We start from the raw sequence: 243,619 nt of genomic DNA on the forward strand, positions 1-243,619 counted from the left end.
CTGTAAATATCAACTCATGCTCACACACAGATGCTGGAAAATACAGACTGCAGCACAAAGCAGATTAATCTTCTTCTAATTTGAATTTTACCCAATTAAAAGCCCAAGCAAGAAGGTCTAAACTTAAAATAGCAGCTAAAAAAAAACCAACCACAAAACCTTAAATTTTTATATTTTAATTTAAATATAAAATACTCACCCTTCTGTCAGCTTAAGAATTTTAAATGAAAACCACTCAAGGCTTAAAAATTCCAGCTTAGGAACCTGTGAGTTAATTAAAGGAGGCAGAGCCAGCAGTGGATGGATACTGTTTATTGGTTCTTTCCATCACATCTGAGTTACAGGTGTAAAAGTCACACAAACTGCAGGTATAAACATGTAAAACAATACAAAAATAAATGGAAAGGTAATTTTATATTTACTGAATCAAGTTGTGTAATAAATAGGAGAGGCAAAAAGCTTCAATCACACCATTCAGCTGAACTGAAGTTACAGTAGTGTTTGTAAATAACACGTTTTTAACTTAGAGTTGCAAATATTAAAGCATTGAGAACTAGTATAAAAGTGAATTTTGGCACATTGTAAAGTGAGAAGTGTTATGTCAGGATCTGGTTGTTGTGTAAAAATGAAGCAAATTTCTCATGAGCTTTCTGAGGTACATTTTTAACAACCTAAGATTAGATCAACCTTGTGATTCTACCAACTCACAGTTCACAATTCACTATACTAGTCACAATTTTTTTTCCCTTTTCAAGAATACCAAAGTATTCCAGAGCTTAAATCTGTGCAAATTCAGACAAGTTTCAATTAAAAAATAATAATTAAAAAAAAAAAAAGCTCAACTTATTAGGGAACCCTCACATGCAACTCAACTCCTCCCTGCAATCAGGTGTGTTAATTGCAAAGTGTAAAACTGGATTAATCCCAAATTGCACAGTTTAAAATTCAAATACTCCCAGACTGCAGAGTAGCTCCAGTTGCAAAGGTTCCCCTGCTAAGTTTGTCACATTTGAATCCCTATAACTTCAGTAACTTCTGATCACACTCATTCTCTGAGGAGAAAGAACAGAACACCACCACAAGCTGCTAACACAGTCAGCAAAGCGTGGAAACCCCTTGAGGACTCTTCAGCACTTCCCAAGCTCAGGAATGCCTGGACACAAATTTTTCCAAGTAAAAGAGAAAAGGAACAGTGTAATGGCACTTTTGCTGTATCCAAACATCAGTGGGTTAGAAATGGTGCTTTTTTTTTTGTTGTTTTTTTAATTATACAGTAGCAAAAAAAGTTCAAACCTCAATCCTTCAGAGTTATCTCCATCCTCACCTTGAATTCCAAGGAGTGAGGACACCAAATCCCCTGGGCTGGGGATTCCACATAGCACAAAACCAGCTCTGACCAGAGTACAAAAGTTACACTTTTCTTAAAAAAAAATAAAATAAAATAAAATTCAAAAAGCACTGCTGATTGTTAGAATAGACTCCCAAAAAATCAGCAACTGCTCTTCAACAGCAGCAGCATCAGGCATTTACATATCTCAGTCCTCAAAGAGTTTTCTTTAAAACAGTTTAACCATTTGTGCTAATATTTGTCACTAGGTTAAATTTTTTAAGTCCTTTCACCAAAACCGTTATTTTCCTTTAAAACAAAAAAAAAGGGGGTGCAACCCCTGACATCCATTTATTTGGGGAATAAATGGTGTCATCTGCAAGGCACTACAACATTTAAAGGATACCATTGTCACAGTTTCACTATTTCGGTATTTTTGTGGTTTTTTTCTTTTTTTTTTTTTTTGTTCTGGTTGAAAGTCACAGTTGAAAAATAAAGGATAAAAATTGAGGTAATCAATTTCTTTCAATACCAAAATACATGAATTGAGCCAGTAGCAGTCTGGTGAAAGGTCTTTGTAACACACAGCTATGACCATAGAGCACATGCAGCACAGCACAGGAGGGTTCTAGGCCTTTGTTCCAAGCTCTCCTGCTCCAGTTTTTAAGGAACAGCTCAATTTGCACAGTCACACCCCAATTATTTCCTTTTTTTTTTTCTTTTTTTTTGTTCACAGGGCTTGGAATTCCAGCTGGATCAGCCCCATCCAAATTGATTTGAGAGCTGCACAAATTGGAGTTCTTAAAAAGAGTTCAGCAGAGCAAAAATCAGCTACAGCATCTTCATCTATTTTCCATCAATTGCACTTAAAACTACTCTGGATCCACTCAGGAGTTGAGACAAAGCCTCCACCACGTGCCTGCTGTCCCAACCACTGGAATTTCTTCCCACATCACATCCCACTACTCTAAAAATATGGCTTTGCAGAGAGAGAGCTGGGACTGGAACAGCTGGGTTTCCACTGAGCTCACTGGCAAAGCAATTCCAATTGAGCTCCATTTCCTGATGCCCCTTCTGATTGCAGCCTTACCACCAGAATTCTGGGATTCCTTAAAATTCTGGGCTCTGAAATAATTTCATGCAACCAAGTGGATTTATTTGTAAACCCCTGGCAGCCCCCCCAACCCCACTGCTAGCTACCTTTGCTCTACAGGCACTACAGGATATTAAGACTAAAATTTAGCCATGCATAGATAAAACTCACGAGCTTTATCAGGATGCTCCACACTTGTGATCCAGGGAAAACCCCAGGAAAGCCTAAAAACACAAACTAATTGCTGGCTTTTACTGGCCTCTAGCAGGATACAAGTAGGTTTTTTTTTATATAAAGTCTCGTGGTGTGCAAATAAAAAAATGAAACAAAATATTAAAGTCTTTTTAAATCGAGGAGGAAAAGTGAGGAATGAAATCTTATCAATATTTCAATCCCAGCCTGCAGCACCTGGAATTTCACCTCTGCACTGTGCAACACTCACAGGACAGGCACCCAGCAGTGAAGACCAAAGCCACCTAAAATGTGCTTCAGGTCACTGAAATTTCAATTATTTTGTATTCCAAAGGTAAAAAATACATCTCTGTAGTAAAGCATAAATTCTAATTTAGCCTCTGGTTTAATGGCAGGAGTTAAATCTCATTTTCCTGCCATGGGATGAGCTGTGCATATACATTTGAAATATTTTAAGTGTCCTGCAAGAGATTTTTCATTCCATTTCTTGCTGTATCACAAACATCTGGTCATAAAGAAAAGCTGCAGTTGCAGTAAAAGATTGAGCTGTCCCTAAGGCAAAGGAATATGAAAACAAAAAATTCCTGCTGGGCTGTTCTCACCTAAATTCTGAACACATGCATGCTACAATAATCAGCTTATTCAAATAAACTCCAATAATTACCTGTAAGTAGCTGCTAAGGTACTTTATAATCCTTCAGTCAGGGATTTATAAAGCCTCCTTTCAAATGATACTGAATTAAGTCAGGACAGGCTGCCAGCATTCCTGTTCTATCATTTAGGAACAATAAAAATTCTGTTGCAAGTACTTAAAAGCTGATTTCTCAGCAGCACAGTGAAATGTTACAGTGTGCAAACTCTTCTGGAAAATCCACCACCAAGTTCCTGCCCCTTTCAAGTAACATCCTTTGCTATTTTTTACCTTTGGAAATCACTCTTTTTTGTGAAAAGGAATTCTTCAGCTGAAGAATCTCCCCCTTGCCTTGCTTAGTTTTTAGGACAGAAATCCTCCAGGAATAATCTAAGCAACAGCAAGGTGCACATTGCAGCCAGCCAGGAAATATTTCCCAGAATCCCAATGAGAGCACTGGGAAGAAATTAAGATTTCTCCACTGATTTCACCCTGAAATGTATAAATAGCTTTTCTTTAGAGTCAGAATTTCGAGTGCAGACTCAAACTGTGCTGAGGTTTTGAGAAGGGCTGTGCCCTGGCAAAGGTGGGGTGGGAGTTGTTCCTTCATCCCTCCCTTTGGGAATATCCTACAGCTCTGGGATCAGGGACTCTTCTCAGTTGTTCCCACTGTTTCCACAATTCTCACTTTGGGAATGCCCTAGCAGCTGTGGGATTAAGGACTCTGATGAAGTGTTCCCCCATTTCTTGCTTTGGGAACACACCAGGAGCTTTGGGATCAGGGACCCAATTCTGAGTTTTTCCCACTGTTCCCCCATTTCTCACTTTGGGAACATCCCAACAACTCTGGGATTAGGGACTCTTCTCAGTTGTTCCCACTGTTTCCATATTTTTTAGTTTGGGAACACCCTGGCAAATGTGGGATTAGGGACTCAGTTCTGAGTTTTCCCCACTGTTCCTCCATTTCTCACTTTGGGAACATCCCAACAACTGTGGGTTAGGTGCTCATCCAAGCTTTTCCCATTCCCCCATTTCTTGCTTTGGGAATGCTCTGACAGCTCTGGAATTAGGGACTCAACTCTGAGTTCTTCCCACTGTTCCCCCATTTCTCGCTTTGGGAACACACCAAGAGCTCTGGGATCAGGGACACTTCTGAGTTCTTCCCACTGTTTCCACATTCTTCACTTTGGGAACATCCCAACAGCTCTGGGATAAGGGATTCTTCAGAGTTTTTCCCACTGTTCCCCCATTTCTCACTTTGGGAACATCCTAACAGCTGCAGATTCAGTGACTCTAAGTTTCTGAATCATTCTCCCATTTTTCACTTTGGGAACACACCAACAGCTCTGGAATCAGGGACTCAATTCTGAATTTTTCCCATTGTTCCCCCATTTCTCACTTTAGGAACATTCCAGCAGCTCTGGGATTAGATGCTCATCTGAGCTTCTTCCCTCTGTTCCCCCATGTCTCACTTTGGCAATACATCAATAACCATGGGACCAGGGACTCTGAGAAAGTGTTCCCCATTTCTCATTTTGGGAACACACCAAGAGCTCTGGGATCAGGGACTCAGTTCTGAGTTTTCCCCACTGTTCCCCCATTTCTCATTTTGGGAACACACCAATAGCTCTGGGATTAGGGACTCTTCTCAGTTGCTCCCACTGTTTCCACAATTCTCACTTTGGGAATGCCCTAGCAGCTGTGGGATTAAGGACTCTGATGAAGTGTTCCCCCATTTCTTGCTTTGGGAACACACCAAGAGCTTTGGGATCAGGGACTCAATTCTGAGTTTTCCCCACTGTTCCCCCATTTCTCGCTTTGGGAACATCCCAACAGCTCTGGGATTAGGGACTCTTCAGAGCTTTTCCCATTGTTCCTCCATTTCTCACTTTGGCAATACATCAATAACCATGGGATCAGGGACTCTGAGAAAGTGTTCCCCCATTTCTCATTTTGGGAACACACCAACAGCTGTGAGATCAGGGACCCAATTCTGAGTTTTCCCCACTGTTCCCCCATTTCTCGCTTTGGGAACATCCCAACACCTCTGGGATTAGGGACACTTCTCAGTTTTTCCCACTGTTTCCACAATTTTGGGAACATCCTAACAGCTGTAGATTCAGTGATCCTAAGTTTTTGAATCATTCTCCCATTTCTTGCTTTGGGAGCACACCAACAGCTCTGGAATCAGGGACTCAATTCTGAATTTTTCCCACTGTTCCCCCATTTCTCGCTTTGGGAACACACCAAGAGCTGTGGGATCAGGGACTCAATTCTAAGTTTTTCCCACTGTTCCCCCATTTCTCACTTTGGGAACACACCAAGAGCTGTGGGATCAGGGACTCAATTCTAAGTTTTTCCCACTGTTCCCCCATTTCTCACTTTGGGAACATCCCAACAGCTGTTGATTAGGGACTCAGTTCTGAGTTTTTCCCATTGTTCCCCATTTCTCACTTTGGGAACATCTCAACAGCTCTGGGGTTAGGGATTCATCTAATTTTTTTAATTATTCCCCCATTTTTTGCTTCAGGAACACCCAAACAGTTCTGGGACTGGGGACTCTTCTGAGTCTGTTCCCCCATTTCTCGCATTGGGAACACCCCAATCCCACATCCTGAATTCCCCCTCTGCTCATCAATGCCCTTGTGATTTCCAAGGGACACCCAGGGATTGTTTGATATCTGCACCACAGCCCAATTCCACAATTACATTCTGACCTTTTAGGAAATAAATCCAGTTTTGCTTCTTTTTCTCCTCCTTCTTCTTCTTCTTTTTTCCCACGTTTCCACCACAAGCCAGAGATTCCAGGTGATGCTTTGTACAGTCTGGAATTAAGGTGAAGTGGAAGCAAACCTGACAGTACAAACAGCTAAGCAGTTACTGGGTTAAATGCCAACCTTAGGGGAATGATCCCTTAGTTTGGGAAGGAGTGCTGAAAACAGACGTTTCACTCAATTTCTTGTGAGCCAAAAGGACAAAACATCATTTTTGGCTCCTGACACAAGGTCAGAAATACCCAGGATCCACGTGCTTAAGTCTTCTGCTCAAAGAGGTCGTGGTACTCCTGCTCCTCCAGCTCCCTGTTGTACTTCTCAATTTCCCTGTTGGCTTCTTCCAAGTAATCATTCATGAACTGGTCCATTACTGGGTGGGAAAGGTGAAGGAAGAACAGTTGTGCAAATGGAATTTAGTAAAAAAGAACATCTAGGTTTGAAGGAAAGGTCAGTTCTGGCGAAAGCAGAAATTCAATCTATTATTTCCTGCATGTCTACAGTCAGAGCTACCCCAGCTCAGTGTTCCCAGGGAATAAAGGAGCTCACAAGGTATTTCCCAGCCAGGAGAAGGATTTAAGAACAGCAGAAGCACAGCAGGGTTACATGGGATGTTAGGAAGAAATTCTTCCCTGGGAGGGTGGTGAGGCCCTGGCACAGGTTGCCCAAAGAGGTTTTGGACTCCCAATCCTTGGAAGGTGTTTTAACAAGATCAGCTTCAGGGTTCCTTCCAACCCAAACCATTCTGTGACTCTGAACACATTTACAGCTGCTCTGCTGGAGCAGAACTCTAAAACTGCCTAAAATTCCAACCCCCCCAGAAAGGGATAACCAGGCCTGCAGCTTTCACTGCCAGACACCAAGAGGGAGGTGAAGAATCCTGGAATGGTTTGGGTTGGAAGGAGTTAAATCCATCTCATTCCACCCCTGCCATGAGCCCAGGGTGCTCCAAGCCCAGCCCAACCCAGCCTTGGACACTTCCAGGGATGAGGCATCAATAATTTTCCAGTGAATACTGAAGTCCAAGTTTGCTGTTGGGTTTTGTGCCCTGCAGACAGAAATCTGCTGGTTTAAAATTTTCAAGTTGTCCCACAGGGTACAGAAAATAACTCTGTTCTTATTCCAAAGCAGCATCACAGAACCCACCTGGATTTTTACCAAGTTTGGTGAAGTTACAGTGAAAAGTAAACTGGGAATGCAAAACCAATTTGGAAGTTGTGACCAAAGACAAAAGCAACAGGAAGTTATGAAAATGAGAAAATCACAGAATCATCAAAGCTGGAAAAGGCCTCTGACATCATCAAGGCCAGCTGTGAACCCAGCAGTGCCACCCCTGACCATGTCCCCAAGGACAACAGGAACACACTGGAACCAGGGCAAAGCATTGCCAGGGTAACAGCAAGGACAAAAATATGATTGTTCTCACCTCAGTGTGTGCACACATGAAATTCCACTCATTTGGAAGTTTAATCAGTCATGGCCAGGCTTTCAGTGCCATTACAGCACTACTTGGTTTGAGAAGTATTTCTCTGACAAGCTGTGGTCCATAAATTATTCCCTGTGTGAGCTCATGGGCAGTTTGAGGTTTGTTGTGTTGGTTCTGCTGTTTCTGAGATCTGATCTCTCAGAAAAGGTTTGAACAATAAGCTTTAGGAACTGGTTCTTCACCATATCTGCTTTGGCACTTTACATTTCAGTTCATTGCCTACCTAAAGCCTTCTCCAAACCCCCCCCATTTGAAAGGATACATGGATGATAATCCATTTTGTCACCAAAAAAATTCACAAATTGACTCCCATTGTAGAAATAACCAGCTGGAAGTGGATCCAAGTGACGTTTCACCTGCAGCAGGAAAGAACTGAAATTAAAAACCTGTAGGGACAGTCTTTACAAACTCAAATAGATAAAAGAAATCAGAAGGGACATGAGAGCAACCAAATTTTACACCTTCTCCTGCTTTGCAGAGTGAATTTGGAGCTTTGAGATCAGATTTGTAACTCAGATCCCTCCTGGACAGCTCCAGCTGTGCTCCAAGTACCTCCCAAAGTGCTGTAATAATTTAGTGCTCAGCACACCTGTTGTGGCAGGGCTCATCCAGATGGATATTTAAGGGAAATCAGCCAAAAGAAGGGTTTGTAAATTATTGCTTTTACTCACATGAATGTTTTTGATTTCCTGAAGGGTTAACATTCCTCTGGTTTTCAGGGCTTTCCTCTGAGGTTTCTGTATGAAGAAGGAGATTCCAGTTATGTGACTACAGAGTGACAATGTGATATCACAGCTCAGTTAAAAAATAAATTAAAAGAAAAAAAAAAAAACCCAAACCACCAAACAGAAGCATGTATTTCAAAAATTCATTTCTAAAATTATTCAGCTCTATTCAGGCACTCACAACTATGTTCTGATAACAAAAGTAAAAATTCACAGATCTTACAGAAAACACTCAAATTAAAAATTCTGTAAGTATTTTAAACAAGACAATTTAAATACAGCTTTACTGTAAGAAAGCTGGCACAGGAACAGAAAAACAACTTAGTTTTGAGCCTGAGAAATTCTGTAATCCCTTTCTTTCCTGCAGCATGTGGTAACTCTTAGAGTTATCTGAAACCCTCAATTAGCCATGACTGTACAAAAAGTGTTTATAGTCTTGAATTGCTCAAAGAGGAAACACTTCACACTTGAGATAAGCATTTAAGTTCCAAGTTTTCATAAAATTTAAGCAGTATTCCACAAAGAGCTTTTTTCTTGCATGGCAAAGCATTTGTCTCCACGTATTACTCTTGTGATAAGTACAGAGCATGAGATAATCAGCACAGAAAATGGAGTAATTTCCTAAATTAACACAGGAGATGAGAACCTGAGCATCTCAGAAACCTCAGGAATCTCAGAACTCAGCAACTGCTCCAGCCACAGTCTGCAGGAAACACTTTTCCCTTCCTACACAAATTTTTGGAGGGAGACACTGAGCAAATCCTAATCCATACTGAACTAACATGGAGTATTTTTAACTTAAAAATGTTCCAAAAAGTTCCACTGGCACAGCTTGGCCAGAGAAGCTGTGGCTGCCCCTGAAGTGTCCAAGGCCAGGCTGGACAGGGTTTGGAACAATCTGGGATAGTGGCAGAGGGGTGGAACTGGATGGGATTTAAGGTCCCAGGGTTTTATGGATCTGTGGCTCTGTCAGTCAGCTGTGGCAGTCCCTCTGTGCCTTCTGAGCTTCCTGCAGCAGCCACATTCCCTGTTCCCCACTCCTTACTGCATGCAGAAATACACCTGACTAATTAAGGATGACAAAATGAACAGAGCTCTACCCCTCCATTTCAGTGGATTACTTCCAAGGAGGTTTAATTTAGTGAATCAAAACAAATTTTCAGCTTTGCCAGCATTCAGGTATTTGAAGAAGATTTATTTCATAGCACACTTCAGCCCTTGGCAATCACAGCTCAGCTAAATCACCCTGTGTTTATCCTGGACATAATCCATTTGCTCAAGCATTCAAGAGCAGATCAATCCATGAATAAGCTGTAGCAAGCACTAAAACAATACAGAGATTACAACACACATTTGTAAACTCTCAGTCCCCTTCCTGAAATCCATTTCCACCCTAGAATGTCAATACCTTGGTAGAAAAAAAAATGAGATTAATTAAGAATGTTTCATGGAGACACTTGGATTTTTTCCTTTGGTTGTTAAGAAATGCCAAGCACTGAACAAAAGGAAACCTGCCCACAAACCTGCTTTGCAGTTTCTCTGAGCCAATCTTTGATATCCTCTTCCTTCAGGGAGCAGCCAATGAACACAAGGAAATATTCCTGCTGACTGCTGCAGTCTCTGGGATCATTTCTGGAATCAGGAGGAGTTGGCCCCTCTGGCACAGGCACCAGGCTCAGGGAATTTGCTGCTGTGTTGTGACAGACTTCAATGACTTTATCAGCATCTAACAAGGAGAAGACAGAAGGAAGAGCCTGATAACTGCTAATCTAATCTAACATCAACTGGTGCAGACAGAATCCAGGACAGAAATACTTTTTTAAATACCCAAAACATGCAGTGTGATCACACCACCTCAGGAGTTGCCCTTACCTGAAAACTTCACTTTGCCCATGATGTGATAAATGTTTCCAGAAAATGGACTGGGCTTGAGCAACGACTTAATTGCTGTTTGAAACAGAAGATAAACAGATTATCTCAACTTATTTTTCTTCTCCTTGGTGGAGCTTCTGGTAAAACCTGTGCAACTGATCTCTAATCCACATCCCAGTGCTTCCAAAGGAAAAGCTGCCATGTCCCTTGGAGTCCCACTAAGGAACATTTATTCTGTCATTCTTTGCCATGGAGTTTGGGAAATAAGATGTGTTTGGCATAAGGAACTCTCACAGTGTGTGTGGGAGGTAAAATCCTCTTCTTTTTACTTGGCTAAGGAAAGGAGGAGAGGCTTGATAATGGATCTACTCTAAAGCTGAGCCTGTTTTCTAGTAGCTACAAAAATTATTTGACATAAAAAATAGAAGCTGATGGTCACTCACAAAACTGTATTTTCAACACTACAATGTTGTGTTGAAACAAAATGAAACATAAACTAAACACAATGAAACATAAAATAAAAATAATGAAACATTAAATAAAAAGAAGTTGTCCCAGACCTAGAAACCAAAAATTCAATTTGATTTTCAGCTGAACAAAAGTCCTGGGACAATTGTGCAGAGCAGACACTAAGGAACAGAATTTACTGTACTTTTAGGAAGGAAAGCTGAGTTTTCAATTACAAGTGAACTTCAGCAGTGATTAAATAACTGCCTTACGTCAGTGCCTTCCTTCCCCTCTACCCCTCAGCATCCCAAACCTGGATTTCAGTCAAGTCAGGCAAAGTTCACTGGTACCTTTGCATTTGGTCACAAATCGTGTTTTCTCCAGAGGGCGGCTGAACCACACACAGATCTGAACCATGGGAGGGAACACAGGCCCAGCCCCATATGTGCCCTCAAACCTGGGGACAGAAACAAACACCTTCAACAGGCAGAAACACAGCAGCTCTGCTTCTCATCCAGCAAGGAACAGCTGTTCTTTCACCACATGTCAGCTTTGCTCAGAGGGAGGAAAATGCAGAGTTTTCTTCTCCATGAAAATGTGCTGCCAGCATTAGGTTGGTCAAAGCACTCAGGATTCCTTTTCATAGAGTCAGGAAATGGTTTGAGTCAGAATGGATCTTAAAACTCATCTCATTCCCACCCTGCCATGGGCAGGCACACCTTCCACTATCCCAGGGTGATCCAAGCCCTGTCCAGCCTGGCCTTGGACACTTCCAGGATCCAGGGCAGCCTCAGCTTCTCTGGGCACTGTCACAGCCTCCCCACCCTCACAGGGAACAATTTTCCTGAACATCTCATCTAAATCTCTCTCTTCTATTGGCTTAAAACCCTTCTCTCCCTTGTCCTGTCACCATCTACCCATGTAAAAACTCATTCTAGTCCTTTTACATGAGCCCTCTTTAGGAACTGCAAGGCTGCAATCACATATCCCTGGATTTATCCCTGATTTTAATGCTCTTCCTGCTGCTCTTCCTTTCTCTTCCACACTACCCACATCCAATTCTTGCATACTGTCATCAGAGAGATTAACAGCTGTCCAAAAGTTTGAAATACTTTCTTTTCCTGCTCTCTTTGTCTCCATGCAATCCACAAGCAGCTCTGATGATATTAATTCAATATCCTCAAAATCCTTGTGCTGGTTCACTCCAGTAGCTTTACTTGGCTACTTGCATCCAATTCAGAACCAAATTTATTAATAAAGAGACACAGAGGACTGCAAGGTATGATAAATAAATGATGTTTCCAGCACAGAGCCCATCCAGCCAGGAGTTATGGTGGCTGACAGCTGCAGATTTCTGCCAAAAAGGTGCAGCACAAACTGCAACAAGATGTGTGAAGAGCCCTGAGCCAGGAGAAATCTCCTCAGTGCTCAGTGGAGTTTGGTGCCACGTGGGTTTGTGCCTCAGCTGTGCCAAGGCTGTCACTGAGGTTCCTGGGTTTTGTGAATAATTGTTCTGCTAATGGCCAGACTGACACAGCAAGTTCATTCCAGTAATGCTGAATAGCTGTCAGGATGAAATTACTCCAGTCATTATTGACCTCACCCATCCCAATCCTTCCCAGTTTATTCCCACAGGGTTCTTGCCTATTCTTCTGCAAAGCAACAGTAATCTTGCCATTGATTTAAATGGTGGCCAGAAAGGAGCTTTTTGCCCCATAAAAGGGCAGCACTCTTGTATCCACTAAGAATAATCATCAGCTCTCTTAAAAATGATTTACAGAGCTGCTGCCTGTTCCAAATGAGTAGTCTTAGAAAAAAAATATAAATGAAGTTAGTGAAACATTTTAATCTTCAAGTTAATTAGAAAAATAGTTTTAATACTTCTCAGTCTAGATACTTGCCAGCCAGGGTACATTAAATATCGAGCTCTCATCATCTGAGGAGTTGAAAAACTGCTTTCTGAGAGAATTAATTCAATATCCTCATTCCTGTAAAGAGATAAAAATGAAGATTTTTAATTTCCTAAGTTAAATAAAATGGCCACTATCTATTTATATAAAACATAATGTGCTAGTGACAGTAAAATTAAAAGCTATTCCTTTAGTATGGCAGTAACAGCAACATCAATCACACTCTGCAAACAAAACACATCTCCTTATCCCTGTATTTATATGCCCATAAACATAAAGGGAAAATCCCTTTTGCACAAGAAGCAATTAAGAAAAATCTGCATTTCCTTCCTATAAATCACCAGAGTAACAACAAGAGAGGAGAAGTTTCTGAGTGCTGGTGTGCCAAAAGCCATAAATCCTGAGGGATGTACCTGGTCACAATTCCATTTTCTGCCAGCACAAAGGCAACTCCAGGATTTGCTGCTCGGATCAGGCTCTGCAGCTGCACAAGGAGCGGGTGCCTCTGCTCTGTGGCATGACTGGTGAAAACCACGTTACTCACCAGGCCTGTGGAAGGAAATCAGGGTAATTTACACAGCTCAGGCATGTAAATAGTGACTAAGAAACCAAGTGATGCTCCAAGCATTCTTGTTTTCGTTCCCTCTCACTGCATTCTTTCGTTAAAGAGAAAAGGAAAGTCTACAATGAAAAAAATCAAGCAGAGAAGCTTTCATCTAACAGAATTGATTTAGACTCAATCCACAGAATCAATTAATGGAAACAACAAATCAATTTGAGCAGGACTAAAAAAACAGAACACTAAGGTTTGAAGTCTCTTGGCGAATTCAATGTGCAGTAAGAGACTGAACAGCTAAAAATCAGTATTCTGGACACTCACTTCCAAAACCAAGAGAAGGGTTTTTTGTCTTTAAAGACTTCAAAAGAGTATTCAGACAGCAAGACTGAGCCCATGAGGCATCACAAAGATAACAGATCCAGGTAATTTCACTTCCAAGATCCCTGCTTTCCACTGTACATGATTTGAGGTTCAGCTCAGTTCCTCAAAGAAACTGCAGTGGCAACACTTGGTGACTCCCTAGGATGTGTGAGGGATGGAGAGGAAATGGAAAGGAAATGGCCTCAAGCTGTGCCAGGGGAGGTTTAGATGAGATTTTAGGAAGTATTTGTCCATGGAAAGGGCTGCCCAGCCCTGGCACAGCTGCCCAGGGCAGTGGTGGAGTCCCCATCCCTGGAAGTGCTGAAAGAACACACTTGACACAGGGCAGTGGTGCTGGGTTGATGATTGGATTTGATGATCTTAGAGGTATTTTCCAACCCAAACAATTCTGTCATTTTATAATAAATGTTATTTTTTTTCTCAAGATGTGCAGCCCTGCTCTGACACTTTCCTGTGACTACAAGTGGAGTGGAAGAACAGAAAATCTCCAATATCCATGAACAACTGAGCCAGGATGAATTCCCTCTGCCTTCAACTACTTAAAACAAAGATCTAACAACTGATCACACCTGATCTGCTGCCTCAGGTAAGTCCTGGTCTTTACACAAGCCTTAAATCACATTAATCCAGGCAAAGGCTGCTTTACACACCAATCCTGCACCAAATATTTCTGGAGCACTTCCATTACACCATACACTCCCAGTCACTGCTCTTTGCATCACTGGCCCTTCCAAGCCTGGACTTTATTAACAGCACAAATCTCCATCACTGTGTTTCTCTTTTCTTTTAACCTGGCTACAAGTTTCCACTCCAATTTCAGGAATATCCATGTCTTCTCCAACACTCACTTGCTCTTGGAGGAGGGGGAAAAGGGAATGAGAACAGCAAGAACCCTTTGAAATTTAAGCCAGGTGCAGGCTTGAAATGATATCAAGTCTGGGATATTAATCATGAAATTAGGATAAAAATATGAATAAGATAATCATGCCATGAATAAGATAATAATTCCACCCCTGGAATACTCCAGGCCAGGTTGGATGGGGCTTGGAGCAGCCTGGGGTAGTGGAAGGTGACCCAAACCATTCTGGGATTCCTGAACCAGCCACCAGCACCCTGTGGTTGTGCTACAGAGATGTCACCAGTCCATGTGACAGTTGGCATCACCATGCCCTGCAGATGATCCAGAATTGTCAAGGACTAATCTGGAAAAGGTCTAAGTTAAAAAAAAAAGATTCAGGGAAAAACAAATCTAGCAAATCACATACCTCCCCTGTGCCCCCACAGCTTCAGTAATGAACAAATTTAACCTTTTCTATTTAAACTGCCACTGCCATCTCTGTTTCTAAGAGATGCATTTTGAAGACCACCCAGTTTTGTTTAAATCTTTATTTATACACTCCTCTAAAGAAAAGAACTCTTGCAGCCTGGGGAATAGCATGTTCAATGGAAGCAGGAAAGGAACAGGAGGGATGGATTAAAAATACATATGCTGTATGAAAATAATGGCTCCTCTTTGCTCCCAAACTTACAATGGGAATATTTAACAATGGTGATGTCTTAATTTGTGTTCTATATGAAATTGTTTCACAGGGAATGCCAGGGTACCCTTAGACTAGGAAGGAATCATCTTACAGCTTCTGTGCAAGAAAGAAAGGAAAGAAAGAAAAAAAAAAAAAAAAAAAAAAAAAGAGACAAAAGGGAATTACAGCACACAGATGGTGGCAGGTTTTTTTGAGAAGTTTAAGCAAGTATGCACAGGATACTTGGTCATTCTGCTCAAGTTCTGTCAGTTCTCCCCAGTCCCTGCCTCTCTGAGTCTTGGGGCTCTCCAAAGAGAAATTTTGGAAAATGTCACATTGACACCACGCTCAGGGCCCCCTTTGTCACACAGCAAAAGGCAAACCCAACTCACTCCCCCCATCTGGGGAGTTCTGAGGAGAAGGTACAAACCCAAAGTGCAATTAATTCCTACTTGCCTCTGGCTGCACTTGGCTTCTCTTACACCCACAGTGTTCTGTTTTCAGACCTGTACAATGCCCACTTTTCCTCCTGAAACTCTTCTGTATCAGAGAACTGGTGACAACACTTTGCAAAGTCCAGAAATTATTCCCTGCCACAAGAACATCCCTCTAACCTCCAGGATTTGTGACTCCTGCAGTATTTTGACTGTCAGAAAATTAGCTACTCTTGTCCTGGCATTTTGCAGTTCTCCTTCAACAATGACAAATTCTCACCCAATCTAGTCTGTACAAATTCATTTTAAGAAAAACAAAGCTTTGAGTATTTTTTTATTTATTCTTTCATAAGACAAAAAGGCATTTTTGCACTTTTAACTTCTCTGTAGTTATTAATAATTCTTTATATTCTTAACATTCTCCTGATCTCTTCAAATTTAGCTGTGACATGACAGTTTCCCAATTTGGAGCACCAACATTTTTCTCCAAATAAAATTTTGATTTATATAACAGCACCTACTTCCTGTCCAGCTTGTTCACAACTTCATTCTTTAGGGTTCTCTTCACACATGAAAAGAGGTGGCACCACTCTGGCAGCCAAGCAGAGCAATCAGAGTTTAAGCAGCCACAAGAAGAGCAAAGCATCCTACTCTGATTTTGCAACAACTGCATTTAGATATGAAAATAAATAAACAAAATAAATCCAAGCTGGCCTTCAACACTTGCAGGGGATTTGAGGGCAGGTGAGGAAGGATCATATCCCATTTATGCTCTAACTGCCAAGGCTGACAAGGAGGACAATGCAGGCAAGGGATTCATTTCAGGATATAAAACTGAACATCAGCTGAGATGAGCCCTGCAAGGACCCTCCAGGCCACACCAAGAGGAGGATTTGGGGAACAAGGGCACCCCTCATTTCTCCCTTTCTAATAGAGGGGAGAAGGAGGAGGAGGAGGAGGAGAAGGAGAGAAGGAGAAGAAGGAGAAGGAAGCTCCATTTCCTCACACATCCCCAAAGGAGGGTGGAACTCAATCCAATCCATTTCACTCCCAGTTACACCAGTTCAAGGTGAACAGTTTAATTCATAGTCTTAGGAAATCCATCCTGCAGATGAGGACTTCCAAGTGGATCATGCTCCAGAATTTTTTCATTTCCTGCCTGTGATATTTGACAGTGTAGGCAGAGATTGTCTATTCTTCCCTCCAAGAGTTTATCATGACCCTGTGGCTATGTGTGTTAACAGCACAAATAATAAATACAGGTATTTATTTGGCCACATGGCTCAGTTATTGTTCTGTAGAGCTCAAAGTCAGGAAAAGTGACACATACCTTGTGAACACTGGTCCAAGAACTTGGGAAAAAGAAGCCTAAAAAACCAGAAAGTTCACATATCAAGAATGGATATTATTATTTAATAAGTCAAACATTTACATTCACTTGGATGCTGACAGAGTCTCATGAACCAAACCATTTTCATGCTTCTTTTCCTCAATCCATAAAACTCCAACATCCTCACAGGTTATGTCTTTTAGGACTTTTCTCCCAAAAATTCAGTTTTGTAGATGGTTTTAATTCTCCAACAGATTTAAGAACTAATTCCCACCGTGCAATTTGTTTTGCATTCTAAGGAGTCAGAAATGCTTCAATGTTATTTTAATTCTCATTTAAACAATAGGAATTTAAAGTTTGCCCTAAAGAATTGTGCCTTTCAAAGAGTGGGAGCTTTCCATAGAAAGACTGGATGTACAGAATGCCAATTGCTGCTGCTGTGTCAGACAAGTGACAATTATTTTCAGGAGTTTTATCATGGACACAAAACCTCAGGAGAATATTTTACCTGTTTCTCTCAATTCCCTCTCCCCTGCCTTGGTCTGCTAATGGAGAATGGGGAAAAGCTCCATCCCATGCTCATGGAAGAGCTGGATCTTTACAGTGATGAACTCTGAGGCAGGAAAGGGGTTTGATTTTCTTGAGTGCAAGTTCCAAGCCACACATGAAATCCACTCTGTTCCATTCTCACAGTGAAATTACCAAAGCTTCCCAACTGCAAGGTTTGCCAAGGTGGCTACTTGGTAAATTCTTATCAGAACAAACTCCAAAGCAAAACAAAAATAATCTACAGCACAGGCTGAGCCTCTTCCTTCAATTGCTTCTGCATTTCAGGAGACAAACAGTGTTAAAGGACTGCAGGCTGCTGCTGCTGTAACACCAAGCAGTACCAGGACTAGTAACAGGTTAGTAAGTTAAAAATACAACAGAAATGGAACTTGTCTTTCCTATAATTATGGAAAGAACAAGTTTAAGCAGCACTCCAGCATCAATTCACCAATATTTGATGTATTCTTTAATATTTATTTGGTGTCTTTGTCACAGGGACAAGAAGCAGCAGCAAGGTAAGGTCTATTGACTGACTACTGCAAAGCACAAGCAGCACGTTGGTTAGTGTTCAAAACAGCCAGGAAATGTCAGGAATGCACTTTTAGAAACTGCTTGGGCAGCTCAGCTCTAAGCTGTGATGCACAGTTTGATCACAAACAGAAGCAGTGCTACCAACTCCAAAAACTCTAACTGCTGGAACTTACTTTTATCAAATCAGCTGCAAGGCATAATTAAAAAATTGGAGTGTTACAATTTTACAGATAGGTCTGAGAAATGATTTCCATGTTTGCTGAAGTCTGGAGCACACACATTTACTATGAAATCAAACTACTGCAAAGGTCAGTGACTTGGCTCTGAGACCATTTCCTCCCCACCCTGGCTCTGCAGTAACCCAGGATATCAGATTTTAACACTTGCAATGCTTTGGCTTCCGTGCTTTGTCATTCTCTTCCCCATTTAAGGGGTTGTTTCCCTTAAATTCCATATTTTAAACCTGCAAAGTGTTTTTAAACATTCAAAAGTAGTGGCAGAATTGATAACCCAAACTGAGATGCACGTCTCCATTTCTGGTCTGACTTACAAAAAGATTGCAAAAAAGAGAATTATTCAGAGGACAACTGATTGTCCAAATGTCACAAAGCCTTTAACCAGAGGATTTATATTTAAACAATTTTTGTTTATTCTTCTAAGAGCTGAACTTGTATTGATATTCTATATAATTATGTATCCAGTGGAAACCAAGTGCCATCCTGATAAACCAAACAGCACTTCCAACTTCCTCCAAGATGGATTATTAAACAGTTTATTTGGGATTTAAGTCAGTTCAGTGGCTTTTAACCATCACAAATCACTAATTATTATAAAAGTGATATCAAAACCAGACATATCTCTTCTTAAACTTGTAAAAATATATTCCAAAGCACACCTGTGTTCCATGTAGCAGCTCAGAGGCTCCACACAGGTGTTGACTGCTCCAATGATGAAAGAAGATTTCACATCTGGGTCAGGGTGAGTCTGCAGAGCTTGCACAACATCAATGACATCAGTGTACCTGCAAGAACCAGAATGAAAAATGGGTTCAGAGAACCAGAAGGACACAGAAGGAAAACTGGATTTCTATGGAAAGCAGCTCAGAACTTGGAAAATCCAGACAAATTAAGGAAATTCAGACAAATCAAGCTGATTGGAAGTTACATTAAAAATGTAAAAATGTTGTAAAACAACTCCAGAGAAAAACAGGGTAAACTTTGAACTGAACAACTGGAAAGTCCAGCTTGCAGAAAGCACAAAAAGCATTATATAACACATAATTTGCTTGGCATTAGGATAAAATATAAGCACAATTTTGAGTTAAAAAAGGAATAAAATAACAGCATCTCTCACTTATCAGCATCCTAATTGAAACATGTTTCTATCATTAATGCATCCATTTTTTATCAGGACTTCAGCCACTGTTGTATTTTATGTCTGTATGACATCAAGGCTTAGGTGAACTTGAGATTTAATTTTAGGTATTTATTTCTCAGCCAGTTACAAACTTCCCTCTATTGTCAGTTAACAAGTGAATGGGAAATTTAGAGAACTCCAGCTACTCTAAAGCTGAATATACAAACATCCAACTATCCAGAAAGAATTAAAAACCTCCAATTATCTGTTCCTGAAGCCAGTGCTGCTACCAGAGGATCAGTTATTTTGCCCACTGAACTTTACACCATCCTTACTAATTACACAAAAATAAAAATCAATTTGACTCCAATATGGAAAAAATTATGTTTTTTAGCATTATCAGAATGGACCATAATGAAGAAAATGCTGAGCTCCATTTTCATATCCTTGTGAGAAGGACAAACTGGAAATCATTCCAGCCAGGCCAGGGTAGTGCCTCATTCACAGTGGTTTATGTCACCTTCCAGTGACTCAGAACCAGAGGGGAAAACATCCTGCAGATGATCCTGGTGCTCAAATGCTACAGTGAGATGGAAATGTCAAACAGAGGTGGCTCAGTCCTCACCTTTATCCCACAAGGAAATGGCATTTATCCAAAACATGTCACTAAGCCTTACCCTGCTATCACCTGCTCCATCAGGCAACAGGAGATTTCTGACAGTCTGAGCTCTGCTGGCAGTTCTGGAGTCAGAATCACAGAACCACAGAATTGTCTGGGTTGGAAGGGACCTTTAAAGGTCATCTTAGTTCAGCCCTCTGCAACAAGCAGGGAGATCTTCCACTATCCCAGGCTGTTCCAACCTGGCCCTGGACACTGCCAGGGATCAGGGGCAGCCACAGCCTGTGCCAGGCATTCCTTCCCAATATCCCAACCAAATCCCCCCTCTTTCAATCTGAAGCCATTCCCTGTGTCCTGTCCTTCCATCCCTTGTCCCCAGCCCCTCTCCAGTTCTCCTGGAGCCCCTTTAGGCTCTGGAAGGTCTCTGAGCTCTCCCTGGAGCTTCTCTTCTCCAGGTGAGCACCCCCAGCCTGGAGCATCTCCTGGACTCCTCTGGACTCTCTCCAGCCCCTCCACATGCTCCTGCTGTTGGCCCCAGCTCTGCAGGTGAGGTCTGACCTGAGCAGGGCACAGGGGCAGAATCCCCCTCCCTGCTGCCCACCCTGGACCAGCCCAGCACAGGGGGTGTGGGCTGTGAGTGCCTCCAGAACATGGAAGGAAGGCTGAGGACAACAGGGACAGAGAATCTGAGTTTGTTGCATGTAAACCAGAACCCCCTTATTCTACACAACAATTCCAAGAGTCTCAAGCTTTACCCTTGCAGCACCACCAGGAGCCTCCTGCTCTTCCCATTCTGGGGGGGCTGATGGACCCCAAGGCTCTGCTGGGCCTCCAGGAGCCCTGTCAGGAAACGCTGGAAGTGGGAGGCACTGAAACACTCAGGGCTGTCCATGGTCTGTCGATAAACAATCCACCTGCAACGAGGAAAGGAGTTCCTGAGCTCTGCCACAACAGCTCTGCTTCCCTCCTATATTAATCCAACAGACCAAAATGAAGTTTGACAAGCCCAAAGATTCCACATCTCAATCTGATCTCGTTCCACTTGGCCACGTGGGGAAGGGAAATTCACTTGGCTTTCTCTATTTTTTAAATATATTCTTTTATCTATTTTTATAATCTATTTTTTTCTATCATTTCCAGCATAAGCACATTTCTTTATACAACTGCCAAAGGGGTTTGTGAGTGTTTTATGTTGTTTTTCAATACAACAATGTTCACCAGCTTTTTGAAAGCTGTACATCACATGAGTAATTCTGCACTGGCAGTGATGCAGTAAACAAAAATTAGACACATTCAATTCAAGACTCTGGGAGTGACAATATTTCACTGCAAAAATAGAAAGTAACAATGACATTTGCAGGAAAACATGAGGAGATGTGTTATTACACAACCTTCAAAAGTCACCTTACATGTTTGCCCTATACCAGAACCACAAAACTGTTCTGATTCAACTTGATAAAATCAAGACTGACTGAGGAGTAAAAAAATAGTGCAGAACATGGCTAAGATTAAATGCTAAGGTGTTTGGCTGTAAGAATTAAAAGGATAAGATTTTTTTTTATTGTTTTCCAGAAGCTCTATCAACACAGCATGGCAAATTCCTACAGCAGATTTATCTTATTGCTATACAACAGATGTCCTGAATGTACCTCAAATCAGGCTAAATTAAAAACAATGCTGTGGCAAGGACTGTTAGTACAGTCTTCTCTCAAAAAAAAAAAAAAAGAAAAAAAAAAAAAAAGGCATTTTAGAATCACTACAAATCAATAAATGGAAGAACTTTACCACATGGAATAGGCAACAAAGAAATCTCCTGTGCTGTTTTTCTGTCTAAATATATAAATTTAAGGGCAAATCTACCTGGTAGTCTGAAATTAGGTTTAAAAAACCACTAAATGGAACAGTGATGATTTTTTTCCTTCATGCCAAGCTGTTTTTTTGGTGATCAGTGGAAGCAGAGCTGCACCCACCTCCCATGCTCCTTGGTAAAAGTGACAAGGAAAGAACACAGGTCACTGGAACGACATCCAGGCAGCCCAGTGAGGATGGTGATGATCACCTGCAACACAGGAACAGGGCACAGGGATGTGTGAGCACAGAATAACCACAGAAACTCTGCTGCAGGCACCAAAAAGGCTGTTTCCCATGATTCACATGGATTTTTCTTTCTCTTTAAAAAATCCACAGTTAAACCAAACTTATAATCAGATTTTAAAACGTTCCTAAGGGTTTATTAATTGTCAGAATGGTCTCAGAAACAGATCCCACCAATATTCCCAGGAAAGATTATATTCCTGCTGCTTTGGTTTTGTTTTCAGCAGATTTAAAAGCTGGGAAGCTCCAAGGAAATATTTTCTCAAAAAATGCTATTTAAAGCATGCCTTAAGCTGGACAATTGTTATTGCCCCTATAGAGAAAGGAATGTTGTACAGATAATATCAGCAAATGTTAAATATCATGTGCTACCCCTATGCTATTTAAAGGACTTTTATGTTCCAGAGAACAATTCAGTTAAATTATTCAGCAATTCATAAAAAACAAGCTGCTGCTTTTGGGCAAAGTCTCTCTGGACATTAGAGAAAACACTTCACTTGAAGATTTACACCTCATTTTCTGCCTCTATTCCATCAGGTTCAAAGGCCATTTGCACTTCCAAAAGATTGTTTAAATGGAAAAAAAATGAAGTACAAAACCAGGAAAATAAGGCAAAAAATTGGTGGTAGTGGAGGAGGCAGAGCATGGCTGAACATGATTAGTATTTTATTACACTGCAACAGAACTACTGACAGAATATTCCAAATATTCTGTATGAGGGCTAGGAATTCTTGTGGGGTTGTTTCCTTACCTTCTCACCTCCTGCTCTGCTGTCAGAAATGGTTTCTGACTGTTTGAGAAGGACAGGAAGATGTGCTCTCATCACTGGCTTGGTACTGACACTGCTGACTGTGAAGTGCTGCATAAACCTTCCAAAAATAAAAGATTTACTTCCTTACAACTGACAGCAAAAAGATTTCATCCATATAAATAGCTGGGAAATTACTAAAACAAGAGTATTAAAAGGTCAAGCTAGAGAGGAAATAATTCCTCTCAGAATAAAAACACCCTAGTGTAAAGACACAATTATTTAAGAAACATTTTTAGATGGCCATCACATCTGGCAAAACATTTTTGTATCATTTCTGACAGAATGAATCCCTTGCACACAAAAAGAATTTCTCACCTCTCCAATTCTGGAATGGCAGCAGACAGTTTCAGCTCCCTGCATCTTTCCCCAGAAGAGAAAGACAAGGCATTGAAGAGCTTCTGAACACTGGAATGCCTAAAAGAAAAAAAATCATAAATCAGTTAAAGGAGAAACATAACATTTCTCTTCTTTTAGCCACATGGCTCCACACTAAATGGTACCAAAAAGAATAAAGTGAATGTTGCACTAAGAATGCAACAATTCTTTTCTTAATTATTATTAAAATTTAATTCTTATCAAAATTAATAAAAACCAGCATTTTTCTAATTGCAGCTTCTGGGCAATTGCACTGCACTGGGATGAACTTACAGCTTCTTTTGTTCCTCAGACAGGAATTCTTCCTGGACAACCCTTAAAGATAATCCTGAGTTTGTCTGGTTTTTCCATGAAGAGAAAACCTGGAATAAACCAGATCCATGCATGAGTGTCATGATTTTCCCAAATTTGCTTTGAGTTTGTTTAGGAATTGGTTTTGTTTACCTAAAAAAAAAAAAAAAGACACATTTTCACAGCCATTAAATATTGCACAAGAAAAGTTTTGCTGCAAGAGAAGCTGTGGCTGCTCCATCCCTGGAATGTCCAAGTGTTGGATGGGGCTTGGAGAAACCTGGGATGGTGGCAGGGGGTTGGAATGAGATGTCTCTTGAGGTCCCTTCCAACCCAAAATATTCAAGAATTCAAATCCACCAATCACATTTTTCAACCTTTTCTTTGGCTGGACTTTAGGAATTTACTGAAATTGCCTGGTTTTCCCTGATAAAAATGTAGGTGTTTATAGCCCAAGTGCTCTTCAGCAGGAACTGAATTAATACTTTGCTATTTGAAGCACTGCTGTAATTTTTATGCAGTGAGATTGCAGCAATCATTACTCGAAATTTAAGAAAAATTCTGTTCCCTCCCCAAAGAAAAGGAAACTCTTCGTTTCTCCAGGGAATGTTTTGGCTCACATCCAATTGCTCCAGCCAAGATACATTAATGTGAATGGCACTGGGAACCTAGAAATCAGATTCAGATGAATCACAAAGTCCTGTCAGTGGTTGGAATTTCCCTTCTTTTCAGAAGTAAAGGCAAGAGCCATTGTCATTTTTCACAATAACTGTCTGCAAGACAAAACAACTGGGGGAGACACGACTGCTTTCCATTAAAAACTCAGCATCCCAAACACAAGGGTAGGAGATAAAAACCATCAAAATCAAATATACTTTTGATATTAACAAAGGCAATCTTGCTCATGCAGCAGGATCCACACCACTAAAGAAAGAACCACTTCAAAACACACAGAAAAGAATCAAAGAAATGCCTGGGAGGGATGGAAAAAAGGAATGGTCAAGGGAAAATTGTGTTCTCTAAGAGTCCAAGGGTTGGGGATAAAGTGAAAACATAGGTCAGGCTAAAAAGTGGAAATAGATCAGGCCCTCTTCTGTAACTTGAGGGAAGTTTAAAAAGAGCTGCTGTGGCATTGAAGAAAAAAATGAGAGAAATCAACACATCCCAAAGCCTGAATAAATTCTCCTCCTGTATCCTTCAGAGTGAGGATGGGAAGGGAATCACCTCATCCTCCTCCCAGGTCTGCACAGCACATTTCAGCTCTGTGGGCTCAACATCTCAGTTTTTAACAAACCCAGATTTGGGTAACAGGGCAGCTGCAATTCCCTATTTCCAGCAGGACTGGAATAATCCAAGTCTAGGTGCAGTGAGTGAGGTGTCAATCCAGGTAACTGAATTTTAGTGAATCTTTGTAACCTGTGAGGCACTCAGACTTCTGGAGGAAATCAATACACACCTGAAGGTAAATACTGACAAAGCACAAAAATAGATTTCCATGGTTTACACAATCAGGTACAATTTGATGAAGTTTTGTTCATGAGAGAACATCCTGAAGACAAAAGATTTGTTTTATCTGCTTGAGAAAAGCAACTGGTGTGGTGCCAGATGAGAAATTTAAACTACCCAAACTGAACCTCAGTGTAGAACTGTTCAGCACAAAAAATTAACTCAAAGGAGGAAAGGAATAAACAGCCCTGAGAAAAAGCACAGGGGAAATAAACACCTTCATCTCAGATACTACACACAGTTTGGGTATCTACAGCCAAAAACCAGACCAAAAGAATAGCATTACAAATATCAGAAGAAAAAAAGCACTTTTTATAGGCATAGATTAAAAAGAATCTGGTTTTGTTTTATTAGGCTAAATAAAGCAGAAAGAATAGGTCTGAGATTTGTGAGTATCTCGAGGATGTGTTCTGGTAGAGAAAAGAAAAATAAAACAGATATAAAAGTAGAATTAATAAAATAGGCTGAAAATTCAAATACAAACAAACAAGAGATTGCCAACCATTCACAGAATGGAACAGTGGGAGGAATTTAAACACTTAAGATAAAAGGAGGAGACATTTTATGGCACCATTAACATGACCAGTGGGGACTACTCACTGAGCTAGGTGGTCTTTTCCAACCCAGTGTGATGAGCACATCCTAAAACCCTTGTGAAGTCCTAAAATCTCCAGGCTCATTTCCTCAAAAGCACCATTGTTGTAAAGCTGGGTTTATTAAGAGCCTCTGCAGCACAATGCACAAAGCCAATCTACTTTAGGGAATAACACAATGCCATATGGGAGACTTCAAAACTGGAACTCCACCATCCAAATGTGTCTGACCACAAAAACACACAATGGAACCTCTGCCACTCCATACAATCCCTGCAGCAAATTAAGTCACCAGAGCTACATTGAAATGCAGCTCAGAAAAGGAGTTTTGAGAGCCCTTGCTGCCTTCTGAAGGCAAAGTAAAAGCACATGGGGAGCATTAAATTCAACCAGCAGCACCAGCACTGGAAATTCAGACAGGAATTCCAGTTTCTCACACATCTTAAACACACAGAGCAATTATGTGGTTCCTCTCCCACCCCAACCAAATTTATCTTTTACTTTACCTGTGAATAAAAAGCTTTATAAATCTTTCTTTTGGGGAAAAGTGCAATCATCAGAAAGTTGTTCTGGGTGTGGAATTCAACAGGGAGATGAGGAAGCAGGGAACTTTTGAAGTCTATAAAGAGAGCAGCAACAATGCTGTTGGAATCCTGGAAAAGGAAGAAACAGGTCAAGTTAAAATTAATATTTTCTACTTTGCATGGCACAGGGATGGAGCAGGAGGGTTGAGCACCCCTCAGTTTCTACTCTGCAGCTACTGGAGATATCACAAGTTTAAAATAAAAGATCTGAGTTTGATCAAAGCACTAAACTGAAAATAAAGCTTGAATTTTAGTATCTTCTCTTGTCCACAACAAAATCTAGATCCTTCCTCTGCTACTGCTTCAAACAACAAACTCTTTCTCTACACCCACATTTCCAACACAGACACAGATGAGAAATGAATTAAATGCCAAAAAAAAGTTCAATTTTTGTTCTAAGAAAACACTGACTTGTTCTTCTCAGGTTATTTTTAAGTTTGTTTTAGAGTTGTTTTTTTTCCCAGAGTAGTGGGAGATGCCCCATCTCTGGAAGTCCATGAGTCATTCCAAGACTCAATCCAGGACTGGATTTTATATACAAATCTGCAGGATGTTGAAGTGTTTTATGCTCAAGGTCTCACTTGTAACCCTTTTCAAATCAAACTTTTTGAAAATCAGAACAATTCAGAAGCATGAAAACATTTCTGGGAAATGGGAATTCAATCATGTAGGACTCAAATCAGAATTTTAGTGGCATGCACTTCACTTTCAATAGAAATGGGCAAAGAACTCACTGTACTCATTGTTGAGAAGAAAAAGCTGAAGTTGGGGAATTGTTACATAAGAATTGGTATCATCTCAGAGACATTTGCAAACAGAATCTCTCTGCTTTGCTGACTGAGGGATTAATTATAAAAATAATCCTCTCAAAGTCACTGAGGTTACTGAAGAACACACAAAAATATTCTCCTCAGAGAGAACAATTTCTTTTAAGAGAAAATGGCTTTTGGAACAGAATCCATGTACCCTGGATTCTGCAGGATGGCTTGAAGATTTCCTGAGAAGTGACTGCAAGGCCAACTCATCCACACTGCTGTCAGCAGGAGAAGTCTCCAACAAATCTGCTCCTGGAAAACGTTTTGGGCTCCAGAAATTGAAAAAAGCTGAAAAGCAGCAGCAGCAGCAAAAATCCCCAGAGACACAAGGCTGAAAGGAGCCAGCTCCAAGTTTTACAAGATGTTCACGTTGTTGTGGAATCTAAATATTGCTTGAGAATATTTTTTCTCTTGATGAATGGCCAGAATCTCCCCTGCCCTCCATGGCCATGAGCTCCAAGGATTTCAGGAGCTCAGGGGCAGCTCAGTGCTGGAGCAGAATTACAGATATTTCCAAGTTAAAAAGAAGAATATCTCACAGGCATCATGCTAAAGCTGCTAAAAAACTTCATTTTGCATCACTTCAAGGCTTGCTATCTTTTATTTTAATCAGAACATTAAGTTCTCCTTTTTCTTTTCCATCCATATTGTTGCAATAACTTTTGGAAAGAGCAACCAATGATTTGCCTGCTTCTCCTGTCACTTCTGAACAGTTTAAAAACCCTCCACCCTCATTTTCTGCCAAGTCAGTAGAACAATAATACACTCCCTGTCAAGGCTCAGCTTCACACAAAAATCTGGCATCATTTCAAGAATGATGGCCAGGTCCCAGAAATAGCAACTTTTATGAAAGTGAGTGTCTTGACACAAACAATCAAAGGAAGGTCAGTGTTAAAATAGCTTCATAAACATCAATATGATGTCCAAGAAAAGGCAGCTAAGGTAAGGCTCCCTGAGCTCTGTGTTTTCATCTCCATTGAATCACACACTTTTATTGTGTTTTACTGCTTTCCTGTATTGTGTGATGAAATCACCCAGCACAATGCTGCAGGAGGCCACTGAACAAATGGGGAATACTGTACCTGAACAAAAGGGAAACTCAAGGAAACTGATTTTTTTTTTCCCCCCCAGTGTTTAGGAAACAGTAACCAACACAAATAATCTCCCCCATGACTTCACCACACCTCAGACTCTACACAGATCTCCACACTCAGAGATGTCTGATGAATGTCCTGCTCTGTAATTTCTCTTTTAATAAAAAGCAGTTTTCACACTATTAACACCACATTGCTAACTCCAGTACAAAATTCTCTCCTCCTTACTCACTAATTTCAGTTAATCAGCACCAAAAGTGCAGAGATTTGCATCAGTTATTACAGCTGGACAGACAATTAAAACTGAAGCTGAAATCTGAACTTTGTACCAGGACCAAACAGAATAATTGTTAAAAACTGATGTAAACTTTCTGTCAGAAAGAAGAGACAAAATACTCACCCCATCATAGAGAGAAATGGAACTCATGTGGCTCTTGGAAATGGAAATGCTGCCATGGTGGGGATCACAGAACAGAATTCCATCAGAAAAGAAATACAATTTGCCTAGAATTTAAAGGAAAAAGAATTGTGTGAGGTATAAATCAACATTTTGGTCACTCATGATCCCTGTCTCTTCTTCCTGAGGAAGGGATCTCTGCTCCTGCAGGATTTTGTTGTATTTGATAAGGAGTAATTTTGATTTGGGATAATATTTAGTGAGAACAACCATTCAGTCTTTACTGGATCTCACTACCAAGGGCAGGAATCATGATTACAACTGAATCTGAGTTCACCTGACCACACAGAAACACTCACCATAAATATTCTGAGGCACTTTTTAAAATTAAAATAAAAAAAAAAAAATTCAAATGTCAAATTTTGAAATCCAGAAATACAAAATTGACAATATGAGAACTTAAGTTAGTTCAAACAATTGAAAATTTAAACACTATAACAAACTGAGCAGTTTAAAAACATACAAGGGGAAAATTTAAACACTAAGTTTAAATTAAACTTGGAAAAATTAACTTTAAAATTACCTTTTAAATTAAAATCTAACTTAACAATTAAATTTTAAATTAAAATTTAACCTATAATTAATTTTCTGGAGCAATCTGAGCTAGTGGAAGGTGTCCCTGCCCATGGCAAGAAGTTGGAACTAAATGTTCCTTAAGGTCCTTTCCAACCCAAACTATTCCATGAATTTTATGCACCTTTTGCACCTCACAGTGCCAGATCACAGGGCTGCAACCTCAGCAGAGCCCAAATCTGAGCACAACAAACTAGGGAACAAAATCAGCCTCATTGCCACTTGACACCTAAAAAAAAACCCCACTCCTTGCAGTGTTTCATAATGATCTTTACAGCACCTACTTGTAACTCTTAAGCTCAAGAGTTAGTAAAATACTGAACTCCACAGATCTCAAAAAAAAAAAAAAACCATAAAAAGAAGGAAAAAGTTCCTCTGGGGCACACAGAGCCAGTTTTAACAAAGCCTAAAAAAAAAAAAAAAAAAAAATCCAGCAATCTCCAATTATTTACTGAGTGAACAAGTGCCCACAGCAGTGCATTGCAAAACAGCTGAAAATCACACTCTGCATTAACCTCTTGCCTTTGAAATCTGATCAATTAGGGCAGAAGCAGCTTCCCTTATGTGAGGCTTGCTGTTTAATTGCCTTGCACATCATTATTTATCCTCCACACTCCAGGGCAGAGACAATAAAGCTGAAGGTTCTCCTCTAAAGACTGTCAGCACCAAGCACTTAATGTCATATTCACCACCCTCTGCACATCAGCACTGTGACAGCAACACCTTCTCTGCACAAAATATAGACATGGAATAGAAAATATTATGCCTTTAAAAGTATTTATTAATTCAAGGCATGAGGAGGGAGGGAAATCTAACAGTCCTATCAAATTGTCTGCAGTCTTATTCCTGGGATATTCACATTGTTTAAGTTCTTGAAGGAAAACCCAAGACTGCTGCCAGGGATCTTGTGTCAAATTGGATCTGAGAGGGACCAAAATCAGGCATTTTTCTGTACCACAGTGAGCACCTGTGCTGGCAAACTCTGAATTCCTGAGAGAAAATGCCAATGGCAGAAGAAAACTGGAACACAGCTCCAGGAGGAGGCTTGGAGAGGAATATTTGCTTTCTCCTCCTGAGCTGGGAGCCCCCAGCACTGCTGCAATGGCCAATCTTTCAACCTCATCTTTGGAAGAGACAGAAAAGGCAGAAAACATCTGGCAGCTCATCTGCTAAGGACAGGAAGAATAGATGTGTGCAAGCTCTGAATGTGAATTACAGGGAAAAGCAGCTCCCACCTCCCAGGTCTGCAAAGCCTCAGGGCCCAAAGCTCAGCAGGAATTCTCCTTCCAGGACTTTCAGAGGTTGGGGACAAAAGAATCCCACATGGAATTCAACACAAGAGACTTGTAGAGGCAAATTGAAAGCTTAAGGTGATGGCACAGTTTGGCTCACCTGAGTGTGAATGCCAGAACCTCCCTCTCATGTTTAAAAACAAAACAAAAACCACCCAAACAAGAAAAAACAATGAAAAAAAAAAAAATACAAACCAAATCCCCAACAACATCTCACCTTCTTTAGGCATGGCCTGTGGATTGCTGGAACAGATATAAACTCCATCACCCCCAGTGAGTAAAGTGCCCAGGAAAGATTTGTCTTCCTACAGAGGAAAAAAAACAAACAGCAACATCACAGACTGGATCAAGGACCAACCCAGGCAGGAACATTTTCTCCTGCTTTTGCTCCAAGAGAAAATATTTTATTTTCAAACAGCATCTGTCAAGAACTTTAGAAGAGTTTTATCCTGCATGGGTACAGAAGGACCAGGGAAAGAGAGCAAGGCAAGAGGATAATTTTTAAAAGCCTTGCCCCCATTTTGGTTTTGCCAGCAGCTATGAAGTTACAAGTTATTGTCACAACCACAAGGCTGAGCTTTTTGTTTTTAGTTTGTCAATCTACTAAGCTAAAAGTATATTACATGAAAACAAATCTATTTATAATGAACATTCCTGGGAACCACAAATTACACCACAAATGTGAAACTCATGTGATTTAAGATGTTTCCAGATTCCAAACTCTTTTTTTTTTTTTCCTGGTGCTTAGAGTGTTTTCCTCCAGACATTAGCATGCTAATTAAGTTAAAAGAAAGTTGCATCAAGTTTTAGGGGGTTTTGGAAACACATGAGCTCCATGAGTAATGTTTAGTGAGACTTCCATGAAATCATAGTTTTATTAGGACTCTTTTTGCTCTTGGGTTCTGTGATTCTTTGAAATAAAGAAACCCTCAGACTTTTGTACAAAAAAATTATTTTATATGTCAAAGTTTGAAAAAGGGTGGAACAGGCAAGTTTTGTAGAAGAGAAGTAACACATATAATAAAAACAGAGTCTGGTAGTAGCTCAAAGGTTTTTTAAATACTGGTTAAAAGTGCAAATTCTTTAGTTTAACAAAAATATTTAATTTTACCTTCAATACTTGCAGTGCCTTTTCAGATAGTTTCACATCACTGTCTTCAACCTGCAGCCAGAAACAGCTTCCATTTGAATTGTGATTTATATAAATAAAGCAAATCTAACATTAAATAAAAAGCATTCAAGAAGTTTTGAAGCCAACAAGAACCTCAGGTACCACTGACAGAAAAAGCACTGAGCCCAGAGTGTTTCAAAAACAATTTTGTGCTCTTAATACTGTATTATTATGAGACCACAATAACTTCTTGCACCACATTCTCCCCATTAAATTGTTTTATAGGCTAAAATAATATTATATAGCTAGAAAGCATGCAGGTTTATTTTTTATTAGTGTTCAAGCATGCACTGCCAAAGGGCAATGCCCAGTTTTGTCATATTCTTTGGAATTCTCTCTCTCACACAGTGCAGTGCATTAGAGGTCTTGAACCAGACTTTGCTTTCTTTAGGGGTGATCTAAAAACAGAATTTTCAAAAGCACCCAGACCTTTAAACAGCTAAAAACCTGACCAGGTGAAAATAAACAATTTCAAACTGGTGCTGTGGATGGAACCATCAGCTTGTTTCCACTTTGTTTTTCCCTTATTGTCCAATCTAAAAAATCAGGGTATGTTAATATGACAACATTCTGTTTCCATGCTCAATTCCACATTTTCCCTGAGCCATCCCAGTCCCAGAGCAGCTGTGCTTTGTGCCTGAGCTGAGCTGGGGCTGTGCTCTCACTCACCAGCCAGGAGGCAAATCTGGGGATAGCTGCAGTCAGGATAACGTGCCTGCAGTCTGGATGGATGCTGCCATCTGCAGGGAAACCACAGCAAGCAAAATCAGGGAGTTATTCAAGTTGGAAAATACCTCCAAAGTCAGCAAATCCAACCTTTGACCTAGTATTACCATGGCCACTGAATTAATACCACTCATATACTTCAGAACACCCTTTGAAGACTTGAAATTTCTTTAGTAAATATGAAACTCTTATTATTTTAAGGATTTCTGAGTGTTCAAACGAAGCTTTCACAGCAAATTAACTCCCAGTCCTCTGGTGCTCTGACATGCACAGAGCTGCTACAGAGTTCCAAAGAAATCCTGAATTTTTCTGGTATTTCCATGGCTTCTTCCTCTGCTCTGAGTGTTCCAAACCCATCAGGGAAACAGCAGAAACATCCACTGGAATTCCTTTGGCTTTCCCATCACAGCAGAACCAACAGAAGGGGGTTAGAATTTAACAAGAATTTAACCCCACAAGAGTGGGGTTAGAATTTAAACCACTCACCTTTTTCTTTGACCTGTATCTGTGATGTCAGGAAGGACTCTGAAAACACAACAGATCCCAAGCATCCTCTTCCTGTCAGCAGGTCTGGAATGTCAAACACCATCATGGATGCCTGCAGCAATCCAGCATTGAAGGAAGGGAAGAGAAAGCAGAACTTGAAATATTTCAATTAAAACAGCAAAATCTGTATTTTTCAAACACCCTAAACCACTGTTTCTATACTGAAATACAGAAATATTTCAATATTGAAATATTTTAATTTTTGGTTAAAGCCTGAGATCATAAATCTGTGTTAATGTTTTATTCTGAATTTTGACTTCTCGTTAAATCTGTTCCAGCATCTGAAATCTCTCTCATCTCTCCCCTTACACTTGTATTCACAGAAAAATCTCAGCATGCCCCAGAAAAACAGACACTTGAGCTCTATTTTCTAATTAAATAAATAAATCTGATTATTTCTTACCGTTTTGATCAAACTCAGGCTGTCCTCGTTATCTAATGGAGTAATTCTAGAACAACAATGATAATGAAATATTTAAACATTAGATCATCTTTCTGTACCTCCACAGCAGCCAAAAAAGCTGTTTTATTTTAAAATAAACTCTTGTTTGTGCAGGTCATTTGAGTCAATTAGAGCAGGGATTAAATAAGCACAAGTTTGTGATAATAACTAAGTTAAAAGCATTTTTAAAAGAAACTCTTAATGAGCTCATGCTGCTTCTACTCATTAACAGTTAATAAAATTAGTCTGCCCAACTGCTTTTTATTCCTTTTAATGTTTTTAAGATTCCACAGAATTACAGATATGAAATCACTGAACTACCTCATACACAAAAGCATTTAGCACATCTTGTATGAAATAATCAAACACAAGGGTTTTTGCAGGAGTTCCAAGAGGAGAAAATTCATTTATTAGAGTATGAAATGCACTAATTACTAACAAGAAATTAAGATAGTGATACAAACCTGCCATGGTTGTTCACAGCCTGAATATGAAAAGTGATTTTGGAGCTGTAGAACAGAAATTGTACAGGTGAAACAAGTGGTTTATACTTTTAAATGGCAAAAATAAAGAACAGACTTAAAGCAAAAGAAGTGATTAAGAAAACTGGAAAGTGGAATAATTCTAATGATTTTTAAAGGCTGAATGCATTTTGAAGTCCTTAAATGTAGCAGTCAGACAAGTTTCTGTTCATAATTGATTTTTTTCCCCCCAAAGAAGCCAATCCAGGGAGACAATGAGCAGTGAGCAATTCTGGAAATACTCACCGTAAAGCAGATCTCAGCTGTGCTAAGCCCAGGGTGTCCAACACAGACAGCAGCACCTGCTCTGCCACCTCCTTGGCCTGCAAAAAGGAAATCAAGAATGAAAAAATCCTTTCCCATCCTTCCAAATCCCAGCAGCTCCAGGAGCACCCCTAAGATAACAAGAGACACCAAACAGGAACACACTGATGCACCAGGCTAAAATCTGCTCTTTCCCAGACCTCATTTTCCTCACTATGAGGTCAGGAAAATTCATGAGAAGATGGAAAACCAACTGGAGATGGGTAAAATGAGACAGAGTCTGAAATTTCTCTTTTATTTTTATTTTGTTTTAACCAGAATTCAGAGCCTGGTTGGAGCCAGAGTATGAACCTTGTGTTATCCCACGGAGCGAAACATCAGAATTTGAATTATTTTGCTTTTCTTTTTTTGGTTTGCATGTCAATCTCATACTGCAAGCAATCCCAATCAACAATGACAGAGAGAGAACAATTAGAGGGGGCTTCATTTACCTTGGATTCAGTGGAAGTTTTAGCATAGCACTCAATGCCAGCAAGCACAGCCTCTACAACAGCAGAATATATTTGGGACAACAGCGTACTGAAGAGAAATACAAACACAACATTTACTGCACAGGTAGAGGTTTCTTCCTCCTCTCATTGCACAACTCCTTTAATAATAAGGAAGGGGTAAGGAATAAGGAATAATAATTCCTTATTAAGGAATTTCACTTTGTTGAAATAAGTGGAGAATTAGTTTTATAGTTAAGCTTTCTGTTTAAAAAAATTGAATTAGAGCGAGGAAATTGCTCCAATTACAGGATATTTTGGGGAAGTAACTCTTGATATAAATGTATCTGATGCTTTTGTTAGTCAGGAATAAAAAATCTGTTTTACTGCTGAATTTTGCTGCAGTTGGGTTTAAGAATCACATCCTAAGTGCAGGGCCTGGAGTGCCCAGGGCAAGGGGAAATGGCTTCACATTGACTGGGGGGAGGGACAGATGGGATTTTGGGGGTGAATTGTTCCCTGGCAGGGTGGGGAGGCCCTGGAAGGAAATTCCCAGAGAATCTGTGGCTGCTCCATCCTGGAAGTGTCCAGGGTCAGGTCCCTCCCTCTCCTGTAGGAGATTGGAATGAAAAGATCTTTAAAGATCTCTTAAAACCCAAACCATTCCACAATTCCATAAAATCTCCATCCCAGCTTAGTCCAACTCCCTTCTTAACAGGGGACTGAAAAAATTGCACAGAAATAAACCAAAGCCAGGAGTGACTTTGAGTTATTGACACATTTACAGCTCCAGAACCACTGGGAAAAACCCACAGGTGCCCAACCAAGGAACATCAGCTCTGCTTTCCTGCTAAATTACAACAAAAACATGAGCAGATCAACAAAATCAGCCCCTAAATTTTAAGTTTTCTCATGATTCCACTGGCAATAGAGGGAGGGAAGAGGGGGGAGGAAGGAGAAGGATTCAGCATTTAAGCCAAATGCAAAGCATTCCTGAAGGGTGGAAAAAAAAGGATCTGAAGATCCCAAACATGGGGGAACCTCAAAATGCACCAAAGTTTGTCCCTGATCATCCCCAACAGCAGCAATTTTAAAATTCAGATTCCTCACTATTTTTTCAAGTTTCTGGATTGTAATTTCCTGTGATATGCACCTAGCATGTTTTCACTGCCCCCAATAAAGCAATGTAATTCCTTCATATTACAATTCTTCCAGATTTTGTAACCATTCCTATTTTCCCTCAAATTCACATATATATATAGGCAAGAAAACACCTCAGTGAGGTGTCCTTTATCTTATTCTTCTTCCCATTTTAACTTTTTAAACCTAGCAGTAAAAAAAAAAAAAAAAAAAAAAAAAAGCACAGGTTTTGTGTTGTGTTGCTTTCAAAGCATTTTCCTAAAATAAATATAAAACCACAAAATTTATCCCAGTTTATCCTTCAATTTACAGAGTTAGTTTATGCACTCCAGGCAATCAGTGCAGCCAAATTTGAGAAATTCCATGTTCAGAAAATACTTTTTATTTCACTTTTTATAAAATATTGACAACTTTAAGAAGGAGTTACAGGACTCAACTGCAAACTAAGTCAAAAATCATGAGTTCAGGTTTGTTTAAAAAAGCCAATTATGGTATTGTTGTTGAAATTAGATTATTTGAACCAATACAGGGATGCTTCCAATAAAAATATATTCTTTTTTAATTACAGCCTTTATCAACCCCTGCTTTGTTTAGAGTTACTCTACTTATCTTGATTAAAATGTATTTAGTAAAAAGGATTTTTGAAGGAGGACAAAAAATCTTTGAGCAGAACATAGATGCAATAAAAAAAATACCTGTTGGAGATCAGTTTTCTTTAAAAAAAGGAAAATTTGCTCAGTGCAGTAACTCCATTTTTATATCTCACAATTATCAAGAGTCAACAGAATTTAGTGTGACAGTACCGACATCTTTAATAACTTTAATATTTTTACTATCTTTACTATCTTTACTATCTTTACTATCTTTACTATCTTTACTATCTTTAATATCTTTAATATCTTTAATATCTTGCTAGCAGGTCAGGCAGCTTTGCAGAAGCAAAAACAGGCTCCTAAAATGACCCCAACTAACCAGGAGGACAAAATCTCTAAGGAAAGGTCTGGTTTATCAAGAGAGAGAGCAGGACCAAAGCAGATTATCTACTGTGTTCTCCAAGCTGGATAGGGATCTACAACATGCAGAGGAAGTGGACATCAACATGGAGAAACAAAGTGTGATTTGGAGAAGGTTAAAATGTGCAGAAGCTTTGCAGCTTCCCAACTTTTGGGAAAAAATTAACTTGGATTTATCTTTATTACAGTGAATTTCTTCACAAGTTTGAGTGTCCCCTGTTGGCATTTTCACTTAAGCATCAGGAATCTTACACAAATGAAAATGGTCAAAAATTATTTTTTCTTCTATCTGTGCAAGATGCTAAAGTGTGAGAGACTTTTCCCCCTTGGTTTACATGAAGTATGTTTAAAAATTATTCAAGTTTAATTTTTTTTTAGTACAATTTGAGAAAAATGTACTTGTATTTCCTTTCCTACCCTGCTGCTGTCACACTAACAACTCCTTATGCACCCAGTGAATCTCCCCCACAAGCATTTTGCCTTGCACATTATTCAGAATAAAAATGTCTCTGCAAATGCCAACAGCCACTAAAAGCAGGTTTCACCTACTGCCAGGAGGTAGAAAGAGAGAAGAGTTAAGGAATAATATAAAAAATTGGCAGCTTACACTTGCTCAGCTGGTTTGTGCATCTCATTGTCATTTCCTGTATGAAAACAAAAAAAGGTTTGGTTTAAGCACTCTGAGAACATTTCTGCTGCACATCTTACATGGAATTTATCCAGGATTTTATGCTACTAGGGCAAACACAGTAATTCCAATCCTGCAGCCATCCTCTCTTCAGCTTTTCTGAGCCCAGGATAGTTTCAAGATAACTCTAAGGATTGACTTTATCCATGGACTCTTCCAGCCATTTAAAAAATGGTTTTAAAAACTTTTACATGGCTTTTTTTTTTTTTTTATTTGGGAATATAGCTACTGTAACTCATTATACTGAGGATAAAAAGTGAAAGAATTTTTTTCACCCTAAAAATCCTCAGCTACTTGACAACTACCAGTTTGAATTACTATATTTTGGAGACTTTTTGTTATAAATTCGTATGTAACAGGGACTTAAATATTTGTTTAATAGTTTTAAAAAAGTCTGCACACTGAGATCTGACAGATTTTATGTTTAACACTCAAATCTGACAGATTTTACCAGCAAAATCTGCTATGATTTCATGCACTGGCTACAGAATGTAGCTGATGCTTAAAAAGGAAGCAAAGCTTTTAATTGCTACAAATTTTCAAGGAATCAAAGATAATAACTGCCTTGTGTATTTAATGGACTTACCCAGGAAAGGAATGTGAGTGGCTCCAAAAAAATAGGTCCTTGAACAAGCCAGAGGTCCCTTTGGAGATACACACTGCACTACCTAGCAGTCAGTATTAATGAGATACAAAAGACATCAGTAAAACAAACTGGGGCACTAATTAACAATTAACTACATTCCCCTTAACTCTTCTAAGCACTGACAGACTACAGGAGTTTACAACACAGACGAACTGGAGTGTGAAAAAGCAACTTACGTTTTCAAAGGTCTATTTCACTTTTGACTTGACCTGAATGGTTGAAAGACTTTGCAAAGGAGATGAGCTCTGACTTGTGTTTTCAATTTCCTATGTCAACTGCTCTTTTCATGAAGAGGAAAAGTGTGTCAGGTTCCCATAACTATGCTGGCACTTGGTCTTATTTACTATTTTCATGACACCCTATTAAAACAGTATCACCTGTACCTGTAAACAAACCACCTTTTTAAGAACAGCATCAGAATCTGAGGACAACAGAAGGAGCAAGTACATCAGAATAACACAGTACTTGCATTTTCAAATGGTACCTAATTGCAAACAAGGGAAGGAAAGACAAAACTGAAAGTGCTTTTACAGAAATAGCATTTGAGCAGCAAATGGAGGATGAGAATTCACCAAGATGCAAACCCACTCTTCTCTCAGGCTCTGGACACGTGCTCTGTGCCCAGCAGCCCCAGTCCATCCACCCTGCACATGGAATTGGAGTCATGGCCTCACTCATGCTCTCACTCCAGCACTGCCTGCTCAGCCACATCCACCTGCCCAGGGCTCACAGCACTCCAGAGCCCCTGCAGCAGCTCTCTCCACACTCTACCTCTTCTCCAGGTGCCTTCTGGAGCCACCCAGGTCCTCCAGCCAGAGGATCCCAAATCCCTGGGGCCGCCTGCCCAGGCACGAGCCACGGAGCTCAGCACATGTTTAACAACCCAGCTTTTACTTGGAAATGGAAACAAGTTAATCTCTGCAACTTCATCACAACAGTCCTGGAACTGGGAAAGGCTTTTTCAGATACACACACTGGAATCTGGATATGTGTTGGTATCTTGGTTTATTCACAGTGGTATTATTAAAAAAAAAGAAAAAAAAAAAAAAGAAAAAGTGGCTTTTCGTTTCTTTTTTAAGGCATGGCTAAATAAATGTGATTAAAAATAGAATCTGTGTGTCATAGTTAAGTGTATCACAGGTTTTCACTTTAGGGCCAGGACACACACCCTCACCAACAGCATTTCCCTCTCCCCCACCCACTTACAGTAAAAGCTGTCTTTTTCCAGAGAATAAATTATTTTAACTCATTCAGCAGTCCCTGATAAGGAATCCACTATGGTTTAACTTACAAAGAGCAAGAAAAATCAAATTTGTTCCTTAAACTGATAGATTGCTAAGGTGCTTTATATTAAGAAGAATTAAGTATTGAACTCATGGAAAACAAGCACAAAATTATACAAATAAAAAGAAAATATACAATGCTTCAAAATATCAAAAAACTTCTCCAAAGCCTTACCATGTGCTTGGCAGTGCTCCCCCCAAGGCCAGTGTTTCGGACCAGATGTCCTTCAGATGGAAAATTGAAGTTGCCAGAGTTCAGGTTGTCCCTTGTGGAGTGGCTGCCAAACAGGACAAAGGGCTGTCGGCTCGGGCTGAGGAGGAGAGAGGGAATCACCACCAAAAAACTTGCAGGAAGTTTGCAACCAACAAATGAAATCAAAGCTTTCAAGTCTGGTGAACTGCTGAATTTCTCATGATAAGATAAAAAATTACTAAAGCTGCACAAAGCTTCACAGTGAAATGACTAAGTTCTAAAGAATAAAATCTACTTAAAAAAAAAGATAATTTCTTTCAAATACAATATCAAGGTTGTTCCCAAATGCTCTTAGAAGATTCTTTTATCTTTAACTGTCTTAAAAAGCTGCTTAGTTTAAAATTCACCATCTTGAAAAACCCTGAAATGACCAAGTTGGAAACCAACATAATTATTTTGGGTTTAGTTCTGTCTTTGGGCCCAAGGCTCAGCTGGAGGGGTCAAGGATTTTCTTTTCTTTATTGCAAAGCAAACACCAGAAGATGCTGCCAGCAGAAAAGGGCATTGAACTGCACTGGTTTATTCCAAATACAGGAGAATGTGCAGAGACTGAAGCAGCTAAAAATACTTGAGTAGCTCAAAACATCAAAATGTGGATTTTGCAACAGAACCTTCAGCTAAACAACAACTTTTGGTTAAAACTCTCTCATGGAATCACAGGATGGTTTATCCCATTCCAACCCCTGCCATGGGCAGGGGCACCTTCCTCTATCCCAGGTTGTTCCAAACCTTATCCAGCCTTTTTTAGGGATGGACCAAGGAAGGAACTGATCATAATGCACAAAATTTCATGGTATATGTAAGAATTACAGCATTAAACCCTGGGAAAATTCAGCTTATCCTTCCAGGATAGGCAGGAACTTTGCACGGGTTTTTTTTTTTCAGTATGAGATTTGATAATACTGAGGTGATACCAAAAAGAATTTTAAGCATTATGGCAGCAGGGATCTAGGAATAAAATATTGAGGTAGTAGTGACACCAGAGGAAATAATGAGTAATAATTACCTGTTATCTGTTATATGGCTTGAGATCATGCCATGGCTGAAATAACTTCTGAAGGGCTGTGAAGAATTGAAAACCAAGATTATTAAGAAGTACATGAAGAAACGTGTGAAATATCCTATCATTAACTAAACCTGAATTATCCTTCTCAGAGAAAAATCCTGAACCCTCAAAAATAATTCCAACCTCAACAAACACAAACACCACTAAATCTGTAATATTATTAAATAATTGAATGGTTTAGGTTGGGAGGGACCTTACAGCCCATTTAGTTCCACCCCCCTGCCATGGGCAGGGACACCTTCCACTATCCCAGAGGAAGCAACAAAATACTGCAAAAAAGCCTCCAAAGGCTTCAAAATGCATTTTAAAAAAAGCATCAAAATGCTTTAAAAAAAGCAACAAATTGCTTTTCAAAAGCAACAGCCACCCCCAGAAACCCTGTGCTGTTTTCTCCCATGCTCTGTGCTATTCCCTCAGTTCTGTTTGAGGTTTGAGATGTGCAAATTCAGCTTGTTAAGCCCTGCACGTACCAGATTCCATCCAACTGCAAGTTAATCTACCTACAAATATCTCCTGTGCAGACATAAATTGAATTATCAGTGAGCAAACACTTGACTGAATTACCCCAGCAGTCCTGAGCCATCATACCATGGATTGTTAAGGTGGGTGGTGACTTTAAAAAACCCAAACTGTGCATTTTTACTTCTCAAATATGAAAAGTGAGAAGGAATAGGTGAAAAAAAAACCCAAAATAATGCTGAATAATTATTCCTTCTGCATGGATACCAGCAGGATTCTTGAGGATTGCTGAAGCAAACCTACCTCCCCTGCCTGAGATTCTGAGAGCTCCAGAATGAAGGGAATTTCAGTGTCAAAATTAGCAAAAAAGTTGGTCCACTGGTGCTCAAAAATCATTAAATCCTAGAAGGAAAAATATTTGACATTACTTCCCAAGAGAAATTAAGGAAAAGGTGACATTTCACTAGAATACAAAATCCCCAGTGAAACAATAAGCTCAGGAAAATAAATGTATTTTAGAAGATAAGGATGTTCTGCTGGGTTTCAGGGTGGTTTTTTGTGGGTGTGTGATTGATGTTTATTTTTATCAGAAAATTTAAATCAATTTAACAACTACTTTCAGGTTGAAAATTTCAAATTATGATAAACAGGCCTGCTCAGAGTGTAGGACAAGTCCCAAACATTAATCTCACTTCCACACAGAGAGGAGAAGTGAAAATCACAGAGAGTGATTACTTAGACTGAGAGCCTTGTACAAACTCAATATTTTAATTTTTATTACAGCAGTTGATTGAACAACCAAATTGGTGTGAACCCCCAATATTTTATTAAAAAAGGATAATTACTGCTGAATTTTACACATATTAAATTGCTGTCAAGCTAGAAACAGATAAAAAATTATATATACCAATCATTATAAATCATATATACTATTAATTATAAATACAAATAAACTGTAATTATGCATACTAATATTTATACAATGTTTTCTCCTCTAGCACTGAGATCAGAGCAAGGCATTAATGTGAGAATCCCTTCCCATTGTTTTTATTTCCCAAAGCATCAGGGCAGCCACTGAGTGTCACTGTTCCCCACTTAAAGGAGCTACAAAACATCTGAAAAGTGTTTTTTTTTTTTCTCCTGGAAGAATGGTTGTGTGTTAAAAGGGATTTTTTTTAACCCTCCTTGCTGCAAAAGGAGGATTAACACACAAAATCACAGAAAATTCATTTATTTTGTACATGGTTTAATGACATGAAGGAAAATTTTTAGGTTTTCTACAAGGAGGTTTTCAAGGAAACCAAGACAAGTTATTTTAGTGTTTTGCAGAGTTTGTGGCAGATTTCAGGAATGGGAGGAGACCCTGCAAGCACCAGCAGGCAGAGCCCGTGGATTAAGCCCATAAACTTAATTAAAACCAAACAAAATCACAACAGTTTTACTCTGTGGTTCCACCAAGCAGGAGCTGGGGCAGAACATTTCACCTGCATTACCTCAAAGAGCAAATCCTCCAAGGACACAGGATCCATTTTGCTGTAGGTCTTCCACAAGTCAGCACTGACATCCATTAACTGCAAGAGATTTTAAACACATTTCTGTGAAAAACATCATGAAAAAGATTCAGCTTTGAGCTGAGACAGCATTGGGGACACTGTCTAACAGTGCTCCTTCACTCTGATTTCACAAGTATTTTTATTCTGATTCCACAAATACTTTTACTCTGATTTCACAATATTTTTACTCTGTTACAAAAGACCTGACCAGTGAGGGTCTGAGCTCTGTGCAAAGCTTTCTCTGCATCCTCCAAATAAATCATTTCACAATTTTTTTTCAATTTAATAGCAAAGTACTGCATGAGCTGCTGCAGGCAAAAGGGCAAGATGAGTTTTCTGAGTTAAGAGAGCCAAGAGCCAATTCCAGGATTGCTCATCCTGAGCATCAGCCAATACCTGCTCCAAGCTGATGTAAATTTAGGCTAAGACAGTTTAACTTTGCAATACTTTCTTCCAAGTAGCAGGATGATGCATATGAGAATAATATTTTAAAATATATATTTTAAGGGATATTTTTATCTGAACAATTCTGCATTTACAGGGTTCCCCATGACCCACTTAGTTAAAAGTACAACACTGGCTGGAATTTTCTTAACCCACTGCTTAACAGTTGTAATTAGGTATGTTAATAATGATTTTCCAGACCTCACTTCCATTCTATTCTTATAAATACAGTAAATTTTTTAAATTACAGCATCTTGAGCAACTCTGATTTCTGCAGTAAAAGAGCAACTGCCCTTAACAGACTGGGGAAAATCCTCAATTATCATCCTTTGATTATATTCAAATCTAAGAAAACACACAGCAGAGGGAAAATCTCAGAGGGAAAATCCAAGCTAAAAATGCACTAAAAAACTCTCCTTTTAATAATGGCAGAAGAATTAATTTACAGATCATGTACAGTGATCCCAAATGCCCTTCCAGCCTGGTTTCCTCCCCCAGCAGTGACACAGAACCACACAAACATGTAAAAAGTTAAGAATGTCACTTCCCATTTGAAATCCCCTCATGATTTCAAGGAGGAGGCAAGAACTCCAGCTGGAGCTGGCTGGAGTGCCAGAGCCAATGTGACTGCTCTCAAAAAAAGGAGTCCAAGAATTTTCCCTGCTCCTTTTGAAGCATTCAGGAGTGTTTGGAGACAGTATCAGCTCCCTGATCACACAGGAGAGGTTCTGTCTGTGCCACCGTGTCTGAGTATTTGTGAATGCAGATTTGTGAAATGAACTGGGGTAATTAAAGGGCAATTAAAGACCCAAACAGCTCCTGAATTGCCAGTCAAATTTTCACTGTGATTGATTGCCCTCCCCAAAGCTGCTCATCTGTTTGCACTTCATGTGCTACAGTACCAGTGATGGAATGAAAAAAAAACCCTGAAAAAAGGAACCAGAGGAAAAGAAACAGTGCTCAGAAAGGCACAGGAACTCACAGAGCATATTTCTGAGCAAGCATATACAATTCTAGATATTATGAGACTTTAACAATGGCACTATTAATTCTTTGGAAGTTTTCCAGCTATCAGGAGTCAGACAAAAGCCCATTGTGGCTGTAAAAATGGAGGGGTGATAAGAAAAAATGAGACATCTGCATTGCTGTGGCAGAGATTCAAAAATCAAATCACAGAAGCTTTAAACAAGCACAGAAATGCAAAGCTGTAATCTGAAAATGCTGTTCAGAGCATAATTAATAAATGGGCAAATCAATGACATAAGCTGCTCAGAGTGAAACAGCAAATCATTATTAAATATAGGAGCAATTAACTCCTGACTGTTGCCCTATTCAGCAGGGTATGATGACCCATGAACACACAATGCCCAGTGAAAGGAGGAGATGCATCTCTTCAGCTGAAACCCAAGAAATTGTCTTTTCTTATTTTCTAAGCTTATTTCAATGTGTTTGGCACTAACCAGCTCCTCCTGCTCTGGTTTTGAAGATCTAGAAAATTAGGGGTAAAAAAATCCATGTGGGGATGAAAAAGGAAGGGGAAGGGAAAGGGAAAAAGGGAAAAAGGGAAAAAGGGAAAAAGGGAAAAAGGGAAAAAGGGAAAAAGGGAAAAAGGGAAAAAGGGAAAAAGGGAAAAAGGGAAAAAGGGAAAAAGGGAAAAAGGGAAAAAGGGAAAAAGGGAAAAAGGGAAGGGAAGGGAAAGGGAAAAAGGGAAAAAGGGAAAGGGGTTCTACATCACAGGAGAGGGCTGGGGAGAATGTCCAAATAATGGTTTATGCAGGATGAAGTGCTGTGTGGCCCAGATCAGAATCTCAGCAACACCACGAGTCTCCATCCTGCCACAGTTTTACAATCCCGAAAAACTTCATCCAATTAACAGCTCGCTGGAGCAGTGAGTCAGGACTAGATCATCTCAAGGAGTGCTCTCCAAACACACCATTTCCTGAGCGCCCTGTGCCCCAGGCAGGGAAGGACAGGGAGTTTCTCACCTCGTACTTCATGGTGAAGAAGCCGTCGCCGCCGATGCCCTCGAGCGCGAAGGCCTGGACGATCGGCCACTTCTCCACGATGAACATGTCAAAGATCTGCAGGTGGCCTGCAGAACAGAGCAACATCCCCTCACAAACCCTGCCCCTTCAGCTCTCCCTTGGGGTTCACACAGGCTCTCAGTTCAATCTTGAAGTGAAAATATTTTTTTTTGTGCAGGTGGCAGTTTTAGAAGCTCCTCTACGCCCTAAATTTTGTGCCTTTATCTTAGGGTATTCCACATCTCCTTGCAAACTTCATTACAATTAAAATTCAAGGTAATAAACAGCTGCTCCTTGAACATGTCAACATCAGAGAATCCCAAAATGGTTTGGATTGAAGTTCACCCATTCCACCCCTGCCATGAGCAGGGACACCTTTCACAATCTCAGGTTGCTCCAAGCCCTGTCCAGCCTGGCCTTGGACATTTCCAGGGATTCAGGGGCAGCCACAGCTTCTCTGAGCACCTGTGCCAGTCTCACCACCCTCACAGGGATTAATTTCTCCCATCATCCTCATTTAATTAAAATTTTAAGTTAGGAGAGAGGAAAACTCTTCCTCTTGGCAGTTCTATTAATGACTTTTCAGGCAGCCAGAGCATATCACCCTTCCCTAAGGGAAGCAATAAAGCATTAGGAATAAAAAAAGAATGCAAGATTACATTGCTGAGGCTCAAGGCTGGCTCCAGATCCCAACAGGAAGCTGTGCAGGGCAGTTTTTTTCAGTTCTAAAAAAGGAAACTTGCATGAAGAAATGTTTATTCTTCCCTTCCATAAAGAAGGATTTATCTGGAGCTTCCATGGGAACAGAAAACTTCTGTAGCAGCTCAAGACACTGCTCTGAATACAAATAATTTCTCTGCCTCATGCTGGGGGCATTCACTCCCCAGATGAACTCTGAGGGCGTCTCAGAAAGAAATTCAACTCTTCAGGAAAAAAAGGCTAAAAGGAAACTACTGACTTACTAATCCTTACTTCTCTCCTAAGGCAAGGAAATCTTCATTCCTGAAGCTGCAGGGTGCAAACACTCCCACCCTACCTTGGCAGCTGTAGGGGATCCCGATGCGGCTGCAATCCCGGACCATGTCCACAAAGCTGGAAATCTTAAATTCTTCTGCAGCTTCTTCATCTTCATACTGAAAGGAGGCATTGCAAATCAAACTGGATTAGACATGCTCTAATCTGATGGGTAGGAAAGAAAAGATGCAGCATGTAAAGCATTAAAATATCACCTACAGCTTCAAGAAGTTCAAGCACCTCTTTCTGTGTTTTGGAAATCCCATCGTGGCAGGGATGTACTCAAGCCAATGGAAATTGGAAAAAAAAACTTCAAAGCAAGGTTTTTAATCATGACATATGAAGGCATAATTACAGACTTTATTTTCAACTTCCAGTGAAGTGTTTCAACATCTAGATTTGAAAGATAAAAGTCATTTTGAATGTATCAACAGATGTGCCATGAAAAATGTGCCACTGAGGGGAAAAAATTAAAATAAGATACTGTATTACATTGAGCAAGGAAATCAATGACAGAATAAGCCCCAGGTCAGAGATTAAGCAATGAGAACCAGTTTTGGTCTCAGGGAGAGGTGAAGTACAGGAAAAGGAGGAGAAAAGAAGAGGAGAAACCCTCATGCAACACTGCCTGAACCACAGACTTGAGCAAACTGAAGAGCAAATATCCTCACTCAGAAAAGCATAAAAACCACTGAAGGGACTAATCACACAAAAGTCATTTTATAACAGAACACAAATCTGAGAACACCCTGACTTTGACCTGAAAAGCAGTTTAGCAGCAAGTCTGGAACCAACAGGTTTAACCCTGCTGGCTTCTTCCAGAGCCACTTGTTTCCTGGAGCACAATCAGAAGGCAGAGGTGTTTTGCCTATGGTATTTTATTTTCATGTGCAGTGCTCTGAGCTTCTTATCAAGGCAAATGACATGATTATGAACTTCTTGTGAGCTTCAGGGTACACCCAACACATTTATTTTGAGAACAAGTATTTTTAAGCCAAGCCTGAATTTAAGATGCAGCCCCAGCTCCTCCGTGGTGTGTTCCCTCTTCAATCCCAGGAAACCAGATCAAAGTTGCAGTTCAAAGCCAAGCCCCAAACAACTGCCAGTTTCTCAAGACTTAAAAACATCACTGGAATAAGAACTTGGGTTTTGGCAGGATGTTAAAGGCTTGCTCACAATCTGCTGTTGCAGGAATAAATACAGCCAGTTCAACCCCAAAATTTACTGCAGCAAATTTCCATATTTTATCCTATTTGGTCACTTTGAATATGGGCATTTTTAAAGTAATATGGGATTTTTCTCCCCAATAACTAGGATATTCTCTTAAATTCCTGTGGTTTAGTTAAAACAAGCAGGAAGGAAAAAAAGGAAGGAGAACTCTGTGTTTTGCCAGAGCTAGCTACATCACTGCTTTATTTATTTCCAAAATTCTTGCATTTTTTTGGTTTCATTTTTAGTAAGTTATTTTTATCACTAAATTAAGTACTTAAAAGCCACTGCAGGCAATTCTCCTGTAAACAGAATGCACTTAAAGCCTGACACAGCAAGGTTTTGTTTGTCTTTCAGCAGCAATCTAGGAAACTTGCAATTCTTATACATTGGGAATGTGACTGGAAGTGCTCAGCTCACTCACACCCAACAGCAATGAAGCAGAATTGTATTTTCAGCTTCCAAAATCAAACCTTTCCCCTTATTTCCATGAAAAACAAGGTTTACCTTGCCAGTTATACCATCATTTCAAGGCAACACTGTGTGATTAAAGCTCCTGCTTACCATGATAAATCATATCAAAGCCCATAAGCAGATGAAGCTTAAAATTCAATAGCTGAGATTGCAGTTGCACTGGCAACTGTGTGCTAAGAACTCCTGTGTTCCTGATTCCAAAGTGCACGTGCTCTCCCAGCATCAGATTTGCCCCTGAGCATGGATTCTGGCAGCAGAAAAGCCTTGTGAAGCCAGGCTTTAGGTTTTGCTGTGGCATGTTTTAACCTGGAGCTCAGCTGTTCTATCCTAACAGGAATTATCCCTCTCTGCTGCACTCCTGGAATTGTACCCACAAGTTTTGGGATCCATGGACAAGAGATTTATAAACTGCAGCAAGATCAGTGGAGGCCACCACAATCAGTGGGATGCAGCACTTGTCCCAGAAGGAGAGATCCAGGTTTGCTCAATATCTGCACCTCAAACCCACCAAAATATGACTGAGATGGTGAAGTCAGGTTCTCCACAGTGGTTGTGACACAAGTCATGATTTAAAATAAGAGAGGTTTGGGTTTGACAAAAGGAAACACTTTTTCTCTAAGAGGACAGAGGGGAAATGGAGCAGCCAGCAGCAGAGGTTCTGCATCATCCTTGGATGCTTTCAACACCCAGCTGCAAAAAGACCTTGAGTAACCTGATCTGATCTCACCACTGAAGCAGGAGGTTGGACAAGATGATCTCCAGAGGTCCCCTGTAATCTGAATTATTTCCCAATTCTGTAATCTAAGTTATCAACCAGACACATAAAAACACAATCAGTCTATTATAAGCTTCATCACTTCCAAGCTGGTTTCTCTCCAAGGGAACAAAAGGTTTCTCTCCCTGACTTTCCCATTCATTTTTCCACTGGCTTCATTCACCATCACAGGCTCCAAACCCACTCCCTGCAGAATTCAGTACAATTCTAACTTAGAAAAGCAACTACACAGAACTCAATGTAGAAAGAAGGATTTCCAGTCTCCACTGGAATGAAAAGGTCCTTATTCTGCATCCAGACAAAGAGTATTTTCATTTTTTACCCCTCTAAAAATACTTCAAACAATAAATGGACTTCTTCTAGAGCACTTTGACTTTTAAATTCAAGATGAAACTCACATCAGTCATGGGATGCAGGGGAAGTGAGGTTAACAGCTCTTGACAGGAAGATTTAATAGTTAAAATGAAAATACATAATGAAGTTTCTTGATTTTGAAGGACTTACTAAGCCCATCTTTTCTAATATTCTAAAACTACTGGCAACCAATGCAAACATTGTTTTGGCAGCAAACACTGTGGGAAATCTCAGCGTTGACTGTGACACTTGATTCATATTTTGCATTTTTCACAACCCACGTTTTTTTCCTCATTAAAAGATCACTGACTCAGGTCAAAACAACAGCAATTAGTGGGAGAGAGGAGCAACTTGTATTCACACTGCAACAAATAAAAAGTATTGACAACATATTCTTCTTGCACACTTCAGCAAAGATTAATACCCAAATATGCACAGATATCACTCCCCTGCTGAGGAGGAAAAAAGGCTTTTGGAAACAATGTTTTTAAAAGTTTCACTTGAAGGATCAGTTCATTACCACGTTCATTAACAAATTTTGTCTGCATTCATTTTTCACTTACCTCATTTTCAGTCAGACAGTGGAAATGCAAGTTCCTCCAGTGTGCCACATAGGGCAAAAGCTGACTGTAATTCACAGGGTTGCAGTACAGATGAACACTGTCAGGTTTTATTAATATGATTATATCTGCAACAAGCAAAATAAATATTCCAACATCAGGACTCCACACACGAGAGAAACTGAACAGAAAACATTTTTTCCATCATGCACCTCATTAAACAAGGAAATTGTTCAGCTATCTGAGTGCAATGCAATCCCTGATTTCTTTTAGACAAGCAGAAGAAAGAGTTGGCAGCCAGAGGCAGTTCCAAGTACAAGAGCACTTGTTACTGCTCCAGACAACTGGGGGGTCATTCCCAAGCCTTGCACAGAACTTGCATCAGCCTGTCCTTTGTGCAGCCAAGAGGGGCAGGATGAGCCTTCCCAGAGCACTTGCAGAGCTCTAAACTCCAGCTGCTCTTGCCTGACATGGCATCAGAGCTGCTTCAACTAGAAACAATCCACACCACAGCCTGTGGAGCAGATATCCAGAAGCTCCATGCAAATAAGGGAATAAGAAGCTGTGATCACAGGGACTGGCTGCATTCCAAGTATGACAAAGGTGAGTTCATGTGGTGAAGTAAAAAAGAGCTCAAGTATTTAAGAACTGCAGAGGTGTGATCACACAATGATTAATAACATGTACATACAGACACTGCACTAATGGACTGTAATTGTCTAAGTTTACAACATTTGAGATGTTGTGGAGCATCAAACACATGAAATACATCTTTTTATGTTTAAAATTTCAGCAGTGTTTCCAACAAGATATTTTCAGGCATATACAGACAACTTGAGAATTAACAACCTTTTTTTTTTTTTTTTTTTTTTAATATCCTTTTATTGCTCATCTTCAGTCCAGAAGAGGTAAAAATGTTGAGATTACTCACCATCCAGAACCTCCTCAGGAAAGCCTGTCCTTTCAAAGTCGTTGTTGTTCTGGTTGTACAAACCAAAGAGCAGATAATTTGCCAGCTCCCTGCACCCTTCATTGTACCGACTGTCTATCCCTGCAAAAGCAAAACCACAGGAGAATTGCTGTGTGTCCTAACACTGCACACCTGAAAAGTTTGTTTTCTTCCCCAATTTATTAAACTTTAAAGGAGGAGTATGAACTCAACTCCTCAATTGAATACACTGAGACAACACAGTAGGGAAAAAGGAATTTTTGCAAGAACACTGCCACATGCTGACATCCCCCTTTCAACCTGTATCCACAAATACTCCTTTAAAAATTTAAAAATCTTGTTTTCTGCAGTGCTCTGCATCCAAAATTCCATTTTTTCTAGTAATTCAAACATCTGTCTGGATACAGGATGCATTCTAATTAATATGTTCTTGATTGAAGCTTCCTAACAAACTAATCCTGTGACCCAAATCTCCTGCTCTAGAATACATGATTAAACATTATCTTATCAGTGTTATAGCTCCAGCAATCCCTGAGTCACCAGAGAGCCACTGCAGACTTCTGACAAATTGTGAAAAGATGTTCTGACAAAACATATGGGGCACCAAGAGCTTCCAAGGAAACTTTTCCTACAAAAACCAAGGAAACCTTTCCTTTTTGGGAAATTTAAATGAAAACAAATGAAGATCTGCAGCATGAAGAGATAGAAGATAAATACAAAAAGAAAGGAATGAGGCCACAGATTTAGAAATTATTTTCATCAATCTTCATCTCTCTGGATGACAGTCATAATTCTACTGTAATAAATCCAGTTTTTTCAAACTAGTACAAGTGCACATAAAGCAGAATCCTTGCCATCCATGTTTCACAGAGGTCACCAGTCCTGACTGCCAAAAAAATTCCTCTAATGGCAAGTTTTCCTAACAAGTTATATTAGAATTCAGTGGAATGGCTGCCAACAAAGTAGGATTTGTTACATTAGGATACAGTGGAAGGGCTGCCAACAAATTAGGGTTTGTTACCACTGCTGAAGGAGAGATCAGGACATTGATAATGTAATAACATGGCCTGAACATCTGAGTCTCAGGCCCTGAATTGGAAACCAAACCAGTCAAGAGTCACCTGAACTTGGCAAAATCTGGACCTAACCTCAGCTTCTTCTATTTATGCTTCTTTTCATCTTATGCTTCAGCTTTAAAGTGCTAACCAGATGATGAGTCTGCATCCAGCTACTGAATCCCACATTTTAATAAACTGTTTGCTCAGTAACTCTGGGCAGCTCACAAAGGAATCTGATATTTGGTGGAAAGCTGCCTCACATCTGTCCCAGCTTTCTCAGCCATTAAAAAAATTTTCCTGCCATAATCTTTGAATCCTCATTCTCCCGCTCTTTCTGACCTCTCATTCATACATGTCCCTCTATTTTATTTAGGTTTTCAGCCCCATGAAAGCAGGCAATTACACCAATGTAATCTGGAATTTAATGGGACTCAACACACAAATATTGCTGCCAAAGCCTCGTGTCTAGGTGGGATTTTAGTTACAAACAAATGGAAACTCCCTTCTTTCAGGAAGAAACTCCCATTGTTTTAGGGAACTCTATTTAAATGTAATCAGTCTCCTTGGAATCAGCTGCAGCCTTGGAAAGTGAGCACACACATGTCCTGAAGATAATCTGTTTCACTGATTACCTGCCTAACTAAAGCACCTTCTGAAGGCTCAGAGGAGCAATAATCTGGCACAGACAGCCTGAGAGAGATGGAGGTGCTCAGCCTGGGGAAGAGAAGGCTCAAAAAAGATCTCAGAGCCCCCTCCAGAGCCTAAAGAGGCTCCAGGAGAGCTGGAGAGGGACTGGGGACAAGGGATGGAGGGACAGGACACAGGGAATGGCTCCCACTGCCAGAAATCAGAGATGGATGGGATTTTGGGAAGGAATTGTTCCCTGTAAGGATGCTGAGGCCCTGGCACACTAAAATATCAGTTATATGTCACCATCCCTTGAAGGGTTTGAGATTTTATCAGCTTGAGCAGGGAAGATCTTCCAAGCCCAACTCCAAACCCCTGCTCTTTCAGTAAATGACAGCAGGGGAAGAGAAAACAAAAAGATGCCAAGGGGGGACAGCTGACAAAATTAACTCTTACAATAGAGGGTGAATTTATTGCTTGCAAAGCACAGACAGACACGCAGGGAAGACATTTGTTTAAAATAAAACCATGGATTCTGCAGAATATTTGGGATTTGTGGTTTACTTTGGTCTCTCAAGTATCCTGTCCAGACAGGAGCTTTCACAGAGGCTTTAGTGCTATTCTGCAGAAACATATGGAGTTAAAGGAACAGATACAGCTAGCAGAAAACAAACAGGAAATGAAACAATGACCAAGATAAGATACCCTCGAGAGCATATCAGAGTCCTCCCAGAACAATGGGCAAGGCCATTAATTAGGAAACCCCGACGCCCGTCTCCAGCTGAGGCGGAGTTTGGGAACTCCCCCACTGCTCCCAACCCATCACCGGGTGTGGGCACACAGGGAGTCACTCTGAGCCCAGGAGCTCCTCCTGCTCCCCAACCAGTTTGATAAATTGGCAGAAAACATTCTGGCCAAATCCGGGGGAAAATCTGCTCGCTAAGATCAAGTGGGTGCAGGATACTGGAGAGAACCAGCAGTGATGCAAAATGCAGGTGGGGACAGCAGGGAGAGGCTGCAGGAATGGACACATCACCCTGGCCCAAAACAACACACAGTTCTGGGGCTGCTGGCAGAATAATCCTTAAAATAGTCTCTGTTTGGAAAGGGAATGGGATGAACAATCAGTGCCATGGACTAAATGTTCTCAGAATGTGGGAGAAACCCCAGCAGGGAGAGCTCTGTGTGGGATGGAAATAATGGAGAAAAAATAATCTAAAGTAGCAATGTGTGAACAGAACCAAGATAAAATAAAAATCCTTGAAAGTATCACCACACTCTTGGAGGAGAATAAAAAATAAATATCAATATTTGCAGAAGTTCAGCTGAGCTGTGCTGAGTGGTGAAACAGTTTAATCCACAATCAGAGCAGCTCCATCTCCAGTTAGACACTGAATGCACATCCTCAGAAGTCAGAGCAACTCAATCAGGAGCTGAAAATCTCTGCTGGAGGGTAAGATACCAAGAAACATCACTATCATGAAAAATAGTTTACAGTGTAATTTAAGTCAACCAGTTTGAAAAGCAACACACCCAGCTGAGACAGCACAGCTTTTTTAAGACATTTGACATGCCAATCTCCAAATTCCTTTTTCCTATCAGTTGTGAGGCCTTTTCTCCCCAGCAAAGAATGCAGGAATGTTACCCTGCAACCACTTCAACATCAGATTAGAGGATTCTTTTTAAAAAAACAGCTGTAACTATATTTAAATACCTGTATCAACAGTTCTTGTCTCTCTCTGGGATCTCATAATGCTGGGTTTAATTTCAGTACAAATATGAATGAACTTGAAGAAAAGCTGTGGAAGTTTATACTGGTTTTATCTCACAGCCCAGTATGAAACTAAAGTTGAGGGAACTGCATGAACTCCAGGCCATTAAAAGCAGCCAAGTGAAACAGAACATGCACTGACTGTAAAAAACCCTATTTGTGAGTATCTACTTTCCACACAAGTCAAGAGGACCCAGGATGTAAAACTACATGGTTTTTGTCATCTGAAGCTTGTATTTGATGACAGATTTAATGCACTTATAACAGTGACATACCTGTTTCATAGAAGTTATGCCAGAAATTCTGCAGCTACACAAGCCAGGGCAGAGCAGACAAGAGCCCCATTGTGGGTGCTGAGAGATCAGGGCAAAGCAAAATCTCCCAACAAAACACACCTCCTGCATTTCCATACCACAAGTGCTTATTTATTAAAAGGTATGTTCTTGTGAAAAGAATTAAATCCTCCACATCACACTGAGGATTACACAAAGCAATTCCTTTGCCTTCCTTAAAGCTGAGCTATGTTTTCAGTCACTGTTCTTTACCAGGGAATTTCTGCAGTCACAGAGTTAACAATAATTAAGAAATAGTGCAGTGTCATCAGTTAAGATGTTTTATGAAATTAAATTAGCAGCAAAGGCAAAACCCAGGAAGTTTATCCTGTATGATCAAGTTTCACTGGAGGGCTGACACAGTGACCTCCCAGAGCTTCTGGCTGTACAGTTACTGCTTAGCCAGAGACTTAACCTCTTACCCCAGAGAATGCAGGCTAGGGAGGCTCATGCTGTACAGTTAGCACTGACTAAAAGAGAATGAGGTTATAAATATTTATAAATTTACATATTTATTTACATATATATATTCTATATATAAATACATGTATATATAAATATATTTTATATACATAAGTATATTTATATAAAATATATTTATTTATATATTTTATTTTGTGGTCTGGTAAGTTAGCTTTAAGTTCATCATTAAAAAATAGAATAAAGCCCTAAAAAAGCAGACTGTGATATCACTTCCTACACAGAGCTTCTTCAGGGCTACACCAGACTTCTTCTCTTTAACTGCAGTGTATTATTTAAACAATCACTCCTCAGTCCTTTTCCCTAAGGACTCAAGCTTTCAATAGTAATGTCTGCATTTTTCCTTTAATATCTTGACACTGATTATATAATATGAAACAAGAGTCAGTGAGATGGCATTAAAGCACTACAAAACCCCTGTTATTTTCCCACAGCACACTTGCACATGCACCTTTATTTCCTGCTGCCCTTTTCTCCCAATCCCAGAAGAAACAAAGCACTGAAACCTCAGTGCTTAAATGTGCCAACATTTAACTTCCCAGATTTCTTAAGCCACTCTTTAAAATTCTTTACCCAAAATTAGTAAATAGGTTGAAGAATTGTTTAGGGAGAAGACAGTGTAACAATCAGCTGTTCATCCCCTGGGGAGCCAGGCTTGGAGCAGGAAGATGATTTTCTTCTTTCTGAAACTCATGGGATCTTTCTCAGTATAATGAGAACAAAAAATGTAACACTAACCCAAAATGCAGAGGATTCCATCAGGCTGAGATTTGCTGCTCTGTGTCAGGATGCTCTGAATGTTTCGGAGGCGACTGCAGCTGCAAAAGAAAAGAGAATTTGTCCTCAAGGTCACTTGTGAAAAGTCAAACTGAGAGGCTGAAGAGCTGACCCAGCTGGGTTTTCTTTATTACAGAAAATAAATGGGCACACTTCAATTTGGGGATTTTTTTTCTTAAATCAAACCATTGCTTATTATTTTTGCCCACTAAAAGATGAAATCCACAGCACTGAGAGAAGAGAGGAACTTATAACTATTCCCAAGAGCTCTGTTCATCTCCAGCCTGGCCAAAACTGCTGCTCAGGTTTGTTCTCACCAGAGGAATTCCCTTTTCTACCAGAGAAGCAAAAAGCAAAATAACATCAAAAGGGATCACAGGAGCACCTACATCCCAACAGGAGCTTGGAAAAAAGTCTTGGCACCTCCAGCACCATCAGGAGAATCATTAAGGTTGGAAAAGACTTCCAAGATCATCAATTCAAACATTAAAGAGAAATTAAACAATGCCAAGTCTAGCTGAGATTTTTTTTTTACCATAAAAATTAATAGTTTATTATATAAATTTTAATTCAGCTGTCCAATATTTATCTTTAAACCAGGCAAAAATTCCATCTGCAACAGCCAGACAGATTTTTTAATAAACGAAGTGAATAGTTTATTATATAAATTTTAATTCAGTTGCCCAATATGCATCTTTCAGCTACAACAGCCACACAGAGAGCAGCACAATTTCTGCTTCCAGGCAACATTCTGTAAGTTTGTTTAAATATAGATAAAAGACATGAAATTTCACTGTTGATATTACTGAATGGGATTTCTTGTTTATAGACTTGTTTATACAACTATGAGCTGTTCAGCTCCAGGAAACAAATGCCTCTCACAGAATCACTCAAACAAAGCTAAATTTATGAGCAGTTCAAACAATAAAGGAAGGTCAAATATTTCTATTTTCAGCATTACTTTAGCCAAGTAAAAAAGCAAATAGGTCTTTTCAGCAATACTAAAATTATTGTGCTCTACTTTCTCTGAAAGGAAGAACACACATGAAAGGTTTCCATTAAGGAGAACCCAAGTGAAAATCAAACATCAGTGATAAAGGACAGACAACACTTCATTTGAAGACACTTTCTTGGGAAGCAAAAAGTCACTGCTGTCTCCAGCATTAATTTTTTTCCCCTTTTTAGGTCACATGTTTCAATTCTGAATCCCTCAATTATTTTTTTTTACGTGGAACATTTCAATTTATGATGGATGGATGGATGGATGGATGGATGGATGGATGGATGGATGGATGGATGTTTTGATCCAGTCTTAGATATGAAAACAGCAATTACAGCCACTGCTGACAGCAAAGACTTCATCAGGTACTATCAGATGTTTGCCCAGGTGGGTGATGCCAGGAAATCCATGAAAACCACACTGAACTTTATGCTGCACATTTAAGCAACTACTAATTATCCTTTCTTTGAAACCTCACTTAAACCTGAATCTCACAGCTATACAAAACACAAAACCTTAATTTTGTATCTTATTCTGGAAAATTCTCATCCCATCATCAAACAAGAGCCCAGACCAGCTGGGCAGATGATTCACTACAAGCTATTCAGAGATCATATTTTTCTACTTCCCATATCACGAGATGGAGAAGAGAAAAAAATCCCCAGACTCCTCACTGTGGGCACAGACTGGACTTATTTCATTTGTTGGTATGGAAACAGCAACAAATTGCACAAGCCCACAGTTATTTGAGGAGCTGCAGGATTGCTGGAGCCTCTGTGGAGAAAAAAGAAAAAGAGAAACCACCAAGATGATGAAAGCAGCTTTTTGTACAAAGCTGTTCAAAAGTGAAATCCTTGTCAAAATGCTTCTTGACCTGCCTGCAAAGGAATTGTTTCCATGATTCCTGAGAGGATCTGAAGGACAAACTGGAAGGACTGGGAGAAAAAACATGTCCAAGGACTTCTGCTCTGGCACAGCCAGCAGATCCCAGGGTGACATTTAATCATTTAATCATTTAATAATTTAATCAAACATTTTCCATATCAGAGGATGCATGCTCCTGTTCCTGCTCAAAGTGAGGAAAGAAGCAGTCAACAGAAAAAATGCTGAGGGCACAAGAAGGAGATTTTCCTTCAGCTCCTCAGAAACAAGATGCAATAATCCCTCTGCTACTCATGTTCAAATTTACTTCTCCAGCCAAAACCAGGTTTTTAAGTAACATTTTTTAAACCTCTTGTGCATTATAAACACAGCAGGAATACACAAGGTAATTTTACTATCATTTTTTCCCTTCCTGTACTGATCACTTATTAAAAAATGGTTAGAACTGAATTTGACAAAAAAGAAGTATGGAAACTCATGGGGAAAGACTTCTTCCATTTATTAAAAAGCATTACCATATGAAACAAGGTAAGCTATTCCTAAGATCTTTAAATTTTCATTTCAAAGGCTTCCACAAAAGAACAACCCAATAAAACACATTTATCATTTAAAAGAAGTAGAGTTATAAGCCTGTGCAAGAAGACCAGAGCAGACAAAAACAAAAAAATGTGTTTTTTGTCTTCTTGAGTTCTGGGAAAGTATTTTCTCATCATTTCAAGTGCTGGGTAAAAAAAAGGGGAAGAAGAATTGGGGGGGAAGAGTCCTCATAGGTTGGCTGGACCTTTTAAATTTTTAAAATTTTCTTGTTAGGAATTTTACTCTCCTAGAAATACTTTCATTATTTTTCAAATAAATTGTAAATTTGGTGCAGCCCTTAAAAATATCTAAAGATCTCAGATGAAGCTGCTAAAACATTTCTGCCAGGTAAATAAGGATGTCAGTGCTCTGTGTCCTGACATAAAATGTGAAAGCACAGAATAAATGTTCATTATTTCACAATAAGATACTATGTCAAATAAAGATATTTATTTCATTCTTAATATTAAACAGACCTTTAGCAGAATATTTTTCCTTGCCTTATTTAAGAAGTGGTTTCTAGAGAGAATTCTTTGAAAAAGCTCCTTCTCAGAAAAATTGTCAATGTCATTTCAAGTGGATAAATCATTACATTCAAAGGCTGACACTAAACACAGAAGACTTGTGTGCCTGAAGAAAGATGCCATTCAGAAATAGGGAAGAGAATAATTAGAATTCTTACAACATGCTTTTAAACAATACAGCCTAAAGTGTGTATAAAGTCAGAGGGGGGAAAATAAAGGCATTTTCTTGGATTTCACATTAAACAGTCATCTGACAAAAACAAAGAGACTGTCCTGGGAACAAAAATCCATGACTTTTCCCATCTCCAAAACAAGCACTGACTTTTTTACTCCTTTTCATTTCACCCCAGCAGCACAAATACAAATGGAAACAACAAATCCACACAAGCCTGTGGGCTTGGAGATGCTTCCCTGGATTCACAGCTAAACCTACAGTAACCTGCTGCTGAAAAAAAAAACCAACAAGGTGTGTTTGGAAACACGGTCCTAAAAAGCTTCAAAATTCTGGATTTCTGTGAGATTGGGGCAAGACAAGAGCTGGAAGCTCCACCTAGGAGACAACTTGTGGAGAGGGTAAGAAGTTGAAATAGGTGAAGGAGGAATTTTTGCAGTTTTGAGCAGGAGCTGGGATTTCTCTGCAGGTTTAAGGCAGGATAAAATCTCCTGGTGCTGTAAGAAACATCCCGTCCTCCTCGCTGCCTTTCTGTCTGCACTAACGATCCTGAAGCCATGTGTCAGGTCGGATCAGCTTATGGATCCAAACGAATTAAAAAGAAAACAACGCTTTCGAGCAGCAGCCAGCTGACCTGACTGCTGATGAAGGCAGGTCAAAAGGCAAAGCCACGTTTTTGGGGTGGCATCTGCCAATAAAGCGAGCTTGGGCCAATTAAAGAACTATACCTTGAGGTAGTTGATATTCTGCTAAGCTTGGACTAAATCCAGAAAAAAAAAAAAAAAAAAAAAAAAAAAAAAGAAGGGGGGGGAGATAATTGACAATCATTAACTTCTAAGAATTAGTGCTCATCTGTTCACGTCTTCACAGTAATTATGCAAAGCACCTCGCTTTACAACAGGCAGCCTGTCACAGCTTGGTTACAGACACGGCGCTGCAAGGCACGTCTGTGGGCAAATAAAGAGAATATTAACAACTGTGCCTTTCTCCAGCACAAAGAACAAATCCATTTCCTGGAGAAAGCCACGCGGTGCCTGCATTTCCATTCGATCTCCTTTCTTTTCCACACAATGCGGTGCTTTTCTCCCGCATCTCCTTTGGCTGGGTTGGATCTGTGTGCAATTAATGCAGAACTGAGGCTGATACCGGCATCGATCCCTGGTGGATTCCCAGAGCCTGACACCCAATTCAGCTGACAAAGGTCTCGCCTCATCTTGGCAGATGTTTCGCTCCTCCCCCACAAAGGCTTTGGCAGCCCTAAAAAACCCGCACGTGGTTTGGATGGATGGCAAGGAACGAGGGGGGAAATCAGAGAGATCCCCGAAAAACCAGGGAGAATCCTCACATCAGCAGCGAATAACTCGAATAGATTCCTGCTGCCTACCTCCGAAAATGGTTTTACCAAAAACTGCCCGAATTAAATAAATAAATAAAATAGAATGATAAATCACAGGGTTTGTTGGTTCCAGGCTTTTTTTTCCCCGAGTCTCACTTCTTGTTAACTCGCTGTCGTGAACATCTGTTTCCACTTTAGCCCCCGAAAAATCAAGTTTATATTTCTTGGGTCTTTTTGTTGACCTCACGATTTCTATCAGAAACCTTGTCAGGATTTCCCACAGTCTGACATTATCCCCACCTTACTGTAGCTGTGAAAATAGACACCAGAAGTCAGATTGAGCTTAAAAACTCTCAGAATTTCACTGATTTTCAAAGAACTCTTTCATTGCATGGCATAAACCATCTTAAAATATATATGTCAATTTTTCAGCTATTTTGCATATTTCTCTACAGTGAGAACAGGGATCTTGACTATAAACAGAAGATCAAGTAATTTTTTAGAAACAGTGAGAAAGAACTGGACATTGATAAATAAATTTTAACTGTGTGCATTTTCAGAACCAAACTTGACTTTAAGAGGACAGGAATATTCAATTCTGTAATCCAGAGACCTCAAAGCACACAGGAACAAACCTGAATCTCTCTTTATTAAACATCTGGAACTTCCTGATGGCATTCTGCACAATCACTATTTTTTTGAGGATATTTATCAAATAATGGTTTGTCCATCACACACACCAGTCAGACCTTCAGCCTTGAAGTTCTCTCTCCTTAACAGGCTGATTTACAAAACTATGTCTGTATTTTCATTTTATGTTGCAGCACATTATGGAGAGCATCAACTATCCTCTTCCAAAAATATTATCAGCTGAAAAAATGACAATAATTGAGTAAGTGACAGAGGCCAGCAGCTCCAGGGTGATTATTCTGCCATCACTCACAATGATTAAAAGGATAGGGCACTGCCTGGCACTTGGGCAGAAATCACAAGTTGATTTTTGGTGCCTCAAGACTAAATTCACCTTCAGGGCTTGTTCCTTGGGCCAGAATCTCTGCAGCCATGTGGCCACAAAGCTCCAAATCAGATGCTGTGATGATCACAAAGGGAGAATGCCATAGCTCAGATCCTCTCCTTGGCAAATTTCCCTTTTACGTCTCTATTCCCATCAATCAAATGGTTCCACACCCCTCGATTTTCACTGTAGCAGACCCTAAGCATTCTGATCTCCCTAAGGTGGCAGAAAACCATCCATATTCATGGAATGGGCGTTTTTTCTCTTTTTTTTTCCTTCTGTACTTCTAGTTAAATCAGCTCTGTCTTTGAATTGCTAAAATACAGCACATTCCTTTAAAAAAAAAAAACAAAAAAAATGAAATTGTGCTTTTAAAAAATCCTGAATCTCAGAGTAATTACACAAGGAACACACGGACACAGAAAATTTGTTAATCTTTCATCACAGACACATCCCCTACAAAAAACTGGTTGGGAAACCACAACAACTCTTTGGTCCCGTGCTCCCAAATACCCCATTCATGGAGAAAAGCCACATATTTAACCACGATGTGATTAACAACAGAGCAGTTTAGAGCAGGAGAATGTTAAGCACAGAGGAAGAGGCAACAGAAAAATTAAGCCAAGGACTCATTTTGCATTTCCCCACATGGACACATGGTGAGAACTCATCTGTATTTATGTTACCACCACGGATAATGAATAATGAGGATTTGCTTCCTCTGTTTTACATAAAGGTAATTCACATTGGGTGGGTGCAGAGAGCTCTGAAATACAAATCTGCATGGATTTGCTGGTGCAGATTATTTAAAACAAGCACTTCAGAGGAATTTTGTTCAGAAAAGCCTGTATTCACAAGGAAAACACTCATTCACCACTAAACACAAGCACATGAAACATGACATCACCTCCCAAAAAACCTCCCCTTTTTTGGGCAGCACTCCTCTCTTACTTCAGGGATTTTTTTCTTTCTATTTACAAACCCATTCTTCACTTGTTACAATGCTGAGGGTCGCCAGCTCCCAAGGTGCCACAGGGCAGACCAAAACTCTCAAGTATGTGGAAGAACTCCAAGAATTATCTCTGGTCTTTATATAGTCTGAAGAATTTTTCCATTCCTGTTTGGGAACTTGGGGGCAGGAGGAGGAGGGTAATGGATTGTTTTGTTTAAAGTTATTTTTATTAACTGCCTGCTATCTGCTGACTGCCTGGGAAATTTATTGCAAACACTGGCCTCCATCTGGCCTGACAATAAAAAAAAATTTTAAAAAAGAACTGCATAAGAATGAATGCTAAGGAGGAAAAAAAAAATAACAGATGACATGGCTCCTACAAATGCACCAAATTACAGTTGCTGGCTGCATCTCCCAGTGGAGCTCAAAAGCTTGCAGATGTTCAGAGAGTCTGAATGTTCTCATGACAACTCTAAAACAGGGTCTCAGATTACAAAAATCACTCAGGAAGAGGAAGGTTTGAGTGGAAACCATTTTCTCTTTCAGCATTTTTTTTTTTTACCATCTTGGCATTTCGTTACCCATCATGAATTTTTAGGTACTTTATAGCTCTAAAGAAATACTAAGCTCTTTCTAAATAATTAATTTATTCCATGAAAAAAAAATTAAAAGGTCACTTTTCTTTCTGTCTTATTTTCAATTCAATTTCTAACTGCAGGCAGAGAGGGAACACAACCAGTACAGAACTGCCATGTTCACATTTCAAGCAAGCAGAACAACCTCCATTTCCCTCTCTCTCACTGCAGAATTCCTCATTTCACTGGCAAATTGTCCAAAAAGTGAAAATGCTTTTGTTCTCTTCTTGTACTTAACATAAAAAGCTGTTTGGTTTTGGTGTTTGTTTGTTTTTTAATTGAAAATCTCCAGCAAACACAGACCCAGGTAGCTTGGCCAAGTGTTTGTCTGTGCTTCACGTGCATGGTGTCCATTCCCTGATTATCTGGCTTCCCACTGCTGAACACTTCCATGTATTGTGCTGTAACTATTGAAAGCATCAAGCACTTCAGTTCCTGGGTTGTCCTTTGTGGTACCATAAAACAGAATAATGGAATAATTCAGGTTGGAAAAGCTCTCTAAGACCATCAGGTGTGACTGTTATCCCAGCACTGCCAAGGCCACCATGAAACCTCATCCTTATGCACCACAAAAAAAAAAAATTAAATGCCTTTTAAATATCTGGAGACTCCACCACTGCCCTGGGCAGCCTATTCCAGTGCTGGACAATCCCTCCAGCAGAGAAATGCTTGATAATATCCAACCTAAAGCTTTCCTGGGACAAACTGAGGTTGTTTCCTCTATTCAAACCTTTCAGATAATGGGCTGCAGCCTCATACTCATGGGTGCACCTTAAATCTCCAAAAGGAAACAGAGCTCTGGCAACCTAAGGATACCTGAGCTGCCACCTGAGCTGCCACAGAGCCAATGCCACCATCTCACATGTCTCCTGTCAAGCCCTACCCAACATTATTTCCAGAGCTCAGGAAATTTTATTACCTTTGTATCCTCAAGCAGGTTCCCACACAAATACAGCATCTTCTCCATAATCCCTCAGCGATCCCCACCTTAATTCACTTTTTCTGCTTTTCACAAGCCTATTTTTTTTTTATAGCCAACATAGCCCATGCTTATCCCCTCCCAAATCATTAGCTTATGTATAGCTTATCCTCTATAGAACAAACCCCAAACCCACTGCGTGCACACCGAGCCCCCCTGGATGTCCTGCTGCTCCTCATCCACCGCAGCCTCCCACACACCCTCCCTCAACAGGATTCCCCTCGGACAATCCCTCCATCCACAGGGTCACACCAGGCTCCTGTCTGCCCTCCTGGCAGGGCCACCAGCACCTCCCTGCCGCTAGCCACCTGCCAAATCTACCTGTCCCCATTCTGGCCAAATCTGCGTGTGCTCATCAATGCTTTCCCTCTCGTTCCCAGCCCCTCAAAACCCCCTTAAACCAGCGCCACAAAACCTCTCCTTACTGCCCCATTCCTTCTGTGCATCCCCGTCCTTCACACCCCAACGCCTTCAATCAGCTGTTAATCCCTATTTTATCCCAAATCAGCACCCTCATCTCTGTGAGCACCCCATATCGAACCCCTTAATCCGATTAAAGCCTCTCCGCAGCCCCTCGATTCCAGCACCTCCAAAGCCCTGCGCCCCATCCCTCCCACCCCAACGCCTCCACACCGGCGTTTAACGCTATTTCCTCCCCGAGCAGCGTCACATTTGTGAAAACCTCAGTTTCCCGCACACCAAACTCCTTCTCAATTCACCCAAACCCTCCATACCCCCCTTCAGCACCCCTCCAATACACCCCCACACCCCGCACACCCTTCCCCAGCCCACAGCCCCTTCAGCGCAGCCTTTCCGCCGGCTGTCACCTCCCTCCTCGCCTTCCCCGCTGCCCGCTCCGGTACCTGACGAAGGGTCCCGGGGCTCGGGGCCGGGGCCGGTGCCGCGGGGGCGGCGGGAGGAGCGCGGAGCGGCCGCACAGCGCCATGGCGACCGCGATGCGCCGGAGGAACGGGGCGGCTCCGCCACTGCGGCCCTGCGGCCCGCCCCGCGCCGCGCGCACCACTCCGCGCGGGGGGGAGGAGGACACGGCACCCCCGCACCGATCCCTCTGCTCCCAGCTTTTCTGCCCGCGAAGGATTTATCTTGAGTTTTTTCAGTTCTCGCAGGGAGTGATGTCGGGAATTCTTGGATGGACGGCTTAGTTGGGGGTAAACATAGCGCGGATGTGGATGGTCACCCCCTCCGGCAGGAATTGGCTCGTCCAAGTCCAGCAATTGCTCACACACCCCTCACGCCCCCCCCCCGCTGCCGGTCCATCATGGGCGCGTCCAGCCCCCATCACTGCTGATGTCCCCCCCACGGCGGGGCGTGGGCTCGCCCGATGGCACGGTGTCCCCACGGACGGGGGACAGGGGACCCGGGAGGGGGGACAGGGGACCCCCTAGAACCCCCGGGCAGGGGTGACACCGAGTCCCCTGGAACCCCCTGGAACCCTCGGAAGGGGTGACACAAAACCCTCCGGGAGGGGTGACACGGAGCCCCGGGGAGCAGGGGGACACGGAGACCCCCGAGGGGTGACGTGTCCTGAGCAGTGATGTAGCCTGGTGTCCCCGAAGTATTGCCCCCCAAACACCCCGCAGCACACAGACGTGTCCTGGCTCCGATGTCCCCCAGCCCTGCACCCCCAGGGACCCCTCCCCAGCTGTCACTCCCCACCCATTCCCCCCAAAACCACCACAGCTGAATGTCACCAGCACCCCACATGGCCCTTTTCATGTTACCCCAAATAAATAAACCCCTCCTTTCCAACCAGCTGTGTCCTAGTGCCAGCACAGCCATCCTTACAAACCCCCTTTATTCTCTTTACACCAGAAAGTCAATTTTTCTTCTCTGCCTTATCCTGCTCAGCCTGGAGATTTCAGCCCTGTCTGGCCCCTGACACCCCTTTCCCCAGTCTTCCCAGTCTTTTCCTATTTTATTGATGTGTCACCATTGCCAAATAAACTGAGCCGGCCCCCCCAGCTTGCAGGGAGCAGGAGCAGGGATTTTGGGTCCTGCACAGAAACCCTCCGAGGATCTGTAAAGGACTGAGTCATCCCAAGGATCTGGAGCCAGGCTCTAATGAACCACGGGGGCTGCAAACCCATTAATCACACATCCCTCAGCTGAGGGGAGCACATCCTGCTCCTCCTCAACACCTAACCCGGGCAATGGGAGATCTGCCGTGGCAGGAGGTTGAGTAAGCATTGAGGAAATCTGAATTTGCTCTGGAGGCTCCCATTCCCCCCAGAACCTTAATCCCCATCCCCCAGTGCTAATCTGTGACGAGCTCCCTGCCCATTAATCACCCCAGCTCCTCATCCCTGGTGGAGAGTGGGATAAGACCCTTGTCTGCATCTTATTTTAATTACATCACTGTGTGCCAAGAGCAGCATAAAGCCCAAATTCTGCAGCTTTGGGGTGTGATGGAGACATGGGGCTGCTCAAACTCCTTTCCCTTCCCAAAAAAAATCCCAATCCAATGAGGAGCACACAGGGGTTCTCACTCCCACCTCACTTTTAACCTGGTGCAGGTGAGAACATTCTCCAAAGTGTTCTTTCCTTTTTCCCCAAAAACCAAATTGGACTTTGCTCACTGACACAGAGCAAAGACAAGATAAATAAATAAATATGCTGGGCCATGGCCCAGCTGCTCTGCAGCCACTGGGAAGTGTTTTAGCTGGCCTTGGTGAGGTTCTGATTGTTCCATGTCCCCATGGCACGGGTTGTGCTGACAAAGGGTTGGCCCCATCCCAATCCCAAACTCTCACTGTTTTTTTGAGCCCCTGGACATGCTTTGAGCTTGCAAAAACAGCATCAGCAACAGGAGCTGAAGGCCTGGAAGGAAAAGTGCTAAAAACCTTTGGCTCCCTGTAGAAGGTTCCTAAAATGCATCCCTCCTGCTTCTCTTGCCATTTGCTGGGTGGGACAGTCTCCTGCTGGTTGTGCCATCCCAGCCCATGAGCCACCAGCTTCCAAAAGGCTTTCCCAAGCCCCTCTGCATCCAACACTCACAAAGGAAGGACACATGTCCTGGCAGCACATCCTTTCCCTGCAAAAGGCACCGTCCTTCACACCTGGGTGTGTGTTGATGTTCCACCTCCTCTCTTCCATCTCCTCTTCATCCCCATGAGCCTGCCCAGGGACTCCAGAGCCCCAGGAACACAGCAAGGCTATGGTGGGAGAGCAGAGAAGAGGGAAAAGGGATCTTCCCAGGATGGGATTTAGGGACATTTTGCCCCCAAGACTCTTTCAGCCAACAAGGGGAGATGTTTCACACCACTGGTGCATCACACCAGGCTGTGACCTGCCTTGTGCTGCCCTTGGGATGAAAACTCAGGCCAGCAACCTGGAAAACACCCAAAAGAGAGGTCAGGCTTCCTGGAGAAGGAGTGATGTGGAAGGGGAAAGAACGTGACATCAGCTCCTGTTCCTCTCCAGCTTCCTGAGCTTTGCTGTCCCACTATTGTTGCAGGGAAACCCACAGCAATCCCCAAAGCAAGGAAGAGGGGAGCAGAGTGGTTTGGGAAGAGGGGGAAAGCTGCTGCTGGTGTTCCCTGGTGGTTCCTGACCTAGACCTTGTCCAAAAGCAAAGATCTGGGCTGAGTCTGCTCCTCCTGTGTTTTCAGCTTGGGTACCTCAGCACTGGCACCTGCCCATGGGAACAGCTGCTTTCTCCCCTTTTCCCTGGATGCCTGTTTATTTTTAGCAAATCCCTGCTGGAGAAAACAATGCTGTGCACACAGAGAGGCCAAAATCAGCTGTTCACCCTGAGGTGTGCACCTGGAGAGGTCCTGTGTTCCCCCATCCATGAGGAATGCCTGAACTTCCCAGCCTGGGCTGGTGGCTGCCCAGTGAGGCTGGGGGCTGAATTTTATTTAAAGATTGATGGATACATCCCATGGTACTTCCCTGCACAAGCCTCCCCCACGGGAAACTGCTGCTGGGAATGTGGGCTGTGGGATGGCTTTGACCAAGGAACCACCCATGAGCCTTCCTGCAGGGCTTGTGGAACCCCAGGAACACCTTGTCTCCATCCCTGGTGTCCAGCTGGGCAAAGGCAACCCCAGAAATAAACCCAGAGTCAGCAGCTCCAAATCAAACCAAACAGAAAAGCTTTATGACTCACAAATTCCACTTTCAGCATCCTAAGAGCTAAGGATCTGTCCTTTAGGGCTTTCAATTTGCTTTTTCCTTATCCCTCTGTAGCATCAAGGAGCTATTTTCCTACTGGAACAGCACTTTTAAAGAAATAATTCTGATTTCTTGGAGTTAAAACATGAATTGTGCTGTGCTTGCATGGTAAACAAACAAGGTAGTCCCTTGCTGTGCTTTGAAATAATTGTTTTTCTTCCTTTTTGCTCAGATTTATGGGATCCTGTTGTATTTATGGGATCCCATGAATGTTTCAGAGGAGTACACCCTCCAGGCAATGGATGTTCATTCAGAGAATGAACTTGCTGCCTACAAAGCTGTTACTGAAAAATTTATGAATAGCTTGAGAAAGGGATAAAACGAGGCTGAAAAGTTTCCCACTTTTACCTGGGGAGGGAAAATTAAGTAATAAATGATGATGGCTGTAAAAAGCCTCCTGCTCCATCTGTCCAAGTTCTTCAGGCTAGAAGATCTTCATTCTTCTCTAGTGCTATTTTGGGAGGAGAGATATTAAAATTTCCTCTGCCCTGAAATTATTGTTTTATTCTTAGTGCCAAAAAAGCAGCCCCAGGTCAAAGAAAATAAAAAGGTGAGTTACTTCAACAAGCTGAGATCTGCTTGTTCATACCACCCTGAATCTGGCACCACACACCCATCAAGCACAGGGTGGAGATGCAGGAGGTGATGGAGACACAACACACCAAGATCCTGCAAGCACAGGAAACCTGTCAAAAAATAGCAGTGCTGACCCTGAGTTACCCAGACTTGTTTTGTTGTAGCCACTGCTCTTTGTAAATGAAGAATTTGGCTGGGAAATAGAGGGGGCTGAGGGTGACCAAGAGATGGAAAGGATTTTTTAGATGTTCTGTTTGCAAGGAGGGGATTTGGTGCTGGTGGTGCTGAATTTCCTTTTGGCTTTTCCAACAGTGGATGGAGCAGAGAGATGTTTGCAGCCAGATGGGAGAACAAACCACTGTCCCTGAGAATAATTTAATGTCATGGTTTCTTCATTTCAACATGTTTTGGGACATCTCCAGGTGCTAAAGGATCGTTGGGTTGGAAAGGACTTGAAGATTGACCATACCAGATTTACCAGTGTGGAATTTGCTCTGCAAAAAATCAGGAAATTGCTGTCTGGGGTGGTGGGCTGGTGTCTCTTCCCTGACACCCTGGGTGCTCTAGAAAGGTTCTTCAAAAGGAGGAACAGTCTGGGTATGGCTTAGGATAAAAGGAAATTCAGGTTTCTACTCCAACCTCCTGCTCAGAGCAGGGTCACCCATGAGGTCAGACCAGGTTACTCTGGGCCTTGAAAACATCCAAGGATGGAGACACAGGAACATCCCTGGTACCCCAAACCTGAGATATCCCTGGGATCTGCTCCTCTCCCACTGCTTGCCCACAGCCCAGCACTCCAGGGGTGTGGCCACCACCGCCTGGAGCCAGCCCAGCCCTACACTCATTTTTATTTCCCCAGTTTTGGAGCCTCAGATGAACAGAGGAAGCCCCTCAGTGTTTGCTGTGTGGCCTCTCCTGCATCTCCTTATCTCCAGGAACAACTTCCCACCTCTCCCATCCCCTTCCTCCAGCACTCAAATCCCTCCCTTCATTGTGCTTCACCCTTCCAGAGCCTCCTCTCAACCCTGCCTGAGGATACACTGCTTAAGACCTGATTTAAGCCAGCACCACCTGATTTTGCAGCTCCTCAAATCACACTCAAGTCTCTGCCTGTTGGCCTGGGGAGAGGCTGTGACTTCAAAGGCTGGATGTGCAAGGGAAGAGCATCTCCAAACTTATCCATGTTGGGCACAGCTCCTCAGCTGGTGGTCCTGGAGAGCTCTGGGCTCCTCCTAAGGCATCCACAGGAGATGATTAAGAAATTAAATTGGCCAGGATGCTTCTGCTCACTGTAACTCCATTGAATCATGCTGCAGAATTGTTCAGGTTTCTGTGAAGATATAGATCATAGAATTCCAGAATGGGTTGGGTTGGAGAACACCTTAAAGATGATTTTGTTCCACCTCTCTGTATGAGCAGAGTCACAGTGTCTCTGGGAAAGCTGTGCCAGGGCTTCACCACCCTCACAGCAAAGAATTTCTTCCCAATATCCCATCTAAAAGTCAGAGTGAATCCATTCCCCTTGTCCTGGCACTCCAGACCCTTGTAATGAAAGAGCCATGACAATTTCCCCTGATTTTCCCCTTCCAAACCCACCCACAGAAGCTCTTTCTCTCTAAGACCATTTCCCTTCATCTTTCACCCACCATTTTTCCCAGAAATCAGCCAAAATTTCTCTTGAGCAGGAATTTTGCGTCCCCAGACTCCCCATTTTCAGCTTGCCATGGTTCTTGTCTCAGAAATGCGACCTGAGAATGCCAGGGATGTCAGGAAGGGAAAATCCATCCAGGCTTTTCATCTCCTTTTGTCAGCATTTCATTTAAGTAGGATTTTCATGCTGCTGATTCATCTCCAAGGGCTTCCCACCCACCTCCATGCTCATTCCACTGCCTCCCACATCCTTTGCAAGGGGAGGGAACCACCAGCGCTGCAGCAGGATCAGGGACCTAAATCCTCTCAACTTCTCCTTTTTCTCCAGAGAACATTCATGTCCTCAGGCTCCATCACTGATTTCCACCCTGCAGAGTCACCTCTGCCTCCCAGTCTCCTTTTGAGCTCGTTCATGGCACAGTGCAGCTCCTGAGCAGGTTCCCTGCAGCGTTTCCTGGATATCCGATGGAGCAGTGCCTTGCTGACCACTCTGCACTCTGTTTGTTGGCTCCAGGGGAAGGAAACAACAATGAGATCATTTGGAAAGATGCTTTTTTTTTTTTTCTTTTTTCCCTTCAGGTTTGGCTTGCCCACTGGAAATCCAGGAGTGTGTCCAACAAAGGGCGAACAGAGATTCCCTTCACCCTCAGCGGAAACTGAAATTAAACTCATTGTCACCCAGCCGTGAAAACAAAGGTGATGATAATTACAACCAGCAGCTCTCCATCCTCCCTTCCATCCTGCCTCGCTGTGGAGCTCACAGTTTGCTGGAGGGGCTGTGGGAACCAGCAGGGACAGCACTGGGACAAAGGCAGCAGCAGGAGCAGCGTGCCGGGCTCAGCTCCCAGGGTTTGCTCGGTGATGGATGGGGACGAACACATTGTGTCCCCTGGAGCCGTTTAATGGTGGATTTGATGCTCAGCATGCATCCTGGAGCTCTCCCAGAGGCAGATGGGGTGTGCTCAGCCTCTCTGCATGGCAGCACTCAGGGCTCACCAGCAGCTGCATCCCTCCCTCCCCAGACAAATTGGAGGAGCAGGACTCATTTTATGGTTTGTTCTGAGCAGGTCAGGCTGGAGGCCACCACAGGAGGATCCTCTGCAGATGAAATATGCAGTCAGAGAGATTTGGGAGGGAATGCATGCAGAAAAACGCTGTGTTTGGTCAATTTGCAGTTGCAGGCAAGAAAAACAGAGCTGCTTATTTAAGGAAAGAAAAGCTGTGGAGAGATTCCCCCTTCCCAATTATTCTTGTGAAATACACAGTTTGGGAAAGCACACAGGCACAACGAGTGTAAATCTGGGCTTAGTAATAAAATCTTCTCTCCCTGTCTAGGACAGCTGGGAAGGGAAATGCTCCAACCTGTTGCTCACATGCTGGAGAAATCAGCACTGAGAAAGAGCTGGCAGCAGCATCCAAGAGAGCTCCACTCCAGTGCTGGCCAGCAGCCTTTGCTGTGTTCCATGAGCTAAAAATGTCTTCAGAGAAGTGGAGGGAGATCTAGAAGTAAGGCCCCACTGTGAAGAGATTGCTGGGAAGCTTGGAGAACTGCAGAGGGTCTGTGAGCTCTGTTTTGGCCCCACATTTTAGGAAACAAGAGCCCAAAATCTGCTTTTTGGCTGCTCTCTGCTGTGGGACTGAGTGCTGAGTGTTGGAGGGGTCAGGCTTTGCTGAAGCTACTTCTCCATGACTCAAGAAACTTCAAATCTTGCATCACCTCAGCCCCCTTTCTGTTTTCCCATCAGTTTTTTCCCCAAATTACTGCAGGGAGAGCCACTGGTCTGTGCTGTGAGACAAGCAGGAAGCACTTGGGCAGGGGATGATTTCAGAGAATCAAATCATAGAATGACTGAGATTGGAAAAGACCTCTAAAATCATAAAGTTCAAGAATTAACTCACCACCATGTTCACCATTAAATCACACCCTCAATGCCACATCCCTGTGGTTTTTAAAGATTGGTGATTCCACTGCTGCCCTGGGCCTATGCCAGGGCTGGACAACCCTTTCCATAAAGAAATTTTCCCCAATATCCAATCTAAGCCACCCTGGAGCAACCTGAGGCTGTTTCCTCTTATCCTGCCCCTCATTACCTGGAATATTTGAGATTATTTCACCTTTGCCAAACTCACCATGTTGTTGCACACACACACTATGGGCCAAATCAAAGATCTTGGTCTCTTCACAAGGAAAATATCCTGCTTTGATAAGGACAGCATCCCTGATTTCTCATCCCTTGGGCATGGGCAGGAATTGTGTGGCTCTAACCCACAGCACAAAAGCCTTTGTGGGCTCTTTATCCTTGCACTAAACCAGCACCAGCCTCTACAAGATGATGATTTACAAGTCTCTATCTCCCCCAGGGCTGTCCCAGCCAGCTCCACAGCAATTCCAGCAGGAATGGCTTTCCCAGCAGGTGTTTGCAAAGTGCTAAGGCTCAGCAGAGCAATATCTCGGTGGGGAATCCCACAGCCCTTAATTTATCGATTACCATTAGCAGTGATAATACTAATAACAGCAGCAGAGATGAAAATATTCCCTGCACAGGCACAGAGAGTGTCCCAGAGCTCTGCCAGCTGGGAAAAGGCTGAGGGGACTTGCTGGGAAGTGATGTCTTGTTGTATTTCACCCCAAAGACAGGATCCTGAAATCCCACAGAGCCACAGGGTTGTGGTTGTCACCTGAGGTCACTCACTGTGACTGTGACAGGCTGTCCTGGTTTGCAGGACAGGTGTCTGCCAATAAAGGCAGGAGCTTCTCTTTGAAATGGAGAATGTAAACACCCTCCCTCCAAATTATTATTATAATTCTGAAATTAAGGGGCTCTCAGGCAAAGAGATGGGAATTAGGAATAACAGTTCTTTACTAGGAAAATTAAAATAGAAATGCAGTATTACACAGAACAATCCCAACCCTGCCAGAGTCAGAATCCAAGCTGACACCCGTCAGTCAGTCAGGGTGTTGGCACAGTCCCATTCAATGGTGGCTGCATCCTCCTGCAGGGGCAGATGTGGTTCAGCTGGAGCAGTGCTCCTGGAGAAGGTGCAGTTTCCTCTGAAGGTGCAGGGATGATGTGCAAAGGTCTGGCTTTCCTCTGGAATCCAGTGGCAAAGGCTGCTCTGGTGTTCCAAATGTCAGTTTTGATCTGGGTAGGAAAGGCTTGGCTCCTGCCCTGGCTGGAGCATCTCCCAGTGGGATGATGGAATTTTATCAGTCATGCCCTGGGACTCAGTGGCCATGAACAGGAGATATCTCCTGGAGGGAGGATGGGCTGTGGGAAGATAAAGATGATTGCCCAGCTGGTTTAAAGATGGCCCATGAGCAGATAATGTGTGCCAGGAGATCAGGGGCACTGCCCCACCCAGATGGGGACAGAATTCACATTTCTGGCCACATCAACCCAGCTCACAGGCAGTGTTGGAACCCTGAGGCCTGGGAGTTTGGAGCTCTCTGTGCTTTCTGACACTGACCCCCAAAAGAGCACTGATTTAAACTTGAGATCTTAGAAAAAGCTTCCAGATTTGAGTGATGAAATGAGAATCACTTGTGTGTGGTTTCAATAGGAATGTGCAATATGACACTGTAAAGGGTTTGGAATTTGGGGGTTTAGAATATAATAATAGGTGTAGGACAAGATGAAAGTTCTTAGGTGTTGTTTCTTCTCCCTTCTGTTCCTTCTACATGATTTCAAGTAGTAGTTTTTGCTTAGATAAAAAGTACTGCAGTGTTTGATTATTGAGTCAAAAGTATAAATAATGTAGATGTTAGCTTTTAATTGAACAGTTAGACTTTAAAAAACTTTGTAACTAATTAAATCTACCTCCATTTTCACTCTCTTTTAGCTTAACTAAAAGTGTTACAGAACTCTCTGCACTTTAAATAAGAATAAATAAACAACCAAGTCCGAACAAGAAAATCCATCTCTCGAGTTTCAATCCTGTCTCTGAGTAAAAGCAAAAGAAAAACAAACAAACAAACAAACAAAAGAAAAGAAAAAAAAAAAAAAAGCCATTAATATGTAGTACCACTAATAAGGTGGTAATATCAGGTTTTCCTGAGAAACTCAGCTCTGAGCCAGCTGGGCAGCCTCTTCCCAAGGGGTTTTCCCACCACATTTGCCAGCTTTTCCTCGGGGAGGGGGCACTGTCAGCCCTTTCCTGGAAGTCCTGTGGCAGCAGCTGGGTTATTTATGAGCACAATGCACAAAGTGGTGCCTGGTAGCTGCTCACAGAGGGATGCAGGGCACACAAGCCAAACTGCAATCAAGGCTTTCATTTTAGTAAAAGCTCTGCATGCCTCTGAGTACCAGGAGGAGAGGGGGGGAGAAAAAAGCCCTCTTTAAATAAATCACAGGCTTTTCTTCCCAGAGTCTTCTGAATCTCCTTCAATGGGAGAGTGCAGTGAGTCAACTGAGGCTATTATGAATTTTTTATAAAATGTCCTTCCTGCAGATACTTAAAATGAAAACACAAAATTAATGTGCCAGGCTCTTTTTGCCCACCATCCAATGCAGCTGTATCTCAAAGTCCCCCAAAATAGGGAATGCAGCATTTATTAAGTTATTTTAGGCTTGGAGCTGCCTGTGCTTGTACTGAACAGGGCAGGGAGATTTGTGGTGTCAGGTGGTCAGGCTGCCCAGAGAGGTTGTGGATTCTCCAGCCCAGTCCAAGGCCAGGTTGGATGGGGCTTGAGCAGCCTGGGAGGGTGGAAGGTGTCCCTGCCTGTGCCAGGGGGTGAAATGTGGAATGTGATATTGCAATGTGCCAGGGCCTCATCACCCTCACAGAGAATTTCTCCTTACTATCAATCTAACCCTGCCCTCTGGCAGTGGGAGCCATTCCCTGTGTCCTGTCCCTCCATCCCTTGTCCCCAGTCCCTCTCCAGCTCTCCTGGAGCCCCTTTAGGCTCTGGAAGGGGCTCTGAGCTCTCCCTGGAGCTTCTCCTCTCCAGGTGAGCACCCCCAGCTCTCCCAGCCTGGCTCCAGCCCTTGGAGCATCTCCTGGACTCCTCTGGATTTGCTCCAGCAGCTCCACATCCTCCTGATGCTGGACCTGGGGCAGCTCTGCAGGTGAGGTCTCACCTGAGCAGGGCAGAATCCCCCTCCCTGCTGCCCACACTGGGGGATGAGCCCAGCACGGGGGGATTCTGGGGGTCAGCATGGCTGGAGCATGTCCAGCCAAAAAGTCTCTTCTTTGGCTTTCCCAAGAAGCAAATCACCCACCTGGAAGCCCCAACAGATGGATAAATACCTGTGTAAGTTACTGTAGGTGTGAGGATGCTGCTCCCTGCATCCCCAGCTACCACCACAACAAGGCTCAGCCACACTGGGAACTTTCAAAGGCAGGAACTGGGAACCAGGGAGGTGATTTGGGACAAAACTTTTGTCAAATGCCTGAAAAAAAGGAATGAAATTGCACAAAGTGATATCCAGGTCCCTCATCGAGCCAGGAGCATGTGGCACCAGCCTGGGTGGAAAGGGAACCTCCAGTGTCCTAAACTGGGAAATAAATCCCAATGGGTGTCATGGATGGAGAGGGAACCTCCAGTGTCCTAAACTGGGAAATAAATCCCAATGGGTGTCATGGGTGGAGAGGGAACCTCCAGTGTCCTAAACTGGGAAATAAATCCCCAATGGGTGTCATGGATGGAAAGGGAACCTCCAGTGTCCTAAACTGGGAAATAAATCCCAATGGGTGTCATGGATGGAGAGGGAACCTCCAGTGTCCTAAACTGGGAAATAAATCCTCAGTGGATGTCATGGATGGAGAGGGAACCTCCAGTGTCCTAAACTGGGAAATAAATCCCAATGGGTGTCATGGGTGGAGAGGGAACCTCCAGTATCCTTTACTGGGAAATAAATCCCCAGTGGCTTTCTCGCCTCCCCTGCCCAGTTTTATATCTGGAACTAATTTTGTCGTCATTCTGATGAGTGACGAGATAATTGCTGCAGCTGGGCCATTCAGCCCGCACCAAAGAACCTTCTTTTTTCCATTAATTCAGGCAGTGATTACAGACTCCCGGCCAAATTTATTTCTGCTGCGTGTAACCCCATTAAAGGCAGCGCCTTCACCCTGGGGATGGGCTCAGCCCGTCACAGCCCTCGCTGTTTAAATCGCGTGTTCACGTTTCTTTGTTCTCCGGGAGACAAAGGAAAAGCTATTTTTCTAGATTTAAAATAAATAATAATAATAAATAGGGAAATCTGCCGTCTCCCTGCGCAAAAATGGACACTTAAATCACAATCTCAGATAATTTGAAATGATCCAGTCTTGCGCCAGAGTCAAGAAAATGATCAAATTGCTGCCTGCGAAATATCTGTGAAATATTCTTTGTTGTCTGGAGAGCGCTGGGCTCGCCTGGCACGGCCGAGACGCTGATAGAGATGGGGACAATGATCCCAAATTCTTCTTTCCCGACCAGCTGGGAGAGGTTTTGTGCAGAGGAGGGCACTGCGAAAAAGCGAGACAAGAGCTGAAAAAGGAGGAGGGATAATCGCTGGCAGAGCATCTGCAGGACCGTCCACAAAGCCCCTCGTGTTGGTGCTCGCTTCATTTTTTTCCTGCTCCTCTGTGTTGTGCTGGCAACACAATAAAACAAGGGAAGGGCTGGGGGTACAAAATGAGATTGGGTAGCTGCTGCTTTTCCTGGCTGTAAAATAATAATAAAATAATAACCCGAGGAAGAGGGGCTGCGCGTTGGGTCGGGAGCATCCTCAAGCGGGGAATTGTGCGAGTGCGGTTCCTATTCTTGCCAGCGCGATAATATTCCCTGTGGGCTAAAAGGAAGAGAAAATTAGGATATAAAAGTGCCTTCCACCGAGGGAACAGAAATAAATTGCCCCATTGTCAGGAGAAGGGCGTGGGGAATCTCCCGGCTCTGACCTTGACTTTGACCCTCTGCTTTTCTCCCTTGCGCTTTTCATCCCCTCCTCTACCTTGCTCCATCTTTGCACGGGCAACAATAGGAGCGGAGCTGTCGAGTTAAATGGCAATTTCCAGCTGGGACAAAGGGGCCGGGGTTGTACAGCACGGCCTGAGGCAGCAAATTAAATGAAACAAGGCGCTGATCTCATTAGCGAGCGCTCCCCGGGCGCGGCTCCTCCCGGCAGCCCAAGGATGCCCAATCTTGGAAAGGAAACACGGGAAATGTCCTATTTCTCTTCAGTCAGAAGGGGTGTTTTTATAATTAGAATCATGGAATGGTTTGGAGAGAAGAGATCCTAAAAAAAATTAAAATTCCAACCTCATGCCATGGGCAGGGACACCTTCCACTAGCCCAGGTTGTTCCAAGCCTCATCCAACCTGGCCTTGGGCACTTCCAGCCACAGTTTCTCTGGGAATACCCATCCCAGGACTTCACCACTCATATCATAAAATATTTCTTCCATATATCTGTTCCTTGTTGGAATATCTCACTGGTGGGGAGCTCAGGCAGAGCAGTGGGGTGAAAGGGTTTGAGTTTCACTCCTGACATCTCATTTCACTAATCCCATCATCAAATGGAAAACATTTAGACAAGACACATCAGCTCTTTTTAAGTTGTTGATGCAGATGAGTTAAAACTGTCCAAGGGCAGGTTGGTAGAGCAATGTAAAAATTGCAAATTTTTAATACAAAAATATAAAAAATACAATGCAAAATACAAATAATTGTAAAAAAATTGCAATGGAAATCTTGCTGCAATCAGGAACAAACAGCATCACCCTGCTCCTCCTGGAATTCAAAAGCAGTTAGATAGTTCTCATTGGACTTTAAAACAACCAAAAAACAAACAGGAAAAATTATGTCCAAGAATGGACAAAAATATCAAGCAAAAACCCCCACACTGCTGGAGGATGCAGCTTTTAAATATCAGGAGGTTTAGAGGTGATGATCATTTCTGGACCATGGTTTGGATCTGAAGAGGATTCAGCCAAAGCACAGCAAAGGGCAGATGAGAAGTCAGCAGGGTGAGACTCAGGTGCCCATTGCAGGTGCAAAACCTTCACTTGAGATGGGTCTGTTTTCTCCTTAAATGATCCTGGTGGGTTCCTTCCAGCTCAGGATATTCCATGATTAACTAGATCACGTTGTAATTCACTTAAATGACACTCAGAAATATTTACACACCTGAGAAATCTCTGCTCATACAGGAAATTCTCTGCCCCAGGAAGGTTTTTACCTCCCACTCTCAGAATTTTTTTAAAAAATCCTTTCTCTGTAGGTGCACCTGTCTGTGCAGAGGTGGGCAAGCTCCTGGTTTCTAAAAGCATTGATGTCATAAATTTACTACCAAATAACATGAAATATTTGAGGCTGGATGCATGTTGTGTCATGAGCTCTTTCCATCTCTCATGCCTTTGTTGTCAGACCTGTGCTGCTCCAGCTCCTCGCTCCACTGGCACCAGGAGGCAGCAAAACCACAAAAAAGCTGCAAAGGCAAAGAAAAAAAAATATTCTGGCTGTTGCTTTGCCTCCTGTGGCTGTTGCTGTAGCAAATAGCACCCTGGTCCTGGTTTTAATTGCAGCAGGTTCTTCCTCTGGGTCTGCAGAGCTTTGCTGGCTCCTCCTGTCCCTTTCCTCTACATCCAGGCAAAACCTGGAATTTGCTTTCACCTGCAGCAGGAGATGCAGCCAGAGGCAGAAAGGAGCCCTGGGACCAGAGCAAAAGAGGATTTCTGTCCTGGAAGGGCCATGCAGGGGTGGCTCATGCCAACAGGAATTCCCAGATTCCAGGTATTACCCAGGATCTCTGGGAGTGACCATGACATTTGTGACAGGAGTCCCCAGCTGCTTGAAAACTGCAAGAGAAATGACATTTCTGACTGAGGAATGAGGGATTTGTCTTTACAAACAAGCTGTCGGTCTGCTGGTAGATAAAACTAGCACTGAGAGATAAAAGAAACTATGGGATGGATTCCACTGATTGATGAATGGAAAAAAGATATTTGCCTTTACAAACAAATTGATAAATGAAATTGGATATTGAAAGATGAAAGAGCAATGGGGGAAAACCATGAATTCCATAAGAATTAAAAATTACAAGGGAGGGTTATAGATTAAAGGGAATCTCAGGTATCAGGTGTTTGGGAAGTCTGTGCCCCTCAAGTACCTCAGCCCAAGGGGAAAGAGAGAGGGAAATGAGCTGGGAAATTGAGATTAAAAGGAGGCTGCATCCTCCAAAAATTGGAGAGATCCCAGGGAAATGCCCAATGGCCTCTTCCTTTATTTAAATAAAGTTACAGGACTCCTCTGTCTCCTTTTTGGACATAAACCACTAGTGTTTGTGGCTTAATTTTCCTGACAAAGGGATAAAAACCAACACTGAGGATCCAAAAGAATCAACCTGAGGGGTTATTTTACCTGCAGGAGGCCCTTGCTGAGGTCCCTTCTCTGAAACATGCACAGAAAATGAGAGGGAGGTTTGGATTCACAGAGAGAGGATTCACAGAGCTGCTTCCTCCTGCAGGCTCTGCCAGCTTTTCTGCTTGGTTTTTGTCATCTGTCCATGCATTTCCCTCCTCCTCTGCTGCCAGGACCTGCACAGCAATCACACCCAGACTGCTGCAGGCTGTGATCACCACGGCCAGCACCAGTGCAGGCTTCCTGCAGGAAAACACAAGTTATTCAAACTAATAACAACCTGCCAGGCACACAAGACACAGTGAATCAGCACTGAAACTCAGCCCTAAAGGTCCTGGGGGGATGGGAAGCTGAAGAAAAGAGTTTCACAGAATTGTGTGTTCATGCTCGGATTTTAATTACATCCACATGGAGACAGCGTTTGTTATTCTATGAGCATTGCTCCTAAAGGCATGAATTTGGGATAACCACAAAAGCCCAGGAAGGCAGTGAGTGAATCCATCCATCCCTCCATCATCCATCCATCCATCCATCCATTATCCATCCATCATCCATCCATCCATCATCCATCCATCCATCCATCCATCCATCCATCCATCCATCATCCATCCATCCATCATCCATCATCCATCCATCCATCCATCCATCCATCCATCCATCCATCCATCCCTCCATCATCCATCCATCCATCCATCCATTCATCCATCCATCCATCCATCCATCCATCATCCATCCATCCATCCATCCATCCATCATCCATTCATCCATCATCCATCCATCCATCCATCCATCCATCCATCCATCCATCCATCCATCCATTATCCATCATCCATCCATCCATCCATCCATCATCCATCCATCCATCCATCCATCCATCCATCCATCATCCATCCATCCATCCATCATCTATTCATCCATTCATCCATTCATCCATTCATCCATTCATCCATTCATCTATCCATGATCTTGCATGGGAGAGTTTCTGATTTCTTTTTTTTTTTTTTTTTTTGTTTTTTGTTTTTATTTTTATTTTTATTTCCACAGGGTTATCCTTTAGCCAGGCTCCATGGGCTACATCAGAATCAGGAATGTGCTGCCTGCTTAATATCTTTATATCTTTATTTTCCTGTGGTTTTTTTTGTTGTTCATTTCCTGGTTCCTCTTAACAGGAAGAGCTGCAGTGTTTAATTCTGGGCAGGTTAAATCCCGAGGTGTAATTTCATTATTTTCTCCAGGTGCATGGAGCATGAAGTTAATGGGATCAGAGCTGTTCTGGGTTATCCAGGCACAAAAGTGAGGGGAAAATCACCCCTAAAGGTGAATAGGCTGTGGCTGAACACAAAGTGACATAAACACAGGGAACAATTTCTTCTTCTTTAAACCCAGCTTGAAGCTGAAAGTCTAAACTCAGCCCTCACCTTGAGACAGAAGCAGTGCAGCCCCATTTCAAAATTTTGTTTCATTCCATAGAATTTTGTTTCCCTTCATTTACTTCCAAAAGATTTCATTTCATTCCATGAAATTCCCTTTCACTTCCCTTCATTCTATGCAGTTTCACTCCATTCCATGATACTTACATTGACACTTAAATGACACTTAAAATTTTATTTTATTTTCTTTCACTCCACAAAATTTCATTTCATTTAATTTCATGAAATTGCTTTTCATTTAATTCCATGAAACGAACTGAAATTTCCTGTCACAAAATGAAATTTTGAAATTCCATTTTGTTTCATCCCACGAAATTCCTTGCATGTCATTTCATTTTATTTCATTTCATTCCATGAAGTGATATGAAATTTCCTTTCATGAAATGAAATTTCATTCTGTTGCATTGCACAAAATTTCATTTCATATCCATGAAATTCCATTTTAATTAGTTTAATTCTATTCCATGAAATTTCTTGTGACCTCCAACACTGTTCCTTGAACAACACCCACGTGATTTTCAAGGAAAAGGAAAGGTGGAGGAATTTTCCAAAAGTTCTCATCACCTAAAGCTAAACCAGATGTGACCAAACCCAGGAGTGACCAACCTCTCCAGCCACTTTCCAGCAAAAAATAAAAATAAGGGTGATTTGTGTGTGAGTTTTTGGTTTTTTTTTTCAATATTCAGTGTTTAAACCAAATTGTTCATGAACAAGCAACAATTTGTGTTTTCCTGTCCTGTGTTGTCAAACCCCAATTCCTCATGGAGTCAGGTTTCAAGGATGTCCCATCTACAGCACAAATTTTAAAAACTTTATTTTAAAATTGTCTTCAAAATATCTGAAAATAGTTCTGAATAAGACAGGCCAACACCTGGAAAATGAGGAATTTTGGGAAATATGTTGCTAACAGAATTCCAAACCTCGACCAGAGTCAGCACTGTGGAATTTGAACTCCAGGTGTATTTCTAGTATTTTTATTTTTTAAACTGCATTTAAAAGAATCAGCTACCAATGCCAATAATTTCCTTTTCTATAATTCATAAAGTGGCTAATTTAAAAAGCAAAAATATTATAAGTTTGATTAATTGCAGCCCAGGTGCTCACAGGGATCTTGTGATGCAGAGCCCCCCCATTAATTATTTTATTCTTTTTTATGGTGGGCACTTGTCAAACAAACACTTTTCCTCAGTGGGTCTTGTAGGATCTGAAAATCAGATTTGGCTCTGCACAATTTCAGCTGTTCTGACTGGGTGGATGGGATTAGGAGCAGAACTTTTGACTTTCCAGAGTTCAGCTGGAGATCCAAGTCAGGAAACATCTTCCAAACCATTTTTTCACAGAATGCCTTTGGACAATTACAAATAAACAATATTTAAATTTACTTTAGAGTGCTTGCCATGGGAGCTTATTAAGAATGGAGACCAAAATTTCTTCTTCTGAACTATAAAAAGAAATTTTGCTCTTTTTGGAGTGTTTCAAGAACTCACATGTTGGGTCTGACATGACAGGAAAGGAAACAAAGGTGAAAAATACCCCAAAAATCTTTTGGATTTTTAAAGGTTATAAAAAATAAGAACTGCTGCTCTTCCATAGAGCCAGAAAAATCTCCTGGATTCCTCCTGGCTGGGAGGGCTCTGCCTGACCCAGCAGTGACACCGGCTGGAAAACCTGGAAACTGCAGAAATTTCCTTGCTCAGAAAAACGCGGAGGGAGAGGGAACTGTGGGAATCCAGGGCTCCCATTCCCAGGATTATTGCTGGTTTTTCCTAACATTATATTAAATATTTGCAATAAGCCAAAGAGTAATTCCATGTTCAAGGCTAAACCATCACAGGGCTGTTGCATCCTGTCTTATTTCTGCCATCCATTTAATCTTTCCTTGTATTTCTCCCTAAATAACCCCAAAAAAATCCCAGGATTTTTGTCAGGCAGCAGAAACCACGAGCTGCTTGAAGCTCAAAAAAAAAAAAAAAAATGTTCTGGAAGCACAGTCCTGGCAGCACTCCCTCTGCAAATTCCAGCAGTAAAAGAATAAATACTGAGCCTGGAATTGTGGAAGGGAGGGAAGGGAATGATGTTTTTACTTCAATCAGAAGAGACAAAGGATGTAAACAATTAATCTGTGTACACCTGAGCAATTTCCTAACTATAAAACCAGGAAATAAAATCACAATTTATCCCGACTTTCAGGGCACCCGAGTTTTGTAGTGGAGTGTTTTCAGATGTTTTGCTTATACATATTTTAAAAAATTAATATCAGCATATTTCTAGATTTTAATCTCTGTCAAAATATCCCCCCAGCCTCGCTGACCAATTCACTGATGCCTTTCCCTCCAAGGTGTTCTCTGTCCCCTATACATTACCCCAGATTTAAAAACAAAATGTTCCCTCTGTCCCCCTAGAATTTACCTCACATCCCCCTCCCCAAAAAATGTTGATTCCATCCCTTACAGCTTTTATCCCTCAAATTTTCCCTACCTGTCCCCTAATAACCTCTATTTTACCCCCCAAAATAACACCTATTAATCTCCTCAGTATTACATCAAAGTTTTCATTTTCTCCAGCGTAGATAACTCAGATTTTATCCCCAAAATGTTCATTTTTATCCCCAAAAATTCAATTTTATCCCCTAAAATTCAATAACGCCCATTTGCAGCACCGAGTCTCGCCAAAGGGCGGCAGCACTGAGCCAGGAAGGGCACTGCGTATGCGCAGCGCGCTTTGCTCCATCCCACCTTTAATTACGGGAATTCGGCTTTTTTGTGGGATTTCGGTGGATTTACGGGTTAGTTTAATTCGGTTTTTGCTCGTTTCTGAGGGGTTTTGTGTGGGTTTGGGGTTTTTTTGGTTGTACCACTGGGTCATGGGGAGGCTGCAATTCCTCATTTCACCACGCGGTGGCAGCAGCGACTCAAGGCAAGCCGCGATCGGGACCTTTTTTCTCTTTTTTCTTTTCTTTTCTTTTCTTTTCTTTTCTTTTCTTTTCTTTTCTTTTCTTTTCTTTTCTTTTCTTTTCTTTTCTTTTCTTTTCTTTTCTTTTCTTTTCTTTTCTTTTCTTTTCTTTTCTTTCCTCTCCCTTTCCTTTCCTTTTTCCTTTCCTTTCCCCTTTCCCTTTCCCTTTCCCTTTCCCTTTCCCTTTCCCTTTCCCTTTCCCTTTCCCTTTCCCTTTCCCTTTCCCTTTCCCTTTCCTTTCCTTTCCTTTCCTTTCCTTTCCTTTCCTTTCCTTTCCTTTCCTTTCCTTTCCTTTCCTTTCCTTTCCTTTCCTTTCCTTTCCTTTCCTTTCCTTTCCTTTCCTTTCCTTTCCTTTCCTAATTTATAAATACAGAAGTTATATTTACCCTTTCAAACCCTGTTCTATAGACGGAGCTTTCTTATATCCTAAAATCCTGTATATAATACAATAGGCACAGCGTTTTGTTTTGAAGTAAATTTTTATCTATATTAATTTTGTCAATATGTATAAATATGAGGAATTTTAACGGGGTTTGTATTCACACCCTCCCTGTGAGTTTCAGGCATTTCTGGGGCTTTAAACTCCCTTGATTCCCTACTTATCTATTCCCTCGTGCCCCAAAGGAGCTGGAAGTCAAGTGAAAATTTAAAGAGTGAACTGGAAAAACAACCCCAAATCTCAGTAACTCACTTTACAGTAAAGAGATGTGGCTTTGCTCGCATACATCCAGTAAAAATATTCCCTCTGTTTACATACATGCAGTAAAAGTATTCCCTCTAGAGAAATCCTGGATTTCCTTTTGCATCACTTAACTGGCACAGCTGTAAACTGACACCATTAAATTTTTATCTCCAAAATACAGAGTTACCCTTCAAGGAGGGATTTTTGGGATGTCACATAGTTAAGAGGGACCTCTGGCCAGCTGCTAATGTCCACTGGTTCTAAATCAGGTCATTATCTTAATTAATTAGCATTTTATCCCTATTAGTCAATGATTTCTCACTCTCATCTGGCCCACATTCTTTAGCCCTTTAATCATCTTTTTCTCAGACGGGGACTTTCCAATTTTCCAGCCTTTAATCCCTTCTGCATCTTCCGGTTCTTCCAGAGTCCTTGAAGGGCCATAAATTTACAGTCCCAGATATCCAATCTTCCAACTCCCTTTGGCTTTAATTGAGACTTCCTGGGGTTAATTTTGGCATCATTAATTCGGATGATTGGGGGGTGACAGTAAAAACAATTTAAGCAGTGTTGGAGGGTCACAAAGTGCAGTTTTTTGGGAAAGGAGTGCGATCCTCGTTATCCCGAGCATCCCAAATTCGGGATTGTGGGAAGAGCTCGCTGCACATGCGCGGGGGATCCACCCGGGATCAAACCGGGAGGAACCGGGATGAATTGGGATCCAACAGGGATCAAACCGGGATCAAACTGGGATCAAACCAGGATCAAACCGGCATGAATCGGGATCAAAATGGGATCAAAACGGGATCAAACTGGGATCAAACCGGGATCAAACCGGGATCAAACTGGGATCAAATAAAGATGAACCGGGATCAACCCAGGATCAAACCGGGATCAAACTGGGATCAAACCAGGATCAAACCGGGATCAAACCAGGATCAAACCGGGATCAAACCGGATCAAACCGGATCAAACTGGGATCAAACTGGGATCAAACTGGGATCAAATCGAGATGAACCAGGATCAACCCAGGATCAAACTGGGATCCACACAGGATCAAACTGGGATCAAACCGGGATGAATCGGGATCAAACCAGGATCAAACCGGGATCAAACCGGGATCAAACTGGGATCAAATCGAGATGAACCGGGATCAACCCAGGATCAACGGAATCCATCCGGGATTCGGGACAGAACCCGGAGAAGGCCCTGCCCAGGTGGGTCCAGACCTGCATTCCCACGGGAACAGCCTCGGGATCAACCCAGGATTAACCCGGGATCAACCCGGGATTCGGGACAGGCCCAGGAAAAGGCCCCTGCCAGGTAGGTTCAGGCCTGGATTCCCTGAGGAACAGGCCCGGGATCCACCGGCATTAACTTGGGACCAACCCGGGATCCACCGGGATTCAGACAGGACCAGGAAAAGGCCCCGCCCAGGTGGTCCGGGCCTGGATCGCGGCTTTCCCACAGGAACAAGCCCGGGATCAACCCAGGATCCACCAGGATTCGGGACAGGCACGGGAAAAGGCCCCGCCCGCCCGGGATCCGCCCGGGATCCACCCAGGATCCACCAGGATTCGGGACAGGGACTGTGAAAAGGCCCCGCCCAGGTGGGTCCGGGCCTGGATCGCGGCTTTCCCACAGGAACAAGCCCGGGATCAACTCAGGATCCACCAGGATTCGGGACAGGCACGGGAAACGGCCCCGCCCCGGGATCCGCCCGGGATCCACCTAGGATCAACCCGGGATCCGGGACAGGGACTGTGAAAAGGCCCCGCCCAGGTGGGTCCGGGCCTGGATTCCCTCAGGAACAACCCGGGATCCACCCGGGATTCGGGATCGGGATCGGCCGCAGGGCCCGGCCCTCCCGCAGCAGGAACGCAGCTTCCTTTTCCTTCCCGAATTCCTGAGGGAAAGGCTCGCCCAGGGTGTTGGGAGTTGGGAGGTGAAAGACATCACCCCGTGCTCCTGTGGTAATAATGGAGTTGATAATTAGCGCTCACTTCTCCGGGAAATGCAGTTCAGGCATCCAAGGACAGCGCTGTTCATGGGGAGCAAACTTGAAGGAAAATGTGGGAAATTCAGGGGTGCGAGGTGCACCTTAAAAACCAGATCGGGCAGAGGGGTTTATTCCTGGTTTTGCTTTAATTGCAGCACCAAAATGGCCCATCAAGGCTCCAGCTTTGGGCGTTTCCCTCCCCATCCATCCTTCCCACAGCGGAAAACGGGATGGCAGCAGGGAATGGTGTCTGGAAAACAATGGGATGGGAGGGAGCCCAGCAGAGCTGCTGGTCTGCCCTGACACCCCTGGGGGCTTGGCCACCCTGCAGGCACACACGGGGCTCCCAATCCCAGTACAGGTGTCCCAATCCTAATACAGCCCAGTGCAGGTGTCCTGATCTCAGTACAGCCCAGTATAGGTGTCCCAATCCCAGTACAGCCCAGTACAGATGTCCCAATCCCAGTAAAGGTGTCCCAATCCCAGTACAACCCAGTACAGGTGTCCCAATCCCAGTACAGCCCAATATAGGTGTCCCAATCCCAGTAACAGGTGTCCCAATCCCTGTACAAGTGTCCCAATCCCAGTACAGCCCAGTACAGGTGCCCCCATCCCAGTACAGCCCTGTACAGCTGTCCCAATCCCTGTCCAGCTATCCCAATCCCTGTACAGCTGTCCCAATACCAGTACAACCCAGTACAGCTGTCCCAATCCCTGTAGAGCTGTCCCAATCCCTGTCCAGCTGTCCCAAACCCAGTACAGCCCAGTGCAGCTGTCCCAATCCCAGTACAACCCAGTACAGGTGTCCCAATCCCTGTACAGCTGTCCCAATACCAGTACAACACAGTACAGCTGTCCCTGTCCAGCTTTCCCAATTCTTGTCCAGCCCAGTACAGGTGCCCCCATCCCAGTACAGCCCGGTAGAGCTGTCCCAATCCCTGTACAGATATCCCTATTCCAGTACAACCCAGTACAGCTGTCCCTGTCCAGCTTTCCCAATCCCAGTACAACCCAGTACAGCTGTCCCTGTCCAGCTTTCCCAATTCCCGTACAGCCCAGTGCAGCTGTCCCAATCCCTATAAAGCTGTCCCAATACATCCCAGTACAGCTTTCCCAGTCCCAGTACATCCCAGCAGAGCTCTCCCAGTCCCTGCAGAGACCTCAAAAGCCAGAACCACCTTGGCACATCCTGGTGTTCCTATGGGAACAAATGCTGCCTTCCCTTGCTCCCAGGATCCAGCCACCAGTGAGGGAGTGTTGCTGCTTTCAACTTTAAAAACAAACCAAAACAATACAGGAAATATGAATATGAAAATGTCACAGGAAGATTGAAACTTTAGACTGTGAGGTGACACCCAGGGTAGAGGAGTTCAGGTTGTAGGAGCTGTGGAAATGCAGGGAGCTGGAGGAGAATTCCAGGCTGCTCCAGCACGTGGGTTTTTCTGTGCAGGACTTTTTTCCCAGGATTTTCTGTGCAGCCTCAGTGGTGATTCCCTGCCTGCAGCACGTTCAGCCCATGAATTATGCAGGTTTTTATCAGGTTAGTGTGTGTGTGTTGACACGGTGTCATCCCAGATTCTTAATCAAGATGCCAGGGAAGATGGAGCCCCTGCCCCGTGGGGCTTCATTAGCTGTGCCCATAATCTGATCACAGAGTTATTACAGTTCTGATCAAGTTTAATTCTGGGAATTGCAGCCTGTCAATCAAGCACAAGTCCCCCTGATAACACAGCTCTTGTAGTGGGGTTTGAGTTTGCTGTTCCTCCACAGGAGCACCTGGGAATTCTGCAGGAGTTTGTCCTTGTCCTGCTGCTCTGTCCACACACTGGTTAAGGTTTTATTTTTTTTTTTTACTCATTTTTAGTGATTCAGGATTTAAAAATGCCATTTTCAAAACTCTTACAATGTTATAGTTCCTCTTCTTTTGGGGAAAAAAAAAAACCCAAACCTATAAAGGTTATAATGAGAGAATTTAACACTAATATAAAGTGACAATTCTTACTAAGGTTTGATATTTTATGTCAATAAAAGCACAGGCCTAAAGCCATTTATTTATGATTGATTATAGCACTGATGAATAGAGTAACACATAATATCTTCTATTATATAGGGTCTGGAATAATTTTGTTTTTAGTAGCTTGATTTTCTGTGAACTCTTTTGCTTTTTTGACTTTATTCTTCCATTCATCCTGACCTTTTAAAATAAATACCTTCCTTTCTAGGCTAGGTGGAAAAAAGGATTCACACCAGAGGCCATCCACACTGCACAGGCAATTTATTCTCTAGTAAACCCATTTATGCAGCTTGATTTGTTTTCCACATGAGAATATTCCTGTTTCACAGGGTTTTGAAGCTTACTCTGAAAATAGCACTTTTTTTAAACCAATTCTCCTTAAGCCTCTTTAACCAGTGGCTTTAGTGCTACACCTTTTTAGACCTGAATATTATTTTAATTTTTTTTTTTTACAACAAACTAAGTACATAGGATGACATCCAACTGCAGAGTGTTTTCAGTCACAAATCACTCATGATAAAGAAGTTTTTTTTATTCCTTTCTAGTTCTGCAGAATTTGTGTCTCCTTGCATTGGGCAAAATGCACATCACCAGCCCTGACACCTGGAGAGTTGTGTTTTATTGAGCAATAACTTAATGTCAAATCAGCTGTCAGAACTCAGAGTTTGCACAATTCTCAGAGAATTGTGGAGAGATCCCTTGGGATGGGCTCTGTCAGTCCACCCCATGCCTAAATGAGGATGTCATTTCACCACAGCAACCACATTCCACAGAATTCCTCTGTTCTCCAGCCTCACTAAAGCTATAAAAGAGGTCAAATACTGTCAAATATTGCACTGAGAGATGCATCTAAATCACATTAATATTGCTAAGCAGAGATTAATTAAGACACCACAATTATGAAGAAATGAAATTCAGTTGGTAAGGAGCTGATGAGGGGATCTATTTTAACAAAGCCAATTAAAAATAAGCATGGTCCTGAAGAGTGCCAAGAATGAGAAAATTCGTTCAAAATCAGGAAAACTGGGTCTGCTTCAGCATCAAAGCTCATTTTCCTCTCTGAAACCAATGCTAAGGCCATGGAAATGTGGATTTCTGACAGGATGGGTTTTGTTTCCTTGTTTGAGAAAGCTCTGGGGACTTGCAGAGTTCAGTAGCATTGAAGCCTCATCACAGAAAATTCAGACAGACAAGTCCATTCCAGATTCAGTGATGTAATTGAGTAAACTCTGCTGTAAATTGAAAAGCTCCAGGAGAAACACTGATTAAAGTGGTATCTGGCAGTTTTTCATTTGGCAATCAAATTACACCAGAGGACTAACCAAAGCAAGATATCTACATGATCTATATCTGAATTTGTAACATTTTCATCAGCTCTGAAGTGTTTACCCCAATTTTGAAATTCAGGTTGTGATCACTCTTGTTTTGCCTGCACTGACAGGCATCCTAAGGAATCCTAAAAATTCAGATTTATCTTTTTTTCTGATGATTCTTCAGCCAGACAGAAACTCATTTCTTCCCAAGCCTCACTGAAATTCTTACTCCAAAGTGCTGGAGGCTGTAGGAAATGCAGTATCTTGTCTCCTTGGAGACCATAAAAGAGCTGTTTGTGTGAGCTGAACACACCACACAAATGACAGGCCTGGGTTCTGACCAGAGCCCAAGGGTGAAAATCCAAGGTTTCTTCAAACTTTTACTAGTTCTGCTGGGAAGAAAACCATAGGAAGAAAAAATATATCCTATTATATCAAGGTGTCTGCAGTTATATCAACTTCTTTTTTTTTTTTTTTTTAAGCATTTCCTGTATCATTAGAAACACCACTGAATGATTTGCATGAATTTAGTGAAGAGAGGATTTTAGAAAGGCTGTGCTCACAGAGTAAAAAATAAAATTTTTAGCAGGAAAATGCCCTTGTGCTTAAGATTGAAGGGAGATGAGGGTGGGGAGCAAATGTCATATTCAAGGTCTGTGGAGGAGCTCATCCCAGGTGTTTAACACTCTGAAGGACAAAAGTTCAAAGCAAAAATTCATGGATATGAAGGATTTTCTTGCTGGCCTCTCTTGGCTTTTCCAGCTACTTGTCTCATTTTGCTGGGGATGAAGGAACAGGGACTGTTCTCCCTGGGGTTTGGGTGCAACCTCCTGGCCAGGGCAGAATTACAGGTGCATTTGAAACTGCACCTGTAAGAGCCTCTCTGCCTCATTTGACATTACTGAAAACATGCATTTTGTGGGGGTTTCTTAGAGTATGGCCAGCAAATGGTTGGGAGAAAAATGATGTAGGAGTCTAAATTATTACTGAGCTGTGTTTCAAGTGAGTGGCAAAGGGAGGAACTCACTCATTGCTGGTTTTATTTCTTTCTCCCATTCAGATGCCTCGCCGTGCACGTAACACCCACCTGCAGAAGCCATGAATTCCAGAAAATTCCCCTCAGAACCAAGGAGAGTTTTTCCTGCTGCTAAAGCTCCCAGCCAGCAGCCATGTCACATCCTGGTGGTGGATGTCACCTCCCCTTCCTGGGCCAACACCTGCTCTGTGCTCTCTGAGGCTCTGGAGAATGTGCTGTGCCTGGCCTGTGGCCTGGCAGGACCCTGCAGAGTGCCCCTGCTCAGCCTCTACGTGGTGCAGCCCCAGCAGGAGTGTCTGCTGCCCTTCACGGTATGCCCCAGGCTCTGCAGCTTCTTTTTCTAAAAAAAAAGTTATGATTCATAATAAATTTATATCTAAAAATCTGTGTACAAACCCAGCCGATCGTTTCACGGCAAGGTGAATTTTATGAAAGGATGAAGTTTAAAAGGAGGAGTCTCATTTTTGATCTGTGAACCTGATAAATCAAGTTTTGTGCTCTTCCTTCCTAAAATGTGTTTTGGGGCAGCTGTTGCACCTTTGATGTGCTGCTTTGTGCTGTGCTGCTTCTCTCTCAGAATTAGCACACACAGCTTGAGCTGTAATAATTTGAACACTGGACAAATATTACCAATGTGTGAGAGGTTCTAGATATTGAAGGGGAAAGGTGCAGAGTGAAAATATCTGTGCTGAATTTGAGAAACATCCTGAAATCACAGAATTATCTGCAAAAGTTCTCTAAGATTAAATCCAGTTCTTAACCCAGCGCTGCCATAACCACCACTTAAATACCTAAGTGCCACATCCACACAGATTTTAAATGTAGAGATACAAGTCAGTAAAAACAAATATTGGTCTCATTTAGGGCTCTGCAGAGGAATAAATGTAAATGGAGAATGAGTAGCAGCTCTGCAGTAATAGTTTGGGAGTACAAATATGCATCTTAAAGTTCACAAGAATTTTTGAAGCCATCCTGTTAGAAACAACCACACTGAGCACTCCCATTTACACATCAGTGTAAACACACAGGATTAACCCTTCCACTTTATACAGCAATGGTGGAAACATGCTGAAAAGTTTTGTCAAGCCTTCACATCTTGAGAAAAACAAAAAAACAGAGGTCAAGAGTAAATTAGCAAATGTGATCTGCAAGAAGACTCTGGCTAATGCTGGTGTTTATTTTGTAGAAAAGGTTATAGATAGTGTGACAAGGATGAATCTCATGACTGCTGCTCCTGATCAGCTGTCTTTTTTATTTAAACAACAATTCCTCATTTTGATAGTTGCAGTTTTTAAAGACAGAGGAGCCCTTAGATCACTGTTTTGTTTTGTTCATATCACAGGATATTGTATTTCACCAAAGTAGCCCTATCTTGTTAAAACTTCCTTCCAGACAGCCATCTAGCTTTGATCTAAGACAAGATGGGCAATCAAGTGCTTCTCTTGATAATTTCATCCAGTGGTTAATACTTGTCATTGTAAAACCTGTACCTCATCCCTAATTTGCATTTATTTGTTTTATCCTCCAGGGATTTCTAATATATTTACTTTTCTGGCTAGATTGAAGAACATGCTTGTATTTTATCCTTTCTTCCTTTAAGTAGAAGTAGGTCCCTTCTCTGTTCTGGCTGGTAAATCAAGAACAAATTATAAGTTTACTGCAAAACATTTTTACAATCATTTTAAAAATTTCCAAGCCATTCTTTGTATTCACTCTGCTTTTTTTTGGGGTGTGCTACATTCCAGTAGTAGACATCAGCTGCTGTACTGAAGCTGTGTTAAAAGGTGCTTGTTAGACAAATCATGAAGCCAGGAAAGCCCCAGAGCTGAAAATAGAGATGGGGAGAGTACATGGGGAAGTGTCACACACACTTGGCCTGGTTTTAATCTTCCCTCAGTGCTTGTTTCTGGTCTCTGTTCCCACTGGTGTCCTCACTAGGGGAGTCCATAAAGCTTCCCTGGAAAGGGCAGGGAGGGCAAAGAAAGAGAAGCCAGAATGAAAGCTGATGACTGACAAGGTAAGAAATCAGCATTTAAGCATCAAAAAAATTAATGTGGGACTGAGTAAGGACTGAGCAGAGCCTCTGAGCTTCCCACTCACTGAAAGCCCCCCCTGCAAACCATGGCCCAGGGGTGCTGCAGTGACTCAGAGCCCCACACACCTGAAGCAAACAAGTGAAATGTTCACCTGCTCCCTCTTCAGTGGGGAAGGTGACCTCTGGCACCAGTGTCTTGTATTGCTTTAAATAAATTTGGTAGAGTTCACTCAATACCTTTCCTGTGGCCACCATGTTCAGCTGCTGGGCCTGTCTCAGCTCTGAGTTCTTGGGCTGAGCTGACATCTCTGTGGCCACCAGCCTTCCTCCACATTATGGAGAAGCATTTCATGCTGTTTACCAGCTTTTCCTGCTCCTTGAACCCTGTTTTGCAGCAAGTGAGAGAAAACTTTGCCCGAATCCAAGCCTGCATTTCGGAGCTGCGCTCGCTGCCGGCCGAAGGCTGCTTCCCCCAGGGAGGGAGTGGAGTGGTGCAAGCTGTGCAGGATGGATTGCAGCAATTCAAGCAGTACAGCAGGCACACAGCAGCAGGAGGCTCCACAAATAGTTCTGTTGAGGTAAGAAAATGCTGGGAAGGGAGTGGGAGCCATCCCACATCATTGTGCTTTAAAAATGTGTATTTTGTGTGCAGTGAACGTGCAGAAAAATTTAATTATTCAGCACTCTGGCACTTTTAGAGATACACTGTCCAGAAGTCCTGAAGGAAGATATCAAGTCCTCAAATCCCTCTGGACAGATTCCTGGGGAATCTTTTCTAGAGAAAGCTGTCCTGGTCCAAGATCTGATAGATTTTGGTGGACACTGGTGGCTGTGTTTTGGTGGACACTGGTGGCTGTGTTTTCAGCTCTGATTGTGTGTTTTTGCATGAAGGGGAGGGAAGTTTCTAATAACACATGAGATCAGATGTGTGAATGCAGAAAGCAGAGCAAGGTTCACAGGAGGAAGTATTTTTTCAAGTAGTATCAACTGACATGAAAGGACAGGGAGTTATTGAGGGGAAAGGACTCACAAAGAAATGGTGTTTTCCTCTGGACAGCAGAAAATATCAGCTCCAAAATTTTACATTTCAGACTTCCCAGGCTCAGGATCCACGTGCCAGTCATAAAAAGCAAATTGAGATTCCCACAAGTTAAATTTAGGTCCTTAAACCCTTCCAGAGTCTCACAGAGTCATGCTGTGATCAGGCTGCAATTGAGACTCACTCCCAGTGTCTGTCCAGGAAACTTTTCTACTGACTTTCTGTGTTTCTTGGGGCTTTAAGGTATTTTTTCTGACAATTTGAAAGGTGCTTTGTGCTTTAACTCTAAAGCTGGGGTTTGGAACAAACAAGAGACAAGACCCTTTTTGACACACAACAAAATCCAGGGCGTTTTCTAGTACACTTGAAGGAACAAGCTACATTAAAAATTAAGTTAATCCATGGTTATAGAGAGTTTTTACTCCCCTAAGCAATCCTTGTTCCTCTAGATTATGCAATTTAATTGTACTTCTCTTTGCAAGGGGATGTAAGACATGCTGCAGGGACAGGCTCTGATCACTGACAGGCAGGAGACAGTTTTACCCTTACAAAAGGCCAAAAAAAAAAAATGTTTCAAAAAAAGGCCTCTTTCTGCTTCACATTCTTAAGTGATTGCAATTTCCCCCTCCAATCACAAGCATTTTTTTGTGCAGAATAAGTTGAATTTTTGTTTCCTTTTCTCAGTATCAGACCAAAACTGGGTGATGGGAATCACACCTGCTGCTGCTCTCTTTGGAAATACCTTTAGGATAGACTGTATATGTTAAAAAAATATAAAATTCCCATTCAGCTTTCAAGGGAGAAGACCAAGTTTAGTTTATTTGAACTATAATTAATGTACAAGTTCCTTCTTACACACACTCAGTGATCACAAGTGCAGAGCACAGAGCAGAGTTCCTCCAGTGAACCTCTCAATCCATTTCATATTGGCTTAAATGTGAGCCAAAGCTAAAAAAAAAAAAAAAAATTTGCTTGCATAGATGAGCTATTTCAGCAAGATTTCTACTCAACATCTTCACCTCTCAAGAGAGAATTGGGCTAGAGGCAGCTTTTTAATTCTCTGCTTTGTGTTTCAGATCACAGTTTTGACCAGCCAGCCCAGCAGAGACATGGTAAAGCAGCTGGAAAAGAAGTTACAAGATGTAGACCTGGTGAGCCTGAGAAGAATCCAGGTCATTGAGGTTCTGAAGAGAGATTTCCTGCAGCCTGAGGACGTGGAGCAGGGTGTGGCAGCAGAGGAGCCCAGCACTGGTGAGTGGAAGGTGTTTTTGGGGAAGTTCTAACTTAGGGCAGCAGCACAGCCACTGCTTCTTGCTCTGGTCCAACATCTGCCACTTCCCTTTGGGCCATTTCATGTCCCTTAGGTCGGGGGAGCTGCTGTGCCTGGAGGAAGTTTGTACCACAGAACTTCTCTGGGGTTTGTAGAACTTGCAGACCTCAGTTATTACTTCATTTATTACTTGGTGTTACTTAAAATTCATGTGGGTACAGCTTCACTGTGGGGGGTTAAAGAGAAAAAGGCATCGAGGTATGGGGGTAACACACTCTGAATAATGATTATAAAAATTTATAAAGCTACTAAAATTTATTCCAAATATGTATAGTTCATCCTACATCTCAGTTCCAATAACAGATTTTTAAAATTTCTTAGTAATTACAGCCAGTTTATTAAAGAAGAAACAAGGGATAAGACTTTCCTTTCCTTTCCTTCTTCTCCTTCCTAAAAAAAGTTTTCTCCCAAATTTACCCTAAACCACAAACACATAATTAACAAATACATAATACATGTTAAAATTACTGTAATCCCCTAAATTTAATAATAAAATGCCCTACTCCTCCTCCCTAAAAAAAACAACTTTGGTTTCAAAAATAAACTTTTATTTCAACTATTATAATCCTTAAAGTGTGCCTCCTAATTTAATATAATCCTCAATAATAATTGTAAAAAACCTGTTATTAGAAAAATTTACATAATAATCAAATGTTCATTCTCCCAAATAACTAATCACTATAACATCAAAACCACAAGAAAACTGTTTCTTGGGAAAAAAATCTCCATAAACTAAAAAAAAAAAAAAAATCTTCTCTTTCAAGTAAATTAATAAAAAACAATTTTAAAAATAGCTAACTAAATTGTTTTTCTGTACATTTCAGTGTACATTTTCAGTCTGAGCATGGAGAAAAGCAGTAGCAATAAACAGGAACTGTATCAAAGACAAAAAAATAATTAAAGCTAATTAAGAGGCTTGGTCAGTGATAGTAACTCTTCCCAGCAATGTGCAGCCTGGGAGAGGGAATCAAAATTTTTTTTTTTTCTATTTTCTATTATTTGTTTTTTACTGAGGGACAGGCAGTGTTATTTGTCTCTTGCTGTTCATTTTCTTTTGTGGATGCAGTAGCAAATTTCTGCTCAAGCTCCACAGAGGAGGAGATGCTCTGGGCCTCTCTGTCACAGGGCTGCTTTAGGGAAAGCAAAACCTCACCATAATATTTTTAAAAGTGGATTTTTTGTGTAGCCCTTTCACCCAGTAAATGCAATGAAAATATGAATGTGAACATAAAGGCCACTGAAATGTCAAGTGATAAAAATCTAATTTTCTGAATAGATAACTATTTGCTCTCTAAAAAAAGCAACAGGGGATGGGTAGGTCAGATAATTGGAAAAAATAACCAAATTTGTTTATGATACCCATTGGAGCTCCCTTCTTCTGTTTCAGAAAAAAAAATCAATTTTACTATAGAATATTCCAGTGAAGAGCATTGAATTTGCAAAATCCCTCATACAGGAAGTGCAAGATTAGTGCTGTGTTGAACTAGAAAATAAATATTGTGATGCAGCACTTAATCAAGAGCTTCATTTCACTGAGGATATTTCTTCCATTAGTTTATTGAGGGGTTATTTGAACATACTTACATTTTTAATATCCCTTTCATAGGCTCATTCCCAGGTTAGTGCAGCAGGAAGAAACTTCAGTGGTTTGAAAACTCCACATTGGCAAATCTTAGAACAGCTTTGAACATGCTCAGATCTCAGAATCAGAGCAAACTGATTTAACTAAACCCCATGTAGGGGGAGCAGGACTTTTGAGGTGGGAATAATCTGGGGCAGTAACCAACAGGATATCTGGCCTTTGGATGGACTGGTCTCTAATTGATATTATTTTTTTTCCTTTTTTCTTTTTGATTTTCCCCTGCCCCATTCCACTCCCTGAAGCAGCTGAGCCTTGCCAGACCTTTTGCTAACAAAGGTTAATATTTGCATGTGCTGAAGATAACTGCTCCCAGCTCTTTCTGTTTGATAAAAACAAAAAACAAGTCCTGCAGATAAAGCACTAATGCCCATTTTATGACCACAGCCCATCTTCTGCAAACTCCAGGGCTTATTTCTCCACGTGGGCTCTGCTCTCCAGGAAGTTTGAGAACCATTGCAAAGGAGATGTTGGCACCCCAACCTGTTTTTCCTAATGAATGTAGTGAATTTCTTTTAAAATTGTCATGTCTTGTGCCAGCTGCAGATGTGTAAGGGATTAAATATCTGTTAAAGAGGAAAAAGTTAAAAAAAAACCAAAAAACAGGGAAATGTTTACAGAGGGAAGAACTAAAGCATTTACCTGCTCCAAAACACAAATAATTCCCCTTGTCAGCTGTGTTTTGCTGTTTGTAAAAGTTAATTAATTAAAGTTAATTTCCTGGTGCTTTGTCTTCTGAGCTGTTAATGTTCTCTTCAGTGCACATCCCTGAGAGAAGCCCAAGTCTAAAATCTGTAAGGAATGCATCCAGAACAGGATCATCCTGCAAGAGTGAATTCTGCAGGGAAATGGGAGCAAGATTCAGCATCAGGGCAAGGGGCTGGCAGTGAGAACAGCCCAGTTCATGGAGAGCAGCCTCCAACTAAAGAAAGAAGAAATAAAAACAAAACAAGCAAACAAACAAACAAACAAACAAACAAACAAACAAACAAAAAAAACCAAAAAAAACCAAAACAAAACAAAAAAACGAAGAACTTTAAAAAAATAATGAAATGTCCTGGCAGGCAGGGAGGATGATAAAGAAAGGTTTTTAGTAGCAAGGGCAGTGTGAAAGATCTCCTGTTGTGGGTGGGAGTGGAGTCTGCTTTGCTACAGAGACACAACAAAATAATCTCCTCAGGGCTGGGAGATGGGGAGAGCCAAAAAGTGTGTCCTGCAGAGCATCTGAACAATTACAGTCATTACAGTAGTCCTGGATTATTTGCCAGCTAGAAATTAATTCATTTCTGGGGGTTTTTCTTTGGGCTGTTTTGGGTTTGGTTTTTTTTTTTAAGTGTCATTTTTGCCAAATGGCATTAGAAATGCTAATGCATAAAGAAAAGATGTCTCAGTGTAGATGGATGTAGCAGAGTTTTTTAAACCCCCTGCTGGCCTGGTAAACACAAGGAGGGGAAAAGGCTATTTCTGCTATTTATTCATCTTCTCAGAAAGCCTTTCCACATCCTGGCTGCATGGTAAAGCCATTAGTGCTAGCACACTGTACCTTCTGTGTTTACAAGTGGTTATATTGCATGTCTTTTTTTTCCCCTTCACTTTATTTTATCTACTCCACTTAATTTTTATTTATCTGATGGACTTCAAGCTAGCTTCTCACCTGGATGCACCTCTGAGGTAATGTTTGTGGGTGGTTTGGGGTTTTTTTTGGGTTTATCTTGTTTAAACCCTACCTAACTCTGCTGTCCAGCCTACATTTCTCCATGCTTAAAAATTGTTGCTACATGACACCACATTTGTCTGCACCTCCAACAAAGCAGTTTAATAATTGCTGGTATGAGAAACCAGAGAAATCTTTTTGCTGGCTGAAAACAGTGGTGCTTTTTCACCTATTTTTTCCTTTTTCCTGCAGACATGGCAATCCTGGGAATGGACATTGAGGTGCAAACTGTAGAGGACAATGTCATCAGCCTGGAGATGCTGTTTAAAACGTGGCTCCTTGACCATGGCACAGAGAGGGAACAGCTCCATCTCCTGCTTCCCTCAGGAGGTTTTGGCCACACTGCTGCATCCAAGAACACCTTAAGTATTTAATTTTCTCTCCCCTCTGCTCCCCTTCAAGGAGCTCCTGAATCCCTCAGCCTTAAATTACCCAGGATTGTCCTATGGGCACCTTCCCTCCCATTAGAGACCCAGGTGAGGGCTGGGGATAATTGGAAAATCCTCAGCTGCTGCTTTGCTGCTGAGGCTGCAATTGTTTCCACTCTTCAGCAAAACTGCCTGGAGGGGCATGTGAATTTACAGCCCAAAGTAAAAAGGAGCCTTTTAGATCTGGAGAGTTGAACAGCCCTAAAAATTGTGTTCAAAACCAAGAGTCTGTGCCAGAGCTGCACTTAAATAAAAGCTGTCTTGCAGAGGGACTTGGGGACAGTGTGTGTCAGCCTTTAGTATTTTCCTTCCCCCAACAGTTGCTAGAAAACATTGATTTTGAAGTGGATTGAGCATGTCATGTGCCAAACATTGCCAATCCCAGCAACCCAAACCATTCTCTTCTCCCAGTGTGCCTGAAGTGTGACTTGCAGGAGAGGCTGCTGGACCCAGCCTGGCTTTCAGGGCCAGCTGAAGGCAGAGCAGCAGATCCCAGTTCTCCCTGGCACGTGGCAGCCTGGCCTCCCACAGCTCTGCACAAACTCAGGGTGCTGAAGTGAGTGCTGCTGCTTGTCTTCCACTGCCTAACTGGGAGAGGGGGTAAGAAAAGCTTCACTTCCCTGTGCAGCATCATTCTGGGGCCTGCTGACATCACCAGGAGGCTCTGGGGTGCTGCTGAGCCAAATTCTGGTGGGAAAAACCCCCATTTCCATCACTCTTCCTCTCATGGAACAGCACAGCCCACGTGCAGACCACAGTTATACCTGGTGTCACCACAGCACTGAGTGTGACACCACAGGTGTCATTCTTGCAAAAGTCCTTTTGCCCCAGTGAAATGTTTTATTGCACTAATTCTGCTCTCTCATTACATAATGAGGCCACAGCAATTAATTTTATGTCAGAGCCTAAGCAAAGCCTTACAACACTGTGATTTTACCTAAGAATTTGTTTTCCTGGCAGCAGTTCATGGCACAGGGCAGAGCATAGAGATGCTTTCCAGTGTCTTTTCTGAGATGTATTTCTAGGAAAAAAAAAGTTAATTCTTAATTTCTAAGCTGTGCTGTTGTTCTTACAATGCTGAGCACTAACATGAGCTGTATCCTGGCAGGGCTCTGAAGTCTGAAGGGGTCTGTGAGTCTGTGCTCTATGGGCTGCCCTTCATCATCAAGCCCACAAGCTGCTGGCAGCTGGACTGGGATGAACTGGAGACAAACCAGCACAGCTTCCATGCTTTGTGCCACAGTCTCCTGGTGAGTGTGTGAAAATTGCAGTGTGATGAGCCAGGAAAAGGAACAGTGAGTGCACACCTTGTAACATCTGTCAGGAAATATTTTAAAAGCTGCAGCTTCGTCTCATAGGGCAGAGTTGGGCTTGTAAATCCTTCCATCTGATGGAAAGATCATCTGATGGAAAGCTACAGCTCATCAGACCTTAGGGAAGACTCTCAAACCTACCAAAAATGAGTGTTTGGAGGTGTGAAGTGCAAATGTCAGGGTTGGAGTTAGACTTGTGACTTTAACAGCAAAAATAATTAACCAAGGCTTGGTGTGTGGAGAAGTAGCTGTTACTGACCAGCCATAAAGCAACATTGAGTGTTTTTGTTAAGAACTGACTTGCTAAAAAACAAAACAAATGCCATACTGTCCTCAGCCGTGCTGCAGAAGAGTTTCCCTGATGTGTGAGTGTGCCTGCCCTGAGTGGCAGTGCTGAAGGAAGTGACTGTTGCCTGTTGTTCACACCTGGATCTTGCCCTTTAGAAAAGGAAGTGGATGCTCTTGGCCAGACATGAGCCCCAGAACACTGGCCCAAACTGGAACGTGGTGGTGCATCCCTACTTTGTCATCATCCCCTCTGACTCTGCCACTCTCCTGGTGAAAGCTGTGGCCATCAGAGAGCTCCTGCTGCCATCAGCCTTCCCAGCCCTCCTGGCTGAGCACCCCGAGCCAGTCAGGGGCCCCATCGAGGTGAGTCACTCATTATCAGCTCCTTATCACCTCAGCAGATAACAAGAGGAGGAAATGGCTGTGACAATGTCTAGTGACAGCTGCAGTGTGATAGAGCACTCCCAGCACACAGCTTTCTCCACAGACAGCAAACACCTGTCCTTTGCAGCAGTGCTGTATGTCTGCAGAGGCTTTGTGAAGCAGAGTTGAGGGTGGCAGTGCCCAGAAAAGGTTCTCCAGCTTGTTGGCTCATTCTGGGCATTGGAAAGGGCAGGACTGCATCCTGCAAGGGGATGTTGAAATCCATCAGGATCTATGTGGAGATGCCTCTTGTTCTGCACACAGCTAAGAGTGCTCCTTATGGGCTGCAGCACAGCCAAAAATCCCTTTACCTTTCACTGCAGGGTGGCTTGGAATGTCTACAACACTGTCAAAGAAAAAGAAACTTGAAAAAGAAACCCAGAAACCCACAAACACGCAAACCCACAGCCTCTACCCGTCACATCCTGTAGCAAACTCAAGTTCTTTCTTCCAAGCAGAGTGCCCTGAACAGCTTGGAAGTGGAAGTTGCTTACAACCCCTTGCACCTGAAGAGCAACCTCTACAAACACCTGAAGAGTTCCTTGTACAAAGCTCCCCACCGGCAGCAGCCCCAGCCCCGGGAGCAGCGCCCGGAGCGGCACCAGCCCAGGCAGGTGAGTCCCTGTGTGAGCAGCCTGCATGGGCTCAGCTTCCAGCAGGGGAACTGCAGGCAACTCCTGTGCCCTGCAGGGGCTGGGTGTAGCAGCCAGCACCTCCTCCCACAAGGATTTGCATTTTGTCTTGCAGCCTCAGAGCAGAGCCAAAGCTGCAGTGGCTCCCCTGCTGATGGCTCCTTCTCCCCTCCAAACATCCAGACCAGCAGCAGCAGCCAGGAGAGGCTCCTGTGAGGGCTCCCTGCTCCCCAAGGAGTATGAGGAGTTCCTGCAGTGAGCACCAGGGCCTGGCCCTGGGCAGGCACAGCTCCTGGCTCAGCAGCTGGCCGGATGTGGTCAGGCAAGACACCGAGCTGGGCCTTGGTCAGACAAGCACTTCCCATCGTTTGTTCCTCCTTGTTGTTGTTTCAGCGTTGTGTTCGTCACCCAGCCAGTTCTGCAGGAAGTTTGCTGCTCAGGGACCCTCTGTCCAGAGATCCAGCTGTCCCCTGCAGCAGCACCACGTATTTCCTGTTCTTGCCAGCACACGTCACCAGCCTGCCTCAGTTTGGGTTTCTGATTTGGGCAAGCACAGGCCACAGATCACAGATCGCTGTCAGTGGGGGCAGAAGAGCTGCAGGCAGGGCAGGCAGGAAATCAGACAGACAAGACAGGGCAGTCATGCTGAGCTGCCCTCATCCCACAGCAGCAGGTTCAGTGGGGTGGTTGAATAGGAATGAAACTTGGATTTCATTTCAAAGCCTGCAGTTCTGCTCTCCCAGATGATTTGGTTGCTTCTAAGATTGGCCTTGCTGTCCAACACCCTAGTTCATGAAGGGGGTTGTAGCAAATGCCAAGCCAGAGCAATTCCAGAGAATCCCTGCCCAGATGCCAGCCTGGTTTCCAGTGCAGGTGTAGGGCAGCTGCCCCTGGCACAGCAGGAGCCAAGGGCAGCTTCACCAAGCCAAGGGTGGTCTCACTGAGCCCCTGCTGCCAAGCACCAGCAGAGTTTGTGTTCTACTTATTGGTTCTGAAAAGCTGTTTCAAAATAAAGTTATCTTACACAGAGTTCACTCTGACATGTCCAGCACTGCTATCCCACCCTGACCTGTGCTTCCTGGGAAACAGCTGCAGGTGAGCAGGGGCATGAGGCAAGCACCCCAATCCCATCAGAGCCATCTCTCTGACAGGTCCAAAGGCATGGGCTGGCTCTTCCCATGCCCTGGCATCTCATCAGGCAGCTGCTGGGCAAGACATCAAGGGCAGGTACCATGGAACAAGGCAGACACAGGGATCACTGGCTGCAGGAAGGAGCCAGGGGCAGGAACACACAAATGGCCCAGTGTGAGGCCTGCAAATCAGTCAACAACATAAAGGTGACAAAATCAGGTTTAGGGAGGGGGCAGCAAGAAGGCAACAAAGTTTTTTGGAACCACCTCAGCCTCCCTAAGATTTCCCAAAACCCATCAGATTTTTCCCCTTCTCCTGCAGCAAAACCCCAGTGGAGTTTTGCTGCACAGCAGAGGGGAACAGCCACAAATTGCCCATGGCTACAGCTGAGCTGTATTTTTACAGGACTGAGGCTTCCCCCTGCAACCTGGGCATCAGATAAATGGCCAGAGCTCATCACCTCGTCACCATCTCACCAGCCTGGGGACCTGAACCTCCAGACTCCAACAGTTTGGCTGAGCTGGAGCTGCAGAAGTGGTGCTTAGCCCTCTGCACAGGTACAGCACTGCCTGTCACCTGCCTGCTCTAGAGGCTGCTAAACCTGCAGAAGTCATCAGCAGCCCCATCCAAACATGGGGGCAGCCAATGCCAGCATGCCTGGTGTGGCCCCACACAGAAAGGACAAGCTGGTTTTTTTCCTGGGAACGTTTCTGCCCAATGTGTGGCCGCATAGCAATCACCCAACACCCAAACCACACAGCAGGGATCACAGATTTTGCCATTAAAGTCAGTGGGATCCAGACTGGGCCCTTCCAGGCCTTCCAAAGCAGCTGGGAGCAGGGGGGAATCAGCAGTGGGATCAAGCTGGAGAAGGAGAAATCCTGTGATTCATCAACAGCCACTGAGCTGCAGCAGAGCAGCAGAGCTGGCACCCATCCCTGCCCAGCCTTCTGCCTGGAGGCCATCACATATCTGAGCCTGACTCTCATTTCCCTTAATCCCCTGGCAGCAGGGCACCAGCCACAGCTCACCCTGGCAGGCACTTTTCTTTGAGGCTCCCTCTTAGCTCAGTAGCTCTGGCACAGACACAAACATGCACCTGCACCTCCCCATCCATGCCACAGGCAAATGTTGTCGTTCTGAGACATATAAACTTTAATATTAAAATAACTTTGTATAAAAATACTTCTGGAGACTGATGGCAAGCAGCCTTCCACACACCACAATAGGCACCAGAGCCCTGCAGCCTGGTCAGACAGGAAGCCAGAGCAGAGCCAGAGCAGCAGATACAGGAAAATACCAGCCCTCCTGCAGATCACAAGGCACTGGAGAAACACTCTGAGGCTTGCAGCAGCCACAGATCTCTTGCTCTTGCTGTTTCCCTCCGGGGAAACACAGCATCTCAGCACTGGTGAGCAAAAGGGGCTCTGCTGAGCCCAAACAGCCCCAAGTCACCCTGGGATGCCCAGTCCCCTCATATCTCCCCTAAGTCCTCATAGAGAGGCGACAAGCTGTACTCATCCACACACTGCTCCTTCTTCTGCAGCTGCTGGGGCTTCACCACCTGGCTGTACAGCACCTCCACGTTGTTGTTGTTGCTGCTGTTGAGGCTGGGTTTGGCGAGCACCTTCTCAGGGCCGGCGCCGCCCCATCGCCGGCCAGGATCCTCCGGCCTCTCTGCCCCTTTGGGGATCAAGGCTGCCTGGGGCTTGGGGGCTGGCACTGGCTTGGGGCTCTTGGCCTTGGCGGGGAAGGTGGGCACCGAGTAATCGTCAGTGCAGGGGTTGTAGGGGTACTCGTAGCCGCCCTTGCCGTCGTGGCCCTGCGTGCGCCAGGCCTCGCTGGTGGGCCGCGCCTCGTCGTAGATGTAGGCGAAGGGGCGCAGCGAGCGCGGGGCGCGGCCCTCGGGCTCGTCGTAGATGTGCTCCTTGTGCCCAGGGCCAGCCTGGCCACGGCCCTCAGCCTGGCCACGGCCCTCAGCCCTGCCCTGGCCCTCGGGCCGCACCTGCTCGTACGGGCCCGAGTACGGCGGCACCGGCAGCCGCGGCGCCTTCGGCTCCTCCGCGGGCGCCTTGGCCTTGCTGTCCACAGGGTCCGAGTAGAGCGGGTCCGGCCAGGGCTGCAGGGCCTTCACCGCGTCCAGGGGCTCTGAGTAGACGCTGGCCAGGTCCTGGGCCGGCGGCAGCGCGCGGAGCCCCTTGGGCAGAGGGGAGCGCGGGGGGGTGCCGGACACCGCGGGCTTGGCCGGGGGCACGGGCAGCTCCGGCAGAGTCCGGCTCTTCAGCACCGATGCTGCGTCTCTCTCCTCTGCTGTGGCTGCCCTGGGTGCCAGCCCTGCTTTGGGGCTGTCGTCCCCCTCGGCGGGCAGCTCCAGGCTCAGGCTGTCGGCCAGGGCCTGGCGGATCTGCACCATGGCGGGGCTGTCGGCCTCCAGCGAGTCGCAGCTCTGCCGGTTCTCCTCCACCTGCGCCTTCTGCTCCTGGATGGAGGCTTCCACCAGCCGGAAGATCTCGTTGCCCTGCTTGGTCTCAAAGGTGAAGTTTCCAGGTCCTGAATCACAGCGCCTGCCGGCCTCGAAGGAGAACATCACCTGAGGGGGAAGCAGAAGGGTCAGCACCTGCTGATCCAGGCTGTGCTTCCCACCAAAGGGCGTGTGGCTGCAGCACTGATCCTGCACATCCTGCCCTGAAATCCTGCTCCTGCCACTCCCACAGCAAGGGTGGCCTGTGCCCAGCAGCTGGGCAGGGAAAGGCCAGACTGCCCAGCAGCCCAGAACAAGCTGTGAACTGGGACACACCTGAGGGGACATCACCGTGAGTGCCCCAGAGAGCTGCAGCTCTGCTGCCTTACATGAGCAATTCCAGCAGTTTCAACCACTGGCACCAGACAGTCTAGGAAATAACACTGAGGAAGGAGTAGGGTGAGGAGGTGGGTGACAGCTCAGCAGGGGAAACAAATATGGAACCTTGGGTGAGAAGGGAGTGATCTGGAAGCAAGAGATACAAGAGGAAGAACACAGCTTTCCACAGGAGAAATGCAGCAGCAGCAGCTCAGTTACCAAGAGTAAGTAAAGCACTGCCCTACCAGCATTAATCTGTTCATGGTAAAAGGTCCTCTAAAGAGAAGTCTTGCACCAGGGCTGTGCTTCCTCTGGCCTGAACACCTGCTCTGGTGAGCAGGTTCCCACCAGCTGACACCCACACCCCTCCTGAGCCCCATTCCCTTAACCAGGAGGATTTTCTGCCTCTCTCACAGGCAGCAGCAGCCCCTGCAGTTGCTACTGTGGGGACAAACTTCTTGTTGTGGGTCAGTGCTGCTGAACAGAAGCACAGTCAGCCCCTCACTGCTCAGCTCCCCACACCCTAAACTCTCCTCCTGCCCCCAGCACAGACTCTGCAGATGAGCTGGACATCCCCACAAGGGCAGCTCAGTTTCCACCTCTGTTTAGGGAACGTGCTGCAGGAAGCACCGTAAGCAGAGTGTGGCCAACACAGTCACTGCTATGAACAGCCCCAGGGCCACCTCTAAACAGCCCCAGGGCCACCACTAAACAGCCCCAGGGCCACCACTTCCTCCCTGTTCAGCATGGCCCAGAGCTCTTGCTCTCAGGGTAGCAGCAGGGCAGACTGGGGCCTCACTGCAGGAGAGGGGCAGACCTTTGAAGGTCAGTGAGAATAGGAGAAGTTCGCCCCACAGAGTGAACAAATCCAGGTGTCTCAAAGCCTCTCTGCTCGGGCCACCATCCTTAGGAGGGAGGGACTGAGCCTCCCTCCAGGGTTCCTGGAGTTTGGGGAGAGCTTGTGTGCAGCACTGAGGGATGTCCCTGCTCATGGCACAAGCTGGGAAGTGCTGGATGGAGAAGGAGAGCAGCAGAGGCGATGGCCTTAGTGAAAGTGGGACAACCACAGAGGGGACGAGTGTCCTGCCAGGCAGGAACTGAGAAAGGTGCACTAATCCTGCAGAACACCAGCTCAGCCTTCCACAAGGGAACAGCCCCAGGGCAGCAGCTGCAGCAGCCCCACTGCCCACCTTGTCACGGCCGTATCTCCGCAGCAGCCGGTAGGGCCAGACGTAGAGGACCCTGTCTGTCCGTGGGTCCTTCAGCACGAGGCTGTCACGCTCAGCCTTCAGCACGTAGGAGCCACGCAGCTCACAGCGCTCTGCAGCCTCAGTCCTCTGCACTGTCACCCAGAAAGCGTTCACTGTGGGGACAGGGCTGGTCAGGGCAGGGACACAGCCCCAGTGTGGGGACAGGGCTGGTCAGGGCAGGGGACATGGCCCCAGTGTGGGGACAGGGCTGGTCAGGAGAGGGGACACAGCCCCAGTGTGGGGACAGGGCTGGTCAGGGCAGGGACACGGCCCCAGTGTGGGGACAGGGCTGGTCAGGGCAGGGACATGGCCCCAGTGTGGGGACAGGGCTGGTCAGGAGAGGGGACATGGTCCCAGTTTAGAGACAGGGCTGGTCAGGGCAGGGGACATGGCCCCAGTGTGGGGACAGGGCTGGTCAGGGCAGGGACTTGGCCCCAGTGTGGGGACAGGGCTGGTCAGGAGAGGGGACACAGCCCCAGTGTGGGGACAGGGCTGGTCAGGGCAGGGACATGGCCCCAGTGTGGGGACAGGGCTGGTCAGGGCAGGGGAACATGGCCCCAGTGTGGGGACAGGGCTGGTCAGGGCAGGGACACAGCCCCAGTGTGGGGACAGGGCTGGTCAGGGCAGGGACACGGCCCCAGTGTGGGGACAGGGCTGGTCAGGGCAGGGACATGGCCCCAGTGTGGGGACAGGGCTGGTCAGGACAGGGGAACATGGTCCCAGTTTAGAGACAGGGCTGGTCAGGGCAGGGGACATGGCCCCAGTGTGGGGACAGGGCTGGTCAGGGCAGGGGAACATGGCCCCAGTGTGGGGACAGGGCTGGTCAGGAGAGGGGACACAGCCCCAGTGTGGGGACAGGGCTGGTCAGGGCAGGGACATGGCCCCAGTGTGGGGACAGGGCTGATCAGAGCAGGGACATGGCCCCAGTGTGGGGACAGGGCTGGTCAGGAGAGGGGACATGGTCCCAGTTTAGAGACAGGGCTGGTCAGGGCAGGGGACATGGCCCCAGTGTGGGGACAGGGCTGGTCAGGGCAGGGACTTGGCCCCAGTGTGGGGACAGGGCTGGTCAGGAGAGGGGACACAGCCCCAGTGTGGGGACAGGGCTGGTCAGGGCAGGGACACGGCCCCAGTGTGGGGACAGGGCTGGTCAGGGCAGGGACATGGCCCCAGTGTGGGGACAGGGCTGGTCAGGACAGGGGAACATGGTCCCAGTTTAGAGACAGGGCTGGTCAGGGCAGGGGACATGGCCCCAGTGTGGGGACAGGGCTGGTCAGGGCAGGGGAACATGGCCCCAGTGTGGGGACAGGGCTGGTCAGGGCAGGGACACGGCCCCAGTGTGGGGACAGGGCTGATCAGAGCAGGGACACCCAGCATGGCCCCAGTGATGGGGCAGCAGCAGGACAAGGCTCTGTGGAAGGTGGCCCCAAGCCAGGTAGCAGCAGGTCCCACCTTCATCTCTGGAGTAGTAGATGGAGTTCACGGCCATCTCCAGGGCTGATGACTCCCCGCTGCCCTCTCGGCCGTACGGTGACACCGTGCCATCGCTGGGGCCATTTCCCTGGCAAAGGAGAGCAGATCAGACCCAGAGTCCTCTTCCCACATCAGCCCTGCTGCCCTCCCCAGCCCCACACAGCCTGCCTGTCCTGCACCCTGCCCACTCCAGAGCCCACATGAACACGGATGAACAGGGCCAGGCAGCAAGGGGGGACTTTCTGAGCTCCTGGCAGCACTCTGTCCCCAGCTGGGTTCTGCACTGACAGGCTGCAGGGCAGCACAGCCCCCAGAGCTGCCCCCAAAGCCCGGTGACACCGGGGTTTGTGTCCTGCCCTGCCCAGGATGAGAGGGAGCCTGCAGAGGGGAAGCGAGCACTTCTATTTTAGCAGATGCAGAACTGAAAACGCAACACACACTCTGTCAGCGACTGTGTCCCAGAGCAGGGCCCCCAAAGGGCCTGGGGAGGGACACAAACCCTCGGTGCTTTCAGAGATCCTCCTGCAGAAAAGCCCCTGACAAATTACAGCTGGCACAAGGGAGGCTCAGTGGCCAGGAGCTGGAGCTGCTCCTTGGGGGTGCAGCAGAGGGTGCATCTTGCAATGCAAGTACCACAATTTCAGCTTCCAACCCACACACATGAGCTTCTTAACAAGAAGCCCAAAAAAGGGCCATCCAGCCCTTGTGTTTGAGTCCTAAAACCTCATGTCCTGAGAGCTGATAGCAGCAGCTCCTCCTCAGCTAAAGCATCCAATGCAGCAGGGCTCCAGCCTGGGATGGAAAGCCAAGGGCCACCAAATCTGCCAGAGCCTCTAAGGCTCCATTTGACAGCACTTCTCCTCATTTTCAAAAGGAAAAAAAAAAAAAAATCTGTTCTGAACTCCAAATGATCTCTGGTCCCAGCTCCCAAGCTGCTGGACCCTGCATACCCTCTGGGTAGGAACATGACACAAAATCACATTCTCCATGCAGATGATCAGCAATCCCAGCTGAGGATCTCCAGCTCTGTGCAGAGAGGCCACGTGCAGCTCTTGTGCCTCCTGCTCCAGGTCAGGCCATTTTAAAACACATGCCAGCCTTGCAGCCTTTTGCTCCCAACCTCCTGAACTTTCAGCTTGCTTCTGGATCTCAGGTACACAAATGATGGCTCCCATGTGAGGGATGGCACGAGCACAGCCCTGCTCCAAGCAGGTGCCCCCTGGCCTGGCCACCACCCTGTCCCACTCCAAGGGTGTGTTGTGTCTCCAGCTCAGCCCCAAAAGCCACTTCCAGGGCAAAGGCTGCAACCCTGACTGCACCAGGAGACACAGAGTCATTTCCACCAGTGCCTCCCAGCCCCATCAGCCTTGACATCTGGCCTGGCAGGAGACTGCAGGGAGACACATGAGGGACAAAGGTAAATCCCACTCAGCAAACACCCATCAGGAGGAGATCCTGGCATCACCAGCTGGGCACTCATCCTCCTGCCAGGCAGCTCTGCCCAGCACTCCAAGCCTGGAATCAGCTGGAGAACAACCCAGGGCTCTGCAAACACCTCCCAGGAGGGAGAGCCAGCCCTGTGGAGCTGGGCAGGTGTGGGCTGCTGTCCCAGAGGGCACAGAAAACCACACTGTCAGGGCACCCACTGCCCAAACAGCCTCGCTGGTCACGCTGGCTGACCACCAGCTCCAGGGGCTGCAGAGGGTGGGGGCTGGACAGCAGCTCCAGAGACCCAGCACAGATGAGGTGCCCCCAGCAGCAGGCAGGAGTGAGCCCCGAGCTGGGAAAGGGGGGCTCAAGAACTGGAAGCAGATGGGAGCCAGCACCACAACGCTGTCGAGGCTGCGCTTCCGCTGCTGCTGCGGCAGGAAAGGGAGCATGGCTGGGCCAAGAGGAAACGCTCCTCGGCCATCACCTGGCCTCGGGCCAGCTCTCTGCAGGGGCCAGCACGGGCTCCGCACCGGGCAACAAGAGCCCGACTTGAAATTCAGAGCCACAACCACGAGTTACTGGCAGCACGCTGAGGAGTCCCGCAAACCGCAGCAGGAGCCATCGAGAGGGCACAGGAGTGCCAGGGCCGGGCGCTGCAAACCCGGGACCACCGGACTCGTCCCCTGAGCTGCCAGCCGAGACGGGGCCACCAACACCCAGCGATGCGCGCGTCCCGCCCCGTCCCCCCCGCCCAGCCCGCGGCTCACCGGGAAGGCGATCTGGCACAGCTTCGCCACCCACTCCTCACTCTGCTGCTTCTCCGCCGCGAAGAGGAAGCTGCGGTCGCGGGTCTCCAGGCGGAACGTGGCGGTGCCGGCTCGGGGGCCGCTCTCGCCCACCGGGGCCACGCTGGTGCAGTCGCTGAGCCGCACCACGGTGCGGGCGAGTCGCCGGGTGCCCGCTCGCCCGGCCGCCGACGGCTCCTTGCAGTCGAACACCTCGAGCCGGGCCACGCCGTGCTGGCTGGCGGGGTAGAGCGCGGACCAGCCGCGCTTCCAGCGCTGCGGGGAGCGGGGTCACAGCGGGCCGGGGTCACACCGAGCCCGGGTCACACCGAGCCGGGTCACACCGATCCCGGGTCACACCGAGCCCGGGTCACACCGAGCCGGGTCACACCCAGCCCGGGTCACACCGAGCCCGGGTCACACCGATCCCGGGTCACAGCGAGCCGGGTCACACCCAGCCCGGGTCACACCGAGCCCGGGTCACACCGAGCCCGGGTCACACCGAGCCGGGTCACAGCGAGCCCGGGTCACACCGAGCCCGGGTCACACCGAGCCCGGGTCACACCCAGCCGGGTCACACCGAGCCGGGTCACACCGAGCCGGGTCACACCCAGCCCGGGTCACACCATCCCGGGTCACACCGAGCCGGGTCACACCGAGCGCGGGTCACACCGAGCGCGGGTCACACCGAGCGCGGGTCACACCGAGCACGGGTCACACCGAGCCGGGTCACACCGAGCGCGGGTCACACCGAGCCGGGGTCACACCGAGCCGGGGTCACACCCAGCCCGGGTCACACCGAGCCGGGTCACACCGAGCCGGGGTCACACCGAGCCGGGTCACACCGAACCGGAGCCGCTCCCCGCCCGCCACGGCCGCACAACCGGGAGCGGCCCCCGGGGTGCCCCCGCTCTCCGGCACGCAGCCGGCCCGAGGGCAGGGAGGAACAGGACAACGGGAGAAGGAAGGAGGGAAGGAAGGAAGGAGGGAAGGAAGGGATCCCCGCACCTACCTTGGCACCGAACTTGTGGCTGTGCTGCACCAGCAGCGGCCCCTCCATGGCCGGCGGCTCCATCCCCGCGCGCTTCCGCCCGCGCCGCTGGGGCGGGCACCGGGACGGGGACGGGGCGGGGACCGGGACCGGGCGGGGACGGGGACGCGCGTGTCAGGGGCGGGGCGTGCTCGCGGGTGTGCGCGCGTGCACGTGCGCGCGCCCCCGAGTGTCAACACGTGCGCGTGGGTGAGCGCGAGCGCGCGTGTGAGCGTGCGTGAGTATGAACGTGCGTGTGCGCGTGCCCGAGTGTGAACGCGCGCGCGCACACGTGTGTGCGCGCACCCGTGCGTGAGCGTGAAACTGGTGCGCGCACGCGCGGCACGGGCGCGCGCTCCCGCTGGGGACGGGAAAACGCGCTGGGTTGGGCGGAGGATAGCGAGGGCAACACCGGGAGCGGACAGGGGATCGGTGAGGTTTTCAGGATGGGAAAAAGGAGTGATGGCTTTGATAGCAGAAAAAAGGGAGTGGGGAACTAGAGGCTGCTTGCATCAACTCATAGTCCAAGAGAATCGTGGAATAGCCGGGTGCTCGCAGAGAGAGCAGAGACGGCAGAGAATCACAGCTGTGTATGCACAGCCCTGCACGACTCCATTCTAGCCACCCGTATCTCTGTACCTCCAGCCATGCCATGGCCCTGGGCACCGAGGCCACTCCAGGGGCACTGGGCTGCTCCCAGTCTGTCTCTGCCATGGCAGGCCACTCCAGTCTGCCCCAGGAGCCTCCTGCAGGGCCAGGCTTGAGTCCAGCGTTCCCAGCTGCAGGTGGGACAGGTGCTGTGAGGCAAGGAATAGGGACAAGCACAGCCTGTGCTCAGCACACCCAGCGTGGGTGACCCAGCCTGGTGGCACTGATGGCTCTGTGACCCTGCCAGGTCACTGCTGGTCAGACACTCTTGGGCTCCTTGCTGCTTTGATGGCCCAGGCACCATGACTCGCTTTGCTGACACAACATAAACCTGCAAAGGGAAGAGGGAGAAGCTACAGATCCTGGTTTTCCAGGCCCTGATGCCCATTTTGCCACCTGTGTATTTGATGGAACAGCTGCAGGTGAGGAGAGCTGCTGAGGGGAGCTTTGCAGTGCTTGGATGGATGCAGGGGTGACTCTCTGTACTGTCCTGGCTCCACCCCTCATATTTGTAATAAAATTGTGTTGGTGTCCTGGTTTAGGAATGATGTTCCCCAATTAAGTATTCACACTGAATCACATTGAAACATCCCAGACCAATTGCTCACAGCCCTGCCCTTCCCTGAGGCAGGACTGAGAGGAGAATTGGAGGCACAAAAAGTAAAGATCACACAAGCTGAGATAAGAACAACTAGAAACAGCAGTGGGATGTAACCACAGCAATACCAATAACAGAGTGTACAACACAGATAAACGATCAGACCACAAACCCTGGCAAAACGATTACATCAACAAACAGGCACAGTGGTCTGAAAAAGAACACAATGATTAGGTGGTGTCAAACAGCCCAGCCAGAGTGTAGGCAGGGCTCAGTGATGAGCAGGACAGGGAGCTCATGACGGGGCAGCACATCTGCAAACCCAAAGCCTGTGCGACGGAGACAGGCAGGAGCTAGAAGAGCGTCAGAGCCCAGAGCAGGGTGGCACAAGGCAAAGAGCCTGACACAGGCAGGCAGGTGAGTCACCTGCAAGGCACATGGCACACACCTGGAGAGGCATCGCGCCCCAGGTCTGGCATGAGGGTGTGGCCGGGGCTCAGAACACAAGGAGATAATGACACCCGACCTCTCCAGAACAACTCTGGGGCTGTGGGTCCCGGCGAGCTTCAAAGGCAGGAGGAGTTGTCCTGGGGCTGCACGGCGAGAACCCCCGCAGCTGGGGACGTGGGGGACCGGGGCTGGCGTGGGCACCAGGCGGGGCCGCGCTGCAGCGCCGTGAGCTCCGAGACCGCGGCTCAAGCATCGCCTCCCAGGGGCTCCGCACGGATTTCGGGGACCCCTCCGTCCCCCGCTCCCCCCCGCACCCCGGCCCCACCCGCGGGGCCGCCCCCTGCGCTGCGGCGAGCGCGTCCCGGGTGGAGCCACCCCTGCGCGGAGCCCTCCCTCCGCGCACCTTCCATCCCCTCCCGCGAGCGATCCATCCCCCAGCAAACAAACATTCCGCCCCTCTGCCACCCCCTCCCGCAAATGCTTCATCCCTCCCTGCGCACCTTCCATCCCCCCCTGCGCACCTTCCATCCCCCCGCGCATCGCTCCGCGCATCCCTCCATCCCTGCGCGCATCTCTCCCGCATCCCTCTGTCCCTGCGCGCATCTCTCCCCGCATCCCTCTGTCCCTGCGCGCATCTCTCCCCGCATCCCTCCATCCTTCCTCGCATCTCTTCCCGCATCCCTCCATCCTTCCGCGCATCTCTCCCCGCATCCCTCCATCCTTCCTCGCATCTCTTCCCGTATCCCTCTGTCCCTCCGCTCATCACTTCCCGCATCCCTCTGTCCCTCCGCGCATCTCTTCCCGCATTCCTGCATCCCCCCCGCGCATAGCTCCGCGCACCCTCCATCCCTGCGCGCCCCCCGTCCCTCCGCGCATCTCTCCGCGCCCCCCGCGCCGGCAGGGCCGCTCCTGCGCGGGGATGGCGGAGCGGCCGCGCTTCCTCTGCGGCGTGGTGGAAGGTAGGTCCGTCCGGGGCCGCGGCCGCCCGGGCATTGCAGAAGCTGTTTTGATCCACCCCAAGTGAACCGGGGTCGGGAAGGGCCTCAGGATGTGGGGGAGGCGGGAGTGGGGCCCTTGCACAGCGCCCCATCTCTGCCACGGGTCTGGACCAGCACCTCTGGGATGCTGCCAGCTCTGCCCAGAGCCCCACTGAGCCCTGCAGCCACCCCACAGAGCCGAAGCCCCCAGAGGGCACAGGGACCCTCCAGAGCTCTACTCGGGGTTCCTGGCTGCCCTGGGCTCAGGAGCAGCTTCCCGGTGTGTGCCCCCTGCCCACCCTGCCCGTGGAGCAGCAGTGCAGGAGCCCTGCCCTGAGCTGGCCAGGGAGAGCTCTGTGCTTCTCCCTCCCCACATCCCCAATTCCCTCTGGAGCTGAGCCAGGCCTGGCACCCACCAGGAAAAAATCATCTGCCCTTCTCCTGGCAGCACAGGACCCCTGTGAGGGGCACTGCCCTCTGCCTCACCTGAGAGCGAGCAGGAGCACCCATGCAAATAAATGTAAAATAAACAGGAAATGCAGGGGTGGAGAGCTGACATGAGTCAGACGTGAATCATTGATATAGCAGAGCTGACCTGGGAAAGAGGACAGGGATGATGCTGGCAAATCCATTCCAGGAGAACTGGCAGGGTGTGTGCAGGACTGAGTGCCCTCCTTGCCAGCCCACATCAGTTCACAGCAACACGTGCTGTGAAAATGTCACTGGCAGCTGCCACACAGGGACTCTGGGGACCTCACTGGGATCCTTAAATAGCAAATTTACTGCAGAAATAGCTTTTTTGGGCAAAATATTTGCTGGGATTCTTAAATGGCCACAAATTTCACCCCGTGCACAGTGGGGGACGGATAAAAAGATATTAATATGTATTGTCAATATAACATTATATTAATATATAATAGTCAATATAACAATATATATATATAATTATATATATAATATATATAATTATATTATATATTAATTCAAAGCATATGTAATAACCATGTAGGTGTTCAGGCAGGTAGAAAATCTGTCTGCAGAGAGGAGACAGATGGAGAGTGGGTGGTGCAACCACCCTCACCATTGCCCAGGACTGGTGCTGGGGGCTGCAGGGGGGGCTCCTGCCAAAGGGAGCAAACAGAATGAGGGCAGATGAGCTCAGGGACACTCAGGTGCTTTGGGAAATGCAGGTGCTTCCCTGGGTGTCACTGGCCTCATGCCAGACACGGAGAGCAGGTTCTTTCTCCCAGCTTCATGGAGTCAGTGCAGCCTGCCCTGTGCACTGCCCAGCTTTGGGAATGCTGTCACTCCCCAGGTATCTGCTCCCTTTGGCCCTGAGTGATTGATTCAAAAGTTGCCCATGACGCAGAGAAAAAGCAGGAAGATGCCTTGATGGCCAATTGCCATCACTGTCCAAAACATAAAGGATTTTCTGTCAGACTTCATGTTGCATCTGCCAGATCTTGAAGAGAATTTAGTTGGCTGGAGGTTCTTCTCTTGCTAAATCTCAGGTTGGGACACTGACAGGTTCCCCTTAACCTCTGCTTTGAGGAGCTGTCAAATCTGCATCTCTCCAAACCCATTTATCAGCCTGTCCCAGGGGAAGGGGTTTGTGTTCCTCTGGATATCCTTTCTCCCTGGCTCTGCAGACAGCTCTGCACCTCCCAGATCTTCCCACATGCAGAAATAGGAAGTGGTCCCAACAGCAGAATGTGTGCTGCATGTCTGGCAGTGCATCTCTGCATCCAGGGACAGCCCAGAAAAGACACTTTTTTAAGGCACTTTCCAACAACTGCATTTTGCCTTTTATTTCCTCCCTTTCACAGGTTTCTATGGGAGGCCATGGTCAATGGATCAGAGGAAACTTCTCTTTCAATGGCAAGTACCCTGAATTTTCCTCTCTGGAGGGGCGGTGGCAGCCAAGGGGTCTCATGTTTCTGCATGTCCCCCTGTGCCAGCAGGGGACAGGATCTGCTGGGCTGGCCGTGGGCGCTGTGGGATGGACAGACGGACGGACAGACAGACGTGGGGCCGCCCCGTGCCAGCAGGTGGTGCTGGGGCTCTGCACAAGGACCTGCCACCACCGAACTGGGGCTCTGCGGGGCTTCCCGTGGGCAGGGCAGTGGTGGCAGTGTGGGCAGCGTAATTAAGTGTCATTAAGGACCAGAGTGCAGGGAGCAGGATGCAGGTACAGAAAATGGAAGGGAAACAAGCTGTGATGTTTTAAAGCACCTCAGGAATGGGAAGCTCTAATGGGGGCATTGTCTGGTGCTGGATGTGTTCACATGCTGGCACATGAGGGTGACATGTCCATTGATATTAAGGGACTTTTGTCATGAGCTACCTAAAGTGCTTTCTACTCCGTGGAAAAATGTAAAACACTGTCTGCTGAGGAGCATAAATAAAACCAAATGAATAATCAGATGGCTTCCATACAGAAGTGCCAAAAGAGGGAGGTGCCTTCCCTCCCAGGGGACACATCCTACTGGTTTCTGACACAAACCTAGAGCTCAGCACTGGGAGCACTGGCTGAGATTTCAGTCTCCATGTGGCCATGCATGAAGCCTGGGTGACTCCTTGCTCTCCCTGCACAGGCTGCAACGCCGGGGGCTGAACTGCTACATGTATGCACCCAAGGATGAGCTGAAGCACCGGCTGCTCTGGAGAGAGCCCTACACAGAGCATGAGGCAGGTAGCGGCTCTGCTGGGCCCCTCGGGGGGTGCAGGCATCCCAGGTCCCTGAGGGGAAAGCATGGGCTGTGTCCCAGCTCTTTCCCTCCTGCCAGGACCCTGCCCATTGCACAGAGGCCCCCAGACCTTGCCAAGGGCAAGAAGGCTCCAGGTCGTGCCCATCAGGTGGAATTGCCTAAGGGACAACCCAGCTTCCCATGTGGGGCTCAAGCAATATGCTTGGTTATACCCAGGCCCACAGACCCTTGTCAGAAGTCCTCTGTCTCTTATGGAGTGGAAATGGTCTTCCTGGAGCCTCTCCCCTCTCAACCTCACCTCCTTCCTTTCAGAATCCTGGGGTTCAGCCTCCCTCTATCTCTTGTCCCACTCCACCCCCTGTCCCTCTTCATCCCATGTCCTGCTCAATCCTTTTTCTCCCTCTATGCCTTATTCCCCTGTCCCTTGTCCCTCCCTCATTTCCCTCCATCCCCTGTCCCCCTCCATCCCTTATTCCCCTTCATCTGTTGTCCTACTCCATCTCTTATTCCCCTCCATTCCTCATTCCCTTCCACCCCTCATCTCCCTCCATCCTTTGTCCTGCTCCATCCCTTATTTCCCTCCATCCCTTGTTCTGCTCCATCCCTTATTCCCTCCAACCCTTATCCCTCTCCATTGCTTGTCCCACTCCATCCCTTGATCCTGTTCCATCCTTTGTCTGCCTCCATCCCTTGTTCTGCTCCATCCCTTGTCCCCCTCCATTCCTCATCCCCTCCACCCCTTGTCCCCCTCCCGCCGTGTCTCCCAGCTCTCACAGACCCCCTGTGCTCTGTCCCCAGCCCGCATGCGGTCCCTCATCGCAGCTGCCCAGGAGCAGGGTGTGGAGTTTATTTTTGCCATTTCTGCTGGCCAGGACATGGTGTTTTCCAGTGCTGGGGATCGCCTCCTGCTGCAGCAAAAACTCAGGCAGGTACCGTGGGCCATTCCTTCATCCCACTGCTCCCAGGCAGGGGCACACGTGTTTGTTTATGTGTGCTCCCTGTGCCCGCCCTGTGGGCTGGTGTGGGTCCTGCTACACACAGGGACCAGCTCTGGGGTGCCAAGAGAGAGCTGAGGGCTCCATGGATGCCCTCCTGGGGGCAGGAGAAGGACCAGCCAAGCCCCAGAACTTGCTGGGCAGCACTGAGGGCTGGCACAGGCTGGAGCAGAGCCCCAGGGAGGACAAAGAGCTGCCGGCATGGTGGGGTTGCTTTGTGGGCAGGTGCTACTCCCTTGGCAGAGCTCAGGCAGGAACTGCCCGTGCTGTGCTGTGCCCAGGTGCCCTCTGCAGCCCCATGGGGCTCTCTGCAGCCCCGTGGGGCTCCCTGCAGCCCGGGGGTCCCAGCAGCCCTGTCTGTGCCCGCAGGTGGCTGCCATGGGCTGCCGCTCCTTCGCGCTGCTCTTTGACGACATCGACCCCTGCATGTGCCAAGCTGACAGAGATGTCTTCCCCTCCCTGGCACAGGCTCAGGCCTCTGTGGCCAACGAGGTGTACCAGGAGCTGGGCCAGCCCTGCATCTTCCTCTTCTGCCCTACAGGTACTGCTCACAGCCCCAGCTGCCCAAACCTGGGGATCCCCCTCAGGCTGGGGTGAGCCCCCTTTGGCTGCACCCAGCCCCTGTTCCTGCTGAGAGCTGAGCGCCCTGGCAGCCCCCACAGCTCTCCTCACACTCCCAGGGCAGCTCTGGACATCTCAGGATCAGACTGCAGCAGGGCTTTTGCCCATGATCCCAGCAGCCCCTCCTGTGCTGGTCCCCAGCTCTCAGGGGATGCTCTGTGCTCTCTCCCCAGAATATTGCAGCTCACTGTGCTCTCCCAGCCCCAGCCAGTCCTGCTACCTGCAGACCATCGGCCAGGAGCTGCTCCCAGGGATCGGTGTCATCTGGACAGGTGAGCAGCAGGAGCAGCTCTGGGTGTGTGGCCATGAGCAGTGTCTGCAAACCCTGTGGCCACAGGCTGTCCTGGGAGAGCCACCAGCAGGTGACCCTGCTGGTGTGGTGACTGGAACCCCATCTCCATGTCCTTGTCCCTGCTGTGTCTGTGATGGACCCTGTGCCCACGTGTGCCCCTGCCCTGCTGCCCCAGGCCCCAAGGTGGTGTCACAGGAGCTCTCAGCAGTGCTGCTGGAGGAGGTGGAGGCTGTCCTGAGGCGCTGCCCCGTCATCTGGGACAACCTCTACGCCAACGACTACGACTGCAGACGTGTCTTCCTGGGCCCCTACATGGGCCGTGCTCCTGGCCTCATGTCCAGGCTCCAGGGGCTGCTCCTCAACCCCAACTGTGAGCTCCAGGCCAACTTCATCCCCATACACACGCTGGGCACCTGGTTTCAGAGCGAGCTGGGGAGCTGTGCCCACCCTGACCAAGCAGGTACCCCTCTGTGCCAGCCCAGCCCTGCAGCTTTCCTGCACGGATCCAGGGCTGCCCAGGCTGATGAGCTGCAGTTCCTCAGGGCTGGAGGAGGTGGCAGCCCTGGGGGACAGCCAAGGTGCTCAGGATGGAAGCTACAGCCCCCAGGAAGCCTTGGAACTGGCACTGCATGACTGGGTGGCTGAGATAAACCAGCAGGCTTTGGAGCCAGGTAGGTAATGGATTTGCATGGGCAGCATCTCTCAATGCCTGGAGTGCTGGATCAGCTCTGCCAGGAGCTCAGGGGGTGGGGGCTCTGCCCATCTGGAGGGTCTCTGGGGCTGCTGTGGGTGTCCATCCTGCTGTGCTGCCCCGTGGGTGCTCCTGCCATGGCCACATCCTGGAGAGGGTTTCCTTGGCTGGCAGAACTGGAACCTGGGCCAGCTCTGGAAGAAGAGGTCAGCCAGGGGGGAGCTTGGTGTTTTGTAATGTTTTCCTCTGCAAAGCCACAGCCTCACCAGCCCCAGGGGCCTGAACTCGAGCCCAGGGTCCTGGCAGCTCATCCCCTGCCAGCTCAGGGATGGAGATCCCCATGGGCAGTATTGCCATGCAGGTGCCAAAGGATCTTCTCTCTTGTTCCTTCCTGCCAGGAGGAAGGACCCCAGGACACCCCAGTGTCAGCCTCAAGGGAGGACCAAGGCTGCAGCCTGGCACGGAGGGAGGACAGGAGGTCACTCCCGACCCTCAGCCCCACAGCTCTGCTCCTGGTGGGGCAGATCACAGCCCTGAGCCCTGCAGGGGGGCACCAGAGGAGGGCTGCAGGGAGGTGACCTCGGAGCCTGAGAAGGACACTGGGAGCAGGACACCCACTGGCCATCAGCAGAGCCCTACAGGGGCTGAGGAGCAGCTCACCACAGGGAGCAGGGAGAGCTGTGGGCCCTCCTCTGCTCTGCCCAGCGAGGCTGGCAGTGCCCAGTCTGTAGGAATCCCAGTGGCCACCAAGACCCTTCCCAGCCCAAGCCCCACCACGAGCTCCAGCAACGGGGCCAACACCAGTCAGAACATTTCCTTGCCCACCAGTGATGCCAGGACAGGGGATGGCAGCCCTGTCCAGTCTCCCAGCAGCACCCAGCCTGAGGCCATCAGGAGTGATGTGCCCCAGACACCCCCAGCACCTGGGGCTGGTGCCAGCCCTGCTGCCCCAGCCCCACTGACTGATGAGGTTGGTGCTAGCCCTGGTCCCATGGCACCAGTGACCCCAGAGGAGGCTGGGACTGGCCCCATGGCACCACTGACCCCCAAGGAAGCCACAACCAGCCCCACAGCACAGGTGACCCCAGAGGAACCCAGGACCAGCCCCACATCACAGGTGATCCCAGAGGAACCCAGGACCAGCCCCACATCACAGGTGACCCCAGAGGAGCCCAGGACCAGCCCCACATCACAGGTGACCCCAGAGGAGCCCAGGACCAGCCCCACATCACAGGTGACCCCAGAGGAGCCCAGGACCAGCCCCACATCACAGGTGACCCCAGAGGAGCCCAGGACCAGCCCCACATCACAGATGACCTCAGAGAAGCCCAGGACCAGTCCTATGTCACCAGTGACCCCAGAGGAGGCTGGGTCTGGCCCCATGAGCCCCAAGGAGGCCAGGACCAGCCCCACAGCACAGGTGACCCCAGAGGAGCCCAGGACCAGCCCCACATCACAGATGACCCCAGAGGAGCCCAGGACCAGCCCCACATCACAGGTGACCCCAGAGGAGGCTGGGTCTGGCCCCCTGAGCCCCAAGGAGGCCAGGACCAGCCCCACAGCGCAGGTGACCCCAGAGGAGGCTGGGTCTGGCCCTGTGGCACTGATGACCCCCAAGGAGGCCAGCCCCAGCCCCACAGCAGCACTGCCCCCAGGAGAGGCCGTGTCCAGCCCCACAGCACCGCTGACCCTGGAGGAGGTGCGGATGCTGGTGGAGCTCTTCTACCTGCCCTACCAGCACGGGGCTCTGGCTCAGGAGCTCCTGGAGCACTTTCGGTGGCTGCGGGCGAACAGCCTCAGCGTGGGGGTCCCTCCCTCGGCGCCCGACGCCTGCGGGGTAAGGCTGGCGCCGGTGGCGCTGCGGGAAGCGGCTGGCGTGTCCCCGGGGGCTGACAGCCGCGGTGTCCCCAGGGCCGGCGCTGGCGGGGCCGCGCTCAGTCCTTCCAGCGGCTGTGTGCGCGGGCGTGCCGCCTGCACAGCCGCCTGGTCAGCACGGCCGGCCGGGCGCTGCTCTACGACCTGCACCCCTACCTGTGGGACATCCGGAACATGCTGCTGGCAGCCTGTGCCTTCGTCCTCTGGCTGGGTACGTGCCTGATGCCAGCCCTGGCAGCCCCCATCACACCCCCCAAACCCAGCTGTGGCGGAGCGCCAGCACCCTGCAGCGCCTGGTGCTCGTTCTCTGGGGATCACGGCTTCCCCAGCAAGGAGGTGAAGGTGTCTGGTTTGCAGGACAGGTGTCTGCCAATAAAGGCAGGAGATTCTCTTTGAAATGGAGAATGTAAACACCCTCCCTCCAAATTATTATTATAATTATGAAATTAAGGGGCTCTCAGGCAAAGATATTAGGAATAGCAGTTCTCTACTAGGAAAATTAAAATAGAAATGCAGTATTACACAGAACAATCCCAACCCCTGCCAGAGTCAGAATCCAAGCTGACACCCGTCAGTCAGTCAGGGTGTTGGCACAGTCCCATTCAATGGTGGCTGCATCCTCCTGCAGGGGCAGATGTGGTTCAGCTGGAGCAGTGCTCCTGGAGAAGGTGCAGTTTCCTCTGAAGGTGCAGGGATGATGTGCAAAGGTCTGGCTTTCCTCTGGAATCCAGTGGCAAAGGCTGCTCTGCTGTTCCAAATGTCAGTTTTGATCTGGGTAGGAAAGGCTTGGCTCCTCCCCTGGCTGGAGCATCTCCCAGTGGGATGATGGAATTTTATCAGTCATGCCCTGGGACTCACTGGCCATGAACAGGAGATATCTGCTGGGGGGGAGGATGGGCTGTGGGAAGATAAAGATGATTGCCCAGCTGGTTTAAAGATGGCCCATGAGCAGATAATGTGTGCCAGGAGATCAGGGGCACTGCCCCACCCAGCTGCAGCAGATGGGGATAGAATACACTTTTTTGGTCACATCAACCCAGCACACAGCCCCAGAGATCTGGGGTTCCAGTGTCCAGCTGGCAGTGCCAAGGTCCCTCCTGGGAGTTCCCCTCCCCTTGACACTTTTCCTGCTGCTGACCCCTGTCCTGTGCTCACCAGCTCACCTCCTTTGCAGATGGTCACCTCCTCTGCGACCCTGACCCCAAGGGCACCTGGGGGAACTGCTTTGGCTGTAAGTACGGGCACTGCCCTGGCTCACCCACCTGCTGCCCCCATCACCTCCAGCCCCACAGCAGCAGCCAGCACTCACCCTCAGGCTGCCCTTCCCCACACTCTGCCTGCTGAGTGGAGCAGGAATGGCCCTGGGAATGACACACTGGGGCAGGATGAGGCACTGCTGCCATGGAGGGAGCAGATCTTCACCATATCTCACAGCCTGCAAGGAATGGCTGTTTCTAGAATATGGTTCATTAGCCCCTTTTTCCCAAAGACCTCTCAGCCTGTGTGGAAAAAGGGTTCTGGAAGCAGTAATGCCCTGGGTGACAGGTGGGGCTGTTTTTGAATGCCTGTGCAACATTTTGCACAGTTTTCCTCTGGTTTAGGGCTCCCTGGTTGCTCTGTGGGCCTTGAGACCTTTTACAACCAACACCTGCTACCAGGTGATGACCTGAGCAGGTCTCCAAGTTCAGTGTGAGAAGGAGCTGTGTGCCCTGAGCCCTTTCCTTAGAGAAGCAGCCTGCAGGGCCCATTCCCACCACCCTGGGCTGCACAGCTGGTCCCTGGAGCTGTGACAGCAGGGATCTGCGTGGCAGAGGCTGAACTCCCCCTGCCCAGCAGGATTTTGTTCACCTCATGTGTGTGTGTCCTGCTGCTCCCAGGGTGCCAGAGCATCACTGCCCCGGTCCTGCTGGGGAGGGACGCCGAGCCCTGGGCACGCCGTGGGGGCCTCTTTGGAGAGCTGCAGGTGAGTTTTCCTCCCTATGGGGGCTGGAGGAGCCATTGAGAAGGCAGTATCCCAATCCTGCAAACTTGGGAAGGCAGAGCTGCCCCTTAGCTGTGGTTGCTGGGGTTTCAGGAGTCTCAGAGCCATTCTCCTGCTGCCTCCAGGACGAGGTTTGGAGCCAGGATGAACTGATGGACTGTATCTCTTCCAGGCACTGCTGCCCGTGGGGAACAGCTGTGACCTCTTCTACCATCCACCCCCACTCTTCCCGTCCAGCCAGCTGTACCTGCTGCGCCCACTGCTGCCCCTGGACAAGGTGGGAGCCCTGGCATGGAGGGGTGTCCTGCCAGAGCCTTTGCATGGCTTGTGCTGATCATAAAATGAAGAGTTAAGGGTTCACCTGCTGCTGAACCCAGGCTGAGCTCCCAGTGTGGGGTGACACAGGTGGGGAGGGTCCTTGTGTCCAGCTCTGCTCAGAGCCAGCTGGCCTGGGGCAGTTCTTGGGGCTGTCAGAGCCTGGCCTGGAGAATGTGCTGTGGCCTCAGCAAACCCATCTCTCTCCAGCAGAGCAGAGAGGGAGCCCCCTCAGCCACAGATAAACCAGCACCAGGGCAGGGTTGCCAGGTTGTGGATGATCTCCAGCACTGGCTGTGAGCAGATGTCAGGAAAAATCCAGAACAGGACAAGTCTGGATGGCAACTTCCTGCAGCCTTCAGCAGTCTGCAGCTCTGGGACTGCCAGAGCCTGTGGGGATCCATCTCCAAACACTCATCCAGTGTAAGGGGTGATTCCCTGCTGCAGAGTAGTAGCTTCTGCCAGCTGGGACCTGCTTGTTGCCAGGCCCCTGATATCCCAGCAGCTTGATGGGATGGGGAGGGAAAGGGAGAATCTGGATATGGAGGGACAAAATGTAAAAGTGCTGCCAAATCCAGGTTTCCCATTTACCTGCAGCGAGCACCCCTCTCCTCACTCTGCTCCTCTCCAGCTCAAGGAAAGGCTAACACCACAAATCCAGCCACCACAGAGTGCAGCTCATCTGCTCAGGCTGAACCTTGACAACAACAACGTCTGTGCCCAGTAAAATTGAGAGGAAAAGCCAGCTGAGCCCATCAGCCCGTTGCAGGAACAGGCACAGCAGGACATGGCCCTGCCCCTATTGTTGGGTGATCAGGAGCAAGGCTTTTATCAGAATGTTTGCAGCAGCAAACTCAACTGTGACCAAGACAGGACATTTGGGGATGTCCTGCTGTGCTCAGGCTCTCTGGAGACCTGAGTTTCAGGGTTGTTTTTGGTGCTGTTCTGGCTGCTCTGAGCCCGCTCCAGCCTGGGGCCGTGTCTGCAGTGGCTGCTCTGGGGATGCCTGACCAGAATGGCAATTTCTGGTGTGAAGGCTGGCTGTGCTGTGGCCATGAGCCCGAGGCCAGCAGAAGGTGGTGGCTGGCATTGTGGCACAGCCAGGGCTGACGTGGATCCGGGTCTTCCAGGGAGAGCTTTACCGCATGTGCCGGGAGAGTTTGGACTGTGATCCCAAAGTGGCAGAGATCCTCGTGGCCCACCCCGATCTCCTCGGTGACAGGTGAGATGTGGCCCCTCTGAGCTCCCTCTGGCCTGGCTGTGCTGAGCCTGGACATGTGAAGCAGGGCTGGGCAGTGAGGTGATGGCCTCTTTTGGCATCCCTGTGGGGACCAGCACTGCCCCATCTCACTGGGAGGGACAGGGAGGGACACTGATGTCCAGCAGGGTCATGGCAGCCACCATTGTGGATGTCCAGCCTGGATGCTGGAGGCTGCAATGCTCTGAGGTTTTCCAGGGGCTCCAGGCTCAGCTTAGCCGTGCTCCTGCTCTTCCTGGCAGGCTCCTGGGCAGCTTCCTCAGCCTGAGCCCCGAGTACACCTTTGTGCTGGAGGATGAGGGTGGCCCGTGTGGCTTCGCCGCCGGAGCGCTGCACGCCGAAGGTTTCCTGCAGCAGCGAGACAGCAGCTGGCTGCCAGCCATACGGCACAAGTACCCCCCAGACCTGGGCACGGGGGGCCCAGCTCTGGGACAGGTGAGGGGACACCTGCAGCAGCGGGGAGCAGGGATGGGAGAGGTGCAGGGGGTTCCCTCACCTGTGCTTGTCTCTCGCAGGATGCCCTGGAGGAAGCAGTGCTCTTCTTCCACGCAGAGCCACTGGCAGTGCCCCAGCCTGTGCTGAGGCGCTTCCCCTCCCTGGTACAGCTGGGCACGGCCCCTCGTGTGCTGGATGTGGGGGCCAGTCGCAGCCTGGCCCTCTGCCTGCTGAGTGCACTCAGGGCCAACGGTGAGCATGACCTGCGAGTGCTGGCCCTTCATCCAGCACAGCCCCATCCCAACAGCCCCTCACCCACCAGAGCTGGGGGCTGTTCCCTCTCTGGAGCAGTGTGACAGTGCTGCCAGGCACTGTCCCCTCCCCTTGCACATGTGAGGATGTCTCAGGACATCACAGGGGCACTCTGTGACAAAAGGGGAAGGGGAGAAACCCATCCCCACATGGAGGGGGTCCCTGTCACTGCATCCCCTGACCTCTCCCCTCCCTTGCAGGCTCACGGGGAGTGTTCTGCCAGGTCAGTGATGCCGACCGGCAGCAGCTGAGCTTCTACAGCAAGCTGGGCTTTGTGGCCCTGCCGGTGGCCTGGGGCAGCTCTCCCGGCTCTCAGCTCCTGGGACGTCTCCTCTGACGGGGCACAGGGAGGCAGAGCCCCAGGCCAGGCTGAACCCCCCATCCCACACAGCATCGGCCTGAGCGAGCGGGAGCAGAGGGGCACCTCGGGCAGGCCAGGTACACATGAGAGGGACATGGGGGCGAGCAGGATGGCACTGGGACGTGTGCAGGGCTGGGGAGCAGAGAGCTATTTCTGCTGCTCACGGGATTTGGCTACCTCTGTGCCGCCCCGACTGCTCCTGTTTGCTGGGAAGCCAGGCTGTCACTGCCCATGAGCAGTGTTTGGGTTTGTGGTCCTGGAGCACAGCACGGTGCCTTCGTGCTACGGGATGTCCCTGTCACACAGGCTGGGCTGCCCAGCTCTCTCCACCCCCTGTGTGGCCTGAGGCTGTGCAGCTGGTGCTGGGGCTGGCTCTCGGCACTGAGGACCTGTCTGTATGGATTGATCCGGTATGGGATGCAGTGAGGCAGCCTCTGTTTCTGTGCCTGGGGCCTGAGGGAAGTGCTGTCCTTGGCAATAAAGCGTTTGCTGGGCTCTCACCATGGCTCGTTTCTTGGGGGAAAGTGTCAGCACATCCCTCTCACACCCACATCTCGCACTGGCTGTTGCTACAGGCGCTCCTGTGTCCCCTCAAACACAGCAGCTCTCCTCACGTCCCAGCTGCCCCCCAGCTTCACCCTGCTCTGCACTCGGGGAAGGTGCTCCAGCCGCCGGCAGTGTGAGCTCAGAGCCCCAGCCCTGCAGGGCCTTCCTGCGGGATGGAACCCCCGGGATCAGGGGGTCTGGGGGCCGCAGCCTGCCCGGGACAGGCAGGATGACCAAGGGGAGGAATCCATCCACCCGCTGCACTCTGGAACAGGGCAGGCGGGGCAAACCATTCCTGGCTGTTTCCCTCTCTTGCCCTTCGGAGGCAAGGCTGCCCCAGCCCCGGGGTGAGCACAGGGCTGGGTGCGGTCGGGATGGCCAAACCCCGGGAGTGGAGGGGATCGGTGGCAGCTCGCGGCTCCATCCGGGGGCCGGGGCTGGAGCCGAGCCCGGGCGGGGCGGGGGCTGGAGCCGGCCCGTGGCGGGGCGGCGGGCCGGGACCGGGGCCGGGACCGGGTAACCGGGGCCGCTCGGCGCGGGCCGGGGCTGCGGGGCGGCCCCGGACACGGGCACGGACACGGCGCGGGGCGGGCCGGGGCGGAGCGCGGCGGCACCGACCGAAACCGCTGGGCTCGGCACGGCAGGATACGGCACTGCACGGCTCGGCACGGCACAGCTCGGCTCGGCACGGTACGGCACGGCCCTGCGGAACTCGGTACGGCTCGGTTCGGCTCCGTTCTGTTGGGCTCGGCACAGCTCGTCTCGGTTCGGCTCCGTTGGGTTGGGTTCGGCACAGCTCGTCTCGGTTCGGCTCCGTTGGGTTGGGTTCGGCACAGCTCGTCTCGGTTCGGCTCCGTTGGGTTGGGTTGGGTTGGGTTGGGTTGGGTTGGGTTCGGCTCGGCTCGGCTCGGCACGGCCCGCCGGGATCAGCTGTCCCGGGAGTGGGGTGGGGGTGCGGCGATGCCGCCCCAAAGCCCCGGTGACCGGAGCGTGTCCGTGCCGTGCCCGTGCCGTGCCCACGGGAAGCGGAGCCCGGCGGACCCGGTGGGGACACGGGTGCCGGTTCGGGGCTGTACCGCACCCCAAAGCGTGTGGATGGGCTGCGGGTGGGGACTCAGGAATTCCATGAAGAGCGGACTCGCTGTAGCTCACGGAAGAGAGAGGATGGATGGAGGGATGTGGGGCTGGCAGGGAAGGGATGATTGTTCGCGGCTGGCTTTTCCGAGGAGCCGCAGCTGGTCCAGGACGGCTGGTTCCGTGCTCCAGGGTGCCTGGGACACCAGTCCCACCAGCAGCCCCACAGCCCCGCCGCCCGCCCCTCCGCCCGTGGGCATGGCTGATGTTTGCGCATTCCTCCGAGGTCTTTCCCTCCTGCCGGCATCTGGTTCTTCCCAGGGCTGCCTCTCATAGCCCAGGACAGCTCAGGGCAGAGCTGAGAGCCCTGCTGTGTGCTGGGCAGGCTGGGTGGGGTAGGAGCCGTGCTGTGACCTGCCCTGCCTTAGGGGGTGACAGCAGGACATGGGGACATCAGATAGCCCAGAGGGGCTGGAGCTGGAGTTATCGGGGAAGGGGAAATGCAGCCCCAGTCCCATCAACGTTTTACTGCTGCTCACACCCCGAGAGCCAGAGTGTCCGTTCTGCAGCAGATCCCTGTCCCTGTCCCTGCCCCTGCCCCTGCCCCTGCCTGGGATGGGGACACACAGTGGGTGGCAGAAGGAGTCCCCCTCCCTTCAGGCGGCCAGGGGCAGTGAGTTCCCAGCCACAGGAGGTTGGAATTTTGGGAGTGACACCAATCCTGCCATAGGGAATTCCTATGGTGACCCTGGGCTGCTTCCTGGTGCTTCTGGGACCAGTTTGTGGAAGCCTGTTCCTTTGCAGACCCTGGTGAGCTCTGCCCTGTGTCTGAGCAGGGTGGGGGTGTCAGGGTCCCCTGCTCTGTGAGCCAAAAAACTCCTGAAATCTGTACAACAACACTTAAACTCTGCTAAAATTCCAATGATTGCTGGGAAAAGCATCAAGAAAAATCCAGCCTAAAAAAACTCAGGAAAAATCTCTGAAAATTTGCACTAAGAAACACAAAAATCCCCCAGAAATTGCACAAAAAATGGTCAGAAAAACTACTAACATCCGTACTAAAAAATCAAAAGTGGCCCATGAGTCCATTGAGACTCCAGGGCTGCTGGGAAGTGGGAAAAGCAGAGCAGGGCGGATTGCGAAAGGGGCAGCGCTGACCGTGTGTGAGGGGAAAAGGGCAGGGATGGAGCCTGAAGCCATGGGACTCACCAGACCTCCTGCCCCGACTGCTGGGGACGTGACCCCGTGCTCTCAGGGATGTCCTGGCACGGGACATCAACAGAGAGTGACTGTGTCACCCCTTAACCTCCTCAAGGAAGGATAAACAGAGCGAGCTTCCTCTCCCTTGTGCTGGCGGCTTTCCCAGGTCCTCTTGTGCTGCTCTTCTCTGAGTCCTCCCAGTTGTCAGTGCCTGGGATGCTCCATGTGGGTTTGTGCAAGGCTGTTGCTGTGTGAGCATGTCCCTGAGGAGGACATGGCCTGGCCCTTCCCTGCTGCTGTGGATGTCATCCCTGTGCTGCAGGGATGTTCTGAGCACATGGACTTACCCAAGGACCTGCCTCACCAGGAGCTGCCCCTTCCCGAGGTGTGTTGGCTGTTCACTGGGGTTTTGGTGGGGCAGACTGATGTCCTGCTGTGTGCCCAGTGAGAGCTGAAGGACAGTCCTGAGCCTGGGGCACCCCCCAGCAGCGCAGCTGATCCCTCTGGAAGGGGCAGCCCCTTGCAAGATGCAGAGCTATGATGGGGACAGTGCCTGGCCATAAGGGCTGTAGGCCCTGTCAGGGTGGCTCTGTCACCCACTGGGACAAGCAGAGCCCGTGGAGCAGTTTGAGCAGTGCCATGGCTCCTGCTGCCCTGAAAAATCCTCTCACCCATGCCAACCTCAGCAGTGCAGGGCTGAGGGCTGGAGGGAGCCCCAGGATTTTGACTCTGCAGCACTCTGCATGCAGGCTGGGATGTGGCTCAGGGCCTCGTGCACACCCGGCTGGGACATTCCTGAGGTTTCCCTCAGTGGCAAGAACCTGGGCTGTGTCCAGGCTCCCACGCCCAGCCCGTCCTCCAGAGCCCTTTACCCTTGCAGTGGAGCTCTGCTGAGCATCTGTGCCCAGGGCAGCACATCCAGAGTGCCACAAGCCCTGGTCCAAGAGGAGACTGTCCCTGGCTGGAGCTGACAGCAGGATGGTTGGGATGCTGGGGTGGGCTCCCCATCCAGAGCAGCAGGCAGGGCTGGAGCAAAGCCTGCGAGCAGAAGGAGCAGAAGCTGGGCAGCAGGAGAGGAGCAAAAGCACGGCTTGTGCCTCAGAGAACGGAAAAAGTGATGTGGACAATGAGAGCCCTGTTAGCCTGGCTGCCCAGGACATGGACAGGGAGCATGTTCTGACAGGGAGGTGGTGCAGGACGGGGAAGGAGCCGTGCTGGGCTGCAGGGAGCTCAGCTGTCCTGGGCTGGGCATGGAACAGGCTTTGGCCCAAAGAGCTCGGCTGGGAATGTCACTGGGAAACTCTGAGGTGAGTGGTGGAGCTGAGGTGCCAGGGCAGAGGAGGAACAGTGGGGATGAGAGATGCTGGAGCAGGGATTACAGACCCTGGAGGACACATTGCTGAGGCTCAGAGGGGAATCAATGATTTGCTGCACAAAGCCCAAGCACTTTTCAGGTGCCATGTTCTGGTGTCTGGTCCTCTGTCTTTTGTTTCTCAGTGCACAGGTTTAAATTTTCCTTGTAGCCAAGGATGTAGGCTGCACCATGCTGATTTACCAGGCTGTCCCTATTCCCATCTCTTGTTTCCCCCCATTTCTGTCTGCAGTCTGTACCATGAAGGTGCTTTTTTCCTCCTCCTGGCAGAGTTTTGCTTAGAAAAGCATGTGATCCTCACCAGAAAGCCCATGGAGTGGTGACTTCCCCATGTAACCACATTTCAGTTCCAGCAGGTGACCAGTTTTAATCCACTTAGGAGAAGGTGCACTGATTTTGTTGAGTGCTAATAATTCATTAAAAGGTGGTGCAAGATGAATTGAATGCCTTCCAGTCTCAGCCTGTTAGATCACCACAGTTACTCCAATTAACAGGAGCTGTGATCTCATAAAAGGCCATTCCTGCTTCCTGACACGGGCTATTTCTGCTGGACCGTGGAGATTAATGAATTGTGCTGCTGTCCAGGGTTGTACTGACCCCGTTGTGAAACTGCCCAGCTCCACAGCAGAGCATCCTGCTCGCTCAGGAGTGCTGGGGAAGCTCCAGTGCTTGTGCACTCCAGCTTTCCCTGAGGAAACACACCCCAAGGTGTGTTACAGTTAGCACTGAGGGGACCCACATTTATGTCAGGGCAGCTCTGAGGGTTTACAGCCCTTCCTCTGGGCAGGGTGATGTCCCTTCAGTGATGCAGGGGTGGAATAAAAAGTTTTGTTACCGCTGTGAAATGGCAAACTCATCCCTTCTCTGCTTGGTGTGGAGGTGAGGATGGAGAATTCCCATTCCAAGCCCAGGGATCCCCTTTCCTAAGCCACAGCAGGGCTGGGGTGGCCCTTTGCACTTGCCCTCCCTTCCTCTGGCTGGGTAAAAGGTTCAGCAGAGCGTTTCCCTGCTGTCTGCCCACAAACACAAGTCCTGCTGAGCTCTGCTGTTCTCACAGTGCCAGAGCAGGCAGCTGAGGCACCAGGAGCCCAGAGCTGGCTCCCACCAGCCCCAGGGCTCCCAGCTGCCTGGGCCATGTCCCCACCAGCTCTGTGATGTTCCCTGTGCCCCCTGTGATAGAGGAGAGAGCCAGACCCACGCTGATGTGGTAGCTCCAAGGGAGGTGATGTGCTTCATGGAATTATAGGGTTGGAAAAGACCTCCAGGGTCGTGGAGTCCAACCTGTGACCAGTCCCCACTTTTCTGCCAGACCAGAGTACTGAGTGCCCTGTCCAGTCATTCCCACCCCTGTGAATGGTGTAGAACTGGATGAACAGTGCTGCTCCTTGTTACTCCTCACTCTCTTCCTGAGCATCTCTGCAGGCACCAGGCTCGTCCCGAGGCTCTCACTGCTCCTGGTGGCACCTCCAATGTGGCTGTGCCCAAAGGGGCAGGCAGGCAGCAGGGCTGGGCTTGTGTTGGTGTTGTGGGTGTGGAAAAGGGGCTGGCACTGGGCACTATCCTGGTTCATCCCTGCTTCAGCACAGGAGGCACTCTCAAGAGCCTGGAGTGTGGGCCAGGTCCTCATCATGTGGAGAAGTGAACCAAGCAGGAATGGGGCTGATTGCTCTGGGGAAACCCTGCCCTGGAGGCTGGTGGGGAGATGGAGCAGCCATGCCAGCCCCCAGCTCTCTGTGAGGTTTGAATTTGTTTCCCTTTCTCTGTGACACTGCAGCTAAATATGGGGATTTTAAATCACCCCAGGAAAGCCAAAACTTGTTCTTTTTAATTTTTTCTAATGGCAAGCACAGTCTGTGTGAGTAACCAGGCAGGATTTGTGCTCAGGGGGGATTTGGGGACAGAGACATCCTGCTGTGGGGATGCCCTGGGGGTGTTTTGGGGGATTGGACGGGACTGGCAGTGGAGAGGGAGGTGGGCAAGAGGCCATGCTGGTGGGCCAGCATCAGTCAGAGCTTGGCAGCACCACCCGTGCAGAAATGCTGCTCCTGAGTTACAGGATCCATGGGAATAGCACACTGGGAAGGGAGGGCAGCTCACAGAGAAGGGTTTTCACTATTGTTTGCCGTGGGACTGGTGCAGGAATACCACATCTCCCTCAGGTATTCAGGGAGCCACAAATATTGTCGGAGGAACGGAGGAATGTGAATGCTGCGGCTGCCTCGCTCCTCACCGAGGGCAGAGCGTGGGCTGGAATCCCCTCAGCCAGCAGCCATTCCTGCTCCTGCTGATCCAGCTCCTGCCTGGTCCAGCTGGGCTTTCCCTGTGCCCTGAGCCTGTTCCAGCTCCCTCAGCTCTTTCCATTCACCTCTCTGGGGGTGCACACCCCCCTGTGCCCATCTGCGCTCACTGCCCTTCAGATGAGACCAGACAGTGGAGTGGGGGCTCAGCAGGGGCTGACAGGGGACAGGGGCACTTGGCAGGTGCCCAGGGGTGCTGGGGGTGTGTATCAGGGGCACTCTGGCCAGGACAAGACACTCTGGCTGTGCTGGTGCTGGGCAGGGGGTGCTGGATGGAGGTGCTGGTGTTCCATGTTCCACCACTGGACCTCAAGTCTCACCAGTCTGCCCCTACAGAGCCATGGGAGGCTGCAACTCATGGGCACAGGGAGCTGCTGGTGCTGGGCAGGGGGTTTAACCAGCACAGGGCTGGGCAGAGGGTCTGGATGGGGATGCTGGATGGAGGATGCTGATATTCACACCCTGACCCTTTCTGCCCCTGCAGAGCCCCACTGCCATGGGAGGCTGCAGCTTGTGGGCACAGGGAGCTGCTGGTGCTGGGCAGGGGGTTTAACCAGCACAGGGCTGGGTAGGGGGGCTGGCTGGGGGATGCTGATATTCCATCACAACCCCAGCACATCCTGACCCTTTCTGCCCCTACAGAGCCCCACTGCCATGGGAGGCTGCAGCTCGTGGGCACAGGGAGCTGCTGGTGCTGGGCAGGGAGTTTAACCAGCACAGGGCTGGGCAGGGGGTCTGGATGAGGGTGCTGGATGGGGATGCTGGATGGAGGATGCTGATATTCACACCCTGACCCTTTCTGCCCCTGCAGAGCCCCACTGCCATGGGAGGCTGTGGCTCGTGGGCATGGCCAGAGCTGCTGGTGCTGCTGGGCAGCGCCTGGCTGTGCGTGGGCAGTGCCCAGCCCACCCCCCCGGGCCCCACACACGCCCCCCAGCCCCAGCTGAGGTTCCGCCTGGCCGGATACCCCCGCAAGCACAACGAGGGACGAGTGGAGGTTTTCTACAACGACGAGTGGGGCACCATCTGCGACGACGACTTCACGCTGGGCAACGCCCACGTGCTGTGCCGGCACCTCGGCTTCGTGGCTGCCACCGGCTGGGCCCACAGCGCCAAGTACGGCAAGGGAGTCGGTAAGAGAGGGGAGGTGGCCACAGCTTCCCCCTGGGTGCCCCAATGTCCCGGTTTGCAGGACAGGTGTCTGCCAATAAAGGCAGGAGCTTCTCTTTGAAATGGAGAATGTAAACCCCCTCCCTCCAAATTATTATAATTTTGAAATTAAGGGGCTCTCAGGCAAAGATATGGGAATTAGGAATAACAGTTCTTTACTAGGAAAATTAAAATAGAAATGCAGTATTACACAGAACAATCCCAACCCTGCCAGAGTCAGAATCCAAGCTGACACCCGTCAGTCAGTCAGGGTGTTGGCACAGTCCCATTCAATGGTGGCTGCATCCTCCTGCAGGGGCAGATGTGGTTCAGCTGGAGCAGTGCTTCCCTCTGAAGGTCCAGGGATGATGTGGAAAGGTCCGGTGTTCCTCTGGAATTTAGTGGAAAGACAGAATAATCTTGCTGTTTAAAATTTCCGTTTTTTATCTAAAGGCTTGTCTCTTTCCTTTGGCTGGAGCATCTCCCAATGGGATGATGTAATTTTATCAGTCATGCACTTGGACTTAATGGCCCATTAGCAGATGATATCTTCCTAGAGGGAGGATGGGTTGTGGAAAAGATAAAGATGATTGCCTTACCTTATCTTAAAGATGGCCCATTAGCAGATAATATGTGCCACGGAGATAAGGAAATCACTGCCCCACCTGGATGCAACAAATGGTGATAGAATACACATTTTTGGCCACATCAACCCAACACACCCAACAAGTCTGCAAGGGGTGTTGAGTGTTTGCAGAGTGCCTGGCAGTGACTGTGTGCTCGTGTGTGCACATGTGGGAGCTTTCTGTCTGTCAGAGCAGCCCCCTGGGGAGGTGGAGACTGCCCATCTGCAGATCCCCCCATCCAGAACTTCACTCTTGGCATTTCACTGGCCTCAGCTTTGTGTTACAGCTCCTGCTGTAACCTGTGCGATCCCTGGCCCTGCTCTGTGGGCACCTTCCCTGTTCCCAGGGCATGCTTGGCTCCCCCTCACCCCTGGGCTGTGTCTGGCAGGGCGGATCTGGCTGGACAATGTGAACTGTGCTGGAAATGAGAGGAGCATTGGGGACTGCAAACACCGGGGCTGGGGGAACAGTGACTGCAGCCACGAGGAGGACGCAGGTGTTGTCTGCAAGGACGAACGCATTCCAGGCTTCAAGGACTCCAATGTCATCGAGGTGAGGAAGCTGCTGGCCAGGGTGGGCAGCTGGTGATGCCCAGGATGCCACAGGGTGTGGGGCAGTCTGGGAATTCTCCCTGGGGTTGAAGGAGAGCAGCTTTTCTGGTTGTGCTCCCTGGAGACCCAAGGGGGACAAGTGGCACTGAGCTGAGGTTCAGTCCTTGGCTGGCCAGATGTGGCCAGCAGGAACGCAGGACTGGCTGTCCCTGTGCCCCACCTGTGCCTGGGCATCCTTGGAGATTCCCTGGGAGGGGGCTGGCACAGGGAGGGGTGGTGGGGTGTGGTGTGAGCTGGGGCTGGGGCTGGCAGAGGGAGGGGTGGTGGGTGTGGTGTGAGCTGGGGCTGGCACAGGGAGGGGTGATGGGGTGTGTGGGAGCTGGGGCTGGCACAGGGAGGGGTGATGGTGGGGTGTGAGCTGGGGCTGGGGCTGGCAGAGGGAGGGGTGATGGTGGGGTGTGAGCTGGGGCTGGGGCTGGCAGAGGGAGCGGTGATGTGGTGGGCTGTGGTGTGAGCTGGGGCTGGCAGAGGGAGGGGTGATGTGATGGGCTGTGGTGTGAGCTGGGGCTGCCCTGCTCCCGCAGAGCGAGCAGAGCCACGTGGAGGAGGTGCGGCTGCGGGCGGTGGTGGCCGGGGGGCGGCGGCAGCTGCCGGTGACAGAGGGCATCGTGGAGGTGCGCTACAAGGACAGCTGGGCACAGATCTGCGACCAGGGCTGGCACAGCCACAACAGCCGCGTCGTCTGCGGCATGATGGGCTTCCCAGCAGAGAAGAAAGTCAACAGGAACTTCTACAAGTGAGTGAGGCCGGCGGGGAGCCCACAGGGTGTCCAGGCAGAGCCAGGGGATGGTGACAGAGGTGTGGGGTAGCGCTGGGGGGACAGCAGAGGTTGTGCTTTGGGGTGTTGTGGCTCCTAAAATCCCTCCCACCCTGCTGCTCGCCAGCCCAATCCCCAGCTGACCATCTGGACTCTTGCTAACCAAGCTGGGGGGCCGTGGGGTGGTTGGGGGGTCGTGCTATGCCCCAACCACACACACTACAGCAAAGGCCACTCCAAGGGGAGCTCCTTGGCTCCCTGGCAGTGGTGTCCCCATCCCAGGGGGAGGTTTGCAGCCATCAGGGGATGCTCCAGCCACTGTGTATGCCTGGCACTGTGTGTGCCTTGGGCAGGCAGCTCTGGTGTTGCTCCACAGGCGGCTGAAGCGAGCAGCCAGGATGAAGGGCCACAGCCCAAGGCTGGGCAGCAGGTAAGGGGCCAGGGAGCCCCATCTGCTGAGCCGTGGCAGAGCTGGGCTGTCCCAGAGCCCAGCAGTCTCTGCTGTCAGAATGGATCCAGGCACAGACGGATCCGGACGGAGCAGACTGAAGGCTTGGGCTGTGCTGGCCCAGCAGGGCAAAGCCCACCCCAGGGAATCTGCCTGTGCATGCTGGGGGCCCCATTCCCCACGAGAGATGATCTCCCTCCAGGCAGAGCAGCCCTGTCCTGCACACCAGGCAGGAGTCCCTGCTGGGAGGGGAGCAGGAGGCCTCGGAGCAGAGCTGTCTCTCCTGGCAGATGGGGAGGAAGGGCTGTGGAAATGGGCTGTTTTCTGCAGAAAGCAGCAGTGGGGATGCTGGAAAGGCTGTGCACCCCTCCTTTCCCTGCAGGATGGGCTGGCATGGGCACCAAAGCCCGTGCTCAGCAGTGCTGATGGGCACAGTGTGGCAGGTCCTGTCCCGAGTGCCACATCTGCCTGGGCTCTCTTGCATCCTCTGCACACTCACTCTTGCTGCCTTTCTGCCAGGCCCAGGCATGGTCTGGCTGCCATTTCCCTCCATGCCTGAATCCTGCTGCTGGATTTGTTGGTGGATACCATGAGTCAGAGCCCATCCTCTCTGAGCTCTTTCCTGAACTGCCACGATGCTCTGCCCCAGTCCCTCCACCTTCTCTGGTGCTGAATGTGCCCTACACCCACTGTGAGCTCTTCATTGTGACACTCCCAGGTCTGTGTCCCCAGCAGTCATTCTTTGCCAGCTCCAGCAGCTGGTGATGGGAATTCAGGCAGGGTCATCCCTTGGGTTTCCTCAACCCCCACCTGAAGGTCCTGTTTGCTCCAGTGTGCTGTTTCCTGGCTGGTTTGGTTCTGACTGCCCCTTTCCCAGCCAGCAGGCCCTTCCCCTGCAGCACTGGGGGAAATGTTTTGTGTCTCCATGAGGCTGCAGTCCTGTCCCTCTGCCCCAAGCAGGAACTGAGAGCCACACTGTTTTGTAGGGGCTGATCAATCTGGGGCTGCACGGCTGCTGTCATATGAAGGCACAGGCTAATCCAGGCTGGAAGGGACCTTTGGGAGTCCTGGTCCAGCTCCCTGTGTGGAGCAGAGCCAGTTGTGGGTTAAACCCAGGACTTCATCCAGCTGGCTTTTGAAACCTTCCAAGAATGGAAATTCTGCAGCCCTGTGGTCTCTGCTCCAGTATAGAACAGCCCTCATGGACAAAATGTTTTCCTTTCTCTGAGCCTGAACCTTTTGTTGTCAGTCATGCCTCTTTTCCCTTGTGCTCTTCCCTCCCTGCTGGAAGAGCCAGGATCCTCACAGCTCCCACTCAGCCCTGCCTGGAACAGTCCCACACCCCCCATTTCCTTCCACACCACTGTCTTGCTGTTCTCCCTGGGGTTTGCACCACATACATGACATCTTCTTGTCCTGGGCACCCAGATGTGGTTTCCTGAGTGTGAATGGGCACTGATGCCCTCTGGCTGCCTGAATCCCAGCCCTGTGCTGACACCAGCCTGTGTGGCCTGTGGGGACAGTGGCCAGGCTTGGTTCTGCCTTGTCCCTGGGGCTGTCAGACCCCTGCCCTCCTTTGGGCCACTCTGGTTTTCTCTCCTTGTGGGCTCTGGGCTTTTGGCTCTGCTCAGCATCTTCCTCCCTGAGGGAAGCAAGCATTTGAGGATGTTGGGATTGCACCTACACCTTGTGTGTGCTGAGCCCCAGGCATCTTCCCCTCATGGCTCAGCCTGTGCCAGGGTTTCTTGTCTTGCTGGCAGTGGGTCCTTGCCATCCTGCAGCAAGTGCCCCATGGCCCCAGGGCAAGCACCCTGGGGCTGCCTGTGCTGCTTGCTTGGTGCTGCTTGCTGGGTGTCCTGCACCTTGGGGACACAGTGGTGGCATGGTATCTAGATGAGGACACAGACACTCCTCACCCACACCTGACTGATCAAATGGTGGCTGCTGGTGTTTGATCTTTTGCCTGTGACAGGGCAGAGCAGGATGTGGCTGCATCCAGCAGTTTCCTGGTGGGATGCATGCAGGAAGCTGCATCACTGCTGCAGAGTGTGGCTGTGTCACACTGCTGGCAGCAGATGATGCTGTTGCACCCCTGTGTGACACAAAGGGGATGCACATGAGTCTTCCTGGGGACCAAGGTGTCCAGTTCAGCCTCCAGTGAAGCCAGGGCAAGCTGTGCTTCTTGTCACTGCTGTGGGCAGAGCTGACAGCCTGAGCTTCATGATGGTTGTTTTCTATTTTCCAGGCTGGCCTCCAAATCTCAGCCTAAACAAAAGCGCAGGGAGGACGTAGGGCTCAAGAAGAGGTAAATGGCTCCAGTGGAGAGCCAGAGACAGGAGCCTCGTGCAGTCCCACCAGATCTGTGCGTGTCCCCACGTGTCCCTCTGCTGCTGGGGGTGTGGGACAGGCAGTTGGCAAGGTGTGGGTGCCTGGCAGGCACCGTGTGTCACCCTGGGGACAGGGCAAGGGGCACAGCCAGCGCATGCAGCTGCAGGCAGGGTGGCTGGTGACACTCTGCTGCCACTGGCCACGCTGGCCACGGGCTCAGGGCTCCTCTCCCTGCCAGGCTCTTCACGGAGCGGCAGCAGCTCAACTACCGCCTGCACTCGGTGTCCTGCACGGGGACAGAGGTGCACCTGTCCACGTGCTCCTTCGAGTTCTACCGGGGCAACTCCTCGGCAGCCTGCGGGGCCGGCATGCCCGCCGTGGTCAGCTGCGTGCCCGGGCCCCTCTTCGCCAATGCCCACAAGAAGAAACAGCGCCAGCAGCAGCAGCAGCAGGGCCAGGTGAGCCCTGCAGCCAGGGGGATGAGTGTGTGCTGGCCCAGAGCTGCACAGTGCCAGGCTCGGTCCCCAGGGTTGCTGGGTGACCAGCTCCAGAGCAGGAGGTGGGGATGGTGCCCTGTCCCTGCCCATCCCAGGAATCATGGGCAGCACTGTGTGGTTGCCATTCCACACTGTCCCACACCTGTCCCTGCTCCCCCAGCCCCGGATCCGGCTGAAGGGCGGTGCCAGGGTCGGCGAGGGCCGTGTTGAGGTGCTCAGGAGCAGCGAGTGGGGCACCATCTGCGACGACCGCTGGAACCTGCAGTCGGCCAGCGTGGTGTGCCGCGAGCTGGGCTTCGGCAGCGCCAAGGAGGCGCTCACCGGGGCACGCATGGGGCAAGGTGAGCCTGCCAGGGAGAGGATCCCCTCCTGGAGCTGTGGATGAGGCACTTAGCCAGGCTTTGCTGTGGGCACAGGGCTGCTGGATGCACATAGAGCATCCCAATGTGATCACGGCCACTCAGCCGCACTGCAGGCAGCAGCTGGAGTGTCCAACTCCCTCAACCTGCCAGAAGGAGAGGGCAGCCCTGGGGGCCCTGGGCATGCCTGTGTCACAGGGCCCTGATTTCTGCTGTGCTCTGGCAGGGACAGGCCCCATCCACCTGAACGAGGTGCAGTGCCGTGGCACTGAGAAGTCCCTGTGGAACTGCCCCTTCAGGAACATCACACAGGAGGACTGCAAGCACTCGGAGGACGCAGCTGTTCGCTGCAACATCCCCTACATGGGCTACGAGAACCTGGTGCGCACCACTGGGGGCTCCATGGGGTTCCCAGCACAGCCCCACTCTCAGGGGTGTTGGGAAAGCCCTACAGGATCCATGGGCTCTCATCTCTCCTCCTCTGCACCCCACACATTTATCCCTTCTCTGGGGCAAGGGCTGCCCTGGGAGCTCAGGGATTTTGTGGGTGGGACCCCCTTTGAGGAGGGAGGTGGAGGGGAGGTGGTGGGGGCTCCGAGTGCTCTGTGGGGGCTGCTCTGCGAAGGGAAGTGTGGGGCAGCTGCTCCCTGCTGCTTTTCTTGCTGCCAGCCTGTGTCCACTGCCCTGCAGAAACACCAGAAAAAAAATCACTGTGGGCCAACCAAGAGAGATTTTTTTTTACCTATGATGAAACAAGCAAATGGAACCGCTTGTTCCTGTTTGCCCTGGCCCATCGTTTCATCCATTTTGAGCTTTTTAAATGACCTCTAACTCCTTCCCACCTGTCATTTCTGAAACGATGCCACTTCAGAATGACCTGGTGAGACAATTCCCAAACTCACAAGCGATTTCTCGTCCCCAAACCCACCAGTCTGGGCGAGTCCCGTGCCGACTAAAGCTGTGCTTGGCTCTGCTCAGTTGCTGGCTTCCCCACCCCTGCAGCACAGGACAGGGGACAGTCCTGTGCAGGGGGAGCATCACCTGTGGCGGTGACGATGATGCTGCCACTGCCTTTCTCTGCAGATTCGGCTGAGCGGGGGCCGGAGCCGCTTCGAGGGGCGGGTCGAGGTGGCGGTGGGGGCTGGCGACGGGGAGCAGCCCCGCTGGGGCCTGGTGTGCGGCGAAGGCTGGGGCACGCTCGAGGCCATGGTGGCCTGTCGCCAGCTGGGTCTGGGATTCGCTAACCACGGCTTACAAGTAGGTGCCGGCACCAGCTTGGCCAGGGCAGCAGCAGCCACCACCACCGCTCAGGGCGCTGGGGGACAGAGGACGGGGATGGCAGGGGGGCAGGAGGTGGCACAGAGCGCGGGGTGCCCGCTGACGGCCCCAGGGCTTCCCCGCAGATCCGCCTGGCTGGCGGCAGGACGGAGTTTGAGGGCCGCGTGGAGGTGAAGCGAGGCAGTAAGTGGGGCACGGTCTGCAGCGATGGCTGGACCACCAAGGAGGCCATGGTGGCCTGTCGTCAGCTCGGCCTGGGCTACTCCCTGCACGCAGTGACGGTAGGTGCCAGCGGGGAGGGCCCTGGTGATGCCCTGGTGAGCACCTGGATGACCGTGGGGCTGCGTGGGGACAGAGGGAGCACAGGCACCTGGATGACCGTGGGGCTGCGTGGGGACAGAGGGACACTCCACTCACAGTGGGCAGCTAAGGGCCTGGGCAGCTGTGGTGGGGGCTTGGCTGCAGCCTGGGTGTAAGTGATCCTGGGCAATCCAGCCACCAGCACTGCCACCCACCCTACCTCACCCCCTCCTCAGGAGACGTGGTACTGGGACGCCAGCAACGTGACAGAGATGGTCATGAGCGGGGTGAAGTGTGCCGGCCACGAGATGTCCCTGAGCCACTGCCAGCACCACGGTGCCAGCCTGAGCTGCAGGAACACGGGCACGCGCTTCGCTGCGGGCGTCATCTGCTCCGAGAGTGAGCGGCCGCGGGGGCTGCGGGCAGTGGGGCTGCAGGGGGCCTGTCTGTGGTGGGGGCTCTGCAGGGAGGGGGTCTGTGGCAGTGGGGTCTGTGGGCAGTGAGATGAGGGGGTCTGTGGGCAGTGGGATCTGCAGGGAGGGGGTCTGTGGGTGGTGGGGTCTGTGGACAGTGGTGTCCATGGGTAGTGGTATGTGTGGGCAGTGGGTTCTGCAAGCATGGACTCTGAGCAGTAGTGTCCATGGACATTAGGGTCTACAGGCAGTGGGATCTGTGGGCAGTGGTGTCCATGGGTAGTGGAGTCTGTGGGCAGTGGGCTCTGTGGGCAGTGGGATCTGTGGGCAGTGGGCTCTGTGGTCAATGGACTCTATGGCCAGTGGTGTCTGTGGGCAGTGGGCTCTGTGGGCACTGGGCTCTGTGGTCAATGGGCTCTGTGGGCAGTGAGATCTGCGGGCAGTGGTGTCTGTGGGCAGTGGGATCTGTGAGCTGTGGATTCTGTGGGCAGTGGGCTCTGTGGTCAATGGGCTCTGTGGTCAATGGGCTCTGTGGGCTGTGGTGTCTGTGGGCAGTGGGCTCTGTGGGCAGTGGTGTCTGTGGGCAGTGGGCTCTGCACACAACAGCACTGTGGGGCCGGGGCTGTGCTCAGTGGGGCTTGCAGATGGAGGTCGGGGTCAGGCAATGCCCAGCCATTGGGGAGGACACAATTCCCCCCTGGCTGGCTCAGCCCTGCCAGCACTGGGCGCTGCCCCGTCCCCTCCGCTCGCCCCCTCCCTGCCGAGAGCAGGGCCGGGCCCTGAGCAGCCGCCTGTCCCCAGCTGCCTCTGACCTGCTGCTGCACGCGCCGCTGGTGCAGGAGACGGCGTACATCGAGGATCGGCCGCTGCACATGCTGTACTGCGCCGCCGAGGAGAACTGCCTGGCCAGCTCGGCCCGCCTGGCCAACTGGCCCTACGGCCACCGCCGCCTGCTCCGCTTCTCCTCCCAGATCCACAACCGCGGCCGCGCCGACTTCCGCCCCAAGGCCGGCCGCCACTCCTGGGTCTGGCACGAGTGCCACCGGTGCGTGGGGGCAGGGGACAGCTGGGGCTGGGGGCAGCCTGGGGAGAGGGTGGTGGTGCTGCAATGGGCTGGGTGAGGGCAGTGCTGGGCAGGGTGGACACTGAAAGAGAGTGACACTGCAAGCATCACACTGAGCGAGGGTTGCGCTAGATAAGAGTGGCCCTGGGTTATGGTGACACTGGACAGCCCCAGTCTGCTGCCCACGGTCCAGTTGGTTCATGGATGAGCAGTGTTGGGGCTGGGGTCTCCAGGAGGGCAGGGATGGGGCTGCAGGCTGTGCCCTGCAGCTGAGCTCTCTGCTTGCCTGAGCCAGCTGGCTGGGGACAGCTGTGTCCCCTTCCGGGGCAGGACACAGCTCTGCCCAACCTCACAGTGCTGCCACCTCAGAGCAGGGGCTGTGGGGACATGCCTGGTGGCAGGGGGCTGATGCAGGGCAGGGTGCTGGCTCTCTCCCACAGGCACTACCACAGCATGGACATCTTCACCCACTACGACATCCTGACCCCCAATGGCACCAAGGTGGCCGAGGGACACAAGGCCAGCTTCTGCCTGGAGGACACTGAGTGCGAGGAAGGTGAGTGACATGGGGCCCTGCAGCACCGTCCTGCCTGCGTCCCCATAGTGGGGACAGGCTGGGGGTCTCAGCAGGGACAAGCTGTGTCTCCTCCTGCCTGCAGACGTGGCCAAGAGGTACGAGTGTGCCAACTTTGGGGAGCAGGGCATCACCGTGGGCTGCTGGGACCTGTACCGGCACGACATCGACTGCCAGTGGATTGATATCACTGATGTCAAGCCAGGCAACTACATCCTGCAGGTGCTGCACCTGATGCTCCCCAGCCCCTCCTGCAGTCTCTGTCCCTGCACCTCAGCCCTCCACACACTTCAGCCACCCATCCCTCTCTCCCACTGAGGCCCAGTGGGGCTCCTGGTTGTGCTGGCATTGTCCTTGTGCCCACACATGTTCTGGGTTGCTCAGACATGCTGCCACATGGGTTTTTCAACTCTGAGCAGCACTGCTATGGGCACATGGTGCACAGGGACAGAACCACCCCATCACATCAGCAGTCACCAGCTCCTTGGAGCTCTCCAGCACACCCACCACAGCTGGGGAGACACACCCTGTGGGGCTGGGGCAGGGGTCTCATGTCAGTGCCCCACAGGTCGTGATCAACCCCAACTTCGAGGTGGCAGAAAGTGACTTCACCAACAATGCCATGAAATGCAACTGCAAGTACGACGGGCACCGCATCTGGGTGCACAGCTGCCACATCGGTAAGAGCCAGGGGTGAGGGAGGAGGGCAGAGGCAGGGCTGCAGGAAGCCATGAGGATGAGGATGGGCTGGGATGCTGGTGCTGGGGGCAGCTACAGTGGAAGGTGCTGGCAGGGCAGGGGATGCACTGCACCAGAGCCAACAGCCCCTGCCCTCTGCCCACAGGAGATGCGCTCAGCGAGGAGGCCAACAAACGGTTTGAGCAGTACCCAGGTCAGCTCAACAACCAGATTTCATAGGGCCCCGGGCCTGGGGAGACAGGCATCTCCCTCCCTCACCCCTTATGGGTGGGAGGAAGCTGCTGGGAGACCGGCAGGGAGGCCTGATGCCCAGTGCTGCTGCCACTGTGTCCTGCCGGGGACTGCCCAGGACTCACCACCGGCTGCCCTTCCCCACCTCGGGGGGGGCTGGTGCTGGAGGCACCTGCACCTCCCAGCCTGGGGCTGCCACCCCAACCACTGGCCAGAAGATGGTGGCCACATCCCCTGGGCTGTGGCAAACGGGTATGGTCCGGGAGGTCCTGCACCCCCCACCGCTCCATCTCTCCCACCCCACTCCCCCCTTCAGCCCTGGTTCCCTCACCCCACAGCTCACCCACCACCACACAGGGCCCCAGGAGCCCCTGGTCCCCCAGGGATGGTGCAGGTGTCTCTGCCCACAGTGCTGCCCAGGGGTGGCTCCTACCCCATCTCTCAGTTGTAATTTTATTTCCTCTATAAAGTTGTAAGTTGTATTTCCTGATGGCTGCTGGCACGTCTCTGGGTTGGGATGAGGAGCCTGGCAGGAGCAGGTGGGTGGTTCATGCTGCAGGGCTGGTGGCCACACTCTGGCACAGTGTGGGAGCATCCCCTGGCCCCTGCAGTGCCTCAGCCACACAGCCCTGGCCCCACACCAGCCCCCAGCACCCTCCTCAGCCAGGGCTGCTCCTCTGGGAGAAGGGAGAGAGGAAGGGACCAGCACAAGCCCCACAGCACCGTGTCTGGGGGAAGTGATGAGCAGGGATGTGGTGAAGAGCTGGTTCCCCTTCACCAGACCCAGGGCAAATGTTCTCGAGCAGAAATCCCATCCTGGGGCTGTGACCCTGAGGTCTCACAGCAGACAGGGGCTGCCTCGACTCCTGAGGGAGCAGGAACACTCGGATGTGACCCGAGGCACAGCCCAGCTCTCACCCCTCAGCTGGGTGCTCTGACCCCACCATCCCCTTCCCCAGTGCGGGGAGCCCAGGCTGTGAGGAGGAGGAGGAGGAGGAGGAGGAGGGGGAAGGCCTTGGCTCGGTGCTGGAACGCGCTGCGGTCAGCGCAGCCGGGGCAGCTATGCCAGACACGCCGCCATTTCCCCCGAGCCGGCGGCGCTGGCCGGGGCTGCTGAAAGGAGGCCTGTTCTCAGGGCAGAGCCGGCCCTCGCCGCAGCACCCCTGAGGATCCGTGCTGCTCTCACGTCCCAAAAGCAACATGCCGGGGCTGGGGAGCGCCGTCACGGGCAGGGCCCGGCCCCGCAGCCGCATTCCTCCGGGCTGCCCTCGCCGCTGCTCCCGCTCCAGCCGCTCTTCCAGGAAGGCGAGGAACAGCCGGAGCTGCTCCTTCCCCGCAGCCGTCCCCAGGGGCGGGTGTGTGTGGGAGCAGAGCTGGGGGCGGGACAGGCAGAGCCCGGCTGGGCTCCCGTCCTCAGCCCTGCCCGACATCAGCGCCAGGAGATGCTGCTCTGGCTGTCACAAGTCCAGCATTGACACCAATTTCATCACTGCCTGGGAAGGGATGTGGACACAGGGCTTGGAGCAGTCACAGAGCTGCCAGCAGAAGGGATGTGACCAGATGGCCATGGCACACCAGCACTCCTGCACTCCAAAGATAATGCTGGTCCCAGACCCACCCCACAGAGGGGCCACACAATCCATGGCTCGACACCTGCCTGCCAGATCCGAGAGCAGTCGGATCCCAGCCAAGGTGGGTACCAAGCAGGTGGCAGGACAGCATGAACAACGATAAGGTCTCTGGAGGCACAGCAAGCTCTGCCCCAGCTGCAGGGTCTCATGTGGGCACTGACAGGAGGAGCAGGGTCCCACACAGCCCAGCCTCCACCAGGCAACTGCTGCTGCCGTGGGAAGGAGGCGACACGGCCCCGGGGGCCGCTAGAAAAGTGCTTTATTGGAGTACAGAGGGGAACGGCTGCAGCACAAGTCACCCACGCCCAGGCCCCTCTCCTGGCCCCTTCCAGCCCTGCACGAGCTCTGCGTCTCTGCCTGGCCAGCACGGACACATCTCAGTCCTGCCCTCGGCTCCGGGGGGTCTGTGCTACTCGGTGACCTCGGGGACGACGCTGACCAGCAGGGTGTCGTAGCCGCGCCGCACCAGCAGCGCCAGGCTCTGCTGCGTCCGCACCGCCTCGTACACGTCCTCCGCTCGCCGCGACACCGCCCCGTTGATCTCCAGCACCACGTCCCCGGCCTTCAGCCCTGCCCTGCGGGGACAACACGGATGGAGCACGCAGAGGGCGAGGCAGACACTCAGACCCATCGTCCTCCAAGCTGTGGCACCAGGGGTTCTACAGCCACAGCAAGACACCCAGCCTGGGAAAAGGTCACCAGGTGGTTTCTGCTGCTCTGGAGCAAAACACATCCCCCAGCTGCTCGCACACACACCCCTGAGGCACAGGGCAGCACTTACTGGTGTGCTGGGGAGCCGATGATCACCTTGTGGATCAGCACGCCGTAGGAGATGTCGGGAAAGGTGGGGTCACGCAGCTTCAGCTCCGCCAGGATGCTGCAGAGTGAATATCAGCGTCAGGGATGGAGCTGGAGGCAGAGCAGGGCTCCCACCCCACTCCCTGCAGCTGCACAGGCTTAGAGACCAGGCACAGAACCTCCCCTCCTGTGTCCCTGTACCCTGCTGAGCAGGAGCTACAGCTGCCAGCCCCAAACACTGCCATGCTCCTGCCAAAACAAGAGGATGAGAATCACCAGGGAGAGCTGGAAACCCGTGGTGCAGCTGGATCACAGCTGTGCTGATGCATATCCCCATGTCACATCAGCCTTCCCGGGGTCAGACCCGCCCCTCCCCTGCTGTGGTTTCACTTCTCTGCCCTAAGTGGGCAGGATACACAACACAGGCTATGCCCCTCTTCCTGCCAGAAGTGTCAGCAAAGCTCTCCTCCTGAGTCTGGAGACTAAACAATCACAGTTTCTCCAACTTTCCCACAGATTTGAGGATTTCTAAACCAAATTTAAACTCTGCATCTCTCACAGCTCCTCTTTGGACTCTCCCCAACTGCTCCTCACCCGTCTGAATGAAATCCAGAAGTAGATGCAGCACTCCAGCTGGATCTCTCCAGAGTGACAGCATTCTTCCCTCAAACACTGCATCAGCTCCAGTCCCTGCAGACCCACACACTCAGTCTCTGCCCAGCTCTGCTCTTGTCAGGTCCCTGCTCAGCCAGTCAGGGCTCCCCACGTGGCTGTGATCCGTGCTGAACTCTGCTGTGCTGTTCCACTGCCCAGTGCAAGCTGCCATTCCTTCCCAATTTCACAGAGCAAAGGTGGCAAGAGCCCTCTCAAGTTCATCTCAGCAAGCTCAGTCAGGGCAGGCTGCTCTGGACTGCGTCCAGCTGGGTTTTGAGGATCCCCAGGCAATGTGTGCCAGGCTCTGAGCACTCTCCTCACAGTAAAAAAAGGGATTTCATGTGGGCACACACATCTCTATGCCCACTGCCTCTTATCTGGCATGGACACCACAGACTGAGCAGGGTCTGTGCCTGAGCCTGTGCCCAACACAGAGCTTCCCCTTCCTGTGCCAGGGAAAGGTTTTCAGATGGAAAGGTTCAGGGTGTTCAGGGCAGTCACCCGATTCCAAGGCAAGCAATCCCTTGTTGGGAGCCCTTCCTGCTGGGCACAAACAAGCCTGGCAGTCAGGTGGTTTCCCTGGACTGGCTGGGGGCTGTGTGGAAGGAAGCTGGACCCACATCCCAGGAGCTGTGTCCGAGGAATTTCACGCTGCTTCCTGACAGAGCCGGTCCCTGCAAGCGTGGCCAGGGAAGCAGGAGGAGGCTGGGCTGGCCTCCCACATCCCTCGGGTTGTGCTGGGTACCAGCACCATCTGCTGGGCATTGGGGAACTCACCACACCTTGAGGAGGGCAGAGCACACTCCCAAAAGGTGTTTGCCCAGCACGGCACAGCAGCAGCCCCACGAGGCTGCTGAAGGTCCCTTAAATGTGGCTGCAAGAGCCAAAGAACCAGAGCAGGTGTTGTCCTTGAGAACTGCTCCCAGAGGTGAGAGCACAGGTCCTGCTTGCTGACATTGCACTGAATTGTTTGGGTTGGAAAAGACTTGTTAAGATCAAGTCCAAACACTCCCCCAGCTCTGCCAAGGCCACCACTGACCATGTTCCCAAGTGTCATATCCACACAGCTGTTAAATTCCCCCAAGTATGGGGACTCCATCATTGCCCTAGGCAGATGTGCCACAGCTGGAGAGCCCTAAGAAGAATTTTCCCAATATTGAACCTCAACCTCCCCTGGACAACCTGAGGCAGTTTCCTCTAGTCTGTTCCCTGGAGCAGAGCCTGACCCCCACCTGGCTCCACCCTCCTGTCAGGGACAGCACTTTTTATCTGCTGACAGAGTCTGCTACCACTGTAGAAACTTGCAAGATTCCAATTCACCTCTGAGCCAGCCGGGAATCTAACAACAACACAAGCACAAAGAGATCTGAGAGTGAAAGCTTAAGCTGTGGAGACCATCCTCCCAAAACCAGGCACCCTCAGTTAGCTGGGAAGATCCCATCATATCCCTGTGGCCCCTGACCTCAGGACAGGTACCTGGGAGTGAGGGTCAGCATCATCACCCCAATGTACCGGCGCTTTGTCTCTGCATTGCCAAACCAAGAGCCTGTGGAAGGAAAGGAAGTGGAATGTCATGGCTGGGAAACACAGACATGCTCAGAACAGTGCTGGGCTGAGCCCTCACAGCCCTCAGGGCAGGCAGCATCCAGAGCCATTCCAAACCCCTACAGCTCAGTCCAGCTCCCAGCACCAGCAGCACCATTCCAGGTGATGTTTTGCACCGTGACTTGGCTTCCCTGGCTTGTCAGATTTTTGACAGAGAATGTCCCTCCCCAGTGCCACAGGAGAACCAGACAGGGCAAGGCGACAGCAGCACAGCTTTCCTGTGGCACCCAGAGACTTCTCCTGCTCTCCTTGCCTTTCCTGGGAAGAAGGACCCAGAGCCCAGCTGTGCCAGTTTCCCTCTCTCATTCTCCTCCCCCAAAACCCAAGCAGGGAGGTCCCCACTCACTCTTGCGCTGCTCCTCCTTCTGCAGGAACTTCCGCAGCCGGTCGGAGGGGATGGCAAAGGAGATGCCTGACGTCACCTTCATGGTGTTCACACCAATCACCTCGCCATCCTGCAGGGAAAGGGCACTGGGATACCCAGCCTGGATCACTGCCGAGAGCAGGGGAACTACCGCACCAGCCTGGGGTCTGGTGTGTGTGCCCACCCCTTCCCAGGCTGCTGAGGCTGGGCAGGACCCAGGGGCTGAGTCTATGGGATGAGTCCATGCAGTCCCTGGCTCTGCCCTGCCCAGCCAGACCTCATCAGCTTCAGCTGCCTCAGAAACTGGACAGGGTTTGCATGCCAGGCTTAGCCCTCCTCTCCCTCCTCCCTCTAGGAAGCCTCCAAGCACCCACAAGCACTCTCACAGAGAGGCACAAAGCACACAGCACATCCCTGCCCCAGCCAGCAAGGGGACAAGCAGCAGGACTCACCAGGTTGACGAGGGGACCTCCAGAGTTCCCAAACTGCAGCAGAGGAGAGAGAGAGTGTGAGCAGACCATGACAGCCCCATCCTGAGGCCGATCCCAGGGTGACCAGCCAGAACCCCCGTGCTCTGTGTGAGCCCCTCCTCCCTCCCTCCCAGTCCCCACGCCCCTTACATCGATGGCGGCGTCGGTCTGGATGTACTCCATGTCGCTGGCAGCCAGCCCCAGCTCGCGGCTGCCGCGCTGCGCCGAGCTGACGATGCCCGAGGTGATGGTGTTCTGCAGGGCAAAGGGGCTGCCCATGGCCACCACAAACTCGCCCTGCCTCACCTCGGCCGAGCGGCCCAGCGGCAGCGTGGGCAGCGGGTGCTGCGGGGAGCGGGACAATCAGCAGGACAAAGCAGGAATGTCCCCGCCTCCCGGTGTCCCCACGGCTGTGACACGCACCTTGGGCTTGATCTTGATGGTGGCAATGTCTGCCACCTGGTCCACGTCCTGCACCACGGCGTCGTACATCTCGCCGCTGGCCAGCTTCACCCGCACGCGCCGCCGGTTCGCCACCACGTGCGCGTTGGTGACGATCAGCCCGTCCGGGGACACCAGGAAACCTGAGCCATTGGAGATGGGCACCTCCCGGCCCAGGAAGGGGTGTCTGCAAGGAGGGCGCGGGTCAGGAGGGGTGGCAGGGAGCAGGGAGGGTGCACAGGCAATGGCATGATGGGGGAATCCTTCCCTATCCCAAGTCTGCACAAACAATCTGCAGGAATGCAGCAGGAATACAGAGCACAGCCACAAAGGTATAATCCTACCAGGAATAGAAGCACACAGGAGCAGGAGGGCCTGTGACCTGTGCAGAACACACAGAGCCCAGCCTTGAAGCAAGTAACAAACACCTCAGAGGCCACAGGAACATTTCCTGATAGCAGGAGCGGACTCACAACTCTGGGTCCTGGTCAATCGCCACAACTTCTGCTGGTAGTCAGGTGAAGTGAATGGAAATCGGGATGGACCAGCAAGGCCAAAGCCCAGCTGGTGGTGAATTATTGCCAGAGCGGTTCAGAAACCCAGAGAAGGAGCAGCACCAGCTGTGAGCCACAGAAGGTGACACTGCACACAGGTGACACCAAGCTGGAAGCAGCAGTTACCCAACTGGAGGGCAGAGTGCTGCACAGAGGCGCTCCGAGAAGCCAGAGGCATTGGATGGTGAGAACATTAACTAGAGAGAAAAAAGGGAAATGCCAAGCGCTGCTCCCAGGCAGAGTAACGAGGCAGCCTGGAAGGCAACTTCACCAGACGGCCCCGGAGGACATGGGACGTGCGGCAGCCACGTGTCGGTGCCTCCCGAGGCACTTGTGGGAGCTCTCCGGAGGTGCCGGGGCCACACTGCGCAGAGAGGAGGGAAATCCTTCCCGGGGAGCTCCCGGTGCCGGTACCTGCCCACGATCTCCACGTAGACCAGCGCGGGCGCCGTTTTCTCCACCACGTCGGCGATGAAGTTGAAGGCGGCGCGGGGGGAGCTGGGCGGAGGGGCGGGCGGCGGGGCGGGCACGGCGGCGCTCAGCGGCGGCCGGCGGCGCTCCCGGGCCCACAGCAGCACCAGCGCCGCCGCCCCGGCGCCCACCGCCGCCGCCAGAGACCGGCCCCGGGCGGAGGGCGGCGGAGAATGGGAAGGAGGAGGAGGAGGCGGCGGGGGCGGCGGTTCAGCGGTGCCGGTCAGTGCTCGGCACCAGCCCTGTACCGCCGGTGGCACCGGGATCCACCGGATCCGCACTCTCCGCGCCGCTGCCGCCATGCTGCCGAGTGGAAACCACGCCCCGCCGGGGCAGGGCCAAGCCGCGGGGCACTACGGGAGTTGTAGTCCTGACCTAGGGCGCCGGACGCCGTCTTCCACCGCGGAGCACGCCGGAAGTTGTAGTTCCCGAGGGGCGCCTGCCAGCAGCGCGTTCTGCCGCAGGGTGTGCTGGGAGTTGTAGTCCCGCTGGGAGCTACGCTCCCACCGTCACTGAGATGTGCCGATAGCCCGCACGACAGCGGAGCAGAGCAGCCCCATCATCAGAGCGGCTCACCGAGTCCACCGGAGCCACCGAGGGCAGCGGCCGGGGCGAGAGAGCTGCGGCGGCGCGGTGCGAGTCCGGAAGGCGGCGCGCTCCCAACGTGCCCCGCGCGGGCCGGGCGCGCGGCCGCGGGCAAGATGGCGGCGGGTGCGGGGTGGCTTTGAGGCGCCGGCGCGGCGGGGATGGAGCCGCCCGCGGCCCCGAGCCCCGAGCGGCTCTTCGACTCGCACCGGTGAGCGCCCGCGCGGGGCCCGTGCGGCGGGGACTCCCGGGGGAGCCGCGCGAGAACTGCGGGAATCCTGGGCGGGGGTCGCGGGGCCAGCGGAAGACGGCGGTGTCTCACGAAATCCCCGTGGGGAAGGTCGGGGTGATCCGTGAGGGGACCGGGGAGGGTTCGGGATGTGCACGAATTGGTCTGGAGACTTGCTGGGGGGAGCTGCGGCCGCAGGGCGGGTCCTGGGGCTCGTCCCGGCCACGCTCAAGCGGCCCCGGCCGCTCTCTGCCGCCGCAGCTTCCCGACCGATGGGTTCCTGCTGCTGGCCCTGCTGCTCTACGCCCCCGTGGGGCTCTGCCTGCTCGTCCTGCGCGTTTTCATCGGCGTCCACGTGTTCCTGGTCAGCTGCGCCCTGCCCGACAGCGTCGTGCGCCGGTGAGTACCGGGGGGCTCCGGCTCCTGCCCGGGGTGGGTGCGGGCTGGCAGGGCCGCCCTGGCCCCTGGGTGTGGCGGCTTGGCTCAGGGAAGGATCTGCGGGGAGCTGTGCCTTCGGGGCTCCTTATCTTCAGGAGCCTTGGAGGTGCTTGCTCTGCCAAGCCCGGAGCTGGCAGCACCTCTGGAGGGCTCAGGGACTGGTGTGTAGCACGTGGATCAGCCTGATGTGCTGCTCAGGAGTTCTGTGGGCACTTGCTGACCTCATCCCAGCCCCAGCCCCGCACCAATTCCTGCTCCAGATGTGTCATTTTCATTTGGTCCCAGTGTCGTTTGTCCAGCCGCCAGAATTCCCGTGTCCTTTGCCTGTTGGACGTGTCACCTAGCAGTGCTTCGGGTGGCAGGATGTGAGGAGGATCCTTGTTCCCCCGGCAGGTTCATTGTCCGTGTGATGTGCTCCGTGCTGGGGCTGCTGGTGCGGCAGAGCGACCCTCGGCTGCGCGGGGCTGGCTCCAGGGTCTTCATTGCCAACCACGTCACCCCCTTCGACCACAATGTCGTCAGCCTGCTCACCTCCTGCAACACGGTGAGGGCACGGCCGGGGCTCCTCCCCGAGGGCGGGGCACGGGCAGCTCGGCCCCATTTGGTGTTGCAGTGGTCACAGTGGAAGGCAGCTTAGAGCCCACTCAGTGCCACCCCCTGCCGTGGGCAGGGACACCTTCTACCAGCCCAAGTGGCTCCAAGCCCCGTCCAGCCTGGCTTTGGACACTTCTAGGGATACAGGGTCAGCCACAGCTTCTCTGGGCAACCTCATCACTCTTACACCCAAAAATTTCTTCCTGAAACCCAGCCTAAATTTCTCCTCTTTCAGTTGTACCCATTAATCCTTGTCCCTGTTGCTCCAGTTTCTGACGCAGATTCCCTCTCCAGCTTCCCTCTAGGCTCTCTCAGATCCTGGAAGGTTTCATCTCCAGATCTGATTTATTAACTCAGGGTGTTAACCTTGAGGTGTTTTCTGTGGCTCAGTGTCACCCTTGGGCTCTGCATGAAAAAATGGAACAGGATGAGGAACAGCAGAAATTGTTACAGTGGGGGTTGATTTTGGTGGAAGAGTGGACAGATCCCAGCAGCCATTTCCTTCTCTGATCTTTTGGATAAGGGGGCAGGGCTGCTTGTGGGGTTTCACCCAGCAGTGGGTGGGCAGTTTTTTGGGGTTCATGGAGGGTGCTGAGGGATCTGCATGTTAGTGGTGCTTGGGTAGTTCTGGGCTGTCCCTGCTCTCCTGTAAAACTCTCTGTGTGTGGAGTTCCTGAGTCAGCAGGCTCTGGGTGGCTGCTGTGTCCTGCACAGCCATTGATTTACCCCTGGCCTGGAGAGGGGGAGCTCCTGGAAGCAGCATGTGTCCTGCCAAGTGTGTCAGGGACTGCTGGAGAGAACACTGGGAGAAGGCAGCTGGGAGTGCTGTGTCTGGCAGGCAGGGCACAGTCTGAACTGATGATTTGGAATCATTTCCTGTGGAATTGGGGCTGGAGTTTGTGTTTCCTCCTCACTCCTGTTCTCCTGCAGCCTGCCCTGAGCGGTGCCCCAGGGTTCATCTGCTGGTCCCGGGGGTTCATGGAGCTGGGAGTGAGCAGCAGCCGTGCAGAGCTGGTGGATTCTCTGAAGGAATACTCTGCCCAGCAGGGGAACCCCCCACTGCTGCTGTTCCCAGAGGAGGCAGCCACCAACGGCAGGGCCGGGCTGCTCCGCTTCAGGTGAGGGAGTGGGAGTTGCCACAGCAGGGGAGAGGGAACTCCTGCAGCAGGGTGGCTGGGGATGGGGACAGAATGGCTTGAGGTGGCTCTGGGGTCATTCACTGCAGGGTTCTTCCCTTCCAGCTCCTGGCCCTTCTCCATCCTGGATGAGGTCCAGCCCGTTGCCCTGCAGGTCCGCAGGCCCTTGGTGGCTGTGGTGAGTGCTGGGCACAGGGACAAGTGTGGGGTGGGTACAGCTTTTCTTTCTGCTCCTGCTTTGTGGTGTGGCCTCGTGTCCTGGCACCCTGGAACCAGCTGCTCCCAGTGCCTTTCCCAGTCAGGTCTCCCCTGGTTACATTGGCCAGTGTGACAGATGTTTCTCTGTCTCTGAGATGTGTCTCTGGCTTCCATGGCCAGTGCAGTGAGTTCCCTGCTGTCAGTCCTTGTGCCAAAGGTCACACAGGGCTCTGGAGGCTCCTGAGCTGGTGCCCCAGGCACAGGCACAGCACATGGTGCAGGAACAGCCCCACACAAGGGATAAAGTTCACCAGGGCAATGGCCTCTCTGCTGAAGGCATTGCAGGGAAACTGCTCTCAGTGAGGCTTTGTTGAATTTGGCATTTTTGATACTGATTATTCATGATAGAGTGACCACAGAGAGCTGCCAGTCATGGCTGTCACTCGTGGGTGTGGTGTTTCTGTGGGACACAGCAGAGGAGCCCCTGGCAGGGTGAGGAGTCACCTGGATGTATGCAGGGATGGCAACTGCAGGAATATTTGGCAGAGCTTTATTAACCCCTGCCAGGCCAGGGGTGCTGAGAAAAAGTTGAGGCAGGCCACAAGCGTGGGTGAAGATGCAGTTTTCTAGCAATGAGGATAAGTTATGTTTTGAATGACTCCTCCAGAGAATTGGGGGAGTTTTTTTTGTTCTGGACTGTTTATAAGGAATATCCTATGCTTTTATGGATTTGTTTCCTTTGAGAAATTCTGAGATGTGACAAGTTGTGTGTCTGTCTGTGCATCCCTTCCCTCTTGAATGTCAGGGAGAGCAGCAGGTCTGTGTGGAGGTGCTGGTTACTGTCACTTCTTGGCTCAGATTTTACCTCCAGAGTCTGAGCAGGGCTCTGTGCTTCCTGCACATTGGCTGAGTAAATCCTGATGGATTTCTGGGGTGATTTTAAACCATCATAAACTGGAAGGATTGGAGATGTGGTATTTTGAATGGTTCAATTGGTGTTTTATAGAAAGTTTCCTTATATAATTATATAATGTATATTAGGCACTGGGTTGGTCGAACACCAAATTTGAGGTTAAGAAATAACTTTCTCCAGCTCCAGTTGTTTGGAATATTGCAGGAGGGTGTTGTTCTGTGGCACAGGCAGTGTAACTGAAATCTGGCTGTGGGCATCACTCCAGGCATTTGGGTTTAGGGTTCTGAGGTTCTGTTTATCCAGATGAGGCTTCTCTGTTCCCCTCATGGCTGGGCTTTTGGGGCTTTTCTCATGTTCAGCTCCTCTTCCAAGGCTGTGGGATAATCCAGGCATGAGCCTGTCTGAGAATCACAGAATCATTTGGGTTGGGAAATCCCTCTCAGCCTGTGGAGGAATTTTCCCAGTATCCAACTCCTTGCACAACCTGAGGCTGTTTCCTCTTGTCCTGTTCCCTGGGAGAGCTTACAGGAGTTGGGACATCACAGAGATGCTGCTGCCACCAGAATGAGGGAGGATTGTTCGTGGTTCTGAAGCAACATTTGTAGGTTTTCGGGCATTTTTGTGGCTTTCTGAAGGCACAGACTAGTAGGGAATGTGGGGATACTGGGAGAAAGTCTTGCTGCTGTCTTAATGGGAGGAAAGTTTTCACTAGGAGAAGTGAAAACTGGTGATGACTAATGAGGGTGAAGCTGCCCTGGGGCTTGCACTGGCTTTGCTGTTGCCACTTTCCCAATCCTCCAGCCACAGCTCGGGTGTGCTCTGCCCACCTCCCTCCCCAGTGGAACCTGAACCAGCTCCTGTTCCATGTCTGGGATCTCACTGTGCTCTCTTCCCCAGAGTGTGGCTGACTCCTCCTGGATCACAGAGCTGCTCTGGACCTTCTTTGTTCCCTTCACAGTTTATCAAGTAAGGTACTACGTCTCTCTCTTCTGTTTGGGGCAGGGTTGAGGGTGGGCAGGGCTGTGGTGTCACCATGGCAGTGAGAGCTCCCTCCCTGGGTGCCTCAGCAGGGCTGGGCTCAGCACCACCTGGGCATGGCCATGTCCAGCTTCTGATGTGGAGAGATCTCCTGGTTCTTGTTGGAGAAGGAGTCTCAGTCTCTCCAGGTGTTTAGTTCAGGTTTCCAGGTGGATTTTTGAAGCTGGTCTGCAGTGATTCTCTCCAGGGCTGCTCAGCCCAACAGTGCTGGCCCCTGGTGTCTCTGCCTGTCCCTACAATCCCTTGGGAGTGGGATGGTGCAGGGGTGGTCCAGACCCCTGCCCGGGGCCTGGCTGAGCCCAGGCTGGCTGAGAAGCTTTGCTGTAATGAGGGCAGTGGAAGGGACTGGGAATCAAATGTAGGGCTTGGTGTATTTCAGCAAAGGAAAGCCTTTCCCTGGTTCTATCTGTCTAAATTCTGGGTGACCTGTTTTCTACTTCCATGTAAATGACCAAGGATCTCATTAAGGCCTTTCTGGGAGCTGCACATCCCTCGTGTTACACTTGAGAGCTAACAGAGCTCCAGTGAGCCAGTTCTGCCTTCTGCCATGTCCTGGATTTGGGAGTGGGTGTTGGGGTTTGGTGCTCCTGTGGGTGAGCAGGGGGCATGGCAGGGTGTCCAGGGGCTGCTGCCTGCAGGGCTGGCTCCATGTGCTGTTGTCCCCTCTCAGGTGGATGCCGTCTGTCCCCAGACGAGCGGACGAGCGGGTTGAGGACTTTGCGCTCCGAGTTCAGGAGGTAGGAAGGTGGTGTGGGAGAGGGATGTGTAGGGCTGCTGCACTTTGGGGTGGGCACAGAGCAGAGTGGGGTGCAGGCAGAATTGCAGAGGGCATTTCTGCATGTGTTTGTGTGATGGGAGCTCTGGTACGTATTTATTGGCACTTGCAAGAGCTCAGTTATTTCATGGCTGATTTGCCAGCCCACACTGAGCCTTTCTGCAGTTGTCAGGGCTCTTCCTATGGAGTTCAATCCTTTCACCCCCTTTTTATAAAGCCACAAATCAAACAAAGGAGTTTTTTCTCCACCCTGCCCTTATGTGCTGGGTACTTCACAGCTCCAGACATCTCATATCTCCTTGTCAGCCTATTTTGACAGGATGATACTGCAATTCCTGGTCCTTCTTGTGCTCTCTGCAACACCCTGGAGAAATCAGTTCCCAGCCCTCTTGCCCTCACCGTGGCTCCATGTACCCCTGACATGCTCCCCAGCATGTGGGCTGTGTGTGCTGTGTGTTTTTATGTGTGACTCTTGCTTTGCACAGCTCTTGGCCATGGAGCTGGGTGTGGTATCCACACGGATCACCGCTGCCGACAGGACCGAGCACATGAAGAGGCTGAGGCACACGGCACGGCTGCCCTTTGCCCCAGGTGGGGGTCCTGGGGGTGTCCTGGCTGCAGAACCTCAGCCTGGGCTCTGCTTTTGGGGCCCCTCTGCTCTCAGTGAGAGCAGTATTATCAGTATTTTAGCTTTCCCTTCAAACCAAATTGTAATACATTTCTAGTGTACATTTTTCAAATTATCAATGAAATTCTTCATGAACACAAATCAGGACTGTTTCTAAGACCATCATTTGAATTGTAAAAGTTAATTTGAGCCAAAATTTCCTTAATATATATATAGTTAAAAGCAGTATTTCTCTATCAGTTCGATTTTTAAAGCTCAAATTTAGTTTCTGTATTTAATTTCAAAACTACTGTATTAAGAGTATGAATTCTGTATTACAGAACTATTTCGATTTCTATTCTGTTGTTTAACTTGAAGTCTTTCAGCATTCTATGCAAATTTTTGAAACCCTGTGCCCACTGTCCTTTCTCCTGCAGCCTTGAGCCAGCGCCCAGCAGCCCGGCCCAGGGTGCCCCCCAGCCTGCCTGGGGGTGCCCCCGAGGACATGGGGGTCATGGCCATGGCACAGCAGGTCAAGGAGGTGCTGCCCCACGTGCCCTTGGAGGTCATCAGGACAGACCTGGGTGAGCAGGGACTGGGGGGTGGCAGTGGGAAGTGGTCTGAAAGCAGAAACCTTGTCCCCGCTGCACTGGAACGCATTGGCAGCCAGGATGGAGTGTCCTGATCTCTAACGGGTCCCTTTGTCCCCACAGTCCAAACCAACTGTGTGGACACCACCATTGCCAACTTGCTGGAGGGCAGAGTTCCCTTCTTCCCTGAGAGTAAAGAGGCTGGAGACCTGCCTGCCCCGTCTACCTCCCAGGCTGCAGCTGCTTCTGGCATCCAGGGCTCTGTGGCTGCGCCTTCTTCCAAGGTACTTTGGGGTTGTGTCTGCCTGCTCTGGTGGCTCGTGTTCAGGGCTAGCCAGGGGCATGGAGCACCAGCCTGGCCTGCCAGGTCCTTCCAGAGCCACCATGGAGGCTTCATCTGTCTCCTGTCTCTTCTAGCCGGCTACAAAGCAGTTTGCAAAGTCCCCCGTGGAGCGTCACATGTCCTTGCAAGAGAGGAAACGAGCCTTGTACGACTATGCCAGGAGGTGAGAGCCCCCCACAGCTCCCCATTCCAGAGCCACACAAAATCTGCCCCTGCCCAAGCCCCCAGATCCCAGCCCCAGCAGCACCTGAGGTGCCCCAGGCACTGGGCTCTCCAGTAACTCATGTCTGGCTGACTGGAACCCCTGTGGGTTTCTCTGGGGTCACAATGGCACCCTCAGCGTGGGCACTGTTAATCCTCCTAGGTGTGAGGGCACAGGGAGTGAGCTTGATCTCTGCACAGAGTTTTCATGAGAGAAATCCTGTGACAAGAGGCCAGTTCTGGTGTGTGGGTCTTGGTTTAGGAAGATGCAGAAAATTGAGGATGTGTCTGAGGGGAAGTTGAGTTATGCCTGGGCTTGTTGGGGTGGTGCTGAAGGAACCATCCTGTTGGGAAACTGACTGGGAAACCTGGCTGGGATCTGCTGGAGCACGGGAACTCCCGTGGGTGGTCCTGGAGGAAGGACCGTGAGCTGCTGTGGGCAGCCCTGGCATCAGGATTGTCCCCCGCAGGGACTGCACCTCCCAGAGCAGCTCCTGCTGCCATCACCCGTTTCTCTTGTAAGGAAACGGGTCTGGCCAGAGCTGCCTGCAGCTGGGAGTGCCCGGGTCCCGGTCCCTCGGAGCTGCTTCCTGGCCAGGCAGGCGATCGATCCCGGGGTGGGTTCAGGGAGCCCTGAGGGTGCTCCCAGCCCCGCGGTGTCTGAGGGCGCTCTCTCCCGCAGGCGGTTCGCTGAGAAACACGGCGCGGCAAGGGTCGGCGGCAGCCCCTGACCGGGTCGGACCGGGCCGGTGGCAACCCCTGACCGGAGCCCCGAGCCGGACCGGGCCGGGCCGGGCCGGTGGCACCGGGAGCGCGCGGGCCCCGCGCGGGCGGGCGGGACGGGCGGGGCGGGGGCGCCCCCTGGCGGCGGAAATAAACGGCGGCAGCGTCCGGCGCGGCTCGGGCTGTGCGGGCACCGGGGCGAGGGGCGGGGCCAGCGGGACAGGTGGGCGGGGCCAGCGGGGGAGGCGGGGCCGGGCCGGCTCCGTGCGGGTCTGCACGCGCCGCAGCCGACGCCTGCTCGCGCGCCGCACGTAGGCGCCGCTTAAAGAGGCAACGCGGCGGGGCCGCCGCCCCCGCGGCCGGGCGAGCTGCGGCTCGCGGGCCCCAGCGGGCGGAGCCAGCGCCCCTTTAAGAGACCGGCGGCCGGTGCCGGTGGTTTTATTTACATGGGGGCTGGCGGGCGTCACGTGACTGTCAGCGGCGGGGGCTGCGCGCGGAGCACCCGCGGGGCCATGGCGGGAACCGGCGACGACGGTCCGGGGGGAACCGGGGCACCGGGGCGGGATCGGGGCAGTGGGGTGCTTGGGTGGGCCGGGGAACCGGGGGGGTCGGGACAATGGGAGACCGGGGCGGGCTGGGGAACCGGGGGTTTGGGACAGTGCGGGAGCCCGGGGCTCAGGGGGTTGACGTGCACACGTGCCGGGTCTGGGTCACCGGGAGTCCCGGGTGGTTGGTGTGCACTGTGGATGGGGAGCGGGTCAGTGAGGAGCCCAGGCGGGGTTTTTGGGGAGCTGACGTGCGCCGGGGGCCGGGGAGCGCGGGGATCCCGGGCAGGCTGGTGTGCAGCGGGGGTTGGGTCAGTGGGGGCATCGGGGGGTGATGAGCACCGCGGGGGTGGGGGCAGAGGCAGATGCAGGTCCCGGGTGGGACACTGCTCTTGGTGCTCCTGCGGTCTGCAGGCAGGGGTGTGGGCTGTGCTGGGATGGGGTGCGGGGGTGGGCCTGGGGCAGCACAGGGGCTGACAGCCCCCGCAGGCTCCTGGGTGGAGCTGCGGTGTGGCCCAGGCTGCCCCGAGCCCGAGCTGGCACCCTCGCCGTTCTCCTGCCACGCCGACGTGGAGCAGATGCTGCTGGAGGCCCAGCTGGAGACCGAGAGCAGTGACGGGTGAGTCCAGAGCCCTGCTGGTCTGTGGCTGGCGCTGAGGGCCACGGGCTGGGCTCAGTAACTGAGGGCTTCCATTTGCAGGGCCCTGCTGGTGCTGGGCTCCCCAGCCTGGGATGATGATGGAGCCAGCCACGGCAGCGATCAGCCAGGGGAGAGCGAGGTGCTGCCTGCCCACAGCCAGCCCCCACCAGGCTGCCCCCACCCCCGGCAGGTGAGGGAGCTTCCCCCACCACACCCTGCTGTGCCCCCAGGCCCTGCTCTGACCTGCCCTGTGTCTCCTTCCAGTGGGATGTGCCAGAGGAAGCCAAGTGGAGGCAGCGACGCCTGACAGCGCCCCTGGGCTGGGCCTGTACCCGCTGCCCTCGGTATCTGTCTCCAAAGTAAGTCCTGTGATCCCCACCAGCACATCCTGCTGGCCCCCATCCTGCTGTCCCTGGGTCCCTGTTAACCATGAACTTTCCCCAGGGAATTTGCCTTTGTGTGCTCCCCCCAGCCAGTGCTGTGGAGCCTGCAGGAAGGTGCAGTGGGGAGGAAGAAGAGACTTTTCAGTTCAGAGCTGCTGCTGCTCTTCATCCCCTCGCTCCTGCTCAGCCATCTGCTGACTCTGGGGCTGGGGTGAGTGTCTGTGGGTCTCACCATGGGGCTGGGGGAGGAGAGAACACTCCTGCATTTGGGCTGCTCATCCTTGGGTGCTATCATACACCACTGCTCCCAGCAGCTCCCCTTGCTCCTGGCTGGCTGGGGCCCAGCACCAGTGCCTCACAGTCACTCTCTCCCATCCAGGATCTACATTGGTAAGCGCCTGGCAGCCTCCTCGGCCAACCCTCTGTGAGGAACTGTGCAGGCAGCACCTGCTCCGTTGGGAATGCGGGGGGAGCCCGGCCCCAGCGCAGCCTGACCGCTCCCAGGCCCCACGTCTGTGGCACGAGGCGCCTTCTCCCCGTGCCTCCCCCTCAGCCCTCGCCTGGGGAGCTGATCCCACTCTCCCCCGTAGATGGGAACCCACTGATGGCAGCTCCCAGCTGCAGGCAGCCCCTGCCCTCCCCAGCCCCTGGTTACGGGTCCAGATCCCCCTGTAACAGATTGTAAATACAACTGAGCCCACCTGAATAAAGAGCCCTTTGCCAGCTCAGGGGCTGAGCAGTGAGTTCCCTCCTGTGTCTGCCCAGCACAGCCTGGCTTGGGCTTCCTGTGGCAGGAGGGTGCTTTGGGGTGGTGCCAGCTGAGGATCCACCCCTGGGTGGGCTGTGGGCAGGCAGAGGTGGGTGCTGGGGCTCACACAGATGCCCAGCTGATGCATTTGCCCTTTATTAGCCATGGCTGCAGTGCAGAGGCAGGAGCTGAGTGTGGCATGGCCACTTAGGGCAGTGACACCTGCCTGGTGCAGGTGGCAGGTGTGGGCAGGAGAGGTGGCCTTGCAGAGCATGAGGCTGCCAGGGCCTGTGTGCACACCTGGCTGGCTCCTGTGCAGTTGGGCCTGGAATGTGTCCTGGTGCTGCAGGATGGGATGGGAGCTGTCCTATGAGTGGGGAGCAGGAATCATGCAGAAATGCCACTGGGGAAGTCACTGGCTCCCTGCCACTGGCACAGTCTGTGGGCAGTCCTCATGGCTGGGAGGGGCTGCATGTGTGAGAGCTCAGCATGGCTCCAGTGGCATAGGAAGCAGCCAGAGCCAGATGGGTTCCAGCCTCAGGGGACACCTGGAGGGTGGCAACAGCCAGAGCTGGCAGGACACGGGGTGGCAGTACCTGGTACACCCAGAGAGTCCCGTGGCCATGTGGGATGCTCTGGGTGGCAGTGCTGCAAGAGGTGCTCCAGCAGGTGAGAATCAAGCAGGGCTGTGGGTGCAGCAGCTGGCTGGGCACGGACATTGGGCAGGGGTGGCAGCTGCAGGTGGCATCAGAGCTGTGACAAGCGCTTGGATTTGGGTGGCGGCAGTGGCGGCGACTTGAGGCTTCTGCTCCCATCCACTGGTGGGGATGTGGATGTCTGCAAGCACAGAGGGAGGTGAGGGGGGCTGGGGCTGGGGGCCAGGGCCAGGCAGTGCCTCCCCTGCAGTACCTTCCCTGCAGCTGCAGCATTGCTCTGCTCCAGGAATGTCTCGTACACGGCGGCGCTGAACTTGCGGGGCAGTGGAGGGAGCTTGCTGGCGCTTTTCACACGGCCACCAAAGCCAGTGGGAGACAGAGATGAGCCTGTGCAGGCAGGAGAGGTGGGATGCTCAGCCAGCCTGGGGGTGCACAGAGCCCATCAGTGTGCCCAGGGTTCTAAATCCCCAGGGCTGTCTGGCTCCTGTCTATGGGAGTGTGGCAGTGCAGGGCAGAGGGGACAGAGGTGCCATGGGATGTGAGCCCAGCCAGGAGCAGGGGGCTGGCTCTCACCAGAAACAGCTCTTGGCACCAAGACCCGGTGGCACAAGGTCCAGGATCAATGGCTGCAGCCCCACAGGGAGTGTTCAGCAGGGGACGTGCCTGTGCTCCCACTCTGTGCCACCACAAGGGGGTGAGGGGACCTGTGCTGCGGGTGCTGTGGGAGGGCACAGCCCTGCTCGTGGGGCTGCAGGGACTGTCAGGAAGGTGGCCTGGCAGGTTGTACCTGCAGTGCTGGGCTGAGCACCGGCAGCAGCTCGGCTTGCCAGGGGCTGTTTCCCATCAGCGCTCAAGCTGCTCTCGCTCATGCTGCAGGAGAGTCTCCTCTTCTCGTCCTGGGGCACAGAAGGAAGGCTCAGCACCTTGGAAGGCCAGGCTGGATGGCAGCTCCTGCAGCCCTGGGTCTCCAGCCTTGTGCCCCTCCAGCCCCTGCTCCTGCCTTCCCTACAGCAGGAGCTGCCACCAGCCCCTCGAGGGATCCCATCCATGCTGGGGGCTGGTGCTGCAGGCAAGGCCAGGGGCTCTGGGTGCAGCAGGACACCCAGGGGAGTGTGAGCAGAGCCCCAGGGAAGCAGCAGGGCTGGGCTGAGCATCACCTTGGGCTCTGGCAGCTCCGAGATGGACTGGCGTGGTTCCTGCCGCCGGGGCCCGAAGATGGAGCTGGCGCGGTTCTCCCTGCGCTCGCTCCTCTGATCCTCGCTCTCAGAGGGGCGGGGGGCAGGTTTTGGGGTCGGGGGTGCCTCTGTGCTGTGGTGTGACTGAGACAGGTGAGGGGCAGCAGGAGGAGGAGGAGCAGGGACCAGCTGGAGCAGCACTGGGAGCAGCTGCACTCAGCCAGGCACCATCTAGGGCACAGCTCAGCAGGGCAGGTTTGGGGGACAGCAGGGGATGGCTCAGGTGACAGCACTGTCCAGGTGAGCCCTGCACATGGGGTGTCTCTCCTCCATGCCCCCCATAGGGACAGGGCACCGTGGTGGCCTGGCAGGACAGACCCCTGAGATGCATTGGCATAAAGGGAAGGTGGAAGGCAGAGGAGTGGGGAGGTGGGAGAAAAGCACGTGGGCCAGAGTGAGGAAGGCTCAGCAGGGAGGGCTGAGGGGGCTGGGAGGGGCTGACCAGCACTCCCCAGTGCAGCACTTGCCTGGCTCCAGCGTGGCTCAGCCTGTCCCAGTCAGGTACCCAGGCTATGGAGCGGGGTCGGCCGCTCCGCCGGTCCTCAAAGAACATCTGAGAGACAGCCAGGAGGGGTGAGAGAGCAGAGCCCCTCCAATCCTTCCCTGGGCTCTGCCAGGACCATCAGTGCCCTCTCTGACCAGTCCTGCTTCTGTGCCAGTGCTGTGCCCCTCTGGGGCAGGCAGGAACCCTGAGATCCCCCATGCCCAGTGCTCCTCACCCTGTTCCTGCCCCAGCTGTAGCCTCAGCCAGCTGCTTCCTGCTGCCCCACACCGTTGTTGGCTTGCTCAGTGTCACCCCCACGGTGGCAGGCGCTGCTGTGGCCCCCAGCCCCACGGTGGCACTCACCATCTCCCGCAGCCCGTACTGGCTCTCCACCTTGGCCCGCAGCTGCTCGAAGCACTGCTCCATGCGCTCGTGGAACGGCCGCAGGTCCTCCGTCACCTTCTGCCCGTGGAGCCGGATGCCCTCTGCCAGCAGCGGGACCTGGGGGAGAACAGGGACACGTGGGGCTCCCTGGGAGGGGGAGGGACAGCAGACACGGGGGGCAGCTGTCCCTGCCAGAGGCACCTGGTACCTGCCAGGCAATCAGGTCCTTCAGCTTCTCGATGTTCCCCGCATCCTCAGGGTGCTCCTGCATGTAGGGCTCCTGGAAAAAAGCCTGCAACGCATCCTCAGTGCCACTGCTGGGCTGGCCCAGCCCCACACAGGCTGGGGAGGGTGGAGTGGTGCCAGTGCTGGCCCCAGCTCAGCCCCTGTGTGTCCTCACCTTCTCATACTTGGCGAAGCCGCCCATGACTGCGGGGTCCACGATGCCGTTGAGCAGCATGGAGAGAGGGTTGATGGGCAGGCTGGGGTCGTTCTGATGCCTGTTGATCTCACTCATGATTTTCTCGTTGGTTTTCATCATGGTCTCAATGGCATTTTCCAGGGGAGAGATAATAATCTGTGCACGAGGAGGGGTCAGCACTTGCTGGTACAGCCACCTGCCCCTCCTTGTTAAGGCTGGCAGGATGGGCTCTCCCAGCCCGGCAGGAGGGACCCCTGGGGCTGCACATCTCACCCCACGAGGCCCCTCAGACCCCTCAGGTGCCTGGGGCTGAGCGAGAGCTCATGGGGATGTGCTGCCCATGCTGGGCCCTGCTCCCAGCACAGGGTCAGTCCCACGGGCACGAGGCAGCAGTGAGGCTACAGGAACCCTGGGTAACCCCTGCTGTCACTTTGGGGGCAGCAGTGAGGCTACAGGAACCCTGGGTAACCCCTGCTGTCCCTTTGTGGGCAGCAGTGAGGCTACAGGAACCCTGGGTAACCCCTGCTGTCCCTTTGTGGGCAGCAGTGAGGCTACAGGAACCCTGGTAACCCCTGCTGTCCCTTTGTGGGCAGCAGTGAGGCTATAGGAACCCTGGGTAACCCCTGCTGTCACTCTGGGGGTGCAGCTCTGCACAGAGGGGTGCACAGCCTGAGCACCAGGGCAGACACACTTGCAGCACTCATGCAGCCATACATCCTTGTGCCTGGCGCATCTTGTGACAGCCCAGCAGGGCACGGCACATCACTGCCGTGGATCCTGAGACTCCCTGGATGCTGGCTGAGCACAGGCCAGGCAGGACACACTCCCCATGCCCCATCTGGAGCTCCTGGCAGGATCCTGGGAGGGCCCTGCTGCCCCCCAGCCCTCTCCTCACCGTTTCAGTGGAGGTGACAACGAACCAGCGCAGGATGCCTGGCAGGGGATAGGCTGTCCTGAAGGTTGTCCTCTCAATCCACATGTTCTGTGGGAAGAGCAGCAGTGACTGCACCCTTCTCCCATCACCCTGGGTCACCCCATGGCATGGAGGGCTCCCACCTCCATGGGCACAGGACCAGGAATCCCCTCTCTCTCCTCTGGACCCTTTGCTGTCCTGTCCCTCCCAGCTGAGGGTCCTGGCAGCTCCTCCCAGCACTCACTGCAAATTCATTGTCGGGATCGTTGGGGCCCCTCTTGAAAGGCCGTGAGTAGCTGAACCTCTGGACGTGGTTGGATTTGTAGAAGCTGTGGGGAAAGGGCAGAGATGGGAGAGGACCCCCACTGTGTCCCACCCACCCCAAGGAGCAGAGCAGAGCAGAGCAGAGCAGAGCAGAGCAGAGCAGGGGCTCCCTGTGCTGGACACTCACTTGGTGATCTGCTCCGGGATGCTCCGGCCCCTGAGCCGGACCTTGGGCTCCTCTGCCGGCTGCACAGTGAAGCACTGGATGTCTGTGGGAGTGAAGGAGCCACGGGCACACACTGGGGGACAGGGCTGCTGGGGAGGGGGCTTCAGAGCCCTGAGGGTGAACCCCAGGGGTACAGAAGGCATCTCCACGTGGAGAGTGATGGACAGAGACCAAGCCACCCTCCCATCCCTGTGCACAGAGGATACACTGCCCTGGGGAGTCGGTGATGTCCTGGCCAGGGGGAGATGTGCTCTTCAGCTTCTCAGCATTGGGGAAGGGGCTCAGCAGCTGCATCTCAAAGTCCTCACGCCGCTCATACTCCTTGCCCCGGTAGATGAAGACCTTGTTCTGCAGGGTAGGAAGGTGACAGCTCATCCCTGTGCCAGAGCAGGGCACAGAGCACTGGGGTGCTCATGCTGAAAAGGCTGCCAAGCAGAAGACACCCCCTCTAGAAAAAAATATCTCCCCAGACCCAGGAACTAGAGGGAAAAGGAAGAAGGCACACAGACAATCAGGATTGGTACCAGCCATGCAGTGTCACTAAGGACAAATCCTGCCTGACAAATTTGGTGGTTTCCAAGAGGACGTGGCAGCACAGGTGGATGGGGGAGAGTGACTGGACTTGTTCAAACCATCTGACCTTGGCCCAGTCTCCAGGACAGACATGGATGCTGGGTAAGGAATGGTCCACAGCTCCACATTCAGGTGGAGACGAGTGAGGAGTGGCTTCCCTTGGGTATTGAGGTGGCAGCTGGGGAGCTGCTCCTGGTTCTGCTTACCCGCAGGAAGGTGGGGAAGCCCTGCCCGTAGTACCCCACGGCAAAATAGTCAGGGCTGGGCCTCAGCACCTTCAGGATCTTCTCATAGAACTTGGCTTCTCGTTGCTGCAGAGGACAGGGGCAGGATGAGGGCAGGATGGGGCCCTGCAGACCCCCCACTCCCCCCAGCCCATCCCCACCATCCTGCCCTGCCAGCAGCACCCACCAGGATGTCACTCAGCATTTCGTAGTCGAACAGGTGACTCTCATACTGCTCTGCCAGCTCCTTGCAGATGTGGATGGCCTCCTCCCACATCTGGAGAAGAGAGGGGACAGGACAGGGCCCCCCAGTGCAGGGTGAGCTGGGGAAGGGGCACCAAGGACTTCCAGCAGAGACCACCCTGCCTGTGGGGGCACCTGCACCCCTGCAGGTGTGAGGAGGTGGAGAGGGCTCTCCTATGGGGTCTGGGCTTCCCACCACCTCCAGCCCACCCCATCAAGCTTTTGTCCTGAGCTGTCCGAGCTGCCAGCCCCTGGCAGTACAAGGACTGTGCTGGGATGTGATGGGACAGGATGGGATAGGGATGGGATGAAGAACAGTGGTGTGGGGTGAACCATCCAGCCCAGGCTCATTGCAGGGCAGCTCCAGCCCTTCTGCAGCAGTGGGGAGTGAGGGGCTGTGCTGAGAATGGGGTCTGGCAGCTTGGAATGGGGGGCAGCGGTGGCAAGGGGGCCAGGCTTGCCCTAAGCCAGCCCAGCCCCCTCCAGTTGCAGAGTTTCAGAGGCTGCAGGGTCTGTAAGGACAGGTGGCCACACTCACCTTGCCCTGGTCGAAGTACTCGATGATCTGGTTGTACAGAGCCTCCTTCAGCTGGCGCTGGGTGTGCAGCTGGAGGCTGTGCGGGCCCGGCACCGGGGCTGCATTCGACTCCTCTGACCACTGCACAGGGGAGCAGGGACCTGTCACACCCAGCCCGGGGGGCTGCCCACTCCTCACAGCCCCCCCGAGTGCCCGTGCCCACCGTGAGCAGCCGGGCGTGCAGCAGCAGCGTGTAGGCTCCCTCCATGTAGTTCTCGTAGCTGATGTGCAGGTCCTTCAGCTTGTACAGGTACCTGGGAGAGGCAGAGCCGTGTGTGGGGCACAGCAGGGCATTGTTTGGGCACAGAGCACCATCAGCCTGCCCCTCAGGCCGCTCTGCCAGCCCCATCCCACTGGGAATGCTCGGGACCCCCCACCCCATGTGCTGCCAGTGTTCCCAGGGCTGTGCTCACCTGATGTACATGGCCTGGCGGTCAATCTCCTTGTAGAAATTCTGTGGAAAGGCAGATGAGGCTGTTTGAGTGGCCCCAGGGGTGGCACATGCCACACACTGCCACCCTCTGGGTCATGGTGCTGCCAGGACTGTCCCCACACAGGGATGGGGTTGGGGGACTGCACGGTGACTCCCAAGGGATGCCAGCTCTGGCACCATCTGCACCCCCTCTCTGCTGGGCCAGGGGCACCCTGGGGACCTGGGGAGGCATGGGAACAAGCCCTGGCTGCCCCAGGGAGCTGGGGATGAGCCCTGTCAGCCCCAGGGAGCTGGAGCAGGGCACAAGTGCTCACCAGGAGGTTGACAGTGCAGCTCATGCTGTAGGTCTTGTTCTCGTCGTTCATGACAGCCCTGTAGTCCAGGAGCCGCTCCAGGAGCTCGCTCACCAGCCTCACAAAGTCCTCTCCAGGCTTGGCCAGCTCAGGGTGGCTCTGGCAGCAGCTCAGCAGGCTGGGGAAGAGAGGGGGCCACGGGTCCCACTGCACAGCCAGCTCTGCAGTGCTCCCACCACTGTCCTGCTCAGCACCAGAGGGCAGGGACAGCCTGGGCAGAGCAGGGGCATCACCCAGGGCAGGAGTAATTCCTGGGGCAGTGCCATGACCTGGGGCAGGAGTAATTCCCGAGGCAGGGATAACACCTGGGGCGGTGCCATGACCTGGGGCAGGAGTAATTCCTGGGGCAGGGATAACACCTGGGGCGGTGCCATGACCTGAGAGAGGAGTAATTCCTGGGACAGGGATAACACCTGGGGCGGTGCCATGACCTGAGAGAGGAGTAATTCCTGGGGCAGGGATAACACCTGGGGCGGTGGCATCACCCAGGGCAGGGGTCTCACTTAAGGCACAGGGTAATTCCTGGAGCAGGAAAGGGTAATTCCTAAGGCAGGGATGTCACCGGAGGCAGGAGCATCGAGCACACGATGGTGCTCAGGCGCCATCCTTCCTCCTCCTCCTTTTCCCTGTGGCACATTCCGGGCAGAGCACAGAGTGAGGAGGAGTGGGATGGCGGGGAATGGTGTCAGCAAAGGGCCGTGCCCTGCGGGGAAGGTGGCAGGGATGTCGCTGCACACTCACATGCTCTTGAACAGCTGCATGTACTGCTCGTCCCCGCGGCCGCCCTCCACCTCGCTGTCCAGCCTGCGCAGGATCTCATCCTCAAACTGTGCACAGGGGATAAAGATGGGCTGAGCTCAGAGACGTCCTAAACACACGGTTCCCATCCCCGCTCCCCTGCAGTGGGTGGTTCCCACAACATCCCAGCCCATCCTGCTCCCCCAGGAGCTGCCTGCCCCTCACCCGGCTGAAGCTCCCGGTGAGCCGGTGCTCGCACAGCATCATGTCGAAGAAGATGGGGATGGTGGATTTGCGCAGCTCCAGCTCCGGCACCAGCGTCATCTCCAGGATGGGACCCACCATGCCCGGGATAAACTCGATCTTGCGCTGGCCTGGGAGGACAGGGAGAGCTGGAGGGGCAGATCCACACTCATGCAGGCTCCCATGTCCAAACCCCGCTCCCACTCCCAATGTGGGGACGCTGCTGATGGACATCAGCCCACACAGACCCAAAAATCCCCCATCACTGCACAGCGTGGCTCACCGAGGCTGTACCACATGTCCCGGATGGACGCTCCGATCGTGGCTCTCATGTCCCCATACCTGCCGGGACAGGGGTCCGTCAGCACCGCTCTGCAGCCCCGGGAGCGCACAGCTCATCCCAAAATCCCTGACCTCGCGGCGCGGCGGCAGCCCGGGGCAGGGACCCGAGGTGTGGCTGGGAGGGCGGGGTGGGGACTCACTTGGCCAGGATACTATTGCGTTTGGCCGGGGAGAAATTCTCCAGCTGCAGGGAGTCCTGGGTGAGGAAAGCCACGGCCAGGTGGAAATAGTTGTTCCAAAGCTGCAGTGGAAGCACAGGGATGAGTGCCAGGCTCACCTGGCCCGAAGCGGGGCTGAGGCAGCACCCACCCACCTGCAGCTCGAAGTCGCTGTTGTGCAGGAACATCTCGGTTAAGGTGGTGGCAAAGTGGTTGATGGCACGCAGGAACTCCCTGGGGCGAGTGAGCACGGCACTGGGTGAGGGCAGTGCCCACTGCCCAGCCTGCCGTGCCCATCACACAGAGCGGGGGAGATCCTCTGTGCCCACTTCAGTGCCCCAAACACTGCCCAGCACACCCAGAGCCACGCTCCAGTGCCCACCTGTCCCGAGGCATCCCAGGTGCTAACACCCACCCTGCGGGTCCCTCCCCATCCTGCAGAATCCCTCACCGATTCTGCACCATGTTCATCACCATCCAGTCACCGGGATACACTGTCTTCCCAATCAGGTCCTTGAAAAGGATAAAAGTCTCCATGAGGAAGTCCTGCAAGGGAGGGAGAGATGTCAGGAGCTGTGCTGGGCTGCAGTGCCCTCCGGGGGATGCTGTGAGGGAGGTGCTGGTGCCAGAGGCGTTGCCTGGGGCAGCACTCACCATCAGCTCAGGCCGGGAGGGGAATGCCTGGATGTAGGTGCTGTAGTGCTCCTTGTCCATCTGGCTCAGGATGGCGGCCATGCAGGCCACGTAGTGGCTCTGGGGGAGAGGAGCTGGTCAGGCCCTGCTGGGTCCTGCAGCTGCACCATGGAACAGGACAATGCCCTTGTTCCTCCAGTTTGTAACCCAGAGTCCCAACTGCCTTGGGGTCTGTTCACCTCCACCTCCCCTGGTCCCCCCTTCCCCAGCTCCCCAGACCTCTCCTCCTGGCCCATTCATGTCCAGTTCCCAGACTGTGCATCCCACTCCTGCACCCACCACCCACCACGATGCCAGGGGGATGCAGGTGTAATTATCGAGTGGTGCTGAAGCACTTCTGTCATTTTTGAGATAATTTAAGGCCATCTGTGGAAATAAGGGCATTTTGAAAATGGCAAGCAGGTTCCTTCTGCAGTGCATCCAGTGAAGGATTCCAAACTGAGCCCTCAGCTCCACTCCAGCTTTGTAGCAACACAAGTGGAGTGTGCATGAGTGGGTGCTGCCCAGAAAGCCAGAGACACATCCGAGACTGGAACCTATGGGAAAGGGCAGCTGTTTCTGGGGTAAGAGCATTGCCTGGCATGCTCAGGAGGAGTGATGGCCCTGCCGTGCCCCGGCGTCACTGATGGAACTTTATGGGTGGCTTCAGGTGCCACAGAGACTGCGGTGCCACTGCCCCTGCCCATCCCGGCACCTTCCAGCCCAGGCACTGCCTGATTCCTCCTGCATTCCGGCGGGGACAGAGCCCCATTGCCAACCACAGGCAGACCAGAGCGGGCTGTTCGGGGAGGGATGTGATGCTGCTGGTGGCCGAGGGCTCCAGCTTCGCACCAGCAGCCCCTGGGCAGCCCCGGGAGCTCCCCGGGATGGGGCGTAGCCGCGGGGAAACAACGTGCGCCCACGGGCAGCCCCGGGCTACCAGCGGTTTGCACAATTCTCTTGTGGATCAAACGGATCAAACCGCACCAGCTCCCGCTCCTTTGGGACTCCATGCGGTGCCGCCGCCCCGCGCAGCAGCACCGGCACACCGGGGCCCCGCGGGGGCCACCGCACCGCTCCCGGTACCGGGACCGCGGTTCCTCCGGGGCTCCGGGCGCGCTCCCCACGGCGGGACTCCGCCCCCCGCCCCGCTCCGCCCCCGCCGGCTCCGCCCCGGTACCGGCGAGCGCGCGCCGCCCCGCCCCGCCCCGCCGAGCCCCGCGCCCGCCGCTGCCGGAGCCGCGCCGCCGCCGCCGAGCAGCAGGTACCGGGCGGGATGGGGAGGAGGCTCCGGGGGGAGCGGGGCGGCGGCCGCACCGGGTGCTGCGGGCATCGGCCCTGCGGCGCCCGCCGGTACCGGGACCCCGGGCGGTGCCGCGGCCGGGGCGTGGGAACCCCGGGGCTGGGAGCGGCGACACTGTGCGGGGAGCCCCGAAACCGGGACTGCGCGGCGGTGCGGGGACCCCGGGGGTGCGGGAGCGGTGCGAGTACCCCCGGCCCGCGGGATGCGGGGCCGGGGCGAGGAGCCGAGCTGGGCTGGCGAGGGGAATCCTCGGTGTCCCCCAATCCCCGGGGGTCGCGGCATCTCCCTGTCCTCCCATCCTTTGCTCCCGGGGAACTGCTGGAGGCACGGGGACGGTGGCACCGCGCACCGAGCATCCTCCGGCGGGCACCGTGCGCCGAGCACCCCGCACCGAGGGTGCACCGAGCCCCCCACGCTGGGCACCGCGTTCCCCGTGGCCGCCGGCTGCCGTGGCGGGGGTCTCTGGGGGACACAGCCGTGCTGGAACGGTGGCTCGGTGTGTAGCCTATGGAGGTGCATCTGCGGTGGGAGCTGCTGCGTTCGAGGGGCCGAAGACCCCCACGTCGTGCCGCGGTGCCGCAGCCTCGCCCTGTCCGCCCCGGCCGCTCGCTGGGTCGCTGCGTGCTTGGAGCCGCTCTGGGGAGCAGCCAGGCGGGCTCAGCTCCGCTCCCCCTCGTTAGGAACGCGTCCGTCAGCCGGGGCTGTGCCGGGTGACACACACGCACACGCAGATCCATCCAAGGATGTCACTTTCGGTACCGCGCGCCGCGGTGACGCCGGCCGGGGCTGGAGGGATTCAGCCCACGTTGCTCCCGGCAGCTCCCGGCGCCCAAGGCCTTGTGTCCGCCGGCGGAGATGCGGGATGCGGGAGCGAGCCCCGGGCAGTCCCGCGAAACGGGGATGTGCCGGTCCCTCCCGGGGTGCCCCGGTCCCGATCCTCCCCGCGGGAACGCACACAAACCCCGCCGGAGCCGCGGGAGAGGGGCCGAGGTCTCCGCGGAGCCGCTTTCGTGTCGGGAGCACGAGGTGGACACGTATGAGTAACCACCGGGCCGCGGCTGTGCCAGCACGGGGACATACGGGGACATCGGTGTCAGCTGCTCGCTCCGAGGGGCACAGCGCGCTCGGTGCCGGCAGCAGCTCGCAGCGATCTCCACGCTCGGCCCCTCCCGGGGCTACGGGAACGAGCCCCTGGGCACAGCCGGGACGCGGGGACCGCCGGCTGCGCTCCCTCCCTCGGGCACAGCCGGGCTGGGGGTGGCACCTCCGGCCCTTCCCTGTGTCCCCTCTCCGCAGGGAGCGTTCGTCCTTCCGGCGCGCTCGGAGGAGCTGGGTGTATTTCGTCGCAGAAGCTCCTTTGGACTGAGGTTGTCTTCCTTACAAATGATAATTATTGTAATTACTTAATAGCATGGTGGCATGCAGAGGCCACAGATAATTAGTGGGTCTATTCCTGTCCCTGCTAACAACACTGCTCCAGTCCTAACCAGTGCCGTGGGCACAGCCTGCCTCGCGTGCTCTGTATGGTCTGGACTGTTCGGTGGTGGGGAAACTGAGGCACGAGGCGAAGGAAGACACTTTGTAATTCCCAAATTCCCCTGGTAGCCAGCGTTGTCTAAAGCGCATGGAGATAAAGGGGGGGTAGGCTGCTCGATGGCATTAGGAATGCACTTAAAGGCAGGAATTTGTATTCTGGAAGGACGTTCTCAGTGCTGGGAGCTGCAGCTGCGGAGGCTGTGCCGCTGGCTGCCGGCGCCGTGGCCGGTGGGACCTGGTGGGACGGGGGCTGCCCCAGGGGGTCCCTGCTGCCCCCAGGACTGAGCCCCCCGAGCCTGCACCGGTGTGTGCAGGAACTGCTGGGCGGTGAAGCCTTTCCAGCTTTTTCCAGAAGTGTGCTCTGGGGACAGTTGGTGGCTTTGTGATGGCATTTCTGGCCTGTGAGGGAGCCCACAGAGTGCCCTGGTCCAGGCAGCTGCTTTGCACGCTGGGGCAGGTGGGCTCCAGATGGGTGCCCAGCCCCTTCTCCGGAGCTGGGACATCCTTCCTGGAGAGTGCAGGGCTGCAGGGGTCTGCAGAGGAGCTGGGTCTCCTGTGGCCAAAAGTCTCAGGGCTGTGTCCCACTTCCCTTGTCCTGTCACTGCTGCAGGATCAGCCCATGCTGAGATGCCAGCAGAGCCCTGGATTTTGGTTCTGGGCACCAGCCGAGCTCTCTGGGCTGCATCTCCATCACAAGCATCTTCCCAGGTCCGTGTAGCCACACAGGGCATCTCCAGGGTTTGGAGGAGGATGGCGTTGCCCATGCCCCATTCACTGGAAGGAAGCAGCAGTGCAGGGTGTTCTTCCTCCCAGGGTGGTGTCTCCTGCAGCCCCGGGGGTGGCACTGAACCACAGCGCAGGCAGCAGCTCCAGGGATGCTCGCCTGCTCCTCCACGATGTGGCTGAGGGAAGCCTTGGGACACGGAACAAACTCCTCCTGAGCTGCTGCTGCTCCGCACGCTCCGTCTGCCCCGCTCTGCCCGCGCTCCCCGCGGCAGGTCACTCCACCTCTTCACGTCTCATTAAAACAGCCACACCGACGCTCCTCTGCCTGGCAGAGAGGTGGGAACGCCAGCAGGTAGTACAGGGAACAGAGACACCACTGCCATGACAGCCGTATTAGCATCCACGGGAGACAGAGGAATAATTTGGTTTCTGCAGCTTCTGAAGGCTCGTGCAGAGGCTTTGTACTCCCGTCTTCCTGCCCGTGTGCAGCCTCCATCTGCAGCACCGGCACATCCGCAGTCGGAGGGGAGCGGTGGAAGCCGGGCTGGTGACCTGTGCTTGCCAGGAGGATGTCACTCCTCCTTCCCCAGCCGATGGCATCCCTTCCAGGGCCGTGAGCCCCAGGCCAGCTGGGAGCCTCAGTGGTCACAGAGAGGAGCCTGCGGGGTGGCCGTGGGTGCTGGCGCCATGGGGAGGTGGGTGGTGAGGGCTCCCTGTGCCAGAGCTTCTCCAGGGCGCCGTGGCTGGGAGAGTGACTAATGTTCCCTCAGAGCACTTCAGCCAGTGACCTACATAGGGCTGAGTGTGGATCCCTGGGCTCGTGGAGCTGCCACTCGCACTGGGACCCGCGTGCCGGTGCCACTCCTGGAACCCCTGGGCGATGCTGGATGCGGGGCTGGGGGGACTGCAGGGCACAGGCACCCCAGGCATGGCCCTGGTGACAGGGACAGCGCCTGTGTCCTCAGCCAGGCCAGCCCAGGGGTCCTGGGGGTGCCACAGTGGCGTTCCAGCAGAGCCTTGAGCACTGCCGAGAGAGATGAGGTCAGGCACTGCCAGGTCCATAAGGGACACGGGGAGCTGGCCTTGGGGACAACAGCTGAGCTGGGAATGTGGCTGGAGAAGGGGCAGCTCCTTGCTGGGCACTGCGAGGGCTGAGCACGGAGAAGAGCTGCTCGAGCAGAAGCGCTCCATTGGCACGAGTACAGTGGGATATAATCGGGCTGTGATTAACTGCCTGCAGGAAATGAGGAGGTCTGTGAGGCTCCCAGCAGCCGGGTTCTGGAAGAGCCTCCAAGAGAAGCATGAGGGCAGGGCATGAGCTGGCTTCGTGGTGGAGCTTCCTCAGCGAGGAACCAGATTTCAGGTGTGCAAAGCTGCCCGAGAGCTGCTCCAAGTCCTCCATCCTCGAGTCCCACACATGCTCTGATCTGAGAACAAACGCCTCGAGTCCTCCTGAGCCAAGGAGGAATTAGGCTCTGCTGTGGAGTGATGAGCCTGGTTCCTGCCCCTCCAGCTCCTCATCCTCCAGTGCTGCCCTGCCCCACTGCCAGCAGCACCTCTCTCCCCTCTGGAGATCAGGAAAATCCAATGTGTTGCCCCACAAAGGCACTACCTCATGAGCAGAGCCGGGTCATTCACTTCTCTCCTCTGCAGTTCCAGGAGAACCTGACTTCCTCTCTCATAAATCTCATCTCCTGGCTTCCTGTGTCCTGAAGAGAAGATTTATGTGTCTGCTCCGTTTTTCCCTCTTCCACGGCATTGCTGGCAAGGGTGAGGGAGCGGATAGGTGGAGAAAGGGCTGAAGCTGGCAGGTAACTTCCCACACAGAGCAGTGTGAAGCAGGGCTCTGACCTCTGAGGTCAGCCCTGCACCATCAGAGATGTGTTCCATGATGCAAACCCAGCAGGTTTAGTGCCTCTTACTCACAAAATTCACCACCCATCAGGGCTGGCCAGAGAAACCCAGCACTGGGGCTCTCTAAGGGGTGTCCATGAGAAGAAATTCCTGATGCTTCTTCAGCTCCTGGAGTCACTCAGTTGAGGAGAGATCATTCCCAACTGTGCAAGCATCCAGCAGAACCCACTGCTGCAGAACTCGTGGCATCCACTGTGTCACAGTGGCATCACCTGCGTTCACCTGTACGTCACCCATGTGACCTCCTGTCTCACCTTATCCATAGCCTGGAATTCCCTTAGGAACCAGAGGAGAAGAACACTCAGACCTTAAGAAATTGCAGAGATGGAGGGTCCACCACTGTGCAAAACCTTTCCAAGCTGTTCCTATGCCAGCTGGCCTCGCTTTTTAAGGAAGTTGTTTCTCCGACCTGCCAACATGCATTTCCAGCTGCTGTGAGTGGAGCTTGGAGCTGTCACACAGAGCCCCATCCTGCACAGCCTCTGCTCCATGCCCCTTGCCTGCCTCTCTACTGACCTTTTTCCTTCCTTGCTCTTCATTTTCTCCCCTTTCCTCAGTTTCCCTCTGTGGTCAGGGCTGTGGGATGGTTATGAGCACAGACGTGCTGCTCAGCTGGTTTTAATCCATTTAACGTGTGCCACTTTGCTTTGGGATCATCCTGCTTTCTTCGTTGAAATGTCAAATGCCTCACAGAAATCTGAGTGTGCTTTGTTGAGGCTTTTACCTCCACTGACCAAACTTGGAACCTCATCAAACCTGGCAGCACATGGGTTTGATGAGCTGTGTTCTCCCAGCCCGGCGCTGACTGGTGTGGATTGTTCACACTGCCGTCCTTCAGAGGGGAATAGTCAAGCACCAAACCCATTCCCTGGGCAGTTCCAGCCCACCTGCATCCCCCAGATGACCATGCCAGGGCTCTGTGGCTCCCTGTGCCACCCACTGGGCTCTGCTGAGGTCACTGTTCAATGACCCCAATGTCCAGCAGGGCACATCAGAGTGGAGCATCACGGCTCCTGCTTTGGCCTTGGGAGGTTGTGCAGGTCTCTCCTAGAAGGAGGAGTGACCACAGCCCTGGGGTCCTGTTGGAATAGACCCTGGAAGGGGCTGTGGTGGGCTCAGGACCTTGGAGGGGCTCCAGCAGCCCCAGGACTGAGGCACTGAGTGCTATTTCCCAGTAAATGTGCTTGAAGAGTGGCTGGGAAGTGCTGGTGCAGCTGAGTGCCAGGTGCATCGGAGATGTCCTTTGGAGCCAGGCAGAGTGGGTTCCTCAGGTTCAGGGACAGTCCAGGAGAGTCCATCAGCCCCGAGGCTGCAGCATCCTGATCCCATCCCACAACAGGACTCATTATCCATGCTGGGAGACGCCAGCATGCTGCAAACCGTGCCCGAGCACGGCACTAAATCCAACCACAGCACAGAGAAAACGCAGCGATGCGTGGGAGGGTCCTGGCGTGGGTGTTTGACATCCTCAGAACTGTTCCCAAACCAAGTTGCTCCATGTATAATTTATAGGCTTCCCTTTGTCCTTGTGGCTCGTCTCTGATCTCCCGCGGTTCGGGGAGGCCGAGGGAGCTCCGGCGAGGCGCCGCTGAGTGACAGCGCCGCGTTTGCTGCGTCGGCAGGGGAACAGCCCCGTCCCACACTGCGCCAGCCACGGCTCGGGAGGCGGCATCCCAGGGCTGGTCCTGCCCTTGGACCGTGCCAGCAGCGCTCCTGCCCCTGCCCAGCCCTTGGAGCTGATCCCAGCACCCTCTGCCCCATTAAGGAGCAGGCTGGCCGCCCATAGGCTCCTCTGAAGTGCTCGGCTCCAGCACGGAGGTGTGGCCAGCATCCCTCTGCCCGCGGCGTGTTGCCCTCCCTGGCACGGCCACAGCCGAGGATGCTGCCGGGGGCACCAAGGTCTGGGCACTGGCCATCGCTGGGGCACATGGAGAGAGGTGACCCCACATCTGTGACCTCAGGGGGCCTCAGGGGTGGCTCATCCACCTCAGCGCGGGTGCCCGTGCCCCGGGCCAGGAGGGATGTGGTGATGCAGGAAGCGAGGACGGGCTCCTCTGGCTCCAGCCCCAGCCAGCTCCCTCCTCCGCCTGTTGCTGTCCATACTAAAGAGGAGCCCCATCCCATCCCTCGTCTCGTCCTGCCTCGCAGACATCTCCGGGTGTCTGGGCACGGCTCCAAGCTCGGGAAGGGAAGCGCCGGGCGGCTGGCCGGAGCGTGGAGCAGCATCCCGACGAACGCGGAGCAGCGTGTGCAGAAGAGCCGGGGCGTGCGGGGCCGGGGTGGGCGCAGGGAGGGCTGCGAGAGCTCCCTGCTCCGCTGGGTCAGTGCTCGCTGCCGGCGCGGGCAGGCACGGGGCACCGGCACGCAGCGCTTGGAAGTTTGGCTGTGCCGGCACGGGGGACTCCGGGCTGCTGCGCTGAGTCAGCGCTTCGTGCCAGCAGGAGCAAGGCAAGACAGGGAGGGGGCCGGGGGTGTCTGAGCCGTGTGTCCGTCCGCAGGGAGGGCAGGGGGGCTGCGGAGCCAGCGAGGCGGAGAGGGTGCGGGGGCACTGCGGGAGCAGCGGGCTGGGGGATGTGGGACATGGGACGTGGTGTGGTGCGGCAGAGCTGAGCCGCTGCTCGCTGCGGCTGGAATCTCTGCCTTTGGCTGCGTCCCAAAAGGAGCTGACAGCCTCCCCTGCATCCCGGGACGTCCCAGCAGGGACCCCGGTGTTGCCCCGTGCTCCCGGTGCCCGGGCAGTGCGATGGGCCGGGGGCTCCGAGGGCAGAGCCAGGTGGGCACGGGGTGGGTGCTGGGGGTACGTCTGGGACAGGGCTGCGGAGTGGTTCGCCTTGCAGGTGTGGGGAGGAGGAGCCCTGCAGAGCTGTGCGGGAACGATGGCAAGGACGGGGATAATGGCAGGGATGGGGATGTAGCTAGGTGCAATCCCCCTGTGACCCCGGGTCCTGCCCCAGCGCCGCCTGTGAAGCGCTGCTCTGTCAGTGACATCCCCCGGCCTTACTGAAGGTTCTGCCTCCTGCTGGTTCTCATGTGCCTGAAGCGGCTCCGTGTCCCCAAGCCACTGTCTCACCACTGCTCACAGAGCTGGTCCCCCACGCCTGCAGCCCAACCAGCACCTCTGGTGCCCAGTCCGGCCACAACCACACGTGACACGTTCCCCGTGCCCATCTGGCCATGCCGCACTCGTGATGGGCCCCCTGTGTCACTCTGGCGGGATGGATTCCCTGTGTCACTCTGGCGGGATGGATCCCCTGTGTCACTCTGGCGGGATGGATCCCATGCCATGTCCCCACGCCTCGTCCATCCCCCGGGCAGGGCCGGTGCCCGTGAGCGGCGGGTGTCCCACGTGCGGGGGGTGCCCCGTGTCCGTCTGTCCCCCACGGGAGCCCCTCGCCCCGGCCCTTGCCCTGCCCTCCTGCTGCCCGCGCCCCGCGCACGAGGCACCAGCCCCGGCGAGGCAGAGCTATTTTTAACAGCCGCTTCTGCTTGATTTGAGCTGTGAACTCGGAACGTGTTTATGCTAAAGGGCTTTCTTTTCCTTTCTCCCTTTGTGCTGAGGAGGCAGCGCCGCAGATCAAAGCCTGTCTCTTCGCGTTTGGTGATGGTGGGCTGGGAGGGAGCCGAGGCGGGAGAGGCCGGCAGTTCCACGGGGACACTCGTGTCCTCGGGGGGCCGCGGTGGCTCGGCCGGGTCTGACGCACCTCTCTTTGTCCCCGCAGGTCCGGGAGCCATGGGCGGGCACGGCCGGCACCGGGCGGCCCGCAGCGGGCGGCTCTGAGCCCGGGCGGCCGCGGCGGGACGATGGGCTGCGGGCAGCGGCGGGGAGCCGCGGTGCCGGGCAGGGCTGTCGGGGCGGCGAGCCGGGGGCTGTAGGGCCGGGCGGCGGGCAGCATGCCCGACAGCCCCTCGCCCACCTCCCGCCCAGCATCCCCTGTCCGTGGCGGCGCGGGATGAGGCTGCCCGCCGCCCCAGCAGCTCCGGGGACGGCTGCAGCCCAGGGCTCCCCGCCGCAGCACCCCGCGGCCCTGAGCCATGGTCAGCCGTGAGCCCGTGCCCGGCCCGGCCCCCGCCGGCGAGGGCAGCCAGGAGAAAGCCATGACGGTGCGCTCGGTGCTGCTCAACCGCGACTCGCCCGACATCGAGAGCCGCCTCAAGCGCCGCCGCAACCGCACGCAGCAGGTCCGCTTCAAGGACCTGGTGGAGGCCGGCGCGGGGCGGGCGGGCAGCCCCCCGCCCGGGCCCGCGGCCAGCCCCGGCCACAACACCCCACGTGCCTCGCCGCCCCCCAGGGACCCCCCTGAGCCGGCGGCTCTCCGTGCCTCGCGGCGCAGCTGGCCCCAGGCGCAGCCGGGCTCGCTGACGCTGCCCATGCCCAGGAAGGCGTGCATGAGCACCGCCATCCAGACCTCGCCCAGCCTCCAAAAGCCCTTCCCGGCGCCCCAGCCCCGCAGCAAGAGCGTCTGCGATGTGGCGGGTGATGCGCTACCGCCCGCCGTGGCGAGCGCCCGGTGCCAAGGAGCGGCCGTGCCCACCGTGGCCAGCTGGGCCGTGCCCCCGCGGGTCCCCGGCAGCCTCCCCACCAGTGACCACACCGCGGTGCTCGCCCAGCACGCCAAGGTGCGCCGCACGCCACCACCACCACCACCCAGGGACCCCCCTCCCCCTTACCAGGGCACGGCCCGCTGCGCCCCTCCGGTGCAAAGCTGCACCCCGGAGCCCTGCCCGCCACCCCCAGCCTGTGCCCAGCTCCGCGGGAGCCCCCAGGGCAGCCACGGGCTCACCCCACGCCCGGCCTCCGTGCCCTGCGGCCAGTCCCGGCCGCCCTGCGAGCAGCGGGGGCTCGGCCGGAGCGACTCGGAGCGGAGCCTGCCCTGCGGCCGCCCCGCGCCCCCGTGCCCGCCCTCGCCGCACCGCCGGCAGCCCGTCCCCGCCACGGACACCCACGGCCTCCGCCGGCCACCTCAGGGCAACCCCCCGCGGGACCCCCCGGCCCCCCAGCACCAGCTCTGCGCCACGATCTGGGGGGGGCCGTGCTGCGCCTCGCCAGCCCCCGTGCCACCAGCGCCGGGCTGGCACGGCTCGGCCGCCGCCACGCCGGACCAGACACCAGCTGCTCTCGGCACCTGCAGCCGGCTCCGCGCCGCCGAGCCCGGGCGTGGCTGGGCAGGACCCGAGGGGCCCAGGGAGCCCCTGGGCACGGCCTCACAGGGCCCCAGCGTGGGGGCACAAGCGGACACCCCCCGGCACGGACAGCCCTGCCTCGCCGCTGAACAGCCGGACAAACTGCACCACGTCCAGGACCTTCTGCAGCTGGTGGTGGTGGCCAAGGGGCCGGTGGGACCACCAGCGAGGGACGAGGACGCCCGGACATCTCAGGGAGAGGGCCCCCGGGGGCCCGGGGAGCAGGGGGACCTGCATTCCCAGCTGCAGTCCCTGGAAGGGGTGCTGGAGACCAGCCAACAAACCATCCGGGTGCTGCTGGACGTCATCCAGGACCTGGAGAAGAAGGAGGCGCAGCGGGATGGGTGAGTAGGAGGGGACAGAGTGGCTGTGGGGACAATGTCCCCAGGGGCTGGGGATGTAAGATGGGGCACCCTGACAGAGATTTGGATGCTGCTGCCTCCTGCAGGTGTTTCCCTCTGAGAAACTCAGAGCTGTTGGCCATGTACACTTGGCTCCACTGTCTTGCCCACAGTGCCCAGGGATGGGTGCAGGTCTGGGGGATAAGGGGGTGCTGGGCCCCTGCCCAGCTCTGGTGCAGCTGATTTGTCCATTGGTCACTGAGAACAGGGATCTAGAATGTCACATCCCAATGGCAGCTTAGCCAGGCACCCCATCCCTGCCCATCCATGGGGGTTCCTTTGGCACAAATCCAGTGGCTGGTGCCTCTGTGATGGGTGTGACTGCATCCTGGGGAGGTGCCCAGCACCTCCATCCTGCCCTGCCCAGGACCTGATCCAACATTCTTTGGTCTCCCAGGCAGGTTTCCCAAAGGGAGCGAGGTGTTCTAGGTCAGCCCACAATGGCCTGAAGCTGAAATGCTCCAAACTCATCTCACACAAGGGCAACCAACAAACCCCCAAGAGGTGCTGGCCCTGGCATCCTCCTGTAAAATCTCTGGGGCTGTTCCTGATGCCCACTATTGCTGTGATCTATCCATTAAATCATATTTTGGCTGTGAGTGAAGCATGGGGAGCATTGCCCCCGTGCCACCCCTGAAGCACTGTCAGTGGGGATCCTTGGGGGTCCTGGACACCTTAATTAAGACTTCAACTCCATTTACTATTACAGTCAAACAAACAAGATGCCCAGAGATGGGAAATCCAGGGATGGGAAATCACATAAAACATTATCCTGGTGTCCTTATGCTGCAGAGCAGCACAGCCTCGTTTGCCACAGGTCAGATCCCAGGTGCCCACTGTGCACCAGAGCAGCCCTGAGACATCCTGGCACCGACCACCAGCAACATCCCACAAAAATTTATATATATAAAACATGAAAGACTATCCCAGGATGAGCTCTCCCAGCAGAGGGGGGCTTTGTACAACGCCAGAGCTGCAGGCACACACACATATACGTACCCCACATACACACAGATATATATATATATATATATATATATATATATATATATATATATATATATATATATATATATATATATATATAAAGGGCCTCATGATCTAATTCAGGTGCTGGCAGAATAAATCCCCATTGCAATGTGTAATTTGGTGCAGTAACAGACCCAGTTTCTGAGGGCTGAGAACAACCCTGGTCAAGGTCGAGTAACAGGAGGACGATTTCAATGGAGAAATGTGATGTGTATGTGGGACATGTTCTTTCAGCTGTGCCCCCAAAATCCACAGCCCTGAAAGGGCAATGGAGACTTGGAGAAGGGATCTCAAAGGGACCAACAGCATTCACATTCCTTTTGTACAGAGTAGAATCAGCAGGGACCAGCAGGGAGCACCTGCCAGCAGTGCTGGGGTGCAGGAGGACCCCACTGGGATCAGGGTGTCTCAGGGTTGGGGTCGGCACCAGCAGCAGAGACAAGTGGGGTGAAAATCCCTTCAGTGGGGAGGGAGGAGGATGCAGCAGCATGAGCTGAGCCTGGGCAGGAATCAGCTTAATCCAAGTCCTGTGCACCTTCCCGGAGGAGGAGAAGGATGCTCTGGTACGAAAGCATCAAAAAGATAAATTCTGAGTCTGGCGTAGGCTGGAGATTAGTCTGGAGCTTCTCCTGGTGCCCATCTGCCAGGGCACTGCTGTGCCAGGGCACTGCCATGTGCCTTGTGCTCCCTCCATGGCACCATGCGTGGGGAGATGTGTGGTGACCTGGGGGCTGCAAGAGGGGGGACCCTTGGGATGGGGATTGGGATGGGAGGACACAGTGGGAAGGGTTTGGAGACGTCATTGTGCCAGCACTGGTTTGCTCCCATCAGAGAAATCTGCAAAGCTGAGAAGCACCTGGCTTGGTATTAATGGGGATCACATGGGAGGAGAGGGGCTGGGATCCAGGGAGGAGAGGAGATGGATCCTAGAGAGGAAGAGGATTCAGGAGGAGAAGGGATGAGATACAGGAAGGAGAGAATCCGAGTCCCAGGGGGAAAAGGAGCTGAGATACAGGAAGGAGAGAATCCAAGTCCCAGGGGGAAAAGGAGCTGGGACCCAGGGAGGAGAGAATCCAAGTCCCAGGGGGGAAAGGAGCTGGGACCCAGGGAGGAGAGAATCCAAGTCCCAGGGTGAAAGGAGCTGGGATCCAGGGAGGAGAGTCCTGGCTGCTGGGGAGGCGGCACAGAGGCACAGGAGGGAGCAGGGGCAGCAGAGGACCCAGACTGGGTCTCCAAGCTCACGGCACGTCTCTGTCACAGGCGACACTCGTACCGCACCGGGCAGGACATCGCCAACTGCGGGACCTGCCGGGACTGTGCCTGCATCATCTACAGGTGAGGGCCAGCCCTGCTCCAGGCATCCCATGGCTTCTGCTTCCCTGCACTCCCAGACTGCTCCTCTGCCTGTGAGGCAGGAGGGAGGGGGACAGTCAAGCCTTCACCTCCTGTCCCCACACACAGATCATTCTTGGGTGTCTAGGCTGTCACCTGGGCTGGGTCTGTCCCTTCCTGCTCCCAGGATCAGCCAGGGTGATCTCCATGGAGGAGCAGCATCTGGAAGGGGGCTGCCCTGGCACAATGGAGAGCATTTATCTCCTGTAGCAGCAATCTGTCGGGGAAGCCTCGCTAGTGGCTGCTGCGTGGGCTCGCTCCAAATCCAGGCTGCATCCTGTTGTCCCTGTGCCAGCTCCACACAGATGCTGCAGATGGGCTCCTGCCCCTCACTATGGTTTGGGAACACAGGGCCTGGGCTCTGCTTCCCAGCATTGGCTTTGGGACAGAGTGTGGAAGCCCCTTCCTCTGCTGCACTGTCTCCTCAGATCCCGTTTGGTGTGTGGGAAAAGGCACCTCATGCCCTCCCAGCATCATCTTTGGGGGAATTTGGGAAGGGTTGCACTTTTGCTAAAGCTTTCTGCCCTTCCAGGCACCCCTGGGTGTCTTTCTGTCCCTGCAGTGCAGGTGGCTGGCCAGGTGTGTTCCCGTTTTGCTGTTAATTAGGCTGATGCTGTTAGCACTGGGATGTGCAGGACATGGTGAGCTGGTCCCAAGCCATGCTCTGTGGTGCCTGATCACCGTGGTGCACGTGTGCCACTGCCCTGCCATGCTCTGTGAGCACTGTGCCCTGTCCTTAGGGCACCTCAGGCTGGGGGTGCCCTGCTGGGGTCCCCTCAGTGCTCCTGCTCCCCACACACACTTGCTCCACACTCCCCCCTTAGCTCCTGGGGGACTTCAGGCTAATGAGGCCTGACGAGCCTGTCTCCACGCAGCATGGCAGTGGCACAGATGTCACATCTGGGGGAGGTGGCTCCCCAGAATGGCCAGGCTCCTGCTGGGGACTCGCCGTGGGTATCACTGCCACCCGTGGGATGAGGAGAGGCTCTGGGGGGACACAGGGTGAGGGAGCAGGGACAGCACCCCCAGCACCAGATCCCCATGGAGGGGATCAGACCTACCTGCCCCTGTCCCCACAGCGGTGCCAACCCCTGCCTGTGTCACTGCGGGGGAGCTGGGGTCCCTCCCTGCGCTGCTCCCCCCTGCACCCCTCACCCTTTTTTCTAGAAATGGCTGGGACACTCCTTGTCCTCGCGAGGGGAGGTGACAGGAGGTGACAGGAGGTGTCAGCGTGCCGGGGGGCTCCCGGGGCTGTCCCCGTGTGCGGGGTGGCCGCGCCACGTGCGCGTTCCCGGGCACACTCGGTGGCACCTCGCTGATGCGATGGGACACGGCTGGTGTGAGGAGATTGACGCGTTTTCCGTGTGAGGGAACATCGCAGCACGTGGCTGCCAGCAGCCAGCCCGCACACAGGGTGCTGCGGGGACACTGGGGCTGCAGGGACACCGGGGCTGCAGGGACACCGGGGCTGTGTTGGGGACACTGAGCTCCCCGGGGGCTGTGCTGGGGACACTGAGCTCCCTGAGGGCTGTGTTTGGGGTGCCGGGGGGGGATGCTGCGACAAGGGGATGCCATTCTGCCCTCTGACATGGTCCCCTCGCCCCGGTGCCGCAGCGTGGAGCACGATTTCCGACAGCAGGAAGGTCGCTTCCAGCGGGTGCTGAGCCACATCGAGGGCGACACGGGGCCGAGCTCCCCCCCGACGGCGCTGGGGGCGGCGGGGGTGGCGCTGGGGGCGGCGGGGACCCCATCACCGCCCAGGCAGGAGCTGTCGCCCGTGTCGAGGCTGCCGGCAAAGCTGGACGTGAAGAAATCGCGGCGCAAATGCTTCTGGTTCCTGTGAGCCCGGAGCGCGGGGGCTCCGTCCCAGCACTGACCCCCTGCCCACCTCTCCTCCCTCCCTTCCTCCCACGGTAGGGTTTGGGTAGCACCAGCTTTTCTATTTTTAACCATTCCGTTGAACGCGGGGAGCTCGGGTGTGGGAAACGGCGAGGGGAGCAGCGGCTGTATTTAAGGAGAATTCAATAAATTCCACGGAGACGTTATTTTTGTTACATCCTCTCCCGCCTGTGCGCTTCTGTTCCGGAGGAGGATGAGAATGAGGAGGGGGCTGTTTCCCTGGATTTCCCTTCGGGGTTCCCGGGCTCAAATCAGTGCCCATCCCTGCACCCCACACTGGGGCTGCTCATCCCTCCCATTGCTTCCTGCGGATTAACTGGGAACACCGAGGATTTCCACGGATCAGAGACAATGGGAAATGGTCTCTGTGAGACTCTGGCCGGGAGAGAGGAGATCTGTCCCCAAAATCCCCGGCTGGAAGGGCGGGGTGGGGGAAGATGCACTGGCTGATGATAGGGGACAGCAATGAGGAGCTCACATATCCCAGCCTCTGTGGGGCTGCCACGAGAGGGAAAACTCGGCACGGGGGTTCCAGGGGTCTGCACACAGTGTCAAACCCCATCCCGTGTGCAAGGGACACTCCGGGGCTGCAGCCCAGGGACACAACTCCCTTCTCGCCAAGCAGCAGCGGGATGGATAGAGGGACTGTCTTGGTGCGGGCACACCTATTTTTGGTCCTCTCAGCCCTTCCCAGCTGCTGGGGCAGCCTGGGCTGAGGGTCTGGGACCCCCGGGAACCACGGGCGGTGCTGGGGGAGCTGCCGGACGGTCCCTGTGGAGCCACGGGCGAGCAGCAGGAGCGCGGCACAGCCGAGGGTCTCTCCCTGCTGCCGTGGGCTGCTCCGCATCATCCTCATCCCCCCTCCCCTCCATCGCTTTCGGCTGCCCCAGGCCCTGAGTCACAGAGCTTGGGAAGGAGGACGGAAAGCAGGATGGAGCCCAGTGCGACCCCGCATGCATCTCCTGCCTGAGTCACGGCTGAATCACAGCAGAGATCGCGGCACGGCCCCGGAGGCAGAGCTGCCCGCAGCTCCCCGGCACGGCAATTCCCTGCTCCGAGCTTCCAGAGCACACACCAACACAGCTCATCGCCCACCCCAGGGCGCAGTGCAGCTCCTGGGTTTGCCAGCACGTCCCCAAAGAAGATCCCGAGTCCCCGCTGGCCCCGCTCTGTCCCCTCCCATCGCCGCTCCACGCGGAGCTCTGATCCACCTCCCTTCCCGTGTGTCCAGCGTGCTCCTCACACGCGCTCTTGGCGTGTAAAACTGCGACGGGTCATTGGGTTCAGCTGTTTGTTTTCCAGATAATGCAGCCCAAACCCTTCACTGCTCCCAAACAGCTTTTCCTGCACCTCTCCCCGCTGCCCACTCCCCCCTGTTCCAGCCCCGCTGCCAGCACAGCTCCTGCTTTGCCCTGGGCACATCCCTGGCATCCATCCATCCTGCTGGGTCCTGGCAGCAGGGCCAGCAAGGAGCAGAGCCACAGTCACACACAGCCAGACCCGAAAATCAGGGACAGACACCTCGTGCCCCTCCCGCATGCCCCAAGGGGAGCGGCGCAGTGGGACTCACCCTCAGCGGGTTCTCCCGCTCCAGGACGATCACCCTGCCATTGACCGTGTGGAGCAGCCACTCCAGGATCACCTGGATGTGCTTCTTCACCCGTGCCTGCAAGGTAGGAGGGGTCAGAGCCATGGCAGGGCACGTTCACGGCTCATTCGAGGGCTGGTGGCATCGGGGTGGTGAGATGGGAATGGAGCCTGATCCAGAGTCAGAGCAAGGCAATGTGCTCCAGCATAAATACGGGATTTGGGATCTCTGTAGAGCTCAGCACTGTATATCTCTCTGGCAAAGCAGCCAGGCTGGGGACAGAGGGGACAGCCCAGGATGGCTGAGGGTGATGGGGATGGCTGCACTGGTGGCGCTGGGCAGGCAAAGGTGGGTTCAACGTTGAAGCAAGAGCAGAATCCTCCCCCAAGGGCTTCCCACCAAAAGGCTATTGCAGGTTTAAAAGTTAAGCCCAAAATGAGACATTTCACCACAATTTCTGAACTTTCTATTCCATTCCTGGGCTTCCTGGTGCTGTGGGGATTAAAGAACAACCTCACCATGCCAGGACACAGTGTCCAACTCAGCTCCCACAGCACCAGTCACTGCACTGCAGGTGTGACACCTGAACTTCCAAAGGGCCCCCAAAAGGAACCCCAGAGCAGCCAGGAAGGGCAGGAACAGAGCAAGGCTCCTGAAAAGCCAGAGCACAGAGCCCTGTGCATTCCCAAAACACGGTGTTGCTGCAGGGACACTCACCAGCTCCACGTCCCCACGGTCCTTGTGCCGCGCTCGCAGATTCTCTGCACTCTGCAATCACCACAAACAGGGCTGAGACCCCCAGGAACAGCCCCAGCCCAGCCCAGACAGGCCACATTTGGGTGGGTGGGTGGGTGCCCACCATGTCTCTGCCTCATGTTTGGGGCCATCACTCTTCATTTTGGAGTGTGGTACTGCCCAGGGGCTGACGGGCAATTGCTGACCAGCTGTCTTCCTCCCTGCCCTCACTTTATTCCTCCCTGCCTTTACCTCCCTCCCAGCTCTGCAGAGCTGGTGACATCCCCACCACCCTCAGGTCAGTGTCATCAGGAGCCTGGAAGCCCCTTCCCCACTCATATAGAGTGTTTCCACCAGAAACTCACTGAGGTGGAAAGCAGGAGGGTTTTGCCCCACCCTGGGCACATTTCTGCTGGGATGGTGACACCCACAGTCCCCTGGCTGACTGCAGAGAACTCCAAATATATCCTGGCTGGGAATCAGTGCTTAACCCCACTCAGAGGGGTTTGGCCAGGTCACTGCCCAGTTGATTCCTGATTTACCTTCTGGGCCTGGTACAGCACTTCCAGGATGCTGCTGAGGAGCTCAATGCAGGCGTCCTCCTCCTCACCTGCCTGGATCAGCTCCTGCAGGATGGGCAGGGCCACCTGCAGCACCAGCTCCCGGCACTCTGGGGGGGACAAGGGGGCACAGGCATGAGGGAATTGTCCCCATCTGTGGAGCCACCATGGGCATGAGGCAGAGGAGGGGTCCCTGCTCAGGGATTCATCCCCATCCCGTGCCACAGCTCTGGGTGAGCTCAGCAAGGGCCAGGACCACAGGGCCACCAAGGGGCCACCAGGACCCCTCTCACCGTGGGACTGGAAGGCTTTGCTGGTGGCAATGTGGGTCAGGGACTGCAGCTTCTGCTTCAGCAGGCGCTGGGGCAGCAGGTTCCCCACAAAGTCCCGCAGCACGGCCCTGCCAGCAGGAGAAGGGTTAAACCAGGAGCTCCAGGTCAGGATGGGGCTGCTGGGTGGGGGGAGCCCCTCAGTGGGGCAGGATGGTCCCACAGGGCAGCTGTACCCACCACAGGCACCCAGCAGACAAACCCTGAATTCCCCAAATGAACCCAAGCACAGGCAATGCTAAGACTGAGCAGAACTCTCCTGTTTTTGCCCTGGGAATGGGATCAGGAGGCGATCCCCTCTGCCTGTCCTCTCCCTCAGCTCTGTGCTGGATGTGGGGACAGAGGTGGCTGTGGCAGGTGCTGAGCATGGCCTGGGGGTGCTGGGGGCACAGGGACCTACCCCAGAGCAGAGGAGTCAAAGATCCCAAACACGTCCTCGAGGATGGAGGGCAGATACTTCAGGGCTGCTCCCTGCAGGGACACCAGAGAGCTGCCCTTAAACAGGGCTCCCACCCTCTGGAGCCTCCCTCCATCTGGGATGGAGGTGCAGAGTGCAGCCCCATCCCAGACCCATCAGCCTGCACCAGCTCTGCTCCCCTCAGCCCCCTGTGCCAGCCTGGGTGCAGGGAATGAGGCCAGGCCAGACCCAGGATGGTGACAATCCCAGGAGCCCTTCCCAGACTTTTCCTCTGCAGATTTCAGCACATGGGTGGCCAGGACAGTGTCTGCCCAGTGCCACCAAGCTGCTGACCCCATTCCACACCACAGCCCCAGTGCACTGAGGGGTTTGGGGTCTCAGGGTGCACCAGGGGGGACCCTGGGGACAGTGCATGGGGTGGCAGCTCCTTCTGACACCATGGGAGCTCTGCACACAGGATGGACAGTGTCACCCAAAAATGAACAGTGTCACCTTGGCATGGGGACAGCCAGTGCCTGGCCTGGGCACCCTCCCTCCCACCCCACCCCAGAGCTGAGCCCTCCCAGCCCCTCCTACCTGGGAGAGCAGCGTGGGACCCTCCAAGGGGGACCCCATCAGCTGGTTCAGGGCGAGGAAGAACCGCTGCAGGGAGCGCTGGAACTCGGCCACCTCCTTCCCCTCGTAGAGCCTGCAAAGGCCAGAGTCACTGTGCTGCCACCATGCTGTCACTGTGCTGCCACCATGCTGTCACCGTGCTGCCACTGTGCTGCCACCGTGCTGTCACCATGCCACACACCCTCCCTGCACTGCCAGCCTCTGCTGGGGGTCACCTGCCATCCCAACTGATTATACTCATCCATGTGCTGCATCCCAGAAACTTGGTTTTTTTTGAGCTTTCTGTGCTTTCTGGCACTGCCCACCAGGAGAACACTGATTTTTACCTGAGGCCTTGCAGAAGGATTCCAAATTTGAGTGATGGAGTTAAAATCACAGGTGTGTAGTTAAATAGAAGTGTGTGATTTCACATGGCGAAGGGTTTTAAATATGAAGTTTTTATAATACAGTGATAGATATGAGACAAGATGGAGGATTTGGGGTGATGTCTCCTCTCAGTGCTCTTCCTCCTTCTTCATGATTTCAGGCAGTAGTTTCTGGTTGGACAGTTAGTGCTTAACTGATGGTCACAAGAACTTGGTTATTGGGTCAAAAGTATAAATAATACAGGTGTTAGTTCTTTATTGAACTATTTAGTTTTAAGAGACCCTGTAGCTAGCTGGATTAATCTCCATTTTGCTCACTTTTAGCTAGAAAAGTTGCTGAACTTTCTGTACTTTTGATAAGATTTAATAAACAACCAAGCCCAAACATGAGAAAATTTGTTTCCTTTATGTGGTTGGATCCATGGATCTAGTGGTGAGCCCTGGCACCACCACACTCCTGAAACAGCCACTGCTCCATCACATCCAGACCCACTAACAAAAACTCTTTTTTTTTTTTTTTTTTAAATGGATTTATAGAATCCTGGAATTATGGACTGGTTTGGGCTGGGAGAGCCCTTGAAGCCCATCCATGGGTTACTCCAAGCCCTGTCCAACTTGGCCTCAAAATCCAGGGGGACAATGAGCACTGGCAGGGAAAGTTGTGCCGCCCTCAAGGATGGCTAAAAAGCAGAAGCAGCCAGAGGAAGCAGCGAGGAGGAAGCAGCAAGGCAGAGATGTCACCACAGGGCCATGGGGGCCCCTGAGGGGACACAGGGAGGTGCCCCAAGGTGGAGGACAAGGTCCCAGGCTCCTCCCAGGAGCTGCAGGCGCTGCTCCAGCAGCAGCACCGGCAACCCCAGACCCGGCAATCTGCAGCAACTGACTCTAATTACAACCCAATTCCTGTCGATTACAGCCTGTACAAATTGCAGCACGTTCAGAGCACTTAGAGGATCTGAGGAGCCCGTGTTATTGCACGTTGAGATTGCTGAGATAAAGAGAAGCTCTATAAAATCGCTAAATGCCCCCGGGGATGTCTCTGTTCCAGGCAAACTCATTCACGGGGCTGTTTGCAAACGAGCTGTGTAATTAATTTTTCCTGCCAGGAGCACTCTGAGCTGGGAATCTGCTCTGTGTCCTCATGCAGGAGGGAGAGGCAGGTGCTGGGTGTGATGTCCATGGGTGGACACAAGTGGAGAGGACAGACAGGGCTCAAATCACACAAATCAATAATACAGAGTGGGGCAAAGTGAGGTTTGTGACAGTCCCTGGGGGCACAACTCCTCACTGCCGGTGTGAGCACCCACAGGGACCCCAAACATCCTGGGCTTGGGGTGGAGGAGGCAAAGCCCTGATTCCCCCCAAAAACAGCCTCCTGCTGAACCACAGAGCCTGGGAATGGGGTGATCCCACTGCTTCTGGTGCCAGCCCCCCGTGCAGGGGGCCCTTGCCACGTGTGTGTGGGGTCCCTCACTGCCCACCTCGCTGCCCATTGTTCCCTCAGGACAGTTCAGCTTTCAGTGGAATGAAAGAGGAACACCAGCAGCTTTTTCTGGCAATGGCTGTGCTCTGATTTCCTCCTCTCCCACGCTGGCCCAGGGGAGGGGTGCTTGTCCCATCACCCAGGCTGGGATGTGAACCCCACGGTGTGAAACCAGCCATCTGGAGGTGCCTGGGGGTACCTTGACCTTTGAGCCATGGAGGAGCCCGGCCCATTCCTCTGCTCACCACAGCATCACAGCAGGGTTTGGCTTGGAGCTCACAGACCCTCCAGCTCCACCCTCCTGCTCCCTCCCACTGACCCTAACTGGGCTCCAGGAAACCTTCCCAGCACAGTACCAGCCCTGCAGGGGCACAGACATTCTGCCCAGGACATTTTGCCATCTCCACTGTGGGAGGATTTTAAGAATTCATTGGAAATCCCCATCAGGGGTGGCTGGGGCAGAGATCACTGTGGTGCAGGGTCACTGTGGGTCATTGCTGGGCATTTGGGGTGGCCAGAGAGTTCTCCCACCCTGAGATGGACAGCACTGCCCACCCCCAAAGTGGACCAGCATTGCCCAGCAGCATCTAGAGGATGGCTAGAAGCTGAAAACTGCCAGAATCCTCAAGGAGAGGAATCACAGTGATGGAGGAGGGCCTGGGGACCAGCCAACACAGCAGCATGGCCCGGAGCGAGCCCACCAGGTGGGCTGAGCTGCCACTGCCACAACCCTGGGAGTGACAATGGCACTGACACCACTCCCACAGCACAGGGACCCTCACAGCACCTCCCTCCCCCAGACCCACAGCCAGCAGGGCGCTGGCACAGGGCACAGCGTGGCACTGGGAGCACTGGGAGCACTGGGAGCCACTGCCAGCACTTACTGGGAGAAGAGGCGCCGGGAGCGGACGATGAATTTGAAGATGTACTCCAGGGCCTTGAAGGTGCGAGGGAGGGACTCACAGGGCTCCCCCCTCCCTGCCTGCTCCAGGTACTGTGTCAGCACCGACAGCAGCTTCCTGCAGGGCGGGATAGCCGTGGGCATTCCAGCCCTGTACCTGCTGTCCCAGCCCCATTCCAGCTGTCCCAGCCCTGTCCCTCCCTGTACCCACTGTCTCAGCCCCATCCTGGCTGTCCCAGCCCTGTCCCCCCATATTCCAGCTGTCCCAGCTGTCCCTCCCTGTACCCACTGTCTCAGCCCCATCCTGGCTGTCCCAGCCCTGTCCTTTTTTTGTACCCACCTTCTCAGCCCTGTCCTGGCTGTCCCAGCCCTGTCCCTTTTTGTACCCCCTGTCTCAGCCCCAACCTGGCTGTCCCAGCCCTGTCCCCCTCATTCCAGCTGTCCCAGCCCTGTCTCCCCTCATTCCAGCTGTCCCAGCTGTCCCTCCCTGTACCCACTGTCTCAGCCCCATCCTGGCTGTCCCAGCCCTGTCTCCCCCATCCCAGCTGTCCCAGCTGTCCCTCCCCATCCCACATCCCACAGAACGCACTTGTAGGCGAGCGTGGCGCTGAAGTGCTGCCGGATGTAAGCCTCCAGGACCGTGTTGAAATGCTGGAACTTTCTGTCAGCCACCAGCCCCACGATGAAAACCTGAGGGCAGCAGGCAGGAGCATGGCTTGGTGTGGGCAGGGGGATGTCTGGGCAGAACAACAGCCACCCTGACCCCACCCTGCCCTGGTGCCATCCCTGAGATTATTCTTGTCTTGCTGTGGGAGAAACACCTTTGAATCCTGATGGGATTGTTCCCCTCAGGATGCAGCCCTGCCCTGTGCTGGGTCACTCAGACCAGCAAATCCCACTGCCCCAGTCCAACCAGTGCCCACCCTGCCCTGGGGGGGCTCAGACCCACGCAGGTTCTGCTCACCAGGGCATCAAACACAAGGGTGTCGTAGACATCTGTCTCTGAGTGCTCCATCATGATGGAGAACAGGGCATCCAGTGTGTCCTGCAGGAACTGGGGGGACATGAGGGATGTGAGGGTTTGAGTGCTGACCCCAGCATTGCCCAAGACCCAGCTTCTGGGCATGGGGGTGCAGGAACCAGGGAGGGAGCTGGGGGAGCAAATCCTGGCTGTACCTTGATGACCTCCCCTCCATCCACGTTCATCAGCTTCTGGAGGTTCCCACAGAGCAGGCTGGGCTTGGAGCGCCACTTGAGCAGCCCCAGCAGGTTCACTGGGCAGCAGGAATGGGGCAGTCAGCACTGACCACTCACTGCCACACCCCAGTGTTACTGTCTTGGGTTGGTGTGGCCAGAAATGTGAATTCTGTCCCCAACTGGGTGGGGCAGTGACCCTGATCTCCTGGCACACATTATCTGCTCATGGGCCATCTTTAAACCAGCTGGGCAATCATCTTTATCTTCCCACAGCCCATCCTCCCTCCAGGAGATATCTCCTGTTCATGGCCAGTGAGTCCCAGGGCATGACTGATAAAATTCCATCATCCCACTGGGAGATGCTCCAGCCAGGGGAGGAGCCAAGCCTTTCCTACCCAGATCAAAACTGACATTTGGAACACCAGAGCAGCCTTTGCCACTGGATTCCAGAGGAAAGCCAGACCTTTCCACATCATCCCTGCACCTTCAGAGGAAACTGCACCTTCTCCAGGAGCACTGCTCCAGCTGAACCACATCTGCCCCTGCAGGAGGATGCAGCCACCATTGAATGGGACTGTGCCAACACCCTGACTGACTGACGGGTGTCAGCTTGGATTCTGACTCTGGCAGGGTTTGGGATTGTTCTGTGTAATACTGCATTTCTATTTTAATTTTCCTAGTAAAGAACTGTTCTTCCTAATTCCCATATCTTTGCCTGAGAGCCCCTTCATTTCAAAATTATAATAATTTGGAGGGAGGGTGTTTACATTCTCCATTTCAAAGAGAATCTTCTGCCTTTATTGGCAGACACCTGTCCTCCAAACCAGGACAGCTACCAACCCCCAGCTCCCCCATCCCATCCTCGCTGCCCAGGAACAACCAGAACCTCCTCACACATTCACTGCTCAGTGCTGAAACCCCCTGATGCCAGGGCCATAAAGCACAAACTCTAAATAGGTCGTGGCTGTGGGAGACAAAATTGTGCTGCAAGAAGGGAACTAATGGAGCAGCCTCATGCCTGACCCCTCCACACTGAACCACAGTGCCCTGCAGCCACGTGTCACCCTGTGTCACATCCCCACACCACGAGGCCATGTCCCCCGAGCCCACAGAGCAGGATGAGCCATTCCCACCTCCCAGCCTTGCAGCAGGTGGGAGGAGAGCACAGCATTCCCCTGTGGCCAAGGGGGTGTGTCAGGGCCAAGGGGGCACAAATCTTCAGAGATGTCCTGATCTGCAGGGCTGGAAACTCCCCTGAGCTAACCCAGGAATGGGGGTTGAACCACAGAGCTCCAATTCCCACCTCAATTTCGAAGGAAGGACAAGGAGCCTGCAGCAGCCACATTCAAGTGGGAATTCCACTCACTGCTGCTCCTCTCCAGAGGCTGGCAGCCCCCCAAATACCCAGATGGAGCTGATCTCCCCAGGAACATTCTTGGGCATTCTGACCATGGCCAAACACTCGGTGAGCACTCACTGCTCCCACTGTTTTCACTTCAAACATCACAAGTGTGACCCAGCAGGTGGGAACACCACCGGGGAGGGGACACAGCCCCAGCCAGGACTCACCATTCTGGGTCAGCTTGGTGGAGCAGACGAGCGTGGAGATTTGGAAGCTGTCGCGGGTGGACACGGCTAAGCCGGGCGTGGCCCCGCTCACACGGAAGGAGGAGCCAGAGAGGAGCTTCGGCTCCGGCACGTTCCGCTCCGAGGGCAGGGACAGGTACGTGCTGGCATCCTCCAGCTTCTTGCTGTCACCCTGCAGGGCACAGCGCAGGTCACAGCGGGAGCCCCCGGGGACAGTTCTGACCCCATGGTACCCTCTGGCTCCCCACACTGATCCCACAAAGCTGCTCCCTGAAGAGCAGGGACACCCCGCTCAGCTGGGACAATCAGCTGGAGGTGACACCAAACCCCAGCCCGTGTCACACAGTGGGGACAGGACAACAGGCAGGAGGAGCAGAGTGACAAAGAGGAGTCTGAGGCTGGAAATGGAGCACACCCGGGCAGTGCTGCAGGGATGGACATGCAGTGGGACACTGGGACACTGACAGGGAGCAGGACACCACACAGGTGTCCAGGACAGCCAGTCCTACATCACTGTCACCCTACATCCCCCACCTGTATGGACACACCAGGGCCTCCACAGCCACACCAACCTATTTCTGTGTGCCCTACTCTAAGCTGAAAATGTTCCATCAGGAGATTCACTGGGGTGACTCTGAATGACCTTCCTTGGCCACCCTAGGACAAAGAGTTTTCCTGGGGTTGTGTTGGACAGACATATGGTATTTAAGCTTCATACATTAACTGAAGTTACTTAAACACTTACTTTAAGTTGGCTAATTGACAAATCTGTACTATTAAAAGCAAACAAAGCAAAAGCATAACATATAATTGAACTTTATATTCTCCTTTAACTATTATCTAACAAAAAATCTACAATACTGCAGTTTTCCCCACTTAAAAAAAAAAAAAAGCCAAACTCAAAGTTTACAAATTTCTGCAGTTAAAACACAATACAACAATCAATAATACTTTAAATAATAGGCATACATTTATAAAATTAGATAATCATCAATCTTTAAAAAACTGTGTCATCACTTCAGGGTGTGCAAACAGCTGACAAGCCTTGATTCAATGAGGAATTAGATGTTCATCCCTAGAAAATGAGCATCGAATTCACTGGGATGTGGGGGTTGACCAAAGCCAGCCAGGCTGCAGCTCACAGACATCCATCCTTCCCTCTGCCTGCAGCCTCACAGGGTGAAACCCTTCCAGCTGAAGGTCAGGTGGAGGTGACAGAGCTGTTTGCTGTTGGGTTTTCCCTTCCAGGACACCTGCTACGAGCAGCCAACACACAGGAGCCCTGTGCTCCTTCCCAGGGAAAACTGGCTGGAGCCCAGACCAGCTGGAGATCAAGAGGTCTGAGCAGCTAAAAGCCCTTCACTCACATTCCCCTGGCAAGCAGAGATAAAAAGATGAAATAGCTTCTGACTCCCAGAATCCAGCCCCCGGTGTCTGCCGGGAAGAGCCGGAGTCAGACAGGGAGAGATGGAGCAGCTCAGGACGGGGTGGCTCAGCAGGGACAGCTCTCTGAGGGGAACAGGGACCCTGCAGGGAGGTGGGGGAGGTTTGATCTCACTGCCACAGCCAGCACTGGCACATCCCAAAGGTGCCCAATGCTCCTGCTGTGCAGGGGACAGTCCCCAGAGAGGCAGGGACCAGAGCCAGCGCCGAGGGCCACGGCAGCAGTTAAAGAATTTGGGTCTTTTGCCCAAAAATAAAGCAGGGAGGAGGGACATCATAATGATTTCAAATGTGCAGGAGCCTCAGGGAGGAACAGAATGGTCTGTCCCTGTCCCGGGCTGCCACAGCAGGCTGGACTGGTTGGCTCATCCCAAAAAAAAGGCAAGACTCAGGGAGGAACGTGGCTCTGCCTGGAGAAACTGTGGTCACGTTGCCAAAATCAGAGAACACTCCCGTGCAGCAGCCCAGGGGTGGGGGAGCAGGTGACCCCCAGGGATGCTGGAGCTCCATGGCCAGGCAGGGACCCTGGAAGGTGTCAACACACAGGGAAGAGCCCTGAGCTCACCCTGGCAGCAGGACCAGCTCTGCCTCCTCTGCTCTGGACAGCAGCCCCAGTATGGGGAAGGGACACCGGGTAAAGGGGCAGCACCTTCAGGGGCTCACATTGGAGCTGACTGTGTTTTCCCCAAATGAACAGCGATTTCCCCTCCCCTCCACTCTCCCACAGCAAACCCGAGCAGAGCCAGGGCTGGTGAAATCAGGTGAAGTGCAGCCACACCACGGGGACGTTCCCTCTCTGTCACCAACGCTTAAATCACCTTTTCCCAAAGCAAACTTGTCATCCCAAAGGAGCAGCGCAGGGACTGGAGACGCAGTGTGCAGGGAGCCCCTGCCACCAAGGACAGCGAGGGAGGCACTGCAAACCCTCGGGGACTTTGGGTACGTGCCACCAGCGCCGTGGCTGAGGCAGGGATAGAGACCCTGGCCCCAGAAGTGCTGCTGTCCCACATCCCCCACGCTTCTGGGGGCTCTGTGACCCCCCCATACCTTGTACAGCACCAGGTCGTGCTCCCCATCCCGCAGGGTGGTGCCATCGGGGCGCATCAGCCTCACAAAGGCCATGGAGAAAATCCGCTCGCTGCGGTCCTTGGCTGGGGGGGACACACAGGGTGAGGGGAGGGGGCTCAGAGGGGACCAGGGACACACGTGCAGGCAGGGAGAGGCAATGCTGGGAGGAAGGCTTGGGGCAAGGGATGCTCACAGTCGCTGGAGGAGCGGTGGCGGAAGGTGAACCTCAGGTGGGTCCTGTGGACGTCCTCGATGGGAACAGCAATCTGGGAGGAAATGTGTGCCAAGGTGAGGGCAGGGGGCACGGGCTGAGCCCCCACCTGGGCAATGTCCCTCTGTGCCACCCACCCACTGCTGCAAACCAGCCCCTCATCCTTCCCAGTCAACCAGTGAGGCTGAACTGGGGGCACTGGGATGGGGACAGGGTCATGCTGGGTGTCCATCCAGGGGTCATGCTGTGACCCTGGCAGCACCTCCAAGCTGGACCAAGGACTGCTCCCCAAAACCTGCCCTGATGGGACCCCCTGCAGCAGCAGGGTGCTGTGGCACAGGAGTGGAGTGCACCCTGGAGGGGCTGCAGCCCTGTCCCACCCCAGCCCCTGTGCCCCAGGGCTCCCCAGACCTTCAGGGTCTCCATCCAGCGCTGGTGCCGCTGCTGGTAGTAGACGACAGAGCGGTAGTGGCTGATGGGGCTGTCCCCTGCCCCTGCATAGATCACGTTCTGCCAGGAGGAGATAGCTCAGGATCAGCCCAAATGGCCTCACTGGGAGGGAGAATTCCCATCCCTGCCAGCCCCCAAACCTCCCTGCCCACACCTTCCTAAAATCCCTCCCCTCCAGCTCCACCTGGTGCCACCTCTGAAGGGACACATGGCCCTCCCAGGGCACATCAGGGAGTGGCCCTGTGGATGGAGATGGAGGATGCATCTCTGGGCCCTCAGCAGTTCCAGCCCATTCCTCAGGAGCCAGAACTGGTGTCAGAACACCTGGAGAGAGGCAAGAGCCAGCCTGGGGACGTGACAATCAGCTCTGACCCCCCTGTCCTCCTGCCTGCCCCCAGCTCCTTCCCCCCTGCCTGTCCTGGGGGCACTGGGGGTGGCCCTGTCCCCAAGGGAGGACAATTTTCTCTCTACCCTTCACAGCACTTTCCCATATCTTTATTCCCAGATCTCTATTCTGGGCAGCTCCAAGAGGCTCCTCCAGCCAGTTTTGCTACTGGAGCTGCTGGCTCTACCCGAGGTGAGGTGACACAGGGGACACCTGCCACACCCGAGGTGAGGTGACACAGGGGACACCTGCCATACCTGCATCACATTTCCTGCCTCATCACAGACACACACGGTCACCTCCACGTTCTTCTGCGTCTTCTTGTTGCCCTTGTCGAACTCTCCCTGCACCAGTGTCAGGTAGATGTCGTTCCTGACATCACCTGGGGGGGACATCCCTGTCAGCCACGTCCTGGCACCATGCTGGCATCCCCAGAGACCCCCAGGTTTGTCCCCCCCACACCTGCCTGGCATAATGACCTCCGGGTAGCCCAGCTTGCGAGCCACTGCCGTGCTGCGGTCCACCAGGTGTGGGTGGTCCTTCCTCACCTGGCTCAGGTCTCCCCACAGCATCTTCAGGGACACCCAGAGCCCTGTAAGGACCACAGTGATTTTTTAAGGGGTGACAGCAAGAGCTGGGAGAGCCGGGGCCACCAGGGGCCACAGCAAGGAGTGCTTTGTGAGACAAGCAGATGGCACAGGAAGAGTCTCATGGCACAGCGTGGGGACAGGGGACACAGGGTCCCTACCTTGTCCCTTGTGGTTGATGTCCTTCCCCTCCACCACCTTCCGGATCATATTGTGAAGGAAATCACCATCAGCAGCCACCCTGGCAAAGCCACAATTAGGGGAAAAAACCTCTTCTCTTTGATCCTTGCACCTCTTGTCCCCATGCCAGCCAGGCCCTGGAGTGCTGCTCCCTGCCCGCTGCCCCCCCAGCACTCCCCACACCCATGGGGCTCACAGGTGGACGGGGATGAAGTGCTGCTTGTCCTCGTCGCTGTCACACGTCCCCTTGGTGATGTCGGTGATGTCCATCACTGCAGTGACACAGAGGTGGCACCGTGGTCCAGAACAGGATCATGGGGGGAGGTGAAGGCAGGGGATCTCCCCAGGGCTGCTCTGGGGACCCCTCAGCAGCGCTGTGCTGGGGTTCCCCGGTGCCAGGACAGGGCTGTGTTGTGTCCCTTGGGCAGGGGGGACAGTGTGGGGGCAGCCATGCAGAGGGATAGGCGACAGTGGGAGAAGCCCAGGGACATCACAGAGCCTGCTGTGGCGGCTGGGGGGTGCCAGGGGGGTGGCACGGGAGTCCCTGGGGGTCTCCCCACCTGAGATGCCGAAGGGCCGGCGCAGACCCGTGCTGAGCTTGCGGCTGTGGCTGTCCCGCAGGTCCATGCGCCCCACCCGGATGATCTGGCACACCAGGAACAGCCGCTCCCGCTTCAGGTCCGTGCTGCCCAGGTCCTGGGGGACAGCGGCCGTGTCACCCTGGTGACCACGGGGTGCCCAGGGCTGCGCAGGGGGAACCAGCGGGCACAGACGGGTCCCTGCTGCCCTGCACTGTGGGGACGGTGGGCACACAGCCCCGCTGCCCTGGAGGCTTCTGTGCACCCCAGGAATGGCAAATACCAGGGATGGGGACAATGCCAGCACCGATGTTTCCAAAAGGCCACCCTAGCCCAGGCAGTTTGGCAAGTGGGGGGCAACCTGGCACGGTGTAAGGATGTCAGGGTGGCCCTGTACCCCAGCTCCGGAGAGACCAGGGAGAGAATCGCGTCCCTCGGGCGCTGCCCCCGCGCCAAAACCTTCCAGCGGCGCTAAGGAGAAGGGATAGGGACACACACAACATCAGCAGCGAGCAGAGCAGAGGGCAGAGATGGGCAGGAGCCCATGGGCAGCGGAGCCGAAGTGCTGATGCTGCTCATTAACATCGATTTTCCCGGCTCATTTGCATATCGATGGCTCCGCGGCGTCCCGGGGGTCAGCGCTGCGCTGCAGCCAAAGCGCTGAGTCAGCGAGTGCCGAGGGGGGTGGGACGAGCGGGGACGGGGCACCCCGAGACCCCCAGCACCGGGAGGGGACCCCGAGACCCCCAGCACCGGGAGGAGACCCCGAGGGGCAGCACCTCGCAGTGCCTGGGCAGGGGTCTGCGGAGGGGCCGGGGGTACACGAGCAGAGGGTTTGGTGGGGGTTCGGCTTCTCGCGGGGGGACACGGGGCACCCCAAATGCTGCAGATGGGCAGGAGGGAGCGGCGGGAGGCAGCAGCGCAGCGTCCCCCGGGGTCTGCGCTCACCGTGAACACGACCTTGAGGTTGTTGAGCAGCTCGATGTCCTGGGGGACGCCGGTGCTGGCCCAGCGGATCACGTAGTTCTCGCTGCGGGGCGGGTGATGGTTGAGGTGGACACCAGGATGGCAGAGCCCCCGGCAGCTCCCACTGCACACATCCCTCAGCCCACCAGCGTTTCCAGTCGCGCCATAAGCACTGGCCCAGCCTGGCTGTCCCCAGTCACCGCCGTGGCCACCTCACCAGTGCCTGGGGCAGGACTGTTGGAGTCAGTGAGTCAGGGGTCTCTCTGAATTCTTCAGAGAGAAATCAGAGTGTAGGGATTGAATTAAAGCCTTTGGATGGATTGAAGTATAATAAGCGTCTCACACATAAAGTAGACATTTAAGTAGAAGTAAGTCAGTAACTTTAGAGTGAGTTCATAATGCTTTTAGTAAGTGACTGACTTTAGTAAGTCACTGACTCCAAGACAGGAGGAGCCACGGGCTGTCCCACGGGATATGGCTGCATGGCCATGACGAGCCCTCCCGCTCTGGAGAATCCCTTTAGGAAGGGACGTGCCCCTTCCCCTGTGACACCCGCCGGGTCCTTCTGGGCTGGGCAGGATGGGCAGCCTGAGGGCAGCCACAGGGAGCAGCAGGACAAGCACCCAGCAGAGCACGGCCACTGTCCTGTGCCCCGGGACCCCACCTGATGATGCGCTGCTCGCTAGGGTCATACAGCGCCATGAAGAGCTGCGCCTCCTCCCCGATGTGGCAGACGAAATTGCGGACGCAGAGGTAGAGGTTGTGGGAGGGCGAAGCAGCCCCGTGGGTGCCGTGGCCCGGTGCTGTCTGCTGCGGGCTCTGGGGGGCACGAGGTGGGGGGCACAAGGTGGCTCAGCCCCGCAGCTCAGCCCCTGGCACATCCCCTGGCACGGGGGACATCAGGCTCCGGGTGCAGCGCCCTCACCGTCTCCTCCTGGATGCGCTGGGTGACGGTCTGTGCCGCCCTCCTGTGCGCCTGGAACAGGCTGATGACGCTGGTCCTGTCGGGGTCCAGGATGTTCTCGTCCTCATCCCGCACCACCAGGTCCAGCGCGAGGATCCTGCAGGGGCCAGGGTGGGGTGAGGCAGAACTGGGGGCACACGGGTCCGTGTGTCCCACCAAGACTCATTTGTCCTTGCACAGAGTCTGAGGGGGCAGGACAGATCCGGCTGGCAAAGGAGACAGGAGCTGGCAGCACCAGGAACGTTCCTGTCCCAGCCATAACCCTCAGCCAGGTGGCTTGAGCAGCTGGTGGCACACTTATTGTCCCCAGCCATCACGGGACAGCCAGCTGGGACGATGGGGACACAGTGACAGCCAGGGAGCACACCTGGGCACCGCACAGCCTGTGCCAGAGGCAGATTTGAGGTCCCTGTGCCCCGTCCCCGCCCTCACTTGTTGCCGTAGTCCATCTTGCCGGTCACCTCCTTCCTGAGCCGCAGCAGCTGGTCCTTGGGCAGCGTCCCCGAGAGCAGCTGCGAGCGCTGCTCCATCAGCTCCTGCATCATCCTCTTCACCTGCCCGTACCGCTCCGTCTGCCCGGCCTACGGCAGCACCACGGGGTCACCGGGGGTCCCCCACCCCGCTCCCACATCCCCCCCGACACCCAGACCCTCACCACATAGAGCTGCTTCCAGATGGTGGCCCACTCCCGCAGCGTGGTGGTGATCTCCTGCACCATGGGGGTGCTCTCCTCCACGCTCTCCTCCACCCTGGGGGAGGCACAGGGACCCCTGGAGCGCCCCAGCACCGCAGGGACCCCTGGAGCGCCCCAGCACCGCAGGGACCCCGCACGGCGCAGAGGGTGGAGCCCACCGTCCCTGCCCCTGCCCCTGCCCTGCACCTACCCCCGCTGCTCCACCGCGGCGCCCTTCAGCCGGATCAGCGAGGCCGGGAAGATGCCCTGAAGGAGCCAGAGCCGTCGGCACCCCCGGGATGGGAGATGTCCCTCAGGAGGGCACAGCTGGGGGCTCCCAGTGCCACGGGGTGCCCAGCCTGCCGTGCCCTCTGCTCCCCTCGAACCCCCAGCATAGGGCAAGCTGCTGTCCATGCTCTGCCCCCACAGACACCCAGCAGGGACAGGTAAAGCCACCAGCAGTGCCCCTGCTGCCTCCAAAACCCCAGCACGCCCTCACCTACCCGGGCAGCCCTGTTCCGGAGCGAGTACCCGCAGTACCAGCCTGCGAGGGGAGGGGACACGGTCAGCCAGGCTGGGGGTGCTGGCCCCTGCTGCAGGGAGGGTGCAGGAACCCACGCTGGGGTGCACCCGGGGGTCCCCTTACCCTCGGAGGCCTGCAGGATGTGCACCATCTCCCCGATCTGCAGCGGCAGGTGATGCTCCTTGGTGCGCGGGAAGTTCCACACGGCTGTGGGAAGAGGGGCTGGGAGTTGGGATCCCTGCCCAGCCCCCAGGCCCTGTGCACCTGCACCCCATGGGCTAAGTGCCCCCTAAAGCACCCTGCAGGCCCCATTCAGCCCTGAGAGATGGGGCAGAGCCTCAACCCTACAAACAGCGTGAGATCCCCAAGCACCACAGCCCCACACCCCAGGAGAGCCACGGCACAGCCTGCACAGGGCTGGGCACAGCAGGAGCCCCCAGACCCATCTTGGCACTCAGGGATCCCTTATGAGACCCTCCCTGCCTGCCCCCCACACCCTGGTGAGTCCTGCTCCTGGCACAAGCAGGGCAGGGAGGCAAGTGCCAGCTGAGCCCCTGCCCAGGTGGCTCAGGGACACCAGGGTGTTTGGGGACAGCAGAGCTGGTGGCAGGGGAGGGGGGTGGTGGGGACAGGAGCTCTCTGGTGGCCAGCCACTTCCTGCCTGGCAGTGCTGTGCTTGTCCCTGTCGCTATTTCTGGCCCCAGGGACAGCTCTGGGGCAGGCAGCCCTGGTTTGGCCCCCAGGGGGGACAGTCCCTGCACCCTAGGACCATGCCTGTGCCCACCCTGAGTCCCAGCCAGGGCCAGCTCATACTGCAGCACCCCCAGACCCACCTGGCTCGTCGGGACCCCTCAGGCTGACCCTCACACCTTGGGGCACCGGGAGCCCCAAGGTCCCACAGGACCCCTCCTATCACCCTGAACTCCCCATGAAGACCCTGCACCAGCTGGGACCAGCAGCAGCTCAGCCCTCACTCAGGTGCTGCCCAGGACCCTGCAGCAGCTCAGCCCTCGCTCCAGCAGTGCAGAAAGTGCAAGGGAAAGGGTGCAAGAAACCCACAAGAAACGGGAAGAAGCACAGGGCTGCCAGAGGCAGCAGAAGCTGGGGGTGCTGCAGGGAGTGGGGGAGCCCAGGGCTGGTGCAGGGCATAGGGGGTCCAAGCTGGGGGTGCTGCAAGGAAAGGGGGTGCCCAGGGCTTTGCCATCACCAACACCGAGGCAGCTGCAAAGCCCCAGCTGGAACCTGAGGAAAATTATTGAGGTGTCTCAAGGCTCCCCCAGAGCCTCAGCAGCCGGGCTGAGCCCAGACCCACAGCCTGGAGAGACTGGAACCACCCCAGTGCTTCCACCCCCACCAGCAGCAGCTCTGGAGCCTCCTGGTGCGTGGGTCCTGCTGGCACCTGTCCTGCTTGGCCCCCTTCCCTGAGCCTTCTGTCACCAGCCCTGCAGCCCCCGCTACCCCTGTTTGTTCCTGCACACAGCGCCAGCACTGCAGGGACCCCTCCTCACATCACCTCACAACGGCACCAGCTCGGCTGCCATCACCCAGCTGCCACCACCACATCCAGGGGGTACCACGGACGTCACCTCACCCTGAGCCCCCCATTCCACCAGCCCTGTGCCCCTCCAGCCCCGTGGAAACCCGCAGAGGGCTCAGCACCCGCAGCCCCCACTCACCCACGCCATACTTCTCCTTGGTGGGCAGCCAGGGCGCCATGGCCACCGGCGCCGTGCCGTGGGGACCGGGGCTCTGCGGGGCCACTGGTGGTTCCTCCTGTCACACTCCCCGTGTCACGTGTACCCCCAGCTTGTGAAACCTCCGCTTCCTCAGTGCGCCCTGAGCGCGGGGGTCCCACCCCCCCATCCTGCCCCTGCCACGCCTGGGGGGGATGGAGCTCCCGGGACCCCCACACCGCCCACCCAAGGGTGGGTGTGCGAGTCTTGGTGGGGGATGGTGGTCAGGACAAACTCAGGCGCTCTCAGGTCTTGAAGTTTGCAGTTTATTGCACAGGGCGTGGGTGAAAAGGGCTCAGCTGGGAGCTGCCAGCTGCAGCTCGGAGCAGGGCAGAAAGAGAGTGGGGGTAAGGAGTTCTAAGAGATAAGAGAGGGAAGTAAGAGAACGAAGTAAGAGAGGTAAGAGAGAGATTTTCCCGTTTACAACACAATAAATCTTCTTCTACGTTGAATATTCTAATTTCCACTAACTAATCTAATACAAGATACAAATTCTCTAATATTTACATACAACCTATAGGAATTGCTACATTACCATGTTTTACTGTTTTCTTATCTCTAAACCTTATCTCAGACCTTTTCTGTCATGCCTGCAGAGGGTCTCTGCTGGCTCTTTGGTATTTGCAGCAACTGGCATTATCTTAACAAAGGGAGAAGATCTTCAAGCATCCACATTGCTATTCTCCAGCCACTCAGTCAAAAACTGCTATTATCTCAATCTCGCTTATGGTTTCCATATTCTCAAAATCTTTTGCTAGGCAATCACATTTATGAGGTTTTCCTGATTCATCCTTCCCAACAGGTGTGGGTCAGGGGTCACTGCCAAGATGGTTCTGGTCACTGGGGTGGGTCATGGGGTGGCACGGTGACCCGTGTGGGTGAGCACCCAGCCCCCAGCAGGACATGGGGCTGGAGTTGGGAGCATGGGATTCTCCAGCCACCCCATGGCACGAGGAGTCACTCGGAGCCGTGGCTAGAACCAGCACTGCTGGGACAAGGTTTCTGCCATCATGGCTGAGTCTGGCTTGCCCACATTTCCATCCCATCCCCCAGAGCACCAGGCCCAGCTGTGCCAGCTCTGGCTCTGTGCCCTGTCCGGCTCCTGCAGCACCAGGAGGGCGCGTGGAGAACGGCTCAGCACCAGCCACTTCCTTCCTCCTGCTGGCCCTGTCCAATCCTGGTGGCTCCACAGGCTCCAGACCCTCACCCCCTCATGGCCACGCTGCCCTGGGACCCTCTGAGCCCCCCAAATCCTGCTGCTGCTCCCACAGACTGACACGTCTCTCTCCAGCAGCCCCTCGGAGCCAGCACTCGCCTCCTTCCCTGCATCCTGAGCCTGCTCTGGGGTCACCCCCAGCCCCAGGACAGACCCCCTGACCAAAAACCGGCCTTGAGAAAAAGCAGAGGGCAAGGAGAGCCCCGCGGGAGAGGGAGATGGGGTGGGTGTGGGATCGGCCAAAATCGCCATAACGTGACTCCGGTGTCACCGCCCGGGCCGAGGTGCGAGGCGGGACACGCAGGACTCAGAGCAGCCGCCGGAGCCGCCCGGGATGTGCCGCCAGATCCCCGCCGGTGCACGGACCTGCCCGCTGGTCCCGGGGCTGGCAGCGCCGGGGCTGAACAGAAGGAAATGTGCCACGGACACCGGCGTGCGGGAGCTGCCGGGGCTCTCCGAGAGCACTTCCCGCAGCCTCTGAGGTTCCCGGTTCCCGATTTCCGCAGTCCCGGGGCCAGCAGGCGCCGCTCGGTGCGCGGTCCCTGCCCCGCGGCCCCGGCCGTTCGCCAGTCAGGGAGCTCCACCTGCCGGTACCGCCGGGAGCCGCCGCGGCCGAGGGAGCTGCTTCACCGGTACGGGATGTCCGGCACCGGGATACCCGGCCCCGATACACCCAGTGCTGGTACGGGATGCCCCGCTCCGGCAGCAGGATGCCCAGCACCAATGTGATCCATAACGGGATCCTCCGGTACGGAAGGACCGACACCGGTACGGGATGCCCGGCTCCGGTGCACCCGACAGCAGTACAGGATGTCCCGAATGGGGATGCCCGGCATTGCTACGGGATGCGCCGGTACAAGATGCCCGGCTCCGGTACGCCCGGTCCCACACCGGGACGCTCAGCACCAGCACCGAGATGTGCGGTACCGGGAAGCCCGATCCGAATATGGGCTGGGGCTGCAGCCGCACACCGGAGCTGGTATCGCAGGGCAGCGGGCCGGGCGGGCCGCGGCCGGAGGCGGGAGCGCTGCCGGGGTGCCGGGGGTCCCGTCCGGTCCCGTCCGCTCCGTCCGGTCCGGTCCCGCCGCCACATCCGGGCCCCGCCCGGCGCGGGCGCTGATTGGCTGCCGCTGGTGGAACACGTGACGGCGCGTGGGTCCCGTGACCGTGTCCCGAGGCAGGGCCCGCGGTGGCGCGCGCAGGTGAGCGGCGGGACCGGAACCGGAACCGGGGCCGGAACCGGGGCCGCGGCCCGGGGGGATGCGGACGACCCGCCCCTGACCCGCCCCCGCCCCGCCCCCGACCTGCCCGCCCGCTCCGCTCCGCTGAGCTCCGGCCCGGTGCCGCTGTTCAGGTGCCCGGTCCGGACCGTCCCGTACAGGTGCTCTGCCCACCCGGTCGGCCCGTGCCGTTCGGGACCGACCCTCCCAAGGTGTCCGCCGTGTCCTGCAGCCCCTGTGTCCTGCCTCGGTTCCCACGCACAGCCCTGCCCGGTCTCCGCATTCTGCTCCATCCCGCGGGGCTCTCCCGGTGCCCCATCCCCTTTTCCCGGTTCCCTGCCCGTTCTCCCGGTTCTGCTCCGGGACTCCGCGGCCGTGTCACCTCTCCGCACCTGTCCGTGCCCCTGTGCCCGCATCCCCCGCCCGTCCCCGGTACCCGCGGGTCTCCCCTCCCCGCGGGACGGGACGTGGCACTGGGCTGCACCGGGCTCCTTCCCGGTTCGTAGGCGAGGGTGGGTCAGCGCCGGTGCCGCTCCACCCCCGCCCGCCCTCGCAGCTCCGGTGTCTCCGCCATGGCCGGCTCCGGGGCCCCGGCTCCCCTGCCCGGGCCGAGCGGCCCCGGCTCCGCGCTGGACGAGGAGGAGGAGGATGAAGACGCGTCCCTGGGCTGCGACGGGGACCTGGAGGTGAACCCCTACGATGGGCTGCCCTTCTCCTCCCGTTACTACGAGCTGCTGCGGCAGCGCCGGGAGCTGCCGGTCTGGACCACCAAGTACAGCTTCATGGAACACCTGGAGGGCAACAGTGGCATCGTGCTGGTGTCCGGACCTCCCGGTACCGGCAAGAGCACACAGGTGAGGGGCAAGAGCTGCTGGGGTGCCCGGGAGCTGCGTGTGGATCCTTCCAGACCCGTGGGACACACCGAGAGGGAGCCGGGCCCCCGGGAATGCTGCACGGAGCCCCGCGGGGTGGGCACTGGGCTCCGGGCAAACCCGCAGTGACCGGCACGGGAGGTGGCAGCGGGAAGGGGGAACGGCCCCTCCCGGAGCTGGAGGCAGGGGCTGCCAAATCCCTCCCGGCTGCCCCAGGGAGCTGGTCCCAGCTGTTGGTGACACGGGGACAGCACCTGGCAGACTTTGACCGGGGGAAGGATTGCAGGGAGCGGCGTTGCAGCTGTGGCTGCTGCGGGGCCGGAATGGGCTGGGTCGCCGCAGGCTATCGGGGTGTTTGCCCTGGGCTCGAGGTGTTCAGCCAAATCACCTCCGTGGGTGTGACCTGCTGAGTTGCTGGGTTGGGCTGGCACTGCCAGGTTTGGGGAACAAAGCCCCTGTGCGGGCCCCAGGGCCGGTGTTTTTGGGTGCAGCACCCTTCCTGCAGTCCCTGGGGACACTGAGGCACAGGCATTGCTCGTGGGGGGCTCAGAGGTGACAGGAGGAAGTAGGACTCAGGTCGCTGGTGCCAAAGGGACATCCACGTGGCCTTGGCACTGTCCCACACCATCAGGCCAGGCACTTGGCCAGCAGCTGTTCCCTGATGATCCCTGCCCCTCTCTGTGGGGTTTCCCAGGCCATTGTCCCGTGTCCCTAATGTCAGAGCAGGGTCATGGTGTCCCACACTGGAGCGGGAAGCTGCAGGTGTGTGGCCATGGTGCTCCTGGTACAGACTGTGGGGAGGGAAGATCCTGCCTGAGCTATGAGTGCCCCTGGAGATCCTGCAGCCAGATCCATGGGGAGGGTCCCTGTGCCCTTTGGAGGGGCACAGCAGGGAGGGGACAGTCCTGGAGCCACGCTGTCCCCACAGATCCCTCAGTGGTGCGCCGAGTACGCCCTGTCCCTGCGCTTCGCCCACGGGCTGGTGGCCTGCACCCAGCCCCACAGCCTGGCCGCCCTCAGCCTCTCGCTGCGCGTGGCCGACGAGATGGACCTGAACCTGGGCCACGAGGTGGGCTACTGCGTGCCACACGAGGACTGCTGCACCGCCGACACCATCCTCAGGTACGGCGGGGCCCGCGCCGGGAGCGCAGAGCACTAATCCCGCTCAGCTCCCCCTAATCCCTTAATCCAGCCTGGCCTCGGCCTGGGCTGCTGCGGGGAGGGGGGAAAGGCCGGGGGGAAGGGGCTGACGGGGTGTGGCCGCCGCAGGTTCTGCTCGGACGAGATGCTGCTGCGGGAGATGACGTCGGAGCCGCTGCTGCGGCAGTACGGGGTGGTGGTGCTGGACGAGGCGCAGGAGCGCACGGTGCCCACGGACGCGCTGCTGGGGCTGCTCAAGGACATGCTGCAGCAGCGCCCGGCCCTGCGCCTCGTGGTGATCACCTCGCCCGCCCTGGAGCCGCGGCTGCGCGCTTTCTGCGGGGATCCCCCCGTGGTGCGGGTGCCGGGGCACAGCTCCCTGCCACAGCTGCTCTACCGGGAGCCACCGGCCCACGGGAGCGTGGCTGCTGCCTGCCAGGCCGTGCTGGACATCCACCGGCGCCAGGAGCCCGGCCACGTGCTCGTCTTCCTGGCCAGCGAGCAGGTGGGCTGGTGGGGGAACACAAAAGGTGCTGGGGTCAAACTGGGGGAGCTTTGCAGCGGGAGGTGGGCGCAGGGCATGTGTGGCCATTACAGGCCCAGGGATAATCTTAAAGGATTTTTCCAGTTTGGCTTTCTCAGGCTCAGCTAGGGTTTTTCTCAAGCTAGAGCCTCTTTCTCTACTTCAAACACAAGAGAAAGAATTATAACAAGGATAAACACCTGCTGGATCTGTAAGAAAGCCTGGGACAAGAGGTGTCTCCTTCTCTGACCAATGAACTGTCTATATTTTGTTATGCATGAAGTGTCTTATTTAAGGCAATGGCTTCCTTCAGTGAACTGCTCTTGTTCTTTCTTACACAATGCAAGAGAGGGCCACGTTACTGTGTCCTTTCACCCCATATACAGAAACAGGCACGGTGCAGCACCCTGACCTGCGGATGGGGACGCTGCAGGTGTCGGCAGGTGTCACCTGTGCCCCTTGTCCTTGCCCAGGAGATCTCTGAGTGCTGCGCTGCCATCCAGACGGAGGCCGTGGCGCTGAGCCCGGCGCTGGGCCCGCTGCTGGTGCTGCCGCTGCACCCGGGCGTGGGCCGGGCCGCGCAGAGACTCTACGAGACGCCCGAGGAGAGCCGCGAGCGGCGCGTCATCGTCACCCACTGGCTCGGGGACTCGTCCTTCTCGCTGGGCGCCGTGCGCTTCGTCATCGACTCGGGGCTGGAGCTGCGCAGCGTGAGTGGGGCAGGGATGGTGGTGGTCTGGGGCGCAGTGGGCTGTGGGATCCTCCCTGATGTGATCTCCCCGGGGGAGGAGGTGGCAGTGGTGGCCCTGCACTGGCAGGTGAGGGGCCCTGGGGGATGGCAGGGGTGCCACTCTCACTTCCTGCAGGTGTACAACCCCCGCATCCGCGCCGAGTCGCAGGTGCTGCGGCCCATCAGCCGGAGCCAGGCTGAGTCACGCATGCAGCGAGCAGCTGGCAGCCCCCCAGGTGAGACCCCTGCTCCAGTGCCCTGCCAGGACTGCCAGCAGCCCCTGCCCCAGCACCTGTCCCCACTGCCCTGTCCCTGTCCTCCCTCATGGCCTCTGTCCTGCAGGCACCTGCCTGCGCCTGTACTCGGAGGCCTTTGAGCAGCGCCTGCCCCCCAGCCCTGCGCCCCACGTCAGCGAGACCAGCCTGAGCCGCCTCGTGCTGCTGCTGAAGCGCCTGGACATCGCTGACATGGGCCAGTGTGACTTCCTTGACCGCCCAGGTAGAGCCCATAGAGGGCTGGAGCAGATGGGGCACCCATGGCTGTGGCCATCACTGTGGCTTGGCTTGTCTCTGGAGAGGGACTGGGAGCCTGGCAGGTGAAGGACAGAGTGAGCAATGCTGCCTGATGTCCCACCCCAGCCCCTGAGTCGCTGATGCAAGCACTGGAGGACCTGGACTACCTGGCAGCCCTGGATGACGATGGGAATCTGTCAGAGGTGGGGATCATCATGTCAGAGTTCCCACTGGACCCGCAGCTGGCCAAGGCCCTCATCGCCTCCTGCGAGTTCGACTGCGTGGAGGAGATGGTCAGCCTGGCTGCCATGCTCACAGGTACTGGGTGGGGGGCCCTCAGGAGCCAGCAGTGCTGGGGAGGTGCTGGGCACACACAGTGACCCCCCTGCCCACCCCCAGCATCCCCCTGCTTCGTGCCCCTGTCCACGCACCTGGAGGAGGCCGTGGCCCTGCGCCGGCGGGCGCTGCTGCACCCCAACGGGGACCACTTCACCCTCATCAACATCTTCAATGCCTTCCAGCAGCGTGAGTGTGGGCAGGGGCTGGGGGGCTTGCACCCCTGTGGGCATCCCACAGACCCCTTTGTGACCCCTGTATCCCCTGCTCCTCCTGGTGTTCCTGGAGCTGCATTGCTGACCCCTTCCAAGTGCCCAGCCTGCCTGGGGGAGGATCTGGGGGGTTCCAGCTCTAGACTGGGGGCTGTGCCCTGTGCTCAATCCCTGTCACCACTGTGTGAAGGGGTCACAGACAGGGGGAGCAGCAGTGCTTCTGTGGTCTCCAAGCCCCCAGCCCAGCAGGCTCTCTGCTCATCTGTCCCCATCCCCATGGCACCACTGTCCTGTCCCCACATCACTGACCCTACTGTGCCATCCCTGTCCTGTTGCTGACCCCACTATCCCATTTCTGTCCCCACATCACTGGCCCCCCTATGCCATCCCTGTCCCCATATCACGGTCCCCACTATCCCACCCCTGTCCCCACATCACTGACCCTGCTGTGCCATCCCTGTCCCCAGATCACTGACCCCACTATCCCACCCCTGTCCCCACATCACTGACCCTGCTGTGCCATCCCTGTCCCCACATCACTGACCCCACTATCCCACCCCTGTCCCCACATCATTGACCCCACTATCCCATCCCTGTGCCCACACCACTGACCCTACTATCCCGTCCCTGTCCCCACTAACCCATCGCTGTGCCCACACCACTGCCCCTGTCCCTCCTGCAGACGCAGGGGACGAGGGCTGGTGCCGGAAGCAGGGGCTGTGTGCCGAGGCGCTGCGCCTGGCGGGCACCGTGCGCGCCGAGCTGCTCGAGGTCATGCGCCGCATCGAGCTCCCGGTCTCGCCGCCCGCCTTCGGCTCCGACGCCAACGCCCTCAACATCCAGCGGGCCCTCATCTCCGGGTACTTCCTCAAGGTGGGCCCAGGGGGCTGTGGGGAGTTAGGGGGGCAGTTGTGGAGTGGTGCCAGCCACCCCACTCTCTCCTGGTCCCTCCCAGGTCGCCCGAGACATCGACGGCTCCGGCAATTACGTGATGCTGACGCACAAGCACGTGGCCCACCTGGCCCCCGCCTGTGCCTACCTGCTGCGGCCACCCCCGCGCCGCCTGCCCCCCTGGGTGCTCTACCACGAGTTCACCATCTCTCAGGACAACTGCCTGCGCGTGGTCTCGGAGATCCAGCCCCAAATGTGAGGGGACGGGGAGGGACAGGTCCTTACAGGGGACCCCTGGAGCTGGCTGACCCCGCTCTGTCCTCGCAGGCTGGTGGAGTTGGCCCCGCAGTACTACCTGAGCAACCTGCCCCCCAGCGAGGGCCGGGACCTGCTGATGGAGCTGCGGGAGAAGGTGGTGGCAGCGGAGGAGGCGCCGGCAGAGCCGGCAGAGCTGGCAGAGGAGGCCGGACACCAGCACGGGCAGGGGGACGTCTGCGTCCTGCAGTGAGCCAGAGCAGCGGAGCCCCGCGGTGGGGCTGCCTGGGCTTGGCCATGACCCTGGGGACAGGGGAGCCCCGGGGAGGCCCCAGGGGGGCTGTGTGGCTGCAGGGGCTGTCCCAGGTCCCAGGGAGGCGTGGGCACTGCCTCAGCGCTGCGCCGCGGTCGGTCGAGGGCCAGCGGCCGTGGGACAACCCCGGCACCTCAGAGCGTGACTGGGGAGTGCTGGCCCCGGCCAGGGGAGTCGTGTGGGCCCTCCCCACTGGGCTCCTTCCTTCACCCCGTCTTTCCCGGGGGTCTGCGGGGCTGGAGGCATCGCCTGTCCCGCTCCCCCCACACCCGGCGCCGAGGGGCCACACACGGGTCCCTCCTGTATAAAGTTTTGTGACCTTTGCTCCTGGCTTCGTGTCCATGACTTCAGCGAGGGGTCCAGCCAGGGTGGGTCCATCCTGCCGAGGGACATCACAACAGAGGGGTCTGGCTGGGATGGGCTCTGTCCCTGCTCCTCCCATCTGCGGGGGATGGTTTCTGTCTGGGAGGCTTCTCTCCCCTTCCCGGGGATGGTTTCTGTCTGGGAGCCCTCACTCCCCTTCCCGAGGATGGTTTCTGTCTGGGAGCCCTCACTCCCCTTCCCGAGGATGGTTTCTGTCTGGGAGCCCTCACTCCCCTTCCCGAGGATGGTTTCTGTCTGGAAGGCTTCACTCCCCTTCCCGGGGATGGTTTCTGTCTGGAAGGCTTCACTCCCCTTCCCGGGATGGTTTCTATCTGGGAGCCCTCGCTCCCCTCCCACCCTTGTTTCGGGTGCCAGGCTGGGGTTCCGACTGTGCTGAGGCACTGAGGGCATCCCTGGCCTTTGCATGAGGACTTCCCCTCCGTGGTTGTGGTTCTTCTGCAGAAGCCAAGGGGAAGCTGCGGTTGGCGAGGTGGGGGCGAACCTGCCGCCAGCGCCTGCTTCCCGCAGACAGGGCAGGGCGTGGTGCACCCCGGGCAAAGCAGCCCGTCCCTCCCTCGCCTGTCGGGGTCCGCTGCAGTTCTACAGCCAAGGGCTGAGCTGCTGCATGGGCGCCTGGGGGCCCCAGCTTCCCCTCCCTGCCCTGCCACCCACACACAGGGGCTTGGCTCTGCTCAGGGAGGGGCCGGATGTCCCATTGCCCTGTCCTGGCCACAGTGCCTCAAAAGGTGAGAGCTGGGCTCCCCCAGCCTCCCACAGCCCCCACTTCCCCTTTACTTTCTAGGAACTCCAGAAAGTACGTGAAAGGGTACAGTGCTCCCCTCCCCAGGGTGGGGTCTGCTACAAGCCCTCATCGGGGGCTGGCATCAGTGGGGTGGCAAAGGGGCACCTGGTGACAATGATGATCTCTGTCCCTACGTCCTCATCTCTGCACAGCATCCCATGGGAGACGCAGTGGCCCGAGGAGGGGAGGGAAGGGGTGAGACAATCTGTGCCAGGCTGTGGGCATCACCCTGAGCCCCTGTGGAAACCCTTCCCTCTCCTCGAGGACCCGGAGGGGCCCAGCCCTGAGCTGCCCCTCTCCAGACCCCCAGCACAGGTGCTGATAGACCTCACTGGTCCCCCTGACCCCCGAGTTCTGCTCAGTACCCGGTGATGTGCAGACCCTCAGGTGGTGCAGGGGCTCAGGACCTCTCTGGGAGAGCTGGGAGCACCCAGAACCCCACCCCAGAATTCCGGGTGCCCAGCGCTGCCCCTTGCCCAGCTGTTCCCAGGGGGACCCGTCCTCTGGCACTCAGGGCAGGGCAGGGGGTGTGCAGTGCCCCCCTGCCCTGGGAAGTACCAGCGGTGAGTCCCGAGGCTGGGTGGGTGGGAGGCAGGGGGCTGAGCGTGGGTCCCACTCTCCAATTCTGAGAACTGTGATGCTGCTGTGACTGCACCTTGGGGCAGCCCCATGGAGTCCAGCCCACTATAAGACTGCAGCCCCCAGCCCTGCCGAGCCCACCAGAGAGACACACAGAGGTAAGCACAGACAGGGAGGGTTGGGGGGTCTAGGGGGGATCCTGCTTTGGGGATGCTGCTCCCAGGGCTGGGGGCTCTGCCCTGGCTGGCCCCACTGGGTGTGTCCCTCTCCTGGGTTATGTCCAGCTGGGGCTGCCCTTCCCCTCCCTTTCCCTTCCCAGATGCTGGTGCTGGTGGGACTGGTGCTGTTCCTTGTGCCTGCAGAACCCCTGACTGCCTTCCCCCCAAAGTGTGAGTGCTGCTCCCAGGACACAGGGGAGGCCTTGGAGGGGGAACCTTCTGGTTGGGGCAGCTGCAGGGACTGCAGAGGAAGCAGAAGGAGTGGGGGGCATCCCGAACCCATATCCCTCTGATAGGAGTTGGGACAGCTCTGCTGGGACATTAGAGATGAGCATGAGGGTGATGTGGGGTGGGTATGGGGTGAGGGAGTGGGGGGACAGATGTGGAGTGCAGGAGCAGGGTGAGGACTGTGGGACAGGGCACTTTTGAGGCCAAGGGGCACCCAGCCCCTTGGATTGTCCCTTTGGGGAACAATCTGCCCCCACCATAGCCCATCTCTGACCACAGGCTCTGCCTCTCCAGTCCAGGTGGGGAAGCTCAACCAGGACGTGGTGGTGCAATGTGACACTTCAGAGCAGCACATCTACTGGACACTGGACGGGGAGGAGGAGCCCATGGCCGAGCTGCTGCCTGAGGGCCACAACCTCACCATCCTCGGCTTGGACCTGCCAGCCACTGGCAACTACAGCTGCTGGGCTGGCCCCGTCCTGCTGGACAGCACCTACGTGGTGCTCAGCAGCACCCGTACGGAGGGGCAGGGCTGGGGCAGCTGCGGGTGGGGTGCAGGGCTGAGGACCAGGAGATTCTGGGCATGGATGTGGGGTGGGGGGGAGCCCCACAAGTGCCATGCAGGGAGGGGGGCACCTCTCCTGGCCTCATGCAGCCCCTGACCAGTCACCCCTCGGCCCCCTCAGGTGAGGAGGAGATCAACGTGTCCTGCCAGGCTGAGTCCTACAACGGCTCCTTCCACTGCTCCTGGCCTGGCCCCTCCTCTGCCGTCTTCCGTGCCCGCCTCACACGCAGGTGGGTGCCCTGAGACCCCCCCCAGCACCGTGGCCACCTAGCCCTAAGACCTTCTGACACCTCCCTCCCCACAGCGATGGCTCCGTGGGGCCGTGGGTGCCGGTGGCCAGTGACCATGGCTGGTTCAACACCAGTCTGGCAGATCCCTCGTTCTGCCCCTTTGGAGAGGAGCTGCACCCGCTCCAGCTGCACCTGGAAGGGCTCTCGGACACCTCCTACCTCAATCTTTCCAGGCTCTTCTTCGTCCGTGACATTGGTGAGCTCAGGGCAGGAGCAGCAGGGTGGGGTTGGGTGTCCAAGAGATACTGGAGGCTCCAGGGGGGTCTCAGCCCCTGTTCTGAGCCCCCTCTGTCCACAGTGCGTCCTGATCCGCCCCAGGAGCTGATCCTGCAGCAGCGGGGGGAGCAGCTCCACCTGGCCTGGGCCCCCCCAGCCTCCTGGCCGCTCCCCAAGTCCTACTTTGCATTGCTCTACCATCTACAGTATGAGCTCCACAACGGCACCCAGGTAACAGGGGGTGCCCACCCTGCCCCACCCCTGACTCTTCTCTGTGCCTTGCTCAGCCACGGCCACTCCTCACCCTGCTGCTTCCCTTCTTGGGGTGATGAATTGCCACCCTTGGCCGTCACCCCTGCTCCCCCCAGCGCTGCTGGAGTCAGGAGGTGCTGGTGCCCCCTCCCCGAGGGTCTCCCTAGACCGTGCCCTGCCCCCTTTGCAGGTTGAGCAGTTCGTGGAGGGTGTGGAGGAGACGCCGGTGCAGGCGGGGGCGCGGCGGGTGCGCATCAGCTGCCGGGACCCCTACAACCCCCCGGCCTGGAGCCCCTGGAGCGCCTGGATGGGCCTCGATGCACCCTGATAACCGTGGCTTTGAGGGTGCTGACCCCACAAACGGGCACCTCCTTTCCCTCCTCACCCCTTTACAGCTCGGAAAAGGATTTTTTCCCCCTATTAAAACTCTAAGATTGGCTTTGCCACCACAAACTCTAGTTGGTGTCTGTGTGGGAAGGGAGGTGCTGAGCCCCCACAGCTCCCCGAGGGGCTCCCGGCTGGCACAAGACTCAGCTCTGGGGTCCATCTGCATGGCTGGAACAGGCTCCACCCGTGCTCCAGCCCAGCTCGGGGACAGGCGGGATAGAGAGTCCCTACAGCCCTGCCCAGCTGCACACGGGTTGCCCGAACTCCTCCACTCTCCAAAAACCCCTTCCAGCTCTTCCTCCTTTGTGGGGACTGCGGTGGGACAATGACCCCAGACATAGGGGCAACACCCCGTCCCCACATCCCGGGCAGCAGGATCCCATCCTGACCCAAAGTGCAGGACACGGTGGCGGGGGGGAATCAGGAACCACCCATCACCACTGGGGGAGCGCAGTTTCTACCGAAGCTGGGGCCCCACAATGAGCTGTAGCCCCCTCAGTGCCCCTGTGCACTGCCCAGCTCGGGTGTGAGGGGAACCCACACCCCTCCATGAGCCCACTTCCCACGGAGCCCCTGCCCCACCACACACCCCTGGAGCACAGCCGGGGGTGCTGCCCACCTCCTCCAGACGGGCCGGCTCCGGGTGATGCCACGGGGCTTTATTGAGGTGCTTCCACACGGGTCTGGGCCGGGACCCCCACCCCGGAGAGGCTGGTGACTGTGTGTCCCCACGGGCGATGCCCTCCCGGGGGTCCCGGGGCAGGCGGGGGGCACGCAGAAGTCCGGGGGACCCGTGGAACGGGGTGGGGGCAGAAGGACCGGGGCTCCGTGGGTCCAGAGAGGTCCAGAGGGTCCCAAGGAACCGTGGGGGGTTTGGGGTCCGGCAGAGGAACCGGGGTCCGGTAGTGGGGCTGAGGATCCGGTCCCGGGGGTCCAGTGGTAACGGCAGGACCGGGGCTCCGGGGGTCCGGTCACGGCGGGGCCAGGCCGCCCAGGCGCAGCTCCTCGCTCTCCAGCATCTCCCTGGAAAAGAAGGGCCGGGCTAAGCCCCTCACCCCCCGTGCCCCCCGCGCCCCCCTCGCGTACCGGTACGCGGCGATCTCCGCCTCCAGCGCCATCCGCAGCCGCAGCAGCGCCGGGTACTCCCGCAGGCACCGGGCCATCTCCGCCTCCGCCGCCCCGATCTCCCGCTCCAGCTCCGCCACCCGCTCCTGAGCCGGGCCGTCAGCAGCGCCGGGGCGGCCCCCGGGACCCCCGCACACAGTGACCCCTGCCCCGACATCCTCCCCACAGGGAGCCCCGCCCGGACACCTCCCCATGCCCCCGGACCCCCGACCCGACCCCGATCCGCACGATCCCCCGCCCGAACCCCACCTACACGGACTCCCGGCACCCCTGGCCCGACCCCCGCCCGCACAGAGCCCTGGAGCTCCGCACCGCCCCCCACCCCGCAGAGATCCCGGGTACAGCCCCTCCCTACACCCCACGTGGACCCAAAGGATCCCCAACACCCACCCACAGGGACAGCCCGACCCACACAAACCCCACTTCCCAGTCCCACCTGAACTCCCTCATCCCATCTCACCGCCTCTCCCGCTGCCTCCTGGGGCTCCCCAACCCCATCCGGACCCCTGACCCCCGCCCCACCCCATCCCCCTCCCCTCCTCCCCATCCCTCCGGGCATCCAGCTCCAGCACCGCCCCCCCAAAAAAACATCCACCCCCCTCTCACATCCCAGCCCCCACCCCCGCTCCCTCCCCACCCCCCAGGCGCCCCCCGGCCCCCCCCATCCCGCACCTGGTACTTGGCCAGCTCCCCGCTCCGCCGGTCCCGCAGCCCCTCCAGCTGCCGGTGTAACGCGCCCACCGCCCCCCGCAACGCCTCCACCTCGGCGGCTCGGGCTCGCAGCAGCCTCCGGTAACCGGCGGCCTCGGCACGGGCACGGAGCACCGCCTCGCCGCCGCCCCACCGGCACCGGGGCCGGCCCTCGGCCGCGCTCATCCCGGTGGTAATGCGGTTCCACCCCTCCGCGTCACGGAACCGCAGCCAATCCCGCCGGTACCGGGTGCCCGGCTCCTCCCGGTAGCAACGGAGAGGGGGAGCCGGCAGAAGCCTGTCCCCCAAAAGTGGGGTGAGGGGCTGCAGCATCGTGGAGAGCGGTGGGGTGGGGGACAAGGTCGAGTTCAGGGTCAAGGTCACCGCTGTCATCCCCTCCACCCCCTTCATTGCCTCCATCATCATCATCAGAGGCTGGAGTTGAGCCGGATGGTCCTGGCGGGGGGAGCCCCCACTGAGGGGGTCACCGGGGAGGGGGTGCAGAGATTTGCCAGAAGAAGGGGGATTCAGCCCCTCTGCGCCCCACGAGTGTCCTGTGGGTCACACCAAGGCTCAGTCTGGGGGAGGTGACGGCAGTCCCGGGGGGACTCAGGGACTGGTGCAATCCATCAGCATGGGGGGCACCCGAGTCCATGGCGGGGGCTGCAAGGGCGTGTCCAGGCACAGGGAGCTGACAGACCACTGCGTGGGGGGGCAGGGGCCCAGACCATCAGTCTGTCCCACCACGGGGTGGGGCCGGGGTGGCCACGTCCTTCGTCCAGCCCGGAAAGCACAGAGAGAAGCCGGAGGTGGCAAACTCCGACCGGGATAAGGCAAGTGGTGCAGGTGGTGCAGACCCTGCTGTCAGGGTGGGGGGCTTCCAGCACCAGGAATGGGAGGTCCACGCCCTGCCCTGCTCCAGGTGGGCTGGAGGCTGTGGGGCCCAAAGGGAGCCAGCATGACCCACGGAGCTGCTGGTGGGGGAGCTGAAGAACCCTGCCAGGTGTGGGGCCGGGCAGGGAGCTGCAGGTGTCCATGGGGTGCAGTGGCCCAGTCCTTGACTCCCACAGGTCTGAGCAGGAGGCTACAGACATCCGTGGGGTGCAGGGGCCAGTCCTGGGCTCCTGGGGGTCAGGCAGGGGGCTGCAGAGGTCCACAGGGTGTGGAGGCCCATCCCTGGGCTCCTGGGGGTCCAGGCAGGGGGCTGCCCACAGCACTGCTCCAGGTGGGGTTTGGTGAAGCTTTGAGTCCAACCACAGGGGCACGGCCTCCCTTCCTGGGTGGTCCTGGGGGGCTCTCCATGGCAGGGAGGGGGCTGCCAGTGGGTCAGCTCTCAGGAAGCTGCAGCCCCTTCCCTGCCACGGCCCAGGCTCAGAGCCCACCGGGCTCCCACTGCCTCCTCCTGGCACATCAGCAGCACCCTCACACCACAGAGGCCACCCCCGAGACCGACGTCACCTTGTTGTCCTCGGCCCAGGGCTGGAGGTTCTGCAGGGCGTAGAGCGAGGAGTTGTGCATGCAGAGCGGGTCCTGCGGCAGCGGCTGCGCCAGGCTCTTCTGGAAAGCCTCCTGCTGCAGGTGCAGCATCAGCCGGTTGGCCTGCTGCCGCTCCGCCTCGCGCTCCTCTGCCGTCTGACGCCTGCAGACACCCGCCGTTGGCACGGAGTGCAGCTGGCGCTGCCACGTGCCACTGCCCCACACGCCCCACAGCACGCCCAGACCTCAGCCAGCAGCGCATCACCCACGGTGACGGGCAGCCCAGCCCATCCATCCCCGGCCCCATCCTCTCCCAGAACACGGGGCTCGCTGTTAGAGGGATGTGGGGTTTGCGGATGCCAGAGGGATGTGTTGGGGTGCCTGCCAGAGGAATGTATTGGGGTGCCTGCCAGAGGGATGTGTTGGGGTGTCTACCAGAGGGATGTGTTGGGGTGCCTGCCAGAGGGATGTGGCCATCACAGTTGTGGCGGCCACCCCAAAGCCGTCCCTGTTACCTCCACTTGGTGCGGCGGTTCTGGAACCAGGTCTTGACCTGGGCGTCCGTCATCTTGAGGGCCTTGGCCAGGGTGGCCCGCTCGGCCGAGGCCAGGTACTTCTGGCGGTGGAAGCGCTTCTCCAGCTCGCAGATCTGCACCCGCGAGAAGGACGTCCGCGGCTTCTTGCGCTTGGGCGGCGTCCGGTTCTGGTACGGGTGCCCGATGCGCCGCGTGGCCACGAAGGGCGACAGCGCGGCTGTGGGGACAGCAGGGTGAGGGGGGACTCGGGGTGACCCCGGCAAAGCACAGCAGAGCAGGACCCTGGGGGAGGTCAGGGGGCTTGGGGCCATGGGAGTGGGACACCCAGAATCGTCCCCTCCTGCTGCTCCATCTTGAGGACGTGGGGGCAGCTCAAGACATGGCATGAGGGAGGACCCATCCCCTTTCCTACCCCACGGCACAATCGCTCCCCCAGCCCAGCGGTTGGCACTGGAATGTCGGGGTGGATGGGCTGGCCTGGTCACAGGACTGACGCAGGACCACCCTCCCCCCACATCGAGCAGCACTGCAGGGGCTGCCCAGCCCCACCAGTGAGGGGATGGGAGCACAGAGGCTGTTGGGAGGCAAACAGTGTCTCTTCCCATGGGCCAGCAGTAGTTGGCCACTGCCAGGGGCCAGGGAAGGGGATGTCCTTGCCCAGCTGAGGTGTGAGCCAGCCCCGATGAGGCCGACATGCCACATCCCAGCCCCAGAAGCTGCCGGAGCTGCAGGGAGCATCAGAGCAGCTAAGCAGCATGGAGGAAAATGAAAGCTTGGCAGGGTCAGCCCTCAACACCTGCACCCCTGCTGTCTGGCAGTGGCCTCGGCCAAGCCATGACTCCATGGCACCACATCCCCGTGGCGCCGTGGCCACCAGGGCCAGCACCATGTGGTGGGACCACGAATGGCCACGGGACCACAGGCCTCCATGGCACAGGGACGTGGGGCACAGCCCACAGCACCCCAGGGACCCCTGGGCGCCCACAGACCCTCCCTCCCACCCACGCCCAGGAGGCCGCCTGGCCGCCGGCGGGGGCGGACACGGTTGCACGGTGGAGGCAGGTGGAGCTGTGCAGACAGGGGGATCGAGGCCCCCGCGCCCCCTCCCCGCACGGGGCGGCCCCTCGCTGGGACCAGATGCCTCCTGCCCGCAGCCCACCCCAAGGCCAGCGGTGCTGAGTGATGGCTGCGGCTGGGAGACCCCGTGCCGGGGAGGGGCTGCCCCATCCACCCAAGGCTGGCGCCAGGCAGGAGACGAGGACGTCACCCGCCACCCCTGCGCGGGGACGGTGCTTCGTCACCGCTGCGATGGCGGCCTGGGCCGGGAGGCGAACACGGCTCGGCTGGCGCCCGGGTGGGACCCCCAGAGTCCCCAGGCTCCCACCTCACACCACCCCATCGCCCACATGGCCGGGACTCGGCCCCCAGCCCTGCATGGCCTCCAGCCTTGTCCCCGCACGCGGCCACACACTGGGGACGTGGCAGTGCCGCCATCTTGGGCGGGAGCAGAGCTCAGCCAGGCCGGGGGTCTCCAGCACCCACACACGGTCCCAGCACCCACGACCCCAACCTCAGCACCCCTCCTGCTTCTCGGGAGCAGCAAGCAGCACCCCCAACCCAGCACTCCTGCTCAGCCCCCACCACGGCGCTCAGCCCCAGCCCCAGCAGCAGCACCTCAACCCCTTGCTGCCTCCCCAACACCAGCATCGCCACAGGCCCACCCTGGGCTCTCACACAGCACTGGCACTCTGTTCCACACCAATCTCTGCACGTTCAGATCTGGGATCCCATCCCCAGACACCCCACAGTTAGCCCCCCACCACCGCCCCCATCCTCTGGGGTTCACAAGGCCCACAGTGGGTCCCCCACCCCGCATCGTGTCCCCACAGAGCCCCCCCCCATCACATCTCACACTCTGCAGAGCCCCCACCCCACTCTCCGAGCCAAGGGAGCCCTCACTCCGCACCCCTCAGAGGACCCACCCCACACCCCGGCTCCCCACAGCCTCCCGCAGCTCCCGGTTACGGTGGGACAGGGTCGGCACCCGGCACCTCTAAACCGGGAAGGGACCAGTCACTCAGTGGAGCTCGAGACCGCAGCCCGCCGGGGCCCCCCGAGCTCCACCCGGAGCCGCCGGACCCTGCCCGGTGCCGCGGTGGAGCCGCCGGTACCGCGTCTACCCCGCGCCGCTTCCGCGGGCCCCGACGGCGGCGGGCGAGGACGGGGCGCTGTGGGAACCTGTGGAGCGCACGGTCCCCGCCATCCCCGTCCGATCCCCGTGCCCGCTCCGACCCGCGCCGCGCCCGCCGCACCGCGCTGCCCCGACGGAACCCCGGGAGCGGCCGGTGCCGCGCGAGTCCCGGAGCCGTCAGTAGCCGCCGGTAGCCCCCAGCAGCCGTCCCGGCGCTCACCTGAGAGCCGGTCCTTGGCGATGCGGCGCGTTGTCTCCATCCAGGGGAAGGTGAGCCCCGGCAGCGCGGGCCCCGGCGGCGGCGCGGCGGGCGCGGCGGGCGGCGGGGCGGGCGCGGGCCGGTGCGCCGGGACGCGGATGACTCCGGCGGGCGGCGCGGCGGGCGCGGGGGTCACGTTCACGCTCACGTTCATGCTCATGTTGAGGTTGTAGGAGCCGAGCGGACCCGCGGGGCCGTAGCCGCTGCCGTAGAGTCCGTAGTCGGGTTCTGCCGCCGCTCGGTGCGGCCCCGTGGGCTCGGGGCCGCCCAGGATTTGGTCGATGCCGAAGCTGATGGGCTCGTGGGGCGCGGGGGGCCCCGGGCCGCCGCCCTCCCGCTCCATCCCGGCCGCGCTCAGAGCCGGCGGGGCGCGGGCATGGCCGGGGGGCGGCGGGGGGCGGCGGCGGCGACGGGCGCGGAGCGCCCGGTGCAGGGAAGGACGCGGCGCAAGGTGCGGGTGCGGGTCCGGAGCAAGGTGCGGGGCAGGTGCCGGGTGCGGGTGCGGGCCCAGGGCAGGGTGCGGGGCATGGCTCGCAGCCGCTGGCGGCCCCGGGGCGGGAGCGCGGGTGGGCTGCGGGCCCTGGCGGGACGCGCTTTTCTGCCCCGCTCCATCCGGACCGGCCGAACTCCCACCGCCTGCGCCCTGATTGGCGGCCGCGCCCCGTGATTGACAGCCCGGGGCCCCGCCCCACCCCGGGACCCCCCCCGCCCCCGCCGTTCCGGGCCCCCGCCCCGGCTCCGGGACGAGCGGACGGGCCCGTCGGGTCCCGAGCGCCCGCGCCCCGATCGACCCCCGTGCAGCGACGTGTTCCGTACCCGTTCGCCCCGCCGGGGCGTCCGCCGGACTCCACACCCGGTCCACCGGAGCGGCAGCGCGGCGCCTTTTCGCGTCCGCGCTCCGTCCGCCGCGCCGTCGGCGCTTCCAGCCGCCTCTCCCGGGGCGCACGGAGCGGGTCCTGCCCCAGCGCCGTTATCGCGGGGCGCACGGACCAGTTCTTGGGGTGCGCAGGCTTCGCACCGAGCCCGGCTCTCGCCAAGCCCGTCCATACAGGAGCGAACGGATCTGGCGGCCCCGGACGCGCCAGGTGCGGGGACCCAGGGGTTGTTCCCGCCGTTCCCAGAACAGGGACACATCCCGGGACATAAATCCCAATCTCCTACCCCATGGATCCCAAACCCCTACCGCCGTTGCCGGTAGCTGGCATCTCATTTCCCAGGAAACCGCCTTTCCCGGGGCACCGACTCGGGAAACCTTCAATTCCGGGGCCACGAACCCCTTTCCCCGGGACCTGTCGTTCCCGGTATCACGGACCCCACTTTGCACGGACCAGACTGTTCAGGGGGATGGAGTCTGACACCCCTGGCCCCGCCGTTCCCGGAGATAGCCCCCGCTTCCTGACCCGCCGTTCCCTGGGATGGACCCCTATTCCCCGCCCCCCCTTCCCCGGTCGCAGAGCCCAGCCCGGCCCTGTCGGCAACGGCAGCGGAGAGCGGCACGGGCTGGACCAGCTCCTCCGACGACTATCGCGACGAGGCGGCCCCGCGGGTGGGTTCCCGGCGGCTCCCGGGCGGGTCACGGCCCTGGGACAGGGGCTGGCAGGGCGGAGGCGGCCTCCCGGGCACCCTGGCGCCACCGGTCTGGGGCAAATGACATTACCGGGGCCTGCGCCTGTAAATCACGGCGGCACCGGGGGCTGCAGCTGCCGCACCGGGAGCGCGGCACGCCCCGAGGCACCGGGGGCACTGCACAGCCCGGGGCACCGCTCATCCCAGGGGCACCGCAGCCACCGGGGGACACCGGGTGGTCCCAGGCTCGCCGCAGTGTGGGGTGCCCGTCCCTGCAGCTGCAGCTCTGCCGGGAATCGGGGCTGCACGGGCACACGCCCGTGCCACCCTCGGCCGTGCCCACGTCCCACCACGGCACCGGGAACTGCCGAGCTGCCCCTCTCCACACCAGGGGCACCGACGGAACCTCGTGTGCCCAGAAGGAGAGCGGGACACAACACCGGGACCCTGCCCTGCGGGCGCCATGGGTTTCTTGGCGTTCCGTGCTCGCAGCCCGGCAGGTGCCGGGACAAATCCCAATGTTCCTACTGTGGCTTTTCCACCTGGAAAGAGTCCCTGGCTCCGGCTCTGCTGCGGCAAAGGGACCCGCTGTGACCCCGTGGGGTGCAGCCGTGGCGGCGGCAGTGGCAGTGACAGCGGTGACAGTGGCAGTGGGAGGAAATGGCCGGTGCCGGAGGAGGAGGCGGCAGCAGGTTAATTGAACCCGGAGCAGGAGGCAGATGTTGCCGTGCCCAGGGGCTGGAATCTGCCGGGCTGGGAGATGGATTGGGGGGCTGTGACGGGGCCGGGGGCAATGTGGGCTCACCCGGCGCCTGTTTGCGCCGGGGCCCGCCCCATGCCCACGGGGGTCTGAGGCCGGAGCAGCCCCTCTGCCCGGCACCCGCACGCTCCACGACCGGGGCTGCCCTGGGAGGACGCAGGGAAGAACTGAGGGTGCTCAAGGAGTCCTGAGTTCCTTCCCACCCTGGCTGTGGGTGCAGGGTGTCTCCCTCCCAGTGACCACGTCTCCTCCTTGTGCCGCTGGATCTGTCTCCCCAGTGACCCTTGGGCCACCTGGAAGGAAGCCGCGTCCCTGTGCCTGCCCCAGGGTCCCCCGAGCCACCGTGGGGACCAGGCAGGGTCCCACCACCCGGGACCCCCAGTGTGCCAGTACAGACCCTTCCTCGTTTCTCGGTCACAGCAGGGATCTCGGTGTCCTCGCTGTGTGCCCCCTCCCACCCCAAGGGGCAGAGCCTGGCGGTTCTCGTGGGTGGCAGTGACAGCTGGAGGGGATGCGGCAGAAAAAAGGGCATTTGCCCAGTTCCAGGAGGGAATCAGCCTTGAGCCAGTGCAGCACCAGGCCCTGCCACCGCCAGAACTGCACCAGCATCTCCCAGCCCCGCGCCCTTCACGTCCCTCTGCCCCTGGGAGCAGGGGGTGACCCATGGGGTCTGTGGTGTCTGACACCTGCCTGCCCCACCACGGGGGTGCTGCCCGAAGCTGCCGGGGCTCCTTTCCCCGTCCCCCACCGTGGCCCTGGGCTGCCGGTGCAGCTGCGCGGGCTTCGTGGTGCCACATCCCCGGTGCCGGTGTCCCCGTTCCCCCACGGGGATCCCGCGGGCTCGGTAGCTGCTGCCGGAGCTCGGGTCGCTGGGACGGGTCTCTGGCTGTCCCCGGTGCCGCCGGCGGCCGTCCCGGTGCCCCGGCCATCACGGCGATGGCGTGGCGGGGACCTGGCAGGGCCCCACGTTCCCACCGGCCAGAGGCTGCCGCCCGCCCGCTCCCGCCCGCTCCCCCCCGTAATCTCATTACCGCTGGACGTCCCCTTCTTCCTCCCGCTTCCCCCCAAACCCGCTGGCAAACTGGAGGGACAGTCAGCTCCTCTCTGGCTGCTGGGTTAATTCTGGGCTAATTAGATGAACCAGCCCAGATTGGATTACTTTAGCCTGCATTTGGTCCTCCAGTCCTTGGCTTGCGGCTCCCGGGGGAGCTGCTGGCGCCTCCTGCCTCAATCAGACACTTCTTAACCGCATGAAACACTCCCGGTGCCCCCCGCCGCCCGCCCGCCGCGGGCGCCGGCACCCGGACGGGGTGCGCGGGGTGAGGCGGCAGCAGCCGGTGGGCGCGGTGCCCACCCCGACCCGGCTGACACGCAGGGAGGACTGGGATGAGGATGGATGGGGCCGGGATGGAGTCGGGATGGAGCCAGGATGGGACCGGTGTAAGGTTGGGATGGGGTCACTGCGGCCGCGGATGGCCCCCCGCGGGCTCCCGGAGACCCGACAGCCGAGTCGCCCGCTCGGACGTCACGGTGGCCCTCGGCGACTGCGCGGTGTCCTCGGGGAGGAGCCGGGTGCCACATGGGTGCGTGGGCGGCTGCACGGTGACGCCAACACCCGGCTCTGGGGGGTTGCTCCCCCCCGGCACCTCCAGGCTGCAGCCCCTGGGGCGGGGGAGGGTGGGTGCTGAGGTTCCGAATTGGGGTTGTAGCACGGGCCACCCCCCTCAAACCCTCGGAGACCCCAGATCCCTGGTCTGGGAGCAGGGTCAGAAGGGCTATGGGGCACAGAGGGGCTGCAGAGGTGATGGATGCCAATGGAGCGGGAGCTGAGCCCCCAGGCTTTCGGTGGGGTGAGGGCAGTGGGGAGGGGGATGGAGCAGGGGACAGGAGGGGATGCTGTGGGAGTGTGGGGCAGAAGCAGCCCCCACCTCTTGGGCTGCAGGAGAGGCAGCTCCAGCCCCACTGGTCAGTGGGACCAGTGCCCAGGAGCCACGGGATGCGTGGCTGGGCACACCGGTACCCTCTCCCAAACCGGGTGCCCTCAGGGTGCCCGCGTACCCCACGCCCTCCTCCCCAGGGTCTGACATCAGCCGGGGGCTGTTGGGGGTGGGGGCTGCCCGGCTTGGGGGCTGCAGGTGCCAGTGCTGCCCGTCCTGTTGTGCTGGTGCCCGTCGGGGGGCCACAGTGTGCCGGTGGCTGGTGGCCGCTGACAGCCACGTCGCTCAGGGCCTCGTTATCGAAGGTTAATTGGATTCTGCAAATGTACTCGGTGCATTAGGCAGGAGCTCAGTGCACGAGCACCCAGCCTCCGCTGCCCTATAGGGACCCCTGCCCATCTCAGAGGAATTAATGGGGGACTCCTGCTCACCGTCTGGGAATGCCTATTCACCCTGGGAGACCCCTGCCCGATCAGACCGGGACCCCTGTCTGCCCTGGGAGTCCCCTGCCTTCTTTGGGGGAATCCCTATTCACCTGACAGGAACACCTGCCCACCTTGCCAGGGATGTCTGACCAGTCTGGTTGGACCCACGCCCACGACCTCACAGCCCCTTGCCCACTTTGGCAACTGCTGGCAGACATCCCTTCCACATTTACACATCCCCAGAACCCCCACGGGGCCCTGAACCAGCATGTGGGGCCGGTGTGGGGCCAGGACAGCAGCTGGGAACGGCAGGACAGCATCTCGGCCGTGGTGCAGTGGGGAGACCGGGGAGGCGGGAGGGGAGTAACGCTGCTGCCCTGCACCAGTGCGGTCATGAGAGTGTCCGGCCCCAGCCCTGCTCCCACTGCGGTCACGATCGTGTCCAGCCTCATCCCAGCCTCACTCAGCCCCAGCGAGAGGTCCGGCCGGGAAAGCGCCCGGCAGCACTTCCCAGAAGGAGCCGCCCCGGCCCTGCCGCGGAAATGGAACTGAATATCTGAGCAGAGCTGAGCTAAAAGCCTCGGCCCCGCAGCCCCGCGCAGCCCCGGCGGCTCCCGCCATCAATTATTAACGGCGAGATGGATCCGCGGCCTCGCGCGTGCCCGGCTGGCGGGGGCGGCTCCGGGAGTACCGGGACCCCAGCCCCGGGACGGGCTCCCTGCCCTCGGTCCCGCGGGGTCCCGCGCCAGAGCCACCCACAGAGCCCGCTCCTCGCCCGCCCGGGACTCGCGGTGTCGGTGCCGATTCTCCTCACGGAGAAAGCGATGCTGCCCCGCCTCGGGGCCACTCTGGCCCCGCTGTGACCCCCGCCCCTCCCCGGATGGCTCCTGGCAGGTACAGATGGGACCGGACCCTCCCCAGCCGGGGGTCACCGGGACCCCGGAGGCGCGGGCAGGGGGTGGGCGGGCGGCGGGGCGGGGGCTGGTCCGGAGCCTGTGCCCGCCGGCGCCCCGGTACCGGGAGGGGCTCCTGCTGCTCCCGGTGGGGTCCAGGGGGTCCCGGGGCCCGGCCACACACCGCGCGCGGCCCGGGACGAGTGGCTGGCGCCGGGGTTACCGGGGCTTGGCCGGTGCCGCACGGGGCTTAGACGCTCCGGTCGGGCAGGGGGGACAGCGCGACTGGACTGGGCACACTGAGGGAGCCGAGGGGTGGAGTAAGTGCTGTGACCCATATACAGGACCAGAATCAGAACCGGGGCCAGGATCATGCCCAGGACTATGACAATGACCGGGTCGTATCCAGTAGCCCCAAACCCGCACTGTCCCTGGCCATGGCAGCCCGTGCGGAGCTGGTGCCGGAGCAGAGCTGACAGCGTGGCTGTGTGCCAGGAGCTCCATGCTGGGGTGGTGGGTGCCAGCCCCTGCTCGGGGGTCCCGCTCCCACTCCCTGGCATGTCCCAGCCTTCCCCGCCGGCCGGGCTGGGGTCTGGGTGGGGTTGCACAGTCCGTGAGGAGCCGTAGGGGGCTGTGAGGGGCCTCGGGGAACTCGGCTCGGCTCCGCATTAGCGCGGCCGCTGCTTCCCCTGAGCCAAACCTTCATTAGCGTGGCTCCGGCTGCGCCGGGTGGGGCCGTGGGCTGCTCCGCTGGCACCCCGAACTGCCAGCACCCCAACACCCGACACCCCGAACTGCCAGCACTTCAACCCTGCCAGCACCCCACCACCGGACACCCCAAATGTCAGCACCAACAGCACCACGACGCTCCAAACTGCCAGCGCGCTGGTAACCCAGCAACACCCCAGCACCCCAACCCTGTCTGAACCCCGGCACCCCGAAGTGCCCCCGGTACCCCGAACTTCCACACCCCGACCCTGCCAGCACCCTGGTACCCCAACTGCATCACTCAGCCCAGCCCGGCACTCGCCGCCGCAGTCGGCGACACCCCCGAGTCCCCTCCCAAATCCTCTCAGACCCCTTGAGCACCCCCAGACCTTCCGCACCCCACGGCCCCCCATAACCCAACCCCCTGAGTCCCAGGCATGTACCCCGCGTCCCACGCAAGACTTCTCCTCCCTCTCGTGCCCCCTCGCAGTCTCCAGACTCCTCAGACCCCTCAGACCCCCGTCACCCCCGTTCTCCCGGGTCCCCCCCGGGTCCCCCCCGCCCCTCCCGTCGCCCCGCGTTGCTCTGCTGCCCTCTGGCGGCGTTCCGCAGCACCACGCGCACGCAGAGCCCTCTCTGATTGGTGGTTGCTGCTGCCAATCAACAGCGCGCTCTCTCGCTATTGGCCAGTGCTGGGAACACCCTCCCCTAAACACGGCGGGTCCGGTGGCGGCCGCTCCCGGCGGGTCCCCCGGTCACTAACGAGGTCGGGGGATCTCGGGATCCCGGGTCTCTCCCTTTGGGCCGTGATAAAGGGTCAGCACAAGGCCGAGCTTGAGCTGCCCGCCGCGACTTGAGACGTGCGGGGCACTCTAGGAGTTGTAGTCCCTCCGTTGCGCGGCCCCGCCCCGAACCCGGAAGTGCGCGAGGCCACAGGCGGAGGCGGCTCTAAGATGGCGTCGCCTCCTCAGGGGGGCCCGATGGCCATCGCCATGCGGCTGCGGAACCAGCTCCAGGCCGTCTACAAGATGGACCCGCTGCGGAACGAGGCGAGCGGCCGTACCGGGAGGGCGGGAGGCACCGGGAGGAGGCGGCGACGGCGACACCGGGGGCCAGCGCGGGCGGGGACGGGAGGTGGCGCGGTGGCGCCGCTGGGGGGCGCTGTGAGACCGAGGGGCGGTGCGGGAGGGCGGGGCCAAGGGGAGGGGGCGTGGTCAAGGCTCGGGGCAGGCACGGGGCTGGGGACCCCCAAAACCACAATTTTCTAACATAATAAGGTAAAATAGGGTATCCCACACCCTGCAAATCCCGTTTTCTGGCTTAATAATGGAATGCAGAGTGGTCAGTCTTGATTTATGGCGTGTTCTGTTCTCCCATAATAATGGAAGGCAGGAGGCACAGCCCCTCCAAATCCTAAGAGAAAACAGGAGGAGCGGCTCTCCAGAATCTCATTTTCTGTCATATTATCAAGATAGTAAGAGCAGCTTCTCAAAATCCCATTTTCTGGTGTAATAATAATAATCCCTACAAAATCCCGTTTTCTGACATATTTTAGCAAGACATGGGTGGCCACCCTGTCAGAATCCATTTTCTGGCATATTAAAGCAAAAGAAGAGGTGCAACCCTCCAAAATCCCTTTTTCTGGCATATTAAGGGAGTGGCAGGAGAAGCTCCTTGGGCTGAGGGGTTCCAGGTGAAGGGTGAGAGGGGTCTCAGGGGTCTCCAGGTGGCAGGTGAGGGTGGTTTTGGGATGCTCCAGGTGACAGCAAGGTGTCCCTGCAGGAGGAGGTGAAGGTGAAAATGAAGGAGCTGAATGAGCACATCGTGTGTTTCCTGTGCGCCGGGTATTTCATCGATGCCACCACCATCACCGAGTGCCTGCACACCTGTGAGTGTCCCCACCTGGCTGGGGAGCTTGGGGGGGGCTGTGAGTCCCCTGGGGGTGCAGGCCCAGCCCTCCCACACCCCCCATACCTGTCCCTGTTCCTAGTCTGCAAGAGCTGCATCGTCAAGTACCTGCAGACCAGCAAGTACTGCCCCATGTGCAACACCAAGATCCACGAGACACAGCCACTGCTCAACCTCAAACTGGACAGGGTCATGCAGGACATCGTCTACAAGCTGGTGCCCGGCCTGCAGCACAGTACGGGGGGCACGGGGACATGGGGGACATGGGGACAGGGAGCTAGGTGGGGACAGGGATTGCAATGGGGATATGGACAGGGAGTGGGGATGGGGACAGAGAATGTGGGTGGGGACAGGGAATGGGGATGGGGACAGGGAGAGAAAGGGGATGGGAACAGGAATCGGGATGTGGACAGCGAGAGAGGGATAGGAACAGGAAAAGGGGATGGGGATGGAAAGAGGGGATGGGGACAGGGATGGGAATATGGACAGGGAGAGAGAGGGTTGGGGACAGGGAATGGAGACAGGAATGGGCATATGGATGGGGAGAAAGAGGAATGGGGAGGGATAGGGAGCTAGATGGGGACAGGGACAGCGAGAGGGATGGGGACAGGGATGGGGATATGGACAGGGAGAGAGGGATGGTGACAAGGACAGGGTCTGTCGTGGAGGCTTGGTGCAGTGGGAGGACAGCCAGGGCCTGTCCTCAGTGGCAACGGGCCCAGGTGTGTCCCTGAGCCACCTGTCCCCCGCAGGTGAGGAGAAGCGGATCCGGGAGTTCTACCAGTCCCGTGGCCTGGACCGGGTGACGCAGCCCAGCGGTGACGGTGGGACAGGGGGGCTGGGGGGTGCCAGCTGCGGTGCTGGGGGGTGTCGGGGGCACAGGGGGCTGACGGTGCCACCTGTGTCCCCAGACACGGTGGGGGGTGACCCCATGGGGCTCCCCTACAGCACCTTTGATCACTCGCGCGCCCACTACTTCCGCTATGACGAGCACGTCTCGCTCTGCCTGGAGAAGCTGAGGTGAGTCTGGGGGGGCTGCAGCCCCTCAGTGCAGTGGGGAGGGGACACTGGGCATGGTCACCACCATTGAGACCCTGGACACGTGTCCCTTTCTTTTCTTGTCACAGCTCCAGCAAGGACAAGAGCAAGGCTGTGCTGCAGGTGAGTGGGGATCGCTGCAGTCCCCACCCCTGACCCCCAGCTCTCACCCTGGCCCTGCCAGGGGTGTGTGGGGTTCCAGGGGCAGTGTGGGGTCCCACAGCCCCCCAACCCCCTTCTGCTCTGCCCCTCACAGCAGAAATACGTGCGGTGCTCGGTGCGGGCGCAGATCCGACACCTGCGGAGGGTCCTGTGCCACCGGCTGGGGCTGTCCCTGCAGCACGTGAGTGGGGGTCCCGGGGGGTTCCCAGCCCCCAGAGGTGTCCTGGCCCCCTGATGCAGCCTCTCTGTGCAGGTGCAGATCCTGTTTGACAACGAGCCCCTCCCTGACCACATGACAATGAAGCAGCTCTGGCTCTCACGCTGGTTCGGCAAGGTGTGCATCCATCACTAGGGATGGCAACCTCTGATTTTGGGGGATGGTGGGGTGATCCTCTGGGAGTGGAGAATTGAGAATCTTTAATGTCAGTGGCTGCAGTGGTGATCTGGGAAGGTCCCTGGCCCATGAATGGGTCAGGCAGTATGGGGGTCCCCAAAGGGGTTGGCCAAGTTTGGGGTGCAGCCCCATGGGAATCCCTGGGCTGGGTTTGGGGGTGCCTGTACCAGGGGACTTCTGGGCTGAGGTTTGGGGTCTCTACCCTAGGAGGGAGTCCTGGGCTGGGGTCTGGGGTCATGGACTGGGATAGGGCATCCTTGTCTTGGGGTTTGGAGTCCCTGCCTTGGCATCTAGGGTCTCTGTCCCAAGGTGGGGTCCTTGCTGGAAGCTCCCCAGCTCTGACCCCCCCCTCACCCCACAGCCTGCACCCCTCCTGCTGCACTACAGCATCAAGGACAAGAGGAGGTAGGGGTGGGGGGTGGGTGCTGCTCCCCCATTGCAGCCCTGCTCCCGCCCCCCCCCACCCCCCATAATTTATACCCCACTTCGAATTTATTTTTGGAATAAAATTGTGGAAAAGCCCCCTTGAATCCTTGCTTTGTATGGGTGGGTTGGGGTTGCTATGGGGGTCTCAGGAGGGTCCCCTCTGCACCAGCAGCTCCAGGAGCTGGGGGGGGGCTGCATGTGGGGAGTCAGTGACCCCCAGATGAGCTGCACCCATGGGGAGCTGAGTCATGGGGAGTTTAGGGGTGCACTGTGGGCAGTGGGGCTATGCAGCCCCCCCATCCCCATTCCCCTGCTGTCCTGGGGGGTCTCACAGCCCCTCTGGGGGCTGCAGTGCCGTGCGGGCACTCCCCACATCGATCCCGTCATGGCCTGACACGTGTCCGGCCCCGCCGCCCCCCGCGGCAACATAATGAGTCTTAATAAAGTCATCGGCCCTTTGATTGCCGGGGGAAGGGGGGAACCTGGCTGCCCTAATTACCCCAGGGCAATATTTCACCATCTGCATCCGTGCGCGGCAGCCACGGGCACAGCTGCGGGCCGGGGGGTCCCGGGGGTCCCTGGGGTGGGGCTGTGCCCCCCGTGCTGCGGGAGGAACAGGTGCCGGATCCCGGTGATCCCGGGAACGCGGCTCCGGGCTCAAAGCCCCTGTTCCTGACCCGGTGGTGCCGGTGCCGGGCTGTGCCGGGCGGCTGTCGGGGGTCACCGCGCCATCATCTCCCCCCGAACCGGGTGTCGCATGGCCCAAGACCCATTGTCCCCCGGTGGATGTGACATCGGGTGGCCCGTGGCCCGCCCTTCATCCCTGGCTCCATACTGAGCTCTGCGCTCGGTGCCCCGCGCCGCCGCTGCCGGGGGATCCGGTTACGGCCCGGCCCGGCCCAGCTGTCGGCCATCGCTCACCGGGAGCGGGGCTCGCCTCCCAAACCCCCACAAGGACCAAGGAAACGCGGGGGCTGCAGGGCCGTCCGGGTATGGGGATCCCAGCTGGGGCTGGATGGGAGGAATGGGGGCTCCAAATGAGGATGGAGGGGTGGGGTGCGGGATTAGGGTCCTAACCGGAGAGGAAGGGGTGAGGTTATGGGATGGAGGTCCCAAATAGGACTGGAGGGCAGGGGGGAGTAGGATGAGGGGTTCAGTAGGTCTGGAGGGCTTCAGGTGCGAGGTGGGAGCCCCGAATAGGGAGAAAGAATTTGGGGCACGGGATGGGTGTCCCAAAAAAGGCTGGAGGTGTAGGGGAGCAGGATGGGTGCTCTAAATGGGGCCACAGGGATTGGGGTGCAAGGCTGGGGTCCCAGCAGAGGCTGGAAGGATGTGGGTGCAGGATGAGGATCCCAAATGGGATCAGAAGGTTGGGTGGGGGATCCTAAATGAGGATACAGGGCTGGAGGTGTGGGACAGGGATCCCAGCTGGCACCGGAGAGATGTGGGTGCAGTATGGGAGTGCCAACCACGGCTGGAAGAGTGGAACTGCAGAATGGGGGTCCCAAACAGGGCTGGAGGGCTGAGGGTGCAGGACGGGGGTCCAAACGGAGGCTGCCAGTGGGGGAGTGGGCGGATGGATGGATGGATGGATGGATGGATGGATGGATGGATGGATGGATGGATGGATGGACTGACGGATGCCCAGGGTGGCGAGGCGGGGCTGTCCCCGTGTCTGTCAGCAGCGGCTCTGGCAGCCAGTTACAGACGGCAGAGCAGGAAGCCCCCCACGCCCCCCCAGCCCTGCACCCCCTCCCTTATCAGCGCCGGCCCCGGAGGAGCCTAATTCAAACCAACTGCGGGGCTGACGTTGGTAAATGAGCCCCCGCCCACGGCCTGGCCCCAGAGCCCACGGGGACTGCCCCAGAGAGGGGGGAGATGAGGGTTGGGGGATCCAGCAGGGCAGGGGCAGGTACTGGGGGGATGCTCCCGTACCCCCGAGGCGCGGCCAAGCTGAAGGCACTTTGATGTCCCCCCGCCCCGTCATGCTCCGAGGGGGCTAATGGTCCCCGGCTCCAGCCCGGCCGAGAGGGAAACCTGAGCCCCCATCCCCCTGTTCGTAACCTGGGGGGCTGTAGAGGGTCCCCAGCTCTGCCTGAGAGGGGCATGGACCCACATGACCAGGGGGACGGGACCCCTAAGAGCTCCTTGGCTATGTAGGACCCCCGGGGGTCCCACTGGGGATGGAGGTACCCCCAGCCTGGAGGGTCCCAGGGCTTGGATGCGGGGTGAGAGGTGAAGGGACCCACCCATGGTGTCGCAGGGATGTGCCGGGGGGCGGCAGGTGCAGTACTGGGAGGAATCTCTGGGAGGGACCCCACAGAGACACTCCTCAAGCCCCCCACCCCCCTGCAGCTCCTGTGCCAAGTGGGGGGCGATGGGGGCACATCATCACCCCTCCGTTCTATGCCAGTGTCCCCAGGCACTGCCCCCTCCTACCCCACACCCCCCACCCCTTAACCCTCCCTGGGGATCATCCCCAGCCCCCTCCAAAACCTCACAAAACCCAGCAGCGCCGTGGACTCTCACTCTGGGGGTCCCGCTCACCCGCAGCCGCTGCCCTGACCCGGGGGTGGGCACAGGCTGTGCACCCCGGGCTGCTGAGCCCCCCGGCTGTGCAGAACGCCCCGGCTGCACCGTCCCCGCCGCGCTCCGGCAGCAGCGGCTCTGCACAGCCGTGGCAGAGACAGACGAGCCCCCGGCACCGTCACACTCCGTTGCGGGGCGAGGGGCCATGTCCGACGTCTTGGAACGTGGTGAGCACTGGGATCGGCTGGGTGGGCACCGTGGGGACAGGTGTGACACGGTTTTACCCCACATCCTGACCTCCCACCCCAGGGCACCCACTGAGCCCCTGGAAACACACGGGCATCCATCCCATCCCACTCCATGCCCAGTGGCACACGGCACGGGCACGCTGCTGTCACGACGGGAACGAGCTGTCCCGATCAAAATGAGCCGTCGCGCCAGCGCGGGGACTTTCCTTGTAACGAAGCGCCGGGATGAGGCTGATGAGAAAATCCAAACGCAATTTAATTCCTGTCACCGCCTGAGCGGCTCTAAATGACGCCGGCGCTTCTGACGCCCCCCAGCCCGCCCCACACTGTGCCCTCCTCACCCCCGTGCTTCCTGCCCGTTTCCTGAGGATGTGGGCACCGGCGCTGGCACCGGGATGCCCGCCGGCGTGGGAAGGGGGGCGAGGGGGGGGGCACCTTCCTGCGGACAGAGGGGTCACGGCAGGGCCTGGGAAAGCGCCGCCCCCGGACCCCAACAGCCGCTCCATCCACCCGGGGATTGCTCGGAGCAGCCGCGCTGGTGATGGCAGCACTCGTGGCACCAAGGGCACCCAACCCCGCCACCGGCATTCCCGGCTCCCTGGATGGCCAGTCCCAGCTGCTGGGTGGTGACAGCGCCAGTGTCCCCAGCGAAAAGGGCACCGAGCACCGTCAGCCCCTCTTGGCACGGGTGCGAGGGGTGGTGGGGCCGTAGGAGCGGGGTCAAGGCACCCCTTCACGTCTCCCGGTTTATTTTGGCCGCCAGAGTTTCCTCCAAAGCCTTTGTCTGGTGGCTGCAGCCCCCCCTCCCCCCCCCCCCCGGGCTCCCCAGGCTTCCTGCGTGTCCGCACGGGCGGGGGGATGCGCTGCGGGACCACCGCCCCGGCACGCCCCACCGGGATCGGAGGGATGGGAATGCGAGGGGGAGACTCCAGCGCCTGTGGTTCTCCACGGGATGGGACATGGGATGGGATATAGGCTGGGACATGGAGTGCACAGGGGACGCACACATGGGGTAGAGGTGGGCACAGAGGGCAGGTGTGGGTTCTCTTGGAGGTGCCAGCCCGGTCCCCAGTGCCAGGCTGGTGCAGGTGCTGCAGTTTGGGTGCCCTGACACGGATGCAGGTGCCGTGGTGTGGGTGTCACAGGTGCCATGGTGCCAGTGCCACGATGTGGGTCCTGGTGCCGTGACGTGGATCCCAGCGACACGATGAGGGTCCTGGTGCCACGGTGTGGGTGTCGGTGCCACGGTGTGGGTACCAGTGGCACCCAGTGACCCGTGTGTCCCAGCGCGGTGGCGCTCGCCATCCCGCCATTGTTCCACCCTTTGAAGTCGATGTTTCCTGGCGGGTTTGTCCCGGCCCGTCTGTGCCGGTGCTTCCCAGCCATAAATTACCCAGCACGGGGGTTCGATGTCAGCCTGACAAGGGGCTCCCACTGAGCCCACCTTCACTTGGGTCCTGCCAGGGCAGGGCAAGGGCTCACTGTAGCCCCGTGGTACCATCAGGATGGACATCACAGTGGTTCCTTCCCCATGGACCCTCCATCCCCACCGACTCCCGATGGTATAACGGAATGTGCATAACCCCGGGGTTAGGATTTGGGGCAAATCACAGCAAGACTGGAAGTGCCCACGACAGCCCAGCCGATGTGCCAGGGGTTAGGACGGTCCCTCCACTCCTGTCTGGCTGCCCCCAGCGCCCCGAGGTTTCCGTCCGGGCCCAGCGCTGACGGCACGGCCGTTCCCTCCGCTATTCCCAGCATTTCCTGGGGTTTATTGTCTTTCCCTCCCTGTCCCACCTTCCTCGCAGGAAACCCTTCGTCCCATGAGGCCGGCGGCTCCGTTGCCAGCGGGACGGCGCTCCCGGCCCCCTCTCCATGGGCAGGGATACAGCCGGCGCCCCGGGAGCTGCTCGAGCCCCCAAACCCCGCTCAGAACCCGGTACAGGGGGTCCCGGCTGTACCATGCGAGTCTGAGCCCCCATTATGGATGCCGGGGTCCCACAGCGGAGAAGAGGCTGGGGACTGTCCCCAGAGCCCCTCTCCAACCGAGGAGGGGCTTGTTCTGCCACTGTTGTCGCCCACCAGTCTCCTGATCCCTAAAACAATTGGGTGGGTTATTGCAATGCCGCGTCTCCGTCTGCCGGATAATTGCATGTGATCCCGGCAGGGAGGGGACGCGCCGCCATCATCTCGCTGCTCTGACGGCGGCACCGAGCTCCCGCCGTGGGACAGAGGCTGAGAGAAGTGGGGGAGCCCAGCACGACAAGGGGGTGCTCCTGGAGGGGTGAACCGGGGTCTAGTCCCTCCCCATCCTCACCTCATCCCATCTCCATCCACAACCCCGTGTCCATCCCATCCCCATTGCATCCCCATCTCCACTTCATCCCATCCTCATCCCCATCCATCTCCCCGCTCTTCCTACACCCCCCGGACCCCCACACCCCCCGGGGCCTTGGGCGGCGAATTCCAAAGGGCACCCGGGAAGATTAATGGCGAGGCCGGGGCCGGGGCCGGGGCCGGGCCGGCCGGTAACCGGATCGCCCCGCGGGAGCAGGAATGCGCCGCTGACCCCGCCGTGCCCGCCTCGCCGCGAGGGTCCCGCCACGCGGGGTCACCACGGGCTCAGTCACCGCGGGCACCGCGCAGCCCCTGCCTCAGCCAGGGACATCCCTCAGTCCCCAAACCCGATGGGGTTCTGTCCCCGGATCCCCAAACTGGATGGGGCTCTGTCCCCGGATCCCCAAACCCGATGGGGTCCTGTCCCCGGATCCCCAAACCCGATGGGGTCCTGTCCCCGGATCCCCAAACCCGATGGGGTTCTGTCCCCGGATCCCCAAACCGGATGGGGTTCTGTCCCCGGATCCCCAAACCGGATGGGGTCCTGTCCCCGGATCCCCAAACCGGATGGGGTTCTGTCCCCGGATCCCCAAACCGGATGGGGTCCTGTCCCCGGATCCCCAAACCCGGAGACACGTCCTGGGGCCCAGGGACAGGCAGCGGCCCCGAGGTCTCTGTGATGGGGGTGACACAGTCATCACGCTTCTTGTTCCGGGATGGGTGCCGTGTGCCACCTCCCTGGCCACATCCAGAGGATGCCTTGTGCCATCTCCTCTCCCCATAGCAAGATGGGCACCAGGGGCTCCATCTCCCTCAGCCTCAGGGGAGCGGAGACCCCCCCCTCCAGCCCCCCGGAATGGGGACACCCAGTGTTGTCGCGCCCTGCCGTGCCATGGGGGATGCGGCGTGGAGGCCGTGGCGACTGCGGGGGCCGTGGGGGCTGCAGGCGGCCGGCGCGGAGCAGCTGTCGGGTCTAAAGTTACGGTGGCGGATGGGGGCGGGGAGCGAGGCCCGGACAGGGACAGGGTCCCCATGGGGGTGTCCCGGCTTGGGGTCCCCCTGCTGTCCCATCCCGAAGCTCCCGTGGGGCGCGGGGCCGGACCCCGCCAGGCGGGGAGGATGCAGGACAGACCGGGGCTAAGAATAGCGCTGGGGTGGGAGGAGGAGGAAGGATGGCGCTTCCTCTGAGACGCCTCTTCTTCCTTCTACCCGGCTCTGCCAGGCAGCACGTGTGACACGGGGACACTCCGAGTGCCACCTGCCCCCCCTCTGTCCCGCACCCCCATTCCCAGTGTGACAGCCCCTGCTCCGGGTGTCCCCTGGAGCACCCACCGTGCTCGCTGCCCGTACAAGTGCCACCCCCACCGCTCCCTGCCGCTGTCACCCCCCCGCTGCTGTCAGGCCCCATCACCACTGTCACCCCCCCGCCGCCGCCGCGTTTCGTTGCACTTCACTTTTTAATTAACCTCGGGGCGCTGCCTCGCCGGGGTTAATGGCAGCGGTGACCCGCGCGGCCATCGATCCCCCGAGCCCTGCGCCGCGCTCGCAGCGACGGACGGGCCCCCTCGGGGTCCTGCGGGATGACAGGGGCGTGTGCTCCCCCTCCTTCAATCCTACGCATGGCAGAGTCCCGTAGGACCCCCGGGGTGCCCCCTCTCTGCTGCCACCACTGTGGCGGAGCAATGTGGGCAGACATTGCTCGAGGTGTCCCCAGCCCGGTTTAGGGATGGTTTCATAGGTGCCACGTCTCTCGTGGCCGTGCCAAAGGCGGTGTCCCTCCCCCCGCAGCCGTCCCAGCTCCCTCCCTGCTCAGGTGCCCCTGTCACCCCTCCGCGCTTTAATCCGGGGGTCGTTCATCTTGGGCGGGGGCCGGGCTGTCAACGCCCAGACGGGCCATTTCCGAGCCGAGTCCCCCGCGCTCAGCCCTAATTGAATCCTCATGGCCCCGCCGCCGCCTCGGCCCCGCCGCGGCACCCGCCACCGTCCCGCTGCCCGCAGCAGGTCTCCCAGGGGTCCCGGTGCCGCGGGGAGGCTGGGGGTGCCCCAGCGGGTGCCCACCGCAGGCACTCGGAGCCCCTTACCCTCTCCAGCCCCCCATCCCGGTCGCTGTCCCCCCTCCCCCGGCACAGAGACCCCCGCTCGGTGGGCAGCGGGCACGCAGCCCCACGCCACGGCTCTGCCCCACGGCGGGATGGTGATCCCACACTCCAACAGCCCAGCCTGCCCCCCCACTACAGCCGCAGGTCAACTCTGGACGGACCCCGTCCCAGCGTGGGGGTCCCAGCGTGTCCCTCTGCTGGGACAGGGGACGGGGAGTGCCCCCCATCCCGGCCGTGCCGTGCGCGGGTCAGGGGGCGTGGGCGGCCGAGAGCCCGGCGGGGGGGCAGCGGCGTTTGCTGCAGCCGGAGCCTTTGAAATGCAACCCCCCCCGCCCACGGCCCATTTGGCTGGAGTTTGGCCCAGGCACAAATGGAGGCCCCGGAGCGAGCAGGGGATTCCGGGGGGGGTGCGGCAGCTGGGGCCGGGGCTGCGGGACCCGCTGACCCCGGCCGGTCCCTGGCACTGGCACTCGTGGTGTGTGTGTGTCTGCACACGCGTGTGGCGGCTCTGGATGCGAGCTGGTGTGTCCGTGAGCTCTCCACGCACACCTGGACACGGCTGCACACACCTGCACATGCCTCTGCACACGCCTGCACACAGTTGTGCCCGCACACACGGCGGCGAGGATCCTGCGGGGTGGGAGCAGTGGAGGCATGTGCAGGGCCCCGTATGTCCCTAGTCCTGCGCTGTCCCCATGTCCATATCCCCATCCCATCCCATCCCATCCCATCCCATCCCATCCCATCCCATCCCATCCCATCCCATCCCATCCCATCCCATCCCATCCCATCCCATCCCATCCCATCCCATCCCATCCCATCCCATCCCATCCCCCCACGCTCCCCCCGTACCGTGGTTGTGCTCAGTCCCCCCCCGGAGCCCGAGGGGCGAAGCCGCTCGCGTTAATGAATCGATGATTTGCCAACAGCCCCAGGGAGGGATCCCCGTCTCCCCTGGCTCCCCCGGCTCCCGACACATCCATCCCCATTCACCGGAGCCAGGTGTAATCCCATTATTCCCGGCTTTGCTGGGGTCCCAGCCCGCCACAGGGTCAGGATTTATTGCCAGTAATTGCTGGGGTCCCGTCCCCCGGCGCGGGGGGGCTCCCGGCACCCCCCCGGCGCTGCCGCCGCTCCTTACACTTTAATTCCGCACCGAGCTGTTCCCTTATTAAAGGAAAATTCATTTGCCAGCGATTTCCATGTGCCGGGGCCGCGCGGGGCCGCGGCCCTAATCGCGTTACGGAGCGCTGCGGCGCAATATTGGGATGGAGCCGATAAATAATGGATCAGGGCGGCGCGGGGCGGGGGAGGCGCGTTACGGGGGCACCGCACCCCGAATTGTGCTATCCCCGGCATTGCGCTGGCACCCCAGCACCCTGCTCCTGACATCCCGCTCCCGGAGCCCTGGCACCGCCATCCTGGCATCCCCAGCACCCCGTGCCTGGCACTCCGCTCCTGCGGCACCGGGCGGGGGAACACCCGGAGCTGCCGGTGCTTGGAGACACGGCAGCCCCTAAAATGGGGGATGCTGGCTGGGGGGGAGACACGGCAGCAGCCCCAGCTCCAGCACCAACACCCCCTCGGTGCCCCCTCGTGCGTGGATCACACCCCCGTGCACACACAACCGCCCTCAGATGTGCGCACTCATGTGAACACACACACACACACACACACACACCCACACACACACACGCGCGCGCGCGCGTGTGCCCCCGTGCTGCCCATGGCGGGGATGGGGCGTGAGGGGCTGGGAACCGAGGTCCCAGACCTACAGAATCCCCCCAGGGACACCCCCAGGGTGGAGGAGTGAGACAAAGGCGGAGGCTGTCACTGACACACCGGGTGGGTGTCAGCCCCACGCCCGTCACCGTCCCCTCGGGCCACGGGCACCCGGCCAGCGCCGGGCACTCTCCCGGCTCCGCAGGAAGCTCCCGTGTTCCTGCAAAACCCCCGAGGGCTCGTTTTGTTCCCACCCTGTGGCCTGGTTTGGGGTGAAAAGCGTTTCCCATCCTGTGTTCCCGGCAGCTGGAGCCGCCACTTCCCACAGCGGGGGGAAGCTGGAGGGGTCGGGCAGGGTGTGGGGGGCTCAGCCCACCCCGACAATGCCTCACCGGCAGCCTCGGGACACGAGTGGGGACTCAGGGAAGGAAGGAGATGCCAGCACCGCGATCTGGAAGCATCCCTGAGTTCAGGGATTCACCACAACTGCTGAAGAGCAGCGGGTGGGGATAATGGGGGGCTGATGAGAGGGGGGCGGTGGGGTGAGGGTGACATCCCATCCATCAGGGTGAGCACCAGCCCTGGAGATCTGCCTGGTTCCCGCAGATTCCCGTGTGTCGCAGCCCGGTGGGAGCACTCC

The 243,619-nt window shown here is 54.3% G+C and overlaps 15 protein-coding genes across 32 annotated transcripts; 9 read left to right on the forward strand and 6 right to left on the reverse strand.

Moving 5' to 3' along the window:
* Nucleotides 1–297: 297 nt before the first annotated feature.
* Nucleotides 298–64,413, reverse strand: DNAAF9 (dynein axonemal assembly factor 9). 3 transcript variants are annotated; one of them, XR_008840292.1, is made up of 38 exons: nucleotides 64,260–64,413; nucleotides 55,287–55,366; nucleotides 50,263–50,382; nucleotides 49,335–49,459; nucleotides 45,982–46,078; nucleotides 44,907–45,013; nucleotides 42,418–42,495; nucleotides 41,228–41,326; nucleotides 40,406–40,461; nucleotides 39,322–39,457; nucleotides 37,804–37,885; nucleotides 37,137–37,173; nucleotides 34,380–34,467; nucleotides 33,871–33,947; nucleotides 33,568–33,612; nucleotides 33,065–33,110; nucleotides 32,602–32,713; nucleotides 32,059–32,129; nucleotides 31,330–31,380; nucleotides 30,436–30,523; nucleotides 28,297–28,400; nucleotides 25,910–26,056; nucleotides 23,287–23,375; nucleotides 22,954–23,052; nucleotides 22,579–22,696; nucleotides 21,704–21,792; nucleotides 20,489–20,647; nucleotides 18,654–18,779; nucleotides 16,679–16,716; nucleotides 12,868–13,003; nucleotides 12,446–12,532; nucleotides 10,895–11,001; nucleotides 10,098–10,172; nucleotides 9,749–9,951; nucleotides 8,172–8,237; nucleotides 7,763–7,856; nucleotides 5,534–6,387; nucleotides 298–5,250 (listed from the first exon to the last, which is right to left on the reverse strand). XR_008840292.1 is itself a non-coding variant. In XM_056489228.1 (37 exons), the coding sequence occupies exons 1-37, from the start codon at nucleotides 64,340–64,342 to the stop codon at nucleotides 6,275–6,277; spliced, it is 3,528 nt and encodes a 1,175-aa protein (XP_056345203.1). In that variant the 5' UTR covers nucleotides 64,343–64,413; the 3' UTR covers nucleotides 298–6,274. The 3 variants fall into 3 exon arrangements, 1 of the variants encoding a protein (XP_056345203.1); XR_008840293.1 differs by having other exon boundaries at nucleotides 298–3,993; nucleotides 4,069–6,387; XM_056489228.1 differs by having other exon boundaries at nucleotides 298–6,387.
* A 21,153-nt stretch (nucleotides 64,414–85,566) lies between these two features.
* M1AP (meiosis 1 associated protein) lies at nucleotides 85,567–102,451 on the forward strand. 6 transcript variants are annotated; one of them, XM_056489259.1, is made up of 11 exons: nucleotides 85,567–85,656; nucleotides 85,830–86,001; nucleotides 90,606–90,892; nucleotides 93,012–93,194; nucleotides 94,732–94,906; nucleotides 98,531–98,704; nucleotides 99,178–99,322; nucleotides 99,875–100,016; nucleotides 100,524–100,730; nucleotides 101,249–101,404; nucleotides 101,538–102,451. In XM_056489259.1, the coding sequence occupies exons 3-11, from the start codon at nucleotides 90,644–90,646 to the stop codon at nucleotides 101,679–101,681; spliced, it is 1,575 nt and encodes a 524-aa protein (XP_056345234.1). In that variant the 5' UTR covers nucleotides 85,567–85,656; nucleotides 85,830–86,001; nucleotides 90,606–90,643; the 3' UTR covers nucleotides 101,682–102,451. The 6 variants fall into 6 exon arrangements, with proteins under 6 accessions (XP_056345234.1, XP_056345236.1, XP_056345233.1 ...); XM_056489262.1 differs by lacking the exon at nucleotides 85,567–85,656 and adding an exon at nucleotides 87,669–87,758 and having other exon boundaries at nucleotides 85,862–86,001; XM_056489261.1 differs by lacking the exon at nucleotides 85,830–86,001 and having other exon boundaries at nucleotides 85,622–85,829.
* A 1,239-nt stretch (nucleotides 102,452–103,690) lies between these two features.
* On the reverse strand, nucleotides 103,691–111,587 carry DOK1 (docking protein 1). Its single transcript, XM_056489265.1, has 5 exons — nucleotides 111,341–111,587; nucleotides 110,311–110,604; nucleotides 108,092–108,200; nucleotides 106,583–106,755; nucleotides 103,691–105,143 (listed from the first exon to the last, which is right to left on the reverse strand). Exons 1-5 carry the CDS (start codon nucleotides 111,401–111,403, stop codon nucleotides 104,028–104,030), a joined length of 1,755 nt encoding a protein of 584 aa, XP_056345240.1. The 5' UTR covers nucleotides 111,404–111,587; the 3' UTR covers nucleotides 103,691–104,027.
* Nucleotides 111,588–113,601: 2,014 nt separating this feature from the next.
* LOC130252076 (protein O-GlcNAcase-like) lies at nucleotides 113,602–126,374 on the forward strand. The gene is made up of 17 exons (XM_056489266.1): nucleotides 113,602–114,013; nucleotides 115,858–115,909; nucleotides 116,626–116,723; nucleotides 117,538–117,668; nucleotides 118,104–118,275; nucleotides 118,529–118,627; nucleotides 118,823–119,107; nucleotides 119,190–119,318; nucleotides 119,737–121,175; nucleotides 121,250–121,424; nucleotides 122,388–122,444; nucleotides 123,091–123,176; nucleotides 123,367–123,471; nucleotides 124,640–124,731; nucleotides 125,010–125,202; nucleotides 125,283–125,454; nucleotides 125,715–126,374. Exons 1-17 carry the CDS (start codon nucleotides 113,974–113,976, stop codon nucleotides 125,849–125,851), a joined length of 3,462 nt encoding a protein of 1,153 aa, XP_056345241.1. The 5' UTR covers nucleotides 113,602–113,973; the 3' UTR covers nucleotides 125,852–126,374.
* Nucleotides 126,375–126,947: 573 nt separating this feature from the next.
* On the forward strand, nucleotides 126,948–144,179 carry LOXL3 (lysyl oxidase like 3). Of its 5 annotated transcripts, none has more exons than XM_056489267.1 (15): nucleotides 126,948–127,136; nucleotides 133,176–133,497; nucleotides 134,528–134,691; nucleotides 135,275–135,486; nucleotides 138,201–138,260; nucleotides 138,522–138,741; nucleotides 138,941–139,121; nucleotides 139,366–139,520; nucleotides 140,223–140,396; nucleotides 140,954–141,116; nucleotides 141,932–142,175; nucleotides 142,634–142,749; nucleotides 142,853–142,989; nucleotides 143,336–143,447; nucleotides 143,612–144,179. In XM_056489267.1, exons 2-15 carry the CDS (start codon nucleotides 133,188–133,190, stop codon nucleotides 143,683–143,685), a joined length of 2,322 nt encoding a protein of 773 aa, XP_056345242.1. In that variant the 5' UTR covers nucleotides 126,948–127,136; nucleotides 133,176–133,187; the 3' UTR covers nucleotides 143,686–144,179. The 5 variants fall into 5 exon arrangements, with proteins under 5 accessions (XP_056345242.1, XP_056345244.1, XP_056345243.1 ...); XM_056489268.1 differs by lacking the exon at nucleotides 140,223–140,396 and adding an exon at nucleotides 140,543–140,698 and having other exon boundaries at nucleotides 126,950–127,136; XM_056489269.1 differs by lacking the exon at nucleotides 138,201–138,260 and having other exon boundaries at nucleotides 126,949–127,136.
* A 1,391-nt stretch (nucleotides 144,180–145,570) lies between these two features.
* On the reverse strand, nucleotides 145,571–151,265 carry HTRA2 (HtrA serine peptidase 2). The gene is made up of 8 exons (XM_056489274.1): nucleotides 150,629–151,265; nucleotides 149,643–149,847; nucleotides 149,370–149,564; nucleotides 149,202–149,234; nucleotides 148,732–148,840; nucleotides 148,257–148,326; nucleotides 146,110–146,205; nucleotides 145,571–145,903 (listed from the first exon to the last, which is right to left on the reverse strand). Exons 1-8 carry the CDS (start codon nucleotides 150,985–150,987, stop codon nucleotides 145,738–145,740), a joined length of 1,233 nt encoding a protein of 410 aa, XP_056345249.1. The 5' UTR covers nucleotides 150,988–151,265; the 3' UTR covers nucleotides 145,571–145,737.
* Nucleotides 151,266–151,355: 90 nt separating this feature from the next.
* Nucleotides 151,356–159,223, forward strand: AUP1 (AUP1 lipid droplet regulating VLDL assembly factor). Its single transcript, XM_056489272.1, has 12 exons — nucleotides 151,356–151,481; nucleotides 151,761–151,898; nucleotides 152,331–152,481; nucleotides 153,462–153,649; nucleotides 153,773–153,845; nucleotides 155,676–155,749; nucleotides 156,487–156,553; nucleotides 157,077–157,182; nucleotides 157,636–157,782; nucleotides 157,912–158,072; nucleotides 158,206–158,294; nucleotides 159,015–159,223. The coding sequence occupies exons 1-12, from the start codon at nucleotides 151,432–151,434 to the stop codon at nucleotides 159,061–159,063; spliced, it is 1,293 nt and encodes a 430-aa protein (XP_056345247.1). The 5' UTR covers nucleotides 151,356–151,431; the 3' UTR covers nucleotides 159,064–159,223.
* Nucleotides 159,224–159,291: 68 nt separating this feature from the next.
* LOC130252081 (BCL2/adenovirus E1B 19 kDa protein-interacting protein 3-like) lies at nucleotides 159,292–161,351 on the forward strand. Of its 3 annotated transcripts, XM_056489276.1 has the most exons (6): nucleotides 159,292–159,589; nucleotides 160,090–160,219; nucleotides 160,301–160,430; nucleotides 160,505–160,599; nucleotides 160,685–160,834; nucleotides 161,003–161,351. In XM_056489276.1, exons 1-6 carry the CDS (start codon nucleotides 159,502–159,504, stop codon nucleotides 161,049–161,051), a joined length of 642 nt encoding a protein of 213 aa, XP_056345251.1. In that variant the 5' UTR covers nucleotides 159,292–159,501; the 3' UTR covers nucleotides 161,052–161,351. The 3 variants fall into 3 exon arrangements, with proteins under 3 accessions (XP_056345251.1, XP_056345252.1, XP_056345250.1); XM_056489277.1 differs by lacking the exon at nucleotides 159,292–159,589 and having other exon boundaries at nucleotides 159,707–160,219; nucleotides 160,713–160,834; XM_056489275.1 differs by lacking the exon at nucleotides 159,292–159,589 and having other exon boundaries at nucleotides 159,910–160,219.
* A 160-nt stretch (nucleotides 161,352–161,511) lies between these two features.
* LOC130252082 (dedicator of cytokinesis protein 2-like) lies at nucleotides 161,512–205,445 on the reverse strand. Of its 3 annotated transcripts, none has more exons than XR_008840296.1 (54): nucleotides 205,374–205,445; nucleotides 203,821–203,904; nucleotides 203,678–203,718; nucleotides 203,386–203,441; nucleotides 203,157–203,250; nucleotides 202,934–203,082; nucleotides 202,463–202,598; nucleotides 202,202–202,356; nucleotides 201,520–201,601; nucleotides 200,554–200,689; nucleotides 200,190–200,265; nucleotides 199,975–200,054; nucleotides 199,693–199,818; nucleotides 199,484–199,608; nucleotides 198,803–198,901; nucleotides 198,374–198,446; nucleotides 198,160–198,263; nucleotides 195,652–195,841; nucleotides 194,062–194,159; nucleotides 193,850–193,939; nucleotides 193,475–193,575; nucleotides 192,869–193,003; nucleotides 190,098–190,209; nucleotides 189,504–189,574; nucleotides 189,068–189,174; nucleotides 188,757–188,884; nucleotides 188,197–188,247; nucleotides 187,462–187,557; nucleotides 170,493–170,591; nucleotides 170,290–170,384; nucleotides 169,994–170,072; nucleotides 169,821–169,921; nucleotides 169,622–169,680; nucleotides 169,321–169,469; nucleotides 169,099–169,184; nucleotides 168,319–168,475; nucleotides 167,985–168,025; nucleotides 167,735–167,825; nucleotides 167,533–167,652; nucleotides 166,939–167,028; nucleotides 166,734–166,838; nucleotides 166,161–166,302; nucleotides 165,916–165,997; nucleotides 165,709–165,793; nucleotides 165,447–165,533; nucleotides 164,531–164,707; nucleotides 164,339–164,422; nucleotides 164,110–164,247; nucleotides 163,730–163,815; nucleotides 163,185–163,335; nucleotides 162,815–162,923; nucleotides 162,281–162,414; nucleotides 161,968–162,208; nucleotides 161,512–161,738 (listed from the first exon to the last, which is right to left on the reverse strand). XR_008840296.1 is itself a non-coding variant. In XM_056489278.1 (53 exons), the coding sequence occupies exons 1-53, from the start codon at nucleotides 205,411–205,413 to the stop codon at nucleotides 162,119–162,121; spliced, it is 5,472 nt and encodes a 1,823-aa protein (XP_056345253.1). In that variant the 5' UTR covers nucleotides 205,414–205,445; the 3' UTR covers nucleotides 161,512–162,118. The 3 variants fall into 3 exon arrangements, 1 of the variants encoding a protein (XP_056345253.1); XR_008840295.1 differs by having other exon boundaries at nucleotides 161,512–161,839; XM_056489278.1 differs by having other exon boundaries at nucleotides 161,512–162,208.
* LOC130252083 (INSYN2B protein-like) lies at nucleotides 179,476–186,673 on the forward strand. Its single transcript, XM_056489279.1, has 3 exons — nucleotides 179,476–181,514; nucleotides 183,861–183,935; nucleotides 185,607–186,673. The coding sequence occupies exons 1-3, from the start codon at nucleotides 180,022–180,024 to the stop codon at nucleotides 185,833–185,835; spliced, it is 1,797 nt and encodes a 598-aa protein (XP_056345254.1). The 5' UTR covers nucleotides 179,476–180,021; the 3' UTR covers nucleotides 185,836–186,673.
* A 2,404-nt stretch (nucleotides 205,446–207,849) lies between the features above and the next one.
* DQX1 (DEAQ-box RNA dependent ATPase 1) lies at nucleotides 207,850–213,973 on the forward strand. The gene is made up of 11 exons (XM_056489280.1): nucleotides 207,850–208,720; nucleotides 209,667–209,860; nucleotides 210,008–210,383; nucleotides 210,875–211,111; nucleotides 211,268–211,367; nucleotides 211,474–211,629; nucleotides 211,770–211,961; nucleotides 212,043–212,168; nucleotides 212,874–213,064; nucleotides 213,147–213,337; nucleotides 213,410–213,973. Exons 1-11 carry the CDS (start codon nucleotides 208,439–208,441, stop codon nucleotides 213,588–213,590), a joined length of 2,226 nt encoding a protein of 741 aa, XP_056345255.1. The 5' UTR covers nucleotides 207,850–208,438; the 3' UTR covers nucleotides 213,591–213,973.
* Nucleotides 213,974–215,713: 1,740 nt separating this feature from the next.
* On the forward strand, nucleotides 215,714–217,535 carry LOC130252086 (interleukin-12 subunit beta-like). Its single transcript, XM_056489281.1, has 6 exons — nucleotides 215,714–215,783; nucleotides 216,135–216,356; nucleotides 216,527–216,635; nucleotides 216,710–216,891; nucleotides 216,994–217,142; nucleotides 217,354–217,535. The coding sequence occupies exons 1-6, from the start codon at nucleotides 215,714–215,716 to the stop codon at nucleotides 217,489–217,491; spliced, it is 870 nt and encodes a 289-aa protein (XP_056345256.1). The 3' UTR covers nucleotides 217,492–217,535.
* A 654-nt stretch (nucleotides 217,536–218,189) lies between these two features.
* Nucleotides 218,190–220,767, reverse strand: LOC130252088 (alpha-internexin-like). The gene is made up of 3 exons (XM_056489283.1): nucleotides 219,348–220,767; nucleotides 218,637–218,761; nucleotides 218,190–218,573 (listed from the first exon to the last, which is right to left on the reverse strand). Exons 1-3 carry the CDS (start codon nucleotides 219,792–219,794, stop codon nucleotides 218,522–218,524), a joined length of 624 nt encoding a protein of 207 aa, XP_056345258.1. The 5' UTR covers nucleotides 219,795–220,767; the 3' UTR covers nucleotides 218,190–218,521.
* Nucleotides 220,768–220,777: 10 nt separating this feature from the next.
* TLX2 (T cell leukemia homeobox 2) lies at nucleotides 220,778–224,177 on the reverse strand. Its single transcript, XM_056489282.1, has 3 exons — nucleotides 223,789–224,177; nucleotides 221,357–221,594; nucleotides 220,778–221,004 (listed from the first exon to the last, which is right to left on the reverse strand). Exons 1-3 carry the CDS (start codon nucleotides 224,168–224,170, stop codon nucleotides 220,788–220,790), a joined length of 837 nt encoding a protein of 278 aa, XP_056345257.1. The 5' UTR covers nucleotides 224,171–224,177; the 3' UTR covers nucleotides 220,778–220,787.
* A 6,156-nt stretch (nucleotides 224,178–230,333) lies between these two features.
* PCGF1 (polycomb group ring finger 1) lies at nucleotides 230,334–234,139 on the forward strand. Of its 3 annotated transcripts, none has more exons than XM_056489288.1 (9): nucleotides 230,334–231,165; nucleotides 231,899–232,004; nucleotides 232,107–232,259; nucleotides 232,777–232,848; nucleotides 232,936–233,044; nucleotides 233,152–233,185; nucleotides 233,319–233,405; nucleotides 233,478–233,558; nucleotides 233,980–234,139. In XM_056489288.1, the coding sequence occupies exons 1-9, from the start codon at nucleotides 231,070–231,072 to the stop codon at nucleotides 234,025–234,027; spliced, it is 786 nt and encodes a 261-aa protein (XP_056345263.1). In that variant the 5' UTR covers nucleotides 230,334–231,069; the 3' UTR covers nucleotides 234,028–234,139. The 3 variants fall into 3 exon arrangements, with proteins under 3 accessions (XP_056345263.1, XP_056345262.1, XP_056345264.1); XM_056489287.1 differs by having other exon boundaries at nucleotides 230,793–231,165; nucleotides 233,286–233,405; XM_056489289.1 differs by having other exon boundaries at nucleotides 230,795–231,165; nucleotides 233,322–233,405.
* Nucleotides 234,140–243,619: the final 9,480 nt, after the last annotated feature.

The sequence above is a fragment of the Oenanthe melanoleuca genome, chromosome 4, assembly GCF_029582105.1.
Source record: "Oenanthe melanoleuca isolate GR-GAL-2019-014 chromosome 4, OMel1.0, whole genome shotgun sequence".
Taxonomy (NCBI): Eukaryota; Metazoa; Chordata; class Aves; order Passeriformes; family Muscicapidae; genus Oenanthe; species Oenanthe melanoleuca.

Excerpts from the sequence above, each read along its gene's own strand:
- PCGF1 (XM_056489287.1), top strand. The coding sequence starts at position 231,070 with ATGGCGTCGCCTCCTCAGGGGGGCCCGATGGCCATCGCCATGCGGCTG. Across the intron at positions 232,005-232,106 it reads CACCGAGTGCCTGCACACCT|TCTGCAAGAGCTGCATCGTC; the intron begins GTGAGTGTCCCC and ends CCCTGTTCCTAG. Across the intron at positions 232,260-232,776 it reads GGTGCCCGGCCTGCAGCACA|GTGAGGAGAAGCGGATCCGG; the intron begins GTACGGGGGGCA and ends TGTCCCCCGCAG.
- LOC130252082 (XM_056489278.1), bottom strand. The coding sequence starts at position 205,413 with ATGGCGCCCTGGCTGCCCACCAAGGAGAAGTATGGCGTGG. Across the intron at positions 203,905-205,373 it reads CAAGGAGAAGTATGGCGTGG|CCGTGTGGAACTTCCCGCGC; the intron begins GTGAGTGGGGGC and ends CTCTTCCCACAG. Across the intron at positions 189,175-189,503 it reads TTTGACTCCTCTGCTCTGGG|GGCCGTGCTGCGGGACTTTG; the intron begins GTAGGTCCCTGT and ends TCCTGCTGGCAG.
- LOC130252088 (XM_056489283.1), bottom strand. The coding sequence starts at position 219,794 with ATGATGATGATGGAGGCAATGAAGGGGGTGGAGGGGATGACAGCGGTG. Across the intron at positions 218,762-219,347 it reads GGGAGCTGGCCAAGTACCAG|GAGCGGGTGGCGGAGCTGGA; the intron begins GTGCGGGATGGG and ends GGCCCGGCTCAG. Across the intron at positions 218,574-218,636 it reads GCGGAGATCGCCGCGTACCG|GGAGATGCTGGAGAGCGAGG; the intron begins GTACGCGAGGGG and ends CTTCTTTTCCAG.
- AUP1 (XM_056489272.1), top strand. The coding sequence starts at position 151,432 with ATGGAGCCGCCCGCGGCCCCGAGCCCCGAGCGGCTCTTCGACTCGCAC. Across the intron at positions 153,846-155,675 it reads GCAGGCCCTTGGTGGCTGTG|AGTGTGGCTGACTCCTCCTG; the intron begins GTGAGTGCTGGG and ends TCTCTTCCCCAG. Across the intron at positions 157,783-157,911 it reads GGTCATCAGGACAGACCTGG|TCCAAACCAACTGTGTGGAC; the intron begins GTGAGCAGGGAC and ends TTGTCCCCACAG.
- LOC130252086 (XM_056489281.1), top strand. The coding sequence starts at position 215,714 with ATGCTGGTGCTGGTGGGACTGGTGCTGTTCCTTGTGCCTGCAGAACCC. Across the intron at positions 216,357-216,526 it reads CGTGGTGCTCAGCAGCACCC|GTGAGGAGGAGATCAACGTG; the intron begins GTACGGAGGGGC and ends CGGCCCCCTCAG. Across the intron at positions 216,636-216,709 it reads CGTGCCCGCCTCACACGCAG|CGATGGCTCCGTGGGGCCGT; the intron begins GTGGGTGCCCTG and ends CCCTCCCCACAG.
- TLX2 (XM_056489282.1), bottom strand. The coding sequence starts at position 224,170 with ATGGAGCGGGAGGGCGGCGGCCCGGGGCCCCCCGCGCCCCACGAGCCC. Across the intron at positions 221,595-223,788 it reads CGCCAAGGACCGGCTCTCAG|CCGCGCTGTCGCCCTTCGTG; the intron begins GTGAGCGCCGGG and ends CTGTCCCCACAG. Across the intron at positions 221,005-221,356 it reads AACCGCCGCACCAAGTGGAG|GCGTCAGACGGCAGAGGAGC; the intron begins GTAACAGGGACG and ends GGGTGTCTGCAG.
- LOC130252083 (XM_056489279.1), top strand. The coding sequence starts at position 180,022 with ATGGTCAGCCGTGAGCCCGTGCCCGGCCCGGCCCCCGCCGGCGAGGGC. Across the intron at positions 181,515-183,860 it reads AAGGAGGCGCAGCGGGATGG|GCGACACTCGTACCGCACCG; the intron begins GTGAGTAGGAGG and ends TCTCTGTCACAG. Across the intron at positions 183,936-185,606 it reads TGTGCCTGCATCATCTACAG|CGTGGAGCACGATTTCCGAC; the intron begins GTGAGGGCCAGC and ends CCGGTGCCGCAG.
- DNAAF9 (XM_056489228.1), bottom strand. The coding sequence starts at position 64,342 with ATGGCGCTGTGCGGCCGCTCCGCGCTCCTCCCGCCGCCCCCGCGGCAC. Across the intron at positions 40,462-41,227 it reads CAGAATCTCAGGCAGGGGAG|CCCTTCAGAAGTTATTTCAG; the intron begins GTAGGTTTGCTT and ends AATTCTTCACAG. Across the intron at positions 13,004-16,678 it reads CTTGGACCAGTGTTCACAAG|GCCTGGTGAGTAACGTGGTT; the intron begins GTATGTGTCACT and ends TTCCTTCCACAG.
- HTRA2 (XM_056489274.1), bottom strand. The coding sequence starts at position 150,987 with ATGGCGGCAGCGGCGCGGAGAGTGCGGATCCGGTGGATCCCGGTGCCA. Across the intron at positions 149,848-150,628 it reads TACGTGGAGATCGTGGGCAG|ACACCCCTTCCTGGGCCGGG; the intron begins GTACCGGCACCG and ends CCCTCCTTGCAG. Across the intron at positions 148,327-148,731 it reads GAAGGAGGAGCAGCGCAAGA|GCTCTTGGTTTGGCAATGCA; the intron begins GTGAGTGGGGAC and ends TTCCTTCCACAG.
- LOC130252076 (XM_056489266.1), top strand. The coding sequence starts at position 113,974 with ATGGCGGAGCGGCCGCGCTTCCTCTGCGGCGTGGTGGAAG. Across the intron at positions 115,910-116,625 it reads AGGAAACTTCTCTTTCAATG|GCTGCAACGCCGGGGGCTGA; the intron begins GCAAGTACCCTG and ends CTCCCTGCACAG. Across the intron at positions 116,724-117,537 it reads CTACACAGAGCATGAGGCAG|CCCGCATGCGGTCCCTCATC; the intron begins GTAGCGGCTCTG and ends CTCTGTCCCCAG.
- DOK1 (XM_056489265.1), bottom strand. The coding sequence starts at position 111,403 with ATGGAGCCGCCGGCCATGGAGGGGCCGCTGCTGGTGCAGCACAGCCAC. Across the intron at positions 110,605-111,340 it reads GCCACAAGTTCGGTGCCAAG|CGCTGGAAGCGCGGCTGGTC; the intron begins GTAGGTGCGGGG and ends CGCTCCCCGCAG. Across the intron at positions 106,756-108,091 it reads CTACTACTCCAGAGATGAAG|TGAACGCTTTCTGGGTGACA; the intron begins GTGGGACCTGCT and ends CTGTCCCCACAG.
- LOXL3 (XM_056489267.1), top strand. The coding sequence starts at position 133,188 with ATGGGAGGCTGTGGCTCGTGGGCATGGCCAGAGCTGCTGGTGCTGCTG. Across the intron at positions 140,397-140,953 it reads TCGCTAACCACGGCTTACAA|GAGACGTGGTACTGGGACGC; the intron begins GTAGGTGCCGGC and ends CCCCCTCCTCAG. Across the intron at positions 141,117-141,931 it reads GGGCGTCATCTGCTCCGAGA|CTGCCTCTGACCTGCTGCTG; the intron begins GTGAGCGGCCGC and ends GCCTGTCCCCAG.
- DQX1 (XM_056489280.1), top strand. The coding sequence starts at position 208,439 with ATGGCCGGCTCCGGGGCCCCGGCTCCCCTGCCCGGGCCGAGCGGCCCC. Across the intron at positions 209,861-210,007 it reads ACCGCCGACACCATCCTCAG|GTTCTGCTCGGACGAGATGC; the intron begins GTACGGCGGGGC and ends TGGCCGCCGCAG. Across the intron at positions 211,368-211,473 it reads AGCAGCTGGCAGCCCCCCAG|GCACCTGCCTGCGCCTGTAC; the intron begins GTGAGACCCCTG and ends TCTGTCCTGCAG.
- LOC130252081 (XM_056489275.1), top strand. The coding sequence starts at position 159,966 with ATGCAGGTCCCGGGTGGGACACTGCTCTTGGTGCTCCTGCGGTCTGCA. Across the intron at positions 160,220-160,300 it reads GAGACCGAGAGCAGTGACGG|GGCCCTGCTGGTGCTGGGCT; the intron begins GTGAGTCCAGAG and ends TTCCATTTGCAG. Across the intron at positions 160,835-161,002 it reads CTGCTGACTCTGGGGCTGGG|GATCTACATTGGTAAGCGCC; the intron begins GTGAGTGTCTGT and ends TCTCCCATCCAG.
- M1AP (XM_056489259.1), top strand. The coding sequence starts at position 90,644 with ATGAATTCCAGAAAATTCCCCTCAGAACCAAGGAGAGTTTTTCCTGCT. Across the intron at positions 99,323-99,874 it reads CACAAACTCAGGGTGCTGAA|GGCTCTGAAGTCTGAAGGGG; the intron begins GTGAGTGCTGCT and ends GTATCCTGGCAG. Across the intron at positions 101,405-101,537 it reads AGCGGCACCAGCCCAGGCAG|CCTCAGAGCAGAGCCAAAGC; the intron begins GTGAGTCCCTGT and ends TTTGTCTTGCAG.